This window comes from Triturus cristatus, chromosome 8 (assembly GCF_964204655.1).
Source record: "Triturus cristatus chromosome 8, aTriCri1.1, whole genome shotgun sequence".
In the NCBI taxonomy this organism is placed as follows: Eukaryota; Metazoa; Chordata; class Amphibia; order Caudata; family Salamandridae; genus Triturus; species Triturus cristatus.
In genome coordinates, this window is record NC_140591.1 from 1542094628 (window position 1) to 1542344897 (window position 250270).

The 250270-nt window shown below is 47.3% G+C and overlaps 2 protein-coding genes across 4 annotated transcripts in view; both read right to left on the reverse strand.

Annotated features, from left to right (window-relative positions):
• Nucleotides 1-53407: 53407 nt before the first annotated feature.
• Nucleotides 53408-188015, reverse strand: LOC146806087 (folate receptor gamma-like). 3 transcript variants are annotated; one of them, XM_085623411.1, is made up of 5 exons: nucleotides 187782-188015; nucleotides 116271-116409; nucleotides 90034-90222; nucleotides 89001-89136; nucleotides 53408-54712 (listed from the first exon to the last, which is right to left on the reverse strand). In XM_085623411.1, the coding sequence occupies exons 2-5, from the start codon at nucleotides 116400-116402 to the stop codon at nucleotides 54429-54431; spliced, it is 741 nt and encodes a 246-aa protein (XP_085479537.1). In that variant the 5' UTR covers nucleotides 116403-116409; nucleotides 187782-188015; the 3' UTR covers nucleotides 53408-54428. The 3 variants fall into 3 exon arrangements, with proteins under 3 accessions (XP_085479537.1, XP_085479536.1, XP_085479538.1); XM_085623410.1 differs by having other exon boundaries at nucleotides 187748-187970; XM_085623412.1 differs by having other exon boundaries at nucleotides 187563-187828.
• Nucleotides 188016-234757: 46742 nt separating this feature from the next.
• LOC146806088 (transmembrane O-methyltransferase homolog) overlaps nucleotides 234758-250270 on the reverse strand; it is a 72874-nt gene continuing 57361 nt past the window's right edge. The window contains exon 3 of the mRNA XM_085620585.1: nucleotides 234758-236796. Within this exon, the coding sequence (XP_085476711.1) occupies nucleotides 236476-236796 (321 nt within the window). The 3' untranslated portion in view covers nucleotides 234758-236475. The remainder of the gene's footprint in view (nucleotides 236797-250270) is intronic.

Consider the following 250270-nt stretch of genomic DNA (forward strand, 5'->3'; position numbering starts at 1 on the left):
CAGCCACCGTGAGGCCACCGCCGCATCTTCTCTTCAGCGGGAGTCTGCCGCCACCGCCATGCTTGCCCCGATGCCGGAGCTTCGTATCAAGATTAGAGCTTTTTAGTTACTGCATCGTATAAGCATGCAGGAAAAGGGTAGCTTAGTTTACATACATAATATAGGTTGGGATTTTTTGACTCGAAGAGTATTATATGTTATTAACTAGTGCTAGAATTTGTAATATGGTGAACTCATTGCGTTATATAGTTTTCAATAATAAGTATGCATAACTAGTGAGAATTAATCACATTAATATTTGATTTTGATGGTGAAATTGCTTAAAAAATTGCTATTTTGTGTGTGCAGTCACGTGCACCGAAATGACAAAAGAAAAATAGGTGCTACACAATCCTAATTAATCATGCTTTTGAGAAACTTTCAGAGATTGAATGTCATATGAATACTAATGTAATACACAGAAAATGATTTCTTTATATATTAATAAAAAATGTATGTACACATTAGAACATTCAACGTAGAAGTGCACTTTAGTAACACATTTTATTTGTAACCTTACTAAATTATTCCAAATGCATCAGAATTATGTGAGATTCATGATAGTTTTATCATTTCTGTGAATGTTTGATCAGTAGACATGTATATTTTGCGTTATATTAGCTTTAAATTAATATAGGCCTGACTGCATTTGTGAAGTCTCGCTGAATCTACTACTCATGAGTGAATTCCTCAATCTAACAAATAACGTGAAACAGTGTTTTCTTTCCTGAGTTCTCATGTACTGTACACAATATTTGATACATTTTCTGTTACAATACAGTGAATCCAATTGGAATGTGGAAACTTCGCACTCCTTGGTGTGTTTGTGTAATCAAATTTAATCTTGGTTCATCAGGATAATGGGTGCAGAGTTGGTAACCCTTCTGAGCACGAGGTTGATAGTGATAATAAAATGTGCGTTATTTCCCTTGGGAGTAACGTCCCCAACTTTGCACTCCTTGAGTATACTTCAATAAAGTTCAATACAAACTGTTTTCAATAAAGTTTCATACAAATATTTTCAATGGTTTCTTCGTTTTATTTCATGTTAATTTCTTTTCTTAATTTTGAATAATTTCATACTATTGCATTCATAGCATAATGTTAATTCTGCCCAATGCATTTCGGGCTAAGCCCTTCTTCAGGGGACTTACATTCTGAAAGTACAAAAAAAATAAAGTTTGCACAAAAAACAATACTTGAAAGAGACAACAAGTTGCTGAGAACGTCAAAAAAGTGCATGAACAGATGCCCGTTTTAGATTTGCAAACCTGACTGTAAAATGCTGAACATATCGTATGCTTTAGTGCGTTTAACTGAAAAACATAATGCTTCAAACGGTGTTCTTGTGAAGAAAGGGTTACCGTGTGAAAATGTGTGTGATTATTTTGGGAATTTCAATAGTGCGTGCTATGGAGATAGTTGATCTCTCGAAAAGTTTATTAGCGGCGTGATACGTCGTATTTATAAAAGATGGTGTTGGTGAAAAAACACTTGTGCTGTAGCATGCTGTTAGTAACATTCAGCTTAATAAAAGTAGCACAAGAAAATATATAAGTGTCTGACCTTGGATTGAACGCCGTAGTGATTACACTTTTTCAAAAAAGTCAGGTGTATAAATCGCCTGTTAACGAAACGTGGTATTAGATGCTATTCCGTCGTTTAAAACATTTATTTAAGGATCACTAAACGGTCCATGCGATTCGATGCTTTAACGCTTACCTTCGGTCGCTAGTTACGTGCTTGAACCGGAAGTGAAGATTCGGGTGTTAGCGTGAACCGGCCGTAAATACTGACTATCAAGTCAGGTGTTGCCCGATAGTGATGAGGTACTACGAGTTCCGTGCGGTGTGAGTGAAGAAAACAGACTGCGTTTATGCAATTATAAGAACGAATGTGAAAAGGGATAAATGACATTAATTATTGTGTGTCATCGTGATATATGTGATGACTTAAAAATACAAAGGCCAACTTTTAACTAAATTTTTCACCGAGAGCGAAAGAATACTGCAAATATAAAGCGGTATGTAAATAGAAAACAGACTGCATTTATGCGTTTGTGTGTGTGATAGTACCTCATCACTATCGGGCAACACCTGACTTGATAGTCAGTATTTACGGCTGGTTCATGCTAACACCCGAAAATTAACTTCCGGTTCAAGCACGTAACCGGCGACCGAAGGTAAGCGTTAAAGCATCGAATCGCATGGACCGTTTAGTAATCCTTAAATAAAGGTTTTAAACGACGGAATAGCATCTAATACCACGTTTCGTTAACAGGCGATTTATACACCCGACTTTTTTGAAAAAGTGTGATCACTACGGCGTTCAATCCAAGGTCAGACACTTATATATTTTCTTGTGCTACTTTTATTAAGCTGAATGTTACTAACAGCATGCTACAGCACAAGTGTTTTTTCACCAACACCATCTTTTATAAATACGACGTATCACGCCGCTAATAAACTTTTCGAGAGATCAACTATCTCCATAGCACGCACTATTGAAATTCCCAAAATAATCACACACATTTTCACACGGTAACCCTTTCTTCACAAGAACACCGTTTGAAGCATTATGTTTTTCAGTTAAACGCACTAAAGCATACGATATGTTCAGCATTTTACAGTCAGGTTTGCAAATCTAAAACGGGCATCTGTTCATGCACTTTTTTGACGTTCTCAGCAACTTGTTGTCTCTTTCAAGTATTGTTTTTTGTGCAAACTTTATTTTTCTTGTACTTTCAGAATGTAAGTCCCCTGAAGAAGGGCTTAGCCCGAAATGCATTGGGCAGAATTAACATTATACTATGAATGCAATAGTATGAAATTATTCAAAATTAAGAAAAGAAATTAACAACATGAAATAAAATGAAGAAACCATTGAAAATATGTGTATGAAACTTTATTGAAAACAGTTTGTATTGAACTTTATTGAAGTATACTCAAGGAGTGCAAAGTTGGGGACGTTACTCCCAAGGGAAATAACGCACATTTTAGTATTGTCACAATACAGGACATCTGCCTGGTAAACTGCACTCTTGAAAACGCTTATGCTCTTTGATAAAGGAGCATTGTTTCTACATTTCACACACTGGATTGCTTAAGGACTGCGTGATGGTACCACCTAATTCTCTACATTTTGTGTCTTCTTAGGTCACCTGACGTTCATCATATAAGAACTGACCAATGGACTTAGTGGTCTGATCAATGAGGTGACTCCAGGAAGTGTCATCACTGAAACCATAAGCATATATTATTGCCTGACTGAATGGACAAAGGCTGCGGCTGCTGTTGCTATTACTCTGGTTCTTGCCACAGCCGATCACTACTTCTACTGAACAGCAAGCACTCTGCTATTCTCCTCTTGCTGGCTTACGGATGGGCTGCTGGCTATTCGTGTGCCAAGTACTTTGTGGAACTTCCTAGGCAATTTGACTTGCCTGATGCGGACTCACCTGGCTTTCTTTCCAAAGTGATGCATACACCATATGATATGCGTATGCTGGTCTCTTTCTTCTTGGGAGACTGCTTGATCTGACATATTTTTGTCTCTTCCTGAACTCTTGATCTTTGCTATTCTCAGAATCTGATCTAATAATCGGATGATAATTTAGCAATATATTTTAATTTGTCTTAAAACTTTGATAAACTAAGTTACCATATTGACTCCCATTATCATAATTTATCACACTGAAATCAATGTGGATTGTTAATTTGGGTTAATCAATGACTGAGGGAGCTCATATTAGAGAGATCTCAGAACTTCAAATTCTAATGCTATTATTTTGCATAGCTTTATCTGAGCTTCTGGTAGTATGGTTTTGGCTTGCCTAGGTTTCTTCAGGAGATTTGGGCTTGCTGTGATAACCTTATATCTTTATAGTATTGTTCAGAGAGTAATATTTATGAGTCTGATTTCGAGCATGTAGTTCAGTCATCAAATTCCTGGTCCCCATTGGATGACTGTTGGGACCCCTTATATCCTACCCCTCTCGGCACGGATCAAGGTCTATAGGAGGACCAACTAGAGAGTGATATTGATTTAGAGAAAGAAACGCAAGGATAAATCAAAGTATTTAATTGTGCCCAGCAATGCTACAGCAGTAATTCTGGTAGTGTGTCGGATGGTTTACTGTCCTATGAAGTAAGGATATAAAGGGGGATCTCGAATGAGACATCTAATGAGTTCCTAATTAAAAAATTAACAAAATCCAAAGCTCTACGTTCAGTTGAAGGCAACCAGGTGCCAGTATTGGAGGAGTATGACGAAGGTGACAAGACAGTGGTCTGAGTATTAATAGGGTTGCATTGCTATTGCTTAAAGCTTAGATTGCGGTAATATGGCTGTGTGAAGTTATGCAAAATATTTGGAGTTATGTTGCGTAATGTGCATTTTGCTAGAAGTTGAAGTTGTTATCAGGTCCGAGTGGCCTAAGATCTTGGAATATACACCTACAGGTAGTCTCAATATGGCATACACTCTGTCTGCTGTGTTTTGAAGGTGCTGATTGTGAGACATCGTCGGCAGTACCACTAATAGAAGGGAACTTTTCATTTGCATGATTGAGGAAATACGATCATTACAGTCGTTCACAGTGCACTGGGAACGGTTGTAATGATTATAGTGAGTTTGAGTTTGTCAAAACTTCACTTAGAGTGCTTGTTGGATAAAGGTAGATTGGTGTGTTTATAGAATTCTTTGAGAGAGTGAAATCTATATTTTAATTTAGTGGAGCAGACAGGAGTTTTGAAACACTTGCATCTTGTGAAAATTGCTTAGAAGAAAATGCGCAGAAAGAGAATTGTGAAGGAGGGATTGTCACTGCAAGGAGTGAAGTGTCGTCACAGAGTACCACGCTGGTATTGGTCGGTTAGTGTAACGCTGCACTGGGAGTGGTTGATAACATCACAGAGTCCCGCACTGGTATTGGTTGATTGTAACTGAACAAGGAAGTCATTGTCAAAGTTGTTGAGTGATTTATTTGTGAAGACAAATATTACAATTTAAGAAAAATGAAGATTTTGAAAACATAATTTCTTTTTGATGCAGGGAGATGTGCCCATGCCCATTAGAGAAGGTGTGCTGATACTACCTGAGGGCACACTAGCTTTATACATGACAGAGGAGACAGGATATCACATGTGTACATGGCTTGAGAACTGGATGAAATACACTGAGAAAGACAGACCTTTATATTTTCCACAATATGATACATTTAACATTCAAATTCTTGAAAATTTGCCAAGGCATTTATATGAGATTACATCATCTCCAAGACTCATGCAATTTGAGACTCTTAGTGAATGGGAACACCTAGCTGAGCAGAAAGAGAATCAGAAATTGCACGGTAGATAAAAAACACTTTGAATCGATAAGTTGAAGTTAAATGGGATGCACAGCAGAAAGCTTGGAGAACAGATATAGTTGAAGGAACTCGTATGTATCCCATATTAGTTGCAGAGAATGAAGAAGGGAAGAAGTGTAAGGAAAATAAAAAACATATTGAGAATTCCCAGAGACCGACACAGACTGATGATAGTGAAGATGAAATCGATGATGAATTCTTAAGTGAATTATTGTTAAATCGTCCACCACCCTATAATATGGATCCAACCCCAGGTTTAACCAATCCCTATGTTAGGAGAACTCCTAATGCATCTGGCATGCTAAAAATAGGCCTGGGTGGTAAATTCCGTTCCGCTCGGGGAATTTGCGGAATTTGGGTAATTTCGTGTTTCGCGGAGAATGCGGAATTGCCAAAAATTCAGCGATCCGCGGAATTTTTTGCTTGTTCGCGCTTTCAAAATGTGGGTTCGCGAGATATTTCCCCCGAGCACGCAAACAGGTAAAAAGCATCACAAACGGGCGGAACAAGCAATTCCGCATGTTCGCGGAACTCTGCGTGCTCGCAGAGATTTTTTACTGTTCCGTAGAGCTTTGCGTAGCGTGACTACACAAATTCCGCCCACCCCTACTAATGAACCTGAATCCACATAATCCTGTGAATGATAGTGCAGGAAGGTCTGAAACCGATAACCTGGCAAGCTAAATGATCCAGATGCCTTCACTGTCCCTGTAACCATAGGTCCTGTAGTTCTATTATATCAATCTGGCAATAGGGGGACAAAATACACACACTTTGGCAGTCCCTACTGGGATTGGTGGTTCAGTGCATACTTCTATGGACCAGCAATCAGGAAAGACAGACCAAGAACCACTCATTTCAACTTCAGCAACCGCTTCTGGTAGAACGAATACTGGTCCTAATATAGATTTGGCTCAACAAACCAACCTAAGTGGGAGCTCAGGACAAGCCTTGACATATCATGTACCCAGAAGAGGCATCAAAACCCCACAACAGAGAACACAAAACATGCCAGGAAGAACTTTGCAGGTAGGCTTGCCAGATTCTAACGTGTCTTTTCTATCGTTCTCTCCCATTGCAGGTGCAGAAGGATGAAGTGAAGATTTACAAGGGAAAACACCAAAGAGACAGATACACCACGGGAACTTGATGATTGAATCAGAGAAATAGCACCTTCTAGATGCAATAGAGGTGTTGCAGACCAAGGAGCCACTGTTTCAAAAAAATAATAAGGATAAGGCACTTTATGTAGCAAAACTCAAGGTAGAATTAGAAGAAATGATAATGGGAGCTCTGAATCCCGCTAGGATAGCCACTTATCAGCACAACAAACTACTATTCATATGCAAGAACATTACCAGACAAGTTCGGAACACACAGGAGAAGCTGACTGAATTGGCACAGAAATACTGCGCGGAGATACAAACATCAAAGACGTTACACAAATCATACAGAATAGATTTTAGCGAAAGACTTTGAGAACATGAGACCTTCGGAAATGAGGTTACAAATCAAAGAATTATTGACTGCCCTTAGGAAATGGGAACAATTGGAAAGGTGGGAAGAAAGATGGGCTAAAAAGAAGGAAGCGAAGAGAGTCACAATGCACATGTTCCCAGCCATTGAAGATGTGGGTGATGAAGGAGTAAAAATGCTCCCTATGAGAGCGGTACCTGGAGTAGAGTACGTGCATTTCCCTTGGACAAGACCAGACATATTGTCCTTTACAAATGATTTGCAGAGATTGAGAGAAACCCCAGTTGAATGGTACAAACACGTTGGAGGTTTGTAATGGTTTTGTTGAAGGATTTGGATACTCTGTTTGATATTGTGGTTCCAAATGACTTGAGGGCAGAATGTAAAATTGCTATTTATTGGCCTGAAACTGAACCAGCTAGAAATCCACGTACTGGTGCACCATCACCTGAGGTAATGAAGAAGTATAATCAAGCTATTACCTGCTTCAAAGGAAAAATCTCTCCTAAAGAAATAGAATGGGTGAAGATTGACAGGACCACGCAGGAATTGAAAAAGACAGTGCATGCCTATTTTGAACGTTTATTGCAGGCATTCAAGCAATGCAGCGAAACGGAAAATGTATCAGGAAAGGATACGGGAAATTTCGTCTATCAGTTTGTGTATGGATTGAGGCCTGAAATAACAGGATGATCCAGCAACATATGATTTGCTGACAAAGCAAGCCTATAAATGAAATTCTCTGATATGCCAAGTAATGTGAAGACAAACTTGAAACCAAGCATAAGAAGAAGCTGCTTTTAGCTCACATGAAAGCTGCTAAGAAAGGTTACAAGGGTGCAGGGGATGATTTCACAAACACGGTGCAGGGAAATTGTGAGTCAAATCTTGGAATGCGAGGAGTAGATGAGGGACAACAACAGGATATGCAACCACACGGTAGAGGTGTTTCAATCAAGATGATGAAGAAGACTAATGCATGTCACATTTGCGGCAGATTTGGGCATTGGAAGAGCCAGTGTCAATTTAATCCTCTTAACTAGGTGAATGAACAAGTTGAGAATGCACAGTCACAAGTAGGTAATGTAGTACAGAGTCAACAGAGTCGTAGACAGAGGAATCCGAATCTAAACATGCCTCAAGCCCCAATGCCCCAAATGAATGGTCAAATACAGAAATATAATTCAAGCAAGAGATTCTGTACAAGTGCTCAAGTCAATCCAAATCAGGATATGGCTCAACAACACTTAATTCAGATTGATGAAGCAGGTTCAGACATGTCCCAATGACGGTGCCTGAGGGGGGAGGAAGAATGTGTGCTTGGCATATTCTTAAAGAGAGACTAGAGTTGTCCCTATGTCGATGGTAAGTTAAATGGGACTCCAATCTTCCTTGTTGACATTGGGGCTACCTGTTCCACTCTGAGAACAGCGGAAGTTCCAAACCTACTCCTCTGGGGAGAAAGAATCTAAGTTGTAGGAGTTTCAAATTGACTAATGTCCCACCCAGTTACAAAACCCATACCAGTCCTAATGGGGTCCTTCAAGGTATTACACAAAATCGTGGTATGTGATTCAAGTCATGTAAATTTGTTAGGACGAGACTTGCTCTGCAAGCTCAACTCTTTTTATGACAAACAGATTTTTATATCAGAAATGTATAATACAATGCGACACACATTTGGTTCATCAATAAAAATCAAATTTTGCGATTGCAAGGCATTGGCATACAGTTGATGCAACACATCATTACATTGCAGAAGTGACATTGGCTTCCCCATCTCAAAATTATACCTTGGAAACATAGGTCTGCCTATTACCCATACACAGCTGTGCTTATGGGGGCAGCCCCTGGCCTCATAGAGCAGTTTCTTCTGCAACATGCACCAATCCACTCCCAGCACCATTGTGTGAGAGTGGGAGGTGAGGAGGACCTCCAGCGGGCAGCAATATCCTTAGCGACCAGAAGGGCAATCCCCAGGAATGTTCAGTCAGCCCTCGTACTGTCTGATCCCTCAATGACACCCAACAATAGCATGAGCTCGACCAGAACCTTTGAATGTTAGGGCACAGCCAAACCATGTGATACAAATCAACAGGCGCATTGCCACACCAAGGGCAAGTGGGCTCAGGGATCAATCCAGTTTGATGGAGCCGGGTCGGAGAGAGATAGGCATCAAATAGGTAATATATTTGGATCAGGCGTTACTTGGCAGAAATTGTGATTATTCTTAGTGCTATCAATTCGTTGCACCAGTCAGCTTCCTCAAGGGGTCTCAACCATGCCTCCCATCGGGCTCTGAGGTGGTCTAGGGCACCTGGGGTATAAATTATAAAAGGTGCAGTAGATTTTGGAAATTCCTCCTGTGCCCACGCTACCCATTAACAGGTTAGCCTCCAGTTTATTAAACTCTGAGATCAATTCATCATGAGAGAGATGTGACTGAAGTGCATGTCTCAGCTGGAGGTATTTATAAAATTGTTTGCGAAACAGGGTATGTGTAGTTTGAAGTTCTTGATATGAACGCATATGGGTCCCAGACCAAACGTCCCAGAGCTGTGGGATCCCAATAAGGTCCCATCTGCCAAAGCCCTGCAGTGATACCACCTCTCTCAACCAGGTCCATGCCAAAGAGGGGTTTGCTGCATGAGCCTGGCTCCCAGTGGGTATGTCGTAGAGCTGCCCTTCCCACCAGTAGGGCCAGCTTGGTCACCGAGGGCATAGAGTTGGGGATAGGGGAATCATACAGCATAGACAGAATGTGGGGGAATCCCATCAGGGTGTGTTCCAGGCAATAGGCAGGGTCCGACCACCCCTGTTAAACCAGTCGTGGATTATCATCAGGTGTGATGCCAGGTGATATAGGTAAAGGTTAGTCATACCCAGTCAGCCATCATAGGGGCCCCTCTGGCAATGTGCCAGGGCAAGGCATGCCCTAGAGCCATGCCATATAAAGGAGGCTGCATCTCCATCCAGCGTCTGCAACCATTTCTGCGGTATAAGGAGTGGCAAATTTTGAAAGATATATAGGAAACTTGGTAAAATCATAATTTTATAAAGGACGATACATCGGTACATCCCATTACATTTAGCAAGAGGGATTGCCATCTAACTCAACCATGGCCTTCCGAGTAAGGGGCTCTACATTGAGGGACCATGCAAGCCAGATGCCCAGGTATTTGAACCTCAGACAACGGATGGGTATGGCATCTTGCCAATCCACATAGTCCCAGGAGGGGGCCAGAGGCACCAGTACTGATTTAGCAGGGTTTATTCTAAGACCAGAGGCTTCCCCAAAGCAGTGTAAGAGATGGAGACAGCGGGGCTCATTCTGTGCGGGATTTGCCAAGTAAAGCAGGACATCATCCGCATACAGGGCAACGTAGTCTTCATTATCAACACTTCATCTCCATCCCAGGGTCAGCGTGTGTTTGGATGAGATGCGCTAGGGGAGCAATCACCAGCGCGAAAAGCAGCAGGGATAGGGAACAGCCTTGCCTGGTCCCCCGACCTATGGGGAAGGCGTAGGAGAGGACCCCATTAATCTGAACTCTTGCCCTTGGATTAGAGTATAGTGCTCGGACCATACCCCTCAAGTGAGTCACGATCCCAGCCGGCGCCACCACTAATTGGAGGTAGCCCCAGTCCACCGTGTCAAACGCCTTCTCAAAGTCTATAAGGAGTAAGGCTAAATCTGAGGGTAAGAGGTGATGATGGGTTAGGGCCACATAAAGGGCCACATGTCAGCATAAAACCAAACTGATTGGGGTGCACCAGCGTGGGTAGAACCCACTTGAACTGGGACGCTAATAAGGTCGCAAAGATCTTAACTTCTCTGTTGATCAGAGATATCGGGTACTAGTCAGCACAGGAGGTAGATAGAGGCTGTGTTTTGGGGATCACCACTATCGTGGCAGTGTCTATGTCTGTGGGAAATGTACCCAGTTCCTCAACCACTTTACAGAGGGCAAGGAGGTAAGGGTTCAAAATATTTTGGAATGCTTGGTAGTATTAAGTAGGGAGCCCATGGGGCCGGGGGTTTCTAGTTCTCCTGAGGCGGAAAGCCGGGAGTAGCTTTTGTCTATTTAATTAATGTGCCGCATGTCTTTTCAACTGCACCCTTTCAAATTTTTAAATACTTTTGCTAAAATTTTGCTTCGCTCACCTTCTCAGCCGATTAGGTGCTGGGGGAGGAGTGACACCATGCTCTCGAGTTGACCGCTGGAGCAGGCAGACATTTTGGGTGGCATTGCAGGGTAGCGCGCTAGTGTTTTGCTCCTCGGGGACCAAATAAAAAGAGGACGCGAACGCGTGCGCACTGCACTAGATCTTAGTTCTCCTGAGGCGGAAAGCCAGGAGTAGCTTTTGTCAATTTCATTAATGCGCCGCATGTCTTTTTACCTACACCCTTTCAAATTTTTAAATACTTTTGCTAAAATGTAGCTTCACTCGCCTTCTCAGCCGATTAGGTGCTAGTGAAGGAGTGACACCACGCTCTCGAGTCGACCGCTGGAGCGTGCAGACATCTTGGGTGGCATTGCAGGGTAGCGCGCTAGTGTTTCACTCCTCGGGGAACAAATAAAATGAGGACGCAAATACGTGCGTGCAACAGACGCGCGCAGCGGGCGTGCCAGCGGTGCGCCAAAGGCAAGCCCGTCTGCGCCCGTCCGCGCCCAGCCGAGACCAGAGGCCAGAGATGTTGCCTCTGTTAAGGTAAATATTTGCCATCAAGCCCTCTTATCTTATTCTGCTGAATCTCTGCTTACTATTAGAATGCTAGAACAAGCCAAGAACCGAACCCATATGAACTGCATTCAGAAGTTTCCCAACATGTTAGAAGGGCCGGTAACTTGCAAAAACTGTCACTTTCAAACCGAATGGCCAGCAATGGTTTCCCAAGTCCCCACGAAGGCCCTAGATCCAACTACTATTGGCCTAAATAACATATTGTGCAACGTAAGATCACTTGCAAAACACCCTTTTCAAATATGGGATATGATTGTTTCACACTCTCCTGCATTATGTTTTTTCACTGAAACATGGTTGAACCCCTCTAATCACCCCATGATAAACCTGGCCATTCCAGAGAATTATAAATTTATTCATTTAGACAGGGAAGGAAAAATAGGAGGGGGTATAGCTATTGCTTTCAAAAACCACCTTTCAGTAAATTAGGTTTTCACCGTAAGAAATGACTGCCTAGAACTGGGAATTTTTAAGGTCACTATCTCCTTCCGACAGCTGGCACGGCGCCTTAGTCTACCGACCCCCAGGATCTAGAGCAAATTTCACGTGCTTGCATCAAACAAATTTATTTTGCTGGGGGATTTTAACTTTCATGGGGAAAATCTTACTAACCCCGAGGTAAATAAACTTTTTTCCTCCCTGGAGTTAATGGGACTCACTCAAAGAGTCGAAGGCCCTACCCATCGGGCTGGTCACTTACTAGACCTAATTTTCTCCAACACAAACCAGCTGAGTTGTAGCCCTCCAGATCCCCTTACATGGACAGATCATTCTATGATCACATTCTTTATCCAACAGTCGTGTCAGAGGAGCTCAGAAATATCTATCAGACAAAACCCAGAGCAGCATAGGCCATGGCGCAAACTTTCCCTTGAAGCCTATAACGAGGCGTTCTCCTTGGAATCAGTAAAGAAATTGTAAATTGATACTTGTATAGCGCACTACTCACCCGCAAGGGTCTCAAGGCGCTTGTACGAATACCGCTGTGGAACCCATCCTGGCTTTCCCTGTGAGGCGTCCACTCCTGGGCACCCCCAAGGTGGAGGCCAGGCATCCTTAGCGTTGTGGGGGCCCTTGTGGAGATTAAGCAAGCTATTGCCCAGAGTTGCAGAGTGGGACTCCATGATTGGAATGGCACCGAGGCGAGAATTATCAGGTCCGAGTAATGTTTGAGCCCAAGACCCGCCGAGGCGGGGAATTGAACCCTGGTCCCGGGCTAGACCTCTGCATCAGGGTCTGCCGCTCTAATCATTGAGCCACACTTCTCCACCATGGACGTATCCAAAATGTTGGAGGCTTTTAACGCTGCCTTGGAAACAGCTCTTGATGATATTATACCAAAAAAACAAGGCATCTTTCAATGGCGGCCTTCTACCCCCTGGTTTACGGAGGAGTTAAAAACGGAAAAGTCTAAATGTAGGTGACTGGAAAGATCCTGGCGAGCCAGTAAGGACCTTCAAAATAGACTACTATATATACAGTCTTTGTCTAGATATCATCTTAACTTAAAAGCAGCCAGACGTCGGTTCATCATCAATCAAATAGAACACGCTAGCAATTCCCCGAAAACCCTGTTTGGTATAGTAAGGGACTTTGTATCTCCAAAAGTTTGTAGACAGTCGCCAATGGAATCTCTGGAGTTTTGTAACTCCCTGGCGACCTATTTCCATGATAACCTATCTAAAATCTACAAGAACATTTCTTCTATAGTCCCTCCTTCTTTCGAACCCCCTACCAAATTTGAAAAGTTGGGAAAGACAGCAACTAGCACTCTAGATAATTTTGAACTGACCTCGATTGCTGAAGTCTCCAAAGGCCTTGCTACTGCCAAATCCGGGTCGCCGTCAGATCCCTGCTCGCCAAAAGCTATGGCGCTTTTAGCCACGAGCTGTGCCCCTGCAATACGAGACATATTTAACCATTCTATACAAACAAGCACCATCCCTAGCATATGGAAGGATGCGTTTGTCCGCCCAATTCTAAAAAACCCAACATCGGACCCTTTGACCCTTAGTAACTATCGCCCCATCTCTTTATTACCGCTTTTGGGTAAACAGCTGGAAAGCATTATCAACAGACAACTAAGCTCTTATCTGGAATTTAATCAAATCCTTGATCCATCGCAGTCGGGTTTCCGGCCAGGTTTCAGCACAGAAACCGCCATTCTGGCAGTGACTGACTCCCTTAGGCAGACAATAGACATAGGAGGTTCAGTGGTACTGATTCTCCTAGATCTCTCCGCAGCTTTTGGATACCATCTCACATTCAAATTTTGCGGAGAGACTATTCTCCTGCAGTTGCCAAGGGACAGCCCTGAAGTGGCTGCAACATTTCTTGTCTGAGAGAACTCAAACCATCATGTTAGGACCCTACACTTCAGCGAAAAAGCATCTTGATAAGGGCGTCCCGCAGGGCTCCTGCTTGAGCCCGACTCTTTTTATATATATATATATATATATATATATATATATATATATATATATGGCCCCCCTGGCAAGGCTAGTCGAGCAGCTGGGTTTTGAGAGCATCTCATATGCTGATGATACGCAGCTTATGTTTACCATTGGTCCAAATCCAGAGACAGAGAAAATCCGTTTTGCTATCGGCATGCTAGCCATCTCCAATTGGATGACAGAAAACTGTCTCCAACTAAACCCAGAAAAAACTGAGGTCATGTTAATGGGAAAAGCCTCGGACATCTGGTCGGACGACTGGTGGCCCCCTCAACTGGGTACAGCTCCTAATCCCAAACAATCTGTAAAAAATCTAGGTTTAACCCCTTCACTGTCAGGCCTTTTCCTCTCCTGTGCCACGCCCTTTTTTGGCTATTTGGGGTAGTGCGCGCTGAGGCCCCTGTAACTTTGACCACATAAGGTATCCACGCCAAATTTGCGTCCTTTTCTTCCAACATCATGGGGATTCTGAAGGTACTCAGGGTTTGTGGATTCCCCTGGAGGGGTCACAGAAATGAGCGAAAATACAGCAAAATGTAGGTTTTCTTGGGAAAATGGGAAAAACGGGCTGCAAATGAAAGCTTCTGGGTTTTTTCCTGCAAGTGTTATCAAAAAAGGGTTTGTGGGGCTGAAATCACCATTTTCCCAGCTTTTAGGGGATACCAGACTTTTGTCCAAAACCCAACATTTTTTACACAGTGCCTAGTTGAAGTTTTTTAACCCTAGCTCTGCCGGCACCTAGTGAAACCTAGCAAACCTATACATTTTTGAAAACTAGACACCCAGGGGAATCCAGGATGGGGTGACTTGACTGCCTCCCACCAGGTTCTGTTACCCAGAATCCCTTGCAAACCTAACAAACTACCAAAAAAACCACTTTTCCCCCACATTTCTCTGGTGGAAAGTTCTGGAATCTGCACGGATCCACAAATTTCCACCCACCCTGCATTCCCCAAAGTCGTCCGAGAAAAATGGTACCTCACTTGTGTGGGTCAACCTAGTGCCCGCGACAGGAAACAGCGCAAAACGCAACATGGACACACCTCAATTTCGTTGTGAAAAATGAGCCTTTTTTGGCAAAGTGCCTAGCTGTAGTTTTTTAACCATAGCTCTAACGGCACCTAGGGAAACCTAGCAAACCTATACATTTTTTAAAACTAGACACCCAGGGGAATCCAGAATGGGGTGACTTGACTGCCTCCCACCAGGTTCTGCTACCCAGAATATCTTGCAAACCTAAAAAATTGACAAAAAAAACCAAAAACATTTTCCCCACATTTCTGTGGTGGAAAGTTCTGGAATCTGCATGGATCCACAAATTTCCACCCACCCCTTGTTCCCCAAAGTCTTCCGATAAAAATGGTACCTCACTTGTGTGGGTCGGCCTAGTGCCCGCGACAGGAAACCGCGCAAAACGCATCTTGGACACACCTCAATTTCGCAGTGAAAAATGAACCTTTTTTGGCAAAGTGCCTAGCTGTAGTTTTTGAACCCTAGCTCTGCCGGCACTTCGGGAAACCTACCAAACCCACACATTTCTGAAAACTAGACACCCGGTGGATTCCATGGAGGTATGGCTTGCGTGGATCCCCCAATGTTTCCTTACCCAGAATGCCCTGCAAACCTCAAAATTTGCTGAAAAAAAATCACCTTTTTCACACATTTTTGTGTGGGAAAGTTGTGGCATCACCGGGCTGACACAAATTTCCTACCACCCAGAGCTCCCCCGGGTCTCCCTATAAAAACGGTGCCTCACTCGTGTGGGAGGCCCAAGTACCCGCGACAGGCAAGGGCCCAAAACGTATTGAGGCGACATGAAAATTGCCTACATCAAAACGACCTGGTTTTGCAAGGGGGGTCACCTGGGTTTTTGGCCCGATGCTCGGCGGCCACCTAGGGGAACCTACCAAACCCACACATTTCTGAAAACTAGACACCCGGGGGATTCCAGGGAGGTATGGCTTGCGTGGATCCCCCAATGTTTCCTTACCGAGAATGCCCTGCAAACCTAAAATGTATGCAAAAAATTCACCTTTTTCACACATTTTTGTGTGGGAAAGTTGTGGCATCAGTGGGCTGACACAAATTTCCTACCACCCAGCGTTCCCCCAGGTCTCCTGATAAAAACTGTGCCTCACTCGTGTGGGAGGCCCAAGTACCCGCGACAGGCAAGGGCCCACAACGTAGTGAGGCGACATGAAAATTGCCTACCTCAAAACGACCTGGTTTTGCACGGGGGGGGGGGGGGGGTCACCTGGGTTTTTGGCCCGGTGCTCGGCAGCCACCTAGGGGAACCTACCAAACCCACACATTTCTGAAAACTAGACTGCCGGGGGATTCCAGGGAGGTATGGTTTGCGTGGATTCCCTAACGTTTCCTTACCCAGAATGCCCTGAAAACCTCAAATGTAGCTGGAAAAAAAAATCACCTTTTTCACACATTTTTGTGTGGGAAAGTTGTGGCATCACTGGGCTGACACAAATTTCCTACCACCCAGCGTTCCCCCAGGTCTCCCGATAAAAAAGACGGTGCGCGCCGAGCGTCATTACAGTGAAAGGGGGGGGGGGGGGCTCGGGAGCTGGGGAAGCTCTTCCCCAGCTCCTGAGGCTATTTGCAGTAAAAGGGAATCCCTCTGGTGTCCGCACCAGAGGGATTCCCTAGGGAATGCCTCATGATGAGCTGGACTCGTCATGGGCACAGCGCGACTGTGCTCCATAACGAGTCCAGCTCGTCATGGGCACACAAAGGGTTAAAGATGGACCAGGCTCCGACCATGCTGGACCACATCGTGGCTACCACCAGCTCATGCTATTACAGTCTCCGACTGCTTCGAAAAATCCTTCCCTATATGCCTACCTCCCATCGCAGGACCCTAGTTCAGGCAATGGTTATTAGTCATCTGGACTACAACAATGCTTTGCTGGCGGAAGTGGGCGAGACATTACTGGCTAAACTACAAGTAGTACAGAACACCGCAACCAGAATGATCCTTAATTGTCCTCCAGGCTCCCCCTTGACTCCGCTGCTCAGGGAATTGCACTGGCTCTCAGTATAAAAAGATCCTTCTTTAAAATCTGTTGTCTCACATATAATGCTTTGAATAATAGAGGTCCTCTCTACTTGCAAAAGAAACTTCTAAAATATTCCCCCTGCAGGAAACTCAGATCCAGCACATTGGGTCTCCTTCAGGTTCCCCGAATTCGCCTGACCCGCACCAGGGTAGAGCCTTTTAATATCTTGCGCCAAGATATTGGAATGAGCTCCCTCAAGCCCTGCGTAAAATCTCTAGCTACTGTATTTTTAGGAAACAGTTGAAAGCCTTTTTGTTTTAATAGGCTTCCCTGTTTCATTCTGGTTTTTAATCCTCAGACTACTATTTTCTAGGCAGCGCCGAGATGCCCCAGGGTGAGTTGAGCGCTTTAGAAAACAATTAACATAACAACATAACACATCGTTGACAATGCATCCTCCAGCTCTTCATTCGAAAAGGACTGATCTTGGGCCCTGACTTCGGCCTGTGAAAGATGAGGAAGGGGGATGTCTGAGAGGAATTGAACAGTGAATGCCTGGTCGCTTTGAGATGAGGCTGTGTATAGATGGTGGTAGTAACCAGCAAAAGCCTGCGTGATCTCAGGGAGAGAGTGGAGAGGCACACCGTGTTAGTCAGTGATCTTCGGTATGATCCTATTAACGTGATGATGGGATACCAGCCAGTAGAGCAGTTTCCATTCTTGTCCCCCCACCCATATATCCTGGCCGTTGCAGCACACAATAGGTGTTTGGCAGCCTAGAGACAGGAGACTAATTTCCTCGAAGATCAGGGCCAAATGTCAGGAGGTGTCATCGTCAGTCTGTTCCAATCCGAGTTTCCAAGTGTGGGGCATGCATTTCCAACTGAATAATGTGTAAGAAATGGGCAAGTCACTTTACACACATTTTCCCTTTGGGAAACCCACGCATTGTGGATTTACTAACAGCCCAAAGAATGCCCACAGCTTGAACTGTTCCTTCGTTATTGTGAAAGTAAGTTCGTAGTTCTTCCCTGAGGGCTTGGACATGGTCCTTGTCTTACAGATACCAGATGTAAAGATGCCACATGGGCAGCGGGCCCTCTCCTGGAGAGCCAAGGTGGAGAAGGATCAGGGCATGATCTGATATGCCACGGGATAGAATCTGGATGTGGGTAACAGTACGAGACTCGGTGGGCGTCAGAAAGATGAGATCTATACAGAAATGGGAACGATGGCCAGCTGAGGTATGTATTGGCGGCATGCTGAGGTATGTATTGGCGGCATCACGGGTGCAAGGTCCTCCATACGTCACAGAGTCCCAGGGCCGCAGCCCAATCCGAAAGTCTACGAGCACCGGCACACCTCGACACTGAAGGAGGGCCAGTAGTGTCCTACTAAGGGATGGGGACCAAGTTAAAGTCTCCTCCCTCCATCAGTCCCTACGGGAGATCCAGGAGCCATAGAAAGGTCTAGAAAGAATGCAGCATGAGCTGATGGAGGGGCGTAAACACTCACTAGATTAATTGTCTGACCTTCAAGTGTCCCCGTGAGAGTGAGGAAGCGACCCTGGGGGTCTCGGATCTCCCAGTAGACCTTAAAGGGAAAGGAACACTGTAACAGGATGGCCACTCCCCTAGAACCACAGGAATATCCTGCATAGAAGACCCTGTTATAGCCTCTGCCTGCCAGGAAGGGGAAATGATTCCCCATAAGATGATTCTCCTGGAGCAAAATGACTGCAGGGAAATGGCAGTGGGCAAAGGTCAGGACCGCAGAGCATTTCACCTGGTCCAGGAGGCCATTACCGTTCCATGACAAAATGTGGAAGGACTCCATCAGAATTGAGGAGTAAGTATAAGAACAACAAGAAGGAGATAGGAGATGTTACTCCTGTAGACATGAAGGCAGGGGGCAGGCGCACTGCATGTGGAAAGGAGCCAGGTCTCAGCATGCACCGCGTGGTATAGGATGTGTATGTGTGTCTGAAAACATAAAACAAGTATTAAAACAAACATCAAGACAGGTCAATAGTAATTGAAACAATTCCCTCCCAAATCCCCCCCATACTTCTACCCCAGAAGCATCTGTCACCCTGAAAAGGAAAAACGTTCGTGTACTCAACATGAGGAAATATCGAAGTGAAAAACCTCATCTTAACAACGGATGAGTCATGAACTGCCACCATGTCCGATTATGACATTCATAAGGGAGGAAAAATGAATGTGGCAATTGAACAGAGCGAGTAAACTATCAGACAAGTAAAGCAGTCCCCTAGTTGTGAAACCCTGCCCCTGCTTGGAGAGTCAAACTGTGGGGCAGAGAGAGAGGTCCATGTCTGTGTGGAGAGTAGTAGGCATGGTCAATGCAGGTTCCAGGAGGTGGTCCTGAGCTGGTCCACATTCCCTGTCATCAGGAGCAAGGCCGGAGTGTAGTGTAGATGGTGACAGGCATCCCTCCTGGGGGGGGATCGTGAAGGAGACCTGATTCACATGTTTCAACGTCTCCTCCAAGATCGAGTGCTCTGCTTAGGCGGCCTAGGCATCACTGAAGGTCCTCATGAGTCATCAGGGCCAGACCGGCTTGTTGAGGAAGTAGCATTTCTACAAAGCGGTTGGTCTTCTGTGAGCCACTACCAAGCAGACTCAGCAGTGTCAAAGAAGTGTGATTTATTAGCAAGAATGACTCCAAGTCTAGCTGGGAATAATAGACAATATTGACACCCCATTGCCTTGAGGTTTTGCTTGATTTCTGTATAGGAGCTTCATTTCTGTTTCACTTACCGGGTGTAATCAGGGAAGAGGAGAACCCTAGCATCCTTGCAGTGGAGATCCAGTCATGAACACGCCTCTCTTAGGATAGCAGCCTTCTATAGGATACAAGCAATCATTGGTCTGGGAGAAGTTCCCGGAGGAGGATTAGGGGTCAACGCCTGTCTATGGTGAACTAGGAGGACAATTGTTTGGAGGGCATCCAGGATTTGACCTAATGCTCTAAGAAGTCTGCTAACTGTCGAGGTTCTGTGCCTTCCATTCATTCATGGATGCCAATGACGTGTATGTTATTGCGTCGAGAGCGGTTTTCTTCATTTCAGAGCGACCAATACATTTTGACGTGGCAGCAAGCAGACTGGAAACCTGAGTCTTAAGGGAGACCACCTCGACTTCAACTGTGGAGATTCAGGACTCTGCCTCTAACTCATGCTGTGTCATTTCGAAGGTCTTGGCGAAGCAGTGCATTATCCATTCTCACCTCTCCAATTTTAGTCTCCACTGCAGCCTGTGATGTCCGGATGGCTTGCAGGATGGTGGCGAGATCTCTGGAGGAAGGGATGGGTTTATCTCCTGCTGCAGGCTTAGGTCGACAATTAGTAGGCCCAGTGGTATATTGAGCCATACGAGTTTGTGAGGTCATGGAACAACCCGGCTTATCTTTACCCGTGGTGGCGGGAGTGCTAGATGTGTAGGTCCCACGGTGTGGAGAAATTGGTACGCTTGCCACGTAATTGCAGCAGCACAAGTAGCTGGTCTTGTGAAGGTAGTAGTAATCGTCTGCTTCAGGAGAATGGAAATGTAGGTGGAGGAATGGCAGAGCTGTTGATGGCACCTTGGGCACATCAAGGGATCTCACAGCCAAACAAAGCAACGGGGGGGCGTCCCAATGGTACCCTGGCACAGCATCCAAGCAAAGAATAAGCAAGTGTTCAAGAATTCAAGTCTCAAAATGCAGATCCAGCCAAACCAGTGGAGAAAAGAGCCGGAGAAAGAATAAACAAGGGATCATTAGGACCCTTTCCAGGCTTTATGGGAGCAGTGGGCCTCACTGATCATTGGCACCCAGCAGAGCGTCAATCCCAGGCCACATCACACAGACTCCGCAACTGTCTCGATGGGCAAACGGCAGCCTTGAACTAGAGCACAGTTTCTCTGAGTCAACCAGTCAGCTTCTTCATGGATCCCCAGCAACAAATACAAGCACTGACTTCCACGGAGTTCACATATGTCAGGGCCCTGCATAGGGAGAAGTCTAATTGGTTGCAAGGCAGCCCTCAGCAGAGTCTCCCCCACAAATCAGCTCCTCAACAGCCTCCGGAGGCGAGGGAGGCCACCCAGCGCCAATCCAGGTGTTGGCAATGCAATTTGGAGAGCGAGGGGCACCCTGCCATACCAAGCCAGAGGGTGGGGGGGAAGGTCCCACCAATAATGCCCACAAGCCACCACACCATGCATTGTGTTCATATGAGAGCGAGTTCAAGCTACCAGTCTCAGGCAGGCACTTACCGGGGTCTCCAAGCCACTTCAAAGGGCCGGTGGAGCATTGCAACATGTGGACCCCCACAGTTCCAGGCCGCGTCCGGAGAGCAGATGACCACATCAAATCGGGGACCGCGTCCACAGCCCGAAGAATGAACGGTTCCACAAAGCGTGGCGAGGCATCTCCACAGCACAGCAGGACAGTCCCGGGAGCGGAGGAGAGGGCAAAGAGCCAGTGCCCGCTGCGCCCTGGGCCGCCATTCCACCCCCAGCCTTTTCAGATAGCAACGGCCCCACCTCTTACCTCCAATCTCACTGGGCTGGTGACACCACAAATATCAGAAGAAGTCCGGAGCTCAGGCACCTCAGATGGGTTGCAGGGAGCATCATGCGCGTAGCACACAACTGGGCCATGGCCCAGATAGGGAGGCCTCATCCAGCGCCCAGCTGTCGCCATCCCTGAGGCCGCCTCCAACAGTCACGGCTCTGCTCCTGCCTGTCCCCCCCCCAAGACCAGTCGTTCAACGAGCACCACAGGAGGCCAAGTCCCTGTATCGGAGCACCCCGGATGAATATAAGGGGGGAGAAATAGAATCTGCGACCTGTTGTATGGCATGAGGCCGTCTACCGCAGCACAGCAGGCCTCGCTGCTCTGGCAGATGTCTGGGTCGGTATGCAGGGGAATTCCTGTGGGCTGGAAGGGTGATACTCCACTTTTCGGTCTTTGGATTCAATCAGGAATGCTAAATGGTGGTTGTAAATCCGTATTTATGACAAATTAAGGGGTTTTCTAAACTGAGCTAGCCTAAGAAGCAGACCCCATGTTGGCCATCCAAGCCACATACCCTCAACTGATCAATTTATTGTACACCAAAATAAATCAAATTTCACACCAATGATGTGGATATTGTTTTTACATTGGCTAAAAAAAGATTCTGACATTGAAGGATTATTTCCTATGTTACCTAGCAATGATTTACCCTGGAGGTGAGAGATTCTGTTTCACAGAAGTTTTGGATTTTACAGGAAAAGATATTGGCCTAATCAAGGGTGTTATCCAGTACAAATTACTGTGAAACCCAAAGCTGAATTTCCTCGAATTCCTCAGTGCAATCTGAATCCAGAAACTATTGTAGGAATCATTCTAGTAAACTCAATGATTGAGCAGGATATTCTGAAGGAAATCATGGGAAGTCCCTGTAACTCTCCTATTATGTGTTTGCGAAAGCCCAATAGGAAGTAGTGGCTAGTTCAGGACTTACTTCGAATTAATCAGATTGTGATTCCATGTGCCCAACCCCGCTGTGATTCTTTTGCAGATTCCATGCGAAGCCGAGTGGTTTTGTGTCATTGATTTGTGTCAGGTCTTCTTTTCTATTCCATTGCATGAGAACAGCCAGTATTTATTTGCTTTCCAGTTTAGCAATCGTGTCTTTGCATGGTGCAGAGTCCCTCAAGGGTATCCAGAAAGCCCCTCAATCTTTAACCAGATCTTGAAAAAGAATCTGGACACATTAGTGATGCCAAATCACTATGACCTTGTCTGGTACATTGTCGACTTGCTGGTAGCGTCACGTACACAGGAGGCTTGCATATGCGACACCATCGCATTGCTGAATCATTTGGCAGACTATGGATATAAGGTGGCACATTACAAATTGAAATTCTTCAAAAGGGATGTTCTATATCTAGGACATCACGTTGAAAAGGGAGCTAGAAAAGTGTCACAAGATAAGATTACTGCGATCCTAAAAATGATTCGGCCTAATACACAAATGGAAGTACACATGTTTTTGGTAAGGGTTGGTTATTGTCGACAATGGATTTCCAATTTTTCATTGACAGCAAAGCCTCTTCAAAGGCTTACTCACAAGGATGAGTCAGAGCCAGTGCCCTGGGATGAGGAGTGCACACGCTCTTTTACTGAACTGCAAGAGAGTCTTTGTTGAGCCCCAGCTTTGGGTAATGCATGACTACAACAAAAGTTTTACTCTGTTTTGCAGTGAGCGCAAAGGTTGCGAATTGTTAGTGCTAGCTCAAATGCATGGTACTGCGCGTAGACCTGTGGCATATTTTTCAGCCACTCGTGATCCTGTAGCTGCTTCTTTACCTGGATGTCTTAAAACTGTTGCTGCAACATGTGGGAGCTTGGAACAGAGTGAGTATTGTGATGGACATCCGTTGAGAGAGCATGTGTCACGTTCTACTGAGATATTGCTTACCTGTGCCCAACCGCAACATCTGTTATGTTATGTTAAGCCGCACTTTTTGAGCGCACGGCTACCCCAAAAGGGTGTCCCGGCCCTTTGAGCCGCACTTTTTGAGCGCACGGCTACCCCAAAAGGGTGTCCCGGCCCTTTGGCAAAGAGGCCCAGAGAAACAAGAAACCAAAGGCAAAAACCTACTACCGTCACAGCGGGTCTCACTAGCAGCAGTCTCACAAAATATGAGCAGGTTATTTTGGAGACAGAGAATGTAACTGATGAGATATAAGAGTCTGAATCCTGCAACATTGATGCCTTTGCCTGGATATTAAATTGTGATTGAGGAAGCCTATCATGGTTGCTTGGATGTGACTGAATTATGTACCAAGCCCCGACCAGATATCCTAGATACTCCCGTGCCCGAATTGGATCTTATGTTTGTTGCTGGTTCTTGTTTGCGTGATACAGAAAGAAGTCTGAAAGCTGCTTATGCTGTGTGTACAGTTTTAGGTGTGATTGAAGCGTCCTGGTTGCAGGGTTTATACTCTGCTCAGGTGGCAGAGTTGATTGCTCTAACGCACGGGTACTCCTAGTACGGCCCGGCAAGCCTTCTTGGCGGCCCACGACCCTTGCAGACATTGTACCCATGTTGCGTTTTTTTTTTTTTTTTTTAAAGAGTGTCAGCAAACACCGCCGGTTGCAGCAGCGCGGAGCTATGGGGGCCGGGCGATTCTTTTAAAGACCATTCACTTGTTTATGAGGCTTTGTTGTATTTCACCTCTTCTTTAGCGCCCCTGCATCTCCACTCTGAATGAGTGGAGATGCAGGGGTGCTAAGAAGAGGTGAAATACAACAAAGCCTCATTAACAAGTGAATGGTCTTTTAAAGACCTGTGAAGTACTCGGGTGCGGCTGTGTGTGTTCCCGGGAAGCTGTCTCAGCCGGGATGACACACATGCAGGGTGAGGTGACAGAGGGTGACGAGGACAGCAGGATGTGAGAGCAGCGGGTGAGGTGATGGAGGGAGACAGATGGAGACAGACGGAGGGAGGGAGGCAGACAGAGGGAGGGAGGGAGGCAGACAGAGGGAGGGAGGGAGGCAGACAGAGGGAGGGAGGGAGGCAGACAGAGGGAGGGAGGGAGGGAGACAGACAGAGGGAGGGAGGGAGGGAGGGAGACAGACAGAGGGAGGGAGGGAGGGAGACAGACAGAGGGAGGGAGGGAGGGAGGGAGACAGAGGGAGGGAGGGAGGGAGGGAGACAGACAGAGGGAGGGAGGGAGGGAGGCAGACAGAGGGAGGGAGGGAGGGAGGCAGACAGACAGAGGGAGGGAGGGAGGGAGACAGACAGAGGGAGGGAGACAGAGAGGGAGGGAGGGAGACAGACAGAGGGAGGGAGGGAGACAGACAGAGGGAGGGAGGGAGGGAGACAGACAGAGGGAGGGAGACAGACAGAGGGAGGCAGACAGACAGAGGGAGGGAGACAGACAGAGGGAGGGAGACAGACAGAGGGAGGGAGACAGACAGAGGGAGGGAGGGAGCCAGAGGGAGGGAGGGAGCCAGAGGGAGGGAGGGAGACAGAGGGAGGGAGGGAGACAGAGGGAGGGAGGGAGACAGAGGGAGGGAGGGAGACAGACAGAGGGAGGGAGACGGAGGGAGGGAGGGAGACAGAGGGAGGGAGGGAGGGAGACAGAGGGAGGGAGACAGAGGGAGGGAGACAGAGGGAGGGAGACAGAGGGAGGGAGACAGAGGGAGGGAGACAGAGGGAGGGAGACAGAGGGAGGGAGACAGAGGGAGGGAGGGAGACAGACAGACAGAGGGAGGGAGGGAGACAGAGGGAGGGAGGGAGACAGAGGGAGGGAGACAGAGGGAGGGAGACAGAGGGAGGGAGACAGAGGGAGGGAGGGAGACAGACAGACAGAGGGAGGGAGGGAGACAGACAGAGGGAGGGAGGGAGACAGACAGAGGGAGGGAGGGAGACAGACAGACAGACGGACGGAGGGAGGGAGGGAGGGAGACAGACAGACAGACGGAGGGAGGGAGGGAGGGAGGGAGACAGACAGACGGACGGACGGACGGAGGGAGGGAGACAGACAGAGGGAGACAGACAGACGGACGGAGACAGACAGAGGGAGGGAGACAGACAGGGGGAGGGAGGGAGACAGACAGGGGGAGGGAGGGAGACAGACAGGGGGAGGGAGGGAGACAGACAGGGGGAGGGAGGGAGACAGACAGGGGGAGGGAGGGAGACAGACAGGGGGAGGGAGGGAGACAGACAGGGGGAGGGAGGGAGACAGACAGGGGGAGGGAGGGAGACAGACAGGGGGAGGGAGGGATTCAGACAGACAGGGGGAGGGAGGGATTCAGACAGACAGGGGGAGGGAGGGATTCAGACAGACAGGGGGAGGGAGGGATTCAGACAGACAGGGGGAGGGAGACAGACAGAGGGAGGGAGAGGGAGGCAGACAGAGGGAGGGAGACAGACAGAGGGAGGGAGACAGACAGAGGGAGGGAGACAGACAGAGGGAGGGAGACAGACAGAGGGAGGGAGACAGACAGAGGGAGGGAGACAGACGGACGGACGGACGGAGGGAGACAGGGAGGGAGACAGAGGGAGGGAGGGAGACAGAGGGAGAGAGGGAGGGAGGGAGACAGAGGGAGGGAGGGAGGGAGGGAGACAGAGGGAGGGAGGGAGGGAGACAGACAGAGGGAGGGAGGGAGGGAGACAGACAGAGGGAGGGAGGGAGGGAGACAGACAGAGGGAGGGAGGGAGGGAGACAGACAGAGGGAGGGAGGGAGACAGACAGAGGGAGACAGACAGACAGAGGGAGGGAGGGAGACAGACAGACAGAGGGAGGGAGGGAGACAGACAGACAGACGGAGGGAGGGAGACAGACAGACAGACGGAGGGAGGGAGACAGACAGACGGAGGGAGGGAGACAGACAGACGGATGGAGGGAGGGAGACAGACAGAGGGAGACAGAGGGAGGGAGGGAGACAGAGGGAGGGAGGGAGACAGAGGGAGGGAGGGAGACAGAGACAGACAGGGAGAGAGAGGGAGGGAAACAGTGGGAGAAAGAGGGAGGGAGACAGAGAGGGAGACAGAGAGAGGGATACAGAGAGAGGGAGACAGAGAGAGGGAGACAGAGAGAGAGGGAGACAGAGAGAGGGAGACAGAGAGAGGGAGAGGGAGACAAGCCGAGTGAGTGAGACAGAGGGAGACAGAGAGAGACAGAGGGAGTTAGAGGGAGAGAGGGAGGAGGGCTACAGACAGAGGGAGGGAGACAGAGGGAAGGAGACAGAGGGAGAGCGAGGGAGATGGACAGAGTGAGGGAGACGGAGGGAGACAGACAGACAGAGGGAGACAGAGGGAGGAGGGTGACAGAGGGAGGGAGGGAGGGAGGGAGGGAGAGGGAGGGAGGGAGGGAGACAGACAGAGGGAGGGAGGGAGACAGACAGACGGAGGGAGGGAGAGAGACAGACAGAGGGAGGGAGAGAGACAGACAGAGGGAGGGAGAGAGACAGACAGAGGGAGGGAGAGAGACAGACGGAGGGAGGGAGAGAGACAGAGGGAGGGAGAGAGACAGACAGACGGACAGACAGACGGAGGGGGAGGGAGGGAGACAGACAGAGGGAGGGAGGGAGACAGACAGAGGGAGGGAGGGAGGCAGACAGACAGAGGGAGGGAGACAGACAGAGGGAGGGAGACAGACAGAGGGAGGGAGGGAGGGAGACGGACAGAGGGAGGGAGGGAGGGAGACAGAGGGAGGGAGGGAGACAGACAGAGGGAGGGAGGGAGGGAGGGAGACAGACAGACAGACGGAGGGAGAGGGAGGGAGGGAGACAGACAGAGGGAGGGAGAGAGACAGACGGAGGGAGGGAGAGAGACAGAGGGAGGGAGGCAGACAGACGGACAGACAGACGGAGGGGGAGGGAGGGAGACAGACAGAGGGAGGGAGGGAGACAGACAGAGGGAGGGAGGGAGACAGACAGAGGGAGGGAGGGAGGCAGACAGACAGAGGGAGGGAGACAGACAGAGGGAGGGAGACAGACAGAGGGAGGGAGGGAGGGAGACGGACAGAGGGAGGGAGGCAGACAGACAGAGGGAGGGAGGGAGACAGAGGGAGGGAGGGAGGGAGACAGACAGACAGACGGAGGGAGAGGGAGGGAGGGAGACAGACAGAGGGAGGGAGGGAGACAGACAGAGGGAGGGAGGGAGGGAGACAGAGGGAGGGAGGGAGACAGAGGGAGGGAGACAGAGGGAGGGAGGGAGACAGAGGGAGGGAGGGAGACAGAGGGAGGGAGGGAGACAGAGGGAGGAGGACAACAGACAGAGGGAAACAGAGGGAGGGAGACAGAGACAGACAGGGAGAGAGAGGGAGGGAGACAGAGAGAGGGAGACAGAGAGAGGGAGACAGAGAGAGGGAGACAGAGAGAGGGAGAGGGAGACAAGCCGAGTGAGTGAGACAGAGGGAGACAGAGAGAGACAGAGGGAGTTAGAGGGAGAGAGGGAGGAGGGCTACAGACAGAGGGAGGGAGACAGAGGGAAGGAGACAGAGGGAGAGCGAGGGAGATGGACAGAGTGAGGGAGACGGAGGGAGACAGAGGGAGGAGGGAGACAGAGGGAGGAGGGTGACAGAGGGAGGGAGGGAGGGAGAGGGAGGGAGGGAGGGAGACAGACAGAGGGAGGGAGGGAGACAGACAGACAGACAGGGAGGGAGGGAGAGAGACAGACAGAGGGAGAGAGAGAGACAGACAGAGGGAGGGAGAGAGACAGACAGAGGGAGGGAGAGAGACAGACAGAGGGAGGGAGAGAGACAGAGGGAGGGAGGGAGGCAGACAGACAGAGGGAGGGAGGGAGGCAGACAGAGGGAGGGAGGGAGACAGACAGAGGGAGGGAGGGAGACAGACAGAGGGAGGGAGGGAGGCAGACAGACAGAGGGAGGGAGGGAGGCAGACAGACAGAGGGAGGGAGGGAGGCAGACAGACAGAGGGAGGGAGGGAGGCAGACAGACAGAGGGAGGGAGGGAGGCAGACAGACAGAGGGAGGGAGGGAGACAGACAGACGGAGGGAGGGAGGGAGGGAGACAGACAGAGGGAGGGAGGGAGACAGACAGACGGAGGGAGGGAGACAGACAGACGGAGGGAGGGAGGGAGGGAGACAGACAGAGGGAGGGAGGGAGACAGACAGACGGAGGGAGGGAGGGAGGGAGACAGACGGAGGGAGGGAGGGAGACAGACAGAGGGAGGGAGGGAGACAGACAGAGGGAGGGAGGGAGACAGACAGAGGGAGGGAGGGAGACAGACAGAGGGAGGGAGGGAGACAGACAGAGGGAGGGAGGGAGACAGACAGAGGGAGGGAGGCAGACAGAGGGAGGGAGGGAGGGAGACAGACAGAGGGAGGGAGGGAGACAGACAGAGGGAGGGAGGGAGACAGACAGAGGGAGGGAGGGAGACAGACAGAGGGAGGGAGGGAGGCAGACAGAGGGAGGGAGGGAGACAGACGGAGGGAGGGAGACAGACGGAGGGAGGGAGGGAGGGAGACAGACAGAGGGAGGGAGGGAGACAGACAGAGGGAGGGAGACAGACAGAGGGAGGGAGACAGACAGAGGGAGGGAGGGAGACAGACAGACAGAGGGAGGGAGACAGACAGACAGACAGACAGAGGGAGGGAGACAGACAGACAGAGGGAGGGAGGGAGGGAGGGAGACAGACAGAGGGAGGGAGGGAGACAGACAGAGGGAGGGAGGGAGACAGACAGACGGAGGGAGGGAGGGAGGGAGACAGACAGAGGGAGGGAGGGAGACAGACAGAGGGAGGGAGGGAGACAGACAGAGGGAGGGAGGGAGACAGACAGAGGGAGGGAGGGAGACAGACAGAGGGAGGGAGGGAGACAGACAGAGGGAGGGAGGGAGACAGACAGAGGGAGGGAGGGAGACAGACAGAGGGAGGGAGGGAGACAGACAGACAGAGGGAGGGAGGGAGACAGACAGAGGGAGGGAGGGAGACAGACAGAGGGAGGGAGGGAGACAGACAGAGGGAGGGAGGGAGACAGACAGAGGGAGGGAGGGAGACAGACAGAGGGAGGGAGGGAGGCAGACAGAGGGAGGGAGGGAGACAGACGGAGGGAGGGAGGGAGACAGACAGAGGGAGGGAGGGAGACAGACAGACAGAGGGAGGGAGGGAGACAGACAGAGGGAGGGAGGGAGACAGACAGAGGGAGGGAGGGAGACAGACAGAGGGAGGGAGGGAGACAGACGGAGGGAGGGAGGGAGGGAGACAGACAGAGGGAGGGAGGGAGACAGACGGAGGGAGGGAGGGAGACAGACGGAGGGAGGGAGGGAGGGAGACAGAGGGAGGGAGGGAGACAGAGGGAGGGAGGGAGGGAGACAGAGGGAGGGAGGGAGACAGAGGGAGGGAGGGAGACAGAGGGAGGGAGGGAGACAGAGGGAGGGAGGGAGACAGAGGGAGACAGAGGGAGGGAGGGAGACAGAGGGAGGGAGGGAGACAGAGGGAGGGAGGGAGACAGAGACAGACAGGGAGAGAGAGGGAGGGAAACAGTGGGAGAAAGAGGGAGGGAGACAGAGAGGGAGACAGAGAGAGGGAGACAGAGAGAGGGAGACAGAGAGAGGGAGACAGAGAGAGGGAGACAGAGAGAGGGAGAGGGAGACAAGCCGAGTGAGACAGAGGGAGACAGAGAGAGACAGAGGGAGTTAGAGGGAGAGAGGGAGGAGGGCTACAGACAGAGGGAGGGAGACAGAGGGAAGGAGACAGAGGGAGAGCGAGGGAGATGGACAGAGTGAGGGAGACGGAGGGAGACAGACAGACAGAGGGAGACAGAGGGAGGAGGGTGACAGAGGGAGGGAGGGAGGGAGGGAGGGAGAGGGAGGGAGGGAGGGAGACAGACAGAGGGAGGGAGAGAGACAGACAGAGGGAGGGAGAGAGACAGACAGAGGGAGGGAGAGAGACAGACAGAGGGAGGGAGAGAGACAGAGGGAGGGAGGCAGACAGACGGACAGACAGACGGAGGGGGAGGGAGGGAGACAGACAGAGGGAGGGAGGGAGACAGACAGAGGGAGGGAGGGAGACAGACAGAGGGAGGGAGGGAGACAGACAGACAGAGGGAGGGAGACAGACAGAGGGAGGGAGGGAGGGAGGGAGACGGACAGAGGGAGGGAGGCAGACAGACAGAGGGAGGGAGGGAGACAGACAGAGGGAGGGAGGGAGACAGACAGAGGGAGGGAGGGAGACAGACAGAGGGAGGGAGGGAGACAGACAGAGGGAGGGAGGGAGACAGACAGAGGGAGGGAGACAGACAGAGGGAGGGAGGGAGGCAGACAGAGGGAGGGAGGGAGGCAGACAGAGGGAGGGAGGGAGGCAGACAGAGGGAGGGAGGGAGACAGAGGGAGGGAGGGAGACAGACAGACAGACAGACGGAGGGAGAGGGAGGGAGGGAGACAGACAGAGGGAGGGAGACAGACAGAGGGAGGGAGGGAGGGAGACAAACAGACGGAGGGAGGGAGGGAGGCAGACAGACGGAGGGAGAGGGAGGGAGGGAGACAGACAGAGGGAGGGAGACAGACAGAGGGAGGGAGGGAGACAAACAGACGGAGGGAGGGAGGGAGGCAGACAGACGGAGGGAGGGAGGGAGGGAGGCAGACAGAGGGAGGGAGGGAGGCAGACAGAGGGAGGGAGGGGGACAGACAGAGGGAGACAGAGAGAGGGAGACAGAGAGAGGGAGACAGAGAGAGGGAGGGAGGCAGACAGACAGAGGGAGGGAGGGAGACAGACAGAGGGAGACAGAGAGGGAGACAGAGAGAGGGAGACAGAGAGAGGGAGGGAGGCAGACAGACAGAGGGAGGGAGGGAGACAGAGGGAGGGAGGGAGGGAGACGGACAGACAGACAGACGGAGGGAGAGGGAGGGAGACAGACAGAGGGAGGGAGGGAGACAGACAGAGGGAGGGAGGGAGGGAGGGAGACAGACAGACGGAGGGAGGGAGGGAGGCAGACAGAGGGAGGGAGGGAGGCAGACAGAGGGAGGGAGGGAGACAGACAGACAGAGGGAGGGAGGGAGGCAGACAGAGGGAGGGAGGGGGACAGACAGACGGAGGGAGGGAGGGAGGGAGGGAGAGGGAGGGAGGGAGGGAGAGAGAGGGAGACAGAGAGAGGGAGACAGAGAGAGATGGAGGGAGAGAGATGGAGGGCGAGGGAGACAAGCAGAGTGAGTGAGACCGAGGGAGACAGAGTGGGAGGGAGGGAGAGAGAGAGGGAGAGAGAGAGTGATATATAGAGAGATGTGTGTATGCCGGGTCTGGTGGCTCAGTGGACAAAGGCGTCCACTGCAGGGGCCTGTGTTCAACCTCATGGTCATAGTTTTTTTTTTTTGCTCTAGCCCTGCCCCCCTCCCCCAGCACCCCCACCCCCACCGGTGCGGCCCTCGACCATAAACCACACCGTAAATTTGGCCCCCGAGAGAAAGTTTGTGAGTACCCATGCTCTAACGCAAGCCTGTCAGACAAATTACAAGTTACCATCTTCCTCAATAGTCCGTAAGGATTTGGCATAGTACATGACTTTGGGCAGTTGTGGTCACAGCGTGGGTTCATGGCATCATCAGTATACCTCATTCGAAATGGGGAAAAGCACAAGGAACCTCTTGCTGTCATTTCAACTGCCTACCCAAATTGCTGTAGTGAAGGGCGTTGCCCATCGGCAGGGTAATGATTATGTCACAGTCGGCAAACAACATGCGGATGAGACTGTGCGCTATTGTGCTCTAAGCTCTTGCACCTTCAATGGAGATCCACTATGAGAGAACACGGATGTCACGGAGTGTAAATTACTGTTGCCAACTGTAGAGACTTGGGAGGAAATGAAAACATTGCAAGATGAGGTACTAGAAGTAGAAAGACAAGGATGGGTAAGAGCAGGTTGTACCAAAAGACAGGAATACGATCTGGGTATACACCAGAACTACCAGATAGTTTGCTGCCTCCTATGGCACGCCACTTTCATGGTCCTGCACACATTGGGAGGGATGCTATGATGTGTGTCTTTCCCCAAACATGGTTCAATTACTTATGTAGAGCCGTAGCAGAAGTATTGTGTCAGGGGTGCCTTGTGTGTCAGCGGCAAAATGTAAGCAAATGAATGCCAGTTACAATGAGTCATGTAGGAAGATCAGGAGGACCAATTCATATGATGTAGCTAGATCTCATTGAGATACCTTTTTTTAATGGCCTGAAGTGAGTTCTTACAACTGTCCGGATCTCTTTCCAGTGAGTAGAGGCTTACTCCCACACGGTGGAATGGCAGTTTGACAGTAGCCAAACTACTCTTGAGAGAGTTTATACAGCATTTTGGATTTCCATCTTCTTTGGAATTAGACCGAGGGACACATGTCAATAATGAGGCCCTAAAGATGTTATGTGCAGCATTACAAATTGATCAGAAGCTATATTGTGCTCATCGTCCAGAAGCCTCTGACACAGTGGAGCAAGTTCACAAAACATTAAAATCCAGGTTGACAAAGGTGTGTGCTCTAACAAGTAACATGGCCGGATGCTTTGCCTCTTGTGTTAATGAGTTTGAGAAGTACCCCCAGAAAGAAGAACGGGACTGTCCCCTCATGTGAATATTAGGGGAGGGCTATGAGACAGCCTGCAGTTCCAGCTAATGGCCTGGTTAACATTACATATGATTTGGTGCTCGATTACTGTAAAGGACTGGCTGACCTGGTACGTTCTGTCTCTCAGCAGATTGGGGGAAGGTGCATATTCGCCTCAACAGGAGCAGTGCCATGACCTCAGCCCCGGTGATTGGGTCCTGGTAAAGAAGCACATATGCAAGTTGTGCCTGGAACCTTGTTTGCGTTGGCCGTTCCAAGTGATTCTGGTAACCACAACTCCTGTCAAATGTGGTGGCCTTCCAAATTGGGTCCATGCTTCTCGCACTCACAGAGTCCCATGTCCCCTTGAAGATACGGTGCCGGTTTCAGATGTGCCGATGGTTACAGTGAGACAGCAGTCACAGGTTAGCCAAATTGTAAATGGGGCTCCAGCTACTGGGATTCTTGACACTGTTCCTGAGGTGGGTCCGAGAGAGCCAGCTCTTGTAGGTACAGAAGGGTCACGAGAGGAAGAGATGACAAGGCGAGATACTAACCTAACGAAGGGAACAGTGCAGCTAAAACAGGAGTAGTGAATGTAGACCGTTGGCCCAAAAGAACAGATCGACTGAGACACATTCTAAGTGAGGGAAGAGTACCACATACAATCGCAGAAGTCTCTAGTCCATCAGAAAAAAGTGACAGTGATGGTGACGGACTGTCAGTGAGGTGGTCCCAAATAGCAAGGATATCAAGTCGCAAATACACAGCACCAGAGTGGACTTACTTGGCATTAAACAATTGGGGTAAAAAGCATATCATGCCTTTTTGTCTAACAACTCAAGGTATGACACACATTGAGAAACTGCTCAATTTAAACTTTGCCAACAAAAAAATTAAGTCCATGCAAGGAAATATAAGAATCACTTTATTCTATTAACTGAATCAATAAGGCTGTGAGTGAATATGAACTGTGATAAAGAAAAGCTAAAAGCCAACTACAAGCTCGAATTTTCATCTGTGCTGCTAACATCTAATCCAAATTTTAACAAAGTCGTGAGGTCTGAGTCTAGAGAAGGTATGGATCCAAATCCGGTATTATTGAAACACAAATGTGTATGCGCATATATACTTGCTACCTTTTCTATAATTCTGGTTACATTACTCATTATTCTCATCAACTTCTGTTGCTAAATCTCCATTAGAAAATAATAACAATGGACTAAGCTTGTTAGCGGATAAGACTTTACATGGAGATCAGTCAACGCTCTGAGGGCGTGGGTACGGTCCGTACCACGCGTACCCCTACGGCACCACTACAATGGTGGTACGGACTGTACCCACGCCCTCAGAGCGTGGGTGCGGTCCGTAACACTATCGTAGTGGTGACGGGTACGCGTCCATGTCCACTTACGTTGTTGCGGTACGCAGGTATTGGTGGACACGCCCCCGAAGTGACCAGACCCTGGAGGTAATGTATGTCCTCCATATTGTATGTTTAATTTGGGTAGGGGGTATGTTTCATGCCCCTCACCCCCCCTTGACCCATGGGTGGTGTTCTCACCTTCTGCGGCGTGTGAGTCTGGTTCGGTGCACCAGGTCGTAGGCTATGAGGGCCGGGATGACACGTAGGATGGGGTCCATGGCTGTCCGTCGCGTACCGGTGCTCCTTATTCGCGTCGTACTCAATTTTCCGGGAGTTTTTGGCTGCCGTAAAAAATAAGCCGTGCGGAGTGAGGTAGGCACGAATCGTACTTGCTGGTCCGTGAAACGCTGCCTGACTCCGTACGGACGTCACGTACGCGACATCCCAGATCAGAATAGTTGGTATTTTTTAGCCGTACGTAGTTTTGTAAGATTCGTACGGAAATGGTATTTCTGTACGAATCGTACTTGCTGGTTTGTAAGGTGGGTTTCCCCGGGTACGAGTCGTACGGAGAATACGCTCCGTACGAACATTCGTACCCGGGTTTTACAGGATTGGAATCGGCACCTTAACTGTCAATTAATTAATTATTAAACAACTAATTAATTAAAATAAATTGCTTGCCACACTTTACCCTTATAAACCCCACAACCTGCACCTAAAATTAATTACACAATAACCAGAATTGTCAAAGTTAATTAACAATTAAAAATAAATTACTTCCCACCCTTTACTCCTCAAAACCCTACAACCCGTACCTTAAAATTTACCTCCAAAAATTACTTATTATAAAATTTCAAATAAACGAATAAAAACAATATATTCATTAATTTATTATAATTAAATCACTTCCCACTATATTACCCTATAACCCCACAACCAGCTACAGAAATAAAAATAATGCAAAATTTAATTAAAATAAAATTGATAAGTGATTAAACACATAGCAAAAACATACAATACTGATACAAAAAATGCATCACATAAGTTTAAAATATATACTAAATACTATACTAAAATACATAACACCAATTTAAAAAAATCGATTTTAAACTATATTTTTGCAAATGATATTAATAACTTCTATATTTTTAAAATCAATATTACTGACCTTCAAATCAATATTCTTGAGAACGATATTCTTGCACTCGATATTTCCATTCCACAATATTTATTTTTTTTTTGTTTTTGAAAACCTTCGTGATGCTATTACTGTGAACAGCGTAGGTAGGGCACCAGGAGAAAAAGGTTTTCGTTTTATAATGAAACGAGGCAGAAGGATCAGGTGCCAGACAATTTTCAAACAGCAATTCCAGGTATGCAGAGTAATAGACGTAAACGATTTACAGCAATCTATTAGGTCAATAGCGCAAACACAAGAACATCAGGATGAGGAAGAGTATCATAAGCAGTTGCGCCTGCAGTCCCCCGCCAGAACTCCCGGAGAGCACCCCGGAAATTGTGGTACACATGGAGCGGCAACGAGTCATAGCAAAGGAGGTGTATCACGCTGATCCCAGAAAAAGAAAAACAAAAAGAATCAGAGAAGAAAAAGGAGGCCATGGAAAAAGAGATAAAAGACGAAAGAATCCCCTCCCCCAACCCCCCACCCTGCACCTCTGCAGATGAGTACGGCCCCCCCCCCAGCAGTGTGCCTGTCGCCCTGGAACCAGACCCGAAATATAGGAGAAGAGGGAAAAAGAAGTAGGAAAAGAACCCCACCAGACGGGGGGGTGGAGAAAGTATTAATAAACTGGAGGAGGGCCTTCAAAACATACCCCCGGCTTCTCCCTCCCGCACGGTAAGTTTCCCCCAAAGTGAACAATAAACAGCAAAAAAAGCGATCTTCTCAAGAAAGATGGGGAACACTATGCACCTATTATGCTGTTAGCTATGCCAGGAGAGCACGCAACCCCTGAGCCCGCCCGTCCACTAGATGACCACCCCTGAAGGATCAGCCTTATCCCTGACCACTCTTTGGAATTCTGCCCATGCCTACCCCTCGACCCAGCACCATATCCGACGTTACAAGGTAGAGGATTGTCCAAAAACGTCCGAGAAGCGACGCACACAGATGGGGTGGAAGTCTCTGAGCATCAACACAGTCCGCAGCGTGGAGAAACAGGCTTCCCAGTGCTGCCCCAGGATATGCACTGCACTCAAGGTCCAGGAAGGCAGAAGCAGCCAAAGCAGACAATAGTTGCTGGAGTTGTCCCTGGGTCGCAGGAGGGCACGTACGGGACGAGGCTACCACATCCCACTCAGGTCTAATGCCTCCGGGACAGATCAGGCCCTCAGCTGGACGAACACACTGTAGCATACTGGCCTGAGTGTCCAGCCGTGCACCAACCTCAGGGGTGGCCGCCAAAGTGTCCTCCTGTGCGCAGTGTGGGTAGTCCCTACGTACGTGCGGACAGGCGGGCCGCCATTGCCCCAACGCCGACGCCACACCGTCGAGCTTACTCCCCAAGACCCGGACACCATGAATCAAGGAGGAGTGAAGAGCACCAAGGGCCTCGAGGAGGTCGCCGTACCCCAGCACAGCTCTCTGCGATCGCGCCGCCACACTCCCAAAAGTCGCACTCTCACAAGCCCGCTGCGACCCAGCGGACAGGATGGTAGGCTTCATCGCAACAAGATGGCCGCCAAGTATGCCCGACCCTCACCGGGGCCGGGACCCTGGGACAAGCGTCTCGATGGCCACGTCGCTGGTGACCGGGTTCCGGGGGCAGGCGAAAAGTTATCCGTTGCGTGGTCACGGGCAACAGTCGTCCCCACTACGGACCCGCTCCCGTAAAAAGCCAGGGGCGGCCCGCAATGATCAGGGCAGGATACGGGCGGCAGCCGGGCAGCTCACCATCAAAGGCAGGGGCAGCCACCGGAGGATCTGAGAATTGCCCCCACGGGCATGCACTCGGACCGCTACACTTGACAGTAGAAACGACCACGACGAAATGTAGGCCGAGTTTGGCACCGCTCCGGCGGACCGCCTCCGCCCAGTCACAACAGGCCGCTGTTGTTGAACTGCCACCCGGCCACGGCGTCCACCTGAGGTCCCGGCTCCAGGGCAGCACAGGCCGCAAAGTTCAAATGCTCGTTTCTCCGGCGATACCGCAGCCAGAAACCTCGGAGTCACGCAGTCGGGTGCCACTCTCCTTCAGAAACACGACCGCGTAGCACAGGTTAAGGATCTCGTGCAGGATATCCGTGCGGGATGCGGAGGTTCACGGAGCCGGGAGTCTACGCTGCCGTCCCGGTCGCCATCTTGGCTCCTCCTCTCCACAATATTTTTAACTTGATATTTTGGTAGTTCATTTTGGTAGTTCAAATATTTTACCCTCAACATTCTGTCTCGTTACCAAAGTAAAGATTTAAAAAGATCCATTACTAACATAAAGCACCAGGAAAAAGATTTGAGTGGATTAAAAGCTAATGGTGCTCGGGAATAAATTGGAAAGGGATTTTCTGCAATGGGAAAATGGCTTACTAACCTGTGAAGTGGACTAGTGAGTCAAATTTTAAAACATGTACTGATAATTGCTGCTTGCATACTAATGCTAATTTTTTATCAAAATCTACAGACGCATAAACACAAAGAAAGAGACAAGAAGAGTGAAAAGAAAGAACTGAAGTGGGATTTGGAGATAGACAATGTGGGTATTAGGATGAGTTTAAAGCTCTAGAGCAGTCTAGACTAAAAACTATAAAGTGACATCAGATGGGATAAAGATAAGAATGTGATGGCTTGATTCACCAACTAAGGGGGAATTTATGAAGAAAAACTTCATTAAAAATCTTTAATGACGATGGGGAACCTGGGTAGAGGGCCTCTGTCGCGGATCTATCGCTCCCTCGTGAACAACGGCCCCGTGGTCCTAGATCTACTTCGCGCTCGCTAGGAGGGGTGGCTGGGTCCCCTGGAGGACGCGGATTGGAGGGACGCCCTTACGGCCCCCAAAACACTGACAACCTCCTCCAAGCTGCGTCTAGTCCAATTCTATTATCTCCATGCGGCATACCTCACCCCCACGTGCCTGTACAGCGCCCACCTTCGTCCCTCCCCATTCTGCACGCGCTGCCTTCAGGCTTCAGCTGATTTTTATTACATGGTGTGGCAATGTCCCGCCCATGCGCCATTCTGGGCAGGGGTGGAGCTCGAGCTCACGCAGGCCCTTGGGTGGGAGGTACCCCATGAACCGCTGCGCCTGCTCCTAGGGGTGTTCGACGCCCTTGATGGATCCCGGGCTGATAAGCGCTTCTTGGGAACGGCATTGGCAGTGACAAAACGCGACATTGCGGCACTCTGGTCTCAAGCTAAATCCCCTACAATACGGAGATGGAGGAGGGGAGTAGACTGGTGCGGCACGCAGGAGGAGCCTCTTTTCGAAGCCCGGGGATGCCCTGAACTCTTTGGCAAAATCTGGGGCAAATGGTTCAACTTATTGCGGGTCTGAGGATTTTGTGTCCTTCTTGCATATGGTTATTTATAAGCTGGTGGTATACCCATCCCATGAATGTTTTAGGAGTCTCTGTCATTCCTTAGTGATTGCAATGTGCGTGAATAATGTGTCTGATTTACTGCCAATGAATTTCTTGTTTTCTTTAAAATCTAATAAAGTTGATTATCAAAAGATTTTTTTTATTTTACTTAAGAACCACAATATGACACTTTTAGGAGAAAAATAATAAATGTGCACCATCTACACGTTCAAGAAAATATGACAAAATAAGAGAATTTTAGTTACTGCATCGTAAAACATGCAGAAAAAGTGTAGCTTAGTTGAATCATTCATATGCATAATATAGGTTGTGATTTTCTAACTCGGCAAGTATTAAACGTTATTAACGAATGCTACAATTTGTAAAGTGGTGAACTCTTACGTTATGTAGCTTACCCCTTATTCTTTATATTGAATTATAAGTATACATAACTAGTGAGAATTAATCAAACATTAATATTTTATTTTGATAGTGAAATTGTTAAAAATGCTAATTTATGTATGCTGATGTGTGCACTGAAATGACAAAAGAAAAATAACTGGTACACAATCCTAATTAATCATGCATTCATGAAACTTTGAGATTGAATGTCATATGTATACTAATGAAATACATAGTAAACGGTTTCTCCATATATTAATTAAAAATGTATTTACATGTTCGTACACTCACCATAGTAGTGTACCATAGTTCCACATGTTATTTGTAACCTTACTAAATGATTCCAAATGCATCAGATTTATGAGATTTATGACATCTTTATCAATTCTATGAATGTTTGATTAATGGACATGTATATTTTACATTATATTAGCTTTAATTTATTATAGGCCTGGCTGCATTTGTGAAGTCTCATGACTTGCTGAACCCACTACTTGTGACAGAATTCCCCAATCTAACAAATAACACAAACTAGTGTTTTCTTTCCTGAGCTCTCACGTACTTTACACAATATTTGATACATTTTCTGTTACAATACAGGACATCTGCCTGGTAAATTGTCCTCTTGAACTCGCTTATGTGCTTTGCTGAAGGAGCATTGTTTCTACATTTCACACACTGAATTGCTTAAGGACTGCATGATGCTACCACCTATTTCTCTGCATTTGGTCTTTTTATGCCGTCTGACGTTCATCCTGTACTGACCAATGGACTGAGTGGTCTGATCAATGAGGCGAGTCCAGGAGGTGTCACCTCCGAACCCTTAAGGATATATTATTGCCCGATTGAACGGACAGAGGCTGCTGTTGCGATTAGTCTGGTTCTTGCCACAGCCTAGAACTGCTACTACTACTACTGCACAGCAAGCACTCGGCAATTTTCCTCTTGCTGGCTGAATGAATGACTGGTGGATAGGCTGCTGGCTATTCGAGTGCCAAAGACTTTGTGGAACTTCCAAGGCAATTTGACTTGCCTGATGTGGACTCACCTGGCTTCCTTTCCAAAAGGACACACACACCATATGCGTTTAGTGGTCTCTTCCTTCTTGGGAGACTGTTTGAACTGGCATATTTTTGCCCCTTCCTGAACTCGAGCTTTGCTATTCCCAGAACCTGATGCTAATTTAGCAATGTATTTAAATGTATCTTAAAACTCTGATAAACTGAACTAAATTACCATATTGACTCCGTTATCAAGATTCATTGCATCTCAAATGAATGTGCATTCTTAATATGGGTTAATCAATGATGCAAGAAGCTCATATTAGAGAGATCTCAGAACTTCAAATTCTAATGCTATTATTTTGCATAGCTTTATCGAATATATGTATGTGTAAGATTTCGGCTCACATACGTTTCTTCAGGAGATTTGGGTTTGGCGTGATAACCTTAAATCTTCATAGTATTGTTCTGAGGGTAATATATAAGAGTTTGATTTTGAGTTTGAAGATCAGTCATAAAATTACTGGTCCTCATTGGATGAATGTTTAGAACCCTTGTATCCTACCCTTCTCGGCACTGAACAAAGCCCATTGGAGGACCACATAGAGAATGGTAGCGATTTAGAGAAAGAAACGCAAGGGGAAATCAAAGTATCAAATTGTGCCCAGCAACGCTATAGCAGTAATTCTGGTAGCGTGTCAAATGGTTTACTGTCCGATGAAGTAAGGATATAGAGGGGGATCTCTAATGAGATCTCTAGTGAGACCCCCGATTAAAAAAACACCAGACAAAATCCAAAGCTCTATGTTCAGTCGAAGACAACCAAGTGTCAGTATTGGAGGAGTACGACAAAGGCGACAAGACAGTGGTACGAGTATTAATTGGGTTGCGCATTGCTATTGCTTAAAGCTTAGATTGCAGTAATATGGCTGTGTGAGGTTATGCAAAGTATTTGGCGTTTATGTTGGAACAAGGTTCATCAGAGGACCAAGAGAGGGTAGTATCGATTTGGAGAAAGAAGCGCAAGGAGAAATCCATTTATCAAATTGGGTCCAGCAAAGCTACAGCAGCAGATTATAGCGGTACTTCAGATATATTTCTTTAGTGTGCAGAGAGAAATAGGTCAATTTGTTTGTCAGTAAACTTCCTAAATTCACTTCCCAGGCCTTTTGGCTATGTTCTGACCCTTCCACTCTCTTGTGAGTCCACTAGGTAGTCAGCGATTGTATAAGTTGTGTGCAATCTGTGGGTTCGGTTGGAAACCCCAGGATCTTGTCTTTTATAGTATGCTTCAGTCTAGTACAAATAAGAGCAACAACGAGCGAGAGAATCCCCAGGGCTTTAATTGGGCCAGGTTCTGTTTGTGCTCAGCACCGGCAGTTCTAAAAAAATCAGGTGCTTAGATGGGTCTCTATCGGGCTCTTCATTTTTGCCCTCACCCTCAAGGTGAAAATAAATCTCAACTCTGTAGCAGTGCCACCCTTCACTGCCTTTGAGGGACCGTCAAAGAGATTCGTTAAAGTTCTTTCAGTCTCATCATTTCAAAACTGAAGCATTTTCAATGTTTTATACAAAGAAGCCATAGTTGTTGCTTAGATCTTAGGCAACTAACAACCATTGGCAAAATCAATAGGTCTGGCTTGTTGTAGGTGTAATGTTACTTGTTGTAATATATATCTGGATGCAATGATAGAAGCAGTAAAATACCAGTCAGACGGGACACTATGCTAAGCACAGATGTTTCGTTTACGTGTTTTTAAGCCATGATCTTAATTACTTCGGCCACGCCTCTTGAAGAGACCGCCCAGTTTTTTTCCACCCACTTAAAGCCCTGGACTCCACCCGCTTGCCCTTACTCAGGCGTAAGGTATGCAAGGCGAGCATCTGGGTGGAACAATTGTCTTGTCTGTTGGCATCGTGCCACTAGATTATGTTTCGAGGTCCAGTACCTCGAACCCACCACAATCTTTGGAGTATCAACATCTCCCATCCTATTCTAGCAGAGTGACCTTTGCAGAGTAACCGTACTCATGTTTACATTTCTTTCAGACAGCAGGCCCCCTGGCAAGAAGGCTTGTTTTTTTGTTTAGCGGTCTGTCCCGCCATCGGCTTCACAGCACAGGAGACTCCCTCCCTTCCCTTTCAGTCGAGGCATCTCAGCTGTCAGAATTAACCACTCCAGGACAGTTATCTTTTAACAAAAGAAATAGGGAAACAGTTTTTGTTAAATTAAAAAAATAATATGGACATGTCATTCTCCACTAATCCTGTCCACATCGACCTCTGCATGGGACTGCATTGTATACAACATAAAAGGTCTTACTAAACAGAGAGTACATAAAAAATTTTTAAAAAATAAGCGCACCCTCCAGTTCAGCATTCGATCACGTAACTCCACATCACACATTCAAAAGATTACACCTCAGGTCATCATAAAAAATAGGCCACCTTGACATGGCATCAACTAATACCTCACCACATGCTATACAACAAATGACTGTTTTTGTGAGATGATGGGGCATTCTTTGAGGTACAAACACCTCACATGACACTGTGCCGCACCACACCTCTCCGGACAATAGTACAATTTACCTTGCCATCCAACACTGCATCACACTGGTACGCACCTTATTAGATCACATTATACTTTCCACCACATATGTATATGCCCATATTGTGAGAAGTTGGCCTGATGTATGATGTCACTAGTTATAGTGTACACCTTATATCAGTCCAAATACCCTTATGGTGATTGGTTGTAAAGTCAACCTTATAGACCAGCTATCCTAGTGGTAGCATGGACAAGAGCAGTCTTAGGCTAAACTCTGAATGGCATGTGAAGCCAGCTGTGATACCATATATAATCCCTTGAATACCAAATGAAAGGACACCACAACAGATATATATATAAAATAAAGTGTATTTATTCTAAGCAAACCCTCAGCACTCTTTATGAGATTAGAGGTAAGTACAACACAGTCTTATTAATGCATACAGTAAGTCACACAGGTAAGTAATACAGTTAGGCCCCAGGGGCCACGCAAACCATATACTAAGTAAGTGGTATAAGAACCACTGTCACGGAAATAGAATAGGCCTAGGCCTAGGGAATCGCTGGGGCTACACTACACTAGCGTTAGTTAGGAAGTGGGAGGCCCACGGGATTCGTGTGCAGAGCGGAAACACTCACGCGTAATGCGTAAAAGTCAATAGCAATAGTACAGTTTTAGAAACGGTAGATTTAGGACACTTCCGGAGTAGCTAGGAAGTTGAGACTTGAAAACTAGACACTAGGATAGTCACTATCCTGATGAGCACCGGAGTACCCAAGTTACCTAGCCCACAGGCTGCGGGTGCATAGGGGTGAAGATGCGTCGTTTTCGTCGTCGACTCCTATGGATGCCTGAAGAAAGATGCTGACAGGCAGTCAGTGAAGAGTGTCCGGTGGATCCCAAGGCTGGGATCAAGAAGAGAAGAAACCTGCAAGCAGAAGGGACAGAGTCAAGGTCACTAGCCAGTGACCACGTGGAACCAGGAAGGAACCAGGCGATGTCGTGAAGAGTTGCAGGTGAAGGTGAAGCTTGTCGCTGCAGCCAGGAGGACCAGGAAGCGTCGAGGGCGACCAGGACCAGGAGGCGAGCTGTCCCACAAAGGCTCTTGCTGTCGGCGGCGTCGAAGTTGGACTAGGACTCACCAAGCCTTGGCAAGCGGAACCCACGAAGAACGAAGGACTTGCTTCTGGTGCAGACCAGGAAGGTCTGGGGTGCTTCTTCTTTGCAGAGAAGCGGGAGCCAGTCTGGAGGAGCCAAACCAGCGCAGAAGATTTCAGGATGCGTCGTCACAGAGGCCACTAGCCAGAGGGCAAGCAACCGGACAGACGCGGCAAGCAGGAAAATGCTGAAGGGCCCCACGCAGGACTCGTGGAGTGTGGGGGGCTGATCTTCGGTGCAGATGGTGCTTGGGGTTGGGGCTGCTCAATCCCCGGTGCACAACTTCGAGGGTACCTCAGAAGCTGCGCTGTAAGTTACTAGCCACTTTTCCCAGGTAGCCGGTCCCACGTCGCTCGTCGCCTCCACGGATCTCAGCTCTGCTGCAGATGTGGATGAGGGTCGGAGAAGTCTGGAAGTCAAGGCTCTGGTCGGGCTCTGCAGTCGGTTCCTCGTAGAACGGTCGCAAAGCAAAGGGTAGTCTCTTGATGGTGCCTGTTTGCACAGGGTAGCCACTCCTTGGCTACAAGGGAGATTCTTCAGTCTTCTTCTTTCGTCGAATGTCGAAGGTCCAGAGTTTCTGTTCAGTTTTGCAGGTTCAGGATAATCTAAAGTCTTGAGGCCCAACTCCCACTCCTATACTAATCTGGGGGGCTGGGATACCTGCTAGGTCACGCCTTATGGGTGGGACCTGGGAGGGGGTGGTTACACCCACTTCCCTTTGTCCAGTTTCACGCCAGAGCTGGGGCTGGAGTGCCCCAGCGCCGGTTTGAACTGGACTATGCAAGGAACACCTTGTGTGCCCCAGGCATGTCTCATTCCTTTCAGCCCACCCTGCCCCAATACACTAAAGGCTGTCTGGGGAGGTGCTAGCACCTCCCCAAGCAGGAAACCTATTGTCCAAGCCTCCCTTGCCAGGATCACTCCCAGCAGCAGGGGGTCAGACTCGTGTCTGTGGCAGCAGCATCCATTTTGTGATGCGGAGGCTTTGGTTAGAGTTAAACAGCAAAGTAGGATTTTAACATGTCTCTCTCTCTAGAAGGGAGGAATAATATCCTCATCACCAGAAATGGGATGGGGGTATTATTCCAAAGTGTTAGACACCTTACACGACATGTTTTGATAAAGCCAAACCATAGTTACCATAACCGTTTAAGATTAGAAGGCACTTTAAGAGTATATGGTAGGCTATATCATAGAACAGCTATAAGGACATGGTTCCGAAAGCTGCAGACAGGCTCAGCTCATGCTAGAGCACCATCTCACATGTTACCAAGCACTCTGCCTCCCGGATTGTTAAGGCCTGCCATAGGAGTGACTGATAGGTACACATGTGTCTATATATAAGGGCAGATATAGGCATACTATATCTAAGCAAGGGGTGATTACACGACCTTGCCCCAGCTGAGTGATCAGCCAGTTGTGTCTGATTGGAAGGCCAGACCAGGGGTGGCATAATACATGCTGCAGCCCCTGGGAGGCCTAGGGTACACCTATGCCCTGGGTACCTAGGGTACACTGTACAGGGTCCAATAAGGTGATCCTTACCAATTGGGAATGTACCTAGGGTACATGGAGTCCATTTTAAAGAGAGAGCAGACAGCCTGAGACCCTGAATGGCAGGATCTCAGGCCAACTAAGTCAAAAAACCAGCTAGACACTAGGCAAAAAGTTGGGGGTAACCATAGTCAGATATCCACCTTCCTACACATATACAATGCAACAACTCATGATTCTGCATTATATTACACTGCCATACAACCTCATTACATACCACATTAAATAAACCAACTCTTCATCACACAGTTTAAAACCACATAAGTGTACTCCACCTTGTTATACAAAACCATACCACACCAGCCTACATAAAACAGCAGTGAGCTAGCCATTCGCGACTGCAAAATGCAGTGATGTCAAGGTCACGGGATTGAATCAAAGCAAAGCTGGCTCAGCCTTCCATCCTTCTCAGGTTGTGAGTACCATTGAATTGGTACTCACAGCAAGAACAGCTGTTATTTCCACTGCTTCGAAATGACAGAAGTGTACCACACCATACCACAATGGGCCACACTACATCCCGCTATGCAACTGGACTTCTACTTTGACCCTTTCCACCCTATCTGACATTGCACTAGTCCACACCTACTACACATCCGTGCACTAACACACTGCGCCATACAACACTGTTATCCTACAACTCAAACTCCCGCTCCATTCTGTGCCACTTCACCTAACTGGACACATTATATGTAGAGTGTGAAAGACAATCTCCTCATAATTTCTTGGAGTTCCCGTGATATAAATGGGAGTCACACTGTCAGAACATAAGAGACTCCAACCCCTCACCCCCACTGACTGGTCCCCAAGGTGTGGCCTGATCATTCCTGTCTGAAATGTCAAGAGCAGGTACTCTTCCTGTAGAAAAGAGACTCTAAACCATGGGCCGTAAACAAAATATCACACTACACCAATCAAAGTAGCACACCATTCACACCTCACACTGGTGCGTAACGCCATACCACAACTTGCAACAATTTACCATGGTGCGTTATTACAAAACCATGCCTTACCACATCCCACTTCACACTGCACCACAGAAAAATACCCTGCCTTGCACCATACCCCACTACACCACCACATGCAACTTTGACTACACACCACACCTTATCAAATGACCCAACTCATCCTCCCACGACACATAACCCCCATTTGCAGAGGTGCAGTGTATACAGTATTGCATACAATCGCTTTATTGTATTGTGATGCTGTAGGAGAACAGAGGCCTGACGTGGTCATGCCTTTGTTCTCCTTGAACAGATGAGCAGTGATGGGTCCAGGAGCTGGCTTTAGTGTTCTGGTGTGAGTTGGAAGATGTCGCTTAGAGGATACAAGAGGCCAGCATAATGATGGAGATAAGTGTCTTTAGTGACAGGGATTCCCTTAGAGGAGTGCCAGGGCAAGTGGAACAAGAAGAATGAGGAGTATAGCATAGGGAAACAGGGGCAGTGGACATGCTGATGTAGAGTGACCACACACTGAAAGAAGCAACAGGCTCAAGGACTCTGGGACAACAGACTTCAGTACATTAGAGAGTATGGAGACTTAAGGGCAAGGAGACCTGGAAAAAACAAAGCTAAATCAACACTGGCGCCAGTAGAACTTAGGTCACAAAAATAGTATTAGAATGAGGACAAGCGCTATATAAATGCAAACCTTTCTTTTCCTCTTCTATCCCTCCACTATCCTTCTCAAACCAAATAACTGACTAACATATCCACCACTCAAATTACTTTCATGTTTCACTATACTAATTCACCACCGATCCGTTATGGGTTCCGGAGTAGCCTGCTACTCGCCAGAGAAGCGCTTTGGCACCTCTTCAGCGGTAGTAAGCACTATATAAATGCAATTACAATACAGTACAATACATGTTACAGGTATAGCGGTCAGGTAGGAAGTGAGAGATGCCTCAAAGATGATCACGTTTTCTACTTCCAGCCAAATGGGGTGTTAGAATTGTATATCCATCTTGAACCTTGGTTAAATGAAAAAAAAAGCTGTTTGGTAGTCTTTGAAGTTTGCCAATCTAACTCCTCCTTGATCTTCGGGAAGTAGAAGCTTCTTTAAAGCTATTCTTGGTCATTCTTTATTCCATAGGAAAGAGTTTAGCATCCAATTTTGAAAAGAAATCAGACACACAGGGATTATACTTATCACATAGTTAATCATGAGGGAGAACATCATTTGTATGGTCTCCAAACGTTGCCACCGATTGAGGAATTTACGTGAATAACTTCCTACAGGTTTGGTATTTAGTTTAACAGTATCTGTTCATTGTGTTTTATTTTTTCAAGAAATCGTTGTTACATTCAATTTCGAGACATTAAGTATTTACTCGACTACCAATCTAGTCTAGAGTCTCCTAGCAATTCTTTTCCTCCCAGAATATTTAAGAGACATAACCTCTAATTTATCTTTATTTGAGGCATAACATGAATAACGTATGTGGCTATGGTTCAAGATAAAGCTATGATAGTTTGTTCCACATTTTCAGTAAAAATTAAAATATCAATCAATCACAGGCTTGTAGAGCAAGACTACTCACCCGTAATTGTGTCAAGGCTCTGGGGGACGGGGTGGAGAGCTGCAGGTCCATCAAGGTATTGTGGTTCAGCCGAAGAGCCACGTCTTGAGGTCCTTCCAGAATTGAGGAAGTGACAGTGATTGCCCGAGGTGGAGAAGCAGGGTGTTCCAGGTCTTTGCTGCGAAGCAAGAGAAAGATCTTCTTCCGGCTGTGGTCTTGTGGATATGTGGGATGGTAGCCAGGGCCAGTTGGGTGGAACGGAGGTCTCTGGTGGGTACATGGAATGCGAGGCAGTGGTTGAGGTACGCAGGTCCCACGTCATGTAGGGCTTTGTAGGCGTGTGTGAGGAGCTTGAAGGTCATTTTTTTGTTGACTGGGAGCGAGTGGAGGTCTCTTAGGTGGCCGGTGATGTGGTTGCGGTGGGGGATGTTGAGGATGAGCCTAGCGGAGGTGTTCTGGATGTTCTGCAATTTCTTGAGGAGTTTCTGGGTGATGCCGGTGTATAGCCATAGTCTATACTGCTGCTGACAAGTGCGTGGGTGACAGTCTTTCTGGACTCGGTGGTGATCCATTTAAAGATCTTTTGGAGAAGGCATAGCATGTGGAAGCAGGATGATGAGACAGCGTTAATCTGGCGTGAGCGAGGAGTCCAGGATGATGCTGAGGTTCCGCGCGTGGTCTGTGAGTGCGGGGGAGGTTTCAAGTGCTGTTGGCCACCAGGAGTAGTCTCAGGCGGAGGGGGTGGGGCCATGATGAGGACTTCGATCTTCTCCGAGTTAGGCTTGAGCAAGCTGTTCATCCAGGTGGCGACAGCCTTCATCCAGTCTTGAAAGTTGTTCTTGGCAACTATTATTAGCATAGGCTGCCTTGACCACAAGGTTGTTAAAATGAATGCCTGCAGTTTGGTCATTTGTTCTAATCATACAAAGTAGAGGTTCTATCACTAACAAAGATAATGCTGGTGATAAAGGACAACCTTGTCTAGTTCCCAGTTTTAGATGAAAGGCCTCAGAAATGCTACCCAAAGGCAGATTTATTTTAGCAGAAGGTTTGTCATATAAAGTCATTACCATCTAGATAAAATCCAGTCCCAATTTAAATTTATGTAGGAGTTCCCTCAAAAACGTCCATGAAACCTTACTGAAGGCCTTTTCAGCATCTAAGGCAATGGCCATTCTTAGTGTGGAAGCTGAATTCGCCTTTTCTAGAACATGGGAGGATAATCTTGTGTTGTCACTAAATAGTCTGTGGTTGATAAACCCTACTTGATTAGGATGTATTGGATTGGGTATTAAGGTATCTATTCTGCACGCTAATACTTTTGCATTGATTTTGCAATCGATATCGATTGGTGAGATTGGCCTGTGGTGCTTAGGTTGTGTTATCCTTCCCTTCCTTCGGGAGTACCACTATAACTGATTCCGCAGGTGTCCCCTCCCCTACTCCAGTCTGAGCAAAGCACTCGGAAACATTTGTGAGTGGAATTTGTAAATTGAGTCAAAGGGGTTTATAAAAAGGAGTTATTTATCAGTCTGGGCTTGGGGCTTTATTTGTTTTCAGATTATTAACAAACTGTTATTTTCTTAATAGTTAAAGATGAGTTAAGTTTAGATCTCTCCTTGTCTGAAATAGTTGGGAGAATTAGTTCATCTAAAAATTGAGAGCTTTGTTTAAAATCTGTCTTTCTAAGGTGGTCACATAATCACTTATAATACCCCCTAAAAGTAATGACTATTTTAGTGGATTTTAAATGTGTGTTACCTTTCTCATGTTTGATTAAAGATCAAAATGGACAAAAAAACTCCATTCCTTGCCTCTATTTGGCTTAATAAACACATTAAGACAGACAAAGGGTTATTTGGCAAGAGTGGATATCTGGAGATTCAAAGACCCCTCTGAGAGAGACCACAGCAACAAGGGGGAGGATTGGGAATGGTCCCACTACTGCTGGGAGCACAGCACCGTGACCTGCGCTCTCGATGGAACTTTTGACGATGCCCCCTAGGCGGAATCCAGAACCTTCTTTACGTACTGCGGTGCCCGAGCAACCTTGGCCGGTGGCCGGTGGAGCTGTCCTTTGCAGCTATAGAGGAGTTTGGCTCTGGTTCACCCCTCAGCCGTCACCTACCCTGCCGGACATCGGACACTGTTTTCCTCTTTTCTCCGTTGTGTTTCTTTCCCCTCCCCCGCCTCCTCCCTCCATAATTCTTTGTAATCCTCCCTTGTTCCAGCTTGACTTTCCAGTTTCCCCTGAACTACTTTCCTCCATGCCGGTTTTTTTCTAATGTTTATTCTATGCTTTTATAGCTCATGTATCTACATTATACTGTTCCCTTTCTAGGTTATGCGACGCTCCAGCAACTGATGTAACTTTGTAACTATGTTCTGAAACAATGTCCTTTCTCATGTAAAGCGCTCCGATACCTCCGGGTCTAGCTAGCGTTATATAAAACTTTCCAAATAAACAAATAAATCAAAAAGTATTTTCATGGTGAGTCAGGTACAAGATCCGCACCAGTATCATTTGCTAGTTTACAGAGTCTAGATCATTTAGAGAACATACATCTATCAGTACTTTCGACTGAAAACTGCTATCACTAAGGTAAACAGATTTAATTCCACCATCTCGATTGCCACACTAAATTCTAACTTGGGTAAAACAGGTCATGCAATCTCAACTTTATACGATGTTTTTAATAAAAGATACAAAATTAGATCAATTAACAGAATGGAAATGGGAAATCGACGATAGATTTTGTCTATCGATCCTTAACTAGGCTCGAATTTGGTCTCTACTTTTTAAATATAAAATCACCCCTTCATTGGCACTAACAAAATACTTTCTATTGCAAAGGGCATATTGGATCCCTCAAAGATTACATAAACCCAGTCTGAGAAAACTCCTTATGCTGGAACTATGATGCTACAAATGGGGATTTAGCTCATATACTGTTTAGCTGTTTCACATTACTCAAATTTTCATCAGATGTAATTTGTTGTACAGAGGACGCCTTACATCATTCCTAACATGAGCGTTTCTTATCTATTGACTGGTCCATCTAATCTTGCATTACTCCCTAAAGATGAAGCATAGCTTTTGGATTTATTCCTCACATTGGTGTGCAAAATTATTTTGTGTCATTGGAAGGATTTTTCAAAAGTCTCAATTCAAAAATAGAAGACATTGCTATTTTTCATCAGAGGAGCTGACAATATGGCCCAATCACAGTCCCCACGGAAAACACATTCTCGACTTATATGGGACAATCTGGATCTCTACCTAGCCAAACATCAAACCACAGTACACACTTTAGTGTACTATGTGAGAATTCAATAGACCCATTGCAGACCTTATTTGGCTTAAGATTGATATGTTTACATCTTGTGTTTAACTAATGACACAAGGAACATGTTGGTGTATTTTTAATTTTGGATTGTACTTCGATTCATTGGGAGGTATTCATAAAAAGACACCAGTGTTTGCAATATATCCTTATTATGTAAAATAAAGATCTTGAAATAAAAAAGAATGTAGGTCAGGAAACACAAAGGACACTGATGTATACCACAAAGCTTGTATGGACGGGTGTATAAATCGGTGGTCACGTGTACAACAGACTTTGCTGGATGGCCCTTACGTTCCCCATTTCCCCGTGCTAATTAAAATGTTTTCATAATTAGGAGAGAGGGCCGATAGTTCTAAAGTAGAATTAAAATAATGAAATTGTAGATCTAGCTTGTGTGTAGCGGTGATGGATGGTCCCACATATTTAGCCTAACACTTCTCAATTCCTTAATTCCCTTTTGGATTTCCCATTCCATCCACTTGTACTTGTTCATTTTAAGTTTATGGCTGGCTATTTAGTAAGATCAAACTCAGATTAGATGGCTAGTTTTAAGGGTTGTGTTCTTCTGGAGGATTGCCATTGCGCCTTCGATGAGATTACTGCTCACGGTAGGTTTTATATCGCCCATCGTCCAACTGTCCTGTGGATGGCCTCCAAGTGGGAGGCTAATTTCTTTGCATAAACCCATGTCGATTTGAGGCATAGTGTGAACTCGACCTACATTCAGAGCAAACTTATCTGTGATTTCCTAAATGTATACATCCTGCAGGACTCCCATCACTCTGCTTTTTTGCATTACATCATGTCGCCTCTTTATCCATATTCTGGTCAGTGCACCCATCTACAGCTCAAGATTAGATTTGCTTTGAACTTGCAAATGTGTTCCATAAATTATTCTGAGAAATTGAAACAATTATACTGGTTTAGACTAGAGTATATTAAAACCTCTTCTCCAGCTTTTCTATACCTTAGTTTAATTTATTTCAGCCATATTGAAGGAGGACACACTAGTTCTTGAATAAGGAGGACATGTGGAAGTCATTTTCTTTAAACAGTAGTTGATCTAGTCTGTAGGTGTTCTAGCCTCCAGTCACTACATTTTTCCACTGCATTGCTAATGTACAAACATCTGCCTTGCTGCTTCTACAAGGGAATGCCTCTCGAAAGACGCCATGCCTGACAGTGAAGTCTGCAATTGGCACCCAGCTAAAGCCTCACAGGCCAATGAGCATGAAGCTGCCATTAGGAGGTGATCTGCAAAACACCTCTGGAGATTGGTCATTTTACCACAAAGCTTGCTGGGTCAACCTGCCTCGTTCGCATAGGTGCTCGGGTAGCAAAATAGCATGCGCGTGGAGACAAGTGAAGTTCAGTAATGAAATGCAATAATGCAAAAAGTGTGACTCCCTAGGAGCTGGACCAACATGTCGGTAGTGTCTCGACAAACCCAAATGGGATTCTCCAGATGATCGGAGCACCTTTCGGAGTAGAGAAGCAAGTAGAGGGCTTGACATCACACCTTGTATAGTTTGTGAGTTTAGAACTCTCTGGATGCATCTCATTGCCTAAGGTGGCTTTGAAATGTGTCAGTGCTAGTGATTGGCAGAAGAGGAAATGAAAGGAGAAGGGAAAGGCTTCTTGCCTAACAGAGATGTGATCACCTGATGGAACACTTACCCTCATCTGGTGAGGGTTGCCAGATCAACCTGGAAGACAGTCCGAGACACATGGCTCGGCGATTACGTGAAACCTTCATTCAGCACAGTTTGAAATGCAATTCAATGTACACTCGGAAATAATAAACTCCTCAACAGTGGAAAACAAATTAAGAATTGTATTCATGATTATTCAAGACAATCAGGAGGCAGCATGTGCATTTTGTGTGGTGGCCCGTGAATAATGCATAGAAAACATTGCCCCAATTAAAGACTCCAGTCATTTGGCCCCAATCAATTCCTTGCTAATAGGAGGTCTACATTACAAAGCCAGGCTTCTGCATTTGCTCCGCAAACTGCGCCTTCTCCCACAAACTGCTGCACAACCTTTGATACCAGATGTAAGGTTTCTCCGAGTCGTCTGCACGGCCTCTTCTCCAGGTGACAAATGACATTTTTTGTCAACAATCAAGTCGTCAATCCTATATTTCACAGCTGGTCTCGGAGGTTGGTTGCATTTAATTAGCTTTTTTTCTTAAGTGACAAACTAAAAGTGCCCTTACGTGGAGAGAGGGTTTGGTCGGAAAGAAAGAAGCAGAAATTCAACAGCTTGCATTGCGATAGCCGAAGAGATCATGGACCCATACAGATGTAAATAACCAGAATGGATTTCGAGGACTCGATTCAGTGGATCGGATAATCACTTTTGGATCAAACCTTATTGCACAGTGAGCTGGTTCACCTAACTAGAGACATCATAATGGTGAACAAATGCCTTTTCACAAGAGTGGGAGATGAGGGGTCACTCCTGTTTTACAAGATTCCCAGCCCAGGAATCAAGGCAACACGTGAGTTTGGTTTCCAACGTGACAACCAAGCATTGGTTACCTTGCAACGAGATAACCCCGTGTGTCCTGCAGCACCTGGAACAACCGAAATACATCACTTGCCATACACCAGTTGGATTTATCTCTGCACAGCTGTAAGGCAGACATGGAGATTTGCTTCAAAGTTCACACGATTTGACGTACATGTTGGCCGTGCAATAGGAAATTTCCCAATAATCTAGTAAGAATATGACTTAGAAGTACGAGTTGTAAGCAATGAAGACTAGTGTCTGAAACTCTTCCAATCCTCAATAGCACAAAAGAGAAAAACAAGTGCAGCCTTTGTTCTTAAATAGCCCATTTCAGAAACTGAGCAGCCACCAGGAGTATGAGGGCGAAGTGGTTAGATGGAACGTGGCCCGAGTTCTTGGCATAAAACTCCGCTACTTTGACGTTGGGGTTTTCCTGCCCTTCGCTGACATTAAACCACATTTGCATGCAGCGCCCGCTGCCTCGTGTGTAGGTGGTGTACTTGTACGACTTACTCCAAATATTCACACACAGGTCAGAAGGCTGCGGAAACATGTCGGTGAACTTCACACATTGGGCAGTCTCTGGACAACGGTTAAATCCTACAGCAAAGACAAAAATAGGGGGGGTTCAACACCATTATAAAAGCATATTCTACAAAAGCATATCTTAAATGTTAGAGTCTCTCAGTGTGTGGATAACACCTATTAGTATATTCAACAAACACATACATTTGTTTTAGAACCTACTTGCTTCATATGGTCCTCTCAAAGTTAAAATATGTCAAGAGTTGCCTCAAATATATCTCCAGTTTCTCTGTTCACTTTCAGAAGTCTACAAATTAGGACTTTCCATGGGTCAAGAATGTGTTTTGGCTCTTCTTATGGTTACTATGTTGGAAAAACCTGCAAGTTCCTACAGCTTAATTTTAAGGTTCAAGTACAGGAGACGCATGTTCCACATCCGTTCGACACTAGCATGTATCCATTTACCTTGGATGCTTTGAAACCATCTAACGATGCAGAAAGTTGGCCTCCAATAACTTGCTATTGATGAAACAGGCATTGCTTGTAATATATCCACTTTCAATTTTAGGTCAGTCATGAAAACTCTAATTGTCTACCAGAGCTCACGTGATCATGAAAAAGAGCTTTAAAAGCAGTATTTAGAGAGGGTATAACAATCTTCTTACTCTACAGACATTAGATTGGTCAGCAGTTGTGTCATTCTGCCTATGAAGTTAACTCAGAGGTCACTGTCAAATACAACAGCAAGGGACTGTGTATAAAGTAACCCTGTGACAAATACAGAAAGAAGGGACTGTGTATAAAGTAACCCTGTGACAAATACAGCAAGAAGGGACTGTGTATAGAGAAAGAAGGGACTGTGTATAAAGTAACCCTGTGACAAATACAGCAAGAAGGGACTGTGTATAAAGTAACCCTGTGACAAATACAGCAAGAAGGGACTGTGTATAAAGTAACCCTGTGACAAATACAGCAAGAAGGGACTGTGTATAAAGTAACCCTGTGACAAATACAGAAAGAAGGGACTGTGTATAAAGTAACCCTGTGACAAATACAGCAAGAAGGGACTGTGTACAGAGAAAGAAGGGACTGTGTATAAAGTAACCCCGTGACAAATACCGCAGAAAGGGGCTTTGTAGAGTTGCCCTGTGATACACAGCAGCAAAGGGCTTCGTACAGAGTAACTTTGTGTCAAATACAGCAGCAAGGGGCTTTAAACTGTAAACTCTCAGACAAACGCATAGGCAGGGGTTTTATATTGTGAATCATCTGGTGAAAACATCAGGAAGGGGGTTTAAATGATTCACTCTAAGACAAATACAATTGAGGGGGCGTTTTACGTTGTGAACTCCGTGAAAAATAAAATACAACAGAGCCCTATAAGCAGTGCTTTAAATGGGGAAAAATAAGTGCAGGCACGCATTAAAATAGAGGTGTCAAGTGGGCGGGGCCAGGGGCGGGGCTAAGGGCAAAATGACATCATACATAGAGACTTCTGTACCAGTTGCAGCACACATTAAAACACATGACAAATGTGTTTATGCCAAAAAACACAGATTAACTCGCAACACGAAATGAAAATCATGATGCGCCCCTGATTGGCAGTGCAGAGTCTGTCTAGAGACCCTGCCCTGTTAATCAGTGTGGCACAAACCCTCTCACCCCCCTGCAGTTTGGGGACAATGAAATGGGCGCTGCTGGAATCTTCACCAGCAATTCTGTAAGAGGATACTTCAGCCAAGTTAAATACAAGCTCCTCGGAGGCAGAGGGCCTCTGCCCTGCACTGTAGCAGAGAAACCGAGACTGCCGTGCCCTGGATCAGGGTACTGGTACTCTCCCTGGCTACAGGGAAGTGCTGCTACTGACGGCAAAAAAATTCGGAAGTGCCGGTACTCCGTACCAGTGAGTACCGGCCAATTTTAAGCACTGCATAAGTATTTTTGAGCACAAAGAACGTCTTGCACAGATTTCTGGTTTAGAAGGTGTAGAGAATCGTTGTCAACATTTAGAATTGTATTTTCTGTGTTAGTTTGGGAATTAAAGTCATTTATTTCTTTTTAAAAGTGTAAGCACTGGCTGGACATCCATGTATTAATTGTTACTGTGCGCTTTGCAGACGCCATTGCTCAGCACGCATATAGACATAAAGAGCACAGGGCTCATTACAATTACTGCAAGAAAGGACTTTGCCCGGTGTAACCCTGTGAGAAATACTGTAGGAAGGGGTTTCATTGTGAACTCGTTCAAATAGAGCGGTGTTTACATAGTAGTTAATAGTCAGTTGTGAGTGGATTAAGGGACTTTTTCTTTTTGGAAGAATAAGAGGCAGCTTGATATTGGTTTATGTTATTGTGGGGTTCACAGTGGCGACTCGCCGAGGGAGTGCTGCGTGGCGGGGCAGGGAGGGGTGGGTAGTAAACTCCAGCATACAGAGATAAGTAAATAAATAAAACAATTTACATTTCGTGCGCTGCAACGCCAACTTGGCGATGCAGTGCGCGCAATGTAAATTGTTTTATTTATCTCAGTTGTTACTTGTTAATTAGTTCGGAGTGAAAAGGGGACTGTATGAGGTGTGGCCAGAGGCAGCTGCAGGGGTGCACCTGCACGCATACAGTCATACAAAGAGCTTTGCAAGTGGTATTGAAAAGGGGGCGTGGCTCCACCTCCATGCGGTCCTTCTCACCAGGCATAGGATTGGTCTTTTTCCGCTTCCTAAGTAGTTCAATTGAAGTGCAAGGATAGGAAAGCATCTATCTGCTACCCTGCAGTTGGACTGACTTAAAATAATTTTTCATGCAACGTCCATAAAAGAAACCCTCTGCACTTCATATTACAAAATGCTGTTTTTATCTCAATGCAATGATTTGGGCCAGCAGCGGCCTCTCAATACAGCAGGATGTATAGGCGGATCCTGTATTTAAAATGACCACTTACAATTTGAATGACACCCCACGTCATTCGTTTAAATTGAGATTGGGAATCATCTAAATTGTGAATGGCAGGTGAACCTCACTGAACTGAGAGAGGGATTCCCTCAGTTAATAGGGCCATGACGTCATCATCATGCATCTGCCATCTTAGGTGATGAGATTACTCTCAGAATATGGGCTCACTGGATAGAGCATGGGAATCCCTGGCAGCCCTAAGCCACCCACACGCCCCCTCATCCCCCTGAGGGCGGGTGCCTCTTATAAACTGCAAACACATGTCAAAACTTGTTTTTAGATAAACAAAGTATGTCTAGGAGTTTGTGTGTTTACAGAATTTGCTTAAAGAGGATTTTGACCGACTTCACTTTTCCAGGCAACTGGCACATGACATAGGAAGGCACATGCAGACATGGTTCGAAAATTCTCTCTCCGGCGGAGCTGAAATAGGCATTTTAAGCAACAAACAGCCCTTGCTTCAGTTCAGTTCCTCTTTCGTCAATACAGATGCCAGTGAGACCAGTGTGACTGAGTTGCTCATTAGAATTCCCTGGTCGTACCAGCCAAGTTTCAAACTTGCACTTCAGACCTGGTTGTAGCAGCCTGCTGTGTTTTAGGAAGAGTGTGACTGCGATGTGTGTGTCTGGAAGTAGGTCACGCGATTGATTAACAAAATTAGGGGACTGCAGGGCGAATGTAAAACACCTTTTATTTTAAAACAAGAAAGGGGGTGAATTTAAATAAAGCAAAGCTGATAAGCAAGGTCCAAGTCCAGGCAGTTATTGGACAAAGATTGCTTAGGCACCTCACAAAGTGAACTGTCTAATAAAACATTAACAGGTGATGTAATCACATTCTTTTTTTTCTTTCAATATAAGCCATCATATTAGGTTTTTTTTAATACTTCTTTACTAGTGCTTCATTTCAGGTATGAAAACAACCGTAGATTACAAACCAAAGTGAAAATTATTAAAAAGAAGACTGATTATGGACATACTAATGGGTCGACGGCTTTTTGGGTTCATAGAAAATGAAGTTTATGTTTTCAATTAGAACACTGGAATGTTGAGAACTCCACTGAAGACAATGGAGTAGGCCGGGCTTATAATGGCTGGTATAGTCCCGGAGCTCCAGCCTTCCAATGCTTTTTAATTAAGAATATGCTACCCTTAGTGAGTGGAATGTTCTAATAGTTTTATAGCCCTTCTGCCTCGGGCTATACCGGTTGTTAAAGGCCATCTCCCTCGTTATAGACCCAAGCCACACTCAAGTTCAGGGCCCTTAAAAACTGGTATAGCCCTCGGCAGTGGGCTATTAGGCTATACTTTCTGGTTTTACGGGCTGTGTTTAATGCCCGCCAGGATTATTTTTCAGCACTGGGGTGAAACGGTTTGTTTTAATGATTACATTCGGTACTGCCTTATTTTTAAACATATGAATTACACTAGAAACCTGATCTTACCTGCCGGTCACTGCTGCTAGTAGCTGCTTGCCAGACACTGCCCTGCTCTATTCTTAGGAACCAGGGGCAGGGAGCGTGGAAGCCATCAGAGGTTAGCGGGCTAGTTGTTTTTAGCCGCTTCCCATAAAGACGCACGCGGACACGACCGCGCAGCTGGCGCGCCTAAGGCAAGCCCGTCTGCGCCCGTCCACGTTCGGACCGGGCTCAGGGCCAGTCCCCCTGGTTCTTTCAGGCCAGACCTACTGACTTACCCCAGAGACATCCTCATGAGTCTGGATCCAGAGGGTGGAAAGGCGAGCTGCCCGATGTTCTCACCTAGTAGTAACCCGGAAGATCAGGCAGTCTCATCCACAAAATGCCTTCTGTCCCTTCCCCACATCACGGCCCTTCCTACTAACATTTCGTCTAATCAGACAGGAGATATAAACCAAGCAAAGCGGCGCGGTTCCCATTAAATGCCTACTTCTTAACGCCAGGTTGTTATTTAAACACAGCATGGAATGTGCACTGTTGATCGAGGAACATAAAAGCAAGAGGTCATTCATAACAGAGTCCTGGACTGATAACTCCTCAGGAACCGATATTGTCAAAGCATCTGTCAGCGGCAACCCTGCTCACTAACCTTATAAGCCGGATACAGCAGGGGCGATCCACGATGCTAGAATCCTTTCTCCCCGTGAACAGTATCACCCTAGAGGATTGAGAGCCCCCTCTACAAGCAACACCACCCCCGGGGAAACAGGATAACTCAGAAGGGCAGAGGCGACTAAATGGGGGAGGTACTCCACTCCTGTTGAGAGAGAAGGAACAGTCATGAGCTACAGGAACCCCGACCCACCCAGCAAGACAAGATAGCAATACACACGTAAATACCTCCTCCCACTCACTCAGGCAGTTCCCTGTGTCGCACAGGTAGTCGCTTTCAGACCAGGGTACTCACGCCTCCAGGAGAGGAAGAGCGGACGCTCTCCGAGCCTTTCAGTCGGCTCCAAGCGGGGGTGCGGGTAGGGCCGAAGCGGAGAACCTCTAGTCCGGTCTCCAACGCTTCGGTTCACCAACAGGAGTGAGGAAGGAGAAACGAAGCGCCACTCAAAGTAATATGCAGGCGGAAGGTGCGGGTGAGCTCATGCGAGCCCGTAGGTTCGGCGGAACGGATTACGCGAAGGTGAACCGGGCAGCGGCTCACGCAGCGAGTAATTCTCAGGAAGCAGTCCAGCGAGGTCAATTACCTCGAGATACGCCAGAAGGGACTTGATTGACAAGCCCTGTTTCTTCCGTGAGAGCGGCTTTTGTACCGCCTCAGGAAGTGCGTTCGCGCGCTCGCGGGGGGCGATGGGTATTGTAGTCTTAACCCTACCGCCTTTCCAGCGACGCGCAGCGTCTCTCAGGGCCGTAAATCCTGACAGCATCTCCCTCAGATTTCCTCTGCCAAACACTTGATAGACCACAAAGGAGGGGTGGAGGGCTGGCAGTTATTTATCATAATAGCCTAGAGCCCACTTTCACTACAGCCTCCAACTTAGCTTGTGAAACGCTGTCATTAAGTGTACGCATTTCCCCCCCGGACACATTTAAAGCCATTCTCATCTACCACCCCCCCGGGCCCCAGAGGTGCGTTCCTGGATTCCATTGGTGCACTCCTGGAGGAGGGGTTGTTCGCCAACTTTTTTACAATAATGCAGGATTTTAACTTTCATCTGCAGGATCCCTCGGACCCTGATAATATGAGGCTGAAGCAAATTATGAGTGGAAGGCACCTCAAGCAGGGGGTAGAAGGCCCTACCCATGTAGCAGGACATTCTTTAGATGGAATTTTTTTCAAATAATTCCAGCCTTTCTCTCATCGAGGTACGGGCACTCCCCTGGACAGATCATGCCGCCATTATTTTTAAACTATTGTGGACCCCACATCACCAACAAAAACCAGAGCCCAAGGAAAAGATAGCAATATGGGCCTAGAAAAACGTTAATAGCTTTGACTTCAGGAATCTTCTGAAAGCAACAGCCCAGAGTCTTTCACCCAGAGTGGAGGAGGCCATGGCCGCATACTCGGGATGGATTGAGGCCGCATACAGTAAATTTGCCCCGGTTAAAATGTATACCCCCCAAGCGAGCCCTTACCTCAGCCCCCCGGTACTCTGAAAACTTACAAAAGAACAAAACTGATTGCAAGAGGCTTGTAACGGGCCTGGAGGAAAGGGTAGAACACCCATCAACAAAGGTTTATAAAGCAAGTCTCCCAAATTATAAAAAAATTACTTTTCGAAACTAAATAACATTTTGCGGAGCAGTTCAACAAGGCCAAATCCTCGCCCAAACAACTTTTTAAAACTATAACCAAACTTACGAACCGTGCCAGACCCAACACACACAGTAGCCCAGTACTCTTGAATCATTAGCCTCCTTCTTTTCTCTTCCTTTATCCATCAGCGAAGAGAGAACGCTGAGGTTTTAGTTAGGCCAGTGCCACCAAATCATCACCTATATTAGAGTGTTTTACACCACTCAAGACCCAAGATGTCATTAATCTTTTGACGGCAACCTGATCCGGATCTCCCCTGGACCCTTGTCCAGTGTCTGTGATTAAAGGCCTCCCTGAAGTCATCAGCAATATCCTTACTCCGTTGTTTAATATCATCCTCAAGTCAGGCCAGTTTCCTAAAACGTGTAAATCAGCCCCAATACTCCAGTTGATAAAAAAAAGCCAATCCTGGATCCTAGGGATCCGAACAATTATAGACCTCTCTCATGCCTCCCATTGCCGGCAAAAATGATTGAGAGGGCGATGAACATGCAACTTAGCAAGTTCTTTCAGGTCAACAGTTTGCTAGATCCCACGCAATATGGCTTTCGTGCTGAACACAGCACGGAGCTAGCTCTGATCAAAGCCACGGAGGGGGTACGAGAGGCCATAGACTGCGATCCTGATAATGTTGGATCTGTCAGCAGCCTTCGATAGGGTCCATCACGAAACTCTGATGGACCGTTTATCGACTGTGGGGGTTCAGGGTAAGGCCTGGAATCTCTTGAAATCTTTTCTGCCCGACAGAACTCAAACGGGGGATTTGGGTAGGGATAGGTCTAAGCCTTTCTCCCTTCCCTGCGGGGTGCCACAGGGGTCGTCCCTTAGTCCCACGCTATTTAATATTTACGTGTGCCCGCTGGCAGCCCTGAGAAGATCCTTTGGGCTCCAATTAACATCTTATGTGGACGACACACAACTTGTGCTGTCCCTACAGCGAGGCAAAAAAGTGGAAACTGGTTTAAGATGCCACGATTGCATGAAAGCCATTGCAGGCTGGATGTCTTCGAACTGCTTGAAACTCCATGCAGGTAAAATGGAGGTCATCCTATTTGGCAATAACCCTAACCTCTGAACACCGGACTGGTGGCCTGAAGAAATGGGAATGCCTCCAGCCGCTACGAATAAAGCCAAGAACCTCGGAGTGATTATGTATAACAAACTTACCTTTGGCAATCAGGTCAGCGGGGTGGTTTCTACGAGCTTCTTCCTCCTCAGAATTTTGAGGAAAATAAAATTCTTTCAACCAGAGGACAGCTTTAGGACAGCAGTCACAGCGCTCATTCTGTCTCGTCTGGATTATTGCAATAGTCTGTACTTGAACATTCAAAAGAAACATCTGAACAGACTCAAACTTGTGTAAAATGCTGCAGCTAGGTTGCTAATGGGCACACCAAGGTTCGTATCAGTGAGAAAGGGACTTTGACATCTTCACTGGCTTCCAGTAAAACAACTTGCAAAATTCAAAGCGCTTTGCACGGTCTATAAGTCCTTGAAGGGCAGTGGCCCGGACTACCCGAGACAACGCCTACAATGGTATGTCCCTGGAAGAACGCGGAGTTCTACAGAAGCAAAGTAAGTGACCACCCAGAGTGAAAAAAGCCAACTGGGGTGGCGGTAGTTTCGTTGTTTGCTCTGAAAAAGCTTGGAACAACCTACCAGGGCATCTCAGGAAATCTACCAAGCTCCTTTCCTTTAGGAAGGGGCTGAAAACCTGGCTGTTTTCTGAATAGCCATCTTCTCTTTGGCAACCATTTAGGCAGTGCTCAGCGCCAGGATACCCTTGGGTAATAGTGTGCTTTAAAAGCTTCATTAACATAACATTACATATACTAGAACAGTGGAATGTTGGGAGCTTCACTGACGACATCCAGTGTCTGAGCTTGCAATGGCCGATATAAGCCTTCTACTACAGCATTCCAATGCTTCGCTTTCTGTTCCTCCCTTTTTAATTTAGAACATTCTATCCTCAGTGACTGGAACGATCTAATAACCTTTTAGTCTTTTGCCTCAATCTATTGCCGATGTTAAAGGCCCTCATTTGTGGCTCAGGCCTTTAACAACTGGTATAGCCCTTGGCAGTGGGCAATAAAGCTATATTGTGCTCTCAAAATCATGGAGACAAGGGTCAAATATTTGCAATGCCTCCAACTCTTTAGAGTTGGACTAGATATGAAAAAGTGTTTCTCTCTCTACACAGTGGGGACATTTACTGCTATTGTTCAAAATTCCTAACCATTTGCCCTTTACGTCTATGGTTGGGAAAGGAGTGATTGTCGCCAGCATTAGTATTATACATTGGGTGAAGTGTTCGAGCTGGTCGTATATCCTGAGGGCTCGCGATTCAGTAATGAATGGTAAGGTGGATACGTTGCTTTTGTAGCTACATATTCGGCATCTATTTTGCATGACCATTCTTTCAATTGTTTTCTTTTAAGTTTACTTTTAATAAGGAGAGACTCGCCTTTGAGTACTTTAGGCCAACTCTGGCTCTATAATGCAGTTCATATTGAATGTATAGTGGATATCGAGACAGGGTGATACACTGGAACAGAGTCACCTGAATTATTCCAACTTTGTGAGAGGCAATTCCGACTCTAGCTGCATTACTTCTAACAGAATGCTTTGTTCAAATCCATCTACCTATCCAATATTCAAGCATCAGATCTAATGTGTTTATCAGAATTGTGAACCAGATATATGAGCCGTGCATTACGACTAGGGTGGCTTTAGCTACATTGGCTCTAAGCAGAGGAGTCACAGTGATCTCTTCATATTTCCAATCAAATCACCGTAGCTCATTAGAGAACTTGTCCATAGTCAATCTTTTAGTCTTCAATAAGGAGCTCCACGATGGTATCGGATCAAAAATTAAACTCAAATATTTGTACTCTGTTACCCTATCAAGCCTAAATTAGTAGATATACCAGGGTTCTTTGTATTTGGATGTACCCAACACAAGACTCTGACTCTTCTCGGTTTATGAAGAGGAGGTAATTCTAGAAAGGCAGGTCATCATTCTTAGGAGCCCTAACATCCATTATAAGAAAATATAACACTGCCTGTATTTACACTGATGCCAGGAGCCGTGGGTTTGAGCAAAGTTGTGTTCAGATATGAAAAGCAAGTGACTGATGAAATAACATACTTGACTATCCCCACTAAATCCATGACATTCAATGGCCTCATTTAATTCATTATCCTGACAATTCTCTCTTTGGTGATCTCAATGTCTAGTTTTATATTAATCAGCCCTTTCATCTGATTGACCCATGGTTATTGGTCAGATCCTACTTTTTCCATTTCCTTGCTTATTTCGCAGGTGTCCAGACATCCACCATTCTGTAGTGAGGATATGGACACACCTGCAGACATTGCTAAGTTAGCAAAAGTTAGTATATGCTTGGTCGCCATTTTGCCACTTTTGCTCACACTACTTACTACATGCCACATTTCTCGTAATCACTTTGCTCGCTCGCTTTCACATAAGAACAGTCTGCATTTCACATATTTAGTTGAACACTCTGCTCCTCGTCTGTACAGCGTGTGCAAGGTCGAAAAACAACGAGCTCTGTTGATTTGCTTTGGTCAGTCTCACGTCCCTAGCCATAACATAGAACACAGCTGCAAACCTGGAAATCTGGTGCTTTTAATATTGCCTTGCATGCTAACACACTTGGAGAAACGCTTTCCAGGACAGAAGAGCTGTGCTCGTCCGGTGATGTAAATTCCTGCATCTGAACTCGGAGGTATGGGGTCCCCTGACAAAGCCTAGAGGTCTTCTAAATTATAATAAACTAGCTTCTAGCACGGGGAGGGTGGCAATGCGTTACAGTCCTGTTTCCACCATCATTATAATATGATTTCCCCCTTTGTTCTATATGGAATTGTAACAATGCTTATTTGTTTGATCTTATGCATATTTCTGCTAGTTTTGGCACATGCACTGAATTATAGAGCTCGTTAGTTAAAATAAAGATTTTAAACTATTCCTTGATTCTATTTACTCATGTTGTGGACAATGACGAGAGTTTGAACCAAAGAGTGTTGTTCTTCCCATGTATCCTGAGAGGGATGGAGTAGCATGTTCTAGGATATCTAATCATTGGTAGCTTCGCTGTAGCACGGAGAATGAATGAGACACTATAGCTAGTCGGATTGGGGTTCCGAGGTGGGTATTTTGGTACACCACTACACACTGAGGTCCTGGTTTCCTGCACATAGTTCTGTATATGTGCAGAATCCCTGCAACAATTCCCCATCTGAAACTAATTCAGCCCCTACACTGCCGCTTCGGTTCCTTGCTCTGGTCATCATGCATTTCATATATTTAAGATCTTCCAGGATTAATACCTCATTCTATCTTCCATTTTTCGTTCTCTCTGTTCATCCAGATTCCCTTTTCCTAATACTTTTACATTTCTTTTTTTTTCATAACAATTTACTGGTTTTCAAAATATATAATCAATCAACTGGTAGGCCTCAAATCCGCACCGAGAATCAGCAATAAGTAAATTCCTTATTCATCCACAGATCAATTGATGAAGTAAAGTCCATGTCATGGCATCTCACATCTTTCACGGACATCATCACTGCCAGGAGAATCAGTCATTCTGCCGGTTTTCTACCCTCAATAAATCAATGGACCACATTTTGTTCAATCAATCACTATCACTTGCTTAAGGTTCTATGCTCTCCTTAATTAATCATTCCAAGTCATGCATTTCACGCCAAGCTTCCCATATTTCATTTATAACTTTATTTGATCCAGTTAAACATAGATCATAAAAGTCCAGTACAAAATAAAAGATTACATAGCGTAAAATCTCATTTAGTATACACCATGTAAGTTAACGTTAAAAGATTCAGAATGACAGTACTCCAAAACTAACCTTAATCTATTAGCGCTAAAAACTGCAGCCGGTACCGCCAAATTACCAATTTACTAATATGACTTTGAGGACAACATTCGACCCCCAACAGATTTAATTCCGATTGGATTCATAAAGTGCTTGGTGCATAGGGTAACCAACTTAAACTACTGCTTTCGACATCTACAACTACTCCGCTATATACACGTAGCTGCTAAGGTACATACTTGTGAAGATTCAGGTAACCGCGACTTACCCTCCACTTCTTGGCACTGCGACAAGAAAAACAAAAGTGCCGTAGACTAGAAAGAATTTGGAGAACACAATACGATCAATTGGAAAAAAGCAACTATAAGTCTGCACTGGTTAAATATAAAACCATGTTGATCACTGAAATGTTTCACCAATCAGATTGAGAGAGCCAAGAACTCAACTAAAGAATTGTATGGGCTAGTTAAGAAGCTCATCGCCCTGCCCAGTAAAAAGGCCATATAAAGCAATCAACGCTTCTGCGACGAGGTTGCGAATACGTTTAGTAATAAATTTAACAACATCTACGATTCCTTTGAGGCCGCCCTCTCTCATGAGTTAACTGAGAAAACCCCCAATATTGACCCTTGCAAAATTGTGCTTCTGGGCTTTTCCCAGGTATCCAGTGAGTCAGTGGAAAAAACTTATTGAGGAAATTAAATCTGGATCCTCTTTGGACCCTTGCCTTCTCGTAGTACTGCGAGGTATAGTAAACAAAGTTAGTTCTATTCTCACAGAAATCTTCAACGCCATGTTCACTTCAGGAATTTTCCCTGCCATATGGAAGGATGCATTGATCCTTCCATTGATCAATAAACAAATTTGGACGCTTCTAACCCAAGCAATTAACGTCCGATCGCCAGGCTGCCTTTTCTAGCCAAGATAGCGGAGAAAATCATGAATAAACAGCTAGCTCAATCTATTCAAGAGAACAAGCTACTTGATTCCTCCCAGTTTGGCTTTCGTCCGGAACACAGTACGGAGACTGCCTTGGTGAAGGCTACTGAGGAGATTAGGACAATGATGGATAGAGGTGGTGCCGCTGCCCTAATGGTCCTGGATCTGTCAGCAGCTTTCAATACTGTTGACCATAATCTGCTACTATTGCGCCTTGAAAAATTAGGCTTTAAAGGGCCGGCACTTTCCTGATGGAAAGAAGACAAACAGTGACCTTGGATCACTTTAAATCAACCCCTTATGTTTTAACTTGTGGGGTTCCACAGTGCTCGTCTCTTAGCCCATCCCTTTTTAATATCTAGGTGTAGGAACTGGCTCCTCTGATCCAGCAATTCGGCTTCAGTTTAACCTCCTATGCCGACGACACACAGACTGTGGCAGCTGCTTATAAATATCAAGCCTCCTCTGAATCCCAGTTTCAAAATTGTAGGTTGTAAATTAATAGTTCGATGGGCAAGCATTGTCAAACTCAATTCGGAGAAAACCGAAAAAGTGATCTTTGGTAATCCCTAACCCAGATGGGATGACCGATGGTGGCCTGTTGAGATGGAAGAGCTGCCCAAACCAGTAGAAAATCCAAAGTATCTCGGGGTACTGATTGATTAATTAGCATACTCACAGCAAACCAACGCTATTGTTTCCGCGACCTTGTATTTGATTAAGAAACTGAAGAAGGTTCATTCCTATTGATTCTAGGAGGACAGTTGTGACTGCACTTGTGCTATCAAAACTGGATTACTGCAATGGACTGCATCAGAATATGCAGAAACAACATCTAAAGAATATTGCAGACGGTACAAAATGCAACCACAAGACTCCTATTATATCTACCTAAACACGAATCAGTCTCTAAGGAAATTCGGAGACTCCACTGGCTCCCTGTAGCAAGTCACGTCAAGTTTAAGATGCTATGCTTAGCCTATAAAGCCTTGAATGATATGAGATTTGCGTTCCTAAAAAATATTTTCTGTTGGTATTATCCAGGCAGGCAGCTACGGTCTATGAGTACTAGGCTTCCTCGGAGTTCCTAGAATTCGCCCCTCCAGTTGGGGGGGGGGGGGGGAAGGGGGAGAGGGGGGTGAAGCATTGGTTATGGCACGGCCAAACTATGGAATATGCTTCCAATGCATATTAGGTCTGCAAGTTCACTAGCCTCATTCAGAAAGTCTTAAAATCAGGTTATTCCAGAACTAGCTTATGGAACTAGGGCTTACTTTAATTCTACCACCAAGACACCTCTGGGTATTCGTGAGCTGAAAAAAAAGTTACACTAATATAACAAAGCTCTGTGCTATAGTAGGTAGAGGAAAAAGGTGAATGACAATAACAGACCTATGGACTAAGAGGGCTGACCGATAACCCCTATAAGTATATTATAAATCATATTTTCATAACATGAAAAGGTCTAGAGTGCTGGCTAAACAGACAGACAGGAACCAAAATCTATTTCCTGTTTTGTTACAGACACTTAGTTTACAGATATATTCCCTCCCCCAATCCCCCCCCCATTGCTGTACCAGTTCCTATGGGGCATTTTAACAATACACGTTGATCACTAACAAAATAAGTGGAGGCAGTGAAGTAACAGCCAAGGACAATTTTACTATTTTATTACTTTTGTTAGATGATTCAGAACTGCTGTTCGTTAACTCTGTCATGGTTTTGTCTTATTTCTGTTATTGGTTTGATTTAGTCAGCGGACGCCTGATTTTGCTTCTATTTGACAGATTTTCTGGCTCGGTCCCCAATAAAAAAGCTTCTTGCTGGACAATATCAGTTATTGGATGGCAGGTTAGATTTCCATAGGTATATGGGAACTACCAGGGCGTGGCACTTTAGGGTTACGGCAATGATTGACTGGCCATGTCATACAGGAGGCGTCAGCCTTGATATCAATTTTCATCCTTCAAAGATATTCAGGTGGACCCTTGAGTTCTGATCCCATGGTCACACCATTAGCTTGTGTTTCGATAAGGTAAACGTCCCAGTTTTGTTTCATAAACACTTACAAGTGCACAGTCATATTTCTCGCTCAACCAATACCAAATCTTTTCTACATACCAACTTCCCTAGTCCCTCTTGTAGGTTAAATCAACACTGTTCCTTGAATGGTGCCAGCACCATGAGAAGCAGGTTTTTCCACCTTTTCAATTGCAGTGAGACAGAGACGAAGTTGCTGGTTTCAAATGTCATTAATTCTGTGGGTGTCCAATCAGGGGGTCTGGTGATACGACTTCATTCAGACTGTACCGATTGCCAAATGACCTAATGCTTTGTGAAAGAAGGCAACATTTTAACTCAGAACTTATTATTATTTTTTTTTTTAAATAGGAGAAAAAAAACTTCAAGAAACACAATCTTCCTTTAACAACTCCTGGAGCCGCAATGCACTGAGCACAGGTTACGAACGGTCTGTATTTTTGCAACTGAGGGGATTGTGACCCGGGCTTCATTTTGTGATACACAGGATGTACTAAGTCAGTTGCATAACAAAAGTCACGTTTGCAGGAGGGTGAAATATCTCCTGCTTCATTATTATTTATGAGGCAGAAGGCATTGTGGGAGCCCCTGTGAATGCCTCTGAATGCAACGATGTGTACCTGGGAAGGACAGCGGCCCTCCACAACTTCATTTGCAGTCCCTGCTCGTTTACCATGAAAATAAAAACATGCCCCTAGTCCTTGAAGAAATTGGAAGTGTGTTAAAGAACAGCATCACAAGAGCCAGCAGTTCCCTGGAACACTGCTCTCACGGCTCCTGAGGTTGCCCACCACCATACATAAAGTAGAAGCTCTCCAAAGAGAAAGTTTCCCTTTTGAGACTTAGATACCACTCAGTTGAGTGTTGGTATCTGTTCATTTGTTTTCAATTCCAATAGCAAGTGGTCCCAAAATAGAGGGAGTATGCACCTTTCACACCCCTCCTGCACGATAGAGATTCTTACATTTTTAACTTCTGTGGACCCCCATTTCAATATCAAAACCCGGAGACCACCACTGAATCATTACTGGAATCTGAGGATCCCCTATGAGTAATTACTGAAAGAAGGGGTCAGTGTTCTATGCATTTTTGATGATTTGAATTGCAAAACAAAATACAGAAACAAGCACTAAAACAAATATAAAATGATGTAATAAAAACTTTAACATAAATTTTAATAGGAAGGTTGGAGCTTTTCTAAACGAAATTAAGGCTACTCATCATCCATACTATGCCAACATGTACAAAACATATTTTGGAGGATGCGAATCGGGCCGTTTGACAGCGAAAAAGCATTTTGGAATATACGAAACCCAAAATGTGATTCAGTAACTGGTTACCGAATTGCAATTTGGGTTTATGAATTAAAATTTGGAAGATGCGTGTTTAGGGCGTCCCTTCCAAACACCGATTCGTAGTGGTATATATATTAATGTTTTATGAGCGAATTCTGGCTGCAAAACATTAATATTTTACTGACACCACGAAGGGACCACTTCCCCTTTGAGAATTTAAAAAATAGACAGGACCACTGCCTACTCTGAAAAAATTAAACTTAAAAGTTTTTTCTTCTATTAAATGCATCCCGTTTTCCTTTAAAGGAAACTGGGCTGCGTTAAAAAAACTGCCTTATTATAAGTAGTCACAAACATGGCGGTATGTGGGCTCCAGCAGGCCACCATCCCTGTGATGGCAGCGATTCCTAGAGGGTAATAAATCACGACCTGCCTCCTTAATATTCAGGAGGGAGATCGATTTGCAACCCCATTTTTAAATATATTCTTCAGAACATTAAGAATTGCAATTTCCTAATTGCGATGTGCTAATAATTGCAATTTGGGAATCGCAATTCCTATTATTGGCACATGTGGCCCTATATTGCGATGGTTGCTTTTACTCTTCTCCCACAAATCAATCTTAGGATACCAACTTAATTTTTAGTTTCCAGTTCCAAATTCCTTCACATTTACAGAATGTTTTAAAATGCTTGATAGAATATTTTAAAATGCTTGATAGAATATTTATATATATATATATATTTTTTTATTATCTACTGGCGGTCGCCAGTAGATAGTTAGGACCGAGTTCCCATAGGAAATCTGAAAATTCTATTTTGAATAACTTTGGCGCCGGTTGACGAATCCTCGCGAATTTTTCAAAACTAATGGGGCGCTCCGCTCAGCTCCTACCCCGAAAGCCTCGGGGGGATTCGTCAAGTGGGGGCTGAGAAAAAAGGGGGGGTCCCAAAACACTTTTTCCCCATGCATTTTCCCATAGGACCTTTAGTCGAAGGTACAGCCCGAACGGCTGAACAGAATTACTTGAAATTTGGCAAAGAGGTAGTCCTCAGGTCAGGCATGTGCCTTTTGCATATATGGTGTCAATCTGTTCCGTAGTTCCTGAGAAAATTGCAGTTAAAAGTACATAAATATCTATAAGCGCGCACCGTGCGCGCACCATAACGTGCGCGAGCGTAATTCTGATTGGTGGTTACATGTCAGTCAACATTCGAATCGGTCGAAATCAGGAAGTGTCGGCCACCATTTTGTGTGTGACCGTGAAAAAGAAAGGTGGAGAATGTGAAAAGGGGGTAGGGTAGAGAGTTCCTGACCCCCCTAGCCCTTGTCAGGGCGTCCCTGAAGGATCCCGAAGGGTGAAAACAACATTTATTTTTCTTTAAAAAAAAATCGCGAGGTGCGCGCACAGCAGAAAAAAATTCGTGAAAAAAATAGAATTAAAAATCAAGTTTAAGTGTTTGGATGTTGGTTGGCTCTAAAAAGAGCCGTTGTGTTAATTGAGGAACAGAGTAACAAAAAATGAAAAACAATTGGGGGTGGAGCATGTGTGCTGCTGTATCTTGTTCTCTATTAGGTTAATGCTGGTCTCACCATAACAGAGAACAGCATTGCACATATTGCACCGTATATGAACCTTCTGGAACAGAGGGCGCATATCCAGAGGTCGAAAAGCAGGTGAAGCTGCGGCCGCAGATTATGTGCTCGGCTGAGCTGCTGGAGGGTTGTCTCTTGCAGCTCGAGTAGACTCCCGAGCATAAGCCTCAGGATGCACTTTTTGGAAGTGCCTTAACATGGAGTAAATACTAAAGGAGTATTTTTTTTTAGGGTCTCCTCTCGATAAGACCACTCCACAAACAGTGCAGGTGACTTTAGGAGCATTCACCTTCTTCTGGCCCTCTGGAAAAGTAAAAATATTCCAAATAAAGGAGTCCTTTTGTTTCCTCTGCGTTGGTGGCACAAAGGTCTCCTCCTCACTCCCTGAAGGACTGCTGCTCTGCCATTTTCAAGTACTGGAGTACTGGAAAAGCTTTTCAGCTCCTTCTCCCAGGAAATAAGAAGAAATAGTGAGGGAATGGGTGTGGTGTTTGAAGATTCTGAAACAGAAACTACTATTAACCAATGAAAAGTGTTGTTTCGTAATCACGTGACTTGCCAGGCGCACACGGAGCACGTGCGCATGCGCGCACGGAGCACGTACGCATGCGCGCACAGAGCACGTACGCATGCGCGCACAGAGCACGCACGTGCATACCGTGCGCGCACAGTCAAAAACCCTAAAAAAAATTTACAAAAAATTCATTTCAACTGTTTATAAGTTTATAGACAGTTTACATTTTTTTTGGTTTTTTTAATTTTAAGTTTATAGAAGATATTAACTATGTTGTTCAACTTCATCCAAATTCATAAAAAAAAAAAGCTGAGCCATTCCATATTACAGGATACAGTCAATCTATAACTATATACATAGGTAGCTTATTGTAAAATAAAAATATAAAAAATATAATACATTCATAAATTAGCATTTAAAAAACCTTTGAAATTCACTGAAAAAAACCATAGGTTTCACACACGTTATAGTTAGCTGGACATTTCACTCGTACAAAATAATTGAAATTCCCCCGTTATAGTTAGTTCAGATAACTATAACTCGCGCGCCCGCAATCCACTGCTGATGACGTCACATATTACATCACTCATGACATAGTCAGTGACACCACTCATGACATCACTATATATATAAAGAACAAAGGCGCTGCCGGTCGACAGCACCCTTCGTAGTATAGGAATGCACTCACTCGTGTGCTTTAAATTCAAAGGCGCTTTATTTACAAAATCGCTCCTTCACCCAACACGTTTCACCTCCACCTGAGGCTTGATCACGGGATGTTGTTTTTTCCACCCAGCCTTCCTTCATTTCCACTCGTTGTGCACACACCCTCTCACTGTCCAGTGGTGCATTGTGGTACTTGTAGTGTGCACGTTAATTCAGGTATTCTGTTTTTATAGTTTTTTTCGTTTTTTTGTGCTCTAATGTGGTGTAATAGTGTCCCAAGGAAGTGCTTTCTCTTGGTTGTGATTACTTGTTGTCCGCGAGGCCAGTGAATCGGAAATCAGTATAACCATTCATGCTCTCTAGTGAGCTGTCTATTATGTTCACAGTTTCAGTTTTAACAGGTCTCCATCGGTCATTTCATCTCTCTGGTGAGTTATTTTTTATTTTTCACCTGGGCTGCATCTGCGCTCTCTGGTGAGGTGTATTTGCAGCTTTTCATCCTGTTGGTCGGTTTTTCTGTTGAGGATTTTGTTAATAAGTTGTTATTTTCAGATGTGATTACAGATGTACATGTAATTCCTCATTTTGATTCAAACCTCTGGGGTCAAGGGTTCTGAAAGTTATGATATGGCGGGATTCTTTCTGTCTTAAGATCTTTAATCTATCACCTCCTCTTTCTGATTGTGATATTTGTTCCAGAGCCCAGAATTTTAATGACTCCCATTTGCCATCATGATGTTGAGACATAGGTTTTGCTATGGCATTTGTTGAATCTTTGTGAGTTGTTGCTCGGGTGTGCTCCAGTATTCTCTTTTTAGCTTCAAAGATTGTGCTCCCGATATACCTTTTCTTGCAGGGGCATTCTATCATGTAGACCACATGAGTACTTTTGCATGTTAGATGTTGTTTAATTTGCCAAGTTTTGTTTTTCCCCATATCTACAGATTTTGTAGGTATTGCAATTTTGCAAACTTTGCATTGCTTGCAAGGCCAGAAGCCTATTCTTTGAAGCCAAGTTGTAATCGGGGCCTCTTGAAAGTGGCTGTGTATGATTTTATCACTTATATTAGTTGCTCGTCGATAAGTGATGTTGGGGTGGTCACCGATGATATTGGCCAAGGTTTGATCCAATTGAAGGATTCCCCAGTGTTTTTTGATTATTGCTGATAATTTGTTGTTTTCTGCACTTTGTGTAGTTATCAGCCTTATGATAACTTGGCAAATTAAACAACATCTAACATGCAAAAGTACTCATGTGGTCTACATGATAGAATGCCCCTGCAAGAAAAGGTATATCGGGAGCACAATCTTTGAAGCTAAAAAGAGAATACTGGAGCACACCCGAGCAACAACTCACAAAGATTCAACAAATGCCATAGCAAAACATATGTCTCAACATCATGATGGCAAATGGGAGTCATTAAAATTCTGGGCTCTGGAACAAATATCACAATCAGAAAGAGGAGGTGATAGATTAAAGATCTTAAGACAGAAAGAATCCCGCCATATCATAACTTTCAGAACCCTTGACCCCAGAGGTTTGAATCAAAATGAGGAATTACATGTACATCTGTAATCACATCTGAAAATAACAACTCATTAACAAACTCCTCAACAGAAAAACCGACCAACAGGATGAAAAGCTGCAAATACACCTCACCAGAGAGCGCAGATGCAGCCCAGGTGAAAAATGAAAAATAATAACTCACCAGAGAGATGAAATGACCGATGGAGACCTGTTAAAACTGAAACTGTGAACATAATATACAGCTCACTAGAGAGCATGAATGGTTATACTGATTTCCGATTCACTGGCCTCGCGGACAACAAGTAATCACAACCAAGAGAAAGCACTTCCTTGGGACACTATTACACCACATTAGAGCACAAAAAAACAAAAAAAACTATAAAACAGAATACCTGAATTAACGTGCACACTACAAGTACCACAATGCACCACTGGACAGTGAGAGGGTGTGTGCACAACGAGTGGAAATAAAGGAAGGCTGGGTGGAAAAAAACAACATCCCGTGATCAAGCCTCAGGTGGAGGTGAAAAACGTTGGGTGAAGGAGCGATTTAGTAAATAAAGCGCCTTTGAATTTAACCCCTTGCATGCCCGCCCCTTTCCCCGCCCAGTGCCGCGCTTAACATTAGCGGGCGGAGTTCATGACGAGCTGGACTCGTCATGGGCACAGCGCCACCGCAGCCCATGACGAGTCCAGCTCGTCATGGGCACTGAAGGGGTTAAAGCACACGAGTGAGTGCATTCCTATACTACGAAGGGTGCTGTCGACCGGCAGCGCCTTTGTTCTTTATAAATATTTAAACCGACTGTTCCCCGTCGGAAGGACTGCACCGCCCTAAAAGTGAGCGCCGGCGTCAACATTGGGAAACTCTGGAGATTATATATATATATATATATATATATATATATATATATATATATATATATATATATATATATGTGTCTATATAGGTGTATAAATGCATATGATAGTCTTGTACGGAGTGACTGTAAGTATGAGTGACTGTACAGGTGAGTGAGTGGAGATGTATGTAGACCTAAAAGTCAATGAGTGGGTGAGTAGTTATTGGTATTGGAGTATCTATGGTTGTCAAAATGGCCGTCAGAAATTTTGAGTCTGTGTATCAAAGGTTACATTAGGGTGTGCGAAGATGCACTAATTTATCACATGGATGACGTCATCAGTGATGTCATCAGTGAGGTCAGTGATGTCACTGACCATGTCATGAGTGATGTAATATGTGACGTCATCAGCAGTGGATTGCGGGCACGCGAGTTATAGTTAGTTCAGCTAACTAGAACGGGGGAATTTCAATGGTTATGTACGAGTGAAATGTCCAGCTAAGTATAACATGTGTGAAACCTATGGTTTTTTCAGTGAAAAAAAAAAAAAGTATATATATCCACATCAAGGTACTCAAAGCTTGAAAGAGCCTCACGCAGTGTGTTTTCTTTCCCTCTTTATTGGCGGACTGCGGGGTAGTAACAGCTAGTTTCAACATAATACGCCCATTATCGCCATACGCGTTTCAGGAGCCTCGTCCCTTGTTCACTGGCTAGGCATCGTGGAGAACAGGTAGGTGGAAAATAACGCCGCACTCGCAGCTTCTTTATCAATCCCGCCCTTGTGGGCGTGTTCACGCAGTGCTTTGTGGTCTTTGGAGTTCATGATCCTTTAGTAGGTACCTACACACTCCTCCTACTATTGTCTCTTACCACAGTGGGTTTGCAGGAAACATCCCATGAGACTGCCTCGCACTATCAACGTCGAGCCAACAGGACACACTGCTCTTTCAAGCTTTGAGTACCTTGATGTGGATATAGATATATATATATATACACACACACACACACACATACATATATACATACATACACACACAAAATTATTCTTTTAATATTATTTAATTTTCTAAGCAATCTCAGACCCCCTGAGTAGGCTTTACGGACCTCCAGGGTTTCCCTGGACAACAGGTTAAGAACCACTGCTCTATACTTAGAAGAAGGGGGTCTAATAAATCCAAGATGCTTTCAATGTTCGAGTGAAAGGCTTTATTTGTACAACCACCGACAGGTCTCTTCAACAGGTCATCTCTTCAACGCCTCCCTTGCCAGAATGCCGATCTCATCACAGAACCATGAGATCTGCATTCTGTCACCAGGACAACCCCAAGCTTCCAATTAAAAGCTTATTAAACAAGCAAATTACAACAGGGTCATAAAACTCAATCGGTGAATCAGAAAGACTTAAATATCACCAGCACCTTGCTACTGAGGATTTTGCAGTTGCAAAGAGGTTATCTTGCAAAGTTCATACTTTGCAATCACAAAAAAAGTCTGCATAGGAGGTACAGGTTATATGAGAAAATCATGCAAGGCATTCAAAAATAAAAGTAAGTGATGAGAGATACATGAGATCAGGATTCCTGATGCGGGAATACAAAGGCTCAGAGCAAACCTTCACATCAAGTTAAATTGTTTGGAACAATCTCCAAACTCGGCAAGAAATCAAAAACTGTAATACTTACATATGTCCACAAGATGGCGCGCTAATCTTAGTAAAGCTGAAAGTTTCAGTTGCTCAAGGTCGAAAATGTACTATCAAGTAAATGAAAATGACACCCAAAATCTAGATGCCGTTTCTAAATTAGAGTTCATGCGCCGAAACTCATTCGCACGGGCAATCCGGCGGTGCCAGGGTTGCCACCTGGCCGTTCTGCTGCACCACCAGTATTTTATTGTGCCGGACGGTACAAAAATAAGCAAAATCAGTTGCAACCGGATATTTAAGACTATCTGCACAAAGTCAAACAAATAGAAACCACTTTAAAATGTGTTCAGGAGCGTATTAACGGCTCTTGAATAATGATTAGATATCAAAAAGGCAGAAAATTCGTATTACAAATGAACGCATTCGATTTTGTTTAAAGTCCTGTATTTAGTTAGTATCATGTCTGGGCCTTTGCAGACTCTTAAAACAACAAGAAATGGCTACTTTCTCTTGGAAAGGTGGCGATCCTAGTAGTGGCCGAGGGGCTGGTCTCAGAGGGCAGTGTGTGCAGCATACGTGGCAACATTTTAGAGGAGGAAAGTGGGAGATTTATAAATAAATACTTGTCGGGTGAAAGTATTTCACCCATTCACTTCTATTGAATCAGAGGCAATTTTAGGAGGGAGACGGCCAAAATGAAGCCTTTTTTGCTTCACAAATAGGGAGTCACCTGCCTGAATCTGGTCATCGGGTCTATTGGCATGTATGGTGTGTGGGACGTTTTGTTGACTGTTTACGGGTCTGTTGGGCTGGTGTTTAACGGGGATTTTCCCGATATTAAAGCAAACATTGCCTGCAGCAAGCACACATCCATGCAGTCTTTCATATCTTGTAAACCACTTATACAGCATGTCTTTACAAGTTCAAAACTGCCCCAATTTTCAAACACGGCCACTTTTGTAGCTCTCAAATTCACGAAGGGGGGGGGGGGGGGGGGGTCACTTTATTTCCGGTGCCCGGGCCTATATGCCACATCAAAACAGTTTGCATTCTTGTTCAGCATGTTTTTCAATAAGTGTACGGCTTAACATCCTAAAAACAATCTAAAACTTAAACTTGGAATACACAAAATGTTTTGAAATCACGTATTTAGGAAAGTTTGCCCTAAGTTATTACTTGACGTCGGTCGATTCCAACATGTTCATCCCTGTGAGGATATTCTAATTGCATTTCTATAGTGCTTACTAGCCCTAGCAAGGTATTGAAGCACTTGAAGGTTGACGGTTAGGGGTTAATCTAGGGGACACTGGTTATAGGACCAATCTTTAGCTCTCCAGGACTCCATTCATGCACGCGCTCCCATCTCTCTGTGGAAGACTGAGTGAATGGATCATGGATGGATGTTAGGCGGGGTCATCAGTGGGGTGAGACTTCATGCGGATGGCTGGGGCACTTCATGTTAGGCGGGGTCATCAGTGGGGTGAGACTTCATGCGGATGGCTGGGGCTCTTCATGAGCTAGAGATGGAGATGCTTTGGGATTGCTCGGCTGCAGCGGTACAACAGTCAATGAAGTGGCTGTGATCTTTGGAACGATGGGAAATTTGCATCAATACAATAATAGAGACTAAAGCAAACATGCATGTGAGTCGGAGTAGAGTGCACTACGAGACAGGAGGCAGAGAGTTTAGAAAGAAAGGAGAGGGTCATTCAAAAGAATACAAGGAGAGGCAACAAGCGAAGCTTTAAGTGAAGGTCAATTCTTCATGCAGAGTCTTAAGAGTTTAGAGAAGGCTTTTGAGCTGCATGCAATCAGGGATGTAAAACTGTAGGCAGTGCTTAATTTTCCAACAATTGCATGCCATGCCGAAGAGATGCTCAGGAGCCCGCTGCCGGTGCTATGAAATGTCAGCTTTATAGACACTGTCTGTGTAGCCTGCAAACCACATCAGGCCTCAAATGGATTACCAGACACTCTCTGCCCCTTTATCTCATTTGTGCAGGTTACAGCTTTATCCTTTCATGACGGATTTTCCGTCTCTCGTTTATGCACGCTTCACTCTCTTGCACTAGGGAAAGATCTGATGAGGAAAAATAAGGGCTGGTCCCCAAAAATGAGGGCCGGTGGCCCCCAGCACATACTACTGCTCAAATTAAGCCCTGGTGGAGACCCAGATATTGAAATGAAGGGGCTGGAGACAGAGCTGCCTTTTGGAATTCCATGAGAACATTTGCCATTTCGAGGATGCTCTGGGTGAGGAGGGAGCTGCAGACTCTGCTGTGGATGGTGAGGAAATCTTTAGGCGAGTTCTGCCATTTTTTGTCCTAAATTTCTACTCCAGGAATATAGAATGACAGCCAAGTGCAGATCTCTCATGCTTAATTTTTTTGAATCATCTGTTTATTGAAGTTTAATAGACATCTGCTTGCATATTATATAAATGACATTTGCATACTTGTACAAAGTTTTAAGAAAGTTTGTTGTTCAAGCATTACTCCCAACCTGTCATTTCAGTTTGTGTTTACCCACTGTACACACTGGATATTACTTCAATGAGCTTGCCGGTAAGTAGTGCTGGGCACTATCTGCCGGTATTTGTTAGGACTGGTGGTTAGAGATTGTGCAACAGATTCGAATATATATAACAAACAGCTGATCATTCTTATTATGTTCGTACTATACTTCTTGCGTCCCTTTACAAGTACACAATGCTGTGGCGGCATTACAGGTATCTCTGGTGACATTTCCTATATGTACATTTCTGGTTTTGCTTCTACTGTTCCAGATTACGGGGGAGTTGGGCAGCACTTCCTTTACAGTAGGAGCCTCATGTATCGCCACTGCGCTGTTTGGAGCTGTGAGGCAGTGCTGCATATGTATGCGTTCGTATTGTCGAGACTCCGGTCACTCCATGGTTACTCCCGCCCAACAATTCCACAAGTCCAGGAGCTCAGAGGACCAGGTACAGATACATAGAGAAGGCCCTTCCAATCAATCAAATTCTAGCAGGAGTGACTGGTTGGGCACTCGCATCTAATGTGACGGTTCTGGGGGAAGTGAAAATTAGTTTCCCGTCACCATCCTCCAGTAACCCATATAATTCCTGCACTATGACCTCCCACTGCATCGCTATAGGCACTTTGCGGAGGCCCTGGGAGTCTTCCAGATGGAGTGTCTTACCCTCTGCCCTAGCCCATACTAAGAATGATGGCATCCATGCTGGTATTGTCGGCGGGCCTGGCCTTTTCCACCTCCTGGTTAGCAGACGTTTTGCGGTTAGCTGGCCATAAAGTGTATTAATTTTCTCGGGAGTGAGATAGGCCCTTTGGATTATGTAGTCTTGTACGAGTTTGAAACGTGAGTTACCGCGGAATGTATGTGGGACCAAGTAGTATTTAAGACCATTCCTTATCTGTAAATGGCTGCCCTTTATCTACCTCCCACTTCTGCCTAACAGATGTCATTGGTACCGCCGTGTGAAGCCCGAGTGACTGCGCAAACCAGCTAGTGTGAGGACTGCCCGGTCCCATAACGTCCAAATATGGTATAGTATAATGCATTGGCTCTTCCGTACTCATGTCACCCCATCTGCCCCTCAGTGTTGCCAGGATTTAGTAGTAGAGTAGGAACTGACCAGGCGACATTTCGTATGCCTCCACCAGCTCCTCAAACACAATGAGCTTCCCGCTTTGGTAGAGGTCCCCAAGTGTCTGCACCCCCCCATTTAGCCAGCTCACTAGCTTCGCAGCGGTCATATGGGGTCACTGCTCATGTAATGTACAGGCTTCTATGGTAAGTTTTGTACGCAATCTGTAGTAGCAGCTGACCAGGTGAACGGCGTTGGAAAAAGCAGAGTATGTCCCCCACCGACCATGGAGGGCCCAGCACGGCAGGGTCAGTCAATTGTAGGACCATTAGCCACCAGGCCACCCACTGGAGTTGCAAAGCTAGATAATACTGCTCCCTATTGGGGCCCGCTAGGCCCCCCCCTGTCAATTGGGAGGTAAAGCTTTGCTAGGGCCACACGGCAACAGGATCCATTCCATATTAATTCCCTTTGGAAAGCTTAGAATCTCCGGTATATACCTGGGGCCACATATACGAGTAGGTTTGTGAAATGATACAATAGTCTGGGGAGCACCACCATCTTCACCAGTGCAATGCAGCCTACAACTGATAAAGGGAGCGTGCACCAGAAGGTCATCTGCAAAGGCAGTGCTGTCATTGCTGTACCTATGTTTCCCTCCAACAAGTCCTCCTGACAGTGGTATATGCGGATTCCAAGGTATCTGACCGTTTCAGGTCACCAGGGTATACTTATGTTGCTGCATCGGAGTTCGGAATCGGGTTGTGCACGCCTGAAGGGGTATAAGCAGGACTTAATCCAATTTACCTTCAATCCCAACAGATTAGCCAAGGTCATCAGGGTGTTCATCAATGCAACTGGGAGGGTGCGGACATCTTTAAGCTGTATCAGGTCATATCAGGATATCGTCAGCATACAATGATACTGCGTGTATGCCGTCTCCCAGTGGGACACCCCATTCAGTACCCTGCTGTCTAAGCAACTCAGCCAGTGGCTCCATCGCCAGAGCGAACTACAGTGGGGAGAGAGGGCACCCTGGTTGCGTGTACAGCAGCTGGATTACGCAGAGAAAGAGTCCTGCGATGCCCAGTTTGCCAAGGACAGCAAATAAGTAAGGGCACTTCAGGGAGTCAAATGCCTTCTCCAGGTCTAGCACTGGGCAATCAGAGTGCGGCCAGTTGCACAGCGAATAGGTAGCAACCCTTAAGAAGCAGTGGATATTTAGGGACATGTTGCGGGCCGGGACAAAGCCATTCTGGTCAATGCCCACCAACAATGGCACCAGTGTAGCCAGGCAATCGGCCAGGACTCTGGCTAATGTTTTGTAGTCCGTGTTTAACAAGGACAACGGACGGAATCATCCTGGTTCGGTCGGTTCTTTATCTGGTTTGGGTAGGGATACTAACAGTGCTTCCCGCATAGAGGGAGGGAGAATGCCTGTATCCATTGCTGTATTGTAAAGCTGTTGAAGGTGCGTTGTCACAACACCCGCATAAGCCTTGAAGTAGTCAGAGGGGAGACCATCTGTGCCCGGGGCCTTACCCAATGCCAAATACCGATCTCTCTGGACGTGATGGGTTCGTCTAGTTCCATTGTTTGTGCTCGGTCCAGAGCTGGGAGCATTATTTGGGAGAGAACAGCAGCAAGCAATACATCATCAGATGTATATTTGGACGTGTAAAAGCCCTGTAGTGCTGGGTTAATTATGCGTGTATTTCTGATCACGTGTTTAGTAGTTGACCTGTCTCAGCACGAAGCCCCATTATAAGCGGGAGTGTCTGATCTGGTCGTATAAGCCACACTAATAGACGACTGGCCCGATCTGAATGCGCATGGATCCCGGCGAGTGTGCAGCGTAGTTATTGTGTCGCACATGTTCCGGTAATTCTGTCAGTACACCCCTCTTTACCTCCAATGACACCATGCCCCCACGATCAGTCGCTCAGTCTGTTTCCAACTGTATCATCAGTTCACCCTCCACCTTCGCAACCGCTCCCTCTAAGTGTTTACGGATGTTCCAGCTAATGCCCATGCATTTGCCTCTGACCACCACCTAAATGCCTCCTACTTCATCAGCAAGTCTCGGGTCGACCAAATATTGTGTTCAAAATATTTAGCCATGGCTTCTCCCACAGCGGTAAAACTGTGCTCGTTATGTTTTGGGGGCATATATCGCACCCAATTTCAGTGAGACCCCATTGAGGTGCGCCTTTATGAACACGTACCTCCCGTTAGGGTAAGTTTTTACTTCTTCCGATACTAGTGGGATTCCTGCCCGCACCCATATTAGGGCTCCCCTCGCATAAGAGTAGTCAGTGGCATAAACCTGTCCCCGCCAGCAGAGCCGCAGGCGCCCGACCTCAACACCAGTCAGGTGATTCTCCTGTAAAAGGGAGATGTGTACAGTTCTACGTCGGATTGGAATAGACAGAGTAACGGCGTGATGGTGTCTGCATACCCCTCATGTTCCATGTTACTAGGTTTGTAGATAACATTGGCAATATATTGACTTATTCTGGATGCCAACCCACTGCAGAAAGGAAGCACTAGTATTGTACATTTACATGTATGGGAACACAGCACTCTTAACAATTTTGCTCAGTAACTAGGTTTTTAACAGACCAACTGATAAAATGCAACATGCATAACCATGATGGAGCAGATATGCAACAGGCGTCCGCCCAAACCAGTGTGGCAACATTTGGCATCGGTTTCATTGACCCAGTAATAGAGTGGGAGATTCACATAGCATGCACATTTGGGGGAGAGGGGGGGGCGGGGGGGGGGAGGGGCGCTAGGGGGAGTGGAAAATGTTGTGCTCCTATGCCCATTTGCCTATTGATGTACAGAACAGACGCTGCTGGGATAACCACCCATGTTCGCATTTGCAGATTCGGCATCTGTGGACACTGGCAACTGCGTCCGCTACTGTGTCAGTATCCACACCACGCCAGTGAGCATTAGTCGAGTGCAAGTGACTTAGGGCTGGGGCTTGCTGGTCAGACTCATACCCCAGAGTAGTGTGAAATGTGCCCTGTGATGGAGTCCTCCTCACTGGCAGATTTCTCCCCATCCAGGTCCAAAGCTTGTTGTTCAGAATGGAGTGCCGCTGCTGTCCGTATGGCATCATGTCTCCTTATGATCATTTGCTCCAAATCAGGTTTGGCTGTCAGATGTTCGGGTATGTTGGCATATCTCCACTTGCCCCGGTTACAGCATCGTGCAGCACCAGAGGTTCTTTCCAGCTCAGTGGGACGTGCCGATCCAGTTGCGTATCCTGCTCGCTACATCCAGTCCCATGCATCTGCTGGGTCTTCGAAGAATCTAGTGGTTTCTTTATCCACTCTCAAGCGCGCAGGGAATAGCAGTGAGTATTGCACACTCAGTTCACAAAGTCAGCGTTTCATTGCCAGCTTTTCGTTCAGTGCTGTATCTATTTGCATGGACTAAGACTGCAAATCACGATCCAAGTGTTTGCCCGGGGCCTGTGATGGTCCACCGGGGTTGGGTGGGAGGCATGAGTGGGGGCACCCCATGACCAACTGTTGCTCCGTGGGCTTTCTGCGGAGACCTCACAATGCTTGCGTGTACTCTGTTACTAGTATCAGATATGCCCTTCAGGTCTATTCACTAAGAGAAGAATCAGTATGGTCCGTACTGATCTACAGTGCGCTTGCCTAGTCAGGACACCTACAAATCAGCATCCTCTCTTGTTCCACTCAGGGGTTGCCCAGTCACCAGCAATATATTACACGCTTTGTGCGCTGTCGCGTGTGAGCACCCCGCAATGGTGAATATCTGAAATGAGGCTCCCACTTTAGCATATCAGTCAGGAAACACTGTTATAGTGCAAAGGACTGGTCTCGGGTTGGGGGAGGGGATAGTGAACTTGTTGCACTACGGCACACAACTACAATAGCGGTAACACCCACCCTGCAGATCCCTTATGCACCAGCACAGAGCTCCTGCACCACCACATTCCAGACCCAGACAATTAGATGGGGAGTGTCCAGTGCTGTAGAGCCACATGAGTAGGCCACGTCCATGTGTGGTGCGCTGCATGTGCAGCCAGAGTTAATAAGCGTCGTCTGTACAACTACATCAGCACAATGTCCCCCCTCAGTGGCCAGAGATCACACCATGTTCCCTTATCCACAGCCTAGTAGCCCCAATAAAGGTGGATTTCCAGTTGCCTCTTAGTTCACTGTGGGGTAGGACATGCTGGAGACCTGTGTGTCACAAGTGAAATGCTGCGTGGTTTGTTTGGACCCGGATTGTCGCCTGGGCAAGAATTGACCCCCATGCGCAGATTGAGCCCAGTCAATGTTAAGGGCAGCGCGACCTGGGTCCTCCAGTACAGATCGCGCCAGGAGAAGGGAGCACAGCCAGCAGCCTAGGCCCGATCCGGCCTCCGGGTCACCACAACCGGGAAGGCCTTGCGCCAAACTGGGCTCACAATTACTAGGATTCCTCCCCCAGTGTCCGCCCTAGGCCTGATGCGGCCCCCAGCAGCAGAGTCAGGCTCCAACATCGATCTTCAGCACCTGCTACATCGTGTTAGGCCCTCCCAGGTCTGAGGCCACAGCAAGCCCCGCCTGTCGGCCACAGGCGCCATCCATACGGCTCACACGCGCCTCGCCTTATCTATGGAGTCATAGACTATCTGCAGCAACCGCAGCACTGCCACAGTCACAGCAACCCCCGCAGCGGCAGTCGACAGGGTAAGGCAGGATGCAACTCCCAGGGGATCACGACAGTCCAATGCAGTGCTGCACTGGGGCGTGGAGGCCGCTGTGCTGATCAAAGGCAATAGGCTCTCCCAGCGCGATCTACAGCCATTGGATGGCCACCCAGAAGGCCGTGTGAGCAAGGAAGGATTGTACTGGATAGTGGGCAATCAATGCGGAGCTTCAGGCTATTGCATCTGCCATCTTGGCCGGACCCCCCTCCCAGCTCTCATGCTTCACTGTGCCCATGTGTGGTTACCCCTGCTGAGAGTGACCCAGTGCTACCTGCTGTGGGAAGCATCACTTTATATAAAGGCTGTGTCTCGAGGGAATCCTGAGAATATCATTTGAAAGAGAAGCAAATCAAACAGGTTTAGCAAGAGACAGCCCTAGAATGTTTCCTCCCTCTTCACCTGCTTACATGACTATCTGGGTTATAATATGACAATTTAATTATCTTTTGTTATTCACAATGGTTGGATTTGAGACACCACAGCTGTGTGTGCTGTCAATTTAAACAGAACGTTCGGCCTGTGGAGTAGCAGGGAAATGTTGCCGTTAGTAATCTGCTCCATATGTGAACACTTTGGGACGCCGCGCATCAATCTGGAGCAGGTTGGGACGCCGCGCATCAATCTGGAGCAGGTTGGGACGCCGCGCATCAATCTGGAGCAGGTTGGGACGCCGCGCATCAATCTGGAGCAGGTTGGGACGCCGCGCATCAATCTGGAGCAGGTTGAGACGCCGCGCATCAATCTGGAGCAGGTTGAGACGCCGCGCATCAATCTGGAGCAGGTTGAGACGCCGCGCATCAATCTGGAGCAGGTTGAGACGCCGCGCATCAATCTGGAGCAGGTTGAGACGCCGCGCATCAATCTGGAGCAGGTTGAGACGCCGCGCATCAATCTGGAGCAGGTTGAGACGCCGCGCATCAATCTGGAGCAGGTTGAGACGCCGCGCATCAATCTGGAGCAGGTTGAGACGCCGCGCATCAATCTGGAGCAGGTTGAGACGCCGCGCATCAATCTGGAGCAGGTTGAGACGCCGCGCATCAATCTGGAGCAGTTTGGGACGCCGCGCATCAATCTGGAGCAGTTTGGGACGCCGCGCATCAATCTGGAGCAGTTTGGGACGCCGCGCATCAATCTGGAGCAGTTTGGGACGCCGCGCATAATCTGGAGCAGTTTGGGACGCCGCGCATAATCTGGAGCAGTTTGGGACGCCGCGCATAATCTGGAGCAGTTTGGGACGCCGCGCATAATCTGGAGCAGTTTGGGACGCTGCTCATCAATCTGGAGCAGTTTGCAATTTTAAGCGGATGCTAAATTTGCTTTAAATTAAATGATATGGCATTACAATGTTTGTTATACTGGCTTGCATATGTCCTGTTAGCTTGTCAATAAGCAGGTATGTAACAAATGTCATAAGATAACAGTTACTTATTTGAGCTATCATACAAATTGAAAGCTATTATTAAGAATCCTAAACCATTTGAACATAAAGACATTTCACTATGGATTAATAAAAAAAAAAAAACTCCTTTGGTTTAAACTACCATATAGAACACACAAAAAAAATCATGGCGTAATCTCAAATGTTGCAATTCATATAACCCATATGCACACAGACCATACTAACACACAACATGGGTTTTAGCACCGAGTACTCCAAGACAGTCATCATATTTTATCATCTGAAGACAATAAAAGGGACAGTAAAAAAACCTTATTCAACAGTGAACATACCAAGAATATATTTTATATTACTTTATAAAAGTGGCGGAAAACAGTAGAAATTAAATTCTAATTTAGATTACTGTAAAGAACGAATGTCCAGGCAGTAGGCGCATTTGAGCCAGACTTCGAAGAAAAAATATGGCACCAAGCCCATCTGGCAGACAAGTGTGTGGCCAATGGGCATTTTCTACATGGTCATTGGGCAGCAGGAAGAACCCCTTTGGTGGTACAGGTAGTATAATGTTGTCACTCCCCTCTTTAAGGATGCGTCAGAATGCCCCTCTCCCTTGAACATCAATATATTACCAGCAGCAATGTACTCTGGGTCGCGTATATTTTATGCGCTCTGGCACGTAGTTAGGGTACCAAATGACTCCCTGATACTCTAGTCCTGGGATTTTGTTTAATAATCAAGGGCTAGATGTATGACCATGTCATTTAGCGACTCGCAAAAAGCGCTCAATTACGAGTCGTAATTTGTGAGTCGCTAAATGCCATGTACAACAGTGCCTGAGACACTGTTAGCGATTCCTTAAGGGGACGCAAATTGCATGTCTCATGAATATAGTGAGGTGCTCACAATCTGCGATCTCCTTAAGAATGGCTGACCCTCCCAGGTATGGTGGCCTGCTGGGATCAGCAGACCATGTCTAGGACTGCTTTTAAATAAGGCACATTTTTTTATTTATTTTTTTAAATGCAGACAGTTTTCCGTAAAGGAAAATGGGCTGCATTAAAAAACAAAACAAAAAAAACAAACAAAAAAATAAAATCAAAAAATAAGGAAAATGAAACTTTGTTTCATTTTCTAAGGGCCCCTAGGACCACTGCCTGCCCCTAAAAAATATTTCCCCCTGCATTCGCAAAGGGGAAGGGGTCCCCTGGGGACCCCTTTCCTATTTGCGAGTGCTTTACCACCCTCTTGAAGAGGGCAGTAAATTCCGAGTGTTTTGCAACTGCAATTGCTGCCTCTGACTCGCTATGAGGAAGGGACGTCCTTGAAACGCCCCTTCCTAATAGCGACTCGCAATTCCTATTTAGCGAGTTGCAAACAAATTGCGTATATATAGCAAGCAACGGGCATGTGCTATACATACGAATATTGTGACATTGGGACGGGCCCACATAATTGACGAGGTCATCTACTATCACAAGTTCAAAGTCATCAGCAATGCATTGGAGAAGAGAGAGGGCCCTACTTTTCAGCTAACCACATTTGGCAACTTTCTTAGGGTTGGAGGTTTTGGGTCACTATCCAGAGTTCGCCTTCAACTGGAGACCTTTTAAAGATATTTTTTATATACAAAGGATGGTATGTAATCCAAGAACCACCACATCCCTTAGCTAATGCTTTTTCAATCAACTTCCTTGCTTGTATGCCAGATTTTGGCCTTGCAGCTGACTTTAGCAGTTTCACACTAACCGACTACTGAAATAAGCTTTAATGTGCATATTATAGGGGCTCTTCAGTCACTGAAGGTTTAAAATATTAGTTATTAGTATAAAGTATTTATTTATATCACTGATACTGAAGCAAAGTGGAATCTTCACTTCCTCGGTTTTAACACTCCATATTTTTATCCATACATTTTTCCTTTGAAATTTCTCATTTTGAAGACATGGTGAATAGGAGGCAGAACAAAAGCCAGCTCTCTGGCCAATAGACAGACACTAGGCCAGCCACTCACTCACCGGTTGTCCAATCCCAGCCTTTATGCCAGTTTGATTTGCAGGTGTAGTCCAGTTTGCAATCCTCCCACCAGGTGTCGCAGTCCTCCTTACAGAGAGGCACGTCGAGGATTCGCTCCTTTCGCCAACTGCTGTCGATCTACAGAGCACATAAGATCACAGTTCAGCATCTTAAGATCTGAACACTTAAAACATAAGATTTAAAGGTCCATATAGAGTTTGAGAGATTTTACACCCACCAAATCATGGTGTCCAATATACGTCTGAATTGAGCATTTCTCCTCATTTTGAACTCATACCAGTGATGGTTTCACTCTAAAAGGGGTTCCCTGTATAGTTAGGGAGCAGAGCTGGAGCTCTGGCAAAAATTCTAGAAATGCCCATAGTAGTGTAAAATTTCCACCATTATTGTGGATACTTGGAAATATGCCCATTAAAGCAGGATACACTTCTGTGGAGGTACGCCAAGTTGCCCATGACGGTCTTCCACAGCGCTTCCTCCATCAAACATACCGGAAGACAGAACACAAAATGGAGCGACGGAACCGCCACCATCTTTGGCAGAATTAACTCCTCAACATGGAAGACCCGGAAGCAGAGGTGGAGGGGTCTTTGCATCCGGAGCGTCTGCAATGGAGGCCGCTCCCGACACGATGCTTCAAACAACTGAAGCATGGGCAGAGAACGTGTCTGTTTTTTTAGTAGATCTCCCTTTACTGCGAGAGATCCTTCTACCGAACAATCCTGATTTGCTATTGATAATTGAACAGACTGTTAGGAGTCCATTGAAATGCGCTGGTTTGACCAGAGTTTGGCAAATGTACCAAGAAAAGCAATTCTTGACTTTAAATCAAAATATGGGGAAAAAACCCAACTTCCTTACTTCATATATATTTCACATATTACAGACTGAGAATGTTGCACATTTTTATTCACTTTTAAATGCATGCCAATAAAAATGTTTCATGAAAAAAAAAAAATACACTGAGCAAATGTGTCCAATATTGAAAGTGCTCAATCGTTCGGAAGGACTTACTGGTTGGATCCATGGCCCAAGGTTTGGTGAGCACTCGTAAAAGCAGGTATCCTGGATGAAATGTTTTTTGCAGCTGTCGGTCATTATCCCGCAATGGTTCCAGTTGAATCCGTACAGATTGGATTGGTCGTTGTGGGCCTCCTCAGTGGTGTTTGCTCTACAACAGGCATTGTCCTTCCAAGGAGCACACTGTAAAGACAACCGTAAGACAGTAGGTCAAAGGGAATTGTTCCCTACTTTGCCAGCGATGCTCACACTATCAGAATAACCGTCTCCTATAGTCGTTAATGTTTTGACTTCCGTCGAAAACTCAATGAATCACTTCTGGAAGCCATGGATCCTGCCATGATCAATATCCATGATTTGTACCTCAAAACAATACACAAACCTACATACCCAGTATATACCAAACAAACCACAAACCTACATAACCTGTGTATACCAAACAAACCACAAACCTACATACCCAGTATATACCAAACAAACCACAAACCTACATACCCAGTATATACCAAACAAACCACAAACCTACATACCCAGTATATACCAAACAAACCACAAACCTACATACCCAGTATATACCAAACAAACCACAAACCTACATACCCAGTATATACCAAACAAACCACAAACCTACATACCCAGTATATACCAAACAAACCACAAACCTACATACCCAGTATATACCAAACAAACCACAAACCTACATAACCTGTGTATACCAAACAAACCACAAACCTACATACCCAGTATATACCAAACAAACCACAAACCTACATACCCAGTATATACCAAACAAACCACAAACCTACATACCCAGTATATACCAAACAAACCACAAACCTACATACCCAGTATATACCAAACAAACCACAAACCTACATAACCTGTGTATACCAAACAAAACAATAGATAAATACTTTAAGTAATTCATGAAAAAATACAAATATCGAAATTTACTGGGAAGCTTTCAGGTTATTAAAATGTGGTTTCATTTCTAATCGATGAAGAGATAGGTTAAACTGTAGCATATCACTGCCTATTTTACTTCTGAGTGCTCTTTTTTGTCAGCATATACCAGATGTTCCTATGAAATGGTGAAATAACAATCTTTAAAACTGCATCTTGTGTGTCCATCATTTATCAAGACATTCTAATCGAGTTAAGCCAGAAATTTCAGAATTTACGCAGTTCTTAATTTGAGCCGGTGGGGCCCACTAGCACTCATTTTTTGGCACGGGCACTCATCTTTGCTCATCAAACATGGACGAAGAGCAAGAGAGGGAAAAACATAAATGAGAGAGAAGGAGGAAGACTAGGACGGAAAAATCTTTTTAAACAGAGAAAGCAGAACAGCAAGAGTGAGACAAAGGGGAAGATAATGTCGGTCAGTGGATTAAAGAGGCCAGAGGCAGATTTAAGTCTACGCAGCCTTGGTATTCGGCCCCAAGAAATGTAATAGCACTGCCTGCGCAGTGGGGTAGCTTCTATGGGGGGGGGGGGGGGGGGGAGAGGGGTTTAAGGGTGACACTTGATTATACAGTTTTCCTGGCAGTACAGCACACAATTTTACACCCATACAATTGGAACCATTTCTACACAGTTTTCCATGATCGTTACTGTTGCCCCCTGCTCCCGCCCCCAAGCCCTCTCCATCAGTCTGAGTCAGAGGTATCATCATCTGGCATTGGCGGCAGGTCGCATATTCCTCCTCTAAATTTATTCCATGCCCCCCACACCTTATCCCATTTACGGGGGCATCCTCGCCTGATGAATGTTGATCGCTCAGCCAGCATGGCTGCATCCATGTCCCTTACCCATGTGGACAGTGAGGGCACCCCCACGCCCCCATTTTTGGGCTATGTTTCTCTTAGCTGTCATTATCCCCAACGTGGTTATATTGCTTTTTGTGATGTTTTGCGTTCCTGCTAGGATGAAATGGTGAGTAATATTGCTTTAAATGTTGCTATAAGCTAGGAAAATACTAATACATAAAGGGATTAGTGTGGGTTTAACCATTAGAATCTTTATTTCCGTATATTAATTATTCTTTGTGTTTGTTTAGCTTAAGTTGGCATTCGGGGCTACTAGGCCGCAATATCCAAAATGGAGTTTGGAAGTGGCCACCGTCGTGTGAGCGCGAGGTCTACTGCGCAGACTCGGATGGCACTGAAGATCTCCAGACGTCCTTTTGACCAAGTCACAGGGTTCCTCGTCAAGGATGGGAACGTGGAGGACTGCCAAAGTTCAACTAGTTTGACTGTAAGAGAAAACAAAGGACACCTATTCCCAGTAGCTGTAATATGGATACTTCGGACCCTTTCACATGAGAACTGTCCCAGCCATGAAATGACATCTTCAGAAGAGCATGGGAAACGAGGAACTTTTCGAAAGACATCTGAATTTGCTAATTTGATTTGTTTGCACGAGGGTCAGGTCCCCGGAGATCTTTGGGACTGTATCGTGTGGGGTGAAAGAACTATTCTCCGGACCGATAGGGTCTCAGCCTGCATTCGATTGGAGGGTTATATCGGAGGAGGTTTGATTTATGCAGGGCTAATAAGTTGCAGGAGAACGGTAGCTAAAATCCGAGACTAGGTAAATATAAATGTCATACTGAATTATGCTAATGTGATCAAAATTCTGATTTGATAATGAGGATTATGCAAATTAAGGTGAATTTAATTAATTAGATAAACTAAACAATTATTAACAAAGAGCGAGTTTGTGGTTCTTTAAAAGATTGAGACTTTAAATGTGTTTTAGCTGGTTCTAAATCACCATAAACCAGTCCAACTAATTGGTCCATCGACCAAGTGGTGGAGTGCCTTGATGTTAAAGTTAGGATTCTACAAGCGCGGAGGAATGGTATGAAATTAATGTAAATATTTCTTCCTATAGGTAATAAGGTACCCCCACACATGTCCAGCGCCTCTTTCCTCCTGTGTGCAGATTCAAAGTGAAGTCGTAGGAGTGTTGGTGTTATGGGCCCCACCAATGAATGCATGCATGAATGAGCTAGTGTGGTGACGGATCTGTGACGCAGGGAGGATATGTAAATTTGCCCTTTCCTGCTGGAGCAGTTTTTCGGTTACCAGAGTTATGGTTTTATTGTATTGGTTTGGTGATTATTGCTTGCGGATGTTTGGTTGATTATTGATTCATGTTCTAACACTCTATGTTGAGTCGCGTTGCGTTCTATGTTGTCTTGAAGACTTTCGGGATGTAGGAAGTTGGATGCCCTGCAGGTACACGGGGAAAACGTGTGACGATTGAAGTCGCACGACGCATTGTCTAGGTTCGAATTGGTAACATCGTCGTGTGTTATCGTTGGGGACATTTCTGCGGGTAAGTGCGTGGGTGAAATAGCATCAGGTTCTCTTGTGAAACTCTGGCCTTAATTCTCAGGAGCAGTGTAGTCTCCACATATGTTTTATCCCCAGAGAAACGGTTAGCTTTTTTGCTTGGTGGTAGGGTAGAGGGAAGTGCTACTTTATCGGCGAAACAGAATAATTCCGTGGAAGGGCAGATGTAAGCGCTGCTCTTAAGAAATACGGAATTGGGGGAGGAGCCAAGATGGCGACCGGGACGGCAGCGTAGACTCCCGGCTCCGTGAACCTCCGCATCCCGCACGGATATCCTGTACGAGATCCTCAACCTGTGCTACGCGGTTGTGTTTCTGAAGGAGAGTGGCACCCGACTGTGTGACTCCGAGGTTTCTGGCTGCGGTATCGCCGGAGAAACGAGCATTTGAACTTTGCGGCCTGTGCGGCCCTGGAGCCGGGACCTCAAGTGGACGCCGTGGCCGGGTGGCAGTTCAACAACAGCGGCCTGTTGTGACTGGGCGGAGGCGGTCCACCGGAGCGGTGCCAAACTCGGCCTACATTTCGACGTGGTCGTTTCTACTGTCAAGTGTAGCGGTCCGGGTGCATGCCCGTGGGTGCAATTCTCAGATCCTCCGGTGGCTGCCCCTGCCTTTGATGGTGAGCTGCCCGGCTGCCGCCCGTATCCTGCCCTGATCCTTGCGGGCCGCCCCCGGCTTTTTACGGGAGCGGGTCCGTAGTGGGGACGACTGTTGCCCGTGACCACGCAACGGATAACTTTTCGCCTGCCCCCGGAACCCGGTCACCAGCGACGTGGCCATCGGGACGCTTGTCCCAGGGTCCCGGCCCCGGTGGGGGTCGGGCATACTTGGCGGCCATCTTGTTGCGATGAAGCCTACCATCCTGTCCGCTGGGTCGCAGCGGGATTGTGAGAGTGCGACTTTTGGGAGTGTGGCGGCGCGATCGCAGAGAGCTGTGCTGGGGTACGGCGACCTCCTCGAGGCCCTTGGTGCTCTTCACTCCTCCTTGATTCATGGTGTCGGGGTCTTGGGGAGTAAGCTCGACGGTGTGGTTTCGGCGTTGGGGCAAAGGCGGCCCGCCTGTCCGCACGTACATAGGGCCTACCCACACTGCGCACAGGGGGACACTTTGGCGGCCACCCCTGAGGTTAGTGCACGACTGGACACTCAGGCCAGTATGCTACAGTGTGTTCGTCCAGCTGAGGGCCTGATCTGTCCCGGAGGCGTCGGACCTGAGTGGGGTGTGGTAGCCTCGTCCCGTACGTGCCCTCCTGCGACCCAGGGACAACTCCAGCAACTATTGTCTGCTTTGGCTGCTTCTGCCTTCCTGGACCTTGAGTGCAGTGCATATCCTGGGGCAGCACTGGGAAGCCTGTTTCTCCACGCTGCGGACTGTGTTGATGCTCAGAGACTTCCACCCCATCTGTGTGCGTCGCTTCTCGGACGTTTTTGGACAATTCTCTACCTTGGAACGTTGGATATGGTGCTGGGTCGAGGGGTAGGCATGGGCAGAATTCCAAAGAGTGGTCAGGGATAAGGCTGATCCTTCAGGGGTGGTCATCTAGTGGACGGGCGGGCTCAGGGGTTGCGTGCTCTCCTGGCATAGCTAACAGCATAATAGGTGCATAGTGCTCCCCATCTTGCTTTGAGAAGATCGCTTTTGTGCTGTTTATTGTTCACTTTGGGGGAAACTTACCGTGCGGGAGGGAGAAGCCGGGGGTATGTTTTGAAGGCCCTCCTCCAGTTTATTAATACTTTCTCCACCTGTGGTGGGGTTCTTTTCCTACTTCTTTTCCCTCTTCTCCTATATTTCGGGTCTGGTTCCAGGGCGACAGGCACACTGCTGGGGGGGGGGCCGTACTCATCTGCAGAGGTGCAGGGTGGGGGGTTGGGGGAGGGGACTCTTTCGTCTTTTATCTTTTTTCCATGGCCTCCTTTTTCTTCTCTGATTCTTTTTGTTTTTTCTTTTTCTGGGATCAGTGTGATACACCTCCTTTGCTATGACTCGTTGTCGCTCCATGTGTACCACAATTTCCGGGGTGCTCTCCGGGAGTTCTGGCGGAGGACTGCAGGCGCAACTGCTTATTATACTCTTCCTCATCCTGATGTTCTTGTGTTTGCGCCATTGACCTAATAGATTGCTGTAAATCGTTTACTTCTATTACTCTGCGTACCTGTAACTGCTGTTTGAAAATTGTCTGGCACCTGATCCTTCTGCCTTGTTTCATTATAAAACGAAAACCTTTTTCTCCTGGTGCCCTACCTACGCTGGTCACAGTATTAGCATCACGATTCTGCTCCCCGATGTGCTGCCTGTGTTTATACTTGCCTGTTTTTGCTCTGATTGCTTAGCGGCCGGCCCGGGGGGTTGTAGGCCCATACTTGTTCTCTATTGAACTGTCAAAGGTTTTCAAAAAAAAAAAAAAAAAAAAGAATACGGAATTCTTGTGTAATTGGACAAAACTAACCCTTTGGTTTAGCGAAACTGGCAATGGTGGCGTTTTTATGTCGTTACTAACAGATGTTTGAGTGAAGAGAACGTAAGAGTAGTGAGGGGAGAGCTGACGTCAGTAAGGCCACGCTAGGATTGGCCAGCTGTGGGTTGATGTAGATGCACAGGATTGGTGTGTGCCGCGCTGGGAGTGGAGAATTTCCAGTGTGACGTGAACGCTCCTGATTGGTGTGTTAGTGTGAGTCGCGCTGCAGTTGGAGAAATTCGGAGCAAAGAGAACACCCCCGATTGGTGCGTTAGTGTAAGTCGCGCTGCGACTGGACAGCAACCAGAATAGTTGTAATAGACCAATTCAAGAAGTTTAGCAAGTCGAGACTACAGATTAAAGAGAAAATGATGTACTATGATCCACCCGAGAGGGAGAAAAAGTAATGGTTCGGGAAGATCAAGAATTTATTTAAAAAGGATAAGCCGATTGTGACTAGAGAGGGACAGTTGCTTCCTCCACCGAAATTACCCGCATCCTTCATGGTTGCAAGATACGGGTACCACACATGTATCTTGCTAGATAATTGGGCTAAGTACACAACAGATGATGGAGTTTTAGCCTTTCCAGAAAATGGTGCATTTAATTTAGCTGTATTAAAGGAATTTAAGAGAAAAAATTAGAATCGAGACCTAGACCTACTCAGTTTGAAGCTTTAACGGAATGGGAAGATGAGATGTACGAAAGAGAACGACAGCTGAGTGGCAGAAGGTATAGTTATATGTTTGGTAGACCGTATGGACAGGAAAATCATGATGATAGGATGAAGAGATGGCGGAGTGCGAATATGGCTGATGGGATGTTTCCATTAAGAAATGCAGAAGAGACCAGTGGTAGAAAATGTAAAGAGAAGAAAAACAGTACAGGGTCAGAAGGCTACAAGTATGGTGTGAATGAGTCGGAGGATGATGTGCTTGAAGACATGTTTTATAAAAATCCTCCCCTGTACCAACCAAATTCAACGTTGCTGACGCAGAGTGCGCCAGTAAAACAAGTTCCACGAAGTAAACCTTTTGAACAAACACCTCCTGATGTAGGGAAAAATAATCCCTTTAGAGAGTCTGAGATATCCCAACCCATTAGGATGGTAAATGAAAATTCAGCAGATTTGGCTAGGACTACTTTGGAACTAACTGAGAAAATTAGGGAATTGACTAAAAACATGGAAGCAGTAACTGTGCCTGTAACTATAGGATCAGTGATGCCGGTCTTTGATAAACAGAAAGATAGCGAGCATTCGTTGACCGTTCCATAGCATAGTAAGAAACCAATTGAGACAGAAGCAAGAAATTCGGGAGAAAATCCATGGGGAAAATTAGTAGGAACCTCAGGAATAAGTACTCCTAAAAATCTGATACGGAATCAAAGCCCAGCAAGTAAAACGCTAATGACTACAGAATCAGCCCCAGAGAGAAGTGTAGAGCGAATAAGGAATGAAACGATTCCTGTAGGCCCCACTTCTGACAAATTAAGTGATTGGTTAAGAAGTTTACAGCGAAAAGATACATAACCTCAACCTTTAGATGTGGCAAAACTAAAAATAACACTGGAAGAATTGATAGTAGGGACGATTCCAACTGAAAAATTAAAAGCATATTAGGATGAAGAGTTAATGTTTCTATGTAAAACTATAACTTGGTGAGCTAGAAGTTTGCATGAGAAATTAGAAGTGACAGCAAGTGAAATGGGCATTGATTTTGAAAAAATAAGAACCTTACAGAAACCATATAGAGTAGATTTCTCCGAAAAGGATATCGAAAATGTAAATACTGCAGGAAGACTAACTCAAATAAAAGAATCTATTGCCTTACTGAGGAAATGGGGTGATGTAGATAGGTGGAAAAGTAGGTGGTTTTGGAAAAGAGATTAGACTACAGCCAAGACCTTTTTAGCGTTTCCAGTAAGCGAAAAGGAAACGGTGGTAACAGAATGCCCCATGCCCTGTCTTCGCCAGAAACCCGTGGAGTTCTACAGACAAGTAGAAAGATGTCAAATTATCAAAGGTACTGTGGATAGATTTGAATGGGTTTTTCGATATAATTTTACCGGCAGATCTATGGGCGGAATGTAAAATTACAATTGGTTGGCCCACTCAGGAGTATCCTAGGGATCCTAAAGCTGGTGACCCTGACCCAGAAGTAATGAGAAAGTATGAACAGGTAATCACCTTTCTGAAGAATAAAGTGCCTCCGAGAGAAACGGATTGGGTAAAGATTGATAGAACCCATCAGGAAGTAAAAGAATCAGTACATGCCTATTATGAGAGATTACTGTTGGCATTTAAGCAGTACAGTGGTGATGAAAAACTAAGTGAGAAGGATTGAAGTCATTTTGTATATCGGTTTGTGTATGGGTTAAGACCGGAGGTAAGTGAGATGATTAAGCAACATACAGTAGATTGGCAAAATAAAAAAAGATAGATTAAGTACTGAGACAAGCAAAATATTTTAGTGACAACATTGAAGCAAAACAACGCAAGTTAAAAGAGAAGGCCATGTGGGCTCAGGTTAAGGTAGCGGAAAGACAAGAATCCCAACTGATTGAACAGGCAAATGGCATGGGCCATGTAAAATTGAAAGCCAATATTGGAAAAGGAGGGGGGGCGTGGCCAAGCAGCATAGCCGACAGGACGTGAGCTCCTTCAACTCCCGACCGGTCAGCCCAATTAATCCTGCATCCAGTGCTTAATTTGAGCCGGAGCTTTCCAGTGCTCGGCACTGGCACCTAATTGTCAACAACACACTTAAGGCAGTCTGCCACAAGGTGGCGCTGCTCATGTCATTTAGAGATGAGCAGTATACCAGTTGTTTAGGAAAACAATATACATTTAAAAATGACTAATACCTGCCTCCCCAGCCATTCCTTTAGCTTTGGGGACCTGGAATAAGGTGTGTGGCAACGATTTGCAGAGAGGATCTTACGGAGGGCCCCCTTCCATAGGGAGCTTTCGATTTGGATATTGGCTCCCTTTATAGACCTGGGACAATACATGTCCTTTCAATCTTGGAGGGAGGGTGGATGCGAGGTACTGGCAGACCTCTTTCCCAGTGAAACTTTCCTTACTTTTGAACAGGCGGAGGAGAGCTTTGGCCTTGGCCAAGGATAGTTTTTACACTAGCGCGGACTTCAAGATGTGGTGAAAAACACCTGGCCTCAGTACCCAGATATTCCGACCCAGTCCCACACAATTGATATTCTACTTACATGTGGTTCGGGTCGCAAAATGATCTCCCTTCTCTACGCGGCTATGAAGCAGGACTCCACCCCCCCCCTCCTCTCCCCCGGACCCACAGAAGCGGGCAGCCTGGGAGGCAGACCTTGGGGTCCACCTGGACGAGAAACAATGGGCACACAGGCTCCCTCACACGTACAGTCTCCTGTAACGCCAGATTTAAATTGACACACTAACTTTATGCACCGCACCTACCTCACCCCGGTATCCCTGAGCCGTCTTCCAGGTGACAGGGGAGACTGATGCCCTAGATGCGCTGCGGAGAAAGCAGGTTTTTTACATATGGCATGGGATTGTCCCAGGGTTCAACAGTTCTGGGTAGCAGTGGTGCACAAGATTATCACTGTGACAGGTATGCAGGTGGAAATAGCACCCTTGAGTTGCTTGCTGGCGTCTGTCCAGAAACCTAAAAAAAAGGAAACTCCCCTATAAGTTCCTGCAATTAATGTTGGTGCTTGCTAGGAGCAGGATAGCAATTACTTGGATGGGGCAGATGAGCCCAGAGGTCCCTACCTGGCTTAGGGATGTTCGGGAATGGTCTCTAGCGGAAGAGGTTCACATGAAACTCACCCGAAAGGATGTGAACCTAGAGGATGACCTACTGGTCGGGCGCGAAATGTGCATTTCCAGGTTGGCGGAGGGGGAGCCCTTCCCTCCGGACAGCACTGATGTTGGGGGAAGCAGGTCCGATAGCGATGAAACACCTAACTGAAGTGAGGGGCCAGGGGTTGCCCTCGGTGTGCTGCGCATTGTGCACTGTGCTTGTCCTCCGCTTTCCTTTTTTTTGCATTGTAGCCTGTTACTCCACGAATATTGTCTCTTCTTCCCCACAGGCTGCCATTTGCACATGCCTCCCGTGCTATCAATGGTATATTGCTGTACGTTATACCAATGCTAATTTGCTGTTGTAGATGTACTACATACAAAATGACAACGTTTTTTTTTTTAAATTGGAAAAGGAAAGGGACAGATTAGTTTAGAAGAAACCAAGAAGAAGTGGCCATGTCATAATTGCGGAAAGGTAGGGCATTGGAAATCAGTGTGTAAATTACCCCCAAGTGCTAATGGCGATAATGCCTCATTGAATCCACAGGTGCAGAATGAGGTGAGTTGTCAACCACAGCGACAGCAGCAGGTTGTTGCCCAACAATGGCAGGTGCCAAAGCCACCTTTTCCACAGAGCGTAAACCCTTAGAGATACAGTAATGAGACAGGATTCTACAACGAAGAACAGGTAACAAAGCTACTGCGCGCTAGTGCGGTTTCGCAGTATTGGCTGCACTGCAATGAGAGTGAGTCAGAAGAGAGTTATTGACGGTGCCGAGGAGAGGAAGAAGGAGTGCGTACTTGGCGCAACTCTAGAAGTAGACTAGACAGGCCCTTTTGTAGATGGAAAGATAAATGATGAAAACATTACTTTCCTGGTAGATACTGGTGCTACTCATTCAACTGTTAGATCAGCTGATGTTAAAAATCTTCCGCTCTTGATGACACAATCCAAGTAGTTGGAGTCTCAAACCGACAGATAAAAACATATCTTACTGAACCAGTTAAAGTTAAAATAGGGAAATTTTCAGACATGTGTGTGATACCAGTCCTGTAAACTTGTTAGGGAGGGATTTGTTGTGTAAAATGAATTGCACGATTTTCTGTACTCCTGATGGCATAGCTTTTGAAACTACTGATGAGGATGTACTGTACAAAATGACCATGGCCAAAATGGAACCCGAGGTTACTGAGGCCTTTGCGGTATTCGACCCAGAATAATTGCCTCAGGAATTGAAGAAAACAGTGAAACCCGAGGTATGGGATTTCACCGGTGAAGATATGGGGTTAATGAGAAATGTAGACCCTGTAAAGATTACTGTAAAAGAAGTAATAAGTTACCCAAATATTCCTCAGTATAAATTGACACCCGAAATAATTGCAGGAGTTACTCCTATAATAGACAGAATGATTGAACAAGGTATTCTGAGAGAAATAATGAGCAGTCCATGCAATTCCCCAATTATGGGTCTGAAGAAACCTAACGTAACCTTCAGAATAGTGCAAGACCGGAGAAAAGTGAATAAAATTGTTGTACCATGTTGTCCCATAGTACCAAATCCTTCAGTGATCCTATACCAGATTCCTCATGATGCAGAATGGCACACAGTCATTGACCTGTGTCACGCTTTCTTTTCCATCCCATTGCACCCTGACAGCCAACAGATTTTTGCGTTCCGGTTCGGCGAACGTACCTTGGCATAGTGCCGAATCCCACAGGGGTATTCAGAAAGTCCATCCATATTTAATCAGATTCTAAAGGAATCCCTGGAAGATCTAAAAATGCCCGAAAGCTCAGTGCTAGTTCAGTACATCGATGACCTACTGGTGGCATCGAAATCCCAAGAAGCCTGTGTAGTAGATACAGTTGCATTGTTAAATCATTTGGCAGATGGAGGACTTAAAGTATCCCCATCGAAATTACAGTTTTGTAAAAAGGAAGTACAATACTTCGGCCATAACATTGAAAAGGGCTTGAGGAAAGTGACTACAGACAGGATCAGAATTATAAAAGGAATGAGAGCACCAATGACTCATAGAGAAGGGAGAATGTTTCATGGAATGGTCGGATATTGTCGCCAGTGGATCAGCAACTTTTTCGCTGATTGCAAAACCCTTGGTGCGATTGACGAAAAGTGATGTGAAAGACCCTCTTGAGTTGAACAAAGAAGAGTTGAAGGCTTTTAAACAATTAAGAGACAGTTTGTGTGAAGCCCCAGCTCTTGGAATGCCTGACTATGAGAAGGAGTTCGAGCTTTATTGCAGTGAGAGAGATGGATGTGCACTTTGTGTTAGTACAGAAACATGGAAAATGGAGATGACCGATTGCATATTTTTCAGCTGTGTTGGATCCTGTAGCAGTGGCATTGCCTGGTTGTTTGAAAGCAGTGGCTGCTACCTGTAAGAGTTTAGAACAGAGTGAAGGAATTGTGATGGGATATCCTGTAAGAGTGTTTGTACCCCATGATGTGGCAATCCTTTTAACCAGGAGCGGCACCCAATTTATGACGCATAGTCGTCTAACTAAATATGAAAAAGTCATTTTGGGAGCAACGAATGTGAGCCTTGTGAGGTGTCTCAATGTAAACCCCTCAACGTTGTTGCCCGATGCTGAAAATGTGGAAGTAAAAGAGGACGTGGATCATGACTGTTTGGAAGTGCTTGACTATTGCACCAAGCCACGTCCGGACATAAAGGATGTGCCTCTGAAAGAAAGTGACTATGTGATGTTTGTGGAAGGGTCATGTTTGCGAACAGATGAAGGGATTTTGTGTGCAGCATATGCAGTGTGTACTGTAGCAGCTGTATTGGAATTGTCTTGTTTGAAAGGAGTGAGATCAGCTCAAGTTGCTGAACTGTTTGCATTAACAAGAGGGTGCAAGTTGGGAAAGAATCTGAGAGTCACTGTGATTACCGATAGCTAGTGCGGCTTCGGAGTGGTGAACGACTTTGGGCAAATATGGTCCCAAAGCTTGACATCAAGTGGGACCCCTATAAGAAATGCTGAAGTAGTCGGAAAGTTGTTTGAGGCGATACAGCCGCCCAAGCAATTAGCAATGGTAAAGTGTGCTGCCCACTCGAAGACCGCTGACTATGTGTCGGTGGGAAACGAGTTCGCAAATGACATAGCACAGTATTGAGCGCGTATTCAGAATTTGGTAAACAGAAATAGGGAAAAGGAAATTAACTCATGTCCCTTACTTTTTACTAACACTGTAAACACGTGGGAAGAGGTAAGACAGTTACAGGATGAGGCAGGAGATGAGGAAAAGAAACAGTGGCTGAAATCAGGATGCGCACCCAGAGAGTCAGACAGAGTCTGAGTTTATCGGGATGGAAGACCAGTTATGCCTGATAGCATGGTCTCTACCATGGCACGGATGTACCATGGGCAAGCACATGTAGGAAGAGATGCTATGATCAGACTTTTCAAACAGACATGGTACAATGCTAAGTTTCGGCTTGTAGCGGAGAGCCTTTGTCAAAGATGTCTCACATGTCAACAATACAATCCAGGAAGAAAGACAGTGGTGAGTTTGGGAACAATAGGACGGGAAGGAGGTCCTTTCATCAGAATGCAGATTGATTTCATTGAAATGCCCCTATGTAATAGACTAAGATATGTCTTAGTAGTGGTTTGTCTGTTTTCACGATGGGTAGAAGCGTACCCAACCAGAAGGAGTGATGGGGTTACAGAAGCCAAACTCCTATTGAGAGAGTTCATTCCTAGATTCGGTTTCCCAGTTACGATCAAGTCAGATAGAGGAAAGCATTTTAAGAATGAAATTATAAAATTTATTTGTGAAGCATTGAATGTACAACAAAAACTGCATTGTGCTTACCGTCCAGAGGCTTCTGGAGTGGTGGAACAAATTAATGGCACCATTAAAAACAGATTGGGAAAAATGTGTTTGGCCACAGGATTGAAATGGCCCGATGTCTTGCCTCTAGTGCTCATGACTATTAGATCTATCCCAGATAGGAACACGGGACTGAGTCCTCATGAAATTATTATGGGTAGGGCGATGAGACATGTTTTCATTCCTGTCAACAAACTACTGCCTATAACTGAGGACTGTGTTGGATTATTGCAAGAGGTTGGCTGATTCCATTCATTCTGTGTTTCATCAGGTTGGATCGGATGCCACCACCCTTGAAAAGAAGCCAGCTCATGATTTAAGTCAAGGTGACTGGGTAAGGATTAAAGTACATAGAAGAAGAAATTGTCTGGTGGTCCCACGTTGGGGAAAACCGAGTCAAGTAAATTTTTTTTTTTTTTTTTTTTGAAACCGTTTATTACAAGTCTTAAAAGTATACAAGTATGGGCCCACAACCTTCCGGCCGGCCGCTAGCAATGATAGGAACATACGACATACATTTATGGAACACGTGGCATTACAGAAGGAGCATTTCACAGTAGGTAACAGTGTCAAAAGCCACATCATCCAGGCCCCATTATGCGGTTTCATTTTAAATTAATAACAACAAAAATTAAAACCACACCCACAAGGCAACCCACAATCAAAAATAGCAGCACGTGCTCCCCAAGAGGAGGGATCCCAACTATACACAGAAGTGTGAGGAGGGGGAAGAGAGCAGAGCGAGGACTGGGGGAACCCAATGCCCGGCGGCGGGGGAATGAGTCGGCTAAGGGGATGGGGCTGGCGAGGCACCAGGCAGCAGCGGTGGTGCGCAGATACCCCCTCGGTAGGCGTTCCAGGGGCCCCATACTTTCACCCATGTCCCAGGCTTACCCCTCGCCACATACACCACCTTTTCGCGAAACATGCACCAGTCCATGTGTTCTTTCCAGGCCGAGACCGTCGGGGGCCTCTGGGATCCCCACAGTTGAGCAATATCACGCTTGGCTATCATATATCCCAGAGTCACCCACCACGTCTGCTCCGCCGAGTAATCAGTCGGTTCCCACACATTCAACAGGCATCTCCTCGCTTCAGGCAACAGCGCCACATGCGTAACCAGTCGCAGCACCTCATGTACACCACGCCAGACCCCTCTACCTCCGGGCACTCCCACAAAATATGCATAAAGGTCCCCAAAGCACCACACCCACGCTTACACAACCCATCTCCAGCATAGCCCATACGCAGAAGCTTTGGCCCCGTCATGTAGACCCGGTGGAGTATCTTGAGCTGGACGAAGCGAAGGCGAGCCGGTATGGCCACCTCCTTCGGGGAGGCCACCGCGGAGGTCCAGTCCTCGTCGTCCAACTCCAGCCCGTCGGCAACCCAAGCCGCACGAAGGGCAGTCAACAGGCCCGAGCGGTCGTTTATGAGCTTTTTGTATAGAAGTGAGATCGTGCTGTCCGAGACGTGCCCATCCAGCATTCTATCCTCCAGGGGGGAATATTCCGGGATGGAGGCAGCGTCCGAGAAGACGGATCCCAGCGCATGACGGACCTGCAAATACCGAAAGTATTCACTGCCCTGCAACTGAAATTCCGTCTGCAGCATATCGAACGTTTTAAATCCTCCCCTCGTCCAAAGATCCCCCACTTTACTGATACCTATTATGTCCCACTTCTCGAAGCCCTTAGAGGTCCACAGGGAACCTAACCGCTCAGACGCGTATAGAGGTGATGCCCGGGTCAAACGGTCCTTCCACCCCATAGCTGCATTGGCCGCGTGCCAGACTTGCACCATAACAGGCGTGGGGCCCGTCAGACGAGCGTCGGGCGCGCTAGAATAGAGCGCTCGATTGTAGTCGCCACCTGGCAGGAGCATCTTGTCCATTTCAAATGCCGGGTTTAGGGCGGGCCCGTAGAGGCCATGGTTAATGGCAGCGAGCTGGGAGGCCCAATAGTACCGTTTAATATCCGGGAGGGCAATCCCCCCCGTCAAACCATGGGAGCGTCAGCTTAGCCAGAGCAATGCGCGGCCTCCCGTCCCAGAACAGGCGGCGTTGCAGACTCTCCACCTCACGGAAGTAGCGCGCCGGGACCAAGTCCATAGTGTTCTGCAAAGCGTACAGAAAACGCGGCAGAGACATCATCTTGAACAATGCCGCCCGGCCGAGCGGCGAAAGCGGCAGGCGCCGCCAGCGTGCGACATCTACCCGCAGACGCTGGAGGGGGGGGAAGCAGATTCCGTTCATACCGGGCCTCCGGGTCCAGAGTAATGAAGACACCCAGGTACCGAAATCCCTGCGGGGCGATCTGGATCGGACAGCCCCGCGGGAGAATAGGAGCCTCCCCAGAGAGAACATACACACACGATTTAGCCCAGTTGATGACGAGACCGGAGTTACGACCAAACGAGTGTAAAACATCAACTAGCACTACAAGTGATTTACGTGGGGAGGCTAGGTACAGGAGGATGTCGTCAGCGTATAGGGATACGCGGTCCTCATACTCGGGGGTCCAACGGAGACCACGGATGGAAGGCTCCCACCGCAGCCACTCCGCCAGGGGCTCCAAGGCAAGCGCAAAAAGATGCGGCGACAAGGGACAGCCCTGTCGCGTGCCCCGGCCCAGCTCAAACGGGGCCGATACTCTTCCGTTCACAACCACCTGCGCCAATGGGCCCGCATACAACAGTTTGACCCAACTGATGAATCCTGGGCCAAATCCGAACTTCGCAAGCATCGCCCAGATGTATGGCCACTCAAGCGTGTCAAACGCCATGGTGGCGTCCAAGGACGCCAAAATGGCCGGTTCCCGTATAAATGGGACGCGCGCAAGCACCCCATGCAAACGCCGCAGATTAAGGGCTGTATTGCGATGGGGAATAAAGCCAGACTGGTCCTGATGAACCAGATCTCCCACCACACCGACCAGCCGATTGGCGAGTACCTTAGCGAGAATTTTGGGCTCCGCATTCAGTAATGAGATAGGCCGATAAGAAGCAACCCGATCCCGAGGTCTCCCTTCCTTGTGGATCACCACGATTGTAGCCAGACGCTGGTCAAGCGGGAGGGAGCCCAGCGAGTGGGCCGCGAGGAACATTGCGCGGAGGTGAGGCGCCAATGTATCTGGTCGCAACTTATACAGCTCGATAGGGATACCGTTCGGGCCCATGGCCTTGCCAGAAGCGACCGAGCGTATGGCGAGGGCAATTTCGTCGGAGGTGGGAGCGGCGTCCAGCGACACCCTGTCCTCCCCGGACAGGGAGGCAGCGCGATATCCCTGAGCAGGGCACAGGAATCCTCTTCCGAGCAAGAAGAGACCGGGGAATACACCTCGCGGAAATACTCAGCGAAACAGGAGACAATTTCTTCTGGCTCAGTTACACACACCCCATTCGTTTTCTCAATCAGCGGGACCACACGATTCGCTCTCTCCTTTTTATCCAACCACGCTATCAGTTTACCAGCCTTATCACCCACATCATACAGTCGCCCCTGTTGCTCTCTACTAAGGCCCCTGGCCGCCTCCGTAACGAGGGCCCTATAAGCCGCCTGTTTGAGCTGGAGGACATGTAGTGCAGCATCCGTCACCCCATCTTCTAGATTACCCTCCAGCTCAACTATTTCAGCCTCCACCCGGGTCACCTCCTCCCGCTCGAAATAAGGGATAGGGCCTCCCCTCTAAGTACTGTTTTGAAGGCCTCCCACAGGGAGATAGCTGAAGGCACTGACCCCACATTCTCCTCAAAATAGCGCTGGAGGGATTTAATCAAGTCAGCGCGAATGGTGGGGTCGCGCAGGTACCAGGAATTGATTGGGACCACCCTGCTCTCAGCCCTCGGGAAGACATCAAAATGCAACAATAGCGGGGAGTGGTCCGAGATACCCCGTGCCAAATGGCGCACCTCCCCCACCCTCCCGACATGGGCCGCCGGGACAAGGACATAATCAAGCCATGGGCCCCCGAGTGGAAAGTGTATTGCAGCTGCGTGGGATGTTTTAAGCGCCAGCAGTCCACCAATCCCAGTGTATCCAAGAGGCCGGATAGCCACGCCTGTGCCCGGGGGAGGTCCCTAGGGGGGTGACGATCCACAGTCCCAGAAACCACCGCGTTGAAATCCCCCCCCCCCACCACCAGAAGCCCCCCCCGGAAGGCCAAGGAGGAGGCGCCCCAGATCTGCAAAGGTGGTCGACTGCAACCCCGGTGGGACGTACACTGACACAAAGACAACCACTTTGCCCTCCATTCTACCCACCAAGACAGTGTAACGTCCCCGGTCATCGTGGAGCACCTCATCAATTTCTAACGGGAGCGAGTTCTTTACCATGATACCCACACCTCTCGAGCCTGACGTGAAGCCCGAGTGGGCCACGAGGCGGTAGCCACGCCGATTCATGGCGCAGAAGGAATTGCCAATAAGGTGTGTCTCCTGCAGGAAGACCACATCAGGCGAGAGTCGCTTCAGATACTGTAGGACCACACCTCGTATGATCCTGTCTCCCAGTCCATTGACGTTCCAAGACAACAAAGTTAATTCCCTACCCCCCATCATACACAGAAACCATCATTCGTCCCCCCGAGAGCACAGTAGAACCAACACAAAAAAAGGGTTGCCTTGTGATAATAACGAACAACACCCCATCCCTGCCCACCCACCCCAACAAAACTCCCCCCTCCCTGCACCCCTGCATGAGCCCAGACAGCCCCCCCAACGTGCAGTGTGCCTGTCGCCCCATAGATAGTTAAACTAACTAGACCCCCAGAGGAGGAGGGAGAACCCCCAAGAGACCCCACACAACCTCCATAGGAGGGGAACTTAAGCAATCCAACGTATAGTCAAAAGTGGCATCATTTTTGTCCCGAGCGAGGCCTAATATTAGTCCCTCAGTCTTGATCCGGCGAGCCCTCTCCGCCGGCCGCTCCCCCCCCGCCACCCCGATCCCGATCTCCAGACAGAGTATCCAGCCAGTCCCCGGCCGCTTCGGGACGATCAAAAAAGTGTGTGCGACCTTCCACCTCCACTCGCAGCTTAGCTGGGAAAAGCATGGCGTACTTGAGATTTAGGTCCCGAAGACGGCGCTTGACACCAAGGAAGCTCAGTCTCTGCTTCTGGACCGCAGGGGTGAAATCAGGATAGAAATTAATGTCCATATTGTCAAGTCTAATCGGTCCCTGTAGTCTGGAGGATTGCAGGATAGCGTCTCTGTCCCGAAAATTAAAAATCCGGGCGATGAGAGGTCTCGGAGCGGCTCCGACCTTAGGCCTTCCCCCGGGAACCCTGTGGGCCCTCTCCACAGCAAAGAATTTACTCAGCCCCCGTGGCTGGAGATGGGTAACAATCAGGTCTTCCACGAAAAGGTCCGCCGCCGCTTCCTCACGTCCCTCAGGCACCCCGATGATACGGATGTTGTTCCTCCGGGCCCGACTCTCGGAATCCTCCAGGCGACGATCCATCAGCGCACTCGCCCGAGCAAGCCGGCGCACCTCCGTTTGCAGGGCCGCCACATCTGTCGTAAGGCCCGATGCGGTGTGGGCCAAAGAATCGACTCGGTCGTTGGTCTTGGAGAGATCGGCCCTTATCAGGCCAACATCTACAAGGACCGAGTCGATCTTATGCGCCAGTGTGTCAAAACGCTGGCCCACAGAGGCCTTCATCTCGGCGATGGCGCCCATGACATCCCGCAGAGTCAGATCCGTGGGCAGATCGGGGGCATCAGTAGGGCCCTCAAGGGACCTGCGTGGCACCTCAGGAGATCCCTTCTGGAGGGTATAGCGATCCATGCTGTTGGACTGATGGGCTGCGCCACGCCGGGTCGATTTTACCTTTGCCCGATCGCCATCTTGTTTCGTGGCCATGGTCCCAGTCTCCCGATCGCACCAGCCACGTCGTGAAGGGCGGGCAAGCCGGTCCACGGGCTCCGGGGGGGTGCCACCCCCAGATCTGCGGGGCGGATCACAGCCGGCGGGCAGGCAGGGTCCCCCAGCGAGGCCACACCAACACACAAAGCCCCGCGACCCAACCTCGCATAGACAGCAAGGAGGGTGCGAAAGTGAAAGCGCGGGCTACGCGAGCCACCAAGCCCTATCCGCCGCTGTTATTCACTTCGTCACTGGATCGCCCCACAACGCAAATCCGGGGTTCGGCTAGGAGAAGGCCGCAAACCTCAAATCGGTGCTAAAGTCGGTGTCCGAGGTCCGATTTGGAAGCGGAAAACGGGCGCCACCTCAGCTCGGGCTCACCAACACAGTCCCCTCATCTGGGACAGGATATGTTCAGGATAGTCATAGGAAGTCGCGGAGGTCCTCAGGAGCCTCGCACCTACGCGGCCATCTTGGTTGCGCGCTAGGCTCCTCCCCGAGTCAAGTAATTTTGACCACGACAACGGCTGTGAAATGTGCCAGAGTAAAAAATTGGATTCATGCAAATCATACTCTGCGAATTCCTAGTCCAGAGAATAGACCTGAAGAATAGTTTGGAGAATCCGATACCAGTTCAGAGTTGGACTCAGAAGAAGCCAGAGCAAGACCAACCCCAAGAAGGGAAGAATTGGAACTAAGTCCGGAGAATTTACCATTAAGAAGGCGATTGAAGATTTGATACCAGTTCAGAGTCAGATCCTGAACAAGAGAAAATATCAGGAAGCGTAAAGGAGAATATTTAAGAGACCGCTAAGGAAATTCTTGAGAAGGAAGCTCCAAGTGCAAGTACAAGAGAAAATCCACCGGAGATTGTAGAAGTAGAAGGTGAGGAAATAGATACAGAGAGTGATGGTAAGATTATTGCGGAAGAACCCAGAGGAGGTGTAGGGAAACCACACATCCAGGTAGAAGAAGGGACAGGTAGTCAGCAGGAAGATTGCGTGGAAGAAACATGAGGAGGGACAAAATTAGATAGAAAACAGGAAGTTGTGGAAGAATAATCTACCGAAAGTAAACGTCAAGTGGAGACCGAATCACAAGAAGGACGAGTCCTAAGAAAGAGAGCCTGGAAAACCGAAAGAGGTGAAAAGGGAAATAAGTTGAAAAGGCCAGCAAAGGAGGAAATTTGGCCAAATTAAGTAAAAAGACTGAGGTACCGATTGACACGAGTTAAGTCATCTAAAGCAGAACAAGTGAATGAGGTGTCTAGCCAAGACAACTCAAAAGACACTGATCAGACACACCTGGATAAGGGAAAATGAATTAAGAAACCCAACCAGAGGTATAAGTCTTCGGAATGGACATACGTGGCACTTTCTGAAGTACCAGAGGAAGCAGACAGCCAGGAAAGTCTAGGGGTGACTATACCGGAAGTGGTTGAGGAGGAAGAAGATTCGGAAATCCTGAGAGTTATCTTGTCCGATATCGAAGAGGCAGATGTTCAGGAGATTCTGAACCAAGAGTGCAAAAACAAAGTGAAGGATGATCAAATGCCAGACTGAAGTGACAAAGGAAATTTGACGAGAAATGTAATTATTGGATAAAACTTTAACTGGAAAGAACCAAGTAGGCGCACAGAGCCTTGGGTTTATACAAAACTAGTTGTGAGTGGACGAGGCCAAGTCAGAAGACACTAATCATTTCCAAAATGGCAAACGCAGAAGTTAGAAAATCTACATGTGTGTTCCTTCGAAGATGGTGCAGAGTGAGTTGTTGTTGTACAGGATTACTAATGCTTCTATGGAGTGTATTAGCTTTAATAGTTTCATTCAAAGTAACATTTGAAACGATAGAGGGTCACACTGAGAATAAGACCAATGTAGAAAAGATTCATGATACTCACATAACTAGATTGATAGAACTGATTTACATAAGGATAGGTCCATAACTGATTTTTCTAACAACGTTTTTTCGAAGTTATTATATGAATATGTAAACACTATGGACGTTAGAGACTTCTGTCTGTATGCAGTTACCTCCATCAGTGTCAGAAGGTGTTACATATCACCACCTTCCTGTGACTTATGGAATAACATGTAGTGTGTTAGCAAGTTTGTTTTATAAAACCGGGAAACTGGAGTATTATTTCTCCGACGTAGATAACATTTTTTCACAAGTACCTGTAGTTCCTGAATTGAATAAGATAAAACCTGGTAAAGTTTTTGGTGAATATTTCTTAGAAACTAGAGAATTAACTTTAAACTACAAGTAAGATTATTCTTAAACACTGCCTCTAAAGAAGGAAGAAAAAACCTTTTTGGACATGTTGGAAGAGAGGAGAATTAAGATGCAAAGAAAGATACCCGAGGGAAAAGGAGAGAGGACGGTTTGGGATGTAGAAAGAGAAAAACATTTGAAGGGAGAAACCAGTCCAGCTATGGCTTTAGATTGGCCTCAGAAAGGGAAATTGTGCATCAGAAGAAATGAAACTGTGTATGATAACTATTTTATAGGTGCGAGTGAATGCCATGATACATATAGAATCATGGGAGGATGGGGATTTAAAGGACGAAAAGACCCGGTATTCCCTGGGTTATATTTTATCTGTGGGAACAAAGCTTACCGGACCATTGGTATGGCACATGTTACCTAGGCCTGGTCTTCCCAAAGATATTTCATGTGGGAAGGGGAAAAGATGGTGCACATGAGATAGGTAGACAACTAATACGTATAAAGAGGGAAAGTTGGTCAGAAATTGTAGGGGACATTTTTGGAGCACTGATACCAGCCGTTGGAATATCTCCGAATGTACCTAAAATCAGACAATTATCTACAGTAGTGGATCGTTTATCGACAAGCACCGCTGGAGGATTTCTATTAGTAAATACTGAAATGGTTGCCATGAGAGCCATGGTGATGCAAAATCGACTTGCCCTTGATATTATTTTCACCAAAGAGGGAGGAGTTTGTGGAATGCGCAAACTGCAACATTGTTGTACTTCTATTCCTGACGAAAGTCAAGATCTAGAAACATATATTCAGACTATAACAGACTTGCATGAGGAGATTGTTCCATTGGAGGTTGAAAGTGTTTGGGAGAAAATTTGTAAAGGGTTTTCTACTATTAAAAACTTCTTAGTTAAATTAGGCAGTACATTTATAGGCAAGATTTTAATTCCAGTGACTTGTGTGGTAATATTCGTATTAATATTGAGATTAGGTTGTGTATGTATAAAAAGAAGAAAATTACAAAATAAAATAAAAAGAGAAGTAACCAAAAAGAGAGAAAAAGAAAGAAAGGAAAGGGGAGATATAGAACTGGAAGAATGGAAAGAAAGTATGTATAAGAAGATGAAAGGGGATGAGATGGGAGAAACAGTGATGTAACATAACATGTTGTAAGGGAACTGAGACATTTCCATAAAAATTTTAATTGAAATTTAGGGGGGGGATTTGTGGTGATATTAGAAATCACCAAAGGGGGGGGGGGGGGATTGGTGGAGCAGGTAAAACTAAATTTTGTATACCTTCTCTATTTTGCATGAAAATACTAATTGTGTAACTTTCTAATTACTAAAGTATATTAATTGTGTGCCGTGGTTTAATTAACCAACCTTACACCTCAAACACAAATTACACGCGGGACTAAATGCAAATGGCATGGCAAATAACCTTAATGAATAACTGTGGTACGCATATTAACGGTAGATTGTGTTGATATAGAGAATTGCATGGTTAGATTGCTTTTTGTGATGTTTTGCATTCCTGCTAGGATGAAATGGTGAGTAATATTGCTTTAAATGTTGCTATAAGCTAGGAAAATACTAAATATATAACAGGATTAGTGTGGGTTTAAACATTAGAATGTCATTTCCGTATATTAATTATTCTTTGTGTTTGTTTAGCTTAAGTTGGCATTCGGGCCTACTAGGCCGCAATATCCAAAATGGAGTTCGGAAGTGGCCACCGTCGTGTGAGTGGGATGTCTACTGTGCAGACTCGGATGGCACTGAAGATCTGCAGACGTCATTTTGACCAAGTCACAGTGTTCCTCGTCAAGGATAGGAACGTGGAGGACTGTCAAAGTTCAACTAGTTTGACTGTAAGAGAAAACAAAGGACACCTATTCCCAGTAGCTGTAATATGGATACTTCGGACCCTTTCGCATGAGAACTGTCCCAGCCATGAAATGACATCTTCAGTAGAGCATGGGAAACGAGGAACTTTTCGAAAGACATCAGAATTTGCAAATTTGACGGCGTGACCAATTGGAGCCATTTCCAATGTAACAAATGTATCAGGATTACCCAATTTATTGTAAAAGGGGGGCTAGTAGATGGGTGTTCGTTCGTTGCGGTCCAGGAGTGTGATCTGAATCCCGTTTACAGATTTGTTTGCACGAGGGTCAGGTCCCCGGAGATCTTTGGGACTGTCATGCGGGGCGAAATAACTTTTCTCCGGACTGATTGGGTCTCAGCCTGCATTCGATTGAAGGGTTATATCGGAGGCGCTTTGATTTATGCAGGGCTAATAAGTTGCGGGAGAACGGTCGCTAAAATCGGAGATTAGGTAAATATAAATGTCATACTGAATTATGCTATTGTGATCAAAATCCTGATTTGATAATGATGATTATGCAAATGAAGGTGAATTTAATTAGATAAACTAAACAATTATTAACAAAGAGCGAGTTTGTGGTTCTTTACAAGATTCTGATACTTTAAATGTGTTTTAGCTGGTTCTAAATCACCATCAACCAGTCCAACTAATTGGTCCATCGACCAAGTGGTGGAGTGACTTTATGTTAAAGTTAGGATTCTGCAAGCGCAGAGGTATAGTATGAAATTAATGTAAATGTTTCTTCCTGTAGGTAATAAGGTACCCCGACATATGTCCAGCGCTTGTTTCCTCCTGTGTGCAGATTCAAAGTGAAGTCGTATAAGTGTTGGTGTTATGGGCCCCACCAATGAATGCGTGCGTGAATGAGCTAGTGTGGTGATCTGTGACGCAGGGAGGATATGTAAATTTGACCTTTCCTGCTGGAGCACCTATCTTGACAGGGGTGAGACTTTTTGGGATGTCATTGGAGACACTAACCTCAACATTGACCTTGTTAGTTCTAGTGGCTTTTCTTGCCCAAGTGATCTAACAAACAACATGTACTTTCAAGAGTATGATGTCCCTCAACAAACTATACCCGATGCCTTCCTCGACCTTGTAGCAGTACCAGCTGCCACATTGGCTGACGTGCACAGATACCCAAGTACGAGCGCTAAACTCCGCTGTATAGGAGGTTGCATTAGCGGCTAAACGCCATTCACTCGTGTGACTTAGTCACATGATCTTCACGCCCACTCACTTTCTTGAGAGGGGGCGCCTACAAGAGCTTGAAGTTGCATTTCATAAACCACCCAACACCTTCCAGTATCATTTCCACTGAGGAAGAAAGCTAGAGTGGGACCACCTCTAACATTTGTACCGCGTGCAGTACCCTCAAAGGGCAGTAGGTGCAGGACATCTTGTGACCCGTGTCTAGTTGGAAGAGCAAAGCCGTCCGAACATTCTTGGAATCCGCAGTCGCCTTATAGTATGGATGCAGTGCTCCTGACCTCTTCTCGCGGTCAGGACTTGACTTTTGTTCTTAAAGCCACCCATACGCAAGGGGGGGCAGATTCCATCCAGTAGCAATTGTTTTCTCAAACACGTCTAAAAGGAGCCTCTCTCCAAAATAAAAAGGTTCTAGTATTCAAATATAATTCGAACAACAAGAGTACCCTAAATTGAATGGCCTACAAAAGATGCTTTTTCGATCTTTACAGCACAAAATGCCCAACATATGCCTCGAAGCATTGAAGAGAGAAAATATAGAATTCCCTTATTAGTAGATCACTAGCCTGACAAAGCTAGGCGGATGAAATTCAATTTTGGAAAACGGTCACACCAGCTAAATAACTTTCCATGAGAGTCAAGTGATATTCTTGGAACCGATATACAGAATTTGAGGTGGGGGGGGGGGGGGGGGGGGGGGACGGGGTTAAATCCCAGGTTCCATAATAAATTAAAAAAAAAAAAACATTTTCTATCAGTGGCATAAGGCAAAATGATGGGGCACCCATGTAGAATGTGATGAGGTCCCCAGAGTCTCCCACATCTCAGATATTCTTTGGCCTTGGGCTGATTGGGGTTACCTTTGAATGGCTGGGGGTCTCCTGGAGGGTTGAGACCCCTTGCGCTGCAGGGGCCCGCGTTACGCCGCTGCTCTAATGTTAACGACAGGTATTCTCAGGCTCTGTGGTCTGGGTTTCAGTGATCATATACTTCCATGATGAATAATTGGGCTGCTACAGTCATCATTTAATGCGTATGGTAGGTCAGTTTAATTTCTTGAAGTGTTTATCCCTAGTAGGTGTAATATGTAGTTGAGAAATACTTTTTTTCCAGTTTTCCGCCACAGGCCTAGCGGTTTGTGATATGTGTTTTCAGTTATTTGACCTGTGGGCAGTCTAGCATACAGGGCACTACAATAGTCGAGGGTAGGTAGACCAGCCTTCCTATTAGGGCTGGACTGAGAGCTAAAAGTAATCCCAAAAAGTCAGATATTGAGCTGAGCAATGCAAGCAAACTAAGAATGCCCAACTCACTCTAGGAGGGCTATGAAAGATTCTTTCCCAAAATTGTTTTGTTCCTTCAATGATGTCCTAACACATTTCAGTTTTATTTCTTCGAAGCAACAACTCAATTTTGCTCTTATGAAAATGTGCCTGTCCCTCTGGCTACTTTTGGAGCTTGCAAGACAGTGGATAGAGACTTCCCCACCTATAGATGTCTAAGATTCCTTTGAGGGAGTCTACTTTAGCCCCCCCTTGGATCACCAGAGTGGATTTGTGCACTTACCTGTCCGTACATCGCCCCCTCTCTTCCTGGTGTCTCCTTTTGGTGCTTCGCGTTCATGCAGATGTTAAGCACGCCATCTTTAGCGCCGCTCGCGCTTGCAGCAAAAAACCAGATCAAAATCATCCATCCCATGATCAGTCTGGAAATAAAAAAAAACATCAATGGAATTATTCCACAACCAGGAATTGCTGCGTTCTGTCAGAGTGGGATCAAGGAAACATTTTTTTTACCATTATTCAAACATTCAATTCATTTTTATTTTGCACTAAAAAGTCAATAAAGGCAAGAGAAAGAAAAAAAATAGAATATGTGAACATCAATTCATACAAATCAACCAATACAACACTAAACGTCGAAGTTAAGACACTTAATATCTTAATATAATACACTTCTTAAAACAGCCTAACAAAAAATACAGCCTTAAAAACTATTGGATTACTTATATCAAGGAGACTGAAAAATACGGATCTTCAACTACACAACTGTAGGAAAGTAGCCCTGTTTGACATGGTCACCCCCACTTTTTGCTTGGTAAACGATGTGATTTTGACTGAAAGTGCACTGGGTTCAAACAATCAATTAGTGTCTTGTAGAGCACAACTACTCACCCATACGGGTCTCAAGGCACTGGATCCCACTAACCATGTCCCCAGTGCCAGGGCTGTTTGCCAAAACTATACAATTGTCCCTCTTTAGCACCCTCTGTAGGTCCCTAGTAAGTGGCACCCCTGGTATCTAGGGTTGAAGCACTTAAGTGGGTCGCGAAAGGCAGCCGCATGAATTGTGCCACCCTAAGGGACCCCTCACCATGCACATGCATGGCTGGTATAGCAGGTTGCGTTTCTTGGTACAGACAAAAGTGAAAACACGACATGTCACAAATACCGGTGTGCCATATCTCCTAATACTGCATGTAATATTTGTTAGTCACCCCTACAGAAAGCCGGACGGCCCTAAGGCAGGGTGCTGATTATATTATATATGAGGGCATACCTGCCTGAGCAGATATGCCCCAGTGCTGGTCAGTCCCATTGCTGCCAGTACAAGTGACCTGGAAAGTCATTTTAAAACATATGCTGGACACTGGTAAAAACTAGTTCCCCAGCAACATGATGGTTTCACTGAAGATCGGGATGTATGATATCAAACACCTAGTATTGATAAACCCAAACTGATTCCAGTGACGGATTTACCAATGCATGCACCCAGAGGGCACCTTGGAGGTGCCCCCTAAAAATCTACAAACTGTGCTCCAGACTGGTTTCTGCCAGCCTGCCACCTGAGCCACTGTTCTGACCTCCTAGGGTGGGATCCTTTTGTTCTCAGTCAGGAGACCCAGAACAAAAGCCTGTCCAGGAAAATAATGTCACACTCTCTCCCACAGGAAGATCTGCCGATTAGTCTTCCTAGGCCAGGACGCTTCAAAGCGATGCCGCTATTGAAATGCTAATCTGGCTCCCCCCACTGGAGAGGAAGCCAACCTTCTTTGTCCAGAGCCCTCTTGGCACCTGGACAGGCTGGAAAATTAGGTAGGCATGCCACCACAGGCTAGTACCACCCCTAAGGTAGGCTAAACTGAGGTGGACATGATTTTTTAGAATTGGCCATCTTTGTGATGGCCTACTTAGGAAGTCTGGGACGGTGTTATGCCCACAGGAAGTGGTCATATAGGAGGTGTAGTGTCCACAATGGTCAGTAGCCCATTGGCTACTACCCCACACTCCTCTAACGCCCATAAATTGAGTATGTAGGGGAGCCCCTGGCACCAGAAGAACAGATCCTTCCGACCAAAGAAAGAAGACAGACTAGAAGAATGGCATAGCAACCAACTCAGATCCGACCCTGCTGGCCTGCCTGCTGACTTCACCTATTGCACCAAAAGTTGACATGTCCTCCAGCTGCTGAATCCCTAAAACCCAGGAGACCTGTCAGCCTTCACCAGGAACGAAGACCTCCAGAGGGCCAGGAGCACCTGCACCTGTATCCAGAAGACAGCCAAAGAATGACCAAAAGCACTCCAGCCCTGCTAAAACCTGATGCCACCAAGCTCCACTGCACCCAAGCCCCCCCAGCCCATGTCGCAGTGAGCCAACGGTGTCAGCTTGGTCCTCAAGATACTGAGTCCACCTTTGAGTGACTACTCGTGAACTCCCCGACATCGCCTGCAGCCTCGGTTGGCAGGCCCCCTCAACCGTGAGTGTTGCCGGATGAAGAAACCAGACAACTCCAAAACCCTCTGCACTTGGATGGCACCTCTGCACCCGGCCGCCCTAGTGCTGCTGGTGGTGTTATGCTGGTGCTGCCTTGGACCTTGCACTCACTTTAACTCCTGGAGAAAGGTCCCACAAGTCGTCGACAAGAAATGGTAGCATATGATTTTCCACCCATAGGTTAACATTGCAGAACTCAGAAACTGCACTGTTGCCTTTTTGAATTAAAAATAATTCTTAATTTAAAACGGAATTACCTGAACGATATTCTTCTGATGCCTAAACATATATAAAGATACTTGCTATTTTATAAATTGGTGTGGATCATCGTCTTTTGTAGTGGGTCTCATTTATTGAATATTGTGTGTATTTTCAGATGTCTTGCACTCCTTTGTGTTAAGCTGAAGGCTGCTTGATCACCCAACTCCCTAACAGAGCACCGTGGGATCGCAATAGCAAGCCCCTTGTCCACTTTTTTTTTTTTTTTTTTAACATTTTATTCAGTTTTCAATTTACAACCCATCAATTACGGCATGTGATAGATACACAATATTATAGTACATCGCAATCACAGTGTACTGGCATTATCATGTACAGTGCGTTTATGACATATAGATACAACTATCCTAACCCTCCCTCCCCGAACGTCGTCTGGCACCAACTACTCATAGCGCATATGGCAAGATGTGCTCCTGTCTACTCCCGACTGCACAGAAACATTTAAAGTGTATGTATATACGCTCCCCATGGCGCAAGATCCAAAAAACAGTGGAATACAATAATCATGGAACCTGAAGGACTGGGGCTATGCGATACAACAATTATTAGGTCCGGGCTACCGGCACAGGTGAAGCCCCTTGTCCACTCATTAGGGAACCCCTGGACTCTTTACACGTTATATCTCATTTTGACATATCATATAAAGAGTCAGCTTCCTACAACAACCAATTCCGGGACCAGACTGTGTGCCAATAAAACAACAATACGAGTTTCAGCAGCAACTGGATCTAGTCCCGGTTCCCCAACTACTCTGATAATGCTGGGATCAATTACTGGTAAGAAAATAGTACAAATATCACTCTACAGAGACACTTTTCTAGGCTTCGTCGTGCCCGTAGCCATGAGTTCATCATGAGAAAAGATCAGTTTTGAGCAGGCCACTCAAACTCCGATGTTCTGTTCTCAGTGAGACTAGAAGATTGTTCCACATTTTTGTAGCCAAGACAGAGAAGCTCCTACCTCCTGCCATGGTATGTTTGGCATGGAGTAGTTGCTGCCACAAATCTGTCCCTGAAAGTCTGACAAGTGAGTGGTTTGGGTAAGGTGGAGTTTCCTGGATATGTACACGCAGCAGCTGGTGACAAGGAAATGTACTTGGATCCTCCACTGTCAGCCAATTGTTTTTAATACTTGCCTCCAAGACATGGTCCTTCTGCTAAAGTTCCTCACAAGTGGAACCGTCACGGCAATTTTGAATCAGATCACCCTAGAAAACCCCACTTTAATTGGGCCTTAAAGGGGACTCTCTAAGGAGAAAGAGTGAGAAGTCACACAACAGATTGTTCATCTTGCTCATGATTGGCTGTGTATGGTACAGGACTTACAATCATAGCTCCAAACAGAAAACGTTTTGCATTTGAGCCAGTGTGAGATTTTGAAGATTATAATATACAATACATTTATACATAGTGTCGGGAGGAGCATGGGGAGGTGGACTTGAAACCCTTGGTTTATGACGATGTCCTGACAACGCACGTACGGGACGAGACCAGTCCCTTTAACATGCCAGGAAGCCGTCAGGAGGAGGAGTCAGGATGTGTGACACCAGCCCTGTGGACCCTTAACCATCAACATGGACGTATTGAAGAGGGAGGAGTCTGGAACAACTCAGTGCGCCGCAGAAGAGCCAAGGGACGTGGCGGGAAGGGAGAAAACGCCGGACCAGCAGCCCGCTGGGACTTGACTGTCCAGACATGCACCGGAGGCCGCCGCAACAACCCCGACACCAGGAGAAAGCGTCGGCAAGGCCCAACACAGCGCCACGACCCGCCACTCTCCAGGAGGAGGGTGGCTGGAACAGGTATGTGAGCGTGTCCTGGGACCCGTTAAACCACGGGGATGGAACGGGTACCGCTGCCTCTTCGCGTCTTTGGTTTCCACCCATATAGCAAGGACGGTGCTCCCCTCACTTCTGTCTCCCCCCCCCAGTTTGGTTCTCCATAGACCATCCACTGAACCTTGGTTTCTTTTTGTTTTTTGGGGACTTCCTCGTCTTCCGGAGCCAGCCAGAAACTCAATCCAGAGCATCGGAGTTGGAACCGTCCTCCTTAGTCTTCGTGGACCGGTGAATTCAAGAGGGACGTTCTTCAACCGAACCTTACACTTACATTGTGTTCTCTTTTTGTTTTGTTTGTACGGACCGTTGGCATTAAAGCCTCTTACCTTGAACTTCCTGAGTACCTGTGTTTCCTTGGGGGGATCAGAACCCCCCCCCCCCCAACCCCAAGTAAGGTGTGACACAGAGAACACGAAATGTTGAAAATAGACATTCCACACGATAGATAGAGATACATGAAACAGACAAGTCTAGTAGAAGCACCGTAAATGTGTGCTTTAAAATGCGATTTGAAGAAAAAAAAAAATGTGAAGTAATATTAATACATATAAACAAAGTTGCACTAATGATGCTTATTAATGCAGTTTATGCTAAATGAAGTTACCTAGTGTTTTGATGCTTTTGCTAATGTGCACTAGTTAGAGAAAAAAGTGCAAAATGTGTAAACAATGAAATAGAAACTTGATATTTTACAGAATGATATTAGAGACCTAGTTTATGAAAACCTTCAAACGAGGTTTAAGAAAATGATTTTTTTTTTAAAAACATACATTTTATGAATGACCTGCAAAATCTGTAGTAGTAGGATATTTCTAACTTTAGCTATTTTCATATAAGAATATTTGTGAAGTTTATAAATTTCTATGTGAATTAATTTAATTTCATTATATTTTAGGGAGTGTTGAAAAGCTTATTTCATTTAACTGCACGATGCTAACTTAAAGGCCTTTCTGACATTTTAATTTCTTTCTCAAATGTTAACAGTAAAATACTCCTGTGGGAATAGAATGTTTGCTAGGACCCTAAACTGTAACTTTGTATTTCCCTTGTTGCAACGCGAGGCCTGTGTGGACTCACAAAGTTTAGTTTCTCATAACAAGCATGGGAAACCAGCTTAATGTTTCAATCATTTCAGGTGACATGGTGCGACTATAGTCACGTGATGGTCTTCCGATGATGGTGTGATGTTACTCCACTAGGACTTCTAAAAGATGAAACAAAACCCATAGGAGGGGCGTTGGCAAAGCAACGCCAATACCCACTTTTTAAATGTCTTTCAATGCACCCAGATTTCTTTGATGCATTCCGACGAGCAGAGCATTCCACTGCCTTGCATACTTGGATGCCATTTGATTTTTTAACTCTTGCTAACTTTAAACTGTGTGGTCTATGCTACAGTCTGTAGCATATCGACTAAGCTTTAAGCCAAACTTTGTATTTATTTATTTATTGCGATTATGCTAATGGACTCGCCCTTAATGGACTCTAATTGAATCCTTTCCATCCCCTTAGAATCTGAGCTGTTAGTCTACAACTAGCCATCTGCCTATTTGGTGGTTGGACTCTAACTCTCTGGCTATTGCGGATCTGAACGCCTGCTTAAATGCTTGGCATCATTATTAAAACTTATCTAACGGAGCTTCTTAAGCAGTTGCGGATTATGATGAACTTTGCATCTGTAATACAATGACAATCAGGTGTTGCTTCTCTTATTCTGTGTCGCGCCTGCAGAGTTATTGGTTTGCATTATTCTTACTCGTCTTAACTTCTTTAGGAGGTGGAGACTTCCAGTCGCTATTCTTTATATCTACAGTATGGTCTTGAGAGTGGTGCATCTAAATCTGATCTCTAACGTGTATGCTGGCAGTCAATGAATGGTCCTCGTTGGACAGCTAACAGAGTCTTTAGACTCTCCTACGGCGGAGAAAGATTCATCAGAGGATCATTGCCTGTTGGGTAAATGACTGATTTGGTTATCTATTCGTGAAGGGCTCACTACGGTGAGAGGAGTATGTATGCTTCCGCTGGCACACACTCCGCAGGGAGTTTTAACTGAGTGACCCTGTGTCCCTACTACCAGGAAATACAAGAGACTGGTGGTATTTCGAAATCATATGTATTTATTTATGATTCCGAAGCATAGGATTGCATAGATTAATCAATACAATAATTCCAAAGCAGTGACTAGCAACAGAAGCAAAATGAAAGTTTAAAGGAAAGCCGACACACCAGTATCAGTGGCCACTACAGAGGTGTGCAGTCTGGCACCAGCAGCCTAGACTGGGGAGGTGGGAACAGGGAGGGTCCTCGGGAAGGGAAACGAGGGCGGTGACCTGCGAGGGAGAAGGGACTTTTGGGATGTGAGCGTGGGCGGATGCAGTATAAAGGAGGAGATCTAGATACTACTTATATCAGTGTCATAAGTTCATGGGCCCGCTGGAAACACCACCATATTAAGTGTCAATGTTACATTTAAACATTCTAATATGTATTTTAGAACTACATAAGCAATCAAACGTCTGCCAAGAAAAGGTTTTAAAGGAAAGATGCTGTGAGCGCATCCTTCCTCACCATGTCTCATTGTGTTTGCGAAGGGCCTGCAGCCAGCCTGTGGGCCTCAGGTGTGAAGTTCTGACACAAACGTCACTCTAATTTTGCTTGTTTTGTACTGTTGTTGCAGGGCTGCACATGAACCTCATCCTTCTTGCTGCATAAGGCAGCTACTTTCTCTCCTTCTCTTCGTCACTGTTCTCTGATCTCCCAGGCCGCTTCCTAAAGCCCCTTTATATATCCTGGTCCTGGAGGCCCTCTACATGCACGGAACCCGGACGAGGACGGGCCAAACACGTTAATCTGTCCATGTGTGCTCATGAAAGCAGGCAGCCCACAACAGGAACCAATGGAAAAAGGCTCACTACACTCAGACTCACAGGGCACTAACAGCCGGGAGAAAGAGTTTAGACTCCAAAGAGCAATGGCTCCAAAGGAAAGAGAGGCCCACTAAACTACTGAACCCGGAGGGGGGCAAGGGCACTAAACAACCAACCCCGGGGAAGGACAAGGGCTCCAATGGGTAGTGAGCCCCACTAAACTACCAACTCCAGGGAATGACAAGGGCTCCAATGGGAAGTGAGCCCCACTAAACTACCAATCCCGGGGAAGGACAAGGGCTCCAATGGGAAGTGAGCCCCACTAAACTACCAACTCCAGGGAAGGACAAGGGCTCCAATAGGAAGTAAGCCCGACTAAACTACCAGCCCCAGAGGAGGACAAGGGCTCCAAAGGGAAGTGAGCCAAACTAAACTACTGACCCCTGGGAAGGACAAGGGTTCCAATGGGAAGGGAGCCAAACTAAAGTACCAACCCTGGGGGAAGGACAAGGGCTCCAAAGGTAAGTGAGCCAAACTAAACTACCATCCCCGGGGAAGGACAAGGGCTCCAATGGGAAGTGAACCCCACTGAACTACCAACCCCGGGGAAGGACAAGAGCTCCAGTGGGAAGTGAGCCAAACTAAACTACTGACCCCTGGGTAGGGCAAGGGCTCCAAAGGGAAGTGAGCCAAACTAAACTACCAACTCCAGGGAAGGACAAGGGCTCCAAAGGGAAGTGAGCCAAACTAAACTACCAACCCTGGGGTAGGACAAGGGTTCCAAAGGGAAGTGAGCCAAACTAAACTACCATCCCCGGGGAAGGACAAGGGCTCCAATGGGAAGGGAGCCCGACTAAACTACCAACCCCGGGGAAGGACAAGGGCTCCAATGGGTAGTGAGCCCCACTAAACTACCAACTCCAGGGAATGACAAGGGCTCCAATGGGAAGTGAGCCCCACTAAACTACGAACCCCAGGGAAGGACAAGGGCTCCAAAGGGAAGTGAGCCCCACTAAACTACCAACCCCGGGGAAGGACAAGGGCTCCAATGGGTAGTGAGCCCCACTAAACTACCAACCCCAGGGAAGGACAAGGGCTCCAATGGGAAGTGAGCCCGACTAAACTACCAACCCCGGGGAAGGACAAGGGCTCCAATGGGAAGTGAGCCCGACTAAACTACCAACCCCGGGGAAGGACAAGGGCTCCAAAGGGAAGTGAGCCCAACTAAACTACCAACCCTGGGGAAGGACAAGGGCTCCAAAGGGAAGTGAGCCCAACTAAACTACCAACCCTGGGGAAGGACAAGGGCTCCAAAGGGAAGTGAGCCCCACTAAACTACCAACCCCGGGGAAGGACAAGGGCTCCAATGGGAAGTGAGCCCGACTAAACTACCAACTCCAGGGAATGACAAGGGCTCCAATGGGAAGTGAGCTAAACTAAACTACCAACTCCGGGGAAGGACAAGGGCTCCCATGGGAAGTGAGCCAAACTAAACTACCAACCCCGGGGAAGGACAAGGGCTCCAATGGGAAGTGAGCCCCACTAAACTACCAACCCCTGGGAAGGACAAGGGCTCCAATGGGAAGTGAGCCCGACTAAACTACTGACCCCTGGGAAGGACAAGGGCTCCAATGGGAAGTGAGCCCCACTAAACTACCAACCCCTGGGAAGGACAAGGGCTCCAGTGGGAAGTGAGCCCGACTAAACTACTGACCCCTGGGAAGGACAAGGGCTCCAATGGGAAGTGAGCCAAACTAAACTACCATCCCCGGGGGGGGGGGGGAAGGACAAGGGCTCCAGTGGGAAGTGAGCCCCACTAAACTACTGACCACTGGGTAGGGCAAGGGCTCCAAAGGGAAGAAATCTCTACTAAACTACTGACCTGATTCTGGGCAAATCACATTCTCCCTGTGCCCATGGGCAGCGCCTGGATACCCTCACAGGTGATAAGCCACGCTATATAAATCTACTAATTATAATTACCCCAGGGAAGGGCAAGGGCTCCAAAGGGAACAAAGCGCCACTAAATTACTGACCCTTAGGAAGGTCAAGGGGTCCATAGGGAAGGGAGCACCACTAAACTATTTAGTGCTTAATTTGTGCCGGTGGGGGGCAACAGCACTATTGTTTGGAGACCAGTACTTATTTCGCAACATCAGACATTTCCCGAGGCCAACATAGGGGACAACAAACAGAATATAAAGACGACGGAAAAGAAACTCTAAAAATTCGTCACGAAGGGAGAGAGCAGACACTTTTAAAAATGAGAAGTTGGCGGGGAGTGAAAGGCAGTGAATTAAAGAGGCCTGAGGTGGATTCGGGAATGAGCTTCCTTGCTATTGATGCTCTAACATTTTATTGTGCCATCCATGGGTGTCTGAGCAGCGCTTTGAGCACCGGCGGCTATTATTTTACAAATAAAGCACTGAAACTACCAACCCTGGGGAAGGGCTCCATAGGGAAGGGAGCCCCACTAAACTACTGACCCCGGAGAAGAGCAAGGGCTGCAAAACAAAGGAAGCCCAGAGAACAATCAGGCTCACGACAGCCAATGGGCTGTATGTGAAAAGCTATGGCTGGCTCAAACAAGCAGCCCTGAAAGGGAGGCTCACTGAACCCAGCATGACTAGCCGTGCCCTGCATACTACTGCACTGCTTATCAAGCACAAATCAATTGAAATGACACAAACCCATCATACCATATGCATGAAGCACTATGGGCCTGATTCCGATGTTGGATGGACCAGAGTCTGCCCGACATCGGTTGCCAACTGGAACTTAACAACCTACTGTAGTCGGTTCCAGCCCAGGAAGTAGGATGTGACCAAACCCTGTTCAGTAGCAATCCTAGTCTTTACAATGAGAGCAGGCATTCCGAACAGAATGCATGCTCATTGTAAAGACAGCAGAGGTGCGGTTCATCCCTGCACCTTGTGGCAGGCACCTCAAGGTGCCTGCCAGCAGGTGCAGCGATCAAGGGGCGGTCCCAAAGGTGCCCCCTAGGCCACCATTCGGCGGCCTTGCACTCGGGGGGCCCTGCTGGGAGCCCTCAAAGACAGATTCCCAAAGCGTTTGTGTCGGAAAGGCGAGCACAGAAAGGCAGTGGGAATCTGCCATCGTAGTCCCTTGGGAGGAAAGAGCCAGCTGAGGGATTACTGCAGGCTTTCTGAATGGCGAATGGCCTCTCTGAGCCCGCAGGAAACAATTTGGAAATCTGCTTCGGATTCCTTTCTGACCGACCCCATCGAAATGGGTCGGTGGGAAAGGAATCCGACCAGACGATTACGATGCAGGCTGGAGGGCTCCGATCGGAGCAGTTCCAGCCCGCATCGTAATTGGGCCCTATATGTATAAAACATATGCGCAAAGGTCAATGCTACATAAAAAGTAATATCAAAGTTAAATGTTTGTTAGAGCGACGAATAATCGACCAAAAAGTGACTCGAAAACCATAATCTCCGAACACAGCTTCACCTTCAATCAATGCAGAAGCCTCAGAGTCCTCTCCAAATACAGAAAGTTTGCTTAGTCCAGGTGAAAAGTTTGCCATGCAGGCAGGTAACATGTAAAACATAGTAAGTAGAAGTTGATGCTTTTATAACCTTAACAACTTGACAACTCCTTTTTAAATAATTGTTGGTCTACCAAATGCCCCATTATTTCACCTCCTTAAGATGTATTTGTTTTTATCACAAATAAAATGGGAAGCAGACCTTCAAGCCTGATGTTTTTCGTTTTTGCTACAGAAGACTTCTGCTTTGGAACAGTTGGACTGGATCCAGCTCTGGTGCACAAAGGTCTCCGTTTCTAAAGAACAGGTAATAATAATAAACCATGATAATACTGCTACTTATAAAGCGGGTGGCAACTTCAAAGAGCCCCAGTGCTCTTATTAAAATTGCCATTTTGATTCAACGAGTATTTCATGTCAACGAGCCGTTAAGTAGCATCTGGACGGAATGAAACATTAGCCTTCGCTGCGGTCAACAACAGGTCAGATGTAAATATTTAGTAAACCTTACAAGAGACTTGGGGAGCTCTAGATTCTTGTATGGAAGTAGGAGAGCATCAATGATCCACAGGGTCAGCTGTTTCCTGAGTCCTGAACAGCAGAGAGCCAGGAGCCCCAGGATCTAAAGCCGCCGAGGACCCGAAACAGCAGCATCGCTGGCCTACCAGTGTCTGCTCTCCTCTGGAGGAGCTTTGCTGTATCTAGGAAAATGATCTCTGTACAACAGCCTGGATGGAATCCTGACTGGTGCTGGTCCATCATGCCTCATTTATCTACATGACTCCGCAGATGTAGGGTGACCATACTTTCTAACAATACGATCATCGGGAGGCCGGCAATAGGTCTAGATTTGTAGAATGGTTGGATCTGGGTTGGATTTCTTTAAGAGGATTGTGGTGACGCTTGTTTAAAGGGCAGCGGTGCCCTCGTATGAAAGAGCTGATCATAGCTTCGAGGCAGAGGACCAAACAACCTAGGAAAGACAATATTGGGCACCTAGGAGCATGGTCAACTAGCGAGTCTGACATGTTTAATAAGAGATGACACTTGGCCAATTATGATGGGGACACATTTAAATCCAAGATGTTTTATGTCTATCCAGGTTGTTGTCTTGTGTGTAGCATGCATCGCCAGGTTTTGCCGCCACTGGTGGAGTTCCTGATCATATTATCCTATACGTTTAAGCTTTTATAGAATTCATGTCATCATTAGTTAAGCATGTCCTTTGCTTACATTCAACTTGGCATATAAATGGGTTTAGCATGATATATATGCAAATGTGTCATGAATGTGTTGACTGTATAACGTACAACAATCATAACTTGCAGTGTTAACGTACAGCCCGGTCCAATATGCATCAAAGTGGTTGCAAGGGGTGCTGTATATTCCTTTTAACCTGCCAGTCATCAGTGCGTGAGTGCAGATTCAGTCTCAATCATGCAGGCATGCATTTCCAGATTCCTATACTCCTGCACAGTATCTAGATCCCCCTTCTCAGACTATCATGGCTTCTTTCCAGATACTCTTCCAATACGTTTCTACGGTTATGTAATATTTCATCCCATAGATCTGCCATTTTCACATTCCTTATACTTCCCGCCTTGCACGTCATTAGCATCACCCTCTTAGCTAACAAATGCTAAATCCAGAAATCTATTATCCACTTTTATAGACTTTTGTTGTTAAAAAAAGTCCCCACAGAAATCTCAGGTTTACTAAGCTCATTCCTGCTTAATGTATTTTCAAATGTGAAATTATAGCTACGTCATAGTGGTATAGGATATCGCACTGCCTGATAGAACACAGTTTTAGTGGATAAGTCAATCTTTGTAGAAACATGGTGTGGTTGGTGCTATAATTTGATATCTGGACACACTACTACCAAAAGGTGTCAGTGGCACTGGATCCACCACTGTTCTTTAAAGTTACCACAGAGCATGCATTCAGGACGATGCGTTGCACAGGCGGCATTCACTCCGGCTAGAGGAGCTCAAATCTCCCAAATCTCCCGCATGACAGAAGTTTATTGAATCTCCTACGAAGAAACGTGCCATTGTTCCCACTTACTCTGGTTCTGGCGGACCATATTTACATACTGTCCTGGATGTTGTTCGGTGACAGTTGTCACATACGGCTTCCATAGTAGCATGTAAAGACTGGGATCGCAAAAATTGGATCATGAATTTGTAGGAGTTTGTCGAGTACCCGGCACACTTTCAGAGCCTTGACAGCTACCAGTACACAATGCGCAAGACTTTTACTATGATTGATGACATATGGTTACTTTGATTTCGCCGTATAGAAAGATAAACGACTGGTCGCCTTCCTTACTTGTAAATACTCACTTTTGCGGACACAAATTTGAACAAGGAATTATAAGACTGGCCGAACTCTACATACTTTTCCTTACTTGGACTGCAGTAAAAGCCTTGAAAGTTACTTGTGTGACGAAACACGTGTTGGCTGTGCTTCACGACGCTACTTAACATGTGTTGTTGAACATTCTATTTAATATACCATAAACCAAATTGGATTGAATTCACTGGAATCCTTACTTAACGGACCAACAGATTGCTCATCGAACTGCATTAGGAGTTCTCGGTTAGCTCTTGTGTAACTTGAATTTATTTTCAAGGAGCATAGTAATCTGATCACAGTATGATGTGATTTTGGGGTAACTCCAAACCATGTGAAAAGTCTGGATTGATAATGGGGACATGTCAAGGTCTCCATTGTATATTCTCTATGTAGCTTCTGAATCCTCATGTCTGGTGCAGAGAGAAAGAGAGAGAGAGAAAAAAAAAAAGGAAAAGAAAGAGCGAAAGAGAGCGTGTAGATTATATATACACACACATATATATATATTCACTTAAAAAACCATAGGTTTCACACAGGTTATAGTTAGCTGGGCATTTCACTCGTAAAAAACCAATGAAATTCCCCCGTTATAGTTAGTTCAGATAACTATAACTCGCACGCCCGCAATCCACTGCTCATGACGTCACATATTACATCACTCATGACATGGTCAGTGGCATCACTCATAACATCACTTTTGACATCATCCTTGTGATAGAGTGGCGGTCGCGCGAGTTATAGTTATCTGAACTAACTATAACGGGGGAATTTCATTGTTTTTTACGAGTGAAATGTCCACCTAACTATAACCTGTGTGAAACCTATGGTTTTTTAAATGAATTTGCAAGGTTTTTTAAATGCTAATTCCTAACTATAACGTGTGTGAAACCTATGGTTTTTTAAGTGAATGTGTACGGATTTTTAAATGCTAAGTTATGCATTTATACATTTTTTTTTCAAGGTTTTTCACCGTGCACGCACCGTGCGCTGCACGCACCTTGCACCGTGCGCGCACCCCGCAATTTGTCAAAAATAATAAAATGTTTTTTCCCCCTTTGGGGGTCCTTCTGTGACCCCCTGACAAAGGCTAGGGGGTCAGGAACTCTTTTCCCTGCCCCCTTTTCACGTTTTCCACCTTTGTTCCACCTTTACTTTTCAGTGTGACAGACAAAATGGCGGCCGACACTTCCTGATTTCGACCGATTCGAATGTTTACTGACATCAACCAATCAGAATTTCGCTCGCGCACGGTGCGCGCGTATAGATATTTATATGCTTTTAAATACTATTTTCTCAGGAAATACTGAGCAGATTGACACCAGACCTGCAAAAGGCACTTCCCTGACCTGAGGACTACCTCTCTGCCAAATTTCAAGTAATTCTGTTCAGCCGTTCGGACTGTACCTTCGACTAAACGTCCTATGGAAAAATGCATGGGGAAAATGCGTTTTGGGACCCCCCTTTTTTCTCGGCCCCCCCCTTGACGAATCACCCCGAGACTTTCAGGGTAGGAGCTGAGCAGAGCGCCCCATTAGTTTTGAAAATTTCGCGAGGATTCGTCAGCCGGCGCCAAAGTTTTTCAAAATAGAATTTTGAGATTTCCTATGGAAACACAATCCTAACTATAACTATCTACTGGCGAGTGCCAGTAGATAATACATACATTATTATATATATATATATATATATATATATATATATATATATATATATATATATATATATACACACACACACACACACACACACACCTTTTCCACACTGTCTTCAAATTATCTTCTTAGGTTAGCTTCCCAGTTTGCACTAGGTTTATTCAGGTTTGTTTACGTCATTATACTTTAGGTTTTATTCAACCTTGTACCTAACTTGCAGCCAGCTCCCATAATAAATAAGAGTTATATGAGATCGTGTTGAGGAGGTTTACTACGGTTCGGTCCTAGATTTAAAGCTGCTGATTCTCAATAAATCAAAGGTTTGGTTTGCCAAAAATAATAGCAATTTTATGTAGACCATTAGGGCCACTTCAAGCAACTCAACTGTCTGAAGCCGCCCTCACAAGTCTATTGATGGGAGGGGTTGCGAGACACTAAGTCGGTATCTGATGTAGACATTTGGGGTTAGTTGAAAGGTGTATTCTTAAGGTTTGTTTCAAACCAACCATGGCAGGCTTTGCCTAGGTTGTGGGAAAAGCCTAAAGATGTACACAAATGTTCCTGCACTAGGAAACATGGACAAAACTAAAGCAGGCTCAATTTTCAATAGATCATTCAGCAGCATTCTTGAGAAGTCCTTGGATCAGTCTGTGTATGCCCTCATCCAATTGGAAGTGTGGTTACTCCCACGCCTCTCAAACAAGGCTCAAGTGGGGGAGATACAATGCTGCCAGGATTTCAAGTCCCGGGACCCTTTGCTCTGTTCTGCCTTTGGAGGCAGGAGGATGCAGCCCAAGGACCATCCACTGCTATATCTCTTGTCCCGCTGCAAACCACCAGCCCTTCTTGTGGACCTCTCTGCCTCCGTAAGACATGGAGAGGGCAGGGAATGCACATACTCTTTTGGGTTGGGTCGGCGGGGTTTGGTAGGGCTCCATCCTAACCCCAATCATTTTTTAATGTACATCAATAGTCTAGATGCTGCCTTGGCTAAGGAAAAGTAGCAGGTACAACAGACCCAGAAAAGGGGTTGAGATACCAGGACTACTGGAGCAGAAGTGAAGAACTGTGAAGAAACTCAACTGCACTGGAGTGCAAAGCAGCCACCTTGAGGTGATTTATGTATCCTGGAGATCAGAAAATGACAGTAACATGGGAGTGAAAAACTGAGTTTTAATGGATTTTGAACTCTTAAAACTCAAAGCTATCTTGGATCAGTATCCGGATCCTAAATGTAAATGGATGAAGGGAGTCTCCCTTTGAAGAATAGCTTTATGGCTCTCCGGCATATAGCACAGGCCCAAAATACTCCTTATTGCTGCCACACAAGCCCACTTCCAAACTGTTCCACCCTGCGCACACAAGATGTGGAATTTAATATGATCCCAGATGAGAAACTATGTTCAAAGACCACAGTGCATGGTACATGCATCAGAAAAAGGCCTGCAGAAAAAAAGTCTCGAGTGTGTGGCGAGAATTCAGAAAGATCGTGCAATTCAGCACAACAGACATGCAACTCCTCTGTGAGCATAAGGAGACTCCACACTGACCACCCCACATGGCAAGCCGTCTGAGTGTCCGCTGCTGTGTTGATGTTCTAACAGCCTACCCCCGGCTGGAGCTTCAAGGTCCTCCTGGATACGGAGAATAATCTTTCTGATGGGTCGAGTATTGAGGTGGATTCCAAACAAATCTTGAATCAGATTTCGCTGATCCCGTACTTTAGATCCACCAAAAGGTGGAAGAATACGATGATCAATATCAGATAATTATGGTATCCAGCTGAAATACACAGCAAGGCAGTCGACCTTTGTAGGGAGATAATCACTTCAGTCGAAAGGGAACTAGAATGATGTACCTACAAAAGAACATCTGGATTGCAATGTTTTCTGACACTTCTTGAACATTTTCCTCAGGGCACTTAAACCTTCTTTTACACGGAATTAAATAAGTAGCGTAGAAATTTAAAAAATATTGCTTCAGTTGACGCAGAGCATCAGTAAAAGAAAATCAAGCATCCAACTTTGAAACATGCAGACCTGGTCTAAAAGCAAAGTGGACAATCCGAGGATGTACAAATTCTATCAGTCTTACAGGATCTCCAAAAAAGTGTGGAGAATCTTGAAGGACTATAGTATGTCATTGACTCGGCCAGTTTGGATTTGATGCAAGGCTGCATTTTAAGCAGGTGACTGCTTTTATTCTTGGTCTGCTGATGTGAAACAGCCTTATCCACACTCCGAATCATGACTTGGCTCTCACTTTGGTGACTTGGGTACTGCAACCTGCCACGGTCTGGATGGAAGGCAACCTCCAGTGACTTACTTCTATCTTTCCTGAGGAAGGGGCGATGTCTTCTAGTAGACACAATGTTCCCACACAGCTTTTGCATCGAAGGAACAAAAGTCAGTTAAAATGGGCCACAGAATACAGGAAGAAAAACCCCGCAACAGAAATACCTCCTGAAGTCAATCCGACAAGATGCAGGAGTCACGATTTGTAGATGAAGAAGGAAAAACAAAAACACAGACTGAGAAACAGGGCGGAGGTACCAGGGCCACATATGAAGAGCTGCGGATAACTTTGACTGCATTGTAACGCAAAGCCGACGACTCCAGAAGCCTTTACATATCCTGGAAAACTGGAAAGGGCAACTACCCCAAAGTGAAAAAATGGAACCATGATGGATTGGGAACACTTGTTGGAAAAAAACCAAATTTTAATTATAAACTGATGAGCGGCCCCGGAGTGCTGCTGGGGGAAACCCCGTTGAACATGAGGAAACTATCCTGACCCGTGCATGCAGAACATTAAATCCTAATGGTGCCTGCCCGGGAGATGCCATCCTAAGACCCCAGTGCGTCCAACGTTCAGCAGAAAAGACCAGAAGTGGCTCCTCGAGAGCTAGGCAAGACTCTAGAGAAACATCACACTCAATATAGCAGACGTCAACGCCCCTCCGTGTCCACAAGAATATGGACTGCCATTGCATGTGGTAAGCTGCCTCCAACTCTGGTTTTTAATAGCATCTTAAATTGCGAACAATTGACAAGTGATCAAGTGCACTGCTTCGCTCCACTCCAGGCACACACAGTTGAGCTTTTATAGTTCTCTCAGTCGTTAGTATGGCTCCAGTGGCTGTAATACACATGGTGCTACCGGGGCACAACAGGCCTCGGTACCCACGTTTTGCAGGCTCAGTCATTTTGGTATTACAGAATGGATAGCAGATGCTTGGTGTAAGGTGGATCATGCCAGTGAGAAATGTGTGCCTGTGTCATCTCAAGCATGGAATCACCTCATGAGTGCATTTCTGTATTACAAAGTGGTCATAGGGGCAAAGAAGCCACATAATAAGGTTTTGCAGTCAACACAGGACCTCAAATGAAATCTCCCATGAGAAGGAGGTACAGGGCCCCACAGACACTAGTCCTTCTCCTGCAAGTTGGTTCAGCTGTACACCGAGTCAGTCACTCTTGCAGATTTCTGATTTCTCCCTGTGCCATGGTTTTTCTCTTTTCTTCCTTCTCCCCATTATGTTTTGCCCCTCTCTTGCTCTGGGTCAAAGTCAAATAAGTGCTGATCCCCAAAAATGAGTACCGGCTGGCCACGCCTAAATTAAGCGCTGCTTCAGCCTCCCCAGAAGTAACAGAGCAGAGCCACATTTAAGCGCCACCCCTGAATGCCGACATCAGTTCCTTTCATTCCACTCCTGATGCTGATCTAGAGGTCTGCTCCCAACTTTTTTAGGTTTCTCCAACGACGTCTGAAGCCATTTCACTAATGTGATAGGGATCTAGGTCTTCACCCTTTCCATTCTGGGAATAGAAGTACAGATTTTATAATAAGATCAACAGGACTAAATGTTTCAGAATTCAAAAATAAAAAAAAACCTGTATTAGATAATGTAGTGATGCATTGCACTGGGAAATTTGGGAGCGCAGTTTACTTCTCCAAAGCGGAGCAATGCGGTTGAACGTATCAGTGGGTTCCATGCCACAAGATACCATGTTTCCAAGCAAGAGAGTTCTTTAAACCCTTTGCTGCTAGACCTTTCCCCCTTCTCTGCTAAGCCTTTTTGTGGCTATTTGGGTTAGTTTGCGCTTAGGCCTATAACTTTTTGTCCACATACGGTATCCAAGCCAAATTTTTTTTAAATGGGAAAAAAGTGCTGCAGAAGAAAGCGTCTCTTTTTTACCCCGCAAATGGTATCAACAAAGGGTTTATGGTGCTAGAATCACCATCTTCTCAGCTTTCAGGGACAGGCAGACTAATCTCAGAAAAACATAACGTTTACGGGGAAATAGCCCATTTTAGCTTTTTTATGCTTACAACCTCCTTCTTTTTAGTGGTAGAAGTGCATATGAGAGCAATAATGGGTCCCGGGAAGCTATACACTTCTGAAAACTAGACAAAATTCTAAATTCAGCAAGGGGTCATTTGTGTAGATCCTTCAAGGTTTTTTTTTATAGAAACTAACAGTTGAAAATAAAACAAATATTGAAACTGAGTTTGTGCCAACGTTTTCACCTGTAACTTCTTCTAAGTATCAGATTTTTTTTTAAAGCAATATATGGTTACATCCGCTGGACCTTTCTGATTGTGGGGATATATAGGACTTGTAGGTTCACTAAGAACCAGAAGTACCCACAGCCAATAACTGAGCTGCGTCTTGCAATGGTTTTTCATTGTGTCCTGGGTATATAGCAATTCATATGGAAACCTATAGATTTCTAAAATGGGAACTAAATAAAGAGTTTAGAAGCAGTGGTTGTTTGCACATCTCCAAAATTGTGGGTACCCATACTAGCATGTGAATTAGAGATCATTTTTCAAAATTACTTTCCTTACAAATGGTCTTACATTTGGAAGGTAGAAATGCAACAAAAGTTACTTGGTAATAACACTTGTTCTACTATTCTGTGTTCCCCATAGTCTCCCTTTAAAAATGCTACCTCACTTATGTGGGTAGGCCTAGTTCCTGCGACAGGAAACGGTCCAACACACAACGTGGACACATCACATTTTTCCAGTGAAAACTGACCCCTTTTCTGCAATGTGCCGAGCTGTGGATTTTGGACCCTAGCTCAGCCGGCACCTTGGGAAACCTAGCAAACCTATACATTTTTGTAAACAAGACACCTGGGGGTAATACAGGATGGGGTCACTTGTGTGGTTCTCACCAGGTTCTGTTACCCAAATTCCTTTGCAAACTTCAAACTTTGTAAAAAAAAAAAAAAAAAAAACACAAAATAAACATTTTCCCCTCACATTTCTGAGATGGAATGTTCTGGAAACTGTGAGGAGGCACACACTTACACCAATCCAGCATTCAACAGTCTTCCGATAAAAATGGTACCTCACTTGTGTGGGTATGCCAAGTACCCGCGACTGGAAACAGCCCAAAATACAACGTGGGCACATGACATTTTTTCAGTGAAAACAGACCCTTTTTTTGCAATGCGCCTAGCTGTGGATTTTGGACCCTAGCTCTGCCCGCACCTAAGGAAACCTAGAAAACCTATACATTTTTTAAAACTAGACATCCAGGGAAATCCAGGATGGGGTGACTTGTGTGGCTCTCACCAGCTTTTGTTACCCCGAGACCCTTTCAAATCTAAGACTTGGTAAAATAAAAATTCCTCACATTTCTGTTAAGCAAAGTTCTGGAATCTGCGTATATCCACAAACTTCAACTCACTCAGCACTCCGCAAAGTCTCCCAATAAAATAGTACTTCACTTGTGTGGTTAGGCCTAGTGCCCGTGACAGGAAACGTCCCAAAACGCAATGTGGACACATCACATTTTTCCAGTGAAAACAGACCCTTTTCAAGTCGAGCCTAGAGGCAGCGCACATGCGCTGCTCGCTCTGCGAGGCATGCTGTATTGGAGTATGCACTAGAAGCCCCGTCCACTCTCCCCCCCTGTTATTGTCCTCCGTAAATGCTAGCTTCTGATTTGTAAATAAGCTTGTTAGTTCCTCCTTGGTACCGCCTTGTCTGCATTTGTTACCTCCAATAACGACTGGACCATTTACTTGGCTTGTTACACGGTCTGCGTTACAAGTGGGTGAGCACTATTTTGTTTATTGACTAATGGGGACAATGCCAGTTGCTTTTTGCATTTGCAGAGCACCCACACAGGACCATGGTGGACGCTTTTCTCATGGAGTGCTATGCCGCTCTAACTTTAAAAGTGGCTGCCCCCTACCCTGACAGCACTCACGCTACAATGGAGACGCTTTTGTAATTGTTTAAGAAGAACGCGGTGCCCGCTTTAGGGACACTGCACTTTTTCATATTTTTTTTTTTTTATAAACTTGCCCGCTTTAGGGCCACCGCAATCTGTTTTTTCTTCTTTACTTCATTGGTGAGCGCAGCACCCGCTTCACAAACACCGCACTGCAATAAAATAGGTCTCATTTTTGCCAAAGTTTGACCTATTAGTATTGTAAATGACAATGATCATGCAATTTTTCTGTGGTGAGCAAAGGGTCTTGTCCAAAGGGTCGCTCCCCCCTCCCTGGTAAGTGGATCCATGCTTGGAGATCGCCCTCCTGGGGCAAACACCAAGCAGGGATCCACTAGGGAAAGGTACCATTTGAAAGGGGAGATTCTCCCCTTTCCAATGATACCTCTCCCATGTAATTCGGTGCTCGGGGGGCTGAGATAGCCCCATGAGCACCGAAACAGTAAAACTGAAACTAACTTTCATTTTCAAAGTAATGACTTCAGCACGGCATGCGCCCGATCGTCATTGCACTGAAAAAAAGAAAAAAAAAGCATTGGCAATGCCAAAATATCCTATTAGCTTTGTTGTGAGTTTTCACCACATCACTTTCATTGCTGTAGACAGATTATTATACCCTTTCGGTCCTGACGAATCGCCTCCAGATTAGCGATTAGGCAAGAAACATGTTGACCTTGCACACAAAAGAGCGCCTTATCTGAGACATAAGCTCAGCCCTACGCCTCTTGTTTTACTCAGGGTAGGAGACCCACTGATTAAATTTGTAGTTGCTGGTACTCCCAATCCTGTTTTAACTCACATATTACACACTTTTTTTGTCATCTACACTCAGCAGGCCCCTCACCCCCATGGCACCAAACGGCTATTGGAAAATAGATCTCCGCCAAAGTGCCCTTCATTGGGAGCCCGTATGGTATTGCAACGCCGACCAGACGAGGGGCAACCCGATGATTAAGCATGACACCCACTTGGGTGTGTGAGAGCCCTAAATTCCAATAAAATGGATTTCCAACTCTGAACCATTCATCGTCGAGTAATCTGTGAATTCCCTTCAACTGACTGTTTTTACCAATCAGGAACAGCAGATCACCTTTTTCTCTTCTACTTTAATAACACACTTCATATACATGTAAACAGGGCCACTGGAAATATGCCGCAGGGGAGGGCCAAATTGTGCAACAGGATTGATAAAATTAGTAGCAGAAAAAGCTAATTATGTGGCACCATCTTTGACAGTATGTTATTTTACCATTTTAATACCTATTAATACTGTCTGGGCATAGTTGCACCTTATTTGTACCAATTGTAAGACCTGAATACAGCAATCAGCAGCTGAAAGGTCCTCAGTTCATCTTTGTAAAGAGTGCGACACTGCATGGATTCACATTTTGCTACTTTTGTTTTAATAACTTTGAATCTGTTTGAGCTAGAATCAATTTTTATTAATTAAATGTAGCAATTATGCAGCAGATGATGGATTATGTTGCAAGCCCATAATTATGCGGAAAATGCAGTGGCCGAGATCTTGTTAAGCTATTTTATGTCACTAAGATTGGGCCTCTGGCTTTTGAGTGGGTTGCTCACCTGTAGGACAGAATAAAGAAGGGCTGCCAAAGTCAATTGTTTTTGCTTAGTTTTTTTATAATCAATGCAGCTCACACACACATACACCACAGGCAGCGAGAGGAATGCAGGCAGATCAAGCCTCATTACCACAACCAAGGCCTACTCTTATTGGCTACAAAAAAAACAGAACTGGAAGAAGCACAGCATCAGACACGTTAAAATCTAAGCAGTCTGCAGAAAGAAAATAAACGGTAAACAACCACAGACCCTTTTTAGGTCTCGCCTGACCCAGCGCATGCGCTGGTCTGGCGAGACTTATTGAGAGGGCTCCAAAAAGTGCTACCACGCCAGCCTAGAGCTACAGTGCATGTGTGCGCGTGCGTGCGCCGCGCTTGTCCGACGATCACTTTCGCGGCCGCACGGCTGCTTGGCATAGCCAATAGGTCTTGCTTTTGGGACCTTATAAGTGTTTAGTTATGCAACTTTTGCATGGCTAAACACTTATAAGGTCCCAAAGGCGAGACCCATTGGCTATGCCAATGCTAGTTTGCCCTGTTGGTGCTAGTGTAGGACAGTGAGGGGAAAAGATACTCAAAGGGTAGTTAACTAGCAGTTTTATTGTCAGTAGATTAAGGTTCTCAGGCTAATCCAGGCTGTCATTTTTGTTGTTGTTGTTGGAAAAGGTGTGTGCACTGTGTAACTTATTATTGCAATCCATCTAGCTAGAATGAGGTATATGTGTGTACGTTCCTTTTCTTGCAGTCATGTATATTTTCCTATTAGAAGGCTGGTTTCAAGGGGTCCAGATCAGCCACGGCCCGTATAGGGCGGTGACGTGGGGCGGGGGGAGCGGCAGGGTGGGGGGTAAAATACAGGAAACGGACGATTTCAGGTAAGTAACGGGGGAAAAAAACGAATTTCGTTGCGTGCGCTGCATCCCCAAACGCGATGCAGCACGCGCAACAAAAATTTGTTTTTTATTTTTTCCGTTATTTACCTGAAATCGTCAGTTTCCCGCATTTTACAAACCCCCACCCTGCCCCTCCCCCACCCCAATACCGGCCATGACTGGTCCAGATTGATAGTTTAGCTGTGCCTGTGAGTGAAGCTGGGGGACTGGAGCTTCGAAACACTAAAGCAGTTGCGACTGTTTCACCAGCATGGTTATGAAATACATCATTACATAAGAAGACTTGGGTTACAGTGGATCATTTAACTTTATTTTGTTTGGGGGAGTTGGACAGCTTTCCAAACATCTGTGCGGTAGACTCAATGTATTTAACTGTAACTGGTAAAGTTCTAAAAGGAAACAGATTTCCCAACAGCCCGGGCCTGTGGACAGCATGGGTGCAAAAACAGATATTTACCCAACAGTTCTACAGTACTGATCTTTAGGTGGGCCTAGTATAGCTAAAGCAAGGGGCATGTCTTAAGTGGTCAACTGTCGAAACCGAAAACCTTTTTAAACAAGCATTTGCAATGCAATAGGTCTTGCATTTACGCGAGTTTAGCTATTGGCATTGTAAATGACAATGCCTTTTATGTAGGTTTTAAAAAATGGAAAAATAAAAAAAAAAGGGCATTGCTATTTGCAATGTCAATAGCTCAAACTTGCCTAAATGCACGACCTATTGCATTGCAAATGCTTGTTAGATTAGTGAGTAGAAACGCTCCCTTTCGGCCGGCAGGGCAAATTAATTAAATAAACAAGCACGGCCGCTAAAGTAAAAGCGGACAGCGCTGCAAAAAAACAAATAGTGCTTACCGACTTAGGAAGGAGACCATGTAACGCCACAAGTAGAAGTCCCAGTCCTCATGGGAAGGAACAAATGGCAACAGGGCGGTAACAAGGAGGGACTAACAAGCCTCATTATCAATTGGAAGCCAGAATTTACAAAGGACAATGACGCAAGCTAATCAAAAATAGGTGTGGAGAGAAGGCGAGGCTTCCACAGCATACTTTACTACATGCCTCGCAGGGCGAGCAGTGCATGCATGCTCTGCTAGGCTCGACCCAAAAAACAAATCTGTTTTCAACCCTTCGCACCAGTATGTGGGCAAACCACCTTCCATTCTCATGTTTCTTTTAAGTAATAAAGCACCATGTAGTATTCTAGCCAGCGCAACGAAGGGCTACATACTGTAAATTTCAATCATGTGCACTGTACTTATATTGTGAGTTTATCCTTTAATGGACATTTACATCCAAAAATCAGTGGCAATGACCCTGCAAAGCCCTCACTCGTGCAGCTCTGAGAGACTTGGGCTACAGGCCAATATAGCAGAACAAACATGGCGGTCTCTGCAGCCCCATGGCTAGCATTTTATTTGGAAAATATTGCCTAATGTCTTCAGTCTTATTTTATTTCAATGGTCAGCAATGTTCCTTCTAATTTTTTTCCTCTGTGTATAGCAGTGTGAGGTCTCAGTGCGCTCCAGCCACGGCAATGTGCACCAGGAACCCGATCGCGTGTGTGAGTGCAGCAACAGGGGTTCTGACACTGGGGTTCCTGCTTGATTGTGCAGATAAAGAACCTAGGTACTGGAACAGAGGAGGCCTGTTTGATTGGGTAGGCAGGGCCGGACTGAAAACCCATAGTAGCCCTGGCAATTTTGCCACATCGGCTCCCACCCACCAGGGGTGGGGTGGAGGGGCAAGTGTCAAGCACTACTGCATAAAACCGGTCCCCAGCACTGGTGCTTTTGTTACTGAGGGCCCATATTGCATCATCGCTGCAAAACAGCCCCCAGTAACAAAACTGGCCCCCACTGCTCCAAAACTGACCCACCCCCCCTTTCGAGCCTCCCAGGCAAACGCCTGATGCCTGCTAAGGCCAGTCCAGCCAGGGGGGTGGCCTTCGTATTGGTGACTGGCGTACAATGGTTGTGTCATGTTCGAAATGAGAAAGCGCAGAGCATCTGCAACCATGACAAAGCTACACTAATCTATATTAGGAAACCGGGGCAACCTGCTTCATTCCACAGTGCCAGTGAACCCCTTCTTTCCTAACTAACTACACAGCGGCGGCTCAGGGACATCTTAAGGACGTTTTTTGGGGCCTCTGTGTGATTCAGCTTTGAATTTATGATCCAATTTCTGCTCTCTCGTGTCCTCTTTGGCCAGATCACAAACAGTACACAGACACACTGGTTCAAATTCAAAATGTGTTTATAGTTAATATTCAGAGACAGTGATGTTCTAACACAGTAGAAGCCCACTAATACTACTGCAAATAATCCCTGTGACATCCTCCCATCTCTCATATCTGAGATCCTGTTTGGATCTAAAATAAACACTTTTTATGGATCTTGCATGAAACAAACACATTTGTCATAAAATGTCTGTAATACAATCTCACACATTACCCAGATTAAAAATAAATTAAAGGAAAATGCTATTTGCAATAATCGGTTTTAGACTTATTCAAAGTCATCAGGGCAAGACTCTCTGCAGAACAGAGTCGGCTCTACCAAGGCGGGGGCTACTCCACCCTTTAAAACTGATAATCATGAGTTCAGTTATCAGCTCTGAAGATGGTTTCCTGGATACGCGGGGGTGGGAGGGGGGAAGAATGTACAGAGAAATCCACCATGTGTGCTTTCAGAGTCACTAACATGCGTTAGTGATTCTGAAAGCACACATGGTGTTTTTAGACTTGGTCAGGGCTTTAAGTGGGATGAAAAAACTGGGGGGGGTCTCTCAAAGGGGCGTGCCTGATGTAATTAAGGGCAAAGGCTTATATACACGCAAGCTAAAATCTGTGCTTAGCATAGTGTGCCGCCCGACCGTTATTGTGCTGCCTCTGCCATTGCATCCAGATATACAACAACTCACATTATACCTACAACAAGCCAGGACTATTGACTTTGTCAATGGTTGTTCGTTACATAAGATAAATAAGCAACAACAAAGGCTTAGTTGAATAGAATATTGAAAATGCCTCAGTTCTGAAATGATCAGACTGTGAAAAAAACTATAAAAAGTCCTCTGAAGTTTCAAAGACTTTGAGCATTTGCACTGCAGCAGAGTTGAGATTTTCTTTTACCCTGAGGGTGAGGGCAAAATATAAAGAGCCTGACTGGGACCTGTCTCAGCACCGGCTTTTAAAACCTCAGCATCGGCAGGACCCAGCCCACTTAAAGCCCTGGGCTTGCTGCATGCTTTTTGTTAATAGAGCGTGGCTACGGGCAGATTGTGAGCATTTTTGAAAGTATACATGTTAATTGCAGCAATTAAAAAAGGCACGCAATCTGCAGCCCTCTATTAACAAAAGGCATGCAGCAAGCCTAAAAACAAAATGTGTGCTTTTACAATCACGAATATATGCTACTGATTCTGAAAGCACACGTCCTGCTTCTGGACTTGCTACATGCCTTTTGTTTTTTAATTCTTTTTATTGATGACCTAGTCACAGAATACACACATTACACAGACATTAACCAATAGGAATGCTTCGACCTTGTTAACTATCCCATGGATCCCAAATTACCCGGTATATCGTGAGAGTAGTACATTCCATAAATTATTTCTTATTTTACTCTGGGTCTCTTTCATTGTTCTGCTGTGGGGGTTCGCATATTCCTACCCTGTAATTGTTCCACTTATCCCAGATCCGTGACCACTTGCGGGGACACCCTCTCGACTCATACACCGTCCTCTGTCAACATGCACCAGTCCATATTCCTCTCCCACGCCTTCAGAGAAGGTGGCTCTTGCGCTCCCCACAATCGTGCAATGTTCCACTTTGCGAATATCATACCCAAGGTCACCCATATCTTCTCCTCGGCGTTTAGGTCTGTGGGGCCCCAAATATTCATGAGGCACAGTTTTCTGCTACAGTCGACCTCGCATCCCATCACTTCCGCCATACACTTTGTAACCTCGGACCAATACTCCTGTATACGTGCGCAGCTGTATGCCTTTTGCTAATAGAGCGTGACTGCAGGCAGATTGTGTGCATTTTGAAAGTATACATTTTAATTACGACGTGTGCTTTACACGTCGTTCTTTTGTGCTTGCTGCATGTTTTCTTAATAGAGCACAGCTGCGGGCATTTGTGAAAATATTTGTTCGTTGCAGCACCGTCATGCGCTGGAATGAACAAATATTTTCACAATGGCAAATTAGCCCGCAGCCGTGCGCCATTAAGAAAAGACATGCATCAAGTCCAAAAGAACTACGTGTAAAGTACACGTCGTGCATTTGGACTTGCTGCATTTCTTCTCTTAAAGGAGCACTGCGCGCTGATTGTGGGCCATTCTGAAAATATTTGTTAATTGCAGCGCATTACTGTGCTGCAATTACCAAATATTTTCACAAAAGCCCACAAACCGCGCCCAGCCACGCTTCATTAAGAAGGAAAAACAGCAGCAAGTGCAGGAGCCACAGCAACCAGGAAATTACCATTTTTAACGCCGCTGTAGTGCTAGAGGCACTCTTGTGGTTTGAGACCCTGTGATGCCCTTTGACTACCATTATTTTAACTAACTTTAGTGTGTTATTTCAACCTAGTCTGGATGTACGAGACGGTCCTGCATATGCCTGCTTCTCTTCTTTCTTGTAATCTTGCTGTCTTTCAGTGGGAGCTGTCACCGAGTAGAATAGCCTTGCCAAGAGCAGAGTGTGTGGGATGTGCATTTGAAAGCGTGAGACGGGAGAGAGAGTTGTGGAATGTACTTTTTGGTCTCGAAGTGCAGTGTTGTGGGCAGTGATGCACACATGTGCTCGGTGTTGTGCATTGATGGATAAAGTGTGAGAATCAGTTGTGCATTGTGTGGTACATTAATGATAATTATTAAGTGCTTACTATTGGCTTTGACATGGCCTCATGTCAGCTTGTTTTCTGACTTTGCCTTGCTTCAGGTGTTCTGTGTGCACAGCAGCGCTTGCAAGTTGCTTGGGTTATTTACGTTCAAGGTCTTTCTGTTTTGGTGAGGGATTGTTTACATATTCTGAGAGGCTTTGTGAGCTGTTAGCTTTGTCAAGATAAAGGCAGGAACATGTGAGATTTGGAGAAGGGAATGTGAGAGCTCCTTCTTGCGGTGGGAATGCTTGCTTGGAACCTGGCCAGTTCTGGTAAGATTCCTCTGGCCCAGGGGGAGGTCTTTCTCGAACCTTCTAGTGTATTTAAAGCGGAGCGTTGTGGACTTAGAAACCGGGAGTTTGGAATCCGAGCGAGGACGGACGCGTCTATCTCAGAGCTTGGACCCTGGTTGCTGAAGCTCTCAATCACGGCTGTTTACGTCCCCAGTTTGAGATGGTGTTTTGCACCAGGTGATGTATTGAGTTTTGGTTATTGCCATTGTGATGTTTGGCCAGTGGCTTTGATCATTTGAGGCGTTTTCTTTGTGATGTAGTAGTGAGTTGAGGTGCACATCCAAAGTAATCATCTGATGTATATATCCATCTATCCATCTATCACTATATCTAGATCAATATATCTTTCTGATCTCTTGCAGGACGTCCAGTATATTTGCTTGAGTCTTATATTATTTGCTGCTGGTTTATTAATCGGTATTATTCAAGCATTTAGATTATTGCTTGCATATATCTTTGTATATTTGAACCTTCTGCATTTGACATCTGGGAAAGCTTTTGAGAGCATTGTGTAAAATAATAAAACACCAAGCCTTACTCTAAAGAGAGTCCTTGCATTTTATAAAATAAAACCTTTTTCTAAAAGTGCTATGTGAAAGTGTTTTGACTGCGCCGGGTGTTGGGCTACCGTGTGGAAGATTCTGTATTATCTGATAGGCGCAATCCAGCCACTCGCGATATACAAGCGCTGGTGCGAATGCTCTCATGGGAAGTGCTGTGGGTGCGTGCTCCACACGCAGCACTGCGTGCTCGGGGTAACAGACGTGCGCACGTACCTTAATGGGAACACTGATGGTCAGTATTTACTGCCCTCTCTCTCCACTGCGAGCATACAGGGTTAGGTTATTTTTTATTTCTATTTTTTTTGCAGATTTATATAGCACGAACTCTACCTTCGCACCGGTCTTTTTTATTTTATTTTTTTTGGTAGGAATGGGGAGATTAGTGATTTGGGCACGGGGAGATAAGTGATTTGCCCAGAATCGCAGGCCACGAACGCGACCCAGAGGCTCGAACCTTGGTTTCCAGCACCAAAGTCTGCAGCTCTAGCCGTCAGACCACATCCTCTCCCTCTTTTATGATGCGCTCTGATACGCTAAGCAACTTTTATTATATTACGCACAGCTCGGTGACACTGGAGAAGGCCAGGAAGTGGGCTCTTTGGGTTGTAAACTAATTTGCTAGCTTATTAATAAAGAGTATGCCACAAAGGGTACAGACTTAAGACGCACCGGAGTGTATTTTTCACTAATTTGAGCTGTAATCCAGAGGTTAAGTGAAGGAACCCATTGTTTACTACTGTGTTGCAAATGCATTAATGTAGTGCTTACCACCCCTGAAGGGCCTTTGAAGTGCTTTATGACGATGAGAATTCTGAGGAACTCAAAGTTAGTGGTTAGCCAGTGACTATTGTTGAAAGCCTTCCTTTGAATACCGGTTTACCATCTGACCAAACCGGTTGATCTTGGGAAACCACTATATGTCACTTCTTCTGATCTTCCAAAAATTCGGTAGCGCCTAGATGCACTTGATTCACCAGGGCGCGCTATACACATAGCACATACATTGAGAGGGGAGAGCTTCTGATCAGGGTGCTTTCGCCCTGCTTTTCAATTAAGCCAATTTACTACAGAAAGCAGGACTCCAAGCTGAGAACACAGATGAATAAAACAAACTGGTAGGAGGGCGGACTGCTCGACGAAGGATAAAAACAGAGATATTTTACGAACACTGTGAAAATCCTGCGAAAGTCAACACCTCACAGGGATGGCAAGTCACAGAAGAAGATGTATGAGAGGAAAGATCTTCCACCATCTCCAAAGAGACTTTGTATAAACCAGACATCTGAAGCAATGCGAGGTTTACAGAATGTATGCGCAGGACATTCTTGGCTGCCTCGGGCCTGACATACATTCGATATTGAGTATTTTGATTTTCGGCACACATTCTGCAAAGTGCTGCACTTGATACCGAAGGGACGCAAATGGAATCACTTTAAAAGTATTTTGGGATACACATGTGAAATGTGTTCTATTGTCCTAATCGAAGTGTTCAAAAGAGGAAACTTGAGCCCAAATCTCGCCTTTTCCCTCTCGACCAAACATCTGTGATCCTGGGCACCTCTCGTTTATCAGAAAACCAGCGATATGCTCCCCAGAGAATGTAGTTATCACATGTCAATGCGGACTGCACGGATCCCAGGAGAACTGCTTTGCAGACAGACAAGTTGAAGTCTTCTGCAGAATCTGGTCAAATACCTCCGCTAACGTGGGTCGCCCAAAGACCGCCTTCTCTATAATCACATTTGCAGTTCGTCTTGTGCTCCTGTGGGGGGGGGGGGGGGGGGGGGGGGACGAACTGTGCCAGCAAAGAAGAGGGAGTGCGGCGACCGTGAATCAACATAGGACAACAGGAGAAAGTGAAGGAGGGAGAGGGGGGGGGGGGGGGGGGGGGGGGGGGAGAACGGGTAAAAAAAAAAAAAAAAAAAAAAAGGCACAGACAACGTGAGGGGGGTACATTAGAAAATAGTGCTTAAAGGCTAAATATCAGGTACCATGAAAGGGCACCTGAAGTAAAAGGGCCAGTCGCCAAGGCGGGGCTTCGATTGACTAGCGCTACTCCACTACAAGTCTCGCAGCGCATGCGCCCCAACTCTAGGCTCGACCTACAGCCTCGGTAGGTTGGGGAAGCTCTTTCCCACCTCCTAAGGCAAAAATAAAACAAGCATTTGCAATACAATCGGTCTCGCCTTTGGGGCCTTATATGTATTTAGCTATGCAGCATATTAGCCTGGGCGCTGGAACATCTACTGTTCTTTAACATGGAGGGAAAGTAAGCACCAAACTGCGTGACACGCCTGGTATGAGGAACACATAGAAAGAAATATTGCCTTATAGCGGGAAATGGAATAGTCTAAAGCTCTATTTTTAATATAAAATCAGGGCCTTCGGTGGTCATATCACTGAAAATACAAGATTTAAAAAAAATTATTGTCTACGGGTGCTCGTGAAAGACAATTTCTATGAACCGGAATCTAGAGAATGCTAAAGTGATTCTGGTATTTTACTGACCTCTGCTGGCCATTTTCTATCCAAAAAATTAAATAGAGGCAGTTGCCAGAAAAATAAAAAAATGAAGTCCCTCAGTAGAAAGCAATTCTGGTATTTTACTGACCTCTACTGTTAGTTTTAAATGGAGGCAGTTGAATTAAAAAAAAAAAAAAAAAAAAATCCATACGTGGAATAAGACAAGTCCTAGGGCTGATCTCCAGAGCCCACAAATAAAGTATATACAAGAGGTCTCGAATGCTAGACCTAAAAAAATTAAATCCCTCTGCTGTCTGCAGCCGAGGGATTTTGTGCGCCTGTGCACATGATGGAAGGGTTCCGTCATGAGCTCAGAAGCACTGGGGCTCATAACAGAACCATTTCAGTCATGAGCCCTGAAGGGGTTAAATCATTGCCATGATATATCAGTCCAGGTCTCTTCATTAATTTAAACATAAACTACAACTCCCATGATGCTTCAGGCCCTTAAACAAAAGGCCCCCAACTGTTAACTTGGTCTCACAAAAATGGTGCTGTAAGTTAAATAAATACATTACTTAAAACCACAAACGCAGGTGGCGTGCTGCAACGTCGTGGGTGGAATAGGGGAAATCAAAGCAAACACATGAAGATGATGGACGGAGCGCTGAAACTTTTCGAACTCTTACCCCCAGTCACAGATCTGGGTTGAATCCATCATCGTTCTTTAGCTCACTTCGTCAGCTCAGTTCAGACTCCGCTATATGCAAATCAGTCTTGACCCTGTGCCTCATGAGAACAGTCCAGCCCGAACTGCCAAGCCAGGTCTTCCCGGAACCGGAAACAAGCATCCTGGGACCGGTTTTGGGTTAGCATCCCTCATCAGCCAAGCTAGTTTTGAATCCAGTGGCAAAGTGAGCAAGGGATCCATGTCTGGGCATACCTTGCCATCTTAGGGCAAACAAGACGATGGACGGAGCGCTGAATCATTTCAGACACTCACCCCCAGTCACAGATCTGGGTTGAATCCATCATCGTTCTTTAGCTCGCTTCACCACCTCAGTTCATATTCAGGGAAGATCATTAAAGAGAATAGTGCTCACCAACTCGGTAAAGCAGACCGTGTAACACCACAACTAAAAATTTCCGTCCTTATAGGAGGTTACGAATGCAGACAAGGCGGTCCCAAGGAGGGACTACTAATCCTATTCACGAATGAAAAGAAACAATTTGGTAAGGACAGTAACAGGAGCCAACTGAAAAGATGTGCGGGCTTCAGGAGACACTTAATTGGCAATACTTGCAAGGCCCTGGCCGGGGGGGTTTACCATTTTGTAGCACACTCAGGTTTCACCACAGGTTCCAGGGGAGTGGGCATTATGACATGGCGGTCATTCCCCATGGCGATCAAACATACCTGGACTGATGCAAAGGGCAGATAAGCCACTGTGTCGGGGAGATAGGAGGGAGCAGCACTCACCATAATGGCAGTATACGTTCCCCAGGGACTACATGTGTCTACATTTAAATACCTTGGTAATATTATGCTAACATTCTCTGAGGGGCGGCTGCTAGTGGGGGGAGATTTCAATTTGGCTGTATCGTGGAGACTTGACCGGCATCCCCCCCCAGTCATAGGGCACCTCGCAACTGTGACTCTCCAACTTCCTGGAAGCAATGGGGCTGGTGGACGCGCGACGGGTCCACTACCCCAGTGAGACAATTCACATTCCATTCGGGGGCCCGCAACAGTCTCTCGGATCGACTATATTCTCACTCCAGCAGCCCAAACGGAGAGTAATAAAGAGATCCGATATTTGGCACAGGGCATTTCAGACCACTCACCGATATGGGCGCGCGCGGTGATCGGAGAACAGCAAGTGGGAAGAATAGCACCAATCCATCCTTTGCACCTCCACATCCCAGCAGGAAAAGAAAGAATCAAGAGAAATGGACCAATACTTCCAAGAGAATGAAGGATCAGTCTGCCCAGACACTCTGCAAGGCCTTCAAAACAGTTGTGCATGGACAGGCGATCTCTCAGATTGTGGGGGCATGCAAGGAAAAGAATACGGAGATGGTCAGACTGGAGGAAGATATTCTGCAACTAGAGGGGGAAACTACGAAAAAATGGTGAAGAGGAGCTGATGCACACATTATACCTAAAAGAGAGAAGTATATAGGAACATCGCCACTGACCTGGCCAATACATTCAGTAGGGATAAATCAGGCGGGCTATACGAATTGGGAGATAAAGCCGGGAAGCTGTTGGCCTGGCTTGACAAAACGGGAACATGCAAATGGCCTAGTCATGGAACTAATAGCAGAAACGGGAAAAGACATCACAGACACAGGAAATGGCAGAAGAGTTCGCTAGCCACTATCTGTCAAGATACAAAACCTACACCACCCTCCCTGAGGAAGACTCAAGGGCCCTGTTGTCAGATATGACACTCCAGACACTATCAACAGAATGTGCTAAGCTACGAGAAAGCGACATCACGGATGATGGTCGCACAGGCAATCAGGGGCCTCTAATCCAGGAAGGCTATGGTCCCAAATGGTCTTCCCATTGAATTATACAAATTCAAGCCCGATAAAATCTCCCCCCATCTCAAAGCCGTGTTTGAGGAGAGCTGTGAGGTGGTTAGGCTTCCCCAAGAATCACCACACTGGTAGTCATACACAAGGAAGGCAAACCCAAAAAGAAATGTTCCTCATATAGACGTATCTTGTTGTTAAACGCTGAGGCCAAAATACTAGCAAAGTTGCTGGCCACTCGCTTGATCCAAGTTCTCTCTAAATTGGTCTATCCTGACCAATCAGGTTTTATGCAGACCAGAAACCCATCACTTAACCTACGGCGATTACACGGGGTTATGGGGCGAATAAACACACTGAGAGAAGATGCGCTGGTGGTATTTTTGGATGCCACAATGGCATTTGACACAATTGAATGACCCTACCTTCTCACTGTCCTGGAAATGTTGGGTTTGGGCCCCAAGTTTACTAGTTGGATAAAGCGCCTTTATACAGACCCTCTGGCACAGGTAAGTGTAAACAATATAAAAAAATATATATGTATATAAAAAAAAAATAATAATCATCAGGTTTTGTCCTTAAAAAGGGACCAGACAGAGCTGTCCTCCGTCCCCACTGCTTTTCCTGTTGACACTGGACCCCCTCGCAGCATGGATTCGGAAAGACCCCATTATACGAGGTTTGAGATGGTTGGAGGAATGGGACGACCGCATCTCCCTTTATGGCGACGATATTTTGTTGTACCTGGCGTCGCCTAGGGTCTCCCTACACAGGGTCCTAAACATATTTAATAACTTCAGAAAATACTCGGGATGCACTATTAATTGGTCTAAGTCACTGATCCATGTATTAAGGGGAAGGCTCTCTTCCCTATCTAGGGGATGCACAGTGACAGAAGCCAAAGACTGCTTCAATTACCTAGGCATATACATCACCACCGATCTCAGCAATCTCCAGACCCCGTGGCAGTGGTCAAAAACCGATGTAGAACATTGGAGGGCCCTACCCCCGTCGCTGTTGGGTAGAGCTGCACTATTTAAAATTATGTCTTTGCCATGTTTCTTATGTGTTTTCCACAATTCCCCAGATCCTGTGCCTGCGACATACTTTAAGGCTATATAAAGTGCGCAGAGAGAGCTACTCTGAGTGGGAGGGCAACCTTGAATATCGTTTCCAAAATTGGTGAGGGGATGATATGACGGGGGAGTGGGAATCCCCGAAATTAAAAATTACTACTAGGCTGCACACTTAACCAGCAACCACTGCACATATCAGTATTTTGATGACCCAGGGTATAGAATGGACAGATGGCTCTTACCGGGTGGGAGTTATGTTGGGGCGCTCTACTCCAGACCCACAAAGCCTCAGCTTACAGGACCCACAGGACACTGTCCAGGCATGGCACACCGCCAATAGGAGTCTGAGGTGGGCAAAGAGAATTACACAGGCCACTCCATTGTGGGATTCGGAACAGTTGGGCACGCTAAGAAAGACAAGGGGCTTCGATCGCTTGGAATATCGAGGGTGGGAGACCTATGGAGGAAGGGGGTGGTTGTATCCTTCTTGCAACAAGAATATGAAATGGCAAATACAGAGAGATTTAGATACTTGCAGGTGTGACATGCCCTACAGATGCATAACCCGAGGGGGGAAACTCCTCCAGAGGCCTCGCCGCTGGTAGATAGGCTCCTAGATGGATATATGCCCAAAAAAGCGATATCCCTGAACTACCAGAAGCTAATTAACCACACTTCTGACCCCCTTACGCAACTACGTAGGAAATGGGAAACGGATATACCAGAACTGGACAATGATGAATGTCAGGAAGCACTGGCCTCTCCAGAGAAGTTGCAATCTCTTCCAGACTTAAGCTGGTACAATTAAAAATACTCCACAGAATATATTTCACTGGGCCAGCAGTGGTCAAGATGGGCTACAGGGAAGCTCCTGGGTGTGGGAGGCAGTGTGGCCAGGAGGGCACGTTTTTTTTTGATAAACAAGTTTATTGTTTTTTGGGTTGTACAACATGAGAAACTTTTGGGCCCTTCGAACCACCACCACACAGCAACACAGCATGAAAACGCACCATAGTCCCGCCCTCCCCCCGAAACCCCCCCCCGTCCCCCTCCTTCTAAACAGCACTTTTATGGTATGTTGCCCAATGATTTCCCCCAGACCCTTCGGTACTTCTTGGGGCAACACCGTGCCTGATAAAGAGTTCGTTCCTGCGTCGCACACCAGTCCACCCCGGTGCTCCACTTGGCCAAGCTAGGCGGCTGCTTCCACGCCGCTGCAATGTCTCGCTTCGCTACCATAAAGGCCGTCATGAGGAATAACTTCTCCGGGCGTGTGCCATCCAGGCCGTCAGTGATGCCCAGTAGGGTGTGTCTAGGATCATGTGGCACCTCCCACCGTAGGACCTCTGTGAGTTTGGTTTCTATGCCCCTCCAGTACCCCCCCAGTTCCGGGCAAGACCACACTATGTGAATGAAGTCGGCCGGCTCAGAGCCCCAACGGGGACAACCTGTGTCGGTGGTGGAGGGCCCGCACGGTGTAGTCGAGTCGGTGTGAGATAAGCGTTGTGCAGGTAGTAAATTTGGATAAGCCGCAATTTGGCGGAGGCAGTCACCAGTCGGGGGGCCATAAGGGCATCCCACCAGTCGGCCTCATCCAGGGGACCCACCCACCCCTCCCATCATTCCTTAAGGCCTTCCAGGGAGGTAGGGGTACTGTTGATGAGGGAGCGGTAGATCCTGGAAATGCCTCCCCTCCCCAGGTTACCCATCATGACGCGAGCCTCCGGGGGGCTGTGGTCCGGCAGTCTAACCGGGCCCCCGCAATGATTTCTGTCTAATTTTTGGTCATTGCTGGAAACCCTAGCTATTGAGGACTCGTGTATGATACTAGGGGATTGGAATTTCCATTTAGATAACATTAACGATACAGACACGCAAACGCTATTGGCAGACCTTGATGCCTTTGGCCTTTCTTCGGAGATTACCTCATCTACACACGAGGCTGGCCACACGTTGGATGCTATATTTTCCAATATCATTCAACTAAAGGTCTCTGATATTCTGCCACTTGCGTGGTCCGACCATCATGTCATATTGGCCGGGATTATCGTCAACTCTGTACATTGTAGGAAGCACGTGCCAAGAAACCAAGAGTATTTTAACATTTGGAAAGCTTTAAACTATGTCGCTTTTAAACAGCACCTAGAAAGATCACGTCCCAAGATTTCCCCAGAAGCTAACACAGTGGCCAATCAATATACCTCCTGGATTGGAAATGCGATCGACACCCTTGTACCTATAAAATCTATATCAAATAATAGGACCACACCATCCGCCCCATGGTTTAATGAGGAATTAAGAAAAAAAAAAAAGCAGCAATGCAGAGCGCAGGAACGTTGTTGGCGTAGATCCTATGACATTGAGAGCAAAAGGAAATACAAAGACACTTTACATTACTATAAAAAAAAATAAAAAAAAATGATCAATGAGGCAAAGAAAAAGTTCTATGCACAACAAATAGAGAATGCGAAGAACTCTAGTAAACAACTGTTTGGAGTAGTACAGCAGTTGGCCGGTAAAGTGGTATTTCTAGCCCCCCCCCTCCTCGCAGAGCTTTTGCGACTCTATAGCAAAATTCTTTTTCACTAAAGTAAGCGATATTTATGTAGAGTTCGCATCTAAGGTCAATGTAGACTACAATATTTCTAATCACGGGCGGTTGCACTGTTCCTTAGACCAATTTAAAGATAGATACTGCACATATGAGGACCATCATACAGCAGATAAAATTGGGATCGGCACTGGATCCCTGCCCTCCAAAGATTCTTCTCCCAGTCTTGGAAACGATTATAGAGACGGTCACCTTAGTCTGCAATACTGTTTTTTAAAACAAGCATCTACCCAGATAGCCTAAAAAATACGACAATTAAACCTCTTCTTAAGAAACCCTCTTTGGATAAAGAGGAACTTAAGAACTACAGACCTATTGCAGGACTACCATTCTTGGCAAAAGTGCTTGAGAAGGCTATGAATTTCCAACTGGCAGAATATATAGAACAACATAAATTGCTCGATGATACACAATTCGGCTTCCGGAAGCTGCATGGCACGGAGACGGCCTTGATTAAAGCCGCAGATGACAGAGTCATCAAAGACCAAGGGGGGACAGCAGTATTAATACTGCTCGACCTGGGGAGGAGCCTAGCGCTTGACCAAGATGGCCGCGTGAGCTCTGAGCTCCCGAGACCCTCGCGCCCTCCGTCGACTATCCTGTCTCTAATCCTGTCTGCATGCACGGCATCGTGTAGATGACTTGTCAGGGAGACGATTGATGCTACCCGAGGTCGGATCGCCCACCGGGAACCGGAGTTATGCATGGCGGAAGATTGCGGCCTATCTCCGAGGGATGCCAGGGGCTGGAGTTGGCAGGATGCCCGACCTCTAGTTGAACAACAGCGGCCAGGCGAGGTGTGAACTGTCGGATGGAGGTCCCCGTCCTTTCACTTTCACTTTCTCTCCCTTTGTCTGCCCTGCCCCTGGAGAGCTCTTGGTGGCTTTATTTTCCTTTGGACGCTCTACATGCTACTCTGGCGGCCCACTGCAGACCTGATCACTCCTGATTCCTCTTGCTGAGAGAGGGCCGTCTTATCGGAACCGACCTGCTTGGTGCCAACCATGTCGGGCAAAGCAGAGGTGGATCGCCTGAAGCCTAAGTCTACCAGGCGGGGAGCCTATTCTCAAGCTAATAATATGGACCGCTATGCTCTGCAGAAGGGGTCACCGAGTGGGTCGAGCCAGTCGCCGGATACCCAGAAGGAGGTCTCGCCCTTGGCCCCGGAGCTATCGCTGCAGGATGTCATGGGGGTGCTCGAGGGGATGCAGACCTCGATTGGGAGACAATTTGATGCCCTGGCGCATAAAGTGGATACCATCATGGACGTTAACCTGATCCGCGCAGATTTGGGCAAAACCAACGAACGGGTTAAAACCCTGGACCTCAAGACCACGGGCCTCGCCGATGAGGTTTCGGAACTGCAGACCGAGGTTCGTAAGCTGAGGACCGAGAGTGATCTCGCCGCCCGTCGGCTGGAGGACTTTGAGAGCCGGGCCAGGCGCAACAACGTGCGCGTTATCGGGGTCCCGGAGTCCTCGGATGAGGCTTCGGTTGACCTGCTCGTGGAGGACTTGGTGCTTAACCATCTGCAGCCTAAGGGTCTTGGGAAGTTCTTCGCGGTTGAAAGGGCCCACAGAGTGCCGGGTGGGAAGCCCAGGGTGGGAGCCCCGCCGAGGCCGATCGTCGCCCGGCTCTTTCATTTTCGAGATCGGGACGCTATCCTGCAAGCATCGAGGGTAACGGGCCCGGTCCCCTTCCAGAACGCGTCGGTGAATTTCTATCCTGATTTCACCCAGCAGGTGCAGAGGCAGAGACAGGGCTTTCTGGGGGTGAAGAGGCGCCTTCGGGAGAGGGATCTGAGGTATGCCATGCTCTTCCCTGCCAGATTACGTGTGGTGTACGAAGACCGGACATTCTTTTTTGAGTCTCCCGCCATGGCCGATGAATGGCTGGACGCTTTGCCCCGACGACGGACGGGAGAGGACACTGCCGCGGATGGGGACAGTGGCCGGGATGGGCAAGGGTGATGTTTTCAGAGCTGGTCTGACTCGATTTGACTTTATCTAATGACTTGAATAGAGTGCAGTAAATGCGGAGGGTTGCGGGAGGACGAGGGGAGCTCTTTCCTCCCTTAGGGTACTTTTTGTAGATTTGGGTTTGGTAGGGCGACAGGCACACTGCAAGTTGGGGGGGGCTTTGTAAGCTGCAGCAGGGGTGCAGGGTGGGGGGGATGGTTGGGATTTTGGGTTTGTTGTTGGGGGGTTTGTTTCTGCAAGGCGTAATGATCATTCTCGGGATTGTTCCATGGTGGCTCTTCGGGTGGGGGATGGGCCTCTTTGTGTTTGGGGATGGGGGGGTAGAGGTTTAAGTGTTATTAGCTGGAATGTTAATGGTTTGGGAGATCGCATTAAGCGCGGGATAGTTTTGCAACACTTGAAACGGTCAATGCCAGATGTTGCCCTACTGCAGGAGACACACCTTATAGGTAATACGTGTTATGCTCTTAATAGGAAGGGTTATAAAATCATAGCTCATTCGGGATTTTCCTCCGGGTCCAGGGGTGTGGGCATCCTAGTCAGGGCCTCGCTACCATTTGAGGTGGACTCCACAATTGTTGACGATAGGGGGAGGTTTGTGGCGGTGGCGGGGAGGTGGGAAGGTAGAACTTTGGTTTTGGTTTCGGTTTATGTCCCTCCAGCCCTGCAGGCCTCCACGTTTGTAGATCTGGGTAGGGCCTTGCTGGATCTCCCGGGAGGTATGCTAGTGGTGGGGGGGGGGATTTCAATGCTGTCGGCTCTGGGCTGCTGGATAGGTACCCGCCCAGAGACACTGGGGGAGCTCAGAAGTGGCTCCCAGACTTACTAGACACACTCGGCCTGATAGATTGCTGGAGGCTCCGGCACCCCACACAGCGTCAATACACCTTCCACTCCGGGGCGCATGGTAGCCTCTCTAGGATTGACTACCTGCTCACTTTGGCTGCGCACGCCCCACTGGTGTCTGAGGTCAGGCACATGGCGCGTGGCATATCGGACCATTCGCCAGTGTGGGTCAGGCTGGATATAAGCCGCGAGGGAGGGGGAAGGGTGGCTCCTATTAACCCCTGGTACTTTCGAGATTCCAAGATGCGCAGCGCACTGGTGAAGACAGTGGATAATTTCTTCAAGGACAATCAGGGGTCCGTGGACTCGGCTGTGTCGTTGTGGGAAGCATTTAAGACCATGCTGCGAGGGGAGGCCCTCTCACTTGTAGTGGCGGCCAAGCGGCGGAGAGATGGCGAGGTTATGCAAGTGGAGGAGGAGATCGGGGCTTTGGAGGGAGCGTTAGAGGAGGAGGTAACAGTGGCCTCCCTGCATGAGCTGAGCTTGAAGCAAGCCGAGTATAAGGACCTGGTGACGAATGCCGCTAAGACCCTCAGTAGGGAACAGCAGGGCCGCCTGTATGATGTTGGTGACAAGGCCGGGAAACTCCTAGCTTGGCTGGACAAAAAAGAACGGGTTAATAGAGTAGTGCCGGAGCTGACGGGAGAGGGGGGGAAGAGGTGATTGTGGAACCTGAGAGGATTGTACAGTGTTTCTCGGACTATTTCCGTAAGGTTTATGCCTCAGTGTCGGATAGGCCGCCCGAGGACTCGCGTGACCTCTTGAGGGATATCGCTCTGCCCTGTCTCTCTGATGTAGATAGAGATGATCTTGATGGAGACATAACGGTCGATGAGGTGGCGGGAGCTATTCGCGCGCTGAACCCGGGCAAGGCCTCGGGCCCGAATGGCTTGCCGATTGACCTGTATAAGCTGTTCCCGGATAGGGTAGCCCCTCACCTGCGCGCCATGTTCGAGGAGGCGCGGGGGAGTGGGACCCTCCCGTTGGACCAGAGGCTGGCGACAATTGTGATACACAAAGATGGTAAACCCCGAGATAAGTGTGCCTCATATAGGCCCATCTCACTCCTCAATGCCGAGCCGAAGATTCTGGCTAAAATCCTGGCGGGCCGATTGGTCAGGGTACTTGGAGACTTGATTCACCCGGATCAATCCGGTTTTATTCCGCATCGCAACACCGCGTTAAACCTTCGGCGCCTTCATGGTGTGATCGCCAGGGCTGGCACGCTGCGAGAACCGGCTATTTTGTGCAGTCTCTTGATGCCACGATGGCCTTTGATACGGTGGAATGGGCGTATTTGTGGGCTGTGCAAGCCAAGTTCGGCTTTGGCCCTGGTTTTGTGAGTTGGGTGAGGTTGCTGTATGAGGAACCCCTTGCGAGTGTGGTGGTAAATGGCCGGGCATCGACTCCGTTCCAGCTTGGAAGGGGGACTCGGCAGGGCTGCCCCCGGTCGCCTCTGCTGTTCGCCCTTGCCCTTGAACCGCTGGCGGCGTGGATACGCTGGCACCCGGACATACGTGGCCTTCGCTGGTCGCCCGAACATGAGGACCGCATTTCGCTATATGCTGACGACATCCTGTTGTATCTTGCCTCGCCCAAGAATTCATTCATAGTGCTTTGTGACGTTCTTACATCTTTCGGTAGGAACTCGGGTCTAGTCATCAACTGGAGTAAATCGTATTTATACGTCCTGAGTGGTGAGGTTCCACCGGTCCCGCGAACTTGTTTGATCAAGATTGCTCAGCAGGGCTTCATGTATCTGGGGATCTTTATCTCCATGGACCCCGCTTTGCGGTATGAGAGAAACCTGCTCCCCCCCCCGGCGCGCCTGCGGCGAGATGTTGAGGGCTGGCGGAGGTTGCCGCTCTCCCTCGTCGGGCGCGCTGCCTTGTTCAAAATGATGTCCCTTCCTCGGTTCCTCTACGCATTGCAGAATACTCTGGATTGGGTGCCGGCCAAGTACTTTCGGGAGGTCGAAAGCCTCCAATGAACGTTGTTGTGGGATGGGCGGCCGCGGATAGCGATTGCTAAATTGACGCTTCCATGGTATGACGGGGGTATCGCTCTTCCAGACATCCGACGCTATTACTGGGCCACCCAGTTGTCCGCGATTAACCATGGTCTTTATGGCCCGGCTCTCAGCCCTGGTTATGCCATGGACAGATGGTTGCTGCGCGGTGGGAACTATCTTAGGGCATTGTATTCGAGGTCCCTCGACTCGTCCCTCACGGGGCCCACTGGGGTGGCGGTGCGTGTATGGAAGATGGCGACTGACTCTCTGGGCTGGAAGGATAGGCTCACCCTAGCTACCCCGTTGTTTGAATCCGAAAGGTTGGGTAGGCTTTGGCATACGAAAGGGTTTGATAAATGGGACGTGATCGGCATCTCCAGGGTTGGAGATGGATGTGCTGATTAAGGGGAGGGTGAAGTCCTTTGAAGAGTTGCAGAAGGAGTATGAGTTGGGGGCATCCGAGTTTTTCCGATATGCTCAGGTGCGTCATGCCCTGTGGTCAGCCCTTGTGGAGGGTGAGAGGGTGCCTGAGTCCTCTCCTTTGGAGGACCGGATCCTTGATGGCCATATGCCAGAGAGCACGATCTCGCTCATCTACAAGAAACTGATAAATGTTCGGGCTGATATGCTTCTGGGGCTGCGGGACCAGTGGACCAGGGACGGACTCGAGTTGGATGATGAGGACTGGCAGTCTGCTGTTTCGTCTCCTAAGGAGGTTGCGATCCCGTCGCGTCTGAGGCTGGTGCAGCTCAAGATATTGCATCGAGTGTATGTGACGGGGCCGCGACTGGTTCATATGGGATTCTGAGGACGGCCTATGTAGGAGGGGATGTGGTATGGTGGGTACTTTCCTCCATATCATTTGGGAATGTGGGGTCATCACGGAATTTTGGAGGAGAGTTCATGCGGTGATGGGGGAGGTGACGGGCATTGCTATGCAGCCGGAAGCGCGGTGTTGTCTCCTGAATGTATGGGGGCCCACTGATCATGATGAGGCGCAGACCCAGTGGGTGACTCTGGGTAACATGGTTGCTAAGAGGGACATCGCGCGCTTGTGGGGTTCCGCGGGGCCCCCCACGTTAACCGCGTGGAAAGAAAATATGGACTGGAGTATGCTCAGGGAGAAGACAGTCTATTGCGCTAGAGGCCGCCCTCGGAAGTGGCATGCCATCTGGGGGCGGTGGAATCAATACAGGGGGGGAATATGTCTTGCCCCTGATCTGGATCCCCCCCGAGGAACAGCTTTCTTCTTGATCTTCTTTCCAGCTTAGTATGCAGATGTGATGGTTAATTGACTTCTTGGGCCTCTGCTTTCCCCCCGTTTTCCTCTTTTCACAGTACTGTAACTGTTAGACGATTGGGGTCCGGCTCCCCCCTGAGGGGCTACACCGTGGGTATTCAGTGATGTTGCCTTGCTGGGGTTTGTTGTGTGTTAGTAATTATTTAAAAAAGGAACCTTTTCACTGCTCCTTCAATGCACTGTGGACGCTTCTTTGTCCTCTCCTACCGAAGCTGCCGAACCTCCGGGTTGTCGGCTGAATAGCTGTGTCCAGATTCTTGAAGAAATAAAGGTTTTAAAAAAAAATAAAAAAAAAAATAAAAAAAAAAAATACTGCTCGACCTCTCGGCGGCTTTCGACACGGTCAATCATTCCATCTTGATTGACCGGGTCGGAAATCTAGGCATTCAAGCAAAAGCCAGGGACCTGCTTGCCTCCTTCTTATCAGGCAGAACACAGGCGGTAACGCTAGGCCCTTTTAAATCTGCTAGCCTGGCGTTGCCTTGTGGGGTTCCGCAGGGCTCATCCCTAAGCCCGACACTATTCAATATCTATGTGTCGGACTTAGCTAGGGTTATTAAACAACACCGGATGAGCCTGACTTCTTATACGGATGATACCCAGCTTGTGCTTGCCATTAAGAACAATGGGGATGAGGTAGCGGTAAGGTTCCAGGATGGTATGCTGGCAATCAGAGACTGGATGGCAGCAAATTGCCTGAAATTAAACTCTGAGAAGACTGAGGTGATCATCTTTGGAAAACTTTCCCCAGGGTGGTCATCCGTCTGGTGGCCTCCATCTATGGGAACGCTGCCGACTCTGGTATCTAAAGTTAGGAACCTAGGTATCATCTTCAATGATAAACTTAATTTCGCCCTCATGCAAATCAGACGGCCTCAACTGCATTTCAGAAATTAAGGATTATTAAAAAAAGTCATTCCATTCCTACCCGACAACGCGGCTCAAACAGTAGTGAGCACATTAGTTCTCTCATCTTTAGACTACTGCAACGGCCTTTTCGCAAATGCTCAAACTCGGGTGATAGCGAAAATGCAGTCAATCCAGAATGCGGCGGCAAGACTGCTTTCTAAAACCCCCAAATTTGATTGTCAGTCAAACCATTAGGGATTTTCACTGGCTTACAATCAGGAATAGGATCAAATTTAAGACCTTATGTCTTCCTTTTAAAGCCCTAAACAAGCAAGGTCCACAAGTTCTTCAAGATCAATTAACCTTATATCAACCCACCAGATCCCTAAGATCGATGATGAGTTTACAAATCATTGTCCCGCGCACAAAAACTGTATCTTGGGGAGACAGACGTTTTGTGGGATCAGCAGCTAGAATGTGGAATATGTTACCACTACACAAACTAAGTCAAACTCCTCTTCAGTTCAGGAAATTACTGAAAACTTGGCTATTTAACCAATAACGATGCCCACTGTCTTTGCTATATTTCATCCCTTTGACTACTGCTGAAGTCGTATTCATCCCCTTTGATTTTGCTGAAGTCTTAGCGCCAAGACGCCTAAGGGCAAACGTTGCGCTTAATAAATTGTAAAAATAAAATAAATACATAAATAAACGTCCAGTGGGGTGTAGGTGCGTATGGCATGGCATATTTGAAGGTATTTATAGAATTGGGATGAGTGGAGGGAGAAGCGCGCCTGCAGCTCTGGATAGGAGCACATACGCCCCCCCGCCAGACATCTCCCAGCTGGGAAATACCGAGAAGATCCCACGATTTAAAGCCCTCTAGCTCTGCAACCTGCCGCAACCATGTCCCATGCCACAGGGGAGTGACGCGGGTCAGCTTCCCAGTCCATCGGGTGTGGCGGAGCGCCGCTCGCCAGGCCAGGAATATTGCTTTGGTAATCTCCGGGCAGGAGGCGGGGATGGAGGCGCCATACAAGTGGTCTTGAAGACAGGAGAAACCTAGGTCCCCCAACTCCACCCTGTAGGCCGGGTCGGACCATCCCACCCCAAACCAGTCGTGAATGACCAGGAGGCGGGTGGCCAGGTAGTAGAGGTAGAGATTGGACATGCCCAAACCCCCATCAAAAAGGTGGGCAGGCGGCATAATGATAGAGCCAACCGCGGCCTCCCACCACACCAAAGAAATCTTGTTGCCATCCCGTCAAGCTCACGAAACCAAGGTCTTGGAAAGGATAGGGGAGTGTTTTGCATCACATACAGAAACCAGGGAAGAATCATCATTTTGTAGAGGGCCACCATCCCCAACGGATTGAGGGGTAGTGATTGCCATCTCGCCAGGTCCGCCTTGGCTTTAACCTGGGGGGGGTCACGTTAAGCGCCCAGCTCAGTTCCGGGAGAAGGGAGACCCAGATATTTAAAGGACAACCGGCAGAGGGGAATAGTATCCTGCCATTCGAAACATTCCCGGGAGGGGTGCAAAGGCACCAGAACCGATTTCCGCGAGTTTAAATACAGACCAGATGCTCGGCCAAAGCGGCCCAAGATGTACAGTGCACGACGTCCGGAGCGCACCGGATTTCCAAGGTACAGCAGGGCGATTTTGTCAGCCTCTAGGCCCGGCCACTCCCAGCCCTGGAGGAGAGGGTCAGTTCTGATCAGGGCAGCAAGGGGTTCCATCGCGAGCGCGAAGAGAAGGGGCGACAGCGGGCATCACTGCTGTGTCCCCCGGCCGATCCGAAATGACCCTGACAGCGCCCCGTTGACCAACACCGTGACACGGGGGCGTGCGTAGAGGACCCGCACCATTCCAAAGAACTTAGGGCCGAAACTCATGTGGGTCAGGACGTCAAACAAGTAGGCCCACCCCACCGAGTTGAAAGCTTTTTCGAAATCGGCGAGCAGGAGAGCGAGGTATGGTGTTAAACGGTGGCGGTGAGCCAGGGCCACATGGAGGCGGCGTAGGCAATGGAGAGTGCCCCGATTGGGCATGAAGCCACATTGGTCCGGATGGACGAGGCTCGATAAAAAGGGCCGGAGCCGTTGGGCCAGGACAGCCGCGTAGAGCTTCATGTCGGTGTTAGTAAGAGAGATCGGCCGGTAAGCCGCTCTGTCAGTGGGAGGTGGCGTAGATTTGGGCAGAACCACAATCGTGGCTATGTCGGCTTCCGGGGGGAATGAGCCGTTCTTAATCGCCTCTACATAGAGATCTCGCAACCTCGGGACCAGGCTATCTTTATAGGTGGCATAGAATTCCTGAGGGAAGCAGTCGGGTCCCGGGGTCTTCCCAGCGGACGTGCGTCCTATCGCTTTCCCAATTTCTTCAAGGGAAATGGGTGCCTCCAGGCTCTCCCAGTGTCCCGGCCTAAGCCGGTTGAGCCGTACGTTACTAGTCTCGAGCAGAGTGGCCAGGGAAAGATCCGGTGCTCGGGCCCGGTAAAGCTGAGAATAAAACTGGGCGAATGCTTCCGCTATTGCCACGGAAGAGGTCTGGAGCACGCCGGAGTCAGCAATCGCCGGAATGACGCGCGACGTCCTGGGATAGGTGGCCAGGCGATGTAGCAACGCGCCATTCTTATCGCCCCATCCGTACACTCTCGCTAGCGAAGACTGCCAGAGAAGCTTGGCCGTGTCAAGTGAGCGTTGACGAATCTCATCGCGAAGGAGCCACAGCTGCCGATTCCCGGCTGGGTCCCCGAGCTCAGAGAGAGATTGCTCCAGCCGCAGCGCCCAGGCCTCACAGGCGGTGAGCTGCTGCAGCTGCTTCTGGCGTTGCCGCAACGTGCACCTTGGCAGCGCCTCTGATGGTGGCCTTGCAGGCCTCCCAAAGGGTGCCCACCGAGGAGACCGAACCCCCGTTGGTACAGTAGTACTGGGTCAGCGCGGTTCCCACCGCCTTACGAAGTGTGTTATCCTGGAGGAACCAAGCATTAAAGCGCCACATCTGACGAGCCGTACGGGGTGGAGGGCCCAGACTCAGGAGGACCGGAGAGTGATCCGAGATCCCTCTGGGGAGGATACGGACATCTTGGATGCCCACGCAATCGGCAGGAGGGGGGGGGGGGGGGGGGGGAAAAACGAGAATCGAGTCAATACGCACGTGGGAGTGATGGGCGGCCGAGGTGTGGGTGTATTGACGTGCGTGCGGATGCCAAGTCCTCCATGCGTCGCATATGCCCTGAGCCTCTGCCCAACCCGCCAGCTGCCGTGCTCGCGCAGCGCGGGAGTCTGAAATCTGTTCCGACGATTCCAGCTGAGGGGCCGAGACGGCATTGAAATCTCCTCCAAGAACAGCAGTACCCAGAGGGAAGGTTGCCAGCAGAGATGCAGCATGAGATCAAGCCTGCGACAGTCCGGAGGGTGGCGCATGGAGTGACAAAGCTGATCGGCCTTCCCTCGAGTGTGCCGCAGACGGCAATCCCCGTTCCGTGAGGGTCATGGGTCGCCTGTGTAAGGACAAAGGGGAGGGAGCGGCGTAGCAGGATGGCGACCCCGCGGGAGTCGCGGGAGAACCCAGAGTGCCACACCAGATCATACCCGTAGCGAACCAGAAAGGGACATCTCTCACCGAGTAGGTGGGTTTCTTGAAGCATGAGTAAGTCTACCCCTGCGCGCTGGGCATATTTAAGGACTGTGGTGCGCTTGAGCCTATCCAACAGGCCATTCACGTTCCAGGACAGGATGCGCAGCTGGGCCTTGGGGGCTAGGTCATCCATGGAAGCGGTGGAAGCGAGTCGCGCTGGGGGCGGAACGACCAGGGGCACGCCGGGAAGACACTGAACGGTGCGGGCACGCAGGGAGGGGACGGGGAGCATGCGATCCCCAGGGGGATGACGAATCCCATGCTAGGGGAAGCCAATGAAGGACGGCGGAGAGCGAGCGACAACGGAGCGCAGGCCAGTGTCTGTGTGGAGCCACGTGGTGGCACTCGCAATGTGCTGCTATGTGATAGGCCCAGTAAGAAGCAAACCCAAACTAAAAAGAACACCCTCCCAAGGAGGAACAACCACTTAACACCCACCCCCGACCCCCCACTTCGAGAAAGGAAGCATCTGTCGCCCTAACTTTAACTGACAACTACAAGGCCCCAAGCAGGAGCGCTTGGGTGTAAAGAGCGTGGTGGACCCCTCCTGAAGTACGGATTTAAGTGTTCTGTCCTAGGTTGCTACATAAGAGCGGGAGACCGCAGAGTCCGTTGCCCCCGCAGCGGGACCAGGTCGCTGCCCCCCCTGTCAATGCAGAACATGAAGAAAAGTCACAAGGCAGGGCTGCGGGAGAGGTCGGAAAGGTCTATATGCGTGTTGAAGGGGGGGGGGTCAGAGACTGATCCGGCAGGGGCGATGGACGGCGCTGAGATCCCCCAGCTGCATGAGAGGACGTCCCGGATGAGGCGGAGGAGTCTCTCGTTCCCCTCCCCGACACTCGCGGATCGTGTCCCAGCTGCCGCCACGCCTCGGCGCCGCCGGGATTGCGTGCGCCTCCTGCGTCGTGGTCGCGGAAGCCTGGCTGCATCTTGGTCCGGAGGCAGTTTGACGGGCAACACCCGCCCAGGCTGCAGCAAAGGTCTTTCTTCGGTGAGCCAGGTCCATGCTGCCCGGGGAGTGTAAAAAAATAGAGTCTTGCCCTGGAAAAAAAAAACGCGAAGGCGGGCCGGGAACGGAAGTTGGTAGCTGAGGCCCATGGAGCGCATCTTTTGTTTCACCTCCGTGTAAGAGCGGCGTTGTTCTTGGACCTCCCGGGTGTAATCCGGGAAGATCATGATGGTGTGGTTGTTAAAGGACAAGGGGCCTTTCACTCGCGCCTCCCGCAGAAGAGCGTCTGTCTCTGAAGTTGAGGATCCGCAGAAGGAAAGGGCGTGGGGGGGCCCCCACTGGAGGTTTGGCTGCCAATGACCGGTGCGCTCTCTCCACCATCAACCAGGTTGACAAGCTGGCCGCCGGCATCCAAGATTTGAACCAAGCGTCCAGGAAGTCATCGGTGCGGCCAGACTCGACCCCCTCCGGAAAGCCCACCAGACGAAGGTTGTTGCGGCGGGCGCGGTTTTCGGCTTCCTCTGCCCGCCGATGCAGCTCCTTGGAATGGGTCGTAAGCTCCCGGACTTGGTCTTGTAGCTGTCAGATGTCATCCTCCGCCGTCGAGATCCGCGATTCCGTCTCCATGATGCGGGACGTGGCGTTGCGGAGGTCCTGCCGCAAGAGCGCAACGTCCATCTTCAACTCCCCGACCATCCCCTCCAGGGACGTGCGGGAGGCGCTGATGGCCTGCAAGATGACGGCTAGGTCTTGGTTTGGAGCCGGCGCCGCCTCTCCGCCCGCCCATGGCGGGTCCAGGTTCGTAAATTGGTCGATTTTTGTTTGGTGGGACGTGGTCTTGGTGCCCCTGTCCTTGCCCATGGCGGCGTCCGGGGTGTATGCGCCGGTCCCTAGGCTTGGTACGGCGGACCGCCTGCCGGTCACGCCCGCCAGTCAATTCGCCTTCCGGTGCAGGGCCAAGGACCGAAGGGTTGGGGAGAGAGGGAAGGATAGAGACATGTCTGTCCCCCAGCGGGGGGAGGCCAGGAGTCCGTTGGGTATGCCACTTCCCCGCTACGGGCCAGGCCTCCCTCTCACCTCACAGTGGCCGTCCTGCCGAGGCCCACACTCTTAGTCGTCGCCAGTTGAGGCGCAGCCCCAGATCCGCTGCACCAATGGCGCCCGCGCTGGGCCTGCAGGTTCGTCACGCTCAGTAGGACCACCCCGCACTCGCCTCCGGTCCCACAGCAGGACCTCTCCAGGGGTAGGGTCGGGACGTCACCGCCCGGCCGGCAGCAGAAATGGAGGCCCCACATCTGGTCAGGTTGGGCGAAATCCAGGGGGGGGGGGGCGAACGGTGCGCCCCCCCTCTCGCCGGCGGCAGCTCCCAGCTGGTGGTACAGGGTGAGGGTGGGTTCCACTGTCAGCAAGGCCAGACTCGACCTCCCACGCTGGCCGCCGCTGCTTGTGCCCACGAAGCGTCTTCACCCCTCCCGTGGCGTCCACTCTCGGGGCCTGGCAGGATGCCGCCACTCGGCCGATAGCCCGCACAGAGGCTCCCCCACCCGACACACGAGACAGGGTGGGGGGAAACCAGGGGGGGGGGGTAGTCGTCCCTTACCGGCGCGAGCTCCCAGCTGGCGGCGCAGAAAAAGAATGGGCGTCAGTCCCAGCAAGGCCAGATGCGGCCGCCCGCACAGGCCTGCGCCACCCGGACCGGTCCGCCCGCGTTGCAGGGCCACAGCAGGTCCCGGGCCTCCGCCCCATGCCAGCTCCGGGGGCGCCCCACCAACCGTCACCTTCTCCAACTCACTGGTGGTCCGTGGAGGACAGGGGTTCGCCCCCTCGGGTTCCTGCAAAGGGCGGCAGGCTGCCGCCGGCTACACGGCCTTCGATCCTCCCAGGGCACCGCGGGACTCGCGTAGCGCACAATGCCGGCCTCGGAACCAGTCGGTTGCGTCCCTCACGCAGGCGTGGAGAATGGGCCTCAGATCTCGGCCTTGGATGCAGGAAATCGCCTGGGAACAGCACCGAGTGTGGCGCAGCAGCTCCTCTGCGGATGGCGACCTCTGGATCGCCTCTAGGACAGCGGTAGACGGATGTGAGGGGTCAAGCATCAGGAGCCTCACATCGGTGCGGCCATCTTGGTTAGCGCCACCTAGCGCTCCCAGGAGGGCACGTTTTAGATACAATAATATGGGAGTGCGCCCACATCAGTGGGTACTGGAGGGTGATAGTCCATTGTATGGAGGAGGCTCTGTGGTTGAGGCTGGAACTTGAAGTTAAAAGATGCTCGTCGAATATTTGGGAACCCACAGACTTAAATAGCAAAGAAAGAGCATGGGTGACGCTGGGTCTGATGGGTGCCAAACAAAATATCGTTAGAATGTGGGGGGCATCAACGGTGAGCACATGTTAAAAAAAAAATAAAAAAATTAAATAAAATAGATTGGTGCATGATGAGGGACAATAACATGCGTAGCCAGGGGATGTCCAAGAAAGTGGTCACAAATATGGGGCAAATGGAATATATATAACATCTGTACTTCTCCCTTCCTCCCCCACCTCACCTGTTGTATACATCACATATATACACCAACACAGACACCTACACATATACACACACACAAAGCAGTGTTCTCAATCAATCAGGGGGATTGTAAGCACGCTACTCACCTGTGTGGGTCTTCAGGTGCTGCGGGGGAGGGGGCGAGGGGGTTGCAGATCTGTTAGCCGAAGAGCCAGGTCTCGAGTCTTCCTGAAGGTGTTCAGGGAGGGGGCGTGTCTGATATCTGCCGGGAGCTCGTTCCAGGTTTTTGCCGCAGTAGGAGAGAAGGATCGGTGGACTTCTGAGGGCAGTCGGCCACCTGGTGTTGTCCCATGCTGCAGGGGTAGTTCCGAGGACGAGGACTTCTGTCTTCTTGGCGTTGAGCTTTAGGCAGCTGTTGGTCATACAGACTGCTACCTCCTGCATTCCTTTCTGGAAGTGGAGTCAAGCGGTGGTGGGGTCTTTGGTGAGGGAGAGGATGAGCTGGGTGTATTCAGCGTAGGATACGATGTTGAGGCAGTGTTGTCGGATGATGGCAGCGAGGGGGGCCATGTAGATGTTGAAGAGGGTCGGACTCAGTGATGACCCCTGTGGGACTCTGCAGGTGATTTGAGGGATCTGAGAGGAAGGGCTGTAGTCTGATTCTTTGGCTTCTTCCGGTGAGGAATGATCGGATCCAGTCTAGGGCTGTTCCTTGTATGCCGGTGTCGTGTAGTCTGGCGATGAGTGTGTAGTGGGAGACTGTGTCGAAGGCTGCTGATAAGTCAAGTAGGATAAGGGCTGCGGAGAGACCTTGGTCCAGGAGGGTGTGGATGTAGTCTGTGGCAGCAAGTAGGGCGGTCTCGGTGCTGTGGTTGCTTCGGAATCCTGATTGGGACGGGTCGAGGACGGTGTGGTCTTCGATGAATTGTGTCAGTTCTCTGTTGACTGTTTTCTCTGCAACTTTGGCCGCGAAGGGGAGGAGTGAGATGGGCCGGTAGTGCTTGATGTCGGTGAGGTCAGCTGTGGGCTTCTTGAGCAGGGGCCTGACTTCCGTGCGTTTCCACTCATCTGGGAAGGCGCCCGTTTCGAAGGTGGTGTTGATGGTGCATTGTAGCTCGGGTGCGATGGCGGCTCTGTGGCAGATGTGCGGAGGGCAGGGGTCGGTGGGGGCCCCCCCGAGTGGATGCCTTTCATGGTTGAGGCGGTGTCGTCAGCTGCGATCGGTGTCCAGGTGGAGATGGTGGGCTGGCTGACTTGTCTAGGTGGTGGCCGGCTGTGACGTCTGGTGGATTGTCAACAAAGTCAGATTTTTGATCTTGAGGTGGAAGTAGGTTCCAAGATTTTCGCAGAGGTCTTGGCATAGGGGAGTGGGTGGGGAAGATGTCCATGGCTTCGCTGCGGGGGTTGTTAACTTCCTGAATGACCGTAAAGAGTTCCTTGGAGATGGCGAGGATTTTGTTTTGGACGAAGGTCCTCTTGGTGGTTCTGATTCGGTTGTGGTAGTCCGTCATGGCGTCCTTGTAGGTGGTGTGGTATTCGGGTGTCTTGGTGTTTCTCCAGTTCTTCTCCAGGCGTTTGGTGGTGTGTCTGGCTTCTTGGAGATCGGTGGTGAACCAGGCGGCTTTTCTGGGGCACTGTTTGTTGGAGTTGCGGGGCGAGCTCGTCTGAACAGTTGGAGATCCAAGTGTGGAGTTCTCTGGCTGTGGCGTTGGATGCCGAGGTGTGGTTGTCTCTGGGTGGGATGGAGTAGAGTTGCTAGTCAGTGACCTTGCTTCAATTCCTTCGTGGTTGGTCAGGGGCTGGTTTGGGTGCCTTGGGTTTGTTGACCGTGAAATGTAAGCAGTGGTGGTCAGTCCATGGGGGTTGCGTTGTGTGGCTGAAGTGAACGCCTTTTCCTGCTGCAAAGATGGGGTCGAGGGTGTGTCCTGCAATGTGGGTCGGTGTGGTTCTCAAATATAATATCGTGAATTCGTCCTTTAAATCATGAAAATTCTAGTACGGTATTCTATTTTAGGGTATGGGTTCATTCCTGTCCCTCTGTTATTATGCTGTCTCCACTTGAGTAATTGTCTAAGACAATATAGTCCTAATAATATGCCACATATTCAAAAAGACCAAGCCAAACCACTATGTATTGCTTCACCATAGGTGCACCATACTCCAAAGTGAGATTTCCTAACTAACAAGTGCAAAACAAGGGCTTACCAACATTCCAAGCGGAGGTAGTCCAAGCTCACAAGACAAAGTAGGCAACAGTGTCTTCCCAAATTGCCTAGTTCAGATACTGTATACTGAAATTTACATGAGATAAAGGGCCTTAAATACTATCCCAATCTGTAGTGATCAAACACAATCCGTTAAGTATTCACCGACCACTAAGATAGTCCTTACCTCGCATGTTCACTATGGTTTAATCTTACATTAAATCTGGCTTAGCCATCAATTCACTTTGCATACTCTTTTTAGATATCCCCCTCACACTGCAGGCAAAACAGGGGGACATTATTATTGTACCTCTAAGCGGCATGATCTCAGAATCTCTTCAAACAAGAGAAGAGATTGAGTATAGAACTAGGGTGTTCTATACACGATCCCTTCTCTTGTTTGCTCACTTTTTGTTTTGTAACCATTAAAAAAAAAAAACCATAAGCCTTATGTTGCACACGTTAATCTCCGTCAGGCCTTAAGTTAACATGGCCCCTTACCGCGCAATTATGCGCCAAAGAAGGCGTACAACGCCCCCTGAAAGAGATGAAAACCATCATTACTGTTGGCGCAGCAGAAACTGATTTTTGTGCCCAGATAGTTTGTCAAATGTCATTTTCTAATATAACGCAAAGCGTGAGAGACATCGATAAAGTAAAAATGTGAGTTTTTACGAGATGGCAAATGCCCCAAGCACCGTGTGTACGCAAGAACCATGTCCTGTTCCAAACGTTTAAAGAAAAAAAACACCTAAAACCCATGACTAGTTGTGCGCCAGAGTTATTGTAGGCTCTCCCACAGTCCCGAAACATCTTACCTGTTCCTAACACAAGCGAGCCGTCTAAAACACCAAAGTCAAAACCGGATAGATAGTCCGATGCCCCTTAAATGTCCCTCCGAGCATGCTAATTGGTCCACAGCACTTTCATTTAAACAAAGGAATGACCAATATTGCCTCAACAGGGTCGGCCATCTGGTATCGCGTTTCCGCTCAATGGGGCCAGTTGCAATAGTATTCGTGCCATCTTCTAGAATACATTCCAATACCAATGCTCGACAAGAAAACAAGTGTTGAGTTACTCTTGCCAAACATCTGTGTCAAAGCTTCATTTGTTACCACAATTGCTTTAAATTCAAATAATGACCATCACAGGTTAAAGCCAATCTGGCCACAACATCGTCATACTATACAGCGGCTTCCTTAGTAATTTCATTCACCTTACTCCTTATTACACTTAAAGATTAAGCTAATTCAAACGCCCATTCCAGAGCAAATGGGCACACTTTAGGCAAGACACGAGTGTCCCAATCGATAAAGCATCAAACTGCCACACTTCGATCAATGACATATGAACACATAACACAGCCACATGCCATCCAGGGTAAATATATAATAATCATAAAGACTCAAAAAAGGGCCACTACAGATACTCTTATACCCAAGTGTCATGTCCAACAAAGACTTCATTGAGCATTCTGTTCATGTCAAACATATTCTCATTGACAATGATTAAGTCCGGAAAGATCAAGGATATAACTAGAAAACATCCCAGTCACTATAAACACCGGATTACCACATTCCAATCGGTAAGACATATAAAAATACTAACACATGCCATTCAATGGGGATGTCATGTAATCATTCAGATTCTTTAGGGACACTATAAGCATTCTAGTACCTCAAATGTGAACAGTCAGTCGTCAACTAAAAACCGTACCATTATACGTGAAACCTATGTCATTTTTCCGTTTCACAAAAGCCATTGCGAGTACTCACGTGATCTAAATGTACATGCACAAAGGTAATTTCAAAGTAGTTTCCATTTCACACAATTTAGAGAGTAGGGGCCAAACATCTAGGAAAGAATTTATTTTCCCAGTCAAGTGAGGGTGGCTCAATGACACTTACCCATCACTAACACAGCAGGTGTTAACAGCTCTTATTGTTTACCCTGATCAGTGTCTACAGGCACCCTGGACGGTCAAATACAATTAGATCTAGAACCTCCGGTATAAAGGAAGTGGTGAAATTCATGCTCCACATTTAAACCTGACTCCACAGTTCGTAGCATGAAACCCACTTGCTTTCTGTTTGTCTTAATAAAAGCTCCCTGTCACCACCTCTCACATTTACCCTTACCACATCTATCCAATGAAATCGAGAGGGGTGCTCCAGTCACAGTCATGAGCTGATAATAGATATGATGTATCCCTATTTTTAATAGCTCTCAAGTGCTCTGCAATCCTGAACCTCAATTCTCTCGTAGTGCTGCCAACATACACGTTCCAGAAAGCACAAATAAATGCATAAAGAACAAAAGTTGTACGACAATTGATGAAGCTGTTGATTCTGTATTCATGCTTTGTATTAAACCTGGTCGTCTTGTTCATTACCCAAAAACACATGCTACAGTTTTTACATGTGAAAAAGCCTTTTGGTTTAGGAGGTAGCCAATTCAGCGCACTGGTTTCTTTCACCTCTCGTGTGCAACTGGGGCTGACTTTGTCCTTAATAGTGCGACCTCTTTTATAGGTGACTGCTAACAAGTGTCCCCAACCCTGGAACGCTCTCCAATAAGCTCCAGTGTTTTTTTGAAACACACGCCATATCTGGTGGCTAGACGAATTGTAGGTTGTAAATCAAAGCTAAGGGTTTTTCTTTTTAGGTCGAGCCTAGCGCAGCGCGCAAGCGCTACTCTAGGAGATGACCTTTTGGAATCGGTTTGTGCTTTTTCATCAACTCGTGCATGTACTGCATTGTTTCCAATGAGTACTCATGCATGTACAGCATCCACCTTGCGGGAGCAAACAGCGGTGCCATCTGTTTCCAATTATCGCACCCGCGCTTGTGTACATTTGCCTGTCTCGTGGTTGAGTTAATTAGAAACAAATGGCAGTCGCGTTCACTTTTGCGGCCGCGTGTTTATTTGAAATTGCACTCCAGCTGCTGATATGGACAATTTACTGGCTGTCAAATAAGGTCCGGCCAGAATGCTGTTCACTCAATGCATCTGATTTATTATAATTCTTTCTGATGCCGTTTGCAGCAAATTTGAGAGAGATAAGGAGAGAGCGGGCAGTTGCTTTTCTGGTTAGGAGATTTTCTAACTTATCGCAGCTGCAAAGTGCCTTGAAAGAAAAATGACAGAAAAGCATATGTTTTCATTTCTGCTCTGTGGATTAGCATCACTGTACTAAGGTAAACATGTACGCAGGCTGCCTTATGTAAAAACATGCATTTTCACATTTAAAGCCAGTCCGGTGGTTTGGCGAAATAAGCGCTCATTTTCTTACTTGCCTGTCGGCAGGCCCAACTGAGCCTTTCATCTTTTGGCGCTCAAAAAAGCTGAGGAACGTAAACGGGGCAATAACAAACGTGTTCAGTAGAGGGCTTAGAAACCACAAAAAAGCAGTTTTAAGTGCTGAATAAAAGCAGTTCTTTTAAAACAAACTGTAATAATGTGAGACACCGCCCTTAACCTCTTACATCCTCCCTGAATATTATCTGTGGGCCTAAAAGGTAGTTATTGTTCCTGCTGTATTTCTAACTGGTTTTCCTCCCACCACAGGTTGCTCAATTTCTGTTACATTCATAGTGTCCTTGCCCCCTTCGGTGCCTAGTGTGATGCTGACCTCTGAAGGCCCCAGCGGTGCGTTCTTGTCAAGACCCCCCACCCCTTAGAAAGCTCCCTGTCACAGGACACCTCTCTCCACAGACCCTGACGATCCAGAAGTCCATGTGCTCTCCAGATGGCACCAGGTTCCAAGCCCGTGGCTGTAAACCGTTTTTTTTTTATAGCGCATCTTATCCGATAAAGCCTGCTTCTAAGCGCCCCGACTGTGAACCACTAGAGACAAGCAGTGCCAGATTTAAGGAAAGCTACTGTAGGCAGGATCAACAGAAGATAGAGTTTGCCGAGCAGGGGCGGTCCATGAGATCCGTCGAGCTCTACTGCTAAAGCACCTACACAGCTAATGGACTGCTGTGAACTAGTTGCCTCACAAACAAAGGAACTGGTGACCAGTATGTTCCACACTAACGTCAGCTGCATGAACCCACTAAGCTTTCTGGTATTTTAAACTGTGTCCTGCAGGAGTCACACAGATTTCTGCAGTAGGTGAACTGACCCACTGAGTTGTGTGACTGGGTTTAGAACCGGTGACTAGCAGGCTATAAGTGTCACTATATTAACCAACTGCGTTGCTGCAAAAGTGCGAACCAGTGACCTGCAAATTACACCCCTGATACTTACCCGGAGCATTACCCCTTCACCCACGTGGTGCTCGCTGATCCTAGCTTCTTAGTCTTTTCCTTGCATTCTATCCCCTCTGTTTCTCTCTGTTCCCTTTGCTCTGCATTCACGGTTTTCTTTCATCTTAACCTTTTTATTTATTTCCTCATTTATCTTTCTCATAGTGCCCTTTCCCCTTCCTCTTCTCTTCTGCCCCCCCCCCTTTTCTTATTTATTCTTCCTCTTGAACCCTTTTAATCTTCTTCCTGTGTTCCTGCCATTACTGGCTAGTCAGTTTAAAAAAAAAAAAATTTCTCATCCTCTGTTCTTTTCTTGCTCTGTTCTTATTTATCTTAGCGTTTGGTCCTTCATCTTTCCCCCACTCTTTATTTTCCCTTTTCGTGTTTAATGGTGATGATGGTGCTCTAAGTTGTATACAAAGAGGAGGGCGGGGTGAATAGAAGAGTAAAGAAGGGGGTAAAAGTGCACTGCTGGCTATGTTACTCACTTTTTGTGTAACGCACTTCTGTGACTTTCATGGCCTCGTAGCGCTGGTAAGGGCTGCCTTTTGCTATAGCTCCATAGTACCCTCAAAATCTAGCATGTTAATTCTCCCCTAATATCGGTCCATTACTCAAATTATAATTCACCTACTGTGTCCCAATCTCTACCCTCCCGTTATTTATATCTGCCACCAGTCAAAACAAAAAAACCTGTAACAAACATTAGATCAGACAGGAAAAAGTTTTTTTTTTTTTTTTAATAAGGTCATTCAATTAGACATAATTTCATCTTAATCATAGATAAGCTAACAAAAAAATGCTTATGACACTTTAATTATAGCTTTCCAACATGCTGCATAGCAGCAACGCTGCTCCACACTGTAGCTTGAACACATTAGCAAAGCCAATAGCTCTTACTAAACACTAATAAAGTCCCAAAGGCGAGACCTATTGGCTTTGCCAATGCTCATTTGTCTCTAGTCTTTACCTTTAACAAGTCTCTTCTATTGGTGTCAGTGGCTTTCCTCCTAGCATCATTTAGTAATCTCTCATCATATCCTCGTGAGGACAACCTGTTGGTGAGACTGTTCAAATTCCTCTCACACTCACTCCCCTCACTACAATTACGCATCACCTGTAGCATCTCAGAGGATCGATTTGATTGTACTAGTGGGATGCGCACTGTCTGCTTTTAAAATGCTATTGCAAGCAGTCTGTTTTTGAAATACGGTGCTCTGAATCTAGTTATTCTTTATGTACAATTTAACATCTAAAAAGGATATTCTCGTGTTACTGCTGTTCATGGTGAACCTCACATTTAGATCATTATCATTTAGGTTTCCAAAATAATCCTCCATTTGAGCCAGGGTCCCTGTCCATATCATTATGATGTAATCTATAAAACGCCCCCAATAGTGGACATATTGGGTCCGCTCGGAGGCCCCACGGGCCCAGGCATGCCTCCTCTTAAACCAACCCATAAAAAGGTTGGCATAAGAGGCGGCAACCCTGAACCCCATGGCCGTACCCTGTAGCTGTTGATACCATTCACCCTCATATAGAATATAGTTGTTTGAGAGTATAATGTCTGCAAGTTCTTTTAGCATCACTGAGTGTTTGTAAAAATTTGCTTTCCTAGTTGACAAGAAAAAGTCTAAAGCAATCAAACCCAGATCTTTTCGTATTCAAGTATAAAGACTTTCTACATCCAATGCTACAAACATCATGTGGTCCTGATCCCATACCACATCCTCACATTTCTGTAGAACATCCAGAATGTCCCTCATATAAGAAGGCAAGTTTATCACAAAAGGCTTTAAATACCCATCCACAAACTCTGAAATGTGTTCGGTGGATGACCCAATACCCGAAATAAAGGGATGACCCGGTGAGAGTTTAAATGCTTTATGTATCTTCGGTAGCGAATACAGGCAAGGAAATCTGGGCTTTTCTATCTTCAGATATCTAAACTCCAAAATCAGTCAAAAGGCATAGTTCATGCCAGTGTATCAACTTCTCATTAATCAAAGTCTTGATGCCTGCAATGGGATAAGTGTTAACCTTTCTATACCACGTGATGTCATTAAGTTGCCTCATAATATCAGCGTGATACTGCGTGCAATTCATCACCACTACGTTGCCCACCTTTTAAATCAATCAATGCCTGGAATTCCCTTCTGGTTAAGTTATTTTTCCCCATCCTAAATGTGGTGGATGTGTTGATATTGTCCTCTAGTTTGTGTAGATCCTACATTACACGTTCATTGAATAGCTCAATTCCATTTAATTGTGCACTCTAAAAGGACAAACTTTGACCTGGGCCTTAAATTACAATCTATGGACAGGTCAGATTGAATGTGCATTTCTTCTAACACCTTTTGGATATTACATTCATCATGTAAGCAGAGCAAACATTGTATATTCTTAACATCAGAGAGTCATATCTGTTAATTCAATGCTTTTATTCACATCATAGACTCTTCCAAGATTCAGAGCAAAAAAACATTTCAATAACCTCACAAAAGGTTTATGTAAGTTTCTGAGAAGTCACAAGCATTACTCGGGCAAAACCCTTGACCCTTATTCAAGACACTGATCTCATGTTTGTTCAATTCATGAGCCGACAGGTTTACAATCAAACCCTCAAACTTATTTCCTTCACAGTTGGTGTTTATACCACTCTCTGTTTGCCCTTTGTTTGTATTTGTGTTCTCACTCCAGTCTTTTGATCTATTTTTTCTTGATTTGCCCCTTCTACCCACTCTCCTTGTTTTGCATAGTTTGGATTCTGCTTGACACTCATTCTGTATCATTTCAATTCCTCTAAAAAAAAAGTAGAAGAACCTAGCGGATTGAATGCAGGCTTTGACGGGCCTGAGGAGTCATCCACAGATGAAACATCTGAACTACTCTCCCCGTTTGTGAATCTCGGGGGAATTGTCCCTCTGGACTTGTTTTTGCTGGATAACAACTTGATCGAATCTTTTAGCAAACGTATAAAACCTGCCGTTGTTGTAGTCTCGGTCATCCTTCACATTTTCTTATCCCTAATCATATTCTGATACTTTGTGATTTGATCTTTCAAAATCTCAATTCTTGGCACGCTTCTACGCTATTAGATGCATTTTAAAAGTTTGGAACAGGACATGCTTCTTATGTACACACGGTGCTTGGGGCATATGCAATCTTGTAAAAACTAACTTTTTTACTTTAGCGATATCTCTCACGCTTTGCATTATATTAGAAAATGGCATTTGACAAACTATCGGGGCACAAATATCGGTTTCTGCTGGGCCAACAGTAATGGTGGCTTTAATCTCTTTCAGGGGGCATTGTATGCCTTCTTTAGCACATAATTGCGCGGTAAGGGGCCATGTAAACTTAAGGCCTGACAAATTAACACGTGCAACATAAGGATTGATTTTTTATGGATACAAAATGAAAGGTGAGCATAGGGCGTTAAATACACGATATCTTCTCTCGTTTGAAGAGATTCTATGATCATGCCGCTTAGAGGTACAATAATAATGTTCCCCTGTTTTGCCTGCAGTGTGAGGGGAGATCTAAAAAGAGTATGCAAAGTGAATTGATGACTAAGCCAGATTTAATATAAAATGAAATCATAGTGAGAACATGCGAGGTAAGGACTATCTTGGTGGTCGGTAAATACTTCACGGATTGTGTTTGATCACTACAGATTGGGATAGTATTTAAGGCCCTTTTTCTCATGTCATTTTCAGTATACAGTATCTGAACTAGCCAATTTGTGAAGAAACGGATGCCTACTTTGTCTTGTGAGCTTGGAATACCTCAGCTTGGAATGTTGGTAAGCCCTTGTAAGTTAGGAAATCTCACTTTGGAGTATGGTGCAACTATGGTGAAGCAATACATGGTGGTTTGGCTTGTTCTTTTTCAATATGCGGCGTATTATTAGGACTATATTGTCCGAGACAAATACTCAAGTGGAGACAGCATAATAACATATGGGGGGCAGGAATGAACCCATACCCTAAGACAGAATACAGTACTAGAATTTTCATGATCTAAAGGATGAATTCAAGATATTATATTTGAGAACACTGCTGTGTATACACACACATATGTACACACATATCTATGAATAAAATGTTTGTATAAATGGGTGTTAAGATACATGGTCTATTGAAACAATGTATTATATGAATTTGTTGTCTGTGCTCTTGGATAGGTTTACTTTTGTACAATGTTTGTGTGTAATCAAATGTTTTTATTGTGTGTATGTGTCTGTCCTTCTAGTCTAAAATGTGGATACGAACAATTGCCTAAGAATTAAATTAGTTTGTTTACTATGTAAAAAAACAGTAACTTGTCTTTTAATATGTATTTGTATATGTCAATTGTGGTTTGTCTGGTTAAAGTTCTAAAGTTTTGTCTGGTGTATGTTTTTTGACAGCCCTGAATAAGTCTCACGTATAAGACAAGTGTCTATAAAGGATGTAAGAGCTTGAGCATCCTAGAACTCTATGAGGTCGGAATTTTATACTCCAGCGTACTGTGCTCCTCTAGCTGATTAGTTGCATACAAGGTTTCAGACCGCGTCACAATACGGAATCTGCATTACTGGAAGAGGCTATTAAACTGTTGCTAGATCAGAGGAAAAACGCTGCATTGATCTTACTTGCTCTCTCAGCGGCATTTGATACAGTCTCCTACCACATACTTCTCCACTTTTTTAGGCCGATTGGAGTAGGGGGCCAGGCTCTCAAAAGGATCATTGCATTTTTAGAGTATTGAGGGCAGGAAGTGTGGATGGCTCTTTATGCCTATTGTACTGGTACTTATTTAGCACTTACTACCCCTGACGAGGTGTCAAAGCGCCTTTCGGCGAGTAGCACGCTACTCAGGAACCCAAAAGGATTAGTGGTGGATTAGGATAGGGAAATATGAGTATAGTATTAGTATAGGGAGGTATGGGTTAATTTGAATGAAGGACATGCAACTCTGTTAGTTCCATTGAATAGATAAATGGAAGGAATTGAGTAGGACAGAAAGCCAAAGTGTTATTTGGGAGAGCATAGTAGTAAGTTAAGGTCTGTGATAAGTAAATGAGATATGGATGAGGGAAGAGCCTGTAGAAAGGAATTAGGGAGAAAGAATTAGAGTAGACAAATAATGTTTGGGATGAGTCAAAGGAGAAATAAAATGAGGAAGAATTTAGTAGGATTGTTTGGGAGAGCATAGTAAACTGATGTTTGGGGTGAGCCAGGAAGGAGGAGTCTAAAAAGGGTTATTTTGAAGCTCATAGTAGTAGAAAGGGTTTAGGATGAGAGAGAGAGTAAAGATATAGGATAAATTGATAGAGGAATAGGGTGATGGTAAATAAGTAAGGTAGAGGTTTGTTTTTCTTATTTAAGAATGTTTTTTGTCTGAATGAGTGAAGTTTGGATGTGTCTGTGTCTGCCTAACTAGAACACATGCGAGTTTGTATGAGGTATCTATCCTGAGGGATGCTTCCTGGCTTTTTGTGAATGTAGGCGCTTATCATTTGTACTATATTATTACTTTTCCGGTTTTTTTCCAGTGTATGCCCTACATTGTTTTGTATAATTGCCTAAAGTTATGCTATATTTATATAGAAAAATAAATAAATCAATTTAAAAAAAAGCATTTTGTAAGAAAAGTTTTTTTTGTTATAGTAATCATTGTAAGGGATTGTTTTTCCAAGTGGTGTGGTGGGCTACTTTGCGACATTTTGTGCCCTTTAACGTATGATCTTGTTATTAGAATTGTAATTATTCACCAGGCAGGAATTTCTTTTGTTCATTTTTCTGTGTAGGGTGATGGTAGGACAGAGTAAAGCTTTTGAGAGAGTATTTTATTTTTATTGAGCACTAGGACTAAAATAAACAGATAAATGACTACATAGTAAGGGAATATATGTGGAAGGAATATAATGTATTGAGATTTACTGGTTTTATTATTGTGGGAGTAGTGAGTAGATATTGTTGTGGTTTTCTGTGAAAGATTTGTATGAGCAGTACTGCTGGTGAGTGGTATTTGAATAGTACAGGGTGGTGGTGTGTTTTGGAGAAGAGTATGTGTGTAAGAGGGGATGGGCAACAATTATAAATGTTTGTGTTAGATTTGATCACTGGAATAGGTAATGCAAGAAGCAGTGGAGTGGCATGTAAGGATTTTATGGTTGTGTTTAATTGGTAAAAAAAGGAAGCGGGTGTTGGTGGATGGTGTAATGGAGGCGGAGTATAGGTTGTGTCATGATAAAAGGGGGTCTGTTAGTAGCAAGTAGAGGATAGAGCTGGTGCATTGACAATCTAAAGCAATGGAACCATCCACCACTGCAGACGTTAAAGAGGCCATAAAAGGATAATCAGAAAGATCAGCCAATGAAATTGTCCCAGAGTATACGTAGTCTGCTGAAGTTACACTCACCTCTTATGATCTTTTCTTCTAAACAAAGATTCACCCTGTGGATTCCACCTAGCTTTCTGAAGAACGTGTCAGATGAATCAACATCACAAATGCCAATAAAGAGGATTACACTCTACGACAAATGTGTAAAGGTACCTTTTTCCGTCAGGCCAACCGCTCAATACCAGGCTGACCGAATCTGTGCAATTCAACCAACCTTTACTTTCTGGCCTTACTACATTTAAAAAAAAAAAGTGTTGCTACATTTCAATTATTTCCCCATGGATTTCCTTTAGTTCTCACACTTGTATAGAAGGGGACGATCCCATCAAAGTTAACTTAACATAGCTATACTGGATTTTATTTGGTTTTCTCCATTGTTCTTTTAGTAATATTTCAAAGCTATAGTTTCAAGATTTCACTGCTTCGTCTCGTTACAAACATGTCATGGTCTTGTGTGTATTGATCTTAAGTACTTACACAATACAGCATTGCACGAAGAGGAAGTTCTGAGTATGTCCCGTGCGACTATACACACACACAAGACAAGGATACCTTAAGAGTTCTCGGATTTGGGCCTTTTCAGTTAGTAAGTTGTGAAGCTCAGCTAAAGCACAGATAAAGGTTCCTCTCATTCCTATCCTACCAAAGAGGTTTCGTACATGAATCCTGTGAAATTATGTCCACTTCACTGCCCACATCTATAGGCCCCCGTACAACAGTGTGCATAACCTAAGTTTCACCTATAATGCAAACGTAATATTGAAACGCTAACTGAATATTTTAGCAAAATGTGCACCGTCTCATCTGTGCATCATTATTAACATTGTCTTTCCACTTTTTCTGAGTCATACAGATACCGTGGCCCGCATTGTTGTAATGTCTCAATACAAAGTTAACAGCATTACCCCCAGCCTTCCATCAAGAAACCATTTAAATAGCCAGATCTCAGCTCAGTACAGACCAAGTCGATCTAAAAAGACTGTCAGACCTTCTCTGGTGCCTCTGCAGTGGCTCCTTACAAGCAAAACCGGGATTTCAAGCCTTCTGCTTAGCATTGAAAGCATTTCACATACAAGATCAGAGACATCTCCAAATGTTTCCACCTCTGTCAACTATCCATATCCCTCTGCCCATCTACCCAAAACGGCCCTTACAACCAGGGCAGTATAAACAGTAAAGTTGAATATCCGCCAATTTGATCGGTTAGTAGCTATAAAATTCCTATCCCCATTACCTTCCTTTCTTACCAGATGAGCTATTTTGCCTTGCAAGGAGATGAGATGCAAAGTAAATGATGCCTGAACCTCAAAGCTGAATCCTTTCCTCTCGTCTTACCACAACCTCAGATCCTGCTTTTAAGAAAGTGTTTTTACATACTTTCCTAAACATCAAAATGTCTTGTAAAAAACAGACCTAAAAAGTCAATTTGTCCGTCAGTATCTTGCCTTTGAGAAAGAAGGAAAGAAAGAAAAATGCAAGAAAGATGGGAAGAAAGGCAGGCAACAAATTAAAGGAGGGAAGGAAGGCAAAAATAGATGGGCAAAAAAGAAATGTAGAAAAGGGAAGAAAGAAGGAATGTAGGACAGTAAAAAGGATGCAAAAAAAGAATTATGAAAGTAGGAAAGAAAAAATAAAAGGAGGAAATAAGAAAATTACAGAAGGCAAATTGAAACATAATAAGAAATGAAGAAAGCTAAGAAGGCAGCATGAAAAGAAAGTAAGAAATGAAGAAGAGAATGATAGAAAGAAAAAAAGGAACGAAATAAGGAAATAGCAAAAGAAGCAAATAAGGGATAAAGAAAGAAAGGCAAAAAGAACTAGAAAGAATGGAAGAAAAGAGGGCAAAACGAATGAGGAAAGAAGGAAACAAAATGAAAGGCTGTACAAAAAGAAAGAAGGAAAGAAAAAAGATGGCAAAAAGGAAATAAAGAGGTTAAGAAAAAGAAGGAAAGAAAAGAAAGATAGAAAGAAGCAAAGAAATAAGAAATTAGGGTTCACAGTATTGGATAATAAAAACACAAAATTTCACCACACCTATGTTTAAATAAAAGTATTACTGGTGTGCTGCAAATTGAGCACAATAAAATGTGTTTTTCTTCATGGGCAAAGTTTATTAAAGAACTATTGGTAATACCGAGTTCAAGAACACAATATGGTATGCTGTGTAATAGCAGTAGTCAGATAAACAAAGTCCATTGGAAAAGGAATTTACAACAGTATTGGCAGGAGACAAGAACTGATAAAGATGGAACGCGATGGGTGCTCTTTTCCAGTGTGTCATGCCATCACATCAGGCAACACTAAAGAAATCACACAGCAAAAGCAAAACCACTGGCACTGAAGGGAGCTACCTTTTGTGTGGATGCGCTACTGGTGAAAGAGCAAAATGCAGTCGCTCAAAGTGAAGTTAATCAGTGACTTTAGTAAGCCGACCCATTGCCAAATGCTGCATACTGTGGTGGGTGGAAGCAAAATGCGAATGACACAACAGAACAACGGATGAAGAGGTGGCTTAAAGCCATTTTTTTTTTTTATTAAGATCAAAAGGTCTTGTCTAATGCCAGACCTAAAAAAGGACAGATGATATGAACTTAGACGAGTGCCACTTATAAAGTCAGTTTCTCAGTCTTTGGTGTGAAAGGAGCGGTTTGTGGTTCTTGAAGCGTCGTACCTACTGTCCTCCAAAGAGGATCTTGCATACAAATTCTTTTCAACAGGATCACCTATGCCACCTAGGCTAATAATCAAGGCTCGTCCTTAAACCCTACTCTGTTTAACATCTATACGCCTCTTCTATGCCCCCCTGGTGGAGTCATTCTGTGTCAAAATCAAGTCATATGTGGACGACACACAACTGGTCCTCTCCTTTGAGAGCAGGTCCTCGGCCAGCAAAGATTCTATGGATTCTTGGATTGAGTCTGTGCTCTACTGGATGAGAGTCCGCAATCTCCAGTGCAACTCGGAGAAGACTGAGATGATTCTTCTATTTGGATCCTACTCTGCCTCGCGGTGTGAGACCTGTTGGTCTTCACCACTGCCTCCGACCCGCTCCCGGCAATGGTGGGGAGGAGTTTGCGAGATCAATTGGACCACCAGCTGTACCTGAGGCAGTAGGTGTTGCATGGAGCAGGCTCTTGTTTCAAGCTCTTCCCTGAAGCCATTTCCCTTCCTCTTGCACTCCAGGCTAGGAAAGTTGTGGTCCACGCTCTTACCTCATGCATGGGCTACACGAAGTGCCTGTATCTGGGCCTGCCCGGAGTCTTAAACAGGCGTTTCTAGTTAGTGCGGAATGCGGCAGTACGCCTATTGTTGAAGATCCCCTGCCGAACTTCCTCTCACATCATTTATCGACCTTACACTGACTACCAATCAGCAAAAGGATATTATTCAAAGCACTAGTATTGGTTCATTGACCTTATTACTAATCTAACTCCAATATTTGTCCAACATGGTCAACTATTACCAGGCTTCAAAAGCTCATCGATGAGCAGATGCTCTGTTGGCAGCTGTTTCTAAAACCCAACATAAAAGGCGAGGTGGCTCTTCCTTTACTTTTTTGGTCATCAAGATATGGGACAAGGTGCCACTCAATCCGCAATTCAAACAAGCACTGGCATGGTAAAGCCAATAGGTCTCGCCTATGTGAGATCTACTGGCTTGAGTGGTGCAGCGTAGCATTGTGTGGAGTGGAATTGTGTGGATAGAGTGGAAGTGGGTGGCGTGGAGCAGAACTGTGGCGTGGAATTGTGTGGAGTGGAATTGTGAGGCATGGCATGGAAATGTGGTGCGTGCAGTGTAGTGGAATTGTGTGCTGTTTAGTGGAATGGAGTAGAGTGGAATTATGTGCGGTGAAATTGTCTGGAGCGGTGTGCAGCTGTGTGGGGTGGAGTGGCATAGAATTACGTGGGGGTGGCATGAAGTGGAATTGCATGGAATTGTTCGGCTTGAAGTGGAATTGTGTGGCATGGTATGGAAATGTGTGCGTGGAGTGGAATTGAGTGGAGTGAAAAAGTATCGAGTTAAGTGGAATGGAGTGAGATGGAAAGTGCCTGACTTGCCACAGAACTGTCCTATAGCACTTCAAAGCCTGTGCTATATAAACGCAATTATAATCCAATATGTTACCAATTATTACGATGACGTCCAATCTAGGTAAACATCTGATGCCTTTGATGCAATGCAGGAGCTTGTTAGTATGTACAAGGCTTCTGCGAGAAACGGTTTGCAAATAAATGTGCTTTAGACTTGGAAGTATTGTGGGTGAGGCAGCAACGTCTATCGTACCAGGTGTGGATAAAGGAGATGGGCAGCGTCGCGGAGCTACAAACGTTTAAAGCCCTTTCCATGCAGGAGTAGCAGACATGCTCAGTACTCAACCATGATAGAGTAGGACAGAGCGCAACGATCACCTTGTAGTGAGAAGAGGCGAGCAGAACAGACTGTCGGAGGTGCGAACCAAATATATCCAGAGTTGAAAATTGGGAGCTCTAGGACACTGTCGCCGACATTGGGATGGGAGGGGAAAGAAGCAACCAAGAGGAAAGGTGTGGGGGGGAATGAAAAGCAACCAAGAGGAAAGGTGGGGGGGGGGGGGGGAAGCAACCAAAAGAAAGGGGGGGGGGGGGAAGCAACCTGGAGAACTGTTGGGTGAGGGGGGGGGGGAAGCAACCCAGAGAACGGGGAGGGGGGGGGGAATAGCAACCCAGAGAACGGGAGGGGGGGGGGATAGCAACCCAGAGAACGGGGAGGGGGGGGGGGATAGCAACCCAGAGAACGGGGAGGGGGGGGGATAGCAACCCAGAGAACGGGGAGGGGGGGGGGATAGCAACCCAGAGAACGGGGAGGGGGGGGGGGGGATAGCAACCCAGAGAACGGGGAGGGGGGGGGGATAGCAACCCAGAGAACGGGGAGGGGGGGGGGGGATAGCAACCCAGAGAACGGGGAGGGGGGGGGGGGATAGCAACCCAGAGAACGGGGAGGGGGGGGGGGGATAGCAACCCAGAGAACGGGGAGGGGGGGGGGGGGATAGCAACCCAGAGAACGGGGAGGGGGGGGGGGATAGCAACCCAGAGAACGGGGAGGATAGCAACCCAGAGAACGGGGAGAGGGGGGGGGGGATAGCAACCCAGAGAACGGGGAGAGGGGGGGGGGGATAGCAACCCAGAGAACGGGGAGAGGGGGGGGGGGATAGCAACCCAGAGAACGGGGAGAGGGGGGGGGGGGATAGCAACCCAGAGAACGGGGAGAGGGGGGGGGGATAGCAACCCAGAGAACGGGGAGAGGGGGGGGGGATAGCAACCCAGAGAACGGGGAGAGGGGGGGGGGATAGCAACCCAGAGAACGGGGAGAGGGGGGGGGGGGAATAGCAACCCAGAGAACGGGGAGAGGGGGGGGGATAGCAACCCAGAGAACGGGGAGAGGGGGGGGGGGAATAGCAACCCAGAGAACGGGGAGAGGGGGGGGGGGGAATAGCAACCCAGAGAACGGGGAGAGGGGGGGGGGGGATAGCAACCCAGAGAACGGGGAGAGGGGGGGGGGATAGCAACCCAGAGAACGGGGAGAGGGGGGGGGGGGATAGCAACCCAGAGAACGGGGAGAGGGGGGGGGGAATAGCAACCCAGAGAACGGGGAGAGGGGGGGGGGAATAGCAACCCAGAGAACGGGGAGAGGGGGGGGGGATAGCAACCCAGAGAACGGGGAGAGGGGGGGGGGGGATAGCAACCCAGAGAACGGGTAGGGGGGGGATAGCAACCCAGAGAACGGGTAGGGGGGGGGATAGCAACCCAGAGAACGGGTAGGGGGGGGGATAGCAACCCAGAGAACGGGTAGGGGGGGGGATAGCAACCCAGAGAACGGGGTTGGCGTGGGGAGCAACCCAGAGATCGGGCGGGAAAGGAATCAACCCAGAGAACGGGTAGGAGAGCAACCCAGAGAGCGGGTGGGGAGGGGGGCAACCTGGAGAACAAGTGGGAGAAAAAAGAAACAAGCAGGTCTTTTCGCTGACCTTCTGCATGTTGCTCCTTGTTTCACCAACCCATTTACTATGCTTTCTCTTACACACACACCTACGCAGACACTCGTAGACACACAACCAGGCAGACGCTCTCCTCATCTGCAGACAGTATTTTCACTCACTTCCACAAAAAATGATGAATCCAATTTACGCACACATGACTATCGCTCTGCAGAGAGGCCAACGATTGGATGAGCATGTAGTGTGAACACTGAGATGCAAGATGAGACCCTCTCCATCTTCAGAGCCCTCCGTCGAACACACCCCCCTACAACCTGAACTCCCCAGACACCTTGAGGTGACTCGTTTCACAGCTGGCATCTAATCAAGAGCCCTGTGTTAAATGAAGATAAAAAGCTATAAAACACATCCGGAAACAAGAAATATTCTTAGGGTATCACGATGAAGCAAAACAGGTGAATTACAAATGAGGACCGCTTCGCTGACATGGATTACCTAATGGATGACGTCGATTAGTGTTTTGGCTTGCAAAGTTAAGGTGGCGAATATAGAGCATTTTGTGTTCCCGTATCAGGTCCGACCAGGCAGGGTCAATGCCTCGTAAACCCTGCTGGAACCTACCCTTACAATAACAAAACGCAGTCATTCGCGTCCACGCGTGCAGTGAATACTAAACCCACCGTGCTGCCGCAGTTCCAGAAGGGCCAAACATACCAGAGCGTGAAATCGCCCCCGGACACCAGTGCTGCCCGTGAAAAGGTGAGGAGTCCAGAGGGCTGCGAGAAGGGCCCGGCTGCCGGGGAGAGAGAGAGCTGGTGTCTGTGTGTAAACCCCCGCCCTCCGGGCCTTATCAAGACAGGGCAGCCCGGATAGGCCGAAGATTCCCCGGGAATAAGCAGTTCTGGGTCTCAAAGGTCATGAACAGGGAACTAGAGAGCCGGTCCCCGTGAACTTTGGAAAGGTAGTCAGCTGGTCCGGCCCCGCCACTTTCACATCTTATTACCTCGTGTATCCCCTCCCCTTCAGCCACGCAGCGCCTTCCAGCTGTGACAGTCACCTTGGTGGACGCATTCCGGGGGGGTGGGGGGGGGGGGGGTGATTGACAGCTGCATCGCCACTCGACTCCCTGGACGAGTATCTGATCCAGTCCAGTTTCTACCGATGAATTCTGGGACTTGTAGTGCAGAACATAAAATTGTAGAACGCGCCACACTACCTGAACTGTTTACACATGCAATCCAAATGCAGGTCACAGCATATGCTATTGTCTATATTGAAAAACTTAAATAAAAAACATGAACATTGAGTACCAGAATTCAGCTAGAACCTGGGATTTTAATTAGCTAAAAAATACCAATAGCTGCCAACAGGGCCCCATGCCACGGGCCACCACTGCCTTTTATATCGACTTCGCTCGGAATGCTGGGAGATTTAAGCCCATAGTTCCAGCAGATTTCGAGACAGATTGCTTTTATATTTTTGCATATTTATATAGCGCGAACTCGACCCGAAGGTATTGGAGCGCTTTACATAGCACCGTATTTACATTACACATTCAGGCACGGGGAGAATATGTGATTTGCCCAGAATCACAGGATGTGGACGTGACCTCGAGGCTCGAACCCTGGTTTCCTGCATCAGAGGCGACAGCGGAGCCGACGGACCACATCCTCTCCCGTTGCTTTTGACTAAAACTTCTGTACAGGCCAAGGGTGGCGGAATGACATGACGTCAAGTCGCAGTTAAGGACTGCTGCCGCAAATACTAAGGGGCTTATTCACAAGATGTGTGGCTAGTTAGGTTAGGCATATTTTTGTCCATAGAATTCTGGGACTTGTAGTCTTATTTATTCAGTATAAAATCAGGACTACAATCCCAGAAATCTAATAAAAACACAGAACTGGACTGTAAGGAAATGCCTCTTTTTACAATATCACCCCCAAAGTTTTGGACTGATGCTGCTGGTTTTTCAACTCCGAGAGCGCACTGAGGCCTGCTAACCAGACATCCTTGCCAGCGTCCCAACTCTCTACAAAGTATAGGTTGAATTGGCTACCCCCAATTGGCATAAGTTAACTTACTTATAAGTCCCTAGTAATTTGTACCAAGGGTACCCAGGGCATGTAAGGCAGAGTGTCCACCCAGGGCTGTAGCACGGATTGTGCCACCTCGACTGTGACAAAGCACTACATTGTCCTCAGTCTGTCACTGCAGACTGGAAGAGTAGTATTAAACCTGTTAGTTCGACTTCGCCTTTAAAACGCACAACAAAACGCAAATCTCCCTTAAAGACATCATCTATACGTCATACTTAAGGAAGGCCTATAAGGTAGGATGCTTCATATCATTAAGTAGGACATATATCTTACATTGTCCTAGCAGCAAAAACCCCAAGTTATTGTTTTTACTGTGGAAAGGCTGGTAGCTCCATTAGCAAGTACAGAGTTGCAGGTTGGCATCTCAGCCCTGCTAAGTTCTGAATGGGACTCCTCAAGTTGGTACTTTAAGGTATCAAATTAATCATGGCATCAAAAACTACCCAAGTCGGATATATTGTCACTTTTAAGGAAAGGCAACGTTGCCCCGTTAATCTGGTGGCCATTCACAGATGCAGGCCACCAGGCAGCCTTCTGCCTTCCTGGGCAGGAGTGTGAATGACTCCGACTTGCAGGAAGCCACAGAGGGGGTTGGCCCAAAAGGTGAGATTCAAAGGAGAAGCCGCCTTTGATCTCCAAATGGCAACTATGCTCAAGAGGGGCTGCTCTTTGGTCAGGTAGACAGGCTGGCAATAGGATAAGAGAGGAGAAACCAGTGGCCAAATGAGTTTTTCCGTGGGCGTGTAGTCCACAGGTAGCTACCCCTCTAGGGTGGGCTACCAAGCTTCCCACACCAAGCGAATAGTCCATCCATCTTTGGAGTGGGCAGAATAGTGCACTCTGGGATAGCTAAGATGCCGATCATAGCTGGAAGTTGTCATAATGCGGGAGGGAACCTGGTAGCCGATTGGCTAACGACCATTTCATCCCAGAGAGCACTTTTTGGGCATAAATATGGCACCCCTGTCAGTCAGCACCTCAGATCACATCTGGACTTGAGAGAGGATTGAAGGAGGACTGCCCTGCTGGGCCCTATACCTGGCAAGAAGGCTACATCAACTGCTGGACTGCACTTGCTGCTCCTTGGGCTAGCAAAGAGAGGACTGTGCCTCGTTGTAGAGATTACATTTAGTCTCCATTTTAGCTTTCCTTTTTAATTTAGCATCTTTTGCTAATGGTGGTTTGCACATGTTTTCCCCTAACACAAGAGCGTGCCACGCACACCTTTATTCCTGGTAGACTTTGTCGCCCTGTAGTCTGCATAATATGTTCCAGGGTCACACATATTAGAACGCCTTGCCCTTGTTTTATGTTTGTGCTTGTAGGAGACAACTCTTTCTCTCCAGACTAAATAAAGACGTTCTGTGCATCTGGCTGGTGTTTTATTATTTAACCAGAGTCCATGCTGAAGTCGCTGAGAGGTACTTCACACTAGAGGAAGCTGGTGTCAGCTGTGACTAAGATGGAGCTCTGCAGACATGACCTTCATCCTGAGAAGGAAGATAGCCGCTGAAGCAGAAGTATGCAGGCCTGCACACTTAGACAGGGTGCCTTTGTTAATGCACTGAGGTCGGCTTCCCGAGACAGTATACAAAGGTATGGGGTTAGATCACTCCAACAAGTTTGGCAGAATGGTTCTCCCAAAATCCTCTCGCTACTGTAGAGGAATTGGTGATAGATAGGACTAACATTAGGAACAATTAACGTGGTTGAATTGTTTCCGTTATTCACCATTATAATAATGCTTATAACAATTATGTGTTTTTATATGCTTAATAGTCGCAGCTCATGTTTTATTTACTAGGATTAGATCTTTTCAATAAACATTTGAAAATGCATTCTCGTATCTTTTCTTTGTGACACTTTGGAAATGCAAAAGTAACCACTGAAAGGATTAGATCTGTTTAAAAGAATTCCTTGGGAATCAGAGTGGTCATGTTTGAGGTTACCGACAACATCTATAACTCTGTACGTTTGGGAGATTATTATAATTGTGTTCGAGCAAGACCTCTGACCTCCTGGTCAGCGGCCTGCTCTCTCCCCCTGCAGCTCCGCTGTGGGACCGCTGCTGCTGTTGTGCCGCTTCCCTGTGTAGGCAGGGTTCAAGTCGCTCTTCGCCGGTCTGCTCTTGGTATTGTATTGTGCCTTTTTCTTTATGGTACCTCCTGTAAGTAGATTTGGATGGTAGAGCCTGGAACATAGCGAGCTACTGGCACGTTATAGTGTGTGCCGCGTGTCCTTCTCCCTCAATAATAATTTTTTTTATTTTTTGTGCATTATTCTTGCTCTTCCAGTCCGGTAATGTGCGGGCGTCTCTGGCTTCTGCCAGTGGAGGTTCCTTCACGAAACAGCGGGGTAAGCGCATTTGAGAATTTACCACCTTTTGGTACCGATACAGGGCTGTGCAATATCTGTAGTAATTCATTAGTTGCTGTGACACCTTTTTGCACATTTGATATCTAGGACAAATGGAGGGTTACGAGTGCTAACAATAACACTACAACTAACTGACACGGGATGTCTACAAGTATCGCACTGTGTCAGGCCCAACCGGATGTATATGTGTCTCCTGAGCCCGTGTTTGCCTATTGTCTGATATAATTGATGCGCACACAGATGTGGCACACTATAAGTCATCAAGTTGTTACTGATGTTCTTATTTGTCATTTATGTTCTTCCTGTTTCCTAGGTTTTTCATCAGGAGCGTTGTTTCATCATGCAGCTGTAGCCACATTTTAGGTATACAGGTTACTGCCCTGCCCTGTTTGATCTTAAGGGTTTAGTAACAACTCTTTTCACGTGCACTTTATTCATTTTAGTTCTGGTCCTGAAGAAGCGTCAACGACCCTTATGGCGACACAGGCGCGAAACATGTTGACCTATGACCTTTTGACACCTGGGCATAGTGTGCCTCTTGGACAAGATTTTATGTAGCAGTTGATCTGCAAAGGGTATACAATTTATACATTCGATTCAAGTTTACCCTTTATTTAATATATTTTCACATCACCTTGCACGCACCCTTTTTTTACCCTTCTTTAGACCCATACCCCACACACCCACATGCACCATCCGGCAGTTCTTTAAAAGATCTCCGACAAAGAGACCCTTCGGGGGACCCGTGGGGAATTGCAGCGCCGGCCCCACGAGGAGCAACTGCCCGATGATGAAGCATGACACCTCTTGGGGTGTGTGAGGGCAACAGAGGAAACACCAATGGTTGTTCCACTTGACTATTGGGTCACTTTTACCTAGGATGTCTTTTGTTCCTTTTCTTCTTCTTTTTTACTTCCTCACCCCTTTTTTTCTTGTCGCACGGGTGACTATTTGCACCCTCGAGCATGGGTGACATTTTTGCATCCTGCCATAGGAACAGTGTCCCTTTGTGAAATTGAATGTAGACTTTGGGAGCATGGACACTGGACCTTGAATAGCTCCTTGGCCCCCCCTCTTTTATTTGTGATACCTTCTGTACTGGGCCTGATTCTATTGTGCCCTTTCACTTCTGTAGATGTCGATTGCCACTTTTCCTCCATGCCCACTTTGCCACCCGTTTCCCTGCCGCTGCTGCCCCAGTGGCCCCTCCTCCTGACGTTTCCCGCTCCCGCCTCCCAGCTGTTATTCCCTCCCCTGTTTAATGGCGGCTGCTCTGTGTCCGCGCAGTGGGCATGCCGCTGGCATGCCAAGGATATGCCAAAGGCAAGCCCGTCTGCACCCGTGACCCAACCGCGGCCAGTGCCATAGATGCTGGATCTCCGAACTCTCACCGCTACGACTCTGCTGCCCTCCTTGCACTCAACTCTGGAAGGAACAACAACTGCCAGCGGTCCACGCTGAACACCACCCACGGCGAGTTCTCCTGCCGACACTGCACACAATCCTTCACCATCCACAGCATCCCCGCGACCCCCGCACCATCGCCGGACGCCCGTACCTCCAAAGCCTTGAAGTCCATCCTCCTCAATGTGCGTTCCCTACACAGACATGCCATGGAGATCTGGGACCTGCTCGACACCCTCTAGCCAGACGTTGCCTTCTTCACGGAAACCTGGACCAACACCTCCTCTGCCCCCGACATTGCCCCCGCCACCCCCCATGGCTCCAAGATCCAGAGGAAAGACCTTTCCCACTGCCCAGGAGGAGGACTCACCATCGCACACAAGAGCTCCCTCTGACTCTCCACCTCTAGCATGAGCGACTCCTCCTCCACCACCGAACTCCTTCGCTTCCAGATCCTGACCAGCCCTAGAACCACTCTTCATGGAACTCTCACCTACAGATCCCCAGGGCCTCGCGCCTCCTTCACCACCACCATTGCCGACCTCATCGCACCCCATGCCATCACCTCCACAGACTACATACTCATCGGAGACCTGAACTTCCACCTCGACAACCACAGCAACCCCAACTCCACTGCCCTCCTTGACAACCTCACTCACCTTGGACTGAAGCAGCTCGTCGCCACTCCCACCCACAAGGCAGGACACACCCTCGACCTCATCTTCGCAGGAGGGACCAACATCCGCTTCAGCCACACCTCGCAGCCCCTCTAGACTGACCACCACTTCATACACTTCTCTTTCAACACCACCACTGCTTACAAGCCCACTCCGCACCCGCCACAAAGGAATTGGAGCAAGGTCACAGAGGAGCACCTCATCTCCACCCTTGTCCATGACACCCCTCCGCCATGACTGACGCCAACTCTGCAGCCTAGGAACTACACAGCTGGATCACCAGCTGTGCAGACAAGCTCGCACCACTCCGCACCCCCGGCAGACAACACCCTCTGAAGGCAACATGGTTCACCTTCGACCTCCAAGAAGCTAGACGCTCCTGCAGACGTCTCGAAAAATGATGGAGAAATAGCAAAACCACCAAAGACCAGACCACCTACAAGAACGCCATGACAGAATACTATCAACTCATAAGATCCACCAAACGAACCTTCATCCAGAACAAAATCCTCACCAACTCCAGCAACTCAAAGGAACTCTTCAACATCATCCAGCAACTCACCAAACCCCCCAGCTAAGCCACGGACGGCCCAAGACCTCTTCAACAAGCTCAGCTCCTACTTCCACCTGAAAATCAAGGCCCTCTACGACGACTTCAGCGATGACAGCCAGCCCACCATCACCACCTGGACACCGGTCACCACCGAACACGCCATCACGACCATGAAGAGCACCCACTCTGGAGCCCCCACAGACCCCTGCCCACCCTGCACACCTTCCACAGAGCCGCTGCCACCATAGCACCTGAGATATGCCGCATCATCAACGGCAGCTTCGAATCCAGCTTCTTTCCCAACGACTGGAAGCGGGAAGAGGTCAAGCCCCTCCTTAAGAAACCCTCAGCTGACCCTACAGACCTGAAAAACTACTGTCCCATCTCTCTCCTACCCTTTGCAGCCAAGGTCACTGAGAAAATCATCAACACCCAGCTGATGGCCTTCATTGAAAAGAACGCCATCCTTGACTCTTCCCAGTCTGGTTTCCATAGTAACCACAGCACCGAGACCGCCCTCCTCGCCACCACCGATGACATCAACACACTCCTCGACCAGGGCCACACCGCAGTCCTCATTCTGCTAGACCTCTCTGCTGCTTTCGACACCATGTCCCACCGCACTCTCACAGCCAGACTCCATGACGCCGGCATACGGAGAACCGGCCTAGACTGGATCCACTCCTTTCTCACCGGCAGAACCCAAAGGATCAGACTCCCTCCCTTCCTCTCCGAACCCACAGAGATCAACTGCAGAGTACCCCAAGGATCATCCCTCAGCCGCACGCTCTTCAACATCTACATGGCCCCCCCTCACCGCCATCGTCAGACAGCATGGACTCAGCATAGTGTCCTACGCCGAAATCACCCAGCTCATCCTCTCCCTCACGAAGATCCCCCAAAACACCAGACTCAGCTTCCAGGAAAGACATTGCAGCCTGGATGAGCAACAGCTGCCTAAAGCTGAATTCGGAAAAGACTGAGGTCCTCGTCCTCGGATTCTCCCCCACCGCCTAGGACAACACCTGGTGGCCCTGCGCCCTCGGAAACCCACCCACCCCCACGGACCACGCCCAAACCCTCGGCATCATCCTCGACTCCTCCCTCAGCATGACTTGACAGATCAACGCCCTCGCCTCCACCTGCTTCAACTCCCTCCACATCCTCCGCAAGACCTTCAAGTGGATCCCCCCTGAAGCTAGGAAGACTGTCCGACCCACACACTCATAACTAGCAGACTGGACTTTCGAAACGCCCTTTATGCCGTAATCAACAAATCCCTGCGACACAAACTCCAGACCATCCAGCACACCACAGCCAGACTTGTCCTCGGCATCCCATGATGCGAGCACATGACCCAACACCTGCAAAACCTCCACTGGCTCCCTGTCGAGAAGAGAGTGACCTTCAAGCTACTCACCCACGGCTACAAATCCCTCCACAACATTGGACTCAAATACCTCAACGAAAGAGTCTCTTTCCACGTACCCAACAGAAACCTTCCCTCCATTGACCTCACCCTAGCGGAAACCCTGTGCATCCTCAGAACAAGAACAGGGGGAAGAGCCTTTCTCCTACATCGCAGCCAAGACCTGGAACAAGCTCCCAGTCAACATCAGACACTCCCCTACCTGTGTCTTTTGCATGTGTGATTGGGTATGTAAAAGCTGGCTGGTGGAATTAGTTGTAAACCCTTCAACAGTAGCTGGTTATGCAGCAGGCACAATAGTGTGCATCTTATGAGTTCTGTCTCTCTTGAAGCTGATGAGCTGGATGTGAAGCTTGCAGTGCTGAGTGGCAGCTCCCAAACTCTTTCTTAGCAAGTCACTCTCAACTCTGCCTACTGCCAGTGTTGTGCAATATACAATGCACAATTGTACAGTGTAAAGCACCTGACTGATGTCCAACTAGGTTTGAACGTAAGAACCAATACATTGCCGTCAGCACTTGTTTCAGAATCTGCAGAATTCCACATTCATGCAATGTTGGATTAACCTTTTTTGTTTGGTGAAGTACCTTTTCTATTCCTGTTTTCCGTTGCATTCTGGCATTTGTAGCCCCGTATATATAATAAATGTCAATCTACTTGAAACAGGATTCAATGACAAAACAAATGTATAGGTTACTTGTAATTCACAAGTTGACTTGAGAGCTCCTAATTGTTTTTAATATAGGTTTTAAATCTAAATGTAAATACAACCTTGCAAATATCAGATCAAGATCAGGAAGCTGCTACCATAATACTGATTATCCTGGACCACCCTTCCTGCTTCAAGAAGAGTCATTCCTAAACGGGGGCATGGGGTGCTTGGGTGGTACTGGTACCACTGCTACTTCTCCATTCATGGAATAAATGCATACATGTCACTCACAATTAGCTGTGATGTTGTTGTGGTTCATTTTGCTAGAAATCTACAACTACTGAGCCATAGCACCGTCCCTGAAATCCTTATTCACCCCAGTTTTCTCCCGGTGCTCTAAAATGAATTCCAGGCAAACGGCTCAACTTTAGAGCTGCTAACATTTATCTGATATGTTTGGCCATCAGATCGCCTTTTGTTCTAATGCATAAAAATCACGATGCAAGGCAGATTTCTTTTTGCATCCAGAAAAGGGAATGAGGCGGCCGAGGAAGACAGTCAATTTAGGATGTTCCTGCGTACAGTGCCATATTAAAGCATACCCTCCACCTTGCAAGGCTTCATTGGCAGGCTGGGCACTGGGAGATTCTGAGCATCACCAACAGACAGAAGTTTCTTGTGATTGAATTACTCCTTCATCGAATACACAGCCATACCAGTGAACTGGGCAGTGATAGCTTTGAAAGTGGACAAATGACCACACACACCAAGTGTTGGAGTAGGTGAGAGGGAGACGTACCAAAGAAGTCATGAAAATGTATTTTCTCCATTAATTCACATAGGAGTGGAGGATTTTTTCAAAGTGGAGAAAGCAGAAATAAACAATTTTTGCCTTAAAAATGATAGACTTAACAAAACTGGTAGTGCATGCCTGCCTTAGGTTGGGAATAGAAAGACAGCCTATCCTCCCTGTACCCAACACACAGAGAAAAACACACACACACACACACACACACACTCACCTGCATACATAGTGGAGACATATGCAGGCACAAAAATGCACGTCATTCAGCACGAGAATGAAGTGCTATATTAATTACTACAATATACAGACTTTGACACTGCTGTTAGTTCTACTTAGTGCTAGTACCAGGCCATAATCTGTATTTCCTGCAGCTGACATTACTGTCTCCCTTCCTGCCTTCCCCCGCCCTCCAATGCAAGCACTGGCCTTGCATGTCTCTATCCACAAACTCTTAATGGTGCCCTCAGGAGAATGTTGAAAGTTGTAATTTAATTGAGTTCATTAACACCATACCTAGACCCATAAACCCTGTACTTCTGCACACCTGTAGAGACATACAAGCATGTATTTCTCTGCTACGATAGGCTGTTGCGACGAGTAGTTTTGACAAACTTTTTTTCTAAGACTCGGGTGGGGATTCCTTCTTCAAAGAGAAAAAGACATGTCAGGTAGTTTCATCTCTTCAGGAACAAAGAGGGACTCAAATGGCTAGTGGTATAAAAACATATTCACTGCAGCGCTACAAGAAACCAATCTCACCCACCGATTTTCTCATAAGAATTTTGCTTCCTCTCTCACCCACACGCTTCCCAAGACCTGCTTTCCTCTTTTAACAGTTTTGAGGACGTCTGTCTCCCTTGTCAGACCCAAGGTTTGACTGTGACAGAAATTAGGCTTTAAAACCAAAATAAACATGGCCCCATTAGCGAATCAGATAGCTAGAAAACTCCACATTTGCAAATCAGAGCACTTTTGAGCTGCCAGAGACACACTGCATGGGAGACTGCATGCATTTGTGCTTGCTGCAGGCAATGGTTGTGGTAATTCAATGAAATTAACTCTAAAAAAGAATCCCTCCATACCATAAAACAAGCCAAAAAGAGCTGAAAATAACCATCCAGCTCACCTCTAAGACCAATCCTTGGTAGAATGCCCCACAAGCTAAAACTACTCTGCTCAGCCCCCCAACACCAGCAACAGGCTTTCTAGGCCGGGTGTGACTGTTTATTCACTAAATGAATGCTACTTCGAACACACAGAATGCGTATGATTAATTTGCTGTGCTAAACTAAAAACAAAATAAGAACCTGACTTTCAGGTTGATTCACGGCCAGTGTGTCTGCGCTGCTGTATTCTCAGAAGTGCTGCAGATTGAGAGAAATGTTGTTCCTGTTTTGGCTTGGGGGCGTGGCGTATAGGGCCTGGGAAAACTCTGCTTCCTCCTGCCGTCCTGTGCAAAATCATTACAATGTTTCTGCTTTCCATAACCAAAAGCCTCTGACCCTGGCTCTAGCAGTGCCTTTCCTTACAGGCAGCCTCCCTCTCCTAAATCCTCGCTAAGAGCGAAAGGCATCTGTGTAAATAGTCAGGCCCCCTTTCAAGATTTCCGTTATTATGATGGCTGCCCCTGGGAGGACCGCACCAATGCCATAAGCATGCAGAGCAAGCTTTCAAACCAATCTCTGACATGCTGGAAGTTGCATTTAGGGGGGGCAGGCATTTTTATGCCCCCCCCTCCGTGGCTACGGCCCTGGGCCAGTGCTGGTCACCTCATAGTGCTTTTTTAACGTTTAACCTTGCTGCACAGCAGTTGCACTGTTGTACAACATGGTTAAAAACATTAACAAAGCCTATAGCTCTCATAGGTGAATCCTATTGGCTTTGCCAATGCTTGTTGTACTTGTTGAGGAGGCAATACACTGTACACTTCTATGAAGACCGGATTTTATTTCAACCAGTCCCGAAGAAGCAAAGGCAGCAATTTTACTTATTGTACCACAGTCCTTATTAGGTATGAACTCCTATAGGGTTGGTAAATTTGAATGCAGTTTTGCAATCTTCATAAAGACACATTTTGTGGGGGCGTAGCTTGCCTGACCGGAAGTTGGCCGCTATTTAGGTGAGCTCCTGTCGTACACGATGTTAGCGGACTAGCTCCGCGGGGCACTAACGCAGTCTTTCCTTGCTGTCCGCCTGCCCTCCTGACGTCACGGCCAATCGCACTTCGAGGTCGGCCGTGACGTCAGCGGGGGCCCGGTGGATCGGCAGACGGGAGCGGAATTCTTCGCTAGCGGTTGTCTCCCCGCTTGCTCCTCGTGGGCCGCTGTATTAGCACATTATAAATAAAACATTGTATCCCCACCACATGTGTCTCGCCTCCCTCACTCTGCCACTACATATGGCGACGAGGGTTAATTGATGCTGGGCGGCCCACGTGGGATATCCGGTGCCCTGAGCCCCTCGTGCTCCTGCATTGCTGCGGTGCTGCCCCCTGCTGGTCCTCCTGCAATCACGTGGGCGTCCTGACGACGCTTGGTCCGTTCTGCTGCTGGCTGGATGCTGCATGTCCCTTCTGGGCCCCGGTGGTACAGTTTGCTGCTTGATGAGGGGGTTGGAGTGCTGGCCCTTGCTGTCTCGTGTGCCCAGGAGGTGTGCCGTGAGAGTCATCCTTCCCTGTCCCTCCCAGTGTGCTCCGGTGGGCGTGGAGCCCTACTTGCTGGTGCATCTGCAGGCGTGGTCCAGTCCTGCGTGCTGAGGTTCCAGGTCGTGCTTCCAGCCGTGCCTGTCCGGTGGCTGTCCTTGTGGTCGTCGTCCTCCTGCTGCGGTCCCTGACCCCGACGATGGCTCAGCCAGTCAACATCTGCGTACCTCCTCTGTTCCTTGATTCTCCTGGTAAGCCGTGCATGAAATGGAAAGGGTGGCTACGTGCGTTTGAGAACTATATCGTTTCCATAGACGGCGAGGGGTATAGCCCCGAACGCAAGAAGGCGCTATTGTTCGGACTGCTGGGGAAGGCCGGCCAGGAAGTTTTTGACAGTCTGCCAGTGTTCGTGGATCCCCCCGGGGCTCCCGCTCCTCTGAATGTGTATCAGGAGGCGGTTAAGCGGCTTGAACTGCAATATGCCGAGGAAGGTAATATCATGGTGGGGCGCCATAAGTTTGCTCTGCGGCGACAGGAGGAAGGAGAGACTATTGAGGAGTACATTGCCTGCTTACGCGTTCTGGCGCAAGACTGTGAATATGCGGAGATGACCGATACTTACATCAGAGATCAGGTGGTGTTCTATTGCCACTCCAAGAAGGTGCAGGAGAGATTGCTGTCATGTAGAAACACTTCCCTGAAGGATGTGGTGGCCATTGCGAAGGCCGTTGAGCGCTCCATGGTGTCCACTAGGGAGCTTGCATGCACAAGTCAGGCTTCAACGGTGTGCTACGTGCAGGACAAAAGTAAAAGTGTGTCAAGGACTCCCGACAAAGCAGCAAGTGATAGAGGGGGTGGCAGGAGGCCGTTCACCTGTTTTAGATGTGGGGCGCGGGACCACTTGGCTGATAGCAGGTCGTGCCCGGCTCTGACCAAGAGCTGCACGAAATGCAGGAAGGTGGGCCATTTTGCAGCTGTGTGCAAGACAAGGAAACCGGGTGGGGGCATGAAAGTGAGCTCGGTGAGTGATAGCGATGCGGAGGCGAGTGCGGACATAGTGTTGTCCATTGATGCCGAGGACGGCAGAGTGAAGGGGCCTATTGGCTCCGTTCTGATTGGTGCTGTAGAGCTGCAGTTTACGGCTGATTCTGGTTCCCCTATAACCCTGATATCTGACACCACGTTTGATGCGAAGTGGCAGGGAGTGCGATTGCGTGAGACTGATGTGAATCCCAAGGCCTTTGGGGAACAGGATATTGTGATGAAAGGGTTCTTCTGTGATACACTCACCTTTCGAGGGCGCACTGTGATGACGAAGGTCTATGTGGCTGAGAAAGGGAGAAGTCTTGTGGGGTGGAAGGACCTGGCGAAGCTGGGTGTGATGCTAGTCCCGGGGGCCGACGACCCCATTGTTCTGCGTGATGACTGGGTCGGCTACATACATCCTGGCGAAGTGCATGGGGGCTTGGCTGAGGTCATTGGCGAATTTGAGTCCGTTTTTAGGAATGAGGTGGGGCGTGTGAGAGGGTTTGTACACGCCATACAGTTGAAAGAAGGGGCAATACCGATAAAGCATAAGGTCAGGACGGTCCCTCTCTCTGTCAGAGGGGAACTGAAGAAGGTCCTCGATAAGTTGAAGCAGGAAGGCGTGATAGAAGAGGCAGGCGCATCAGAATGGGTGTCCGCGATAGTTGTGTCCAAGAAGAAGAGGACAGGGGACATTCGTCTATGTGTGGACCTGCGGTCCTTGAACAAGAATATCCTAGTGAACTGTCATCCGCTGCCCAACATCCAAGAAATTCTGTCGTCCACTTCAGGGTCCAAGTTCTTCACCTTGATAGACCTGAAGTCAGCATACCACCAGGTGTGTCTCACGGAGGAGTCCAAAAAACTGACCACCTTCATTACTCCGTTCGGAGCGTACAGGTACGTCCGGCTTCCCTTCGGCCTTGCATCAGCGTCGGGTGTTTTTCAGAAGTTGATGGACTTGCTTTTCTGCGACATGAAGGGCGTCGAAGCATTCCAGGATGACATCCTGATCCACACGGAGGATGAGAAGGGGCACCTGGAGCTGCTGGGGACGGTGCTGGAGATCCTGCGGGAGAAAGGGATGACGGTCTCCAAAGACAAGTGCAAGTTCATGGAGGGCAGGATAGAATATCTGGGGCACGTTCTGACTCCGGATGGTATTGCGCCCAAGGAGGACTTGGTGAAGGCCATTCGAGAGGCCCCGTATCCCGGAGACAAGGACGCCTTGCGGTCGTTCCTGGGGCTCAGCGAGTACTACTCGAAGTTCATGCAGGGTTACGCACACACAGTGGAGCCCCTTAGGAAACTGCTGCGGAAGAACGAAAAGTACGTATGGGCGCAGGAACAACGAGCTGCCTTTGAATCGGTCAAGCTGGCCATTGTTGCGGCTCCAGTGTTACAGCCTTATAACAAGGATCACCGGAATGTCATTACTGTTGATGCCAGCGCCAAAGGTATCGGGGCAGTGTTCTGCCAATTCCAAGGGAAGAAGGAAAGCACCATCGCGTTCATATCCCGGTCACTGAGCGACGCGGAGAAACACTATAGCACTATCGAGCGGGAGACGCTCGCGTGCGTCTGGGCAGTGGAGAAACTGAAGAACTATTTGTGGGGCAAAGAGTTCGAGCTAGTCACGGATCACAAACCGTTGATTTATATGATGGACGGCGAAGGCCGCGGTAATGGAAAAGCCAGCTCGAGACTCCTGCGCTTGCTGTCCAAATTGCAGGAATACCACTTCACCATCAGACACATCAAGGGGGGCCTCAACAGCAGGGCGAATTGCCTATCGCGCTTGCCTATCGCAGGCGAGGAAGAAGGTTCCCTGGACGACACGGAGTTCGTGGTGGCGATGGTAGACGCGACGGCCATCTGCGAGGGGTCTATCTCTGAAGAAGAATGGCTGGCTGCCCAGGAAAAAGACGTGACCATCCGAAGGGTAGTGGACCACATGACGACTCATTGGCCTCCGGTCCGGAATTTGCACGGGGCACTCAGATGTTTCCAGCAGATAAGCGCGGAACTTACGATTGAAGATGGCTTCCTGAAGAGGCATGAACTGTTTGTACCCCCGGAAGGTCTGAGGGACAAGCTGATCAAGATCGCTCATAGGGGTCACCCGGGGAGTACAGCCACCAAAAACCTCCTCAAGCAGTACTACTGGTGGCCGGGGATGTGCAGCGACGTCTGCGGCTTCATTGACAGATGCGGGCCGTGTCTGAGAGCCGACAAGCATTGGAAGACGGCCAAGGGGGAACTGCAGATGGTGGACATTCCGGTTGGACCATGGTGCAAGATTGCCATAGATTTCGCAGGCCCGTTTACGATACTGCCGGATGACTGCAGGCATCTCATTGTCCTTACGGACTACTTCTCCAAATGGATCCACTACAAGTTCGTTAGGGAGGTTACTACTGACCGGGTGATCAAGGTGCTGAAGAAAATCTTCGCGACGGAGGGGCAGCCGAAGATCATGGTTTCCGACAATGGTACCCAGTTGGTATCCCGGCAGATGACAGATTTCCTGGCAAAGCTTGGAATCAAGCAGGAGAAGACCCCGCTGTACAGTCCGAAGAGCAATGGGCAGGTCGAGCGGATGAACAGGTTCCTTAAAGAAGGTATCCAACAGGCTGTGGCGTCTCAAATGAACGTGAAGGCGTTTTTGGCTGATAAAGTGCACACTTTCCATAACACGCCTAATGAAGTCACAGGACATACGCCGTTCTATTTGATGAGAGGGAGACGGTGCATGAGCGAGCTTACCCCCAAATTCAACAAGTGGTATGACATGAGGGATGGAACGGAGGATGTACAGGAAGAGGGGTTGAGAGTCAAGGAGCGCATAGTGGCTAAGCAAGAGAGCAACAAACTGTATGCTGACAAGGTTAACAGAGCCAAACCAAAGGAAATTGCGCAGGGAGATTGGGTACTGGTGAAGAAGCCCTACAAAGTAATGAAAGGGGAATCTGAGTTTCAAACCCCACTGCGGGTACACGGAGCAACTAGAGGGGCCGTGTGTCTGGAAGGTGGGGGATGGCGTAGCAAGGACGACACAGTCAAGCTCAAAGCTGGGCAAGAAGAAATCATCATGAAAGGTGGTCACATGCGTGAGTCCGAGAGCGATGATAGCGCGCTTGAATGGCAAGACAATGAGGTCACTGGCGGAAGTATGTGTGTTGATGAGGTTGGGGGCAATTCGGTCCCCCGGGACCGGAGGCGGAAGTTCACTTACGAGCGGGAGCACATGGCATGGCACGGGAGGTGTTGAGAGGCAGATGGGCGCAGGCCCCAGACCAGGGAGGTGTGACAGTCGCAGCATGGGGAGCCCGGGCCAAAGCGGTACAGGTGTTGGTGGGGTGGCACAAACCCCGTATGTAACCCCTTGCAGGCCGACACGGCATGTCAAAGCACCCAGGAGATTTGATGACTTTGTTATGAGATGATAATGTGTTCTATTATTTTTTCTGTTTATAAGGGAGATGTCGTACACGATGTTAGCGGACTAGCTCCGCGGGGCACTAACGCAGTCTTTCCTCGCTGTCCGCCTGCCCTCCTGACGTCACGGCCAATTGCACTTTGAGGTCGGCCGTGACGTCAGCGGGGGCCCGGCGGATCGGCAGACGGGAGCGGAATTCTTCGCTAGCGGTTGTCTCCCCGCTTGCTCCTCGTGGGCCGCTGTATTAGCACATTATAAATAAAACGTTGTATCCCCACCACATGTGTCTCGCCTCCCTCACTCTGCCACTACAGCTCCTTCGGCCGCACCAATAATCCTTCACTATCAACACAAGACGCCCCACGGTGCAGGCATGTGTACCTGACAACCCTGTGCCCCGCCTGCAACCGAGAAGTTGGCCCAGGATCGTTGGTTTGACGCCGCTGTTCTGCTGAGGCCCTAACTACGCTGGTGGCGCAGGCACCACCAACATGCGTGGTGGCTGCTTCCTACACCAAGAGGGGGGCACACTGCTGGTGAACGAAATGCAGAAATGCTGAGCCAAGGCCTGCGGATAATGTCCGAGTGTGCCGGATGAAAACCGCGAATGCGCTGTCGCTTTCCGGTGCCAACCTGATCCTGCGATATCGGCCTGACAGAATAACTCATGAAATGCCCTTCTAAACATGCCCTGTCCACCCAACGCCCCCCAGGGTCAGCGCTTTTAGAACATGGTAACTTGTGCACACACAATGACAGGCGTGGTCCTCCATTCCTAGGCCAGGACACGCTGGGACAATGTTACACACCGCACAGACCAAGCACCTCCACTTGCAGCTGTCCAGTCACATCCCGCGTGTGGTACAGAGCTGGACTGTACACAGTGGACGCTAGCTCAGTGGGTGAAAGCGCCTTCCGCACAGATTCACATGCTGCCTGCCGATCAAGGGGTTAAACCCCAGTCATGTATTAGCCCGGAAAGTCGACGCGCCTTCTACAGGCATTTGTGGATGATTTATAAGCTCTTGGTTTAAATTCCGCCAAAATAGCTGGGAAAGTAAATGCGCCTGCTGCAGAGCTGTGTGTGTGATCTACAGATCCCCGGATCCAACCGCAGCAAGATAACGCAGAACGCCAAGCGCGACCCTTGAGAGTGCGCACTTAGGACCCGGCCCCCCCTACCCGCGACACACCCCCCTTAGCCCGGCCAGCAGCCTGATTGGCTGCTGGTCGGAGGTAGCACTTCCGGGGAACCACGACGCGGCCCAACGCGGACTTCCTGCAGGAGGTGGAGCCAGGGTGGGGGCTATTTAGGCCTCGTACTCACCTCCACTCCTCCTCTGTTCCTGGCATTCCTGCTCTGGACCCCCTGAAGACAGTAGCAATGATCCGTGATCTGCGCGTGACGCCTGTTATTGACAGTACTAGGCAGTGTTATTTGTTGTGCCACGTCCGAGTGTGGTTGGGTTTGGAAAGGAGTGGCCACCTGCCTACCTCAGAAAACCTAGACTAGCATGAACTCCTTTGAAGAGAAGTGATCTCTTTTTTATCTAAACAACCTGAGGTATTTGATGGAGTGCAGAATAAGTGATCAACGCAGGACTGAATAAACTGACATTTTAGTGAGTGGTCGGGTCTGTGGTTTTACTGGACAGAAGTCCGATCATGTGGCGACTCTGCGAAGGAGCCTCAGCGATGTCTCTGAAGTTTATACCGAACAGCCTGCCCACCTGTGGCTCTGTACTGGACATGTCTTTTGGAGGCATCTTTGGAAGGGATCTTTATTAATGTAATAACTGCACTTTAACCTTTGCTTTATTAACCTTCCTGCTTTCTCAAATTTGCTTGAAAATGCACCATTTGTCCACTCTTTTTTCAAATTTTTCTCAGGGGAGACCCCCAATCCCCATTGTTGTTCCGGCTCGCAAGCTACGCTCGCTCGCTGGGGTGCAGTATGACAATAATTTTACGCCTTACCACTTTCAAATGTCATGAGCCGCCCCTGTTTTCTACCTTAGTGGAATAATCCAGGTTTTGTAAAACATGTAATACAAGGGTTCTGAAAAGACCAAGTGAGTATAATATGAAAATATCTATTAAATTATACATTTCTTGATTATAAGAGAGATTACGAAAGAAGCATCAACACAAATTTATTATAGATTTCAAACAACCGTATCCATTATAATGTCCGATTGGCATCATTTAGCGTTCTCTTTGCATATTTTCAAAGTAACAAACATTATGAGTCCACATAGTAATTTGAAGTGTGTGGGTTAGCAGCCACACATATCAATAAACAATATCTTCTTGTGCTGCTTTGTCTATTATGGTAACACATTTAAAAAATACGACATTAGTTATGCCTGTGTGCTCAGATGTGTGTAGCCACTAAAGAAATGTAAATCGGCCTCGCCATCTATCAGCGTACTGCCGTGCATTCCTCACCATTGAGAAGTCATTACACTATAGAATCTGGATGAGCCACTTTCAATTATGCCTGCAACCGAGAGGTTGGCCCAGGATCGTTGGTTTGACGCCGTGGGTCTGCCGAGGCCCTAGCTAGTTGGCGGCCCGGGCACCGCCGAAATGCGTGGTGGCTTCTTCCTGCCCCCGAGAGGGGGGCACGCTGCTGGTGAAAGAAATGCCGAAATTGTGAGCCAAGGCCTGCGGATAATGTCCGAGTGTGCCGGATGACAACCGCGAACGCCCTGTCGCTTTCCGGTGCCAAAACAACGGATCCAGCAGCGGGTTGCTGAGCTGTGGTGTGCGGTGGCAGCTTGCCACCACCAAGAGGGTGAGTGAGAGCAACCCTCTGGCGGCGCGATGGGCTGCCACGCGCGGGGATTATGTGCCCCTCTCAGTGGCACCTGCGAGCCCGGACTCAGCAGAGAAGCCTTGCCGTCACCAAAGGATGGTGGCACCAAGGTGCGGGCGACTGCTGAAATTGGGCCTTGCGGGCATGCGGACGGTGCCCTGTGCTTTGGGCCTGCGCCTGCCTGTTTATCAGTCGTACTTTGGTTGCCCTACCAGGCCCAAGAAGAACAATCTTGCCTGCCGTGGTGCGATGTCCCCCTGAGCGCGGTGTGCTGCGGAGAGCCCCACGCGCCTGGTGGGACTGCCTTAAAGCCTACATTGAGATCCTGTGGTGGGGAGACGTTGTTGTGGAGAAACTTTGCACGGAGACTAGCATTAACATCCCCGCCGAGGACCCCTTGTGATCCCTACAACATCTCGCGACTGCTTGGGCTAAGAGCAGGATCCAGAGGGCATAACTGTGAAGACGGCGATAACGGTGTGTAGGCTGGACGGAGTGAGCCTGGTGGCTAACGTGATATGAACTGGCCGGCAATCCCTTCGACTGAAGTCTGAGAAACCGTGTTCTCTACCCACTACGCCTCCCATATAGTTTCTGACTGGGCATGTCACTATGGGTAAAACAGACAAAGTCGCAATCAAAGCTACATTTTGAGCAGCGTAAAGCCCCTAGGCAATGCGAAGATGGGGCGACAGCAGGGGGAGCTTACACAGAAACTTCAGAGCCTGAGTTGGATGACGATTTGCGTCAAATACTCTTGGCTATGCAATTCAGCCTCACGAGAATTGATGGGAAAATTGATGCTCTCACCTATCCCATGAATAGAATGGCGGAGAGGATCGACAAGCATGCAGAGCATCTTGACGCTGTGGATCGCTATGTATCAGAGGCTGAGGATGACCAGACTGGAGTCATGGAACCCCGGAAACGACTAGAGAAGACAGTCTTGATGCTGCAAGCCAAAACTGAGGACTTAGAAGCTCGCTCCAGACGCAACAATCTTCGTACCCTGGGCCTTACAGAATCCACAAGTGTGAATAATATGGAGAAGTTTGTAGAAAAGCTCCTTATAGACGTTATGGGTCGAGACTCATTTTCTGATCTGTTTGCAGTGGAGTGCGCTCATTGCTGGCTGTCTCTGAGGCCAGTGCCGGGGGCCCGATCTCGCCCGATAATAGCTCGGCTGCTTAACTACAAAGATGTAGCTGCAGCACTGCGCTGCTCAAGAGATTTGCAAACCCTATGCTATGAAGGTGCTGAACTATCGATTTTTCCATATTTTGGATCACAAGTTCAAGAGGCGTGGAAATAATTCCTTCCTTTTAAGAGGAAATTGCAGGAAATGAACATTGACTAAGCTATGCTTTATCCGGCTCGGCTGAAAGTAACTGTTGAAGACGAAAATATTAAATGATCCAAAAAGCTTGCAACAATTCCTTAAACAGCAGGAACAAGCAGGTGGCAAACGGAGATCCCAATGGTCGAAGATGGGGAGCCGGGGACCTCCTCAACTCTGGATGAACCTGGTTGATTACACTCCTCCCTATTTTTTGATCCCTTACAAGTTGGGACTCTTGCTGATCTGTCTATATTGTCATCATATGTGGGACAGTTGCTATTACATTTGAGAACACTAGGGGTTCCGGATGTGGGTTGGAGATGCTGTCTTAGTAGATATGAGGCTTGCATGCTATGCAGAGTTGTGGAGTAGAATCCTATACACTTGCGTTTTGGGTTGCACAATTGGCACAGTGTTTATTGTGATTGCAGCCCCTTTGTGATTTTATATAGTGGAGGTGCTCAGTGGGTGATCTCTGCCTCTATGTGTGCACCACATTGCTCTCATGTGGGTTCATTGTTTTGGGATTGGGGAGGGTCCGACTATAATAGGGGGAATATTTTGATAACTGGGATTGTCTTCAGCATGATTGGGATGCTGAAGTGGGTGGGAGGGGGCTTTCTGGAGGGGTTAGAACTGGTCTTTAATGTTGTGTACCGATGGAATGCTGAGATTATCATGGCACACACTACACATCTGATGATATTCTGTACCCTATAAATTTCTCATCTTGATAAGACATGATGCAGATGTGTAGACCTCTCTTTCTACTGGCATGGAATGTCAGGGGATTAAATTATCCCCAGAAAATGCGGCAGGTTATCGCATATCTTGACAGGCATGGTGTCTAAGTGGCACTGCTTCAAAAGACACACCGCACCGACTTACAAAATGTAATGTACTATTGGCACCTATTGGGCATCTACTCCAATAGCCTCCTCCTCCTCCTCGTATGCCAGAGGAGTGCTCCTAATGATAAAATGGGGCGCTTCCTTTGTAGTTTTACACACGGATGCAGACACGCAGGGTCGATACATTATTGTACAGGGCAATTTCAGCGGCACCATGCTGACGTTGCTCAATGTGTGTGGGCCAAATAATGATGATCCTGATTTTTATAGGCTACTATGGGCACGCTTACATATCATGCAACCATCTGCGGTGATATGGGTGGGGTATTTTAACACGTCTAGACCCCACATTGGACAGGTCAATCTCTACTGACTGATACAGCAGGCAAGTGGCAAGGGTTCTTCGTGATGGGATGGAAGAATATGGCCTGCTGGACCTTTGGAGGCAACGTAACCCCACGACAAGGGGAGGAACATGCTCGTCTTCCGCAACCAATTCTTGCTCGCGTTTAGACTATTGGTTAGTTACTCGAGAGATCAGTGGCTGGACAAAATCAGTTGACCACTTGCAGAAGACCCTGTCTGACCATGCCCCTGTTAAACTAGTGCTGTCGTTGCCTTTTCACACACCAAGGCAATTTATGTGGCGTTTCCCAGCCACTGCAGTATTAGACCCAGTGTTTAAGACTGAGATATGACAGGCCATTGTAGAATATTTTGATCATAAACTAGGGACAGTAACAAGCACAAATTCATTGTCGGAGGCCTTTAAAGTAACCTCACAGGGGTTTGTATCAGCGAACAAGCAGGCATTCCGCAAGATATCCATCAACAACTGCACATTCTAGAACGAGACATACACAAACTGGAAAGAGATCATGAACAGACTTTAGCTTCAGCGCTCCTAAGGGCTATGAGGGAGAAAATGACTGCCAATCAAGAGATGGCAAACCGTGAGGTTAAATTTCTATCACGCCGCCATACGGCACGAGCATATGGGGAAGCAGGCCAGCCTGGTCAAACACTTGCTAGCAAATTAAAGACATCACGGGCGCCAGGTCAAATAGTAAAATTGGTAGATGCACAGGGAAAAGACTGCTATGACACACCATCCATATCATGAGCATTTGTTGAATACTACTCGCATTTGTACACTGTGCGTACAGCGACATCAGATGGGGAAATAGAAGACTATTTAAATGACATAACCCTAGCCTGGCTATCCCAAGGTCCACAAGAACATCTGGCACAGGAAGGAAGGAGAAATTTGTGACGCTCACTACCCAACGGAAAGTTACCTGGGACAGACATCTTTACAGGTGAATTCTATGAAGAATTTGGAGACCTATTAGCTACGCATCTTCTTGAGATGTACGCAGAGGCCCATATGGATGGTACGCTCCCCCGTCTCCCTACGGGAAGCACTATTAGTCACGTTGCTTAAGCCAGATAAATAGCCAGAACACTGTGAGTCCTACAGACAACTTTTACTGATAAACACTGGCGTCAAAATCCTAGCAAAAATACTCCCTTCTGACACCTGACAAATTGCACAGATATGGACTGCGGAAAGATGCATAATGTGCGCCATGTAAGCATAGGAAGTCAGATTTCCTGCACGTGTCACAGTCCTAAGATGCATAATGTGCGCCATGTAAGCATATGAAGTCAGATTTCCTGCACGTGTCTTGAGCCTGTCCACTGATAAACCCTTTTTGGACTGAGGTACCAAATGCTCTGGAGATCATGGTATCAGAAACTATCCCCAACACGCCCCCAACTTTGCCTATGAGGTCTTGTGAAACCGATACAACCGCCCAATCGCAGATTTAGAGCGATAGCGCTACTGCTTGCCAGGAGGCGAGGAGCTAGGAAATGGGGGAACGAGAGAGCTCCTAAATTACAACACCGGGTGGAAGACGTGGCATACTGTACAGAGCAGCTGGAGGTGTACGCGGAAGAATGACCTGTGTCCTCAGGCCCAAAGACACATCGCATCCTCTTGCCACCTATGTCTTCTGCTGAAGAATGTGGTGACGTGGGCTGAACGTTGCATTAGATGCTTAGGATGAAGAGAGGGAAACTACTGAAGATGCAATAACTAGATTTTGTCATGTCAAATTGTCAATACGTGTATTCCACATTAAGCTGACTCATTGCATTTGATTGTCAATAAAAAAAGAAAAATAAAGACACATTTAAAATAAGAGGTGAGTGAAACCAAAACACAGAAACAAATTTGTGAAATTACATAGGGCCAAAAGTATGAAACTAATTTGGGGCTGCATTTACCATGTATTAAAGGCGGATTGAAATTCGGTAAAGCCTTTCCGGATTGCAAAATTGGTTTAGCGACTCTTTCTGAATCGCACCTGGGAGGGGGCGTGAACCAAGCACCTTCCTCTATTCGTGACGCGCAGAGAGATGCATCCATGGCTTCCTGGTGCCTCAAAGGAGGCAGTAGCAGGTTCACAAAGGTTTGGACAGCTTGGACTGGTGTTGGGAGCCTCAGGTGGAGCAGACCGTGCCCCCCCCTGCCTGCCCCCTTCCATATCTGCTTAAACAGTGTTATTTTAAAAGCAGCACCAGAGCCTTTAAGGAACACGGGCTAATCAAATTTCAAAAATCACGTTTTCCATCGGGAGGGCAAGCGCAGGGGTGGTGGGCTGCTGTTCCTTGCAGGATACCTGGTCCTGTCTATTCGTATTCCTTACGCAGACCCTCCTGCGACCCCCTGTGTTTGGAGATTTTGCAGCGCAGCCTATTAGTGCATAGCTTGCATCGCAAACTCAAAGAGTTGACACAAAAAAAGCCAGTGCAAAACTTGTGATCACTTTTGTTTGCTGCCAATCTGTGGTCAGTCAAGATCTTGATTCACAAAAGTCCTGGCTAGAAAGTCATTAGTTAACATTATGATTTCCAGACCTTTCATGGACTTTGCAGAGACTTCCAGGCGCATCCTTCAGATGTGACCACTGCCACAGATTCTAGGAGCGCTGGCATGCACAAGTACCCCTGAATGTGTGACTGGAGTCAGCCCACAACAGAAAACAAAATACAAAAGCACAATTGCACGACGACACCTTTTTTTATTCTCTAGGTCCGGGGTACTCAAGGTGCGGCCCGCCGGCATCCCTTCCTTGGCGCCCCGCGGACCACGCAGGTAATGTACCCCTGGCCCCCAGAGCGAGAGAGAGAGAGAAGGGAGAGAGAGAGAGAGAAAGTGGAGAGAGAGAGGAGAGAGAGAGAAAGTGGAGAGAGAGTGGAGAGGGAGAAAGTGGAGAGAGTGGAAAGAGAGTCGAAAGAGAGACTGACTGACTAAGAGAACGAGATACTGGCTGACTGAGAGACCGACTGACTGAGAGAGAGAGAGAGAGAGAGAAAGAGAGAGACTGACAGAGAGAGAGAGAGACTGACTGAGAAAGAGAGAGAGACTGACCTGACTGAGAGAGAGAGACTGACGGAGAGAGAGAGAGACTCACTGACAGAGAGAGACTGACTGACTGACACAGAGAGAGAGACTGGCTGACTGAGGGAGAGAGAGAGACTAACTGAGGGAGAGAAACTGACAGAGAGAGAGACAGAGAGAGAGACTGACCAACTGAGAGAGAGAGAGACTGACAGAGAGAGAGAGAGAGAGAGACAGAGAGAGAGAGACTGACTGACTGAGAGAGACTGACAGAGAGAGACTGACAGAGAGAGACTTGTTGGAAACTAAATAGGATGAAATTGTCCCCGTATAGTAATGGCGCTTACTAATTCCGGTATATTTGTATATCATACGGCTATCTATTGGTGCTCAAGCTAAGAAAGGGTCATCCAACCTTCAGCAAAGGTGACCACAGTGATCACACAACTTAATTGCACAAGCCCGAGCACACAATCAAATATTATTACAATTTGCATAGAGTAATATACCACATAGCAACAGTATATAATAAAGTTTGTCTTTTATTGTTCTTTCTTCCGTTGGTCCTGCCAACCCGTGTTTCGTCGCCCGGGAGTGACCCACGACTTCCTCAGGGCTAATAGACCTTGTGCAAAACGATCAGCCTTTGGTCCGGTTATAATTCCATCCCGGCCAAGAGGGCAGGGATAAGTAGTAAGTTCCGTTCGTTTAATTGTTATGTATCACCAATAGTTGTCCAGTCCGTGTGTGCATGGCCATGAGTATAGATTGGGACAGAATCAGTCCTGGCATCCAAATATTACAAGTATAGCACTTTCATGCTGGGACATGTATCCGCATCCTCCGTCGGCTCCCTGTAAGGCTGTCGTCTGTGACAGAGAGAGACTGACAGAGAGAAACTGACAGAGAGAGAGACTGACTGACTGAAAGAGAGACTGACTGTGAGCAAGACTTACTGACTGAGTGTCAGGAATCCCCTCCCGCACATGGATTCCCTCCCACGATGCCACTTCCGTGAACCTGGTGCGCTTGGAGGAGAGCGGACTACAACTCCCAGAATGCCCTCCGGCAACAATTGCCTTATGCAACTCAAGAGTTCTGGTTACATAACACCAAGGGTAACGCCTAGTTTTCATGTTATGCAACTCAAGAGTTCTGGTTGCATAACACCAAGGGGAACGCCTAGTTTTCATGTTATGCAACTCAAGAGTCATGGTTATACAACGCCGAGAGTACTACTTAAGGAGAAGATCACTGGGACTCGGCGTCGGATATTCTGATCTTTGCAGGAGTACCTGGTTGAGGTACACGGACCCGTTGGTGAGTTGAGCGGCGGAAGGAACATTCTAAAGAGCGGAGGAGAGGTGCTGGCGTGTGCTTCCTGCCCGTGTCCTGTCCCGTTCTGAGAGCCGTATTCAACGTCATTGGGCACAAGTCCTGTTGGTAGAGCCGAAGCTCCCAACGGCCTGACAATTTGGAGAAAACGAGGTTGGTGCGAGCCGAAGCTCCCAACCCTCGTTCCTGGGGTAAACACACGCTTATAGCTAAGACGCTATCCAGGAGGTGTTTCCGCGTCTTAGCCATCGACACTCGTAGGAGAACTGGGATAGGTAGAGCGGCTGCTCCCATCCATTCTCTGCGCCACCTTGGGTATCATCACTTAAACCCGGATACAAGAGACGCACACTAGGAGGTGTTCCCAGCGTCTTTGTGTTGTGGCAGTACTCTGGGGGATACTGGTAGAGCGGCTGTTCCCAGGTGGTAGAGAGCCCGGCCGGGTGACTCCCACGTGCCCCCCCGTAGATTCCACAACCTTGGAACTACCCTTCACAGCGGTCGAGTGGCATTGTCAGCCACTGCTTAGCACTGTGCCCTCCGTTGGAGCATACCGGGTCCGGTGTGCATGCGGAGGATGGTTAGACGAGCTGTGAATGGGTATCGTACTTTAACTGGTGATTCCAGTACCGGTATTCTTTGTTGTCTGTAGTTGTTTATCTGTTTATTAAATCTTCCTTAAACCTCCATTTCTCTGGTCCGTCGTCTGTTTGTCCCAACCCCGAGAAAGCCAGGACGTTACACTGAGAGAGAGACTGACTGACTGACTGAGAGACTGACTGAGAGAGAGACTGACTGACTGAGAGAGAGAGACGGACAGAGAGAGAGAGACTGACAGAGAGAGAGACTGAGACTGACTGAGAGAGAGAGAGACAGACAGAGAGACTGACTGACTAACTAAGAGAGAAACCGACTGAGAGAGACTTACTGACAGAGAGAGAGAGAGAGATTGACTGACTGAGAGACTGACTGAGAGAGAGACTGACTGAGAGAGAGAGGCTGATTGACTGAGAGAAAGGCTGACTGACTGACAGAGAGAGAGACTGGCTGACTGAGAGAGAGATTGACTGACTGAGAGAGACTGACTGGCTGAGACTGACTGAGAGAGAGACTGACTGACTGAGAGAGAGACTGACTGACTGACCGAGATCGAGACTGACTGACTGACAGAGAGACTGACTGACAGAGAGAGAGAGACTGACTGAGAGAGAGATTGACTGAGAGAGAGACTGACTGAGAGAGAGAGACTGACTGACTGAGACTGGCAGAAAGAGACTGACTGACTGGGGACTGACAGAGACTGACTGACTGAGAGAGAGAGACTGACTGATAGAGAGAGACTGACTGACTGAGAGAGACTGACTGAGAGAGAGACTGACTGACAGAGAGAGAGAGAGACTGACAGAGAGAGAGAGGGTGATAATGGCTGACAGAGAGAGAGGGACTGACTTAGAGACTGACTGAGAGACTTACTGACAGAGAGAGAGCGAGAGAGAGGGAGACTGACTGGGTGACTGAGAAAGAGACTGACTGAGAGAGAGAGAGACTGACTGACTGAGAGAGAGAGACTGACTGAGAGAGAGAGAGAGACTGACTGAAAAAGAGAGACTGACTGACTGAGAGAGACTGACTGAGAGAGAGACTGACTGACAGAGAGAGACTGACTGACTGAGAGAGAGAGACTGACTGACGGAGAGAGACCGACTGACTAAGAGAGAGACTGACTGACTGAGAGAGAGACTGACTGACTGACTGAGAGAGACTGGCTGACTGACTGAGAGAGACTGGCTGACTGAAAGAGAGAGACTTACTGACAAAGAGAGAGAGAGGGCCTGTGATGGAATTGGGGTCAAAGTGTGTATGAAGCTATGCAATCTTAATGCCTCTTAAGATTGCTATTGTGTGCTAATAGAAATGTTACATCTGCTTTTGAAATACAGCATTGTCGCATTGTGTAATATTTTGAAACAGGTTTGATTTTTTTTTTTACTCTAGTCCCGCCCCCCCCCCCACTGACCTGGACCCCCCTCTGACCCCACACCTACCGGTGCGGCCCTTGGCCACAAACCACACTGTAATTTTGCCCCCCGACAGAAAGTTTGTGAGTACCCATGCTCGATAGGGAGCATTTATTTTCCCGATGGAGAAACTCCTTCCCCTAGACACATTTTACGGGTATTCCTTCCCAATTCCAATCCTGCTTTGGGACTTATTTTACACCTGCCATTGACAGGAATAAACTCTCAACCCAAACAAGCATGTCAGTATCCATGCACAAAAGTCTGCGAGTACTAATTTGAATGTTTGTGGGTGTTCCTCTACTTATCTTCGGGTGACCCCTACAAACTGACCCCTGAGCTGAAAAAAATGCTTAGTTGAATTCACATTTTGTGAATCACTGATATGACTTTTTACTTATAAATGACGGTATTTGTGCACCTAAGCCAGGATTACAAATAGGGCGCACTGCCCCAGTGTGCACCACGTGCATTTTTAAATGGATACGCCGGGTGCAGACCGGTACAATGCACTCTATTGCACTGAATGTACTGTTCCCAATGCAGGAGTAAACTCCCGCCCACTGTGGGAATGGAACATCAATGAAAGGCAGACCAGCTGTTTAAAACCACTGGCCATCCTCTCACTGTGCAAGTGATAACCCCGTCTGCATCCAAAGATCCCCCTCGGACGGGTGCAGTGAGTGACTGCGGTCACCTGCAGGGAGATTCCAGGGCAAGGGGCGCTGGGACCGCTTTGAAGGGGTGAACACGGGGCGGGCTGTGATTGCGCGCCACCTTAAGTGGAGCTCAGTCAGTGCACCTCTTTGCCTCGGCACCTGTGTCTGTAATGAGGTGTGGGCACAAAGGCCTAGAATTTGGTGTTTGCATCGGGCCGTGCAAATAACGGAACATCCGGTTTGGATCACGCCAGTGCACATGTAGCACCAGCGGGATCTTTACTGCAAGCGTCTGCAGCCCCTTCTGTAATACCCAAGTGTAACAGCATTGACCACAGCAGTCTGAGTATCGGGTGTGACGGAACTAATGGATCTTGCATAGGAGATTCGGTAATCCATCACTGCACTCATGTATGATCCTAGTGACACTCCAGCTCACAGTGACATGGCTAGTGATCAACCACTCCTCTTACTTACATTCCAAGGTATCTGCTCCCGCCAGGGCCATCTTAACAGCATTATAGGCCCCTGGGCAAGCAGTTCACTGGGCACTGCCTGCAAAACCACTCAAAGGAATACAAATGTTCAATGGAAAATGAGTGTTAAATTCTGGTCTGCATGGGGCCCGAATGCTCATGGGGCCCATGGGCTACTGGCTAGCGGGCAAATGCGTTAAGACAGCACTGGCTTTCTCTCACCCTCCTTGGTGAGATTTAGGGAGCCTTCAGCCACACTCTTCTATCAACAAATGAATGAGGTAAGACAAGGGCACGCCAACTGAAACAAGGGCTCCTCTCCTGTGCCTCTCATGCGACAAGGCAAAAGAAACTCTGTGCCACTTGATTCAAGCTATCCTGGCTGATGATGGGTGAAACCCCGAAACTGGTCCTAGGATGCTTGTTTCTGGTCCAGGGAGGACCTAGCTTGGCAGCTCGGGCTGGACTTTTCCCATGAGACACAGGGTCAAGACTGAATTGCATATGGCCAGGTCTAAACTGGGGTGGCATGGTGAGCAAAAGAATGATGGATTTAACCCAGATCTCTTGACTGTGGGTGAATGTTTTTATTTGTTCTGCATTCCATCATCAATTGTGTGTCTTTTGCTTTCTCGTGTGACAAGCAGACAAGCAGGCATGGCTGCTGTCAGACTTGGCATCTTTTGGCGTGTTTCCCCTGAGTTTTTGCTTTCTGACCTCCCGGTTTTGACTCTGTTTTTGCTGGCGTAGCGTTTCTGCGCACTTATTCGCGCTGCTGATCAGTGTGAAAGTGCGAGTGCTCCTGTGGTAAATTGTGTTATGGATTGCTGTTTCCATGATTGGATGTTTGGTTTACTTGTCAGTCCCTTGTAAAGTGCACTGAGTGTGCCAGGGCCTGTGAATCAAATGCTACTTGTGGGCCTGCAGCACGGATTGTGCCACCCACGTAAGTATCCCAGAAAAGGTACCTCAGACCTGCCATTGCAGAGTCTGCGCGCAGTTGTAACTGCCAAGTCGACTAGGCCCGTGCACCCACTGGCCAGTCTCTAAAACCTTCCCTTTTCTTACATGTCAGGCATCCCTAAGGTAGGCCCAAGGTACCCCTGTGGGCAGGGTGCAGTGTATGTGAAAGGCAGGACATGCCCTGGTGTGTTTGGCGTTTCCTGATAGTGAATTACAGCCAATTTCGTTTTTTCACTATTGCAAGGCTACCTGTTCCCCATAGGACAGATTGGGCAGTTTGTTTATAACATCTTATTAACATAATGAGCCTGGGGAATTCGGTAAGAAAATAAAGTTTAGTATGCCTGAACTCAGAATCTAAAGATGCATCTTTTAGTGAAGGTGATTTTTACATTCTGTGTTTGAAAATACCACTTTTAGAAAGTAGTTATGTTCTTGCTCTATCATCCCGTGTGCCTGTGCTGGAATGTGGATTGCTTATCTGGGTTTTGGACAACAGATGGCTAGGACGCAGGAGTGTGTCGGATCCAAGCTTCTTGACAGAGCCCTTGTCACCAGGAATTCCACAGGAGCGAAGATGAATACCCCTCACCAATGTTCCCTCTAATTATTTTCCTCTGTGTGCAGCAGAGTAAGGTCTCTGTGCGCTGCAGCCAAGGCTATGTGCGCCAAGAACCTGACCACGTGTGTAGACCAAGGCTTTGAGTGGGATGAAAATACTCGGGGATCTTTAAAAGGGGCGTAACCAATGTAATTAAGGGTGTGGCTTTAAAGCAATCACGCTAAAAATATGTGCATTGTATAGTGTGCCACCCTACTGATATTTTGTTGCTTCTGTCATTGCATCCAGATATATAATGCCAGTAACATTACACCTACAAGAAGCCAAGACTATTGTCTTTGTCAAAGGTTGTTTTTTGCATCAAGTTGTATATAATATTGAAAATGCTTCCACTCTTGTGGTTGGGGTTGTGGCTTAATGCTCGAGCTGTCAGTTTAGGAGATGGGTTTTTAGATTCGGGTTAGCCTAACATCCTGTGATTCTGGGCAAATCAATTAATCTCCCCATGCATACAAAACAATATATAATAATAAATCATGTAAAGCGCTCCAATACTTTTGGGTTGAATTCGCACTATATAAAAACTTGCTGCATTTCTTTTCTAAATGCGGGGTAGAAACCATAACAGATGGAGAAAGAATGAGGGAAATAGAGGGAAAGAGAAAGAGAGGGCAGAAAGGAAGAATGAAATATAGGAAATATGAAAAGAAGAAAGAAACTGCGACAAGAAGGAGAGGTCAATATAAGGATGGATACAAAGGTGAAAGGTTTGAGAGATGGAAGAATAAAGTTATATTTGCATGGGTGGGTGCACGTAAGAATGGATTGAAGGATGAATGTTTGGATAGATGGATGGAAACCTGGATGGAAGGGTGAAAGGATGGGTGATTGATAAAAGGTGGGTGAAATTATGGATGGATGGATGGAATGGTAAAGGAAGGATGGATGGATTAGATGAAAAGACAGACGGATGGGAGCATGAATAGACAGGTGAAATGGACGCTGGATGAAAGGCTGAAAGGGTGGAGAGAGTAATAGAAAGGACCTCTTCTATGGAGGACAGAGTGTAATTTCTGATATTTATAGGTTTCCCTGGTCACCACTGCGTAATTTTGCTCGCAAAAAGTGTCACTCATTGTCGTTGAAATGTCACTCAAATATACTAAAATTAGGAAAATGTCACACACAGCAATCTGACACCTTGGCAGCTATGTACATGGACGTTGCATGTGAATTATGTGGGCATTTGTGAAAGTATTCCTGTTAATCACAGTGCCCGTCATGCGCTGCAATTAACAGGAATACTTTCACAAATGCCCACAATCAGCCCGCAGCTTCTCTCTATTGAGAAAAGACATGCATCAAGTCCAGAATCACAACGTGTGCTTTACACTCGTGCTTTTGGACTTGCTGCATTTGTAATGGACCCTGGCTGCGGCTGATTGTGGGCCTTTCGTGAAAGGATTCCTGTTAATCCCAGCGCCCGTCATGCACTGAAATTAACAGGAATATTTTCACAATGGGCCACAATCAGCACCCAGCTGCGCTGTATTTAGAAAAGAAATGAAGCAAGTCCGAAAGCACGATGTGTAAAGCACACGTCATGTGGTTGGACTTGATGCATGTCTTTTCTCAATAGAGCGCGGCTGGGTGCTGATTGTGGGCATTTGTGAAAGTATTCCTGTTAATTGCAGCGCATGACGGGTGCTGGGATTAACAGGAATCCTTTCACAAAGGCCTCACGCAACCGGTAAATTGCCGTTTTAAACGCGGGCGGCGGTGAGAATGTGTGCGCGCTTGACATGGGACACTGCATGCTCAGTGCCTTAAAGGTGCGCGGGCGCTCAGGCGCGCACGTTAGAGGGAACATAGCCCCTCACCCCCTGAGAACAGCGTCTGGCGGACGAAGAGAGATATTCCGTCACAGTTAACTGCCACCAAAGGGTAAGGGGATTACAACCCAGAGTGATTCCTACTCTTCTCCTCTTGCTCACGACAGGTAAGGCACTTTAAACTTCAACAGTATACATTAGGGGCTGCAAAAGAAGGACATCTGTTTGTACTGATGCTCTTTCAATGATTGTGACAGTGCATGTCAGCATACAAGAAAATAACAGGAATCCACTTACCAGCCAATGAAGGGCGCATAGACCAATAAAGTGTATCGCAGGTGGGGAAGTTATCGTCACTCTTCCCACAGTGTAGGAACAAGAGCATACAGCTTTTCCAGATAAAAAGGAACGTTATATCAGAGCCATTTAAATTTGACACGAAGAAAATATGAATAAATTGAAGTCCTTGTTGACTTAAGCCACAAACGGGTTGCAACCAATGAGGAAAACGTTGTCTCAATGAATATCTGAGACGGGCGCTAGGGAGTAATGGGAGCCTGTCTGGGGTGAGGAGTAAAACTACTCTGGTAAATGTGCAAGTGAATAACCACCGCTCTGCAGCGCCTGCTAAATGGATAGCCAGAGCTCGCGATGGCGCGCACGCACAAGAGTATCAGGGAGGGGTAGGGAGCAAGAATAATGGAGGAACCGGACTGGGACAAAAAGGTACTCCTGTGTCCGACTTGACCAAGAAGGAACTGCCGTGCAAAATTACGGAATCCAGACACAGTCTTTCATGCACAGCACTACGGGTGAAGGAAACCTCGTTTCTTCCAGGAAGACGATTAACGGGACAGAAGACCAGGAAACCAGAAGCCGAATCCTCCGGGGAAACGATCAACATGAGGGGGAGTGGTCACGGAAGTCAATCAGTAAGCCAAGCACTGGTTGCTTCCGCCTGCGTCAGTATAAGGGCATAAGGGAGCGTGTCTAAAGTACTTGATATACGTAAGCTGTCTCACGCCAAGTAAGGGATCGTCTGACAAGTGCAGACTTTCCCGATCCCGACATGCATCATCACAATTCTTTCTAGGGGACAAGAACACTGTACACACTGCCTGTTTTCTGACACAGTGGCTCCCGATAGTCTAGGTAGGCCAGGAAAGGGCTGAATAGACCTGGGCTGCGATGGGGAAGAGGGAGGAGATTTCCTTGCACCTCATAAGGCCTGGTCTGCCTCTGACAATGCCGTCTCCACCTCCTGCCAGGAAATCACACCAGAGAAGGCAGAACTGGCTCTGGCCGAGCACAGACACCCTCTGCCTGAAGGATCAAAGGATTTTTGGATACAAATACTGGGTCCCAGACCCCCGAACTTTAGAACTCATCTGGATCAAGAAGACTGCCAAGAAGAAGAGCCGGAGAAGCTGTGAGAAGGAACGACAGCAAAGACTTCACCTGCAGCACAGGGGACTGTGTTTTCTGTTCTGTGCTGCAAACAGAAGAAAACCAACTCGATGACGTCTACGATGACACTGCTGACTCTGTGTCCCGACGGCACCGCAGAGGGCACCACCGTAATGCCGCACTGCAACCCTGGTCTCACCGACGATGCCTGCTGATACTACCACCGAGCTGCTGCTCGCATTGCGACCTGTGGGCACCGCACTCCGCACTGCCTCGCTTCACGCCGAAGCCTTGGCACTGCAGAGAGCACCACAGCACCGCGACCCTGATCTCACCGACGACCCCTGGTGACGCCATCACCAAGCCGCTGCTTGCACCGTGACCTGTGGGCACCGCACTCTGCACTGCCTTGCTTCATGACTACACTGTGGCCTTCCTGATGCCGCCGCTTCCTGCCGAAATAGACGCCGCTGCTTGCACCGTGGTTCGAGGGCACCGCTCGTAAGGTTACACGACGCACCACCCTCATCCCACACCTCAGCCTTGGCTTACCGATGCCAGTGCCCTCGACTCCCGCTCGTCAGCCGACGACAGCGCTTCAGCAACTACGACGCCGCTGCTTGCACCGCGACCTGCCAGCACAGTGACGAGCACCGCATTCACCTCGCACCGCGACCCTGGTCTCACTGATGACGCCATCTGATGCCGCCACTGACCTGCTGCTCGCACTGCGACCTGGGGGCACCGCACGCCGCACCACTGCACTTCGCATCGCAGCTCCCGAGGCCTGCCGATGCCAGCGCTCCTGATTCCAACAGAAAGGAGCTCGACCTGCAACGCGAGTGACTTCAGCGGCCCCTGCGCCCTTCAGTTCTGACAGGTACTGTTTGCGGGTCTTTTCGATACTGTAGCTGGCCCGCGACACTGCGACCAGCCAGAACTGTGTGGCTTTGTTGCTCACGACGCCGAGATAACCCCAGACGGAGCTATCGATCTCAAGGACCTATATCTAAAGCTCTTTTTGACAACTGTAGAATTTTGAATACTGTATTGTGGATTTTTATCGTTTTTGGTCTTGTCTTAAAGTATATAAAAATATTGGTTATTTTTTAGGTCTCGCTGAGTCAGCGCGCATGCACTGCTCGGAGAGACATTTAGTAGGTGAGTTCTCAAAGTGTTGCTAGCTGCCGACAAGTTTGCGTTCAGGCGAGCGCGCACGCGCGCAGCCGGCAGCTTTGCAATATGTACAGCCGTGATCACTTTCACTTTCGTGCGCGCAGCCTACGTGCATGCGCTGCTTGGAGAGACATTTAGTAGGTGAGTTTTCAAAGTCCTGCTGGCTAGCGACAAGCTTGCGTTCACGCGAGTGTGCACACGCGCAGCCGGCAGCTTTGCAATATGTACAGCCGCGATCACTTTCAATTTTCACGCAGGCACACCACTCGCGTTTCTTGTTAACTCCAGGTCTAGGAGTTTATTGCGAAAGCGTGAATGACAGAAAACATTCTGACTTTTCATCCAAAGTCAACAACGTGCAGCACGCGGAGTCCGTCCCCTGAGACACTAATAAATAAAGTCCTTCCCGCGCTCGATATGAATTCTCAAGCACGGCCATCCTGCCCACCTTCTGCAACTCATTACCGGCCTTTACCCGGTTGTTAATTTACTTCCTCAAAACCACTTCTGGCAACAAAGGGTCACACAGCGGGACGGGAGAGCGGGGGCGGGACGGTAAGGCTCTGACCAGGAGCAAAAACCGCCATACTCCCCCACCCACACTAGCATATCCTGCTGAGAAACATTAGCTCTTTTGTTTTGTGCTACGGTTTTGCAGGTTCTTTTATTGCACTGCTTTGGAGCATGGGTGTGATCACAATGACGATGTACATATTGCATAGTTTCTAAACTCAGTAAATTGCTCTTGAAACTGTAATTTAATGCGTAGTACCAATTTAGGAAAGCGGGTTTTAAAATAAATAATCTTCTCTGTGACCCTGACTTCCTTATAGTTTATCTGTTTTTTTGTGAGTGCAGTATTTACATAGCACGACCTCAGTCCAAAGGCACTGGGGCGCTTTACATGAGCACCACAATACATTACACAGATTTATTAGCTTGAAGCCGGCCGGCCAGCCCAGCTGTCGGGGTGCAAAGACATATTGGGGACATTCGGAAAGCTTCCTTAGGAATGCATTCCTCCCATTGCTTACCCCAGGCTTTTTGTTTTGTCACACACAGTTGCTTTCTTTCTATTAGCTGGCTCTATTGTTTTATCTCGCCCAACATCTCTTTGTCCCTCCCGTAAAGTATAACCTCTTTACCGCCTCTCTGATTGACTTCTTTGTTTCTTCCATGAGTGCTTTGCTTTTCAGGAACTCTTTTTTTTCTTTTGCCTGAAGCACTCTAGGAGAGTGTATGTTTTATTGAGCTGTCTCCCTTAGATGCTTCTACGCAGCTCCACCCTGCTCCATGTCACTCCCAAACACAGTGTGGTGTGCTTCTCCCCATGCTTCAAACCAAGGGAGTAGCAGGAAAATGTAAATACCCCCCACTTAAAACCAAAGCTCTGATGGTACCAAGCGTGTGATGCAAGTGAGCCCAAAACTCCATAGAAGAGCTCTCTCGTTACTTCTATTCAATCATCTAGCAGTCATCATTTTACCCTTCATATACCTGCTGATTTCCACCATTCTATCATCCATTCATGCTTTTATCCTTCATTCAGTCTTTCACCATTCCATCCATCCATTAGCAATTCCATCCATCTATCCATCTGTTCATACATCCACCATCTATGCATGCAACTATCCATCCATCCATCCATCCATCCATTATATGACATATCCATTCATCAATAATGCCTTTCAGCCATCAAGTGTTCCTTTTATCCATCCATTTACCCATCCATCATACACTATCCGTTCAGATTTCTATTTAGTTTGCCATCCATTCATCCACTCTGCCATCCTTTCATCCACTTATCTACACATCCTTTCACTCACTCATCCACCCACCCACCCCTACACCCACTCATCCACACGTTTCCCCCACTCATCCACCCATCCGTTCACCCACTCATCCATCCATCGTTTCACACATCTATCCTTTCACACACCCATCCATCCTTTCACCCATTCATCCACCCTTTTCACCTATTCATCCACTCATCCATCCATCTTTTCACCCTGCATCCACTGTACACCTTTCTCTCCCTTTCCCAGCAACCCATCTTTCTTTCTTCCTTTTAGTTAATTATGATCTCACATCTGCCAAGTTGCAGATAAGAGGCCAATAAACCCCCCCCCCCACTCCCGCTATAGCTGCTGAAGGGGGGGGGGGAGGGGGTGGAGTCAGTACGCCCCTACTTCAAACATATCTACATACCCGCAGTTTTACGGTGGAAAGCAGCCCTGCAAGGAGGGCACAAGCTCAGGCTGAGGAGCTGGCGTTGCTCTATTGCTTGTTGCCCACGTCTCTTGCTGTTTTTTTGTAAATCAAGACAATTCACTTCTTATTTACGTTTTTCCGTCGAGTATTCAAGACCTCTTGTATATACTTTAGTATATACTTATATGTAAATGTACTTTGTGGGCTCTGGATATCAGCCCTAGGACTTGTCTGCTTCCTCTTAGGGCCTTTTTTTCTGTTCAAATGCCTCTATTTGACTGCCTTGATAGAAAACGACCAACAGAGGTCAGTAAAATACCAGAATCACTTTAGCATTCTATAGATCCCGGTCCATAGAAATTGTCTTCCACAAGCACCCGTAGACAATAATATTTTTTTCAAATCTTGTATTTTCAGTGATATGACCACTGAAAGCCCAGATTTTATATTAAAAACAGAGCTTTGAACTATACCATTTCCCGCTGAAAGGCAATATTTCTCTCCATGTGTTCCCATACCTGGCGTGTCACACAGTTTGGTGCTTACTTTCCCTCCATATTAAAGAACAGTAGATGTTTCAGCACCCAGGCTAATGTGCTGCATGGCTAAATACATATAAGGTCCCAAAGCGAGACCAATTGCATTGCAAATTAGCCTTAATCGTATTCTCTCTTTTATTGTGGGCCTTTTTAGGCACTTTTGCTCTGTTTTTGTTAGTTGCTTGGTGAGGTTTCTGTGGAGCCGAATGATGGTTTATCTCCAATTCTTCCTTGTCAATGAGTTCTGAATGATTTTCTGATAATGAATTTAATACCTGAATCGCCGTGTCATCCAAAGATAGGTGTATCTGAGCCATATGCTGCTTCTGCTGGAAATTAGGATTTATATGGGGAGAATAAATGTTTGTAATCATGATCTGATAAATAAAAGCTTATCAGATTGCGCCTGAGAGTCTATTATTGTATTACTATTTCTTAAGGTTTTTATCTTGTGGACTTAGATGTCTAACACCTTAGGAAGAGTTGCTAATTTGTTAATTTTTGGCGAGCATGCATAGGTCTTCAATTTAAACAATTCCTATGACATAAGTCGAAAGGGTTTGTAGAAAATGAACTTGTACCTCTAGTTTGTCAGACTAGAAGTTGAGCACATTTATTGTGGCATCAAAGCGTACTAACTATTAAGGGCCGTGCAGGGGCCTTATCTTTGTGTTAGATGTTGTCCCTTCTCTGTGCGCTGCTGGCATTTTCTGCATTATTTGATGCAAGATTTCAGTTATTTACTACATGGCTGTGATTAAACGTTGATTCATGGTTAGGATGAAGCTTATTTGAATCCATAAAAGGGTTTAAGACAGTTAATAATAGGTAGGCATCTGCCAATTGATCCATTTCCATGCCATGATCTCGCTGTAATACTCACCCAGTAGGAACGTGTTGTGGGGACTGGACGTGGGCATTGTTTACAATTAACCAGTTCTTTTCTGGGATTCCCATATCCAAGCATGGTTTTGAGCTCTCCTTTGTTAGTTCCCTCTCAGTGGTCATGAAGGTTATTATATTTTCTTCAAAGTTTATTTTTTAGTTTCTCCTTTTCCTTGCTTTAATTTTTTTTATCCTTCAAATAATTAAGTAGCGCAGATGGAGCTGATGCGATAGCTGCTTAATCTCCAGAGTTCTTCTTATATTGTTTGTTCCAAAGACCCAGGTAGGATCTTTCCCACTCCTTTTCCGTTTATATTTGGCCAAGGATGCAGCTACTGTTCTAGGCAACTTAAGCTAATTCTTTACAGGAAAATGTATTTATTAATTTACTTTACAGTTGCTGCTATCAAAAGGTATCACTAGTGGTAATGAGCTATGAGCTGATTGCGAGCTTAGAAAGTGTTCGAGTTTATAATTTTTTGATGATTGAATCCAAGTTATCTTCTATGTGTTTATTACGGCCTCAGGCTCTAATGCCCTCCATTACTTACATAAGATACTCCTAATTAAAAACAAGCATTGGCATAGCCAATAGGTCTCGCCTTTGGGACCTTATAAGTGTTTAGTTACCCAGCACAATATTCTTGGTGCAACAACATCAAGTGCTGCATGGCTAAACACTTATAAGGTCCCAAAGGCGAGACCTATTGGCTATGCCAATGCTTGTCTAAAACTGGTGTGGTTTCCTTTTGTAGTGTTACGCTATATTACTGTTGGTTATGTGCAATCGCTTTACACACTGCCTCTAAGATAAGCCTGACTGCTCGTGCCAAGCTACCAAGGGGGTGATCAGGGGTTATTTTAGGAGTGTAACTCCCTTACCCTGACTAGGAAGAAGGGTCCCTACTTGGACAAAGGTGCCAACCCTTGCCAACTAGAGACCCCCATTTCTAACAGCTGCTGTCCATCTGAGGGAAAGCTTGGCTTAGCACTTGATGGAAGGGGAGGTCTAAATAATAGAGCAGACGCTGACCTGTAGCCATACCTAAGCACTCCGTTTTCGTAGCTCTGTAGAGGTAACCCATCATGTGTTCCCAGCTTAGTACCTTGCATGGAGATTGAGGTCCTGTCACTTACAGTCACTGTTACTCAATCAAAGCAGTTCTGAAACTTCTCCTCTCACACAAGGAGCCTCTATCTCGTTATCTGGGTGTCTCATCTATAAGACCTCTTCATCTTGGGAGGCACAAGACACTTTCAAGGGTAGCACTGATAAACCTACCGAATGTTCACATCTCCAAGTTTAGTGGAGAAGTTAAAAGTAGTAAACAATCAGGGAGCTGCATCTCAAGTGGAAAAAAACAACAAGTGAAGGCAAAAGACCAAGCAATGTGGAGGCTAAAAGGACAAGGGAAGACCACTACGTAAGGCAGAAGGGAATGGGATTTTTAAATCACCTACTTACTGTCCACAATTCACTCACATGTTCTTTCAAATACCAGCAATCATGGAAGTTGTAAAAAATATATTATCACTGCCTGTCTACAACAAAGACCAAAGGTGAAAACTCAGCATACCAGTGATATCACAAAGTAATTACAAACCAGCAAACGGTTTCAGATGCAGTAAAAAACAAACTGTTCTAACATAGTCAGGAAACATTGTTAGCTAGTTAAGGACATTTTCTGTAGACTACCTGAAGTAAGTTCTTTACTCAGGTAAGTGTAGATTTCTTTATTCAATCAAAAGGTTAACTGCACCCTCTGCTTGCTGGCAAACAGTACACCTGGTGAAGGCAGCCTGTCAACATTCCAAGGCTGCCTTCATGTCAACATTCTAAGCGTTACCAGTATACAGGGTAGGAGGGGGGTGGATGGAATGTACCACGTGACAAATTATAACACATCTTCCTCCCTAAAGAAGAGCAACAGTAATATACAAAAAGTTTGAGGGTTTTACATAAGGCAGTGGCAAAAGTTGCCTTGTGAGTGGAACCCCCTGGATAGATAACAAGCAAAGAAGACTTATGCTTTAACACATGTTCAAACCATTTTAAAATCTTTGTGCCAACTTGGGGGATTACGTTGTCTCAGTCCCCTTCCCTCTTGAGCCTCAACTGCTCTGGAACTCTGGACTTGAGACCTGCTATCCCCCTCTTGGTCTATCTCCCTCGGGCCTATGGCCACCCGATCCATGCTCCATTTTTTCCCGTCTTCCAAGATGACAACATTTCTTTTAACCTCTCTTATTTTCTCCGGGGAATAGTACCTGTCCTCTTTGCCACCTAAACTCACTGGTTTCCTGATATATATACACTTTGCCCCTTGCTGAAAGGTCTTTCCTTTGCACCCCATTTTCTGTCATACCACTCTTTTTACCTCTTTTGTCTTGAGTCAATTTTCTTACTGATTTCTTCCTGATTGATCACCAGTTCAAATGGCCTATGCCCAGTGGAGAGGCTAGGTGTAGTGTGGTAGGACCAAAGCATGTCTCTCAGCGCCACTTCGATAGCAGCGCCTGATTTGACCGCTAGTTGGATACACTTCTTCAACATTCGATTAGCCCTCTCTACTTTGCCATTGGCCTTGGGACAGTACAATGGGGTACGTATGTGCGTTATGGACATGTCCTTCAGAAACTCCCTCATCTCCTCCGACACCAATTGAACACCATTGTCTGTGATCAATGTGGAGGGTATGCCCTCCTTCGAAAACACTTTGCTCAAACATTCTATCAACGATTTGGTGTTGATATTGTTCACAAATTTGTGGGTAATCCAATTAGAGTAATAGTCTATAAGCACTAAGATGTACCATTGCTGTGGTCCCTTAACCCTTATGGGGCCAGTGATGTCAAATCCTAATTTGTCCCATGGAGACCTTGGGATCTCAACAGGAATAAGTGGGGATCGCCTGATACATCTTGATTTATCGCTTACCCCACACGCATAACAATCCTTCACCTTCTCTTCCATACTTACATCCATACCTGGGAACCAATATTCAGATCTCAATCTTGCCTTGCATAGGCTCCTGCCCAGGTGCCCCTCGTGGGTAAGGTCAATGATCTGACTTCTTAACCCCTCTGGAGGAACTATTCTGCCTGACTTGAGGAGATACCCTCCTACAATAGACAGTTCATTCCGTACATTCCAATAAGGTTGAATGCCCTCTGGTAGGACTTTGCATCTATTGGGCCACCCTTTAATAACCCATGTTTTAACTTTGCTAAGGGTACTGTCCTGTTCCATGAGATAGTCCCACTGTTCTTTTGTCATAGCTGGGAGTTTAACTTCCAGGACACCCTCCCTGCCCATGACTTCTTCCTCTTGTCTTTCCACTGGGGACCTTGATAAAAAATCAGCTACTTTGTTCTGTTGGCCCGGAACGTATATTGTCCTGAAATTGTAGCCTTGCAAACCTAGAACCCATTTAGCAATGCGGGGAGTCATGTTTTCTAAGACCTTATTGCCAAACAAGAAGACTAAAGGTTTATGGTCAGTGCACACCTCGAATGGCAAACCTCACACGTAGAAACTGAAATGTTTAATTGCCCAATACACCGCCAACACCTCCTTCTCTATTGTAGAGTAATTAGACTCAACCCCAGACAAAGACCTTGAAGCAAAAGCAACTACTTTCACCTCGCCACCAATCCTTTGTGAAAGCATGGCTCCTATTCCTTTGCCACTTGCATCCGTAGTAATAATAGTGTCTGTTTTTTACATCAAAGTTGCCTATAAATGGTGCTGACACAATTGACTCCTTTATGTTTTCAAAAGCCTGTTCCTGAATTTCCTCCCAAACAAATGGCGTGTCTTTTTTTAAGATTTCTCTGAGGGGATGTGCTAACATCGCAAAGTTCTTAATGAATTTAGCCATATATTCAGCCAAGCCCAAAAACGAGAGAACTTCTTCTTTGCATGATGGAGTAGGTGCTCTCCTCACTGCTTCTACCAGATCAATTTTAGGCTTTATCCCCTCCTCCGAAATGGTGTGCCCTAGATAGTCAACTGGGGTTACACCCACTTTACATTTGCTCTCTTTCGTGGTGAACCCTACATCCCTTAACCTTTTGAGTACTCTCCGAGCATTCAAATTATGTTCACTGTCACTCGAACCATAAATCAAAATGTCGTCCTGAAAACCCATCGATTTAGGACAATCTCTTAACACATGCTGCATTGCTCTTTGAAACTCTGAAGCCGCTGACGCCAGCCCAAACGGCATTCGTAAAAATTTGTAGTTGCCAAATGGGGTGGTGAAAGCCGTCAATGGTTGAGAATCAGGATGGAGTTTCATTTGGTGGTAGGCCGATGAGAGGTCGAGTACACTAAAAAACTTAGCGCCTTGCAACGTTCTCAACATCTCATGTATCCTAGGTAAAGGATGCCTGTCCACCACAATGTTGGTGTTCAATGCCCTTAGGTCCACACATAGCCTAATGCTCTTCCCCCCATCCTTACTCGTTATGACAATGGGCGCCAACCATGCTGAACATTCAATCTCCTGTATGACCCCTTGTTTGACCAATTCTTCCAATTCCATTCTTAAAGGTTCTCGCATCAATAAGGGGATCGAACGTGTTTTGTGCACCACTGGTGTGGCTCCCACCTTGAGCTCTATTTTATGCATGTAGTTTTTAAGTACCCCCAAATTTTCATTAAAACTTCAGGAAATTCATTTACCAAATTAGACCCCACCACCGGGGGATCAATAAGAAGAACCTGCTCCTGGTTATTGGGGTCGAGTTTAATTCCCAATTCCTTCTGGTGTTTCCACCCTAATAAACTAGAGCCCTCCCTGGTTACGTAAACTTTCCCCGCTGTGTGCCTGTCTTTGAAAGATATTCTCATTCTTACCATTCCTTCCAACGGAATGGGCACTCTATTGTAACCCGAGGGAGCGATATCCGCTGTCTCTAGTTTGAGGTTGTGTTTAGAAAACTTCTCATAGAACTTGTTCTTATCTACTAGGGTAAAAGGAGAGCACGGGTAACTAATGTAATGCCCTGGTAGAGACTCGGGGTACAAGGAATCGGCGTCTAAATTTAAGACCAGTCACCCCCACTGTCCTTAACACCTCACCGTAAGAGATGACACAGTTAAATCCACTTAAAGAAGACTCCCGTCGTCATTGGACATCCCAAATTCATCAATCGCCAGCAAGTCGAAATCTTTACAGGGGAGGGTGCAGCGCTGTCCCTGTCACAGCCACAGTTTCCCTCGTCGCCAAAATGAAGTAACTTCTTTACTCAGGTTAGTGTAGATTTCTTTATTCAGTCAAAAGGTTAACTGCACCCTCTGCTTGCTGGCAAACAGTACACCTGGTGAAGGCAGGCTGTCAACATTCCAAGGCTGCCTTCATGTCAACATTATAAGCGTTACCAGTATACAGGGTAGGAGGGGGTGGATGGAATGTACCACGTGACAAATTATAACACTACCGTCACAGATTGCCACATGAGTTCTTCAAACACAGAACATGAGTATCTATTATAAGTAACATCTAAGGAACAGAGTAGCGGTCAAAAACCATTGGCAGCAATATTACAAAATCTGCTGACTGTTGGAAAACGTCTTCCACTTAAACATATTTGCAAGACTTAATGAGTCACCACTTTTATTTCTCAATGCTCAAAAAACCTTTATTATGGGTGCCATCTTGGAAAGGGCTAGTATTGTAATTATCAAGCACTATCTTGGTAAGGGCATCCCATCCACAATAATATGTGCTTCTAATTCTTTATAATGACAGCATCTTACTACCTTCATAAGAGGAGTAGCACAGAGATAAACTATTAAATAATAACTTGCCCACAGGCATCACAAGAACTCATATGACTTGGAACCAGATGATGGAATAAAGAATGATGAAGGTGTCAGACAAAACCTTACCTTCTGCTGTTTCCAGTAACTAGGGTTTGGTTTGAGTTAAAATGACAGAGACAGTACCTAGCTGGGTATATGGATAGATTTCTGTTTGGACCAAGCAAATGCAATGAATTGATTACATTATGTCTGTTGATTGATTATATAAGCATCTTGAATTGTTTCATTTGGTTACAAAAATGCAGGGCAACAAAGAATAAAGATGTGTGCTGGGGCATGGACATCTTTAGTCTTGACAGTGTCAAGTGGTATCGGTGCTAAATAGATCTATTAATCATAAACCAGTCTTCTTGCAGAGCTGAACTAAAGGGTAAGCAGCACTGCGGGGGAGCGGAAGCAGCACTGCGGGGGAGTGTGGTGGGGAAGCAGCACTGCGGTGGAGTGTGGGGGGAAGCAGCACTGCGGGGGAGTGTGGTGGGGAAGCAGCACTGCGGGGGAGTGTGGTGGGGAAGCAGTACTGCGGGGGAGTGTGGGGGGAAGCAGCACTGCGGGGCGGGGGTAGAATCCGCATACTAACTCTGCTTATGGGCCACCTTAGACAGGGTGCAGAGGAAGTCATCTGAGGTCTTAGGGACCTGTGGGATGAACTCCAGCAGATAAGAAAAAAGCTTCTCATCTGGCTGATACACTCTGTCAGGTTACAGGTCTAATAAAAATGAATGGACCCAAGAGGGAGCATAACCCCCAATCATAAATCTGCTGGTGTACGTCTGCTTATCTCTTTCTCTGAGCGAATAGTCTACTTCTCTGCTTCATGTACATTGTTGTTACTTTCCTCTTTTTTCTATCTCGTCCCTTCTTCTACACTGTTACCTCTCCATTATTTAAATGTGTTGTTTGCATGTGCACAGGTAAATGTATGCACGAGTCCCTGCCCTTGGTGAAAGTGTTTTCTGAATAAATGAAACCTCAAATGAATAAGTAGCCTGGCAAGCATTTCCCACATTACGCTGATGAGAAAATGCTTGAATTGTGATAGGGGAAACCATAATATTGGACAGATTGGCTGTGACCCTCCCCATGCAGCTTGCAGGAGCACCACACTCCTACAGCAATTAACTAACATGAAACCTGGTTTCCAGACACACTCTGATTAGGTCTTATAGGGACAAATCTTGAATCATGCATTTGGAACCCTACTTGGCTGCCTGGTAATGATTTGTACAAACGTAGGTCAACCTGTAGTCCGCTCCTGTTGCTGATTGGACTTGTTCATCTACCTTTCCACGTGTTACAATTCCAACAGTAACAATGTTCCTTGCTCGCCTTTCCAAAAGATGATTTGTGGTTATTGTGGTATTCCTCATAAGTATGGTTCATTGGTAATCACAGCTGTGTCCTGAGCTGGCACAGCTGTGGGGGTCACTATGGTGTCACATGCTGTGGGTTTCCATGGTGACGGAATGTGATGACTTGAATATACCGGTCAATTGGAAGGAGTCCTGCTTCTGGATCTTCTGTGAATAAAGGAACATGAATCTTTATCTGCTCTCCTGACTCTTTGTGCCCACCTGCTCATGGCAAGAAGATAACCTGGATTGCTACAGTTATTCTGTTTTGCTTGAGCTTTCCTAATCTTGATAATTTTTTGACCAGGTTACCTACAGTAGGAATAATAGCAGTGTTCCAGGGTTGTAGGATTAACTCATTAAAAACATGACAATTTGATGGATCAATATTCAACAGAGTTTATTACATTTTAGGTCTTTTAAATCATGTAGAAATCAGTTCCATTGATGAACTGCGGTTGAACACTTAATTTCCCAGAATCCAGTTTAGTTTGAGACATTTCCAAACGACATGGCCCTTAGTGCCTCTCAGCTTATCATTGTGTGCATATGTGTATAAAGCTAAACAATAGCACCCTATCTTGTACCTATGGAAGAGTATTCATTTTCTGCACAACGTCATTAGTATCTCTTACAAAAGTTGTAATGTTTGACTCTTGTGGCACTAGAAAGCTTTCTGAGAAACATTTTCTGTGAAGAACATTCTGTAAAATGCCCACGAATGGACACCTCTACATCTGCAGCACAAATCATGCTCTTGTAATTGAACGTACTTTGTGAACTCAGATGAGATCAAGCAAGGTAGGTACATGCAATTTCAAAATGTGTAATTCTAAAAGTGCAATTCAGGTCACAGAACTACAGAGAATAGGAGACGGCTGTAAGCGGGGACAAGGAAGGAGACAGGATACACAAGTGAGAGCAAGGTTTGATCAAAGTGAGGGATCGACTGCTATCTGACAGCAAGTCTTTTAGTGGCTTAGGGAACACCCTTTGGACTAACATCAGTAGATTGCTCTGAACAACAGTACCATAGAGCAGCCATAGTTGGGCCTGCGGTTACAGAGACTGTTGTACTTAGTGCAAGATGGATTGAGACAGAGAACAACACTGAGACAGGTAAGATTCCAAAGGACCTGGGTGCAACAACAGAAGTCTTTCCCTTACCTGATCAAAATAGAGACCAAGCCAGAGGTCACTCTGTAAACTGATATGGACTGGCACAGACAGTGGACAGAATTTGGAATGGGCAGGATACCCAGTAACTAGAATGCAGGACAGACATGACAGCAAGGAGACAGAGAGAAAACCAAGACACGGAACTATGAACAGGACTTCAGAAATCAAGAACAGGAATAGAGGGATGAAGAGAAACCTATACCCAACAGGGACTGGAACAAGTGGTGCCCTGCTGGCACACGGAATAAACACAGGAATTCATAACAAGGTGAGACTGAGCTGAGAGGAAAACACATAAAGCACACTGCTGCACAGGGCAGCTATAGAAAAGCAGGACACTGCAAAAAAGCTGTAACAGGAAACAGGAACTTCTGTCAGGAATTCAAAGGTTCAGCCGTGCAGGCAACTGGATAAGAAAGCAGGAGCTCCCAGTCGCTGCAGTTGAAGCACACATTCTGAAATCAGAAGCCAGTCTTAAATCCCTCCTCCCAGCAGCACAGGGTAAATGGAACTCAGAAGAGGTGTGAGCTAGCTGCAGCACAGTGCAGGTGAAAGCAGTTTATGTCCCTTCTCTAGCTCTCTGACTGAAGGAGTGCACTGACGTTTCGGGAAGCAACCAGTGGGCAGAACAAAACTCTTGAGTGAAACAAGGATCAGATCTAGTTTCTGAATATGGCAGCAGTTGATGCAAGGGGGCACATTGGCATGCCAAAAATGGTAACGGAGAATTCAGAATATTATAAGATTCACCAAAAGGCTCCTCTGCAGTTCTGACACTCTGTAAGGCATACAAGTACCACAATGCATTAAGAGATGGTAAGTAAACCCTGAAATGGAGTCTAGAGTGGATCTGATTTCCCAGAGGATTTCCAAAGTCTTGAATGAAGAGTGGAGTGAAGCACATGTTCCAAACTATTGTTCACAATGGCAAAAGGGTCACAGAAGATCTTCAAGGAGCGCCACTCAAAGGCAGTATTGATCATTTACTGACATCACGTTTTTGTATTCGCTTGCAGCCAGTTAAAAGATACTCATGTTCAAATGCTACATTTTTCCAATAATTCATTTTCAAAAATCCTCCATTATAGCCTGTGAACCCAAAAGCCCGTGGAACCTTTGGCTGAGTGAAGAATAGGAACTATCTTGCCTCTAAATTTACCATTTCAGATGACAGGAGTATGTTGATTCTAAAAGGAGCGGAAGGTACAGGAGAAAGGCAGAAACGATTGGTGGCCTTCTTGCAATTTGTTTTCGCTCACCATAGTAAACTGAGTATACACCAGCTCATGAAAAAGAGAGTAAGCAAACATATTTCAGGTGACAAAAGGCAACAGGTATACGATGCTGAGCAGTGTCAGCAAGCCAAACACATATGAGAATTGTGCATCTAGTCTGTTTCTTTTGTTACATGGCATCTTTCGTCGGACAAACACAGGGGTGCCTGTCCTTGCAATGTTGGCCCAAGGTCCAATTCAGAGTAGTTTGGTGTAGGTGAGCTCAGCCATGCCGTCACGGATGTAGCGGAAGTATTCCAGACTGGTTCGGTGGATCTTGCACTGGTACTTTCCGCAGGACTTGACGTATTGCAGGAAATGGGGTGCCCCTGGGAAGATGACGTTGTCCGCAAGGATGATGGTGCCCTCCTGCAACAAGTCGTTCTCCTCAAGCAGCTGCAGGTCACGGAGGTAGAATCGCTTCCAATGATCCATGAAGACAAAATCAAGTTTCTGCACCCCGTGCTTCTCCTTCAGCTGGGGGATCACCTCCTCTGAGGCGCCAACGATGAGCTCCACCTGCCGGATCATACCATCAGGAGAAAGAAAGCGGGGGACAGAAGCAACAAGTTCAAGATTATCGCTGCACTGTCACAAACAATGCACTGTGCTTCACCCATCACACACAGCACTGGTACCAAATTTCTACCTTATAACCAAGAATCCCAAGAATTGCCAATAAATCCATAACAATATCATTTTGAAATGGGCATGTACCAGACATGACCTGCACAGCTATCAGTGGATGGAGTGGTAGGTTGTTTCGGCACCAAACATCTTTAAAGATAAAAGGAACATGGGTGATAATCATTAGTAAAAGAAAACAAGCATTTACAATGCAATGGTCTCGGCAATATTATAGGTAGAGCTATTGGTATTGCTCATTATTTTTTTATTATTTTTGTATCCCTAAATAAATGGCATTGTCATTTCTATTGGCATTAGCTTTTTTTGTGCATATGTGATACCTATTGCATTAGCAGAGAGAGAGTGAGGTAGTGAGATACAGAGAGAGAGTGAGGTATTGAAATAGAGAGTGAGGTAGTGAGATAGAGAGTGAGGTAGATAGAGAGTGAGGTAGTGAGATAGAGAGTGAGGTAGATAGAGAGTGAGGTAGTGGGATAGACAGTGAGGTAGATAGAGAGTGAGGTAGTGAGATAGAGAGAGTGAGGTAGTGAAAGAGTGAGGTAGTGAGGGAGAGGGATGTTGTGAGGTAGTGATATATAAGCATAGAGTGATGTTGTGATGTAGTGAGATAGAGAGAGAGGTAATGAAAGAGAGAGTGAAAGTGAGTTAGTGAGATAGAAAGAGTGAGGTAGTGAGATAGAGAGTGATTGAGGTAGTGAGTGAGAGAGAGTGAAGTTGTGAGGTTGTGAGCTAGAGAGTGAGGTAGTGATGTTTTGAGAGAGAGAAGTTGTGAGATAGTGAGGTAGTGAGATAGAGTGGAGTAGTGAGGTAGCGAGAGTTATGTAGTGAGAGAGAGTGAGGTAGTGAAACAGTGATGTAGTGAGGGAGAGGGATGTTGTGAGGTAGTGAGATGTAAGCAGAGTATGTATAGTATGCATATGTTAAAAAAAAATTGTAACATTAGGCACCAATCACTCTCAAGTAAGACCTAAAGAGGCAGCAGCAGCAGCCCCGTGCCGTCGTGTAGGCCGTGGCTGTAAATCAGGGTCTATTTTGACATTCTATGTCAGGGCGGAGCGCGCGGCTCGGCCTGCACCGCCGCTGTTCACCCCACGCATGACCTGATCACCCCATAGTCTACTGGCATGCTTGGCTTTTCTGCGGTGTCAGCCATTAGACATGTTATGTTGAGATTTGCAAGTGTCAGAATATAAAAGAAAAAAACTGAGACTGGATGAAATGCTGGAGTGGCGAAGTTGACAGTGCGCTCGTAAGTTTTCCGGGGGTTAGGATATTTTACAAAAGTGCCACTGTCCGCGGGAATAAAGGTGGGAACACAAGTGGGACACAGCCGCCCTCGTATCCTCCCTGGGGCCCGGGTGACGCCGCCACACATACACACGCCATCCACACCCAAGCGCCACCGAGCACGCCCACAGGTCACGTGCTCCGCTCCCATAGGAGAGAGGCGCCAGAGAAGCCCTCAACGGCAGGTGGGAAGGCTGTTAGCAGTGACTGGAGTCAACAAACTTCGAAAGGGGGGGGGGGGGAGAATCTTTTTTTCTATGTTGCCCCACGTCTCTGGAACTTGCTTCCCTGTGCCTTACGTAAGTGGCCTAACTTGCTTAAAATCAGAAAACTATTAAAAACAGAGCTTATTAAAGATTGAGCGCCCTCACAACTTCCTCGCTTCTATCCGCTGCTAGCGCAGAGATACCCCTGCCGGGGTGATTCCAGCACTTTATAAATTCCTCATTCATTTTTAGTAGAAGTACCAAGGAAGGAAACACAGTCTGCTCTATACACCCACATCAGCAGCAAATCGCTAAAGCTTAGTTATTAAGACGTTTTGCATTGGTTCAATGAATGGTGAGTGAACTGAAAACAATCATTGGTAAAGGCAATAGGTCTCGGTTTAATGATTTAGGAAGCAAGTAGGAGCAGAAAAAGGATGGTCGAAGAAAGCCAATGATTTAAAGGGGCGGATCACAAGCCTGTCCAAAATGCTTACTATACAAACTAACATCTCCTTAAGAAGTCCCAGCTAGTCACGGGTGCCTTTATGAGATTGAAATTATCACTCAAAACGAGCCGACGCTGTATGCCGACCTGGCGATAGTAAACAGAGTTAATGTATTTAAATAGAAGGGCCACATAATGGTCACTTAAGGGGCCGACAACCTTTCGTCCTTCGTCCCAATGATGTCAAAACCTACATCACCGCGCAAGCGCATGTCACCAACATGGAGTCGCACCTCCTTCACCGTCACGAAGACAGAGCACCATTTACCGGGCCAATGCATTATGGGGCATGATCGGGTCGGCTCGCGCGCTATGTACACGTTACACAACTCGATTCGGTGATAAGGGTAACACGCTCACCTCCTGCACTACCGCCGCTGGCTTCTGCTCCCCGGCTGCCGCCGCTCGTCCTCCTCTTTGTCCTGGGCATGTTCGGCGCGCTGTGCCGTGCCCGGTGCCTGGCAGAGATCAGCCGATAGACGAACACTTTTTACTAAACCGCCTTTCGGGTATAAGATTCAAGTCTCCTAACGGTAGAGGCGAGCAACGGCGGGCAGAACAGAAGCAGGACCAGGAGAAGCCGATGAGAGCCTGTGAACGAAAACGATGCATCTTCCCTCTGAAAACCTAGGGCTGAAGGCGAGCTAAGCACGCGCGGGGATCTTTATAACCACCGGCTGTGGACGCCATAGGAGAGAGGCGCCAGAGAAGCACTCAACGGCAGACAAGCCCTGGGGTCATGGAGGGCGGGCACGCGACCCCTGCGAAAGTAAGGGGCCAAGCAGCCACCCACCCAGAGAAAGGGAAAGTCGCGGACAGAGATCTGAAATAATTAACAAATGCGTCCGGACGCCGGGACACCACCGCCTTTCTCCGAGGCGAAGCAGAAATGCCTCGGAGAAAGGCAGCGGCGTTTCCGGATTCGGGGGCGTGTTTTTCTGTTCTCTCCTCTTGCCATTGGCTGGAGGAGACAATTAGAAAAGTTGCAAAAAACACACCCCCGAATCCGAAAAGGACGGGGCCTGTTCGGAGTGACGGACCTCTTCTCCAATGGCTGGCCAGCATTCAAGAGGCCAGCCAATGGAGAAGAGGGGAGAAGAGGGGCGGGTTCAAGCCCCTCTTCTCCAAGTCATTATATCTCGCGAGCGAGACTGCTCAAGCGCAGCCTTCGCTAGCCGAGACCTAAAAAGGGTGGTAGTATTTGTAATAATTGGGTAAAGACAATAGGTTTCATTATTTTCACATAAATCACTGTGGAATCATTAAAGGACATTCTTTTGGTCTCCATAGCCCAAGGCTGCCTAATAAATGCCATCACATGCACAGATACTTTGCACCACGGTTACGAAAGAAATACCGTCCGCTGAGGTATATCTTTGAATAAGAGGTGAGTTACATAAAGTAATCTGTTTCGAATTAAGGAGGTTTTGTTTCTATCCAGTAGAGTAAATTACATTGTCAGGAAGACGAGACAGTGGTGTGTCCCCTGATAAGGCTAGGATTTTTGAGCCACAAACTCAGGGGTTGTGGTCCCCCTTCAGAACCAGCCTTTTTTATTATAGATCCCAGGGTGGAAACAATTTCAGTGTCCCCTATGCTGCTAGTGAGTGAATCAAAGCTACAGGGGGCCCCTTTTGGGTTCACAGGTACGTCCCTGAGGATTAGTTCAGAGCAGTGACTGGCCTCTAAAATATATATATATTTATATATATATTCACTGAAAAAAACACAGGTTTCAGTGACGTTATAGTTAGTTGGACATTTCACTCGTACAAAACAAGAGAAATTCGGCCGTTATAGTTAGTTAAGCTAACTATAACTCGCGCCCCCGCAATCCACTGCTGATGACGTCACACATTATATCATTCATGACATGGTCAGTGACATCACTGATGACATCTCAAAAGGGACCTTCAGTATTCACAGGGACTTAATTCCCTAACTTAAAATGCGCCAGGGGGCACGTTTGCAGAGTCATGCAGGGAGGAGGCGGGGCCTCCGGCGAGTTGCCGGTTACTTTTTATTTTATTTTATTTTATGGGAAGGGGGCTGCCTGGTCTCCCTTCCCTGTGCCACTTTTGGCCCCCGGGGACCCCATCCCCTGGGGACTGGCACCCTTGTTTTTTTTAATTAATTTTTTGGGAAAGGGGTCTGCGTGGCCCACCTCCAGAGGCCAATTATGGCCCCAGGGAACCCATCCCCCGGTGCCGGCCTTTCTGTTTTTTTTTGTAAAATTATAACTGCAGGGGAGGGGGACCGCGTGGCCCCCTTCCAGGCCCCTTCTGGCTCCGGGGATCCCATCCCCCGGGGCCTAGCCCCTTCGTTGGTGACTGTGGGGGTAGCCCCAATGCCCCCACGGTCCTGCCGGCTCCCCGCTTCCTGCGGCATTGGCTTTGCTTTTGCACAAGGGGAGCTGCTGACATGCAGCTCCCCTTGTGCAAAAGCAATTCTGCTTTGGCCCCCCGCCCCAAGCCCCGGGAACCGCCACCTCCCCAGGGCATTTAATTATTTGGGGGGCCTTGCGGGCCCCCCCAAGTCCTGTGGACCACCACCTCCCCAGGGCTACCTGAGTTAAATGCGGGGGGCTGCGAGGCCCCCCCGCAGCCCCAGGGACCACCACCTCCCCTGGCTACATTCAAAATTAAAATGTGGGGGGCTCGAGCCCTCCACACTGCCGCATCACCACATCCCGGGGCTCTAAACACAGGGGAGAGGGGCCGCGCAGACCCCTCCTGGAGCCCTTGATGGCCCTGGGAACCGCCCCCCCAGGGCAGGCTCCTGCAATGTCCCGGGGTGCCCATCCCCGGGACATTGCCGTTTGCTATGGCAGGGCGGGAGCACGGCTCCCGTACTGCCATAGCAAACTCTGCTTTGGTTTTGGAAGTGAGAGCAGCTTCCAAAAACCAAAGCAGAATTGCTTTTGCACAAGGGGAGCTGCATTTCAGCAGCTCCCCTTGTGCAAAAGCAATGCCGGCTACCGCAGGAGGCTGGGAGCCAGCGGGACCGTGTGGACTATGGGGCTCCCCCCACGGTCCCCAACGGAGAGGCCAAGCCCCGGGAGATGGGGTCCCCGGGGCCAGAAGTGGCCTGGGAGGGGGGCCACGCTGCCCCCATCCCCTGCAATTATAATTTAAAAAAAATAAAACGGAAAGGCCGGTCCCGGGGGATGGGTTCACCGGGGCCATAATTGGCCTAAGGAGGGGGGCCGCATGCCTTCCCTCCCAAAAAAAAAAAAAAGGTTGGCCAGGCCCTGGGAAGGGGGTTCACGCAGCCACCCTCCCATAAAATAAAAAAAATTAAAAATTAACGGGCAACTCGCCGGAGGCCCCGCCCCCTCCCTGCATGACTTTGCAAACGCGGCCCCTGGTGCGTTCTAAGTTAGGGAATTAAGTCCCCTTGAAGGCACCTGGTGGGCTAGTTCGCCTCCAGGGACCCTCAGTATTCATGAGGACTTAATTTTCCAACTTACAGGGGGCGCGTTTGCAGAGTGGTGGGGAAAGGGGGCGTGAGGCGTGGCCTTTGTCCACCTCTCAGCAATCCCACTGTGTGGGGCTTACTGGAGGTAAGAGGTAGGCTAGTTGGTCCCTAAAGGACCCCCAGGACTTCAATCCCCTTCAAAGAACGCGCCAGAGAGCGCGTTTGCAGAGTGGTGGACAAATGGGGAGTGGCCTGCTATGAGAATTTAGCAATCCTGCTGTGTGGGACTTACTGGAGGTAATAGGAGGGGCAGTTGGCCCCCAAGGTTGACCTTGGGGGCCAACTACCCCTCTTGTTACCTCCAGTATGTCCCACACAGTGGGATTGCTAAGACGTCTTCAGAGGACATGTCCCCTTTTCTCCACCACTCTGCAAATGCACCTCCTGGCAGACTACGGGATGGGTATGAAGTCCAATTTACTCCTAAAGGACTTTGGGTGCCAATGAGCCCTCCTAGTACCTCCTCTAAGTCCTATGCAGCGGAATTCCTGAGCGCTGGTCGGAGGCCCAGCACCCTTTCTCCACCATTATGCAAATGTGACTACTACTTAAAGAAGCATCTTTCTGCACCTCTGTGTGGTGAGGGAGTGAGAGTGGTAGGGTCTGTGAAAAATCTGGGGTGAATACTTAAAAATTTCCTGGCTAGTGGAAAAAAAAATTGATTCACTTCCCTAGCTAGAAATATTAAAAAGGGGAAAATGTGGTGGTTACTAAAATGAAATGACCCAGATTTTTCACAGACCCTACCACTCTCACTCCCTCACCACACATAGCCTATTTTCATCGAAAAGTGCTCCCACATATTCGTAGGTTGTAGCACGCCACGCCCCGTAGAGGAACGGGAAGACCCCAATGATGAAACATGACACTAAGGGATTCTTAGTGTGTGAGGGGTATTTTAAAAACACCTAGTGCTGTCACATGACATTTCATGGATCACTATTACACTTTTTTCTAAATCACTATAAAAACAAAAATTTATATTTGTAGGGTAAAATCTTATTGTTTCTAAGAAATTTGTACAGGAGGTAGATTCTATCTGTAAACCTCTTCAGTCCCTCCCCCACTTGTTATTTTCTATAGTTAGAAATTAGCATTTAAAAAACCTTTGAAATTCACAGAAAAAACCACAGGTTTCAGGGATGTTATAGTTAGAAATTAGCATTTAGAAAACCTTAGGAATTCACTGAAAAAACACAGGTATCAGGGACGTTATAGTTAGTTGGACATTTTACTCGTACAAAACCAGAGCAATTCGGCCGTTATAGTTAGTTAAGCTAACTATAACTCGCGCCCCCGCAATGCACTGCTGATGACGTCATATTACATCATTCATGACATGGTCAGTGACATCACTGATGACATCTCAAATGACATCACTGATGACATCCTTTATGTGATAATCTGATGCACCTCCTCATACCCTAATATAACCTTTGATACATCCACTCTAAAATACAGACTACCATTTTCAAAACCATAGACACAGCAATTTTTTTTGTAAAACTGGTTTTTATTGCAGAACAATAATATCAGCAGCATACATTCTTACTTTGCCTGCATCGCTTTTATCAATGCCATATGTCCCGTGGCCATTTAGACAGCCGTACACAGCTCATGAGCCCACATCCCGGAGGCCGGGCAGCGATGTTCAGGGTATCATTATACTGAACTATATTTTGAACTTTACTTTTGCCGCTAACACGGTAGGGTGGCTACGTTCCGCTTTAGAGTTTTCTTCCTCCCCGTCCCCCGCCCCAACACTGCCCCTCCCCCATCCCATTCCCCTGTCCCCCTCCCTCCCTCCCCGCCGCCCGTGCCCACGCCCGCGACTGCGACTGTTCCCGGTCCTCGCATTTAGTCTGGGGTACAATTCAGAAGTACATAACTATTCACTGTGTTTGTGTGGGTGGAATGCTCCGGGGGACCCCCTCGGGCTCGGATGGCGTCCCGTCCTCCTCCATCACACTATTGCGCAGGGCCTGCACCAATCCCTCCCATGCCGTGGCCGCCGCCAGCGCCCTGTCATCAGCCTTGCGAGTCGCTAGTTGGTATCGAAGCGTGCTTTCACTCGCCACCCATTTCTGTAGCTCCTTGGCCCACCTCCAGTGTGTGGGGCCCGCTTTTGACTTCCAGAGTCTCGTCACCTCCCTTTTAGCTAATAGGAGGCCCATGTCGATAAATCTACTTGTATTCTTGTTTTTGGGTGTGTGAGGAAACCAGTGTAGGACACAAACCGCCTTGGTGTATTGTAAGTCCCTGTCCGTCACCTCGGTCAGCGTTTCGCCTACCGCCCTCCAGTAGTCTTGCAGGTGAGGGCAGTCCCACAGCATATGCCCCAGCTCCGCTCCCACCGTTCCACACCTAGGGCACGCCGCATCTGCCACCCCGAAATACTTCCCAAGGTTACTCGGTGTAAGGTAGGCCCTGTGGAGGATATAAAAATGTATCAGCTGAAAGCGCGCGTTTCTGGTACTTTTCCGAGCCCGCTGCACTAGCCCCGCCCACGTAGCGTCAGGGATCTCAGTCTGCACTTCCAGCTCCCATTTCGCCTTTAGTGCCGCCAGCGGCCGCAGAGTCTCACGCAACATTCTGGAGTACAGACAAGTCACCGCCTTATAAGTGCCAGCAGACATCATGGTGTACTGGCAGGCTGCGGATGTAGTGGGTTCCAAGAGCCCCGCTCCCCAATGCGCCTGCATCGCACTCGTCACCGCCGCATGCATCAGGTAGTCTCCCCTCGGAAGGTCGAAGCGCTCTTGCAGCGTTTGGTAAGGCACCAGCGCTCCCTCTTCGTATAAGTCACCCAACATTTGGAGGCCCGCCTCCTCCCACACCTGCAATCCCGACCAGTCTCCTCCATGCGGGAGCGCCGTTACCATTCCCAGTGGGATCTCCGGCGCATACGGTCGCCGCACCCCGGCCCGACGTTGCGATCGATTCCAGCATTGCCGGAACGTCTGCTCCTCCAGAGATAAGTCTCTGATAACCAGCCTCTGCTGCAGCGTAATATACGCCAGTACATGTCGGGGGGTACCCTCCTCCCTGTCTTGCTCCGGCCCCCGGTATACTCGCGCTACTTCCTGCGTAAAAATCTGTAACTGCGCTGCCAGGTAATAAGGTTCAAAATCAGGCACCGCCAGGCCTCCTTCGTCTTTTGGCCGGGTCAGGGTCGCCATCGCAACTCTGCGCCGTCCCGTGCCCCACAAGAAAGAGACTAATAACGATCGCAACTGTCGGAAAACAGAGCCCGGTATCCACACTGGGAGCGTGCGAAAATAATACAGAAGCCGCGGTAATGCAATCATTTTCAGCAGCGAGACACGCCCCGTTACCGAGAGCGGGAGGGTGGACCAGAAGGACATGTTGCCCTTCAGTGCCCGGATACAGCGCCCCACGTTGCCTTCCAGCATATCCGCGGCAGTGTGGTATATGTGTACTCCGAGGTATTTAAGGCAGTCAGGCTCCCAAGTGAGCAGTGGCCGGACCGCTCGACGCGGCTCGCCGCGTCGCAACGGGTACAAGCAGGTCTTGGACCAGTTCACCCGCAGCCCAGAAAGCCTGCCAAATCGCGCAAGGAGCCGCTCCGCTCCGTCCAGTGCCTCCGCCGCATTCTCCAGGAACAGGAGCAGATCATCTGCATATAAGGAGATGAGTTGCGGGGCCCCTCTATAATCCAACCCCCTATAGTAGCAGCCTGTTCTGGCCTCCGCCGCGAGGGGCTCCACTGCTAGTGCAAACAAGAGTGGGGAGAGCGAGCATCCCTGCCTGGTGCCCCGGCCCACGCAGTACTGGCGCGATACCAGGGGTCCCACCCGCACCCTTGCCACCGCCAAGCCGTATAGGACCTTCGTCCAACCGATGTACCCCTCTCCAAGGCCGAAACGCCGCATGGCTTTGTACAGGTAACCCCACTCTAGGCTATCGAAAGCCTTCTCTATATCTACGGATAAGACGAGTGGTGTTCGAGCGTTCACCTGCGGATCCCCCATCAGGCGAACAAGTCGTCGGATGTTAGCCGTGGTGCTCCGCGCGGGGATGAACCCCGACTGGTCCCTGTGTATCAGTCTCGGCATGTGCCTCAACAACCTAGCCGCCAGTATGGTGCTCAGTATTTTATAGTCCGTCGTCAACATCGACAATGGCCTATAAGAAGCGGGGTCCTGTCCGTCCCTCCCCGGCTTCAGTAGTGGGATCATCAGGGCCTCACACATAGATTGGGGCAGCCTACCCCTCGTCTTGGCCTCCTTATAAACCTCCTGAAGCCGCGGGCCAACTTGTCCAAGTATCTATCATAAAATTCTATTGGCAGGCCGTCTAGGCCCGGGGTTTTATTTCGGGCCATCCGGTTCACTGCCCCTCTGATTTCCGCGAGGTCAATATCTCCGCCTAGGGCCTCTGCGTCTTCCCAGTCAAGGCGCGGCAGTTGTAATCCTTCTAGAAAGTCGTCGATGTCCTCCTCCCGTCCCTCCGGCGCGCTTTTGTAGAGTGTCTCGTAGTACGAGCCGAACCTCTCCAATATATCCATCTGGGCCGTGACCACTCCGCCTCCCTCCCTGTCTAAGGCCAAGATCGGTTGACTACGTTTGTTGGGGTTGGCCAACCAAGCCAGCAGCGTTCCCGCCCTGTCCCCCTCCGCGTGCGCCCTCACCACGTAGTTCTTATAGTCGAAGCTGCGGAGCCTCTCCACTTCGACCGCCACCGCCTCCCTCGCCTCATTCACCGCCTCTTGGAGCTCGGGGTGGCCAGGCCGCGCCATCTCCGCTGCCCTCAACGTCCCCTCCGCCTTGTCCAAGTCTTCCAACAGAGTCCGCCTTACCCCGGCATATTTCCCTATGCAATGTCCTCTAACAGCGACTTTGAAAGCGTCCCACTCTATTGCTCTAAGCGCCGTGGACCCAGTGTTCTCATTAAAGTAGTGGGTAATCCTGTCACCAAGTGCCGCCCGGTAAGGCGGGTCGTCTAGTGTTTCAGGCCTTAGCTGCCATGTTGGGATCCTCGAAATCTCGGTCATCCAGTCCAACGTCAGTAGCAAGGGGTTATGGTCGGAGAGTGTTCGCGACTGATTGTAGTACAGTCGGGGATCCCAAAAAGGTGTCCAGCCTAACATGGAGGTCATGCAGTGACGAATAATAGGAGTAGTCCCTCATTGTTGGGTGCTGAGCCCTCCAGGCATCCTCCAGGCCCCACCTCCCCTGCCATTCAAGCATGCGCTTCGCTAGCCGGTGTACCGGGGATGTCTCTAGAGGCGGGTGGGATCTATCCAGCACGGGGTCCGCTATTGAATTAAAGTCTCCCCCCAGCAGGATAGGACCCGTCAAGTAGCTGGCCAGCACTCCAGAAAGTCTCGCAAAGTATGGCCCCTGATCCGTATTAGGTACATATACGCTACATAGCACTATGTCTCGGCCCCTAAGTTTACCCTCAACCGCCACATATCTGCCCTCAGGGTCTATCGTGTGCCTAGTTACCTGGAAGGGGGTCCCCGCTCGGATCCAAATCAGAGTGCCCCTCGCAAAAGCGGAGTACGTGGTGTTAAATAACTGTCCTCGCCACCTACGCTGCAGCGCCACGCCCTCTTGCTTTGTTAAGTGCGTCTCCTGCAATAACGCAATCTGAACACCCCTGCGCAGCAAATAAGCGTGAATCTTATGTCTCCGTGCCATTGTGTGCAGCCCCCGTACATTCCATGTCACACATTTCACCATTCCAGTATTAACCATAGTCCCATGTCCAAAGCCAGGGTGCCATGCCCCTCCAAGTCCAGCCGCAGTCCGTAGCACTATCCCTCCCTCCCCCAAAAGAACCCCGTACCCCCCCACCAACTCCCCCGCCTCGAGTCCCCCCAACTACTCTCGGCCCCACCCCCCCCAGAACAGGACCTAACTTCGAAAAAGCAGCTCCCATCCAAACTGTAAGGAAGAGCAACCTCGCTCGACCACCCACCGAAGCCGCAGTCGACACTGCGGTGGCCTTAAGGGCCTCTAGGGTGCGACCCGGCACCAAGGGCGGCAACCACAATCCCTTCCCCCCGCCCCTCAATCCCCCCAGTGTCACTCACGAAAATCCAGACATTTCGGCAGCCTGATTCATCCTCAGGAGTAGCCGGGTCCTCCGACCCCTTCACTCCAGCCGTACGGGAGGGCCTCTCCTTCAGCCTTCCACTATTTCTTCCGAGGTCTGCGGAGTCACCACCGGGCCCCTGGCCCCAGTAAGTTCCGATTGGTCAGTGTCCGAGCTTGTAACACGGCTTTCCGAGCCCGACCCGCGGGTCGACTGGGTCGCTGCCGTTCCCGACAAGTCCACCACCTCCTGCAGGGCCGCCTTCCTCTCTTCCTCAGTTTGCGAGACTGTGGGCCGTCCATCTCTCCCCATAGACACAGCAATACCAGTTACTACACACCCACTCACTGATTCCTAGGTCTACACACACATCAACTCATTCACCCATACAGTCACTCATACATGCAGTCACTTATCAATACAGCACTATCATACTCACACACCTAGTCAGTCATGCAAAGAATCAATCACACTCCCATTTACTCACCTATACAGTTATACACACAGCACGTCACTTATTCATTCTGTCAGGCTCACCTGAGGTCTCTGCGGGGGCAGGAAGCAGGAGACCGATGACAATTCCCAACATCCCTCCACCACTAGTCCGCCCAACAAGGTCAAAGCAGAACAAGTGAATGGGGGGAAGAGGGGAGACAAGGGAAGGAGAAACAAGGCAGGTCCAGCGCACCTCCAGCACCTCGAGAGTCTCACTGAGATCCGAAAGGAGTCCTGCAAAGAAAAGGCTACGTTAGCAGACAGCAAGCTTAACAGACAGGGCAACTAGATGCGCAATACCAAGCTAAATGATTGTCCCCGTTATCTACCTGAACATCTCCCCTCTTCCACTGGTGTCCAAAAGGTGATAAAACTTAAATGACAGATGTGAGGCTCCTAAACATAAGGAAATAAGAACAGTAAGTGTCTACACACCATGCAATATAATAGAATGTATAGAGTATAGAAACCAATCCTCTTACCCTCTCAAAGTAAGTGTCGACATAAAATGTCGTGTGGCTTCAATATGGGTTGTTAATAGCACAACCAACGATATCCAATCATACCAAATTGTATAGGTTGTTCACATCACAACCCTATCGCTTTCTAAGGTACCTATTTGCAGCTATTCGTCATAACTAGCGGCATAGGTAGTGCGTGAAAGAAAAGACTATTCCTTCAGCCACGAGAGTCTGGGAAACACCAATTGCCAAAGAGCCACTGACGTAAGCCCCTAAACAGCCAGCAGAAGGAGCTTCATGGAAGGGACCAAACCCTCTAATGGACGCTAGCGCGTTACCGCCCCAAATTGGTGAAGGTTCCCTGACTGCGGATGATCCAGACGCAGAGTGTCCCGGATGGTTCTCGTTCTGACGGTGATGAAGCCAGGAACACCACTGATAACGATTCCCCCTCAAGGACCGAAGAGGGAAGACAGGACTCTAACGCGACGCTACTCCGCTGAAGAGCGAGACCCGGAAACGGAAGGGCTGACCCGGAAGTGACGTCTTTCCTAAACAACTAGAATGCGAAGCACCCAAGGTTCCGACGCGACTCGTTTTATACAGGCGAGGGATTAACTCCGGAGACTGCCGCGACTGCGGCTTGGGCACAGGTATGACACATACAGATAGTAACACATACTTACTTTCTTCTACAATCACTGATACAAGCACACACTCATCCATACAGGTACTCTCACAATCACTCACTCTCACATATAGACATTTATATAGTCCAACACTCACATATACTGCCTTTCACATATGTAGTTACTCACACATGTACCACTGAGACTTCCATTCACTCA

What these genes read in the sequence shown, in the direction of transcription:
- LOC146806087 (XM_085623410.1), bottom strand. Translation starts at nt 187,779, where the DNA reads ATGTTTGGCCCTTCTGGAACTGCGGCAGCACG. An exon ending in AGGGGGCGATGTACGGACAG is followed by an intron (nt 90,223 to 116,270) that starts GTAAGTGCACAA and finishes TTGTCTTTACAG; the next exon opens with TGTGCTCCTTGGAAGGACAA. An exon ending in TTGGGCCATGGATCCAACCA is followed by an intron (nt 89,137 to 90,033) that starts GTAAGTCCTTCC and finishes TGTGCTCTGTAG; the next exon opens with ATCGACAGCAGTTGGCGAAA.